At 47.2% G+C, this 216476-nt stretch overlaps 2 protein-coding genes and 1 long non-coding RNA gene across 4 annotated transcripts; 1 reads left to right on the top strand and 2 right to left on the bottom strand.

The window, feature by feature from the left end:
* Positions 1-25205: 25205 nt before the first annotated feature.
* On the bottom strand, positions 25206-89153 carry CCDC102A (coiled-coil domain containing 102A). Of its 2 annotated transcripts, XM_084812459.1 has the most exons (10): positions 88972-89126; positions 67399-67575; positions 56160-57113; positions 49907-50133; positions 49651-49759; positions 48902-49018; positions 45343-45552; positions 42500-42670; positions 41199-41302; positions 25206-26282 (listed from the first exon to the last, which is right to left on the bottom strand). In XM_084812459.1, the coding sequence occupies exons 3-10, from the start codon at positions 56757-56759 to the stop codon at positions 26156-26158; spliced, it is 1665 nt and encodes a 554-aa protein (XP_084668585.1). In that variant the 5' UTR covers positions 56760-57113; positions 67399-67575; positions 88972-89126; the 3' UTR covers positions 25206-26155. The 2 variants fall into 2 exon arrangements, with proteins under 2 accessions (XP_084668585.1, XP_084668584.1); XM_084812458.1 differs by lacking the exon at positions 67399-67575 and having other exon boundaries at positions 88972-89153.
* A 17493-nt stretch (positions 89154-106646) lies between these two features.
* On the top strand, positions 106647-141892 carry ADGRG5 (adhesion G protein-coupled receptor G5). Its single transcript, XM_084812168.1, has 13 exons — positions 106647-106828; positions 115483-115597; positions 117592-117712; positions 119677-119824; positions 121234-121368; positions 125162-125278; positions 126638-126680; positions 130161-130270; positions 133288-133409; positions 136390-136658; positions 139118-139217; positions 140381-140658; positions 141021-141892. The coding sequence occupies exons 2-13, from the start codon at positions 115537-115539 to the stop codon at positions 141107-141109; spliced, it is 1593 nt and encodes a 530-aa protein (XP_084668294.1). The 5' UTR covers positions 106647-106828; positions 115483-115536; the 3' UTR covers positions 141110-141892.
* A 10468-nt stretch (positions 141893-152360) lies between these two features.
* LOC146339096 (uncharacterized) lies at positions 152361-153888 on the bottom strand. Its single transcript, XR_014784621.1, has 3 exons — positions 153632-153888; positions 153300-153485; positions 152361-152967 (listed from the first exon to the last, which is right to left on the bottom strand). It is a non-coding gene; the product is annotated as an uncharacterized LOC146339096 (long non-coding RNA).
* Positions 153889-216476: the final 62588 nt, after the last annotated feature.

Genomic DNA, 216476 nt, shown 5'->3' with positions numbered 1-216476 from the left:
CATGCAGAACATCAGGGTGCTAACCTCCCTGCAAAAGTAATTTGTGCTGGAATCCTATGCACACTTTTCTGAGGGTAAGCGTCATTAAATATAATGGGGCTTCTGAGTAAGCATACATAGGGTTGTATAAATTAGCAGTGTTTATCTCCCCTCCACTTAAAAAACAAACCAAAACCTCCTATTTTTATTAAAGCTTTCTGTTCATAGGAACATAGGAAGCTGCCTGATACTGAGTCAGACCCTGGGTCCATCTAGCGCAGTATTGTTGACACTGGCAGCAGCAGCTCTCCAGGGTTTCAGGCAGGATTCTTTCATAGCCCTACCTGGAGATTCTGGGGAACTGGGAACCTTCTACATGCCAAGCGTGTGCTCCAACACTGAGCTGCAGCCCTTCCTGTTGCTGGATAATGGCAACTGACAAACAAAACAGCCCCAGAGTTGTTTCTCTGCAGCCATGTGAACCCACTCTTCTCAAAGGCTTGAGTGAGAAGGAGAAAGAACAATGCTCTTGTCTGTATAAAGTCAAATACAGTTCAGAACTTCTCTTGCCCACTGAAGAAAATTCTCTGTAAGAATTCCCCAAGATATGCTCTGGGTGGAATAAAGAGAAAGAAAGAACAGGGGAGGGGAGGGGAGGGGAGGGAAGAAGAAAATAAGAATGGTGACTGGAAATGCACGGGAGATGAGGGTAGACAGAATTCCCTAAGCCAAGTGGCTCCTTTCAGAGAGGTAGTACTTCAGAGGAATTTAGGAGGCTGTGGAGGGTTTCTAAGGATTGCATGTACTTAAATCAAGTTTATGAGGTGGGGTGGCTGAGGGCTTTTTTTAAACTGTAGAACCTATTTAAAAGCCTCAGCAGTACCTTGATCATGACACCATATAGTCCTAACCCTCCTTTTGGAATAATTTGGGTCCTACAGCTATTTAGGAGAAATTAAAGTGGAGGGGGAGAAAGAGGTTTGTGGAGGCTGATTGGATCCTTTGCTGTACTGAAGCTACTAAACTTCTGCAGAAGCCAAAGTTTCCAGTTTGGGGCAGTAAAATCAGTTGCTGTGTGAAATACCAGTATTTCACATGGAGCTCTTTCTTCCCTCCCTTCTCCCTCTTCAAAATTTCATTGCAAGCAAGCTCCCAACAGTGGGCATGCAAGAGCAGAAAAGAAGGGGAGACAGGTTTTTTGCACCTCAAAAAACAAAACAAAAACCTTACACCAGAGATTAGGGATAGTGATCTCCTCATGGTCACCTTAAACACCTTCTGGTTAGGATCTCTAATCCCCTGTGTGGCTTGACAGTTTTTCCTTTTTGTATTAGTCTTTGAGAAAAGGAAACTTTATGCATGACTAGCACAAAAGCCACTGGACCTGTCTGAAATTTGGCAGGTTCAGTCATCTCTATAGCGGCTGCCAGGTCCCCAGATTCCATGAACTTATGTGGAAGCACAAAAAAATTATAGCTCTTTGAGAGATTTTCTTGAAAAAAAGCAAGTTTTACCTGTGACTAGCACAAAAGCCAGTGGACCTAACTGCCTGAAATGTGGTAGGTTCAATCAGCTCCATGGGGGCTACCAGTTCTCCAAATTTCATGTATTTATCATACAAACTAAAAAAGTTATGTCCGTTTCTGTTTTCCAATGCAAGTCAATGGGAAAATGTAAAAAAAAAAAAGCATTTAGGACAGCTCCAAAGATCCAGGGCCTGTGCCCAGGTAAGCCGTGTTCACGACACCCCTGGCCAAAGCTTGTTTTGGAAAACAATGTATGTAAAGTATAGAGACAACATTAAGTGGACACCAGCAAATATGGTTGATCAGTTCTTAAACAATTTGTTATGGGAGTACAAAGATCTGCCTCTTGCTAGTAAATTAATCACAATATAGTATGTTGGATTCTTTATAGAACTTTGATTTATGTTCATAGAATCATAGAATAGTAGGGTTGGAAGGGGCCTGCAAGGCCATCGAGTCCAACCCCCTGCTCAATGCAGGAATCCAAGTCAGAGCATCCCTGACAAATGGCTGTCCAGCCTCGTCTTGAAGGCCTCCAGTGTTATCCATCTTTTGAATAGGTTAAGGGTGTGGCCGCCTTGAAGAACCCAGGAGGGCCGGCTTTGAGGTTCTGCACCTCTGAAATAGAAGCTAACGTTTCTTGAATGTGCTCAACATTTCAAGGGATTCTGTCCTGCCTTATTTTACACCGGCCTCCCCCAACCTGGTGTCCTCCAGATGTGTTGGACTACAACTCCTATCATCTCAGCCATCTTGGCCACTATGCTGGCTGGGGTGATGGGAGTTGTGGTTCAACACATCTAGAGGGCACCAGATTGCGAGAGGCTGGTCTACATTCTAGAGCCATTTTACTTCAGCTGACAGGCCAGCTGCACCCCCGCAACCTGGCCGTGGGCACATGATCTCTGTACACCTGCTCTTGTTACAGGTGGCATGCTGGCATGCCGGTCCCAATTACCATGTTTCCATTGGCTACCATGTGTAAACAGACATAGCCGTTCCCACGGAAACCTGTAGGTGTAGCTTCGTTTAGCTGTAGCAGCGATATCTTCTATACTGCAAGTGTGTACATCGTTGTTTAGTTACAAGGAACCATGGCTTGCAAAACCTTGCAAAATTATACCGCAGGAGACTGAAGGGAAGAGCAATAAGGCACCTTTATTTAACACTAAAGAGCTTTTGTCACAACTGATCTCAACATGGCTGCTGGTGTAACTTCAATTCTCCCCTGGTGTTCTCCAGAACTGCTTCCCCCTATGCACCCACTCCTGAAAAACTTGGGTTCCTGCTATTTTACATATCATGATTACGTACATGATTACGTATCATTCTGGACTTGGATCCCGAGTAGTTGTAGGAAAGGGTAGGATTGGCCAAGAGGGGAAGAAGCTGAGGGCTGAGGCTTGCCTGATGAGCTGCCTATCAAGGAAGAAGATTCTAGAGCTCTCTATGTATGTTTCCAAGCCCGATTCAAGGTGCTGGTTTTAAACTATAAAGCTTTACACAGCTAGGGACCACAATACCTAACAGACCATATCTCCTGACCTGAACCTGCCTGGACATACAAGCAACATCTGGGGCCTTCCTCCAAGTCCCACCTCCAAGGGAGGCTCAGAAGGTGGCAACAAGGGAGAGGGCCTTTTCAGTGGTGGCCCCCCAGTTCTGGAATTATCTCCCCACTGAGGCCCGCCTGGTGCCAACACTGTTATCTTTTCAGCGCCAGATTAAGACTGTCCTCTACTCCCAAGCATTTAATGGCATATGATAGGGTATTTATGCCAGCTGTTTGAACATGTCTAGTATTTTATTTAAATTGTTTTTAGCTGTTGAAGGGTGCAATCCTATCTAGATAGGCAGCCACCTCTGAACTCGGAGGTGACTGCCTATCCAAAGCAAGGCAGGAGAAGCACGGAGGGGGATCGTTCCGTCCACACTCCTCCTGCCCTGCTTTTTCTGCTAGACAGCCGATTGCAGCTGTCTAGCCGCAGGAAGTTGGAGCGGGGAAGGACGCTGCTGTACGACACATAGGATGTGTCATACAGGCAGTTACACTCTCCCTGCCCCAGAATGCCCCCAGCCATGCCCCTTTCCGGCCGCTCCATGCTCCTCTTGCGAGCGCAGAGAACAGGGCTGTTCCATGCTGCCTCTGAGACAGTGCAGAAATGGGGGGAGGTCGGTTCTCCTGGAACCTACCTCGGAGTGCAGGCTCTGGGGTCGGTTCCTGGAAAATGGCATATCCTATGGCCGTCTAGCCACTGTCTAGCGGCCATAGGATTGCTCCCTAAATTATTTTAAATTTTGTATATTTTAAATTTTGATGCTATGTTTTAATCTGTGAATAGTTGTGAACTGCTCAGAGAGCTTCTGCTATTGGGAATAGAAATGAAATTCATCATCATCATCATTGCATTTTGGAAACTGTTCTGTGCTGTGGCGAGACAGAAGGTACCGTGGTCCCAACTGTTTATTTATTTTGTGCCCAGATCAAACTTTACTCTGCCACAACGTAGCCACCGCCGTAGCTTTGTCATCAGTTTGCTGTAGATCATCAACAGTGCAAGACCCAGGCGGCAGACCTGGTGGCCATTTTTAAAAATAAAACCTGGGGACATTATGAATAGCAGAGTGGGAGAGGTTACCAGGGTTTAACCCAAGGTTACAGGGTAGTAGCCTCCTTCTCAGAACCTCCGGGAAAGGAGTTAATTCTCTGGATGAGAAGCCAAAGGCTGGGGAGCTGTTTTTGGCTTGGTTTGAGCGTTTCCCCAGTTCGATCCACCTTAATCCATGTCCGCTTGGCAGAGCCAAGTATTGTTCCCTGTCCCCCTGATTGACCCACCAGTCAATCCTGTGCCCTATCAGACACTTCTAGGGTCTGCCACTGTACCTCCAGGCTCCCCCCTCACGTGGGACCTGGCTCAGGGTTTGAGCCATAAGAGACCTGACAACTCTGGGGTGGGTAGGAGATTCACCCATGGGCACTACTCCGGACAATTCAGCAGGCATTTCTCCTGCAGGGGATGGAGGGTAGTTGCTGGAGGCAGATTTGAAAAGGAGAAATGACAACAGGGAAAGGGTTAAGCAGCCCTCCCATTGAAGCATCTATGCTTAGAAAAATTCCCCTCCTGGAATGTGCTTGCTTGCCTGTTTCCCTTTGTGCATAATGTGCCATCAGCTCTGAGTTCAGGCAAAAGGACAGTGGGACCAAAGAAGCCTGGACAAAAGTCCTGTTTGACCTGAATCTATGCTCTAGACCAGATTTCTGGGGTGGCCAGGTGTCCTACTTTGCAGAGGACATTCCTCTATTTGAAGTTGTCCTCTCTTCGATGAGCTGCCCTGCCCAAGTCCAGCTTAAAGATAAAGAGCCATCAGAAGGAAGAGCTAAAGGGCCTGGAAGTGGCCCATTGAGTGTACCTGGACAGCAGAGCAGGCACACAGCTCACCCAGTCTGTCTTTCCCACCATGAGGACATGTCTTTTGTTTCTATTTAAATAATCGTTATTTTGACATTTGCACCATTACGTATAAATGCGCACAGGCCAGTACCAGAAGCGGTATGCCTATGTACACCAGTTGCTGGGGAACATGGGTGGGAGGGTGCTGTCGCACTCATGTCCTGCTCGTGGTTTCCTGTCAACAGCAGGATGGCCACTGTGTGAACAGAATGCTGGACTAGATGCACCTTGGTCTGATCCAGCATGACTCTTCTTATGTTCTTAAAATGGTGTCCCCTTTCAACCTGTTTTTTTGTGAAGTGCAAGCGGCCACCTACAGCTTTCCCCTACCCCTGGTGCCCTCCAGATGTGTGGGACTGCAACTCCCATAATTCCAAGCCAGCATGACCAGTGGTCAGGAATGCTGGGAGTGAACCTCCAAAACCCCTGCAGGGCTCCAGGTTGGGGAAGGCTGCTCTATACAATGAATGTGTTCATTACTAACATGTACAAGAAGCCCAGCAGTCAGCAGCAGCCCCGTCAGCACAGATGGGCAGGCCGTGTGGTTCATTTCGAAGCCTGCCATTGCTTCCCCAGCCAAGGAGCCCCATTGACACCCCTTCTCCACACCAGCTCGCCTCATGAGAACTGTCCTCCAAACTGTGCAGCTATCTGAGTTGGTGTGCATGATTTGTGGGGGGACCTCCACCACTCTGGGCTTGATTTACTGGGCTATTAAAAAAAATAATGTTTGCCACAAATTAAAAAAGAAAACAAGGTCCACCAATAACCAAGAAGGGCACTTCTCATTGAGGCAATCAATTAAAAGCCAGAGCAAGCAGAATTATCTCATCGAAATATCAATTTTTAATACTGTTGCATCTCCTGGTTCCTCTCAGTATGTTGATCCCATGTTCCGTTGCTCTTCCTCTCCACAGCTTTTGCACGGCGCATGCATGAGGAGTGTTCTCTTGCCAGGCAGATGGGTATGAACTGAGCCTGCCAGCGAGTTGCATTGCTATTCTTCTGTGGACCCCAAAACCTTCAGCTTTCAACATGGCCATCATGTTTTGCAGGAACAAGCCTCTTTAATCTCACCCCCCAAATTAAGGCGGAGACTTCTGAATTGTCAAAAAAGAGGACAGTGATTTGCATGAAATTTGCAAATGCTTATGTATATGTATAGATGCAAACTTAGAAATAATTATTATGATTTAAATAGAAATACATTACATCTCACCATAGTATGGAAAGCTGTGAGCAGTTATAAATCATAGAATCATAGAATAGTAGGGTTGGAAGGGGCCTTAAAGACCGTCGAGTCCAAATCCCTGCTCAATGCAGGAACTGAAGTCAAAACATCCCTGACAGATGGCTGTCCAGCTTCATCTTGAACGTCTCCAGTGTGGGAGAGCCCACCACCTCCCTAGGTAATTGGTTCCATTGCTGTATTGCTGTAACAGTCAGGACGTTTTTCCTGATGTTCAGCCGGAATCTGGCTTCCTGAAACTTGAGCCCATTATTCTGTGTCCTGCTCTCTGGGATGATCGAGAAGAGATCCTGGCCTTCCTTTCTGGGACAACCTTGCAAGTACTTGAAGAGCGCTATCCTATCTCCCCTCAGTCTTCTCTTCTCAAGGCCAAACATGACCAGTTATTCAGTCTCTCCTCACAGGGCTTTGTTTCCAGTCCCCTGATCCTCTTTGTTGCCCTCCTCTGATCCCTCTCCAGCTTGTCTGCATCCTTCTTAAAGTGTGGTGCCCAGAACTGGACACAGTACTCCAGATGAGGCCTAACCAGTGCTGAGTAGAGGGGAACTCGTACTTGACATGATTTGGAAGCTATACTGCTATTTGTTGTTGTTGTTCAATCGTTAAGTCGTGTCCGACTCTTGGTGACCCCATGGACCATAGCACGCCAGGCTTTCCTGTCCTGCGCTCTCTCCCAGAGTGTGCTCAAGTTCATATTCACTGCATCGGTGATGCTATCTAGCCATCTCATCCTCCGCCGTCCCCTTCTCCTTTTGCCTTCAATCTTTCCCAGCAACAGGGTCTTTTCCAGTGAGTTTTCTCTTCACATTAGGTGGCCAAAATATTTGAGCTTCAGCTCCAGTATCTGTCCTTCCAATGAGCACTCAGGGTTGATTTCCTTTAGGATTGACTGATTTGACCTCCTTGCAGCCTAGGGGGCTCGCAAGAGTCTTCTCCAGCACCACAGTTCGAAAGCATCAATTCTTCGGCGCTCAGCCTTCCTTATAGTCCAGCTCTCACAGCCATACGTTACTACTGGGAAAACCATAGCTTTGATTAGACGGACCTTTGTCGGCAAGGTGATGTCTCTGCTTCTTACTATGCTGTCTAGGTTTGCCATAGCTTTCCTCCCAAGGAGCAAGTGTCTTTTGATTTCATGGCTACAGTCACCGTCTGCGGTGATCTTGGAGCCCAAGAAAATAAAATCTGTCACTGCTTCCATTTCTTCCCCTTCTGTATGCCAGGAAGTGATGGGGCCAGATGCCATGATCTTAGTTTTTTTAATGTTGAGTTTCAAACCAGCTTTTGCACGCTCCACTTTCACCCTCAACAAGAGGCTCTTTAGATCCTCTTTGCTTTCTGCCATTAGGGTGGTATCATCTGCATATCGGAGGTTGTTGATAATTCTCCCGGCAATCTTAATTCCGACCTGTGATTCATCCAACCTGGCGTTTCTCATGATGTACTCTGCATATAAATTAAATAAGCAGGGCAACAATATACAGCCTTGTCGTACTCCTTTCCCAATTTTGAACCAATCGGTTGTTCCATGTCCGGTTCTTACTGTTGCTTCTTGGCCCTCGTACAGGTGTCTCAGGAGACAGGTAAAGTGGTCTGGTACTCCCATCTCTTTAAGGATTTGGCACAGTTTGTTGTGATCCACACCATCAAAGTCTTTAGCGTAGTCAATGAAGCAGAAATAGACGTTTTTCTGGAATTCTCTTGCTTTCTCCATGATCCAGTGAACGTTGGCGATTTGATCTCTAGTTCCTCTGCCTCTTCGAAACCCAGCTTGTACTTCCGATAGTTCTCGGTTCACATGCTGCTGAAGCCTAGCTTGTAGGATTTTGAGCATAACCTTGCTGGCATGTGAAATGAGCGCAATTGTATGGTAGTTTGAACACTCTTTGGCGTTGCCCTTCTTTGGAATTGGAATGTAAACTGACCTTTTCCAGTCTTGTGGCCACTGTTGAATGTTCTGGACAGCCATTTGTCAGGGATGCTCTGACTTGAATTCCTGCACTGAGCAGGGGGTGGACTCGATGGCTTTGTAGGCCCCTTCCAACCCTACTACTGTTCTATGATTCTATGTTCCAAATTTGTTGGCATATTGAGTGCAGGACTTTAACTGCATCAACTTTTAGGATTTTAAATAGCTCAGCTGGAATACTGAATACTGCTATTAATGCAGCCCAAAATAGCATTTGCCTTTTTTGCAGCCACATCACATTGTTGGCTCATATTCAGTTATCAGTGTGCCCACCTGTTGGCACACTGTTTGCTGTTCAAGTACTAACTTGTGACGGGCAACATTCATCTTTAAACTGGACTTTAAACTTTAAATAGAGGACACTACCAATTAGAGGACTGTCCTCAGTAAAAGAGGACACATGGCCACCCTACCCAAATAGTAAAGTTGAAGGGAGGAAATACCATTTCCCACCTCACCCCAGTATCCTTTGGACAAATGGTTGTTTACCAGTCCCCTTACTTGAGGTATTACTTTTTTTAAGTTAAGCGAATTGGTGTCTTTACTTTAGGGAGTGGGAAGCAGGGAACATCTCTTTTACGGGTTTTTATTAGGGTTGCAAGATTTTATTGATTAAATCCAGCTTTGTGAACAAGTCCACAAAAGTTAGTAGCCCATTCAGCTGACCCATTTTATTAATTTGTAGTGCGACAATAGCTTGCAGGAGAAAAAGAAGCAACACTCTGTTAAAAATTGCTTCCTCCTCGCCCCCGGCTGCTTTTCCTAGGGAGCTTTTCATGGGAAAAGCAGAAGAGGTGAAAGAGTGAAGAAGCCGCTCTCCTCGCCTTAGACTTGTATTGCCCTTTAGACTGCAGCCTCCACAAGCAGCCCTTTGTAGAAGGAAAACCCGTAAGATTGATCACAGCAAGTCATGGGGACCGATGCCAGCATTCTGAGAGGGTCACAGGCAGGTTTTTGAAACAATAATAGAGAGGCTGCTTCCGGACAAGGCCTTTATTGTGCAATCATGTCTCATTCACAGAATTGGGGGGGGGCAGACATTGTCACCTTCAATTTGTAGCCCTCCCACATTCTCCCACTTCTTGCTCCCATCTTTTTTGTTACCAGAAAATAACCCGTTAAGGAAGAAAAGCCAGACTAGCTGCACAAGGCCTTCTGATCAGTAGAGCGAGGAGCCCTCCGTCTGAAAGTACCTAGAGTGAAGAAACAGTTTTGGGGGGCAGTTTGAGATCTGACAGGGATGCGGATGGGGGTTGTCGGGGGGAGAGGTGAACAGAAGGCTGAAGCAACCTTGTGACTGAATGTGGGGTAACGGAATGGCTGCCGTGGAGGTGTGCACGCTGTTTCTAAATAATTTATAATTCTAAATAAAGTAAATATTACATACCCCCCCCCATACTATTACATCTCCAATGTTCTCTTCTCCAAATGAAACTAAATCTTACGGTACTGCCCCTGGAACGTCACACCACTTAACAAAGTGGGAAGCCTGTTAATAACACATTACCATGACAACATGGGTGCTGTCAGGAATGATTCTGAGCGTGTGGAGATGTCTGGCAGCTCAGATTCGGAATCAGAATGAGAACAGCAAGAACAGAGGGAGGCACCCTCCCTAGTGAGCCCAGATACAGCGAGACTTTCTTCCCAAGACCTTGACACACAGATGGCCCAGGCTGAACAGCTCCCCATTCCTCTGCAATGAGAACTCAAGTCTTGGAGGAGGAGGAGGAGGAGGGCGAGGGGTGTGACTTGAGGGTCGGTAGGATCTGTTCAGGACGAAGCAGGAAAAGTTAGGGGCAGGGCTCAGGCGCTCTGCCAGGTTGCCCACTTATGGAAGCCAATGTAGGAGGGAGCCACCCTGAGGGAGGGGCATCCCTGCAAAGCAAGTCTGGCTGTGAAGTTCATGCCCAGACTGCTGGCAACTCTCTAACTTCCACTTCATCTCCTCTGTATTGATGTAGATGTGTGGATTAGCTGGTTCTATGCAGTTTGAGAGTTTCCCAGAATCTGCGTTTGTAAAGAAGCTATTTGTTAACTAATAAAGTAGTGTTGGCCTGAAGCTTTGTTTCCTGGAGTGTGTTGACCGTGAAGGGAGAGGATAATGTGACAGGTGCCCCTTCGGCGTGGCCAGGCCCCGTCTGTGTATATCAGGGGTGCCAAACTTCTTTCAGCCCAAGGGCTGCATTCAGTTTCGGAGGTGCTCTTGTAGGCCACATTCCAGCACTGGGTGGTGCTGAAGGCAAAAGGGGGAAGGCCAAAGGACAAAAATCCAACCAAACCTCAAACCCAACACATGGTAGCTTAGAGCTCCTCTTACTGAGAGTGACTGTGCCTTAGGAAAGGCATTTCAACCCTTTAGAATCCGGGCAAACATGCAAAAGCTGGGAAACCAACCACCCAGAGATTGGGGACGGGTGGAAAAAGCAGGAAAGACCGGGTGATGTGGGGAAGGGGACACAGCTTTCTAGGGAACCCTGGAGGGCCAGTGTATAGAAACCATTTTGAAAGGTTATCGGGGTGGCAGGGAAGGTCTGATTCCATATGGCTCCTTCACTGTGTTTACAACCTCTGCCTGGCCCACATGGCTTGGGTGGTTTGTCTGGGGCATTTGCTGAGGCCCACACTGCTGGGTGAGGCCCAGTGGGGCAGATGCCTTGCCTGGCACTGCTCCCGGCGCTCTCCGCCACTTGGGGCCCATGTCATTGGGGCCCTGCAGCCTTCCCCTCCTTGCGCTCAGGAGCTGGCGACCCATTACAGTGCCTTCGCTGGGTAAACCTGCTCACAAGTGAGTCCAGGGCCCCACCTCCTTCCCATAGCTCCCGCTTGAGATCTTATCCAGCGCCGGTGCTGCAGTGGGCCATTACCGCTGCTGGGCAAAGCCGCACGCAAGAGAGGGAGTCTGGCAGCCACTGGGGTCCAAGTGGCAACGGGTGCTGGGCATCCAGTTGGCAGTGGGGCTAGGGGGCACCACAGGGAGCCTGCCCAGGGCTCCCTAAATGCTGGAGTCAGCCCTGGTTCTGAACACCCCTGGGCTTAAGGGTGCAGGACTCAGCATACATACATTTGCACATCCTCTCCCACTCCTCTTTGCAAGGTAGGTGCTGGGACTGAGCAAAACCCCCCTGTGAAGGACACGTGGCCACCCTGCTAGGCTTTTTGTAGTGATTCCTGGGAGCCCCTGTGCAACTGTGTGTTTCTGTGTGTGGAGGAAGTGAGCTCACGCCAATTACATCACTCTGTGATGGTGGAACTATAAAACCCACATTTGCTATAAAATGGTGATCACAGGCCATTATTGCTTAATTTTTAACCATTGTTTTAGGCTCAGCTCCAAGAACCATATTAGCCATAAAGCTGAACGAGCCTCAGTGAGCTGGTAATTGCAAGCCACAATGTTTTATTCATGGACCAACTCATGGAAAGGATCCTCTACAGGCACGTACACAGCACCCCCCTACACACACACACACACACACGGGAAAAAAAGGATATGATGTTCTCAGAACATTGAGCCAAAAGGACTGTCGAATGGAATCCCCTATCCACAAGGAGCATCAGGGTTTCCCCCCAAAGTTGCATGTCATCTCCACAGGAAATCCCAGCAGATCGCAAAGGACACTGCTAGATAATGGCAGAGGATGCCCGAATGCCCTCTTCTCATCAGCAAATTGAGAAATCTCTCAATCAAATAGGTGTAGGTGCTTATTTTTGACTGGGGAGAAGGAAATACACAGAACAGGGAGCAGGGAGGAACTGCTGATCTACTCTACGGATGCTTCCGGATGAAGCTTTTATGGCGCCATCAGCCTGCCTCATTCAAGGAATTGTATTGTGGGGGGTGAGGAGGTCCAGACATCGTCCCCTTCTTCAAGTCAGGCCCTCCTGTGTCTTCCTGCTGCTGCTTCTGTCTTTTCTCTTACTGCAGATGATCTATGAAGGAGAAAGAGGCAGAATAAGTGCACAACGCCTCCAGATTAGTAGCGCCAGGAGCGCTCCGTCTGGAAGCACCCTGTGCTACAGCTGCTACGGTTCCACCGCATGCTCCATAACCGCATGCCCCAGATGCCATTGCACAGGCCTTCCTAGAGGAATTAATCAGGGATGTTAGACCTGGAGCACAGCAGTGAGATTTCAGCTGGTGATAATTAGAGGCAGTCATTGTAGAAACTAAGGCTACAGACAGAATATTGCTCTTGTTTTGCACTCCTTCTCTCCTTACCCAGGTGCTTTCAACAGGGCTTCCATATTCAGAACCATGGATTTCCATACAGGTGTATAGATTCTTTACATATAATGCTACTCCCTTCCCTTTCTTTTGGATCTATTCCTTTTGAACAAGGTATAGCCTTCAGTTGCTATATTCCAGTCATGTGCCTCATCCCTCCAATTCTCAGTGATGCTTATCAGATTGTACTCACCATCCTGGATTTGGATTTTAAGGTCATCCTGTTTGTTTCCCATGCTCCATGCACTAGTATATCGGCATCAGAGGTTATGGGTATTGCACCTTCCCAGTTTCCCTGCAAATTACTGGGCTCCCCCTCCGCTGTCTAGCTTCTTCCTTTGACCCTAGCATTCTTGTCCCGTATACTTGGCTTGGTCGTTAGCTCTGGGCCTGCAGTTAGTTTTAAGCCCTCTTGATCAGGTGCGTGAGGCTCCTGTGGGTCGCACTCCTTCGTCCAGGAGTCCTTCATATTGGTATCGCAGGCCATGGTCCATGAAACCAAACCTTTCCTGATGACACCATCTGCATAGCCAGCTGTTCACTTTCAGTATCCTTCTTTCTCTATCACCACCCTGGCTTTTGACAGGAAAAACTGATGAAAATATTGCTTGCAACTCCAATTCCTTCACTTTCCTCCTCAAAGCCTCATAGCCTTTGGAGACCCATCCAGCATTTCTGGCTGTATCATTTGTTTGCATATAGTTCAGCTAATAGTCAGTTGGTCTTACGAGTCTCAGTAGTCTCTCCATCAGATCTTGAACACATGCTCCAGGAAGACAACACACCTCCCAAGATGAGATGTCCAATGTGCACACAGATGCCTCCGTCCCTCTCAATAGGGAATCTCCAACACCACCAAGAGCCTCTTCCTCCTTGTATAGTGGTACAGTTCTTCCCATCCATGTGGGCCTGAGCATAGAATCATAGAATCATAGGGTTGGAAGGGGCCTACAAGCCCATCGAGTCCAACCCTCTGCTCAGTCCAGGAAGCCTGATTCCCAGGCGGTTCTCATCCAAGGGGTGACCCTGCTTAGCTTCCAAGATCAGACGAGATCAGGTGCATCCAGCCCTTTGCCGCATCTTCCTTAATGTCCTATGGAGCATAGGGCAGAGTCTCATCTGCAAGTGGCCCAGGGTTGCCCTCCACGGGAAGAGCCTGGTATCAGTTGTGTCGTTCCAGTGGCACGGGATGTCTCCTGATTCTCCCGGTCCTTTGTGTCACATTCTTTCACTCCCCTATCTCTTGTCCTTTGTTTTATTCCTCTTCCTTGGAAATCTTCCTCTTCTGTTGCTCTTTTTGGAGGTCCTCCTACCTCTCAGCCAAAAACCTTGCACCCTCCCTGGTAGGTTGGAGTGTCAAGAGGCATGCCATGAGCCCCTCCACCTTATCTTGCAGCAGAGCTCCTGGCTTGCCCTTGCTGCAGGTGTATGCACCATTCTTCCCTCAGCAGGAAGATAAAGATGGCACTCGCTCTGCAGTCATTGGAGTGGCCTCCTCAGCGGCCATGGCGCTAAGCTTGCCGGACGTCACGACTCCCCTGGAGGATTCCTCGTCAGAGGAAGATCTTGAACACTGGTGTCGTGGAGGCAGGGCTCGCAGGGATGCAGCCCCGGCACTTTTTCAGTAGCGGGGACTCTGATGTCATCTGCCATCCCCTCAGAATTCCCTGTTCCCTCTGAGCTTAGCTGAGACCCTCACTGTAGCTTTCGGGGATGGGGGGTGAATTTCCAATCCACAATATATTGTTCCAGGTTGGAATGCAAAGTATTTGGGAGCACTTGGTCTGGAATGGGCAATTGAGACCACTTCGCTTGACCAAAGATGGGCTCCTGGTGGAGATGAAAACTCCTAGAACTGGTTTGTTGATATGGAGCGACACAGCTGCCTGAAATTTTTGGACTGCCCTTGGAGATAGTCACAATGAGCTCCTGCGTTTCCAAATTTACCACGACACCACTGATCTTGAGCCCTTGGAGTCAGATGTCCCCAGGGAACAGGACGCTTTAGAGGACACAGGGGCTGCGCATGGGAGCCCTGGGCCCCTGAAGAAGATGGCTTCAAATCCACCCCCCTCCACAGGAAGAGAGCTCTGCTTCTGAGATGGAGGGAGATGGTGAACCACCACCTAGTCCCCGAAAATGCAGGCACTAAAGGGATAGGCTAGGGCGGAGGCCAGGCAAAGGAGTGCCCACTTGCCTAAGACTCCTTAGGAGTAAAGGCCTCCTCATGAGCAAGGTTTTTCTCATAAGTAAGACTTCTGCCAAAAGTCCTATAATGACATGCAGTGGAGCCTGGAAGCTCAGTCTTATAAGCCTCAGTCTTAGGCAGGAGAGTTGCTGGAACAACATCTGTGAACCCGCTCTAGACCTCGCTTGCATCCTCCCTGACTGTCTAGGTCTTGTTTCACCAGGCCCCCTCGTGGTAGACCTTGGACTGCCTTCTGACTCTGCATGTGGTCCTGCCTTTGCCCCTCGTGGTTGACCTTGGACTGCCTTCTGACTCTGCATGTGGTCCCGCCTTTGCCTGGCTACTAGCTTTCTGGTTGCACCCTGCTGGCTCAGACCTTGGACTGCCTCGTAACCCTGCTCTAGGAACTTACTCAGCCTTGGCATCACCAGATAACGCCGCCATTTCCCTGGACTCCCCTTCAACCTTCCCCACTCCATTCCCATGCAAAGCTCCCCTTTGCTCACTCCTAGGATGGGCCTACAGAGCTCACCTGCTCTGATGAACCCCAGCGGAGGACTGTGGCCCCAAGCCCAAGCTGCTAGTGGTGAGCTGAGTCAGGTGGCCCAGCAGCCAACTCTCTAGCCCCAAGTTTGTTTTGTTTTTGTTTTCTTAAAAAAGTTTTTTTTTTTTGGGGGGGGGGGAGAACTACAATAGCAAGCAGAGTCAGGGGACGCCGCAACCTCAGCAAAGAAAGAAAGAACAAAATCCCAAACCGGAGAGAGAGAAACGCCCTGCCCTTGGAGCAGTCCCACGCACAACTCCCATTTGCTCACCCCGTTCGCTTGCTCGCTCTCAGGACACAGTCAGCTTTGCTAGAGAGCTCATCTGCTCTGATTAGCCCCTCGGTGAGTTTTCCCAATCCTGTAATGAAAAAGCACCGCCTATGCTAATAGTTATCACGCTACCCTGTGGCGATGAATTCCACAGATTAATTGGAGAAGTTCTTTCTTTAGCCAGTCTGACTCCTCCAGCCCACTTTTTTCACGCTCCTTTACGGGAATTAGCATCGGGGGTAGACGACCACCACTGGGAACCAGTTGTGTATGAAGTGCTTTCCACCGATGGCGCAAAACAGTACTCTGAAAAGAAGGGGGAAGGCCTGAATCGCTGCCTCTGTAGCCCTGGAGCTTTAGAAACCTCCCCATCTCCCATGGTTTGGAGACCTCTGAGAGGAGCCACGGACTTTGGGGTGAAGCTGGCAGGCAGCGGCATCACCGCCAGGGTGGCCAAATGTGCAACGGGGTTCTTACAGTCCAAGGCTGGATAGGAGGCAGCAGCTCAAGTTTCCCAGATCTGTCCCAAAGAGTGCAACATCCCACTTAAAAAACCCAGTGGACACCTTCTCATGCATACGATTACAATACCTCCATGGAAAGTTCACCACCCATCAAGACTCAGCACCTGGGTAGCAGACTGAGCAGGCACACGGGTCACCTGCTCCGTCTTTCCCACCACGGTGAGATGCGTTGCATTTCTATTTAAATTACAGCCATTGTTTCTAAATTTGCACTTATACATACATATAAATTAGCATGTGCAAACGTTATGCAAAGTTGTCCTCTTTTCAGAGGGGCATTTCCTCTAGTTTCATGATGTGGAAGTGGCCACCCTGAGCGTAACCCAAGGGAGAGCTGTAACCTGACCCAGTCGGTCACCCCAGCCCCCCAGCCCCCAGTGAGAAACTGCTCGGACGAGAGAGACTGGGCTTAGGGTTGCCATGGGGGAAAAGACCGAGCAGGTGACCCGTGTGCCGGCTCAGTCTGCTGTCCAGGGGCTGAGTCTTGATGGGCAGCTTCAAGTCCTCCTCTGCCTGCTCTCCCTCCTTATAAAGGTCTGGTGGTGCCTTGCAAATTGTTCTCAGCTCAGGTCAGCTGACAAGTGTCCAATCAGGTGGTGGGACTGAGAATTATGGGAGTTGTAGTCCAACACATCTGGAGGGCACCAGGTTGGCGGACGCTGATATAAACTCATTTATTGCAGGAGGTTGACTGAACAGTTGTCACGCTCCGTTTGTAAGTGGTGCTGGCAGGAGGGCGCTCTGGCTCCCCGAGCCTCACCCAAGCTGCTCTTGTAATGTCAGAAGCAGCATTCGGTCTGCTAAATCTAGGGTGATGCACATTCTGTCCCAAACCAATCCAAAATTTCACACTACGGAAGCCCAAATCAGAAACCAAAATTCTCCAATTTGAATCCCTAATGCAAATCCCGTGCAGTTTTGTACACTTGCCAATTTGGCGTCATTTCTCTAGATGCCAAGGGTTGAAGTTGCAAAGGCGAGGTAGCTGGAATTTTTTGACAAAGGAAGGTAGAACAGCAGAAGGAAAGGTAGGAAGGGCTGGTGACTTGCATGCTGGGAAGCAGCGGACAGCAAACACTACCCATGCAGGGAAGTCCCATGCTCAGACGTCTCCCTCAGCTCTTTTCTGCCCCTTGAGTTTGCCAAGTGTTTCAAAATTTATCACGGTAGCACATAAAGCAGGGGTGGACAACACACAGCATGCATGTGGCCCTTGCCACCTCCTGGCGCATGCTAGCCACTGAAATTCATGGTGGCAAAAACATCCTGACTGCCATGGAAGCTTATAGCAGCCAAATCTCCCATGAAAACAAGTGAGATTTGGACGTTTTAGGCTTCCTCAGTGGTTTGCTGCTGAAAATCTGTTTTAACGCTGTTGTATTGCTGAGTGGCTGGGTGACCGGCCAGATGGGCAATTAAGAAATTCAATCAATCAATCAATTGGCAGCAAACCAGTGGTGTTTTTCCTGGCGCCCCAGAGAGTGTAGCCTGTTGGGAGTGAGGTGAAGCTGCCCACCCGACATGAAGGTTACACTGGGGGCAGGGTGGGGGGTGGAGATTCACAAGCAACCAGAATTTATGCTGGGTAACAAATTCCACACTTGCATCACTCCCCTGCATCTTGCTGGGTCCAGACCCTGAGACAGTCCAGAACTGCAGGAGAGGCAATAGGCCACCAGGTGAGGTTTTCCTTGTGACTGCACTCTATGCTACTATTCAACCAGGGCCTGCACAACATTCATGTGCCACCAAGCCGAATCCAGCCCATCCACTACACCTGGCCATCCACCACAGGGCCCATAAACCTACTGGTTTTGCTGCAAAAACAGGAGAGTTGTCAAGCATCTTGCAGGTCACTGTGGGTGGCCTTCAGCTTGGTGGGTCACCACTTGTGCTGCCCTGCATAGGAGCCATCTCTGGATCTGGGCCTGAAAATCCTAGGTGGGGAATGCACACTGCCCTGGAAAAGAGTAGACCAGCAATATGCAGAAACAGGGTGAAGGGCTCATATTAGGGATGTCGGAGAAATCCTCCACAGACCCCAATGAGGCTGGATTCTATTGAATCCGGGCCCCTGAAGTCTGTGGAGGATCAGATCTCCTACCTCCGCCTCCCTGCGAAGTCCTTGCTGGCCAGATCCTGCCTGCCGCTGGCTCCAAAACCCCAGCGATACGATCGCCATTGACGTATCGCTGGCTGGACTGACAGACTGTGGACGCAAATGGTGTCTGCTACGCCATTTGCATCCCTGCTCTTTGATGTGATATGTAAATCTTTATGTAGCCTATTGCGTGCAAAACAGGGACACAAATGGCGTATTTGCGTCCCTGTTCCTTTGTGTGATAGGCTACACAAAGATTTACGTAGCCTATCACATCAAAGAGCAGGGACACAAATGGCGTCCGCTACGCCAGACGCCATTTGCGTCCGCAGTACGTCAGTCCAGCCAGCGATACGGCTATGGTGGCCGTATTGCTGGGGCTTCGGAGCCAGCCGGTGGTTCTGCGGAATTGCCGCAGAGCGGAGCTGGCCAGCCAGGATTCTGGGGGGGAGGGACGGATCGCTTCCCCCCCCAGTGGACACCACAAAACGGAACAGGATATTTCATACACCCCTATATTGTACAGCCATAGTTAGCTTTTATGTTGAACTTCCAAGTGCTAAAGGCGCTTCATGTAGGTTGTCATGTAGGTCATGCAAGGGGGTTGGACTCGATAGCCTTGTAGGCCCCTTCCAACCCTACTATTCTATGATTCTATGTACACTGACTACATTCAGACTAAGCCATGGTTTGGCGCAGGGCTGGGGAACCATTTTCAGCTTGAGGGCCACATTCCCTCATGGGAAACATTCCGGGACCTGCATGCCAGCAGTGGGTGGGGCCAGTGCCCAAAGGCTGCAAAAATGCTGAACTGCAGCATGGAGAGTGCCAATTTTGGGTGGGTGTCACAGCACCCGAGGGAGAGCCCTTCCATTCCCCTCAGTGACTCCCTCCCCAAATGCCCCCAGGACCACAATTTGGCTTTTAAAGGCCTCTATTTGTCCCAATGAAATAAGAAATCAAATTCCTCTGCTGTAGGGGGTGGGACGGTGGGCTGGATGGGGAGGCCTTGTGGGGCGCATCCGGCCCATGGGCTCTCAGTACTGGTTTAGCATTACAAGTACGAGCCTAGCCTCTGCCCCTCCCCCAACACAGCTACAAGGTGCAGATTTGAAATTTCCACTTCCGTTTTAAACCAACCGCAACTTTTTGTTAGCCGGACCCTCAACTGTGGTTAATCTTAGCTATGGTTAGTGAAAACAAGCCGAGTTCATAAACTGTGGTTTGAAGCTGGCTTGTTTCCAATAGCCACAGTTAAGATTAACCAGTGTGTCAGGTTTTAAGCCCCTTCATGGATCACTGCCTTGTTGTGGCGAAGGGGCTTGCGTAACTCAGTGAAGCCATAAGCTATGCCGTGCAGGGCCACCCAAGACGGACAGGTCATGGCAGAGAGTTCTGACAAAATGTGGTCCACTGGAGAAGGAAATGGCAACCCACTCCAGTATTCTTGCCAAGAAAACCCCATGGAATGTATCACAAGGCTAAAAGATATGACGCCGGAAGATGAGCCCCTCAGGTCGGAAGGTGTCCAATATGCTACTGGGGAAGAGCAGAGGGTATTTCCAAGTAGCGCCAGAAAGAGTGAAGCGGCTGGGCCAAACCCGAAAGGACACTCAGCTGTGGATGTGTCTGGCGGTGAAAAGAAAATCCGATGCTGTAAAGAACAATATTGTTTAGGAACCTGGAATGTCAGATCAATGAATCAAGGTAAGCTGGAGGTGGTCAAACATGAGATGGCAAGATTGAACATCGACATCTTGGGAATCAGCGAACGAAAATGGACAAGCATGGGCGAATTTAATTCAGGTGGCCATCATATCTACTATTGTGGGCAAGAATCCCTTAGAAGAAATGGAGTAGCACTCATAGTCAACAAAAGGGTGGGAAAAGCAGTACTGGGGTACAATCTTAAAAATGATAGAATGATCTCAGTACGAATCCAAGGCAAACCATTCAACATCACAGTAATTCAAGTCTATGCCCCACCCACTGAGGCCGAAGAAGCTGAGGTTGATTGGTTCTATGAAGACCTACAACACCTTCTAGAACTAACACCAAAAAAAGATGTACTCTTCATCATAGGGGATTGGAATGCTAAAGTAGGAAGTCAAGAAATCACCGGGATAACAGGCAGGCATGGCCTTGGTGTACAAAATGAAGCAGGGCAAAAGCTAATAGAGTTTTGCCAAGAGAACATGCTGATCATAGCAAACACTCTTTTCCAACAGCACAAGAGGCGACTCTACACATGGACGTCACCAGATGGTCAATATCGAAATCAGATTGATTATGTCCTTTGCAGCCAAAGATGGAGAAGCTCCATACAGTCAGTAAAAACAAGACCTGGAGCTGACTGTGGCTCAGATCATGAGCTGCTTCTTGCAAAATTTCGGCTTAAATTGAAGAACGTAGGGAAAGCCACTAAACCTTTCAGGTATGACCTAAATCATATCCCTGATGAATATACAGTGGAGGTGAGGAATAGATTTCAGGGATTAGACCTGATAGACAGAGTGCCTGAGGAACTATGGACGGAGGTCCGTAACATTGTTCAGGAGGCAGCAACGAAATCCGTCCCAAAGAAAAAGAAATGCAAGAAAGCCAAGTGGCTGTCTGATGAGGCTTTACAAGTAGCTCACGAAAGAAGGGAAGCGAAAAGCAAAGGAGAAAGGGGAAGATATACCCAACTGAATGCAGAGTTCCAGAGAATAGCAAGGAGAGACAAGAAGGCCTTCTTAAATGAACAATGCAAAGAAATCGAGGAAAACAACAGAATGGGAAAGACTAGAGATCTCTTCAAGAAAATTGGAGATCTCAAGGGAACGTTTTGTGCAAAGACGGGCATGATAAAGGACAAAGAAGGCAGGGACCTAACAGAAGCAGATGAGATTAAGAAGAGGTGGCAAGAATACACAGAAGAACTATACAGGAAAGATCTGAATGTCCCTGATAGCCATGATAATGCGGTCACTGAACTTGAGCCGGACATCCTCGAGAGTGAAGTCAAGTGGGCCTTAGGAAGCATTAGTAACAACAAAGCTAGCGGAGATGACAGTATTCCAGCCGAGCTATTTAAAATCCTAAAAGATGATGCTGTTAAAGTGCTGCATTCAATATGCCACCAAATCTGGAACACTCAACAGTGGCCACAAGACTGGAAAAGGTCAGTTTACATTCCAATTCCAAAGAAGGGCAACGCCAAAGAGTGTTCAAACTACCGCACCATTGCGCTCATTTCACATGCCAGCAAGGTGATGCTCAAATTCCTACAAGCTAGGCTTCAGCAGTATGCGAACCGAGAACTACCGGAAGTACAAGCTGGGTTTCGAAGAGGCAGAGGAACTAGAGATCAAATCGCCAACATTCGCTGCATCATGGAGAAAGCAAGAGAATTCCAGAAAAACGTCTATTTCTGCTTCATTGACTACGCTAAAGCCTTTGATTGTGTGGATCACAACAAACTGTGGCAAATTCTGAAAGTGATGGGAGTACCAGACCACCTTACCTGTCTCCTGAGAAACCTGTACAAGGGTCAAGAAGCAACAGTAAGAACCAGACATGGAACAACCGATTGGTTCCAAATTGGGAAAGGAGTACGACAAGGCTGCATATTGTCACCCTGCTTATTTAACTTATATGCAGAGTACATCATGAGAAATGCCGGGTTGGATGAATCACAGGTCGGAATTAAGATTGCCGGGAGAATTATCAACAACCTCCGATATGCAGACGATACCACCCTAATGGCAGAAAGCAAAGAGGATCTCAAGAGTTGAGGGTGAAAGAGGAGAGTGCAAAAGCTGGTTTGAAACTCAACATTAAAAAAACGAAGATCATGGCATCTGGCCCTATCACTTCCTGGCATATAGAAGGGGAAGAAATGGAAGCAGTGACAGATTTTACTTTCTTGGGCTCCAAGATCACCGCAGACGGTGACTGTAGCCATGAAATTAAAAGATGCTTGCTCCTTGGGAGGAAAGCTATGGCAAACCTAGACAGCATAGTAAGAAGCAGAGACATCACCTTGCCGACAAAGGTCCGTCTAATCAAAGCTATGGTTTTCCCAGTAGTAATGTGTGAGAGCTGGACTATAAGGAAGGCTGAGCGCCGAAGAATTGATGCTTTCGAACTGTGGTGCTGGAGAAGACTCTTACGAGTCCCCTGGACTGCAAGGAGGTCAAATCAGTCCATCCTAAAGGAAATCAGCCCTGAGTGCTCATTGGAAGGACAGATAATGAAGCTGAAGCTCCAATATTTTGGCCACCTAATGCGAAGAGAAAACTCCCTGGAAAAGACCCTGATGCTGGGAAAGACTGAAGGCAAAAGGAGAAGGGGACGGCAGAGGATGAGATGGCTAGATAGCATCACGGATGCAATGAATATGAACTTGAGCACGCTCCGGGAGAGAGCGCAGGACAGGAAGGCCTGGCGTGCTATGGTCCATGGGGTCACGAAGAGTCGGACACGACTGAACGACTGAACAACAACAACAGGTTTTAAGATGGCAAGCTGCGTTTAATCTAAAACAGAGGCAAAAGCTTCCAAACTTCTCACAGCAGTGTGTGCCAGAGCAGTGTGTGTGTGTGTAGTGTGTTTCAAAGTAGCTCTCTTTTGAGTGAACAGTACTGGTCTATCAGCTATTTTGAGACACAGCCACAAAGCCAGGCGTTTTCATCCCCAGCCTCAGCAAAGGTGGGAGAAAGGCACAGCAATGGGGTTGAGAGCAACATGCAAGGCTAGATCAAGTCATTCAGTTTCTAATGGACTTCTTAAAATGCATTCCCCAAAGGCAAAGGTGGGGTCAAAATTCAGCAAAACATGAATGTGCTGGATAGCAAGAGTGATATCTGGTAAGTTACCTAGTCAACCATGCAATGTGCTCCCATTGCTGAACTCCAACCTTGACACCTGTCTTTAAGACAGTCACTAAGATGCAAGGTCATCTTTTGCTAAGTGAATAAGATATAGTAAGAAGGACTTTTGTTTTTGGCAAGTACAGCCATCCTCACAGATACTGAAGCTGAAGCTCAAATATTTTGGCCACGTAATGCAAAGAGAAAACTCACTGGAAAAGACCCTGATGCTGGGAAAGATCGAAGGCAAAAGGAGAAGGGGACGGCAGAGGATGAGATGGCCAGATAGCATCACCGATGCAATGAATGTGGACTTGAGCACGCTCCGGGAGAGAGCGCAGGACAGGAAGGCCTGGCGTGCTATGGTCCATGGGGTCACGAAGAGTTGGACACGACTGAACAACAACAGCCATCCTCCTCAAGCACCCTCTTTGTTATATAGGGTGGGAGGCCAACTCAGTCTTTCTCCCCTAGCAAGCAGCACCATTTCCAGTGCCTATGAGCAGTGTCAGGTTCATCAAAGTTGTGATGCCACTGCCTTTCTCTGAACTATATAAGAAGCCGAGTGGGGCAGTCCCGAGTGTGTCCCCCTCTTCCCAGAGGTGGGGGGCCATGCTGCTGAAATCACTAGGTACCTCACCCCTGCAGGGGTAAGGTGCCACACTGCTGCTGAAATCACCCAGAGTCTCTCCTCCCAGAGGAAAGGCGCCACGCTGAAATCGTGAAGCTCCTCGCTTGCCAGAGCAAGGTGCCAACAGTGGGTGCTTTGCCTCCCCTAGTCAAGGCTCTCTGCTCTTTCCTCTTCACCGAAGACCAAGAATTGCAATGTGCACTAGTTCCTGTCTACAGCAAAGGGCTTCAGCCCAAGGCAAAGTATACTGCTTTTAGAGTTTCTTTGTAGAAATTGTAGCTCTCCTGCCCTGTGCGTGTGTGTGGTAGGGATGTCAGAGAATTCCACAACGGATCTCGGTGAGGCCGAATGCCAGTGCATTCGGCCCCCCGAAATCCATCACGGAACGGCCTGCCCCCCCCCGCCCCCCGCGGATCCCCCCCCGGGACGAGACTCACCTGGGGCGGATGTTTCGGATGGCGGCGGCTCCAGTGGTGGTTGGTCTTCCGACTGGCTGCCGCTGCCGCCATTTGCAATCTGTATTTTTTTCTCCCCCCCCCCCCATAGATGTGATAGGCTACGTAAAGACTTACGTAGCCTATCATGTCTGGGTAAACCCCCCCCCCAAAACACATACACAAATGGCTGCGGCTACGGCCACCGCCATTTGCATTCCTTATTTTTCGCCATCTTAGTCTACATAAATATTTACGTAGACTAAGACGAAGAAACGAAAGGGGAACGCAAATAGCGTACTGGGCGCTATTTGCGTTCCCCTTTCGATTCTTCGTCTTAGTCTATGTAAATATTTACGTAGACTAAGACGGTGAAAAATAAGGAACGCAAATGGCGGTGGCCGTAGCCGCTGCCATTTGCGTACGCGTTTTTGTTTTACCCAGAGCCCTCTGCGGCCGGAAATCCAGCTGTGGACGGCCCTGGCCTGGGCCTGGCTGGCTGCTCCACAGAGCTGCTGTGGAGCACAGCCAGCCATCGAGGATTCCGGGGGGAGGACCGGATTGCCTCCCCCCCGTCGAGGATTCTGGTGGGAGGGACAGAACGCCTCCCCCCCCCCCCATGAATAGAATCCAGTAAAAGGTAAGTGACTTTCGTACATCCCTAGTGTGTGGGCTTCAAAGCTGGAGCATCTCCATTTGGTCTTAAGTGTTAAATCCATTTGCTCAGCTAATTCCCCAAAACTAGCTTGTGCATCTGAATCTTTGTAAACCCCAATAAATGTGCCATTGTGGCATTATCCTCTCCAACAGTGTCTTGAGTATGAATCTCTTTGGGTGGGAATCGCCTTCTTAGCCATAGATGCTCTATTGCCAATGTCTAAATATTCCTTATAAGTGGGTGTGTGAGTCTTGTTAGAACGTGTGCAAGGATGTGCATGGGTCTAACTAGAGCACATCATGTAACAAGTGTGTAAGCTCAAGGCTTCTAAGGCTCATCCTCTTATGGTTTAACACTACATCCAAATCAGCCCATTATCTTGTAATCCATACAGCCCTGAAAGGTAGGCCATTATAGTTATCTCAATATTGGGGTTGGTGGGTGGGAGGTGCAGGCTGAAAGTAACTTGCCCAAGGCCCCCTATTGAGTTTGTGGCAGAGGGTGTGGTAGAATTGAACCGGGGGCTTCCTGCGTAGTTGCTCAGTCTGTCAGCCATTTGTTGCAGGAGTGGGAGAAACAGCTGCAATGGACCACTGCTGGACTCCATGGCTAGCTCAATATTTATAATACAAAACATGTACAAATGCACACACACACACACACACACACATATATATATATATATATATAATGGATAGACTGAGGCGACGGGGTGCTTCCAAAGACGACCGTCTCCCAGTTTTCTGGGACCGTCTCTTCCATCGCCTTCCTGTCAGGCATCTTACGTGAGCACCGGTTCCACACCTGAGGCATGGAGGAGATGAACTAGCAGGCTGTCCTGGAGGGGCCTGTTTGGTGGAGAGGTGATAAAGGGAAGTGCCAAAGTGGATGTCTGGGCCTCGGTAGTTTCTATGGCAACGGAGATTCCTCTCCTCTCCCTCCGACACTTTGGTTCCCCCCTCCCTCCATATCATGAGAGTTTGTCTTCACTTGCTTGGATCTGCATGGGTTGGAATCAGAGGCGTTGTGGTTCACCTCCAGGGAGCCTGTCAGCCGTGGTAAGGTGCTAGCTGGAGAGGCATTACGCCGGAGAGGCTCGGGTGAAAGTGCGGCTATGCTAGGAATCTAAATGCAGGCAGAGGGTTCCCTTTGCTCTGGGGTATGTGAGGCTTGTACTCTGGGTTTTTTTTTCCCTTTAGAGCATCAGTGATGTCTTATGGGTTGGGGTTAGGGTGGGGGAAGAGAAAGAGGATGTTATATAATCTTTGGCAGTTCCCTCCATGAAATCTTTTCGGGGGCCGTCTTCAGCTCCCATCCTAGTCAGCAAATCTTCTTATTGAGGAGACCGGCCTATGGAACCCCAGATCCACTGCCCCGCCACAGTTCCTCAGCCTCTCTGCTCTGCGTTTGTCCTCTTTGGGTTGGCAAAAAAAAGGGTCAAATGTCCTTGCTGCACATGAGCAACTGTCCTAACCCAAGTTCTGTGATCAGCTCCACAACCATTTGGTCTCTCACATGCAGCCTTGAGTATCTCTCAGGTGGCCGCTGCTAAGGAACTTGGATTTGCAGGTCTTCGTCTTCGTCGAGGTCGCTGGTGCCATCTCCAGGGTCATCAGGGCCAAAGCGTGAGCTGCGAATCTTCCCAAAAAGGGGGATGTTCTGCTGACGTCGAAGCCTGTCCCAGGAGGAAGAGAAGAACCCAAAGTAAAGTATTATTGACTAGCGAACAGACTCAGCTGCGCAAGGGTTGGAATAGCCCTCGGTTTGATACAGCAAAGCCTTCAAGCAAACTGGCACATCTGTCAGAGCTGGACATGTTGTGCCCGTCCCATCTGAGCGACACCACGCTCACAGGCACCCCTGGGCATGGCCCCTCCCATGGTTCGCTGCTATATTCCCCTGAGGGAGGGGTCTGCCATTCCCCCCCCCTCAGGAGGCTGCCCCACAGCAGAGGGGAGGGGGCAAGCATGTAATTCTCAGCTACAGGTACAATCCATCGCCCAACCATCATCATATAGTTTAATCCAGGTGTGTCAAATATATACATTTATTAGTGCGTTAACAATTTCTTAGCACCTCTGTTTTCCCCCCTTACATTTAAACCATGTAAGGGAAGTACATGCTATTGTCTTTAAATTTTTCCGTGTATTCCAATAAAAAAAAAAATCTACGTAACAAGTTTGCTTTAATTTTTTTCCTCAGCTACTTCAGGTCAAATACTTGTGATATAATGGGACAAAATAACCCAATGGGGTATCATTTTTTTTAGTTTAGTTTTTTCTTTATTAAATACGAATAAAATAAGCATGCTCAATTAGATCACTTTCTAGGGTAGGGTTGGGCAACTTGTGGCCCTCCAGATGTTTTGGCCTACAACTCCCATCAGCATTAGCCAGCCTAGCCAGGGGTGAGGGATCATGTGTTATGCTCCTGTTAGAGGATTCCTCCTCAGAGGAGGACCTAGAGCCCCCAGTAACTGACGATGCTCGGGAACCAGTGGAGGCTGGTGGCTCCGATGTCAGTGGGGTGGTGAATCTGCCCGGGTTTGAGTCAGAACCAGTCAGAACTCTAAAGGAGAGCTCCTTTAGAGAACTGACTGGTTCTGACTGAAACCTGGAGCAGATTCACCGCCCCACTGACACCAGAGCCACCAGACTCCACTGTCAGGAACCACCCACACCAGCAGCCCAGGAGGTGCCTGGACCCCTGGGGGTGACGGCTCAGGGTCCGCCCAGCCCCACCCAGAAAGAAGGGAGCTCTGCCTGCCTGCTCCTTAACAGCACTGGACTCAGAACCACGTGGGCTTCAACTATGGACCATTAATCAGTTAGCGGAAGACAGCCCAAATTTGCCTCCATTTGTTCTGGCAATGTTTCATTTATTTATTTAAAAGATCAGTATGCTGTTTTTTGATCTAAAAGATCTCCAAGGTGGCTTAGCAAACTACAGAGTTCAGTGCCAAGTGACAGCGGCAAGAAAGCTGGGAGAGGTGTTGGTTGAACAGATCTCTGATGTTCCCGCTGCTGTCCTTTGGGGCTTGTGGCAACCCTAGGACAAACAGCTTCCCTCTGGGAAGAGAAGATCAGCCTGTTTTCCCTCCATGATCTAGTCTTTGCCTTACAAAAGTCCTAACTGGTTTCCACTTTGCATGAAACTTGGAAGCATGGAAAGAAGATCGAGAAGTCACATGTGCAACCTCCATTGTCATGTCCACATCACATCGAAAGCCAATCTGAGAAATAATCCACCACCAGTTTTTTTGGTTCTAGCCAATGTTACTATGGAGTGGCAAAATGGAAGATAATCCAGTGGAATGACCAGCAAGGCCTCTTCTGATGATCTTAGATATCACCCTTATATATACCCAGGCAACACCTAAGATCATCAGAGGAGGCTGTACTGGTCACTCCAAAATGAAAAGAATGTTGCCATGAAGAACCCCAACAACGGGCCTTCTCTGTAGTGGCACCCAAACTCTGGAAAACCCTCCCCCGTGCAGTTCAGGGGGCAGAAGATGTGGCATCTTTCAAGCGCCTCCTAAAAACACACCTTTTCACCCAGGCTTTCCCTGGGTTGTAACTGCTGTTGGGTTTTACTTTGGTTTTACATGCTATTAAATTTTTCAAATTTTTATATTATGTTTTATTGTGCTGTATTTTATGGTTTTAATGGTTGTGAGCTGCCCAAAGAGCCTTAGCTGTTGGGCAGTATATAAATGTAATAAATACATAAATAATAAAACAATCAATCTTGCATAGATTTTTGTTCTTCCTTTGTTTCGCTTTACGTTCTCAGCAAGAAACTAACCTTTGTCATTAAAGTCTTCGAAGAGATATAAATAAATTTGCTCCCTCTCCACCCCCCCCCCCGCCCTCTCTGCACACCACAGCAATTGCTTCATGCATGTTTAAACTTCATCAAACTTAAGTGGGTGTTACATGCTGATAAAGCCAAATTTGGACAGATCGTCCTTCAATGGTTCCAAGCAGCACTTAATAGACCTTTTGATTAAAGCAAGCAAAGTTCACTTCAAATCCTTTTCAGATCCAGGGTACTTAACAGCAGCACGTTATTATCTGGAACCTTTTATCAAGGGGGGTGGGTGGGCGGTGGATGAACTTATACAACTAACACCCCAGAATCCAGCAGTCCCACTAGGTCTTCTGTTCCATGTAAATAATATAAATAGCATTAATACTTATTTCAGCTGGCTGGGGGATAGTGGGAGTTGTAGTACAACATATCTGGATGGCACCAGGTTAGAGAACACTGATTACTTGCATGACTACAGACAGGGCTGTATGTGTGCATGATGTATATTTGTGCAATCATAGGAGGGCAATGTGTGACTCTGCGTCTGTGTGCGCGCATGCCAGTGAGATCTGTGGCTCTCCTCATTTGAAAGGACTATGGCAGAAGAAAATCTCTGTCAGAATTGGTGCTAAGCCCACTACCATTTAAAGAAGAAATCTGCTGCAACATCTTGATATTTAGTGCCAATGATGTGGTACATTGTGAACCACATGCTTGCCTTACACCGGCTGCCTTCCCTAACCTAGTGCTCTCCAGAAGTTTTTGACTTGGGAACATCAGAAGCTACTTTGTACTGAGTCAGGCCCTTGGTCCATCTGGCCCAGTACTGTCAACACTGACTGGCAGCTGCAGCTCTCCAGAGTTTCAGGCAGGATTCTTCCCTAGTCCTACCTGGAGATGTTGGGGATCGAACCTGGGACCTTTGGCATGCGAAGCAAGGGCTCCACCACTGAGCCACGGCCCCTCCCCTCAACTCCCATCAGCACCAACCTGCATGGCCAATGGGCAGGAATGCAAGCTGTAGTAGTCCAAAATATCTGGAGAGCACCAGGTTGAGGAAGGCTGCCTTGCAGGGTTGTTGTAAAGATTGCAACTCAGTCATGTACTGGAAGAACGTTGAATTCTTGAAAGCACTACATACAAACGTTAACTATTCTTATTAAGAACTGAGTATTGGGGAAGGACCTGAAAGAGAAGAGAGCTTGAGAGGTAAAGGGCTAGGTGGGTGGGTGGGAGGCTGTTCCAGGCAAAGGGAGCAGCACAGCAGGAGGTATAGAGCAGAGAGTGGAGACAGCAGAAGAAGGTAAGAGGGGAAATGTAAGAAAGGAGATTAACAGTCGAGGTGGAGCCACAGAAATCCTTAAACCAGGGATGGGGAGCCTTAAGCCCAAGGACCTAATCTGGCTCACCAAAGTTCCCCATCTGGCCAGCAGAGCCTTGGGTTCCCTCTGCGGATCCCAGCCCCTCTCCAAGCCCTGCACCCTGGCCTGGAGGCTGCTAGGGGCTTGGGGAGGGAGCAAGGAATCTCCTTGTTATTGCCGATTTGTGACCAGAGGCAACAAGGGGATATTCCTGAGCACCCAGTAGGGAACTTCTGCTGGAGGCCCTGCAAGGTCCATCCGAGGGTGTTTCGCTTGTTCTTCCCCTTCCCCTACACGTGCTGTAGAACAAGATGAAATCCTAACCAGCACTCCTGCCCAACAGGTGGGACTGTGCTGGATCTGATGGGCCCCAGGCAGCTGCTCAGCATTACCAGATATTGGCACCAGCCACACCACTGCAGTGTGCATTCTTCCTGGATCTGACCCTTGCTCCCTTTAGGGGATCACTGAGGAACCTTCCCTGACAGGGAATTGAATCCCCTTTAGGAACCCTGAACATGCGAAGAGCCTGGGCTCCTAGTCCTTAAGGCTGCAAACACTGGCTTGAAAGGAAATCGGTAAATTACACCTGGTGAAATCTCAGAAGAAATCTGGGGGGCGGGTGGCAGCGGCAAGGGCAGGATTTGCCAAGGATAGGGCTACAGTGGATAGCTCTTTGCCTCGCTATCAGGAGCGCCCCGGTGGCCTCTTTCAGTACACTTCAATAACCAACTCAAGACACAGATGAAAGGATTCTTTTCAAGGCTTTAATCCTTTTACAACTTAATGACTCTTTCAGATGCTAATCACCAGCGACTAAGCAAGGAACAGCGGAGTAGCCTATGCTCCGAGTAGGCAGTTGATCCCTGTTTGAAGGAGAGTCACTTGAAGACCCTGAACTTATGGGCTAGGGAGAGATCCTCCCTCTTTCCCTTGGGTCCATGGGAGGCGGCCGTTGCTTGCGTGCCAAACGGGCGCTACGCCTCCTTTCCGCACCCTCCATCGCTCGTCGCTCCCTGCGTCTGCGTCAAGCGTCTAGCAAGCCCCCCTCCCGCACTTTCCCACTGCCAGGGTCACTATCTCTCTCAGGAATGCCGGCAGGAGGAATCTCTGCCAGCTGCTGTGCCTGTGAGGGATGAGCGGGCTCCTCTCCCATGGAATCTGATCCTCCTCAGAATCAGGACTGCTCTGGGGTTCTATCGGCTCAGTTTCCACCCTGACACTCTCCTATTAACCAAACTATGCAACAATAAGCAAATATGTGCAAATTTTATACAGGTCAAAATTCATATTTTCTGAGTGAGTAACTTTGAGGGTGGGCTTTTTCTTTTTCAAAGCAGAGAAGGCACACAGCTCTGCCCGTGATGTTGCACTGGCTTAGTTGGACAGTTGCCCTCCCTCTGCTTTCTATTATTTATTTCATTTATATCCCACCTTTTCTCCAAGAAGCATGAGGTAGTATACATGGTTCTCCTCCTCACATCTTATCCTCACAACAACTCTGTGAGGAAGGTTAAGCTGAGAGAGGGGGGGCAAGGGGGGAGAGATAGAGAACCTGACCCCAAATCACCCAGTGAGGTTCATGGCTGAATGGGAAGCTAATCTTGGATCTCCCTGATCCTAGCCCAGCACACTAATCCAGGGGTGTCAAACTTCAGGCCTGTGGGCCAAATCTGGCCTGCCTGGGCCTCAATTTGGGCCCCCCAGGGTTCCCCAGAAGGCCACGCCCCCTTCATTTGGCCTCACCCCTTTCTCTCAGCCACCTATCATTTGGTGGTTTCCTGGCTTGTGTGCACCCCCCCTCCCCAATTCCTAAAGGTTTAAATGCTTCTCCTAAGAATCAGTTACTGCCTCTTGAAGCTAAAGAAGGAGGCTGGTAATTTGGGTCCCCCCCTCTTCGCCTCTGACCCCGCCCATCACTGGAATGTAAGCACCAAGAACTTCTCTGATGCGGAATTCAGGCCTTGAACTGAAAGAGGTTCACCACCCTGCTCTAAGCACTACCTCACAATGACTTGCCATCTTGAAAAACAGCCAGTGCTGCAGCCCTCTCAGTTCTGCGCCTCCTGTTGCTACAGCACCTCAAGAACTGTCAAACCAGGGTAGTTATGGCACTTGTCAGGGAATCCTCGTCTACAGTCAAAGCAGAGAAAATTGGAAGCGAATGAGAGCGGAGGACAGGAAGGCCTGGCGTGCTGTGGTCCATGAGGTCACGAAGAGTCGGACGACTGAACGACTGAACAGCAATGTAACATTAAATATGCAGTTAATTGTTTGGGGGATTGCTTGATAGGCATTTCACCACTGCTGCACTGTAGAAACGTAACACTATTGGTGTACGCTACTGCGTAAAGTGTAAACCCATCTTCCCTGACCTGGCATCCTCCAGATGTGTTAGACTACAACTCCCATCACCCTCTGACCAGCATGGCCATTGGCTGTGCTGACTGGGAATTCTGGGAGTTGCAGTCCAACCCATCTGGAGGGCGCCGGGTCAGGGAAGACTGGAGTAAAGCTGTCACAGCCAAACCAAGTAGCGCGATCCGAGACGCGCATGAGCCGAGAGGATTCCTTGCAACATTGCAGAGGATGCTGGGGTACTTCCTTCTCCTTTGTGACACTGAAATGGTTGTCCTGAGACACTGCTTTGTGAGTGGCCAGGGAAGTATTGCTGCCTCAAGCAAATGCCAGGGTGGCTGGTGCAGTCAAGCTGCTACCAACAATGGCCCTACCAGGACTGGAGACTCGGGGTGAGTCACGAGAAGGCCTGTGGCTGCCCAACCTCTCTGCTCCTTCACTGGAGGCCTTGTTATCCACCAACCCCGTCCACTGGGCATTTACAGCATGGTTAGCGCTCTGATTTCCCCAGCAGTAAATTTCACTTGTGAAAATTTATGTGCCGGATTTCCAATCCGGAGCCATGGAGCTTGGATGGAGGATGCCACTCCTATAACTCTCTAGGTGCAGCTGCCTGACTTCAACTGCTTTTTACTGGAAAAAGCATGAATTATTTAAGGAAAGAGGGCGGCGGGATCTGCTGAGGAGGGGGAGGAAGGCTCCATTATTCTCCTATGATTTAATGGCAACATCCCCAATAAAATAGGAAGATAAAAATCATGTCTTCTCTCTCCCTCTCGTTCCCCTTCTCTCTCTCTCTTTTTTTTAAAAGCCCAGTTGCGCAAAGGCTCTTTGGATGGAGCAGAATCGATTCGTCTGGCAGGCATCTCAGTGTTTTATTGCTAGAGAAGCACACATGCAAATCTTTTTTTAAAAAAACACCCTTTTCAAAGGCAATAAAATTAAAGTATCTCTTAAAGGCACTTTGCTTGGCATGCCATGTGCCCTCTAACCTCACCCCTCATTTCCCTCCATGACCAGGTCTCCTTGAAGAGGGAGGTGTAGTGCTCAAGGCCAGTCTCCTTCTTTTGCTGGGTTAGGGGGGTCCTTCCTACACAAAGCCCTCCTCCCTTCTAATGGCAAATGGGAGTGTGTGCAAGCATATGCCTTTGGGCCAAAACAGGGCTGCTGAAGTGAGCGCTTGGTTTTAAAGGAGAACACATATGGCGTGGGCATAGCAGAAACCTGGTGGAATTGAGGAAATCAGAGGGAAACCGTTATCTCAGGATACCAATTCTGTAGCAGGGGTGGGGAACCTTTTTTTCTGTCAAGGGCTGCATTCCTTCTGGAATAATCTGTCGGGGGCAGGGCAGGGCCAAAGGAGCGGGCAGGGCCACAGATGAAAGTGGGCGGGGCCACCTTGTCTCTCTCTTTGCCCCCCCCTACTCTCGCCATCCCGTGGCTGCTGAGGTCATTCTTGCCAGAGGTCTGATGGCTTGCAGAGTGCTTTTGGATTCAGGCCAAGGGTCGCTTGTGGCCCTAGGGGGTGCAGGCTGCCCACCCCTACTCTACAGGGGGTAGCGGGGCAATGTTGCTCCGTGTATCAAAGAGGGCACAGTGTCACACAAACTAGAAATCTCAAAAGGGGAACTCCACCATAGAATCACCGTGGGTAGCAATACCAGGCCCCCCAAATGATTTAGTTCTAAGAAGATACTGCCCTCCCCCCCGCCAAATGCTCAGGGTGATCTTGAGATGGAGAATAAAATCAGGGTGGCATCTAGCGAGGAAGTGTTATAGTAAAAGGTGACTTCAATTGCCCTGACACAAACTGGATAAATGCATTTTCCAGTCACGACAAAGAGGCAAAATTTCTAGATACTCTAAGGCTGCAATCCTATACCAACTGACTTGAGAGTAAGCCCCACTGAGCTTAATATGACTTACTTCTGAGACCTGTACAGATTGCACTATAAATGACTGTGCCCTAGAACAGTTGGCTGTGGAACCAAACAGAGGGGAGGTGACCCTGGACTTAATCCTAAGTGGTACCCAGGTGTGACAAACGTGTTTTAGAACCCACTGGAAACAGTGACCACGGTGCTATCACATTCAATTTCTATGTAAGTGGACAACTGCCCAGAAAGTCCAACCCAGTCACATTTGGCTTCGAAACAGGAAACTTCTCTAAAGTTAAGGGGCTGGTAAAAGGGAAGTTGAAAGGTAAAGTCAAGAGGGTCAAAACTCTCCAGAATGCTTGAGGGTTATTTGGAACCACAATAATAGAAGCTCAGCTAGAATGCATAATTAGAACCACTTCTATGATTCTAAAGGATGCCAGAGTGATTAATCAGGAGAGTCAAAAAAGCTATATGGGGCAAGAAGGCTTCCTTCAGAAAATGGAAGTCTTACCCAAATGAGAACAAAAGGGAACGGACTTTGGCAAAAGAAATGCAAGCAGACAAAAAGGGATGCAAAAAGAAAAAAAGATTTTGAGGAGCACATCACTAAAACTTAAGACCAACAAGAAAACCATCTTTAAATATACTAGAAGTAGGAAACTGGCTAGGAAAGCAGTTGGACCATTGGACGATAAGGGAGTTAAAGTTGAGCTAGAGAAAGATAAGGAGATTGCAGAGAAGCTGAATGAATTCTTTGTGCCTGTCTTCACTGTTGAAGATGTAGGTCAGATACCTTTACCTGAACTGACATTTTCAGGAAGGGAATCTGAAGAATTGTGGCAAATAGTGGTGACAAGAGGTGAAGTACTAGATCTTAATGACAAATTGAAGCAATTCACCAGATCCAGATGGTATCCACCTGAGAGTTCTTAAAGAGCTCCAATGTGAAACTGCTGATCTTCTAAGAAAAATGTGTAACTTGTCCTTATCAGAGGACTGGGAAGTGGCCAATGTAAAACCAACTTTTAAAAAGCGATCCAGGGGAGATGCAGGAAATTACAGACCAGTTAATGTAACTCTGTTCCAGGAAAATTGAGTGAAAGCATTATTAAAGATAAAATTATCAAGCATATGCAAAAACAACTCCAGCTGAAGAAGAATCAACATGGCTTCTGCAAAGGTCAGTACTGTCTTACAGATCTTTTAGAGTTCTTTGAGAGTGTGGATAAGCATGTGGCTAGAGGTGATCCAGTAGACACTGTCAAAATATTTTTTTGAAAGTCCAAGTATACAAAGTCCATCACCAAAGGCTCCTGAGCACACTTAGCTGTCATGGGATAAAAGGAGAGGTCCTCTTATGGACCAGTAACTGGTTAAAGAACAGGAAGCAGAGAGTAGGACTAAATGGACAGTTCTTGCAATGGAGAGATGTAAGAAGGTGGTTCCTCCAAGGATTTGTACTAGGACCAAGGCTTTTCAACTTGTTCATAATAATCTGGAGTTAGGGGTGAGCAGTGAATTGGCTATGTTTTCTGGTGACACCAAATTATTCATGGTGGTAAAAACAAAAAGGGATTGTGAAGTGCTCCAATCTCTCCAAACTGGGAGAATGAAAATCAAAATGGCAAATGTGGTTCAAAGTAAGTAAGTGTAAAATGATGCACATTGGGGCCAAAAAATTCTAATTCACATATACACTGATGGGGCCTGAGCTGGCAGTGACTGACCAGGAAAGAGATCTTTGAGTCATGGATGAAAATGTCAATGAAAATGTTGACCCAGTGGGTAGTAGCTGCGAAAAAGGCAAATCCCATGTTAGGGATCAATGTTGTGGGGGACTCACGCGAAGCATCCTGAGTTGTTGACCTCCTTAACCACTGGCAAGGCTTGCAAATTGAGCATTCTCGTACATTGCCTTCTTGGTTACTCTGTTCAAAGCTCAAATGGTAGCAATATTAAGGTTGTGGGGTTGCCTTTGAAGATGGTTCAGAAGCTGCAGCTCATGCAAAATGCAGCAGCCAGACTCTTAACAGGGACCAGAAGGTCCGCACATATAAGACCAACTCTGGCCGGCTTGCACCGGCTGCCTATATCCTTCCGAGTTCAATTCAAGGTGCTGGTTTTAACCTATAAAGCCCTACATGGCTTGGGACCGCAATACCTGATGGCACACCTCTCCCAAAATGAACCGACCCATACAGTATGCTCTGCATCTAATGTCTTCCTCCAGGTGCCTCCTCCGAGGGAAGCTCAGAAGGTGGCAACGAGAGAGAGGGCCTTCTCGGTGATGGCCCCCAATCTGTGGAATGAGCTCCCCAATGAGGTCAGCCTGGCACCAACAGTATTATCTTTTCGGTGCCAGCTTAAGACCTCTCTCTTTTCCCAGGCATTTGGCAGCACATGATGAGTTTTTAATCGGTCCTGGATGTGTCTTAAGTTATGACTGACAGTTCAAAGCTGTTTTTAGTTGTTTGTGTATATTGTCTGTGTGCTTTTATGTAAACGGCTTTTACACTTTGTATATTGTATTTTAAAGTTTTAACACACTCCGGGAGAGAGCGGAGGACAGGAAGGCCTGGCGTGCTGTGGTCCAAGGGTTCACGAAGAGTCGGGACACGACTGAACAACATCAAACCACCCAGAGAGCTTCAACTCCTCCTCCTCCAGCGTGGGGGACCTGGGCAAATGCCCAACTCAGCCAACCAGCTTCTGGAGGCAGCCTCATACTTCTGGCACTTGCACAGAAACGTCTCTCAGGTTTTGTCCCCCTTGAAACGGGATGAACTTTGAGTGCCTAAAAATGCCACTCACGGAACTGGGACTTGGGGAGGTGTCATTTCCCCTGGACTGCAGTTGTCTGTGTTCTGTTTCACAGAGAGTAATTTGCAGAGCCATACTGACCGCACAAGCAGCTCCAGCTGCCGCTGGGGGCAGGAGCAATATTTGCAGGGGTACCAGGATATCGGTACCCCATCCAGGAGGTGTTCCCCAGAATCCTCAGGGAGACTGTAAGCCAGGGGTGAGCAGCATGAGGCTCACGGTTTCCACGCAGCCTCCTGGTCTTTTTCTGCAGCCCTCCACCCCCACTCCAACGGCTGTCGCCACACCACCAAATTTCTGCTGAAGTTCACAATTCGGGAGTATGATTTTGCATTAAAACAAGGCGTGTGCTCCCTGAGCGCCTTGTTTTCAAGCAAAAAATGTGGGCTTTCCCTCACTGTTGAATTCGCCAGTGGGGGGAGGGAAGAAATTGGCCCCTGGGCCCTCTCCTGTTGCCCACTCCTGTGGTAAGCGATCCTGGCGCTCATGTCAGGCAGCGCTTTCAGCCAGCTAATTGTGTGGCCCCGGCCTTGACAGGCTCCGAGCTGTATGGATCAAAGGGAGGGGAAGGGTTGAGCCCCCCCCCCACATTTAACCTCCCAACCTGCCTCCAGTGAATATGACAGAGAGAGATGGAGCGAGGGTGACCGAGAGCTGCCCTTCAGCCCCGTGCCATTCATCACCCTCGTTTGCTGATCAGGCACGACGTTCCCTCATCCCCCGATTCCTCTCCTCCCTTCTCATCCGCACCCTGCAGCTGACAGGTGAGCCCCTGGGAAACGAATGGCTGCAATTTGAAGAGTTCCCCTTGATGCTCCCCTGCAATTTATCAATGAGAATCCCTGGCTCCGAACCGGCTCCTCCCTCCCCACCTCTTGGTGCAACTCTCCTTTCCCAGAAGGAAATGCTGCTGACGTGCCTCCGGAGAGATGAGCCTTCCTCCAAATTACCCTTTGAATGGCATTTAAGAGCTGAAGCACCAGCAACTCCTCTATGGCCCAAATTTTCCCACAGCAGATTTGCCTGTTGTGTTCTGCTTGCAAACTACAAGGGGTTGTTCTGGGAGGAAATTCTGCAACCCCCCACCCCTGCCCCCCCCCACGTTCCTGATGGGCAAGAGAAACTGGGGAGGGAGTGGAGGCACAGGGACCTAAGGCAGAAGAGGTATGATGGTGCAATGGACTGGGAGACCAGGGTTCAAATCCCTGTTCAGTCCTGAGACTGACTGGGTGATGGTTGGGGCAGCCACACTTTCTTAGCTAAACCTACCTCTCAGGAGTGCTGAGAGGATAAAATGGAGGGGTGGGGTGGGGAACACACCAGGCATGCTGCTGACCTATGTCAGGAATGAGGAACTGGTGGCCTGTGGGGCCTCCCCGACCAGCCTGCATCTCTGCTCCTTGGCCCTGTCCCCTGCGACAGCTATGCTTGAAGGAAGCCTCCCTGGAGCCAAGCCGAATTGCAGCACGGGAGGGGACTGGGGCAGTGGGCTTGCAACTGGGAAGGGGAGGGTTAACCGTCTCCTCCCAACATTGCAGGGGTGGCGTACCTGTGTGTGTGAATAGGAGGAGTGTGCGGATGGATATGTGCGGATGGGGTGTGTATTTGCCTTTGGCCTACCCACCGCTGCATGTGGCCCCAGGAAGGTTAAAAAGGTAAAAGGTAAAGGTGTCTCCAACCAGTCGTGTCCGACTCTAGGGTGCGGTGCTCATCCCCGTTTCTAAGCCGAAGAGCCAGCTCTGTCCGAAGACGCTTCCGTGGTCATGTGGCCGGCATGACTGAACACCGAGGTGCACGGAGCGCTGTTACCTTTCCCGCCGAGGCGGGACCTATTTATCTACTTGCAATTTCTTGCTTTCGAACTGCTAGGTTGGCAGAAGCTGGGACTGAAGACGGGAGCTCACTCCGTCCCGCAGCACTCGGGTCTCGAACTGCTGACCTGCCGAACTTCCAGTCGGCAGTTCAGCGTCTTAACTGCTAAGCCACCGCGGTCCAGGAAGGTTACCCACAAGGAATTCCCCCCACCCCAGACTACCTTGGGGTGAATAAGGTTTCCCACCCTTACCTGTCATGGACCAGGTCCCTGAATTCTTCTCCTCAGAGGATCCTGACCCCTTGTCCTCAAAAGAAGAGGCTCCAGAGTTAACAGTTCAGGGAGAGGACTTGGCCATGGAAAGGTGTCACAAGACGTCCACCTTCCCAGGACCCAGTTCTCCAAAAAGACCCTGCATCCAGAGGAGTTGCATTACCATCCTAAGACTCTGAGGACCTGGGCCATGATGACACTAGTGTGCCACAGCCACTCCCGTGTCATTGCAGCCTGAGGCTGCTAAAGTAGACCAGGCCCTTTTAAGTGGCAAAACTTCAGTCAGTGTGGAGGCAGGGCCAACCAGTCTATAGGAAGCCAAACTCCTATTTAAGGCTCAGTCTTGATCTGCTGCTTGTTGGAGTAACACAGAGACAACCCTGTCTGGCTTTCAGCCCCACTTGGAGCTTTCTATGATGCTGATCTATTCCCGCTTGGCTTCCCTGTGAAATCTGACCCACTCAGACCTCTGCTAAAGATCTGACCTGTAACAGAACCCTGCAGCCCAAGCTACAGCAATGCCCAGTGACACCACCACTGAGGTAGTGCAAGGCTTTACAGGGCCCTTGGCCTGAAATGGTACACTACCCTATGTATTAAATCAGACCTGCCCAGCTTGTGACCCAGCAAGCCAAATGCAGGCAACCAGCCAAGTATGGTGGTTCGTGAGATGCTTGGTAAGTCTCCTGTTTTGGCAGTCACAGAGAGGCATCACAAACTTTCTAAACAGCCCAGAGAATTTCAGGTATTGGGCAATATAGAAATGTAATAAATGAAGTGAAAAACAGGTTTACTGAGACCCTGGTGGACTGCAGGACATGGCTGGTGGGCTGTATTTGGTTTGGTAGGTCATAGAGTTGCAATAAAGAAATGAAATACAGGAAGGATAAGGAACTTTGCAAAGTTGAAAGAACAAACATTGTGGCACATTGATCATCCATGAGAGATTTTAGTGGTTTTTTTTTCAGAAAGTCAAAGGCAGGTTGAAAGGGGGATCCATGCTCATACTGTACACAATCAGCCCACTTACACTTCTGGTAAAAGAAGTATTGTATATATAATGCATTTTGTACTGCAAAACCTGTTTCACCAGAGGGAATAGTGGCACAAAAGTGTGAAAATATGGGAGGTGATGTCTCTCTCAAACAACTTCCAGCTGCTTAAACACCATAGTCTGTCGCCAGCTTTCACAACAATACCTTTTCAAGTCATTCTCCATAACAATGAAAACTAGAAACTTGATCTTCTTTTACATGAAAGCTAAGGTTCTTAGGGTTTTGTGGGGATACCTAGTTGTGTGATGGGGCCATGTAGAATCCCACAGCCTTTAGTGAAGAGGGCAACTGTTTCACCCCATCTTCTGAAAATCCTAGCTGGTTTAATAACTTCAACCAACTTGGCTAGTCAAGGAGATCTGGGAGTTCTGTGTTTCAACCACTTACATTCTGCCTTTATAATAAATTATATAAATTGTGCAGACCTGGAAAGACCCCCCAAATCCACCATCTCAATTTTGAAGCAGGTTCACCCATATACCAGCCCCCATAAAATCATCTGGACTGTGCAATCTGGACCACAGCGTGCTATGAACAAAGAGCATGAACACCACAGAAAGGTGAAGGCACAACTAATAGCCCCAGATCACTCAAGCAAGTGAGCCAAGCTAGATGCTGCAGAAGAAGACAACCTCCAGGTACACTTCAGGAATTTCTTTCCAAACCCATCTATAGCAAATCAGTGAGAACTTGAGCACTCATTCACACATGCATGTAGATCACTTGATTTCTCTACCCCTGATTTACATGTGAATAAGACGCAGTCTATGTTCAGGCAGAAATTCCTCTGAATTGTCTTTTCAGCAGCTTCCTGAAGAGGCAAGTCACTTGTAAAACTGAACAGTGGCTAGCCTCTTCAGGAACAAGAGCTGCTGTAGAGAAAAAAAGTCAAGGATGGCCTGGCTGCAAGCACAGCACCCTTATTCATGCATAAATTACTACTTTGGGTTGTGCAACCCATGTCACTTGATGCTGTAGTCATCAAGTGATGAACATGTGGGCATAAACCAGCCCATGTGTGTATCCAGGGAAGTTTTGTGAGGATGGAACTTTATGCCCCCATCCCAAACATTCAGTCTCCGATTGCAGCAATCTCTGAGGCGATCACTGCTTGCTTAGCATGCCCATTCCATCCCCCCTGTCCCTTCTCTCCATCCCTGTGCCCACTTCCTATGCCCACCCATCGGCTTCCCTAGCTTTCTCTCTGCTTCTCCCTACCTGGACTGCAGGTGCTCCAGCTGAACTTGGAGATTCTCACTTTGCTCTGTCTGCTCATCAAGCGACCGCTGCAATTTCCGTGCCTGGTTATGGGCCTCGTCAAGCTGCAGAGCAGACAGAAACACAGATAAGTGAGGGCAACAACCCGACAAGGGAGGGTGGACCAGAATCTCTCTCTGCACTTTGCATTCCAGATGCTCACCCAGGCACCAGTGGCCAAGTCTGAGTTGGGTGCCAGAGTTGGTGGCGCAAACCAAAATAGTCATTTATGCATACTTAGTGTGGAGCTACATCTTCCTTTGAAGCTTTCTCCACTGCAGCGAATGCCCTCGAAGAGGCAAGCCGCTGATTGGTTTCAAAAACAGCTTGCCTCTTCAGGAGCAGCAACTGCGATACAGACCATTCAAAGGAATTTTGGGCTGAATGTGCACTGCCCTGACTCACAAGCAAATTAATTCTATTCTGGACTGTGGTCCTGGGAAGGATCCCATCTATTTTCACCTAGCACCCTGGATGGTACCTGGAATCAAATCAGGAGCCTAAATTGATGGATTATTGTTGAAATTTGCAGGAGGTTAGCCTGTTCAGGCTAATTGGGATGACGAGGGCGGGGTGCGGGAGGCACAATGGCAAGTTCCAGAGACTCTTGCACATGCGTACAATGAGAAAGGAATGCTCAACCCCATTTCCAGAAGGGTAGCTGTGTTTGTCTTCTGCCGCAAAAACAACAAAGCATGTGGCATCTAACAGATTTATTCTGGCATAAATCTTCATGGACACTGTCCACTTCATCAGAAGTAACTGACAGTGATGAAGTGGTATGTACTGTTGGGATAGTATATGTGAAATAGTGAAGAAAGAATAATCCATTTTATTGACTAGCCATCTGGGTCGTAGCAATTTTAACATAAAATCATAACCACAAACTAGATATGCAATGCTGCATACACACCATACATGTTGCAAAAATAAAATAAGAATAAAGACAAAGAATAAGATAAAAAATAAGAATAAAATCACAGAGTTGGAAGAGACCTTTGAGGCCATCTCGTTCACCGCGCAGCTCAATGCAGGATCTGCAGTGCAGGATGCAGCAACAGCGTCCTTGACCGACAGCCATCCAGCCTGTGTGAGTATCTTCGGAAAAGGAGGATCCTTCCTAGAATCTCCCGCATTTCGATTCCCTCCGACAACACAGCTGACATCTCTTCTCCCCCCACCCCACCCCACCCCCTGCATCTAACCCTGAAAGTATAAGCTGCAGGGGTGGGAAAGACGAAGAGGAAGGTGCCAAGACTGACCTCGTCCTCAGCTTGGGCCAGCTCCTTTTTGAGCTCTTCGACGCGCAGGCGCAACTTCTTCACCTCGCCTTCGTGCTGTTCCACCCGCCGGTTCGCGTGGGCTAGTTCAGCCATCTTCTCCTGATACTGTTTCTTCAGCTTGGTGTGCAGGTGCTTCAGGTCCGCCAGCTCCTGAGGGAGACAATGTCAGCTAGGCAGTAAGCGGGATCGTGCTTGATTGGCTCAAAACAAGGATGCTGCCTGGAAGCTACCTACGCATTCTGCCAACCCTGCTAAGCCTAGGTGTAGGTCAGGGGTGTCGAGTCTTAGGCCTGTGGGCCATATCCGGCCCACCTGGGTCCCAATTTGGGTTCCCGAGATGGCCACACCCCTTCCCCTGGCCTCAGCCCTTTCCTCTAACCGCTGATTGTTTGGTGGTTTCCTGGATTTTGCATGGATTTTTTCCCCATTCTAAAAGGGTGGAATGTCTCTCTGAAGGCTCATCTATCAGCAGTCAGAATTTTAAGCTAAAATGTGATAGTATTTTTGTGGTTTGGGCCCAGCTCCCTTAGCCTTTGGCCCTGGAATGTGGCCCCCAAGAGCTTCTCCAAAATGGAATTTGGCTTAAAGAGGTTTGTCACTCGTGATGTAGGTGGCACGGCCATGCTTCTTTATCAGTAAGAAGCACCCCCGACCCCGTACTTGCTCAGGGTGTCTCTATTGTTACTTAACCCTGCTTGGACAGGGGCTGAGAGGCAATGGAGGCTGGCTGACTGACTGCAGGAAAGAGGGTTTCCTGAGGGACCCAACTCATAGGTTCATCACTGGAGTTATCTGCTGAAGGTTTCCATGATGACACAGCTGCCCTTTCTTTTTAACAGAACATTGCAGCTATATACTCATGGCTGGTTTATACCTTCCTTGTACATCTTGTTGACCTTTAGTGCTTATCATCCCTTGAAAGATTATGACAGCGCCCCCCTCACAAAAGAAGAACAAGACATTGGGGGGAATACTCTGGCGGTTCGTATGCTGATGTATGAGGAAAATGGAAACTCAGTTTCCAAGAGGTGCTCTTGTTTGGCCCAGTCCCTCTCGCCAGTTCCAGCTGGCGTTTTAACCTTTCCACTAGGGCAGCTGTCCCCAGCCTGGTTCCTCTCAGAAGTGCTGGCCTGCAACTCCGAGTATTCCCAGCCAGCATGCACTAGGACAAGGGGCCAAGTTCAGTGCTATCCAACTGATACGGCTCTTCTATAGGCTGCTTCCTGGGGTACATTTTATGCTCTGCAACAGGTGCCTCGTTACAAAATAGCTCGCTACTTTTCCACGTCCTTTTCTGCTTGCCTGTATTTTGAAGGGGAAAGTGTTTTTTTTTTCCTACTCATGCACATCCCTTTGAATTGGAGGAGTTATTTCTCTGGTCTGTACTTAGTGATCTCTCTTCTACATGTATGAAGAGGTCTGAGAGAGGCTGAGAAATGCATACCTTTCAGAGCTCCTGTTCTGGACTGAAGCCCCCCAAAGCATCAGCTTGTGCCACAATAAATCTGCTACTCTTTAGGGTGCCACAAGACTCTGTTGTTTTTGCTGCACCAGCTATCCCTCTGGAATTCACTCTGGACCGGTTTTCTCTCTTCCTGCCAATGGAATGGTTTGCCTGCCCCCTGGTGTAGATCCTCAGAAAGGCACCTTGGATGTGCCTCTCAAAATCGCACTCTGCTTATAGATAGAATCACAGAATCACAGGGTTGGGAGGGGCCTACAAGACCATCGAGTCCAACCCCCTGCTCAATGCAGGAAGCCTGATTCCCAGGCGGTCTCCCATCCAAGAACCAACCAGGGCTAACCTTGCTTAGCTTCCGAGATCAGAAAAGATCAGGCGCATCCAGCCAGCTGCTCTGACCATGGCAGGCAGAGGAGAACTTAATGGTGTGCTCTGCTCATGGTGACAACTTAGATCAGGGGTGGGGAATATTTGTCCCTCCAGATGTCGGTGGACAGCACCGCCAATGGTGAGGGATGAGCGGAGCTGCAGTCCGACATCTGGAGGGCCATGCGTTCGCCAATCCTGACTTAGACGCTGAGCACAATGCAAACATACCCACCAAGGCTCTCCAAGAAGAAAGAATGCATTAGGAAGACAGTTCACCCAGCACACATTCTAGGCTCCTTCTTGTATCAGGGCTTGGCAATTTGTGGCCCTCCAGATTTTTGGCCTACAACTCCCACCATCCCTCACCATTGGCTATGCTAGCTAGGGCTATTGGGAGGTGGTAGCCCCAAACATATGGATGGCCACAAGTTGCCTACCCTTGTCCTACATAGTACTAATGGTGAACTCATTTGAGTGTGCATCCCAAACAGCACCATCAGGGAGGTATCAGCAGGCCTGAGGGAACCTCAAGGGCTGCAGAAATACAAAAAATATTTAGGGAAAAGAAACCTAAAAGGGCGGTGGCGGGGGGAGGGGGGAGGGAAGGGAACGGGACCTCAGCCAGCCTGGTCAAGACTGAGCAAGCTCAGCAGCCACAGAATGCTGATCAATTGGAAGGGGTCAAAAGAGAAAACCCAGGGAAGGGGAGGAGGAATGGAATGGAGTGTCTTGGGAGAGGACATGGCTGGCTGGTACACTGAACAGGAGCACTCCTGTTTGTTGCGGCTCCACCTGGTGTCAACTATTTAGGAACTCATGGTTGAGTAAAGTAGCAGTGGGGTTAGCTACTTCCAGAGTCCAAAGGCCAGGTCTGACCAGTGGGGTTCCCTCAGAGACTCCCATCCCAGAGTCGCTGAGCCAGACGTACGCAGATGGTGCTGTTACCCCAAGGGTGATCCTCCCCTCTGTCCCTGACCTAAGTGTAAGCTACCTTGTTCTTCTCAAACAGCTCGGCTTGGATGGTCCTGAAATCGGTGTCCAGGGCGCTGGCGGTTTGCCTCCTCTTCCGGGCCAGCACTTCCTCCAGGTCCTCGATCTGGGCCCGCAGCTTCTTGTTGTCCCGTTCAAGGTTCAGCTTCTCTGTCTCGAGGCGCTCGCGCTTCCCCCATTCTGCCGCATTCTCAGCCTGGAGCCGCTCCATCTTCGGGAAAGGGAAGACGGGGTGACTCAGACCAGCTACTGAAAAGGCGCCAGGCAGCTTCACCAACAGACCAAGCATGGGTCACTAAAGGCCATTTCAAAAGAGCAAATTCAGTAGGTGGGCTGAGGTTTCTGACTGGGGCCAGCTCGAGGGTACAAGCAACTAATTCGAACGGCATTTCTTTGTTTTATTAGCAGGGTGTGTACAGAGGTAGGGCTGATTTAATGCAGATACCCCTGGATAAGTCATATAACGTCGGCCCTCACGGTGTCCCTGTCAGCAGTTGGGTGGGCCACCCAGTCAGGAGCAGGGCCTACTTTGCTGCCCTCCTTTCCACCCTGCAATCCTGGACCTAAATTGAGCACTTCATATTACCCTATAGGAGGGAATGGTGGCCATCCATAAATACACAGGGAAGGCTCCACTGTGGTGGTGCTAAACTTGTCCAGCAACTCTAGTGAACCCAGAGTCTGGGGTGTCTTTTCAACTGTGCCTGGGATTACAGGCCACTGACTTTGTCCCACAGAATTAAAGAGGAGCCATTAAGAATGGAACCATTGCCCATCTGCATAGTCCCACCCCTTTATTTGCATATCCTGGCCTTGGAGTCTTGTGTATGTGTGTGTGGGGGTGTTATGCTAGTGGAACCTTCTCTAACCTGATGCCCTCCAGATGTTTTGGACAACAACTCCCAGCATTCAAAACCACTGGCCATGCTGGCTAGGGCTGATGGGAGTTGAAGCCCAAGACATCTAGAGGGCACCAAGTTGGGGAAGGCTACGCCAGCGTGTTAAAATCTTGGGCTTTTAAGAACGTGACAAAGGGAAAGAATGCTGGGAACTCGGCATTTTATCTCTCTCTTATTGCTGCCTTTCCACCCCCAAAGGGCCCTTTATAGTTCAGGTATAAATTCAATTCAAAATACAATCAGAACTATTTAAAATACATTAAAACGTTAAACTAACATTAAAATAATTTTGATTTAACATTAAAATTAAAAATTAGACCTCCCCCATGAAGCCTTGTCCTCCTTCAACTGCTCCCACCACCAGCCATTCCCACTGGCTGTACTGAGGGAGCTGAGAGTGGGAAGCAGGGCCATTCTGCCAGCCCCGCTGAAAGACTTACATTTTCCTCTTCCCTCCTCTTCCTTTTTCCTTGTGTGTTGTGTTTTTTTAGACTGTAAGCCTATGGGCAGGGACCATCTTGTTTAACTAATTGTAAGTCTCTCCAGGAAACCTTCTGACTGAGGAGCAGGATAAAAATACTTTAAATAAATAAATGAAACTAATACAGCATGAGAAAACAAAAGATATATGCAGCAGCAAAGGTAAAACATTATCTAGCCCAAGCTCCTTCTTCAAGACTCTAAGGGTGCAATCCTATGCAAGTTTAGACAGAAAAAAGGCCTACAACTCCCAGCATGCCCCAGCCAGCAGTCTAAACATGCCTTTTTCTGTCTAAATTTGCATAGGATTGTGCCTTAAGGAACTGGGATGTCTTAACCAATCTCTTAAAGATCTAAAAGCTTATTTGGCCTGACTCAGTCCCTGAAGCTGGAGGTCCCCAATGGGCGTCACCTGGGGAGGTTATACGATTAAGGGCAGCAACCTTCCCCAACCTGGTGCCATCCAGATGTTTTGGACTCCAACACCCATCAGCCCCAGCCAGCATAGCCAAGGGTCAGGAATGTCAGGAAAGCTGTAACCTGGAGGGCACCAGGTTGAGGAAGGCCTGAGGGCAGTGATGAAGCCATGTGTGATGTGTGTGAGAGGTGCGCCACAGAGGATGCTAGCGTGAAACTCTGTGACACTGTGACACTGTTGTATTAGAGCAATACGACAATGGAACCAATGACCTAGGGAGGTGGTGGGCTCTCCCACACTGGAGGCATTCAAGATGAGGCTGGACAGCCATCTGTCAGGGATGCTCTGACTTGGATTCCTGCATTGAGCAGGGGGTTGGACTCGATGGTCTTGTAGGCCCCTTCCAACCCTACTATTCTGATTCTATGACATCGCAAGAGATACTGGGATGCACACTTTGGATATGAATCTATGAAGCTGCTCTTTAAAGAAGGTGAATGTGGGTCCATCTAGCCATGTGTTGCCTACTCTGCTTGGAGAGCTGCTGCCAAAATCTTTGGCAGTGGTCTTTCCCAGCCCAGCAATCTGAAATTCTCTTAAATGGAGATCCCAGGGACAAAACCTAGGACTTTCCACCTACAAAGTATGTGCTTCACCCCACAGCTATGGTCCATATCATCCAGCTTTGCCAATGGAGGCAGCAAAACATCTTCCTGACATCCCTTCTTAGCAGGGTGGTCGTTTAACTTAGGTCATCCCACTAGATCACAAGCCAGAGAGTATGGCTCAAAAACACCACTTAGGGACGTAGGAAGCTGCCTTATGCAGAGTCAGTCCCTTGGTCCATCTAGCCCAGTTTTGTCAACAGTGGCTAGCCATGGTTCTCCAGAGTTCGGGGGCAGAATTTTTCCAGCCCTACCTTGATATGTGCAGAAAAGGGCAACTAAAATGATCAAGGGGCTGGAGTATCTCCCCTATGAGAGGAAGTTGCAACAGCTGGGATTGTTTAGCTTGGAAAAAAGGAGGGTCAGGGGAAACACAATAGACGTGGACAAAACTATGCGTGGTGTGGAGAAGGAGACATTTTTCTCCCTCTCTCAAAATACTAGAACCCAGCAGGGTCATCCCATGAAGCTGATTGGTGGGAGATTCAGGACAGAAAGAAGGACTTCTTCACACAGCACAGAGTCAAACTATAGAATTTGCTACCACAGGATGTAGTGACGGCCACCCATTTGGATGGTTTTAAAAGGGGCTTAGACAAATTCCTGGAGGAGAAGGCTATCAATGGCTACTAGTCCTGATGGCTGTATGCTACCTGCAGTATCAGAGGCAGTATGCCTATGTACACCAGTTGCTGGGGAACATGGGCAGGAGGGTGCTCTTGCACTCATGTCCTGCTTGTGGGTTTCCCATGGACAGCTGGTTCGCTACTGTGTGAATGGAGTGCTGGGCTAGATGGGCCCTTGGTCTGATCCAGCAGGGCTCTTGTTACGTTCTTATGAGATATTGGGGATTGAAACTGGGGCCGTCTGCATGCAAAGCATGGGCTCTGCTACCACTGAGCCCCCACACTTCTGTCCCAGTTCCCCAAGTCAAATGGCACATCTTTTAAAGCACTTGTAGAGCAATACACAAACTGTAGGAGCCCAGCTGTCATTAAATATTAGTGGGACAACTGGGTGAGCAATGGGATGACTCAGAGACACCCACCCCCCAAGTGGTCCTGCGGGTCTCCAGGTCAATCTTGCACTCTTTCTCACCTCTGAACGCAACTCAGCCAACTTCTTGTCCATGCTTGATCGAGCCCCCAGTTCATCTTCTAGATCTTCAGAGATGCGTCCCAACTCGTCCTGGTGGAGCTCCTTGAGAATGTTCAGCTGTAGAGAGAGACAAGAAGTGGGACATTACGATAACGCCGCTCCAACCGCCTTGAAGTGTTGAATCTCTTTCAGCCTGAAGGCCAAAGTCTGTTTTGGAGACACTTTCGGGGGCTGCACTGCAGCGGTGGGTGTGGCTGAAGATAAAAGGGGCAGGACCAAAATACCCCAAATCAGCAGCATATTTTAGCTTAAAGCCCTTACAGCAGAAACAAAGCCTTAGGAGAGGCATTTCAACCTGGGGAAAATGGCACAAAAGCCAGGAAAACACCAAACAATCAGCGATAGGGGGAAAGGGAAGGGGGTGTGGTCATCTGTGGAACCCCGGAGGGCCAGACTGGGACTCCAGACTTGCCAGATTTGGCCCACGAGCCTGAGGCTCAACACCTTCAGACAGCGGAATGGGTAAAGGGGATGAGGTTGAGGAAAAACTTGGCAAGTGTGGGACACATCAGCCTAATGGCCAACTTCAAGGCTCAGACAGGGCTGAACCAAGGCATTATGCCTGCCCCAGTGACAGCACGGCCCAATTCACAAGCTGTGCTCCAGGACTCCCGGGCCACAATGGTCCGACTGCACCAGCACTTGACTTCCTGCACAGTCAGGTGGCCTTTAGTTCAGAGGCTGCCCACCTGCTTCAACACTTCCTGCTTGTTCTTGTTGAGCTCTTCGTACTTGATCTTCCACTGGTTCAGCTCCCCTTCTAGCTTCTCGATGTTCTTGCTGAGGGACAGCTTGTCCCTGAAAGAGACAACAACACAAAGGCAAGGCTGAGGGGCCGCGCTTCGGGGGCCGTGCTTTTCTGCAAAGGCTTGAGATCTGCCCGTCCTGAAGAAACTGGGTGAATGAGCAAGAGGTGACGATATCACAGGTGGCACCTGCACTCACTCCCGCTCCTTGAGTAGCACTTTTTGAGATTCGTCCAGCCGCAGCTTCAGGGCGGTGATCTTGGTGGCGTCCTCCTCGATGACGGAGGCGTCCTCCCATAGCAACCGGTTCCTCTCCTGGCGGGTGAAAGAGGAGCGTACGCTGACTGAACTCCGTTGGTCCCAGCACTCTGGCCCTTCTTGCTTGCTCTTCAAGAGGTTCTCCATCAGCTCAAACTCCTGCAATGACTGTGGATAATGTAGTTGGGAGAGGGTGGGGGAGATTATAAATAGAGAGATCATAGAAGAAGTGCAGGCTTTCAAGACATTTTGGCAACACATTCGCAGGGCTTTGCAAGCCTATTGAGATCGGTCCCTCTCCGAGTACCCAGATTGTGCTCTCTTACTGTTACTAAACACTGCTGCACCCCCTACTTTGGGAAGGCCTGCAGTGGTAGCTGGCACCACCGTCAAGCTGGCACCACTGCTGGTACGCCCTCCACAAAACAGCCCCCTTCTCACTACAGTGTGAATCAGACCTGAGTGCAACTGAGAGATGCATGCCAACTTATCTGCTTTGTGGGCAGGTCAGACTTACTGCAAAGACTGCACACTGTCCGTCTGCAGCCAGGGTGGGCCATTTGTGGACCTCCACATGTGACTGAACTGCTACTCCCATTGTCCCTCACTATTGCCTATGCTGGCTAGGTCTGACGGGATTGGCAGTCCAACAACATCTGGAGGGCCACATGAACCCCATCCCATATTTACAGCAATTGGTGTTAGGGGAAAATGCTTAAAGGAGAACGCTGTGCCTTGTCAGGGAGATTCAGAACTTTACATTCATGAGTGATTTTACATAATTTTATTTAGGTTTGTTTATTGAGTTTAGCTAGAGATCCAGAATGTAAGTTTATGTGTTAAATTTTGTGTTTACCTTTGGTAAATAAGTTGTCTTTGCATTTATATCTAGTACCTTTTGTTTAATGTTTGCTTTGTGATGGCCTGATGACTGTATACAAATCAGATCTGATTGGAACCTGTCAATAAGAATTATTTCAATCGCTGTAGCAATTCAGAGGGTGGAAGAGGGGAGGGAGCGGCATATGCACGAATGCCGCTGGGAACCATCCACTGGGAAACCTCTTCTACTTCGGGGTGGATTGTGTCCAGGACCAGCTCAACACTGTTTGGTGCTTGAAGCATAAGCGAATGGCATCAACTCCTCCTGAATTAACATGGGCACACTCCACTAGCACTTTCTCTTGCACAAGCCTCATATGAAATGAATGGGGCTTGCACAAGTGTAGTGCTCTTGTGAAACTTACTGCAATGAGGCTCGTGCAGAAGAATTATCTAGTGGATTGTGCTCCTATCTCCCAGGGTGCTTCCAGATGAGGTTTTTATCACGCCATCATCCTGTCTCATTCACATAAGTTTACAGAGGGTCCAGATGGGGGCATCTTCAAGTGTAACCCTCCTGTCTCTTCCCACTGTTTCTTCCATTTTTTAAATCTTACTGCAGATAATCCATTAAGAAAGAAAAGTTGGAACAGCTTCACAATGCCTTCTCGGCTAGGAGCCCTCTGTCTGGAAGCACCCTATGCTAGAGTTTTGTGGCCCCAATACCTGCATAACAAAATGCTACTGATGTCATTGCACATACCCTCCTAGAGGAATTAATCAGGGATGTTAAGACTACCTGGACCATAGTGATTAGATTTTAACTGGTGATAATTAGAGGCACTCCTTGTGGAAATTAAGGCTAGAGACAGACAATAGAACTTTCCCCCAGAGAGTTGAAGGCAGTTGAGTTATCCTCATCCCTGTCTACCCCCGATAGCCAGGTTTTGCAGGGTTTCATGGTTTCCAGAATCTGCAAAACGTGTTTGAATAGAGGCAACAGGAAGCACAAATTCTCTCCTGCCCTTAACGGTACCGCAAATCCACCATCTAAAGCAGTTGCCTTGCTTTGTGCCTTCAACTGTGACTGCAGCTGCAGAGTGCTAGGTTCTTCCCTCCTAAACAGGTGAAGATCAAAGACTAGGCCTTGACTCCCACGCCTGACTTCCCTTAAGGCCAACCCTGGATTACAGCTAAGCTTGTGGATGGCTTAGCTGTAACCCTGACCAAGAATACATCACTAACACCAGTGCTAGGACATCTGTGCTCACTCCCCTCAGGGTAACGCTGCTTCCACCTCTTTGAGGAATGCTTATGAGCATAACTTGTTTTAGTTGTGTCCATGAAATCAGTGAGTTCTAGATAAGTGAGGCTTGCACAACATCCATGTGTAGCAAGAAATGAAAGACATCAGCAAGACAGGATAAGAACACAACAACATAAGAAGAGCCATGCCGGATCAGACCCAGGGTAGTCCAGCATTCTGTTTACCCAGTGGCCAACCAGCTGTTGACCAGGAACCCACAAGCAGGGCATGAGTGCAACAGCACCCTCCCACCCATGTTCCCCAGCAACTTGTGTACATAGGGTCACTGCCTCTGGTACTGGGGGGAGCACATAGCCATCGGGACTAGTAGCCATTGACAGCCTTTTCCTCCAGGAATTTGTCTAACCCCCTTTTAAAGCCATCCAAACTGGTGGCCATCACTGCTTCCTGTGGTAGCAAATTCCATAGTCGAACTATGTGCTGTGTGAAGAAGCCCCTCCTTTTATCTGTCCGGAATCTCCCACCAATCCGCTTCATGGGATGACCCTGGGTTCTAGTATTTTGAGAGAGGGAGAAAAATGTCTCCCTATCTACATTCCCCACACCATGCATAATTTTGTAGACATCTATCATGGCCAGGTGTCATATATTATATTACTGTGGATGTCTAAAATTGGAGTGAGCCATTTTTACTTTTCTAGTGAATGTTGACAATCATGAAAAAAGTGTAGGCTATCTTATTTTGATATGTTGTGAGCTGCTTTGGGCTCATCTTTATTGTGGAAAAGTGCCATACAAATATATTCGACAACAATGATCACCAGCAAAGGGACTATCTACATTTCAACATTTTCCAATTCGTAATAAAGAAGGTTACAAGGCAGCAATCTGCAAGCAACTCCTCCCTTGTCACTCGCTGAGATGCTCTGACATCACAGAATATTCAGGAATATTCCAACTGCAAAGTAGGTAGTGCCGAAACGCTGCACTGAAAATCTGTAATAGAATCAACTTGACTGGGATATTGTGTATTACAGGGGGACTCAAGAGTAGGGGGCATGGGAGAAACTTCATTCATGGCTTAGATCAGGGGTGGGGAACTAATGGCCCTCCAGAGATTGTCAGACTACAAATCCCATCTTCCCTGGCCATTGGCCATACTGGCTGAGGCTGCTGGTAGTTGGAATCTGGAGGGCCACAGGTTTCCCTCCCTTGGTCTAGAGGCAGGTGGGGTTCTGTGCTATTACTATGAAGGGACAATCCCCCAAAACATATTTCAGAAGAGCAGAAACGAATGGTAGGCTCCCATGCCCCCCCCTTCCTCTTGCACAACTCCATTTTCACTTTACAACAAGCCATAGTCTGGCATAGCAGCTGGATCAGCAAACTATGGTTTGTGCTCGCTCTCCAAAGAGGAACGGAACCTCACCTCAAACCATGGTTTCCAGTCCTGGTTTGCAGGGCAAGTACAACCCCAGCATTGCCATTATGGACGTTTGGGCTTAAGAGAAAACTGAAAAGGAAGCCATGCAAGAGAAGAGAGGCGTGGAGCATGTTTGTCAAGGGAGCATGCACGGCTGTGCCCCATTCCTGATCCTCGGCGCCATGGATCGCCTGAATCAGGCCATTGACCCAGCCAAATTGTCATCTGAGGGTTTTTAGTATAAATATAAGAGAGGGTGAATGAGTCGGCCATTAGCACTGATTGCAGCACATGCTGCCCAAATAGCTGTCTTTAGCTTGGATCCGACTATCCAAAGTTGGTACAGCCAAGGCACCGTGGAGCTGTTTAATCATCCCAGAGCACCGGCAGCCGGGGAGTTTAGCAAACTGTAACTATTTGGAGGACAATGAATGCTTCGCCGTCAATATTCTGTAAATGTAAAAATTATCTTCTCAACAATCAGTTCCCATCCGCCTCAGTCTTTTGAGCTCAAGCAATTTTCTTTTGATGTGTACCAGCTGCCTCTTAATGGGAGTCAGAATCCCTGGCCCTGCGCTTTCTCACAGCAAAATGTCTAGTTATTTTGCATTTCACTCCTCCCAGAAACAATCAATGCTGAACATATTTCAATTGCTTTGTAACAGCCTCGGCGTTCTCCCCCAAATATTTGCAGCTTTTAAAGAAACAGTGCCAGGGAGAGCGCCAAGGCAGGCAGTTCAAGAAATGGCAGATGGAGGGTTGCTGTTGTTTCAAATGCAGCAAATGAAAGAGAGACGGGAGTCCACAGAATGAAATTTTCATTGGGCTTCTGTGAAGAGGCCCTTTTTTTCAGAACCCCCCAAGAAATGTGTACAATTAAAAACCATGTTTTGGTTTGCCTGCCTTTATCTCAGTAAACCAAGGCACAGAACACAAATAGTACGTGAATGTTGAAAGTTGGCATTTCTTGCCGATTGCCAAATGAGAGGAAGCAAATCAACAGGCTAATGCAGAAATTAGCAGGTGAAACAATTCCTGACATAAAGAGTAAGGGGGGGGGAGCGTCACCTGTTCAATTTCCACATTTCAGGGTGCTTTGGAAGGTGCAGAAGCAAGGCCAGTGAAAAGGAGGGGCAACCCTGTATGTGAGAGGACCCCCTAATCAAGTGCTTTATTGCTGGGTGGGTGGGAGGAAGTACCTTACTGCAGCCGTCATTGTCAGTTCCTTGAGATGTCCCACCATCGAAAACATTTAGGTTGGGCAAATGGGTTGCTAAGACTCCTGGGAAGCCCCTAAAATAGGAGTCTCCCCAACATCTTTGGGCTGGTCAGCACATTTGGAAGTTTGAAGGACTACTGTGGGCGCTCTCGCAAAATGGGTGCCATGGCAGGGGCTTGCCCACTCATAAAATGGCTGGTGAGCATGGCTGTTCACAAAACACTCATTTTCCAGAAGCCAAACTGGTGAAACTAAAAGAAATGTTGCCCAAGAACATTAAGTACAAGGCAAAGGTTGGGTCTGAGCTCCAAAATACAAAACCACTCTTTTGAACTCAAATAAAGATGGCATTGGAGGGCAGCACTTGGCTTTGCAGCAGGCCAACTTCCCAGTTCATTTGTTTTAATTACAAAAAATCTTAAGTAATAAAATAAGAAGGTCAGGGAGCCTGGCAGGCACCAAAGAGGTGTCTGCAGGTGGGCACATTTGTGCCCACAAGCATCACATTGGAGGTTCCAGCCCTAGAAGTACCTCTTGTGGGTCTAGCAAACTATTGGAAGATCCAACTGCTATATAAAAATGTCTGAGGTAAGACATCTCTTCTCTGGAGTTCTTCCATGTTCTGAAATAAAGAGGAATCACATTCATCCTATGGAAACATTATGTGCATTTCAAGATGGAATGTTTACTGTACCTTGTTAAAGGGCAAGGATGCAGTGTAGTTTATGCACATGATTGGGCCAAATAAGCGCATAATTTGGCATTCTACAAATCTTTGCTTTTAGCTAAATCCCCCCTGCTCCCAGGTTCCTAGTCCTTGAGGAAGCTGGAGAACCATAAGCTTCCCTTAACGGGGATTTTTCGCTACTGGGTTCTGCTTAGGGATGTCAGAGGAATCTGTTTGGGGGGTGGAGCTCGTTGAGTTTCCACTAGCTCGGCCCCCTAGACTCTGGCTTGTTCTTCTGTGAGCTGGCTTGACTCGGCATGCAACGAGTTGGGCCAGTTTGTGGATTTTTGGGGGGGTGTATGTGTGTTATTTGTGCAAATAATGACTTGTGCAAAATCGCACCTGTAAATAGCGCAATTTGAACAAAACTGCAGGTGTAAGTGGTCTAATCTGTGCAAATTAGACCATTTCAGGAACTAACCCATGTCTCGGCTCACAAATGCAGGCCAAGTTAGGGGCACTGTGGGGATCCGTCAGCCCCAAAAGGGGCCAGATGTCCGTGCGATGGACAACCTAGTTCTCCTTGACTCCACCCCTGTTCCCACACCTAACAGAAGCAGATTAAAATTATGCAAAATAAGCAAACGTATGCAGATTGACTTTCTTTGCATAACGTTTCAGGACGCAGGTTTGAATTTTGCTTGGTGTAGATGATAGAGGGTTTTTAAAATTATAGAACAGAGTGTACAACAGCCCATAATGTGAGGAAAGCCACCTGTTCCCTCTCCCTGCTTACCTTGTTTTTTGGCAGCTTCTCAGAGCCTACATCTCGCACGGGCTCCTGGTCTGGGGAGGCCTCACTCTCCTTCTCAGAGGCGATGCGGTTGTCGAGCTCTTTCTCCTTCTCTCCCTCGCCCTCTTCTTTCAGCCGCGCCACCTCCTTGCCTAGTTGCTCATTCTCGTTCAGCACCTCCTGCTTCTCCCGCTTCAAGCTGGTCAGCTCCTTGGTCAGGGTCTCCAGCTTCTGGCGCAGCTGGCGCACTTCCTCCCGGGCCTTGTTGCGCTCGGCACGCACCTTGCTCCATTTCTCCCGCCAGTTGGCGGTGCAGTCGGACCACCAGCGCATTGTCTTCTCCATCTGGGCCGCTCTGGCGCGGGCTTCCTCCAGTTCGCGCAGGCGCAGCTCCTCCCGGCCCTCCCAGTCACCATCAAGGCAGCCGGCGCTCAGCAGGGGGAGCTGCGGTGGCCCGGGGGAGGGGGTGCCACTCTTTGGGGTGGGGGGCATGGAGTCAGACAGGCTCATCCTCTCTGGCTGCGGGCTGCCCAGGATATTGAGGAGGCTGCTCTTAGAGAGCTGAGGCGAATCGGCCAAGTGGGAACTCGTGCTGTGGCTCATTTCACATCTGGGTCAAAGCCTCAAATAATAGCAGATAACTCTTCTGTCAACAGGCAAAGTCGCCATCTATGGCCCCCAATGAGAGCGGTTTTCTTTTTGTCTCAAGGAATCCTTCAGCTAACTGTACACACAGAGGATAGGCATGACAGAGGCCTCAGAGCCTTTCCTCTCCAAAACCCACTTCAGATGACGCCAGGCAGGTGGGAGCAGGATGTCCAGAGAGAGGCGGGGAAGGTGCAAGAGGTAGCAAGCCAGGCAAAGGGGATTTCCCCGGTGCCTCACTGCTGAAAGGGACCTCTTGCGCCCACTTTAGTTGGGTCAAGTGTTACTGTGGAAACCAGAGGATGCAGCGGCCTAAGTAAAAAACAAAAGGAATCTGATTGGCAGTTCGCAGTTGTAGCCTTTCATCGTGAGTTGTTTCCACCACTACTATGATGATAATGACGACAGGAAACTTTTCACATATCCAACTTCTATGGAGGAAACGTCTCCGGCACACCCCCCCACACACACTGAAACTAATGGAATTTGCACATTTAAGCATGGCTGCCATGTTGCAGCCTTGGCTTTAGTTTTTGCCATTCCTTTCCGTAATGATGGTTGAGGGGATGGGGAGTTACGCAAGGAAAACAAACAGATATGGAAAATGCGTATAGCGCTTTCAAGTGTTCAAAGAGCTTCACATGCATTACCTCATTGTAATCCTTACAAACAACCCCTTCAGGTAAGTCAGTATTATTATCCCCTGTATAGCACATGGAGGAGCAGAGGCTGAGAGGGGGTGGCTTGCCTAAGGCCACTGTTGTGCATTCATGGCACAGGAGAGATCTGAACAGGGGACTTCCTGATTCATAGCTCAAGTCTCTTTGCCACTATCTAGGAACGGGGTTTGTTTGTTTGTTTGTTTGTTTAATTTCTATACCACCCAATAGCCAAAGCTCCCTGGGCGGTTCTCAAAAATTAAAACCACAACGTTCAGCATAAAACAATATAAAATATGAAAGCTTAAAACTACAATATAAAAATACAACCAGAATAAAACCTAGCAGCAATGCAAAGATTTAAAATACAGACTTAAACCAGCAGATCTAAAAGACTAGAGTGCTAAAATGCTGGGAAAATAAAAATTTTCACCTGGCATCAGAAGGTGTACAACGTAGGTGCCAGGTGAACCTCTCTAGGGAGCTCATTCCACAGCCAGGGTGCCACAGCAGAAAAGGCCCTCTTCCTGGTAGCCACCCACCTCACTTCCTTTGGTGGGGGCTCACAGAGAAGGACCGCTAAGGATGATCTTAGGGTCAGGGCAGGCACATATGGGAGGAGGCGATCCTTCCGGTAACCTGGCCCCAAGCTGTTAAGGGCTTTGAATGTTAATACCAGCACTTTGAATCAGGCCCAGACATGGACCGGCAGCCAGTGAAGCTGGAAAAGAACTGGTGTAATGTGATCTCGTTGACTGCCCTCCTAGTAGATATGCCTTCCTATCCTAGCACAAGTATATGTTGCTGCTCTATTTTCTCCCATGACTCCCATTAATTTCTCTCTCACTATCTCATGACACTGGTGACCTTTGTAGGGAACTGGGTTGGTTGAGGGAAAGATCAGCTTCTGCTCCCATGCCAACAATGTCCTTAATTTCTGTTCCTTTACCTTCTCCCATACAAATCAATGGCTCCCATTCACTTCTGTGGGAGAAAGAAAATGGCTGCAGCCAGGAATCTGTACCACAGCCACTGAGACCACCAGCTGAAGGAAGGGATGGGTTTTCCCCCACCCCAATTTTATTTATTTATATAGCACCATGCAGCTGCATGGGCCTTTACAGAGCAACAAAAAAGACAACAGGTTTCTGCCCCAAGAAGCTTACAGTCTACAGTTTGACATGGGGAGAGCCTACAGAGGGAGGAATGGAAGATGGAGGTGAGGGGAAACAGGGAAGAATGTATGTTCAGTGGCGCACATCAAGGTTTATTTTCAGTAAGGGACTAGGCCTACAGGGTTGTACCTAATCCTTCACAGAAAAGGTGGGGTTTTTTGGAGGGATTTGAAGGAAGTAGTAAGGGAGGTGACTTTACACAGGTGCCCTGGGAGTTCCAAGAAGCAAGGGAGAAAAGATGGAGTTGTCTGAAGGATCAGGAGATTTCTGGATGGTGGAGGGTGGTGGAGCTGGACAAAGCAAGGTCTCAGGAAGGGATATATTGAGATACGAGGGATATGATGGGAGGTGTGGGGGGCCATGGAGAGTATTAAAGGACAAGCAGTTTGTGCTGGATACAGGCTACAAATGGAAATTAGCCTTTTTCCCTCACAGAAGTCAAGGACTCCGATTGACTGTAATATTGATGTACTTTTGCCTAGCTGCGCTGAGGTAGCAGCCCCAAAGGTTTTGTTGCTGCGTCATGCCCACACCACATTTCAAATAGTAATTTAATGAATTAATTAATTAATTAATATCTCGATGGCGCTCGAGACAGCCAACAATAAAACCCAGTCAAAATTTTAATTAAAACATAACATTAAAACAAATGCATTAAAATACAATAAAAACACAACAATGAAATAAATAAATAGCACCAACTAATTTAAAACCAAGATGAGCCTTGTGTGGCGCAGAGTGGTAGGTGGCAGTCTTGCAACCGAAACTCTCCCCACAACCTGAGTTCGATCCCAGCGGAAGCTGGGTCTCGGGTAGCCGGCTCAAATCGACTCAGCCTTCCATCCTTCCGAGGTCGGTAAAATGAGTACCCAGCTTGCTGGGGGAAAGGTAGTCACGACTGGGGAAGGCAATGGCAAACCACCCCACTACAGTCTGCCATGAAAACGCCAGCGCAAGCGGCATCCCTCTAGGGGTCAGCAATGACCCGGTGCTATGGTAATGACACCACAGGAACCTGGAATGTAAGATCTATGAGCCAGGGCAAATTGGATGTGGTTATTGGGGAGATGTCAAGATTAAATATAGACATTTTGGGTGTCAGTGAACTGAAATGGACCGGAATGGGCCACTTCACATCAAATGACCACCAGATCTACTACTGTGGACAAGAGAACCACAGAAGAAATGGAGTAGCCTTCATAATTAATAATAAAGTGGCTAAAGCAGTGCTTGGATACAATCCAAAAATGACAGAATGATCTCAATTCGAATTCAGGGTAAGCCATTTAACATCACAGTGATCCAAATATACGCCCCAACCACAGATGCTGAAGAAACAGAAGTAGATTGGTTCTATGAGGATCTGCAGCACCTACTGGATAGTACGCCAAAAAAAGATGTTACTTTCATTACAGGAGACTGGAATGCTAAGGTGGGTAGTCAAATGACACCTGGAATTACAGGCAAGCATGGTCTGGGAGAACAAAATGAAGCAGAACATAGGCTGATAGAATTTTGCCAAGACAACTCACTGTGCATAACAAACACTCTCTTCCAACAACCTAAGAGACGACTTTATACATGGACTTCACCAGACGGTTGACACCGAAATCAGATTGACTACATCCTTTGTAGCCAAAGGTGGCGGACATCTATGCAGTCGGTAAAAACAAGACCTGGAGCTGATTGTAGTTCAGATCATGAACTTCTTATTGCACATTTTCGAATCAGACTAAAGAGAATAGGGAAGACCCACAGATCAGTTAGATATGAGCTCACAAATATTCCTAATGAATATGCAGTGGAAGTGAAGAATAGATTTAAGGGACTAGATTTAGTAGATAGGGTCCTGGAAGAACTACGGACAGAAGTTCGCAACATTGTTCAGGAGGCGGCAACAAAAAACATCCCAAAGAAAAAGAAAACCAAGAAGGCAAGATGGCTGTCTGCTGAGACACTGGAAGCAGCCCAAGAAAGAAGGAAAGCAAAAGGCAACAGTGATCGGGGGAGATATGCCCAATTAAATGCAAAATTCCAGAGGTTAGCCAGAAGAGATAAGGAATTATTTTTAAACAAGCAATGCGTGGAAGCAGAAGAAGATAATAGAATAGGAAGGACAAGAGACCTCTTCCAGAAAATTAGAAACATCGGAGGTAAATTCCAGGCAAAAATGGGTATGATCAAAAACAAAGATGGCAAGGACCTAACAGAAGCAGAAGAGATCAAGAAAAGGTGGGAAGAATATACGGAAGATCTGTATAGGAAGGATAATAATATCGGGGATAGATTTGACAGTGTGGTCAGTGAGCTAGAGCCAGACATCCTGAAGAGTGAGGTTGAATGGGCCTTAAGAAGCATTGCTAATAACAAGGCAGCAGGAGACAACAGTATCCCAGCTGAACTGTTTAAAATCTTGCAAGATGATGCTGTCAAGGTGATGCATGCCATATGCCAGCAAATTTGGAAAACACAAGAATGGCCAACAGATTGGAAAAAATCAACTTATATCCCCATACCAAAAAAGGGAAGCACCAAAGAATGTTCCAACTATTGAATAGTGGCACTTATTTCACATGCCAGTAAGGTAATGCTCAAGATCTTGCAAGGTAGACTCCAGCAATTCATGGAACAAGAATTGCCAGATGTACAAGCTGGGTTTAGAAAAGGCAGAGGAACTAGAGACCAAATTGCCAATATCCACCGGATAATGGAGAAAGCCAGGGAGTTTCAGAAAAACATCTATTTCTGTTTTATTGACTATTCTAAAGCCTTTGACTGTGTGGATCATAACAAATTGTGGCAAGTTCTTGGTGGGATAGGGATACCAAGTCATCTTGTCTGCCTCCTGAGGAATCTGTATAACGACCAAGTAGCGACGGTAAGAACAGACCACGGAACAACGGACTGGTTTAAGATTGGGAAAGGAGTACGGCAGGGTTGTATACTCTCACCCTACCTATTCAACCTGTATGCAGAACACATCATGCGACGTGCTGGGCTTGATGAAGCCGAGGCTGGAGTTAAAATCGCTGGAAGAAACATTAACAATCTCAGATATGCAGATGATACCACTTTGATGGCTGAAAGCGAGGAGGAGCTGAGGAACCTCATGACGAAGGAGAAAGAAGAAAGTGCAAAAGCTGGCTTGCAGTTAAACCTCAAAAAAGCCAAGATTATGGCAACCAGCTTGATGGATAACTGGCAAATAGAGGGAGAAAACGTGGAGGCAGTGACAGACTTTGTCTTTCTAGGCGCAAAGGTGACTGCAGACGCTGACTGCAGCCAGGAAATCAGAAGATGTTTACTTCTTGGGAGGACAGCAATGACAAATCTTTATAAAATAGTGAAGAGCAGAGACATCACACTGACAACAAAGGTCTGCATAGTTAAAGCAATTGTATTCCCCGTAGTAACCTATGGCTGCGAGAGCTGGACCATAAGGAAGGCTGAGCGAAGGAAGATAGCTTTTAAACTGTGGTGCTGGAGGGAAATTCTGAAAGTACCTTGGACTGCAAGAAGATCAAACCAGTCCATACTCCAGGAAAGAAAGCCAGACTGCTCACTGGAGGGAAGGATATTAAAGGCAAAACTGAAGTACTTAGGCCACATAATGAGAAGACGGGATACCATGGAGAAGATGCTGATGCTAGGGAAAGTGGAAGGCCAAAGGAAGAGGGACCGACCAAGGGCAAGATGGATGGATGATATTCTGGAGGTGACGGACTCGACCTTGGGGGAGCTGGGGGTGGCAACGACCAACAGGAAGCTCTGGCGTGGGCTGGTCCATGAAGTCATGAAGAGTCAGAAGCGACTGTCTGAATAAACAACAACAAAATTAAAATCCCTTCAGCAACAGACCAGCTTACATGCCAAAGGCCTGCCTGAATGCCTTTGTCTGCCCATGGAAGGACAGCAAGAGAGGAGGCCAACCTAGCCTCTCTCCGCAGGGAGTTCCAAAGCCTGGGAGCCACCACTGAGAAGGCCCTTTCTTGTGTCTCCACTAAATGTGTCTGTGATGGTGACGGGACTGAGAGAAGGTCCTCCCCTGAAGACCTTAAAAACCAGGCAGGCTGATATGGGAGAAGGTAGTCTTTCAGATAGCCTGTCCCAAGCTTCATAGGGTTTTATAGCTCATAACCAGAACTTTGAATTGTGCCCGGAAACAGACCGGTAGCCAGTGAAGCTGTTGTAAAAAGGGACTATTTGAGCTGTGTTCTGATAGCTTAAAAACACATACACACATAGCTAAAAGTTGGGAAACTGCAGAACTTCTAACATTCAAATCTTGGTATATGGAACTGTGGCAAATAGCCATGGCAGAAAAATTGACGTACCAAACAAAACTAGCTAAAAGCAAAGTCAAAACATCTGACTTTTATAAAATACAGCAGGATTTTATTTTATATACTAATCAGGGACATACATAGCAGTATTTGTCAAAGTATTTCCTCAGACTATGGAAAAGAGACTATATATAATCTGTTATGGTGAAGAATTATAAAGAAAACCTCCAAGCAGAGTATGGATTTCACCTATATCTTAGTTTGTAAGGTAAAGGACAAATATACATATATGTTAAATGTATTACCCTCTGTCAATAATTAGATTTAAATCCAATGTGGTTTTTTAATGTATTCTTCTCTCTCACTGTTGGTTTGTTTAATTTTGTTCTAGAAAATTAATAAAATATTTAATCACACACACACATCTCCACTGCTCCTTCCCTATAAAAACTTTCTATATACATATAATAGGCATGAAAGTGCTGTGGAGAGCCAAAGAGGCATTTTTAATTTATTTAAAACACGCTCTCTCTCTCTCTCTCTCTCTCTCTCATTCTCTCTCTCTCACTCACACACACACACTCACCCCCCCCCCCATCATCTGACTAGAAGCCAGAGCAATTCTATAATAAGGGGTGGGAATAAGTCCCATTGAACTCAGTGGTACCTACTTCTGTGTAAGGATTGGGCTGTGAATCTCACTTGGTCACATCAACATTCCCCCCACCCCCTCACATACGTGGTGAAATGGTTTGAAAGGATGGGCCACAGCTGGTCCCAGGTTCAACCGTGGCATCTCCAAGTAGGGTTGGGAGAGACCCCATCTGAGACTCCAGATAGCAACTGCTGGCCAGAGTAGTTCAGGGGTGGGCAACTAATTCTGGCCCTCCAGATACTGGACTACAACTCCCATCATCCTAAGCCAGCGCAGCTAATGGTGAAAGATGATGGGAGTTCAGCTCAACGGACCTGTGGTCTGACACCATCCAAGACAGCATCCTATGTTCCTAGCTGCCTGAAAATTAATCCAAACCTGCAAGACAGTGTCATCCCTCATTTAAATTAATGCAAGCAGCTCACTTTGTGCTTTGGCAACAGAGCTGTGGAAACAGCCCTGCCCGTTTCTCTAAAGAACGGACTGGCAAGAGCAGCAAGGTGACGTCATGCCACCTATCTAGGAATTTGGCCTGGAAAGTGTAGGAGGGAGACAAACAAAACTGGAGGAAAAGGGGAGGAGGAATAAATTTTTAGCATGGAAGAAATGCACAGACAAAAGAAGAAGGGATAATTGCAGCCAGGGTGAGACAAATTGAGAGAGGGAAATACACGTGCGGAAGGAATCGGAAACCACAAAGCACAGACTTAGGCCAGCAAGTCCACCAAGAGGGTGTCATTAGAGAGAAACCCACACAGTTTCTCCAGTGGCCAAAGATAAAACAGATCGCTCGCTCTTGGTTTGTGCTTTACAATGAGGCAGGCTAAGCTGGTAGAAACAGATGGACCAGCTCTTGGGAAGCTCTGTTCTGACCTGGAGGCAAAAAAGTCCACCTTCAGTTTAGCACCCCCCCCCCCAATCAGTCCTATAAAGAGGGGCACTTCGTATAGGCTAAAACATATTGTTGCCTATGGATGGGCCATTCTCTGAGTTACTGCAATAACTAAGGAATGTTCATGGGTATTCTGGCTTCTGAGAGGAAGGTGTGAACCACGCAACGTTGATGAACAGTGCCGCTTCCAAGAAGGAAGTGAATGTTCAGCTTGGAGAAGAAATTCCGTAGGTCAGCCTCCCCCAAGCTGGTGCCCTCCAGATGTGTTGGATTATGTTTTCATCATCCCCTGCCCACACAACGCTGTTAGCTGAGGATGATGGGAGTCATGTCCAACGGCCATGCTGGCATAAGCACCTGTGTCCTCTTGGTGGGATGTCTGCAACAGGGGAAGCAAGTCTGGGTAAGGCGAGAGGCAAAGTCAACACTGGACTGAGAAGCAGGAAGTCAAGGAACGTGTGGGTGGTGGAGAGAGACAGAAAAAGCTAGAGGAGGGATGGAGTAGAAAGAGGCGCCGTGAGAAAATCTTACACAGCGCCTCCGGGCAGGAGGCACTGTAAGAAAAAACACCAGCTGTGTCAAAGGATGTCTGTAGCTTGTTCACAAGAGCAGCCTCTTTCCCAAGACATTGGAACATTGAAGAGTCGGACACGACTGAACAACAACAACAACAACAACAAGGCTACACGCATCTCTTACTTCTCTGTACTAACAAGGTGTTATGGCTTAGTAGAGTTTTTGTTTTTAAGGGGGAGGTTAGATAAGAGGTTGTGTGAAATTGTACTTCTGTTTTAAAGTGGATTTTTGTTAAAACCTATTGTTACCTACCCAAACCTCCATCAGTGCCTCATGCTTTCTGCTTCTACTGCTTCAGTCCCTTGGCTGTCTGAAGACGATCCAGTGAAAACCTGGGCCCCTTCTCTTCCTCTCCCAAGAAGCCTGTCTTGCATTTGCACCCAGCCACAGAGGCCAAAAAATCTTGGGAGCCTCTTTCAGACACATCTTTCCCAGCCCAAATTCCTTGGCTGCCTCTTCCCTGCACCCCGCCCCCCACCAGATGTCTGCTGCTCTCCAGTTCATACATAGAGAGCTGGAGGCAAACGCCCCAGAAGCAGTCTGGGGCCTTCACAGTCCTAGGAGGCTGGCAGAGGGAATGAGAGCAGTAAGATCTTCCAAAGCCATATGCAACTACCTCCTACCAACTCTCATCTGGGTGCTGTTCAGCAATTCTGGGCCTGTTCTGAAACCATGTGAGAAAGGGCCAACTTGGACGACCTGCATGCACTCGGACTGAAATCCCTGGGCTTTTCATCCTGGCTCAAAAGGTGCTCACGGTGAAATGCACATGCGAGCAGTCGGACATCAGGACAGCAACTGCGCATTTGTCGGTAAATTTCCTTAAGGTGGGGTGAACGGTAGCATGCCAAATTGTGAACTGCATGCCCCATCTATTTCCTATCAGTGTTATTTTGAAAAACAGTTTTCTTACAAGTAACTGTGTTAGTCCATAGGAACAAATAGGAAAAAGATTCCTTTGGCACCTTAAAATCTAACTCAGCTCAGGATTTTGGGTGTTCTGCAATCAGGGCCAGCCCCACCATTAGGTGGAGTGAAGCAGTTGCCTTAGGCAGCAGAGGCTGTGATATGGCAGTAAGGTGTCAGAGGAGGAAGCTGTAGGCTATGTGGGCTGCCCTGCACCCCTAAGCTAGCCTGCTACCTTCCGGCGCAGTGGAGGAGGCTGTCCCATTGTCAGTGCTGAACACAGATTCAACTGCCAGTCCAGTCAGCTTTTGTACACAGAATGGGAGAGGGTGCCACCTTGCTCTTCATGTCAGGCAGCAAAATGTCTTGGGCCAGCCCTGTCCACAATCCTGCCCAAGCACAGAATTTGAGAATGAAAACAGAAATCAGCATGCTGGGGAAACTCAGCTTTATTTTTTAGAAGCAAGTTTCTAGCCCTTATGATTGTGATGATAGGCTTTAAAGCATGATGAAAAACTGGCAAAATCTCAGAGGCCAGAAGGATTGGTCAGCGGGACTGTCAGTCAGTGGGGCAGCTAGGGCTGAACCTTGGGGCCAAAATCCAGGGCACCCCCAAATGATCACCCAAAGAGAAGCAGGTGATGAAGGCATCAGGGCAGCAGAAGCAAACTCAATTTTCTTCCTTTAGCCATGCTGGTGCTATGATCCAAGTGAGTTTAAAATACAAAACCGCACATGTTCAAAATAATTTTTTAACCATGCAAGCAGTTTTGTTGCTGTTCTAACATACGAGGAATGCAGAAGCAGTTGTACAGCATGGAGCGATATGGGGGGGGGGGGAGTGAAATGTTAGCCGTGTGCTTCGCAACTGATCTAATACACCCAGCAGTCTAAAGGAGGTCACACAATAAGGCACTTAAGTCTAGGATCTAAAAATACCTAGCCACACCACTGTTGCCTGTGGCCAGGGGGTGGAGCTTCTGTGATCTGCCATTCTTTGCCCCTCCCCAAGGAAAGTAGAGACAAAGTAAATTCTGCAAGGCCACATATGCAAAATGGACTTGATTTGTGTAATTTATACAGGCTGCAGCTTTTTCTTAACATGCATATTAATGCATATTTTGATTATTCCTAGCAACGGTACATACCAGCCAGCCTCATTTACTGTGACCCTTCTAAAGTCAAGTGTTTACTTCATCAGGTTCATGAAGTGGACTAAGGCAGTACTATTTAATCATAATAATAATAAATACAACAACAACAATACTATTTATAACCTGCCTATATACAAAAATACTCTAGGTGGAGTACAAAGTTAAAATCAATTTAACAAGAAGAACTAGCTACCCGTTAAAGCAAACATCCAAAGTATCACAACTGTCGGCGTTTGCAGGTGACTGCCATCAACCCCAGGGACAGGCTGGGAATGTCCAAAAACTCAAGAGACTCACCCGTGAATGGTGAGAGTCAGCTAAATGTGATGATCAGCATTCTTAACTATGTTCGAAAAACAAGCGACGATCTATTTTCAGGCATTCCCAAAATTCATCCAGGATTGTCAGCATTCTCCATCGCTCAAGGACCCTCTTTCCTACTCCCACGGCCATTTATCCTTTTTATAGGAAGAGCTGCTAAGAAAGAGAATACTCGTTAAATTGATTGGGGGGGGCACATAAATCACCAGAGGTGACACCGCAAGGAAGGGGTTGCTGAAGGGTGAATGGGAGCCGTTCAGAATGCGGCAGAGGGCCGTGGAGAGATACACTGGCTGCCTGGAAAAGTCTGATGAGAGTTTAGTGTCAGCCAAAGGCAGGGCTGGCCTGAGATAATCTTGGCTCTACCACACAATCTAAGAGTTGCTCCCAAGAGAGTTGCTCCACTGCCCCTTGCAATGGGGCAGAGGATCCTGGGATGTACCTCAATGTTAATATTTAATTGATTTCTACCCAGTCTTTTAGGTGTATCGTGGTTAATGAATCACAGGCTTGATGCCCCCCTAGGTCCTTGTAATAATATACTGGGCCTCCCTCCTCACACACAACAGACATCATAATGTCACATGCATCAATTCCAAAACACTCCTTCACACTGTACTGTGAAACAGGAATGAAACCCATATATCAGACTTCCCCAACCTGATGCCCTCCAGATGTGTTGGACTACAGTTCCCATAATCCCCTAGCCAGCTATTGTAGTCCATCTGGAGGGCACCAGGGTGGGGAAAGCTGCCATAAATGTATGATCTGAACCACTGAGCGCCTTTATTTCTCTCATTATGCCAAGCTGATTCCAATCCACCTGGATGTTCTACAGTGCAAGCCCTGTTGAACTTCAACAGAACACGCGCAGGGGTCTCTTGCCCAAAATTCAGTATTTTGGGCAACCTGTGAACAATGGAATCTGAGTTTCCTCTGTGCACAATGGAAGAACTTGGGCTTTGGGGGCACAGGTTATGACGACGACCCTCCTCTGTCCATCAAAAAGCGTGACCCCTTTCAGTCCTGACTGCTCGGATCAATCACTAATCTGCCCATTACGGCTTTCCTCTCCAACTTGGAGAACAGCTGCTGCAGAACTCTCCGCCTTTGTCCCAAGAGCAAGGCTAGATAAGCATGCCTGACCTATGACCTCCCTCCCCTTGCATCACCCTTTCTTCCAAACTCCCCAAGCAAAAAGAGCCTCCGATATGTAGCATAACTAAATAACTAACTCTGATATATAAAATGTCTCCAAGATGTTATTCCTATGAATCATTCCACTCTTAACCATTTCTGATGCATATCCCCATATACAAAGTGCTTCCCAGTTCTGGTCTCATCTGTGCTTGCTGCAACAGGCACAGAAGGTAGGTTAGGGGGAGAAAGAAGACATACTGAGGCTGGCCGCTTCTGAATCACCAAAAAAGAGGAAATGTATCACCAGAAACCAGGACAGCAATTTGCACACGTATCAGAGAAGCCCAGGGCGCATTCCAGGGGTGTGGAGGCCAAAGGGGGCTGGGCCAAAAACAAAACAGACCAAGGCCAAGAATACCAGGATGTTTTAGCTTAAAGCTGTTAGTGCCACTGCCTAAGCCTTGGGAGAGGCATTTCAACCTTTTAGAATTGGGGATAAAACTGCACAAGAGTCGGGACCCACCAAAGAACTGGCGGTCAGGAAAAAGGTGCGTGGCTGTCTGGGGCCAGACTGGAGGCTCCAGGTGGGCCAGATTTGATCCCAAGGTCCGAGGTTCTGCATCTCTGCTTTAGAGGCTGAGCACTGCAGCCCTCAAGAACAGGAGCACAGCTGTACCCCCTTTACAAAGAGGAAAAGGTGATCAGCACCAGCATGGGCAACTCTGCAGTGTCATCCCTTACCAGAACTGCAGGGCCTACTGTCGGCCATATGAGCGGCACAGGCCAAAGTGCTCTAATCCTGTCTGCACCATGGGATTCACTCTGCTGGGACTGCCCATCCAGGCCCGAAAAGAACTCCGCGTCAAATCCTGATGTGACTTCTGGTTGCAAAAGGCTCTTTTCCAACTTAAGCTTGCACCCCTCTAGCCCCCAGGATGGGACAGACACTGCTTTCCTCCATTTTAGAGAGGGGGAAAGAACCCCACAGCACAGCACAGGGCAGCATGAGCAAAGCCAAGAATTTCCAAGGGGGACTTTGCAAATCCAGACATGCACAGCTTTCACTGAAAGAGCATTTGCCTTTCCAGTGGAGCACCATGTCAGGTCCTGCCTGCAGGCACAACCATATAAGCCCAGTTAAATAAACAGGACAGGAGACGCTGGCATATCCGTGTGTCTTTGCTCTGGAGGCGTGTCACCAGGGAAAGGCTGAGCCACTTAATCCTTTTAGGACTTCCTAGAAAAAAAGGGGGGGAGGGTGAAGAAGCATTTGGGGCAGTGTGGCGAGGAGGACAATCACCCTTGTTTACATGTGAGGAACTTAAAGAGCAGAGAGTTGAAGAAACCTATCCAAGGTCAGAGGAAAATGTCTACTGTGGACACAGTGCTGAGATATAATCAATTACATTCCCTCTCCCTCCTCAGTTGCTGGAGGGACTAATTGTGATCGTCTCCACAGCCACCTTTGCCGTGGTTTTCCAAATGAAATAGGGCTACAATATTTAAATCAGAGGTGTTGAACCTCAGGCTCATGGGCCATATCCAGTCCACCTGGGCTACCAGTCTGGCCCTCTGGGGTTCCCCCGAAAACCATGCCCCCTTCACCTGACCCCCACGACCTCTCCACCAATCACCAGTCCATTTGGTGGCTTCCTAGCTTTTGCATGTTTCTTTCCCATGCTTAGGGAGCAATCCTATGGCCCCTAGACATTGTCTGAGGGGCCATAGGATACCTGGGATTCTCCCCTCTGAAGATGGAGTCAGCTCTCTGACCTTCGAGGGGGAGTCAGAGATCCAACCCCCTCCCCTGCCCCCTCGAGGCCAGCATGGAAAGAACAGTGCAGCTGGCCTCCGAGATCAGAAAAGCACCCTCAGAGAGGGAGAAAGGAGGTGTTTCGGTGGGTGGGGAGGGGACCGGGGAGGCTTGGATCTGAGCTGTCCTGAGCTCTTCCAGCCTCCTTCCCTCCCCCTCTGAAGTACCCTCACTCAATGGGCAAAAAAGCCTGTCTAATGAGAAATGCAGGGTAGGAAGAGAGGGAGGCAAAGGTTGCCTCCACTGCTCCTCCTACTCTGCACTGGATGATCGGAAGCCTCCGAGTTCGGATGCTTTCAATCATTGATTGTGCCCTTAGAGGTCGAATTGCCTCTCCTGTGGCTTAGTCACCAACAGTGAGAGCTTCAAGCTAAAATATGCTGGTATTTGGGGTATTCTTTGTGGTTTGGCCCCTTTGCCTTTGGCCCCACCAAGGGCATCTCCAAAATTGAATGCAGCCCTCAGGCTGGAAGGAGTTCAACGACCCCGGCTTGAATGACCAGTTAAATTGACTCACATAACTTTAATTAAACAGGTGCCCACAGTTAATTGGGCAGCAGATACTGTTTTAATGCAAGTACTTATAATAAAACCTGCAGATGGCAAGAGCAGAGATGGACAAATCCCTCAATTTTGCTTCTCCTCAGTTTCTCATTTTTCCACATCTCTTCCTGACTTTTTAAAGTTGATATGAAAATTCTAGGTGTTTTTGTGTGCATATACACAGTCAGGTACAGAATTTTGCCTAATGTATGCATTTTTGCAACCATTTCCCCAATATAATGCAGGAGAGAGCCAATGTGGTACAGTGGTTAGAGTGCTGGACCGGGAAGACCCAGATTTTAGTCTGCACTCGGCCATGAAGTTCACTGGGTGATCTTAGGCCAGTCACTGAGTCTCAGCCCAACCTACCTCACACAGTTGTTGTGAGGAAAAATGGAGAGGAGGGAGATTACATAAGCCGCCTTGGGTTCCTCGAAGAAAAAAAGGTGGGATATGCATGTAATAATAAATAAATACAAACATGCATACACTGCATGTTGTTTTCACTAATACACACCCACCCACTGATGTCATCTCACACACACACCCTTGGGCATTTTGTCTCTCTCTGCTGGGTACTGAGTCCCTGGCTTTGAGTGGAATGCATCTACTCCATGTAGGCGGCACACACCACGTGAACCTACATGGTTGATCCTGGGAAGAGCAGCCGCTCATCTCAGCACCGCCCAAGTCTTCTACCTCCCGCCTCTCTGAGATCAAAAACAACCGGGGCGGGGGGCATTTCTCCAGGGGGCAAAGCTTAGAGGCCTGGCACCATGGCCAGATTAGTCCCAAGGCTGGAGGTTCGGCACCCCTGCACTACTGCATCGCAACAGCAGCACTACCAACTTGCAAAAATATGGTAAAAAACAATAAAAAAAAACTTGGTAAACAATAAAAAGTGGGTCCCCAAATGGGCTAATGGTGGGTCTAAAAAGGTTGTAGACTACTAGGCACTCCTCTGCAATCCAGGGGACACAATCCAGAGCCTTCTGATCTCCATCAGCCACCCAGCTGTAAAGAGGAGGAAGATGGATAACAGAAGAAAATCGTATCCTGGGCAAGCCTTGATGATTTTATGGGTGGTAATGCATGTCTGAGGAGGCGGGGTGTATTTTGCTGAAGGCCACAAAAATACTTGTGCTGAAATCCACTCGCTTTCAAGGTCATGCAGTCCTTGGGGTGCCCTCCCAGCCTTGCTCCATTTGGGGAGAAGGAGAGTGGGAGAGAGTGTATCTGTGTGTCCTTCTCTTTTGGAAACGATTCCCGAAGCATGGGCTGCACATCCCGGAGCCACAGGAATCGCACAAGGGAAGTGAGCCGCCCACAACTTGCCCTAATTGTTTGCAGGCCTGCCTGTTCCCGCGGAGTGCTGCCCACATGAAAAGGTCCTGGTGCTAGCAGCCAGACACCAAGCAGACATTGCAGGGGGAGGGAGTAAGGAGGTGTGTGTGTCTGCCAATTTTCCACCAAGCCCTTCGGGGGCTCTCACGCCACCACCACCGCCAAATGCTCCGACATCAGGGGTTCCCATCCAAAGGGAATGTGAGAGGAAAGAGGCCTTGTGTAGCATAATACAAGCCTATAGGGTTAACTGAAAAAGCATAGAGGTCCTCTGCTCATGCTGAACTGTTGGGGATGGGGCTGTGGCTCAGTGGTAGAGCCCCTGCTTTGCATGCAGAAGGTCCCGGGTTCAATTTCAGGGAGGACCAGGAAAGCCCCCTGCCTGAAGCCCTGGAGAGCTGCTGCCAGTCAGAATAAGCCAGGGGTGGGCAACCTCTGGCCCACGTGGGGTCCTAATCCACATAGCCATGCCCCTTTCCCCCTACCACTGATCGTTTGGTGGAGTTCCGGCTTTTGTGCAGTTTCCTCCCACATTCTAAAAGGTTGAAAGGCCTCCCCTAAGGTACAGAAAGTAAGAGTTTTAAGTTAAAATACGCTGGTCCTTTGGCCCCGCCCCATTAGCCTTGCCCACCACAGCATGCAGCCCCCAACAGCTTCTCCAAAATGGAATTCAGCCCTCAGGCTGAATGAGGTTCAACACCCCTGGTGCACACAGTAGTGAGCTCAATGGATTAGGGATCTGACTCAATAAATGGCGGCTTCCCGTGTTCCAGGAACCACGGCTGTTGGGAGTCGCACCTGCAGGCCAACGTCCACCCAGGGCCCTTGCCCCGCATCCCATTCTGAGAAAAGCAAGAGGCTGAATGAAATGTACATATTTGCTTGCTCAGCTCCCAACTGCCTAAGGAAGGAGGGGATCATCTTACGTCTTTTATGGCTTTCTAGAAAAGCTTCCTGGATAACCGCCAGAGAATACTCACTCAGCGATGCTTCTGTCTCTGTCTTACTGGCTTCGTGCATCTGCTGCATTTTTCCGGGCGAGGCCAAAAGACAGGCCCTTTGTTTCAAAAAGGAGGGCCTTGGCCGGTGCTGCATTTTCCCAAAGACCTCTGCTGTTTACAGGCTCTCTCAGGCTCAGAAGGGGCTCACACTCTGGCCTTCTGACTGGCAGGGAGATGTATATAAATCCTTCCAGGTCAGGTCAACCCCAAATCATTCTGTTGGTGGCCAGTGGCTGGGACCTGGTGTGCCTGGCCAAGCACATATGGAATGGGTGTTGAAAAGGGCAACTGCAATGTTCCAGGGGCTGGAGCATCTCCCCTATGAAGGAAGGTTACAACAGCTGGGAGTGTTCAGCTTGGAGAACGGGTGAGGGAGGGGAGACATGGGAGAGGTGTACAAAATTATGCACGGTGTGGAGAAAGTGAACAGGGAGACATTTTTCTCCCTCTCTCGTATTACTAGAACCCAGCGGGGTCATCGCATGAAGCTGATTGGTGGGAGATTCAGGACAGATAAAAGGAAGGGCTTCTTCACACAGCGCATAGTTAAGCTATGGAATTCACTACCACAGTATGTAGCAACAGCCACCGATTTGGATGGCTTTAAAAGGGGATTGAACAAATTCATGGAGGCAAAGGCTACCAATGGCTACCAGTCCTGATGGCTATATGCTACCTCCAGTATCAAAGAAAGAATGCCTATGTACACCAGTTGCTGGGGAACATGGGCAGGAAGGTGCTGTTGCACTCATGCCCTGCTTGTAGGTCTCCTGTTGACAGCTGCTTAGCCACTCTGTGAACAGAATGCTGGACTAGATGGACCCTTGGTCTGATCCAGCAGGGCTCTTCTTATGTTCTTATATTAACTCCGCTTGCCACCTATAAGCTACTGAGCCAGGTTCAAGGTCCAGCTGATAGCATATAAAGCCCTGAATAACTTGGGACCTGGTTACCTGGTGGATCACCTTCCCTGATAGAGTCCTGTGTGGTCGCTACGATCGCAGGAGGCCATGTGGGTGGTATTATGACCGGCAGGTTGCCATCTGGCAGCAACCTGAAAGCAGGCCTTTTCTGTGGTGGCATCCACATAGAAGGCCCTCCCCCCTGGTATCTGGGGGGTGCCACGGTGGCATATTTGGGGCATCTGTTAGAGACACATCTCTTTACCCAAATCTTCCCTGAATGAATGTGGTGCTCAGTTTGTTTAGTACTGACTGCGTTTTCAGTTTTGGTTTTGATTCATTACATTTCTATCTTGCCCAATAGCCAAAGCTCTCTGGGTGGTTCACAAAAATTAAAACCCAAAACACAACACACTAAAAATATGAAAAGCCTTTAAAAGTTTAAAATGGAATAAAACAAAACCAAAGGAAAAATGAGAGAGAAAACCACCGTCGGTAAAAACCTAAAAACACGATAATGCATTTAAGGCGCAGTCCTATGGGATGTGCCCTGGGTACTCATAAGCCTCCGAACTTGGCCGCTTACATGTATCCAGTGCGAGCTGCACTGAGTACGAGGGAGAGGGGGCAGGGAGCGTGGTTTCCTGGCTCCCAGCCTGCAGCCCTGTCTACGAGCCTGGAGCCAGGGAACTGTACAATCCTATGTCCTCACAGGCGCTGAGTAGGGGACATAGGATTGCTCCCTCAAAAACAAAATGGAAGGACTAAAATGTAACTGAAAGAGTAACCAATATTTAAAATGTTTTCAGTGTTTAAAACATTTTAGCTGATGAGCATTTTTCTTTATTATGTTGTATTTTAACCTTTGATTTTGTAAAGTGTTTAGAGATTTTTTTAGATACGGTAAGCAGTGTAGGACTTGACTAAAGGTGCAATCCGATGTATGTTTACACAGAAAAAAACCTCCTACATTTCCCAGCATGGCCCGGCCAGCATGGCTGGCTGGGGCATGCTGAGAATTGTGGGACTTCTTCTGTCTAGACACGCATACGATTACACCCTAAATAAATATTTGTCAGGACTTCCCTGCCTCACTACAGAAACTCCTCTCTGGCCATTGAGTTCAGCTTCTGTTTGCTGAGCCTTGGGCTTAGTTTTGTTCTTGCCTGATCAGACTAGGTTGATCCTGATCAGACATCCCCAGATGCTCAACCCTGGCCTCCATCAGACTGGAGGTAAAGCTTTCCCAACTCCAAATTTGGGAGGAAGGATAGAGCTTATTTGGGTACAGCTCCAACCTGGGAAGAGGGAGCAGGATATCGTCCCCTGACCAGGGCCAGCGTCAAGGGTAGGCATGGTTGGGCACATACCAAGGGCCCACACCCCATCAGGAACCCAGTGCGAAGACCCCCCTGAAGGTGTTATTCCTCTTCACCATGGCAACCTGTGTCTTCACCTGCCTTTTTCTCTGGCCCAGACAAGGGTGATGGTGAAAAGGAGGAGCAGGAGATGCCGCGGTCTCCTCGCTCCCTGGCTCTCTGCCTGTCAAGCGAGCAAGTGGGAGCGATGAGGAGAAAGAGGTGGAGGAGCAAGAGCTGCTGGTGACAATGGGGGTGAGAAGGGAGACTCGGCGAGGGAGGGGCCCATGGAGGGGGCCTTGCCTGGAGCTAGCACTGCCCCTGACTTCAAGCCACATTTTGACGGTGCACCGTGAGGTCAGGGACACGAGCTCATTCCTATCCAGGAGCCCACACATTCTTGGCTGATGTCCAGTCAAAATGTATGGAGCCCTTGCAGTTTGAGAAGGATGGAGAGCAAAGTTGGACAGGAAACTGTATGTCTGTGGACCATCCTAGAAAGTGCCCGCTACAAGTTCAAAAAAGAAAGAAAAAGGGATGGTATAGCATGGTATAATGGTTGGAGTGTTCGACTGGGACTGGGAAGATCCAGGTTCTGGTCCCCACTCAGCTATGAAACTCACTGGGTGACTTTGAGACAGTCACTGTCTCTTGGCCTAACCTATCCCACAGGGTTGTCGTGAGGATAAAATGCGGAGGAGGGGGATTGTGTAAGTTGTCTTGGGTTCCTTGGAGGAAAAAGAAGTGGGATATAAATAAAAAGGATGATGTATTTATTATTCCTATTTATATTCCACCATTCATTAAACAAAAATAATCCCAGGACAGGTAGCAACAACATCAAAACATCCAACAATAAAATAAACAATACAACTCAAATAAAACCAATTAATTAGCAGCAGACCTAACTGCTTATAAATGCCCAAGCGAACAAATGGGTCTTAGCCTGACACCGAAATGATAGTAAAGTTGCTGCCGGGCATACCCCTCTTGCAAGGAGCCATTCCAAAGTTGGGCTGCCACAACAGAGAAGGCCCTGTCTCATGTCATCACTCAACGTACCCAGTAGTGGGACAATGAGATGGGCAAATTTAAGATCATGGGCAGGCTGGTACAGGGAGAGGCCTTCGTTCAGATAGGGGAGTCCCAAGTTATTTAGGACTTTGTAGGTCAACACCAGAATTTTGATTTCCACCTGGAATCAGATAGGCAACCAACGCAGCTCCTTCAGGATTGGTATTACACAATCCCTGACAGCTGTGCCTGTCAGCATCCTGGCCGCTGCATTTTGTACCAACTGTAACTTCTGGATCTTTTTCCAGGGCAGTCTCGCATAAAGCACATAATAATAATCCCAATCCAAGGTTACCAGAGCGTGAAACCCTGTGCATAAGCAATCTCTGCCCAGGAGCAGTCATAGCTGGCACACCAGCCAAAACTGGGCAAAGGTACTTCGTGCCATTAAGGCCACCTGGACCTCCAGTGCCAAAGCTGGATCAAGCTGGATCCAGTGCCAAAGCTAGACCCCCAAATGACGTACCTGGTCTTTTATGAAGACGGCAACCCCATCAAAAACAGGCTGTCCACCCATGAACCACACACCTACAGGTCCTCCGTCTTGTCAGGATTCTGTCTAAATGTACTGGCACTCCAAACCATTACTGCCTCCAGGCCCTGATCTGGCACCTGCACAGCCTCACCCAGTTCAGATGACAAGAAGAAATATAGCTGGGGGTCATCCGCATGATATTGACACCTGGCCCCAAATCCCCTGATGACCTCTCCTAGGGCTTCATATACACAGGAACATCGGAAGCTGACTCTACGGAGTCAGACCGTTGGTCCATCTCGCCCAGGATTGCCGGCACTGACTGGCAGCAGCAGCTCTCCAGGTTTCAAACAGTTTTTCCAGCCCTACCTGGAGATGCCGGGGATTGAACCTTCTGCATGCAAAGCAGCTGCTCTACCACTGAGCTACGGCCCTTCCTCTAAAGATTAGGGCTCTCAAAACTTTGTCAGCTTGAGGGTCGAATTCCATTTCAGAGAAGCTCTCAGAGGTTGCGTTCCAGTGGTGGGAGGGCCAAAGGCTAAAGGGGCGTGGCCAAAATACCCCCCCCCCATTCAAGCAGATTTTAGCTCAAAGCTCTTAACAGCCAGTTACTAGGTTTTAGGATAGGCATTTCAACCTTTTGGGGTGGGGGGAGAACCACACAAAAGCCCAACTCTAGCTGCATATTGTCAGGAATGCATCTGAGTGTGTGGAGATGTCTGGCAGCTCAGATTCGCAATCAGAATGGGAATGGTCAGAACAGGGGGAAGCACCCTCCCTAGTGAGCCCAGATATGGCGAGACTTTCTTCCCAAGACCTTGACACACAGATGGCCCAGGCTGAACTGCTCTCCCATTCCTCCACCATGAGAACACAGAGGAGGAAGGTGAGGGGCGTGACCTGAGGGATGCTAGGGCCTGTTGCAGAGCAAAGCGGGAAAAGTTAGGGCAGGGCTCAGAAACTTGGCCAGGTTGGTCACTCAAGGAAGCCAACATAGCAGGAAGCCACCCTAAGAGAGGGGCATCCCTGCAAAGCAAGTCTGGCCATGAAGTTCATGCACAGGCTGCTGGCAAGTTCTCTAACTCCCACTTCGTATCCTTTAACTCCACATTTCGTATAGTGTGGATTAGCTGGTTCTATGCAGTCTGAGAGTTTCCTAGAATCTGCATTTGTAAAGAAGCTAGTCCTTTACCAATAAAGTAGTGTTGGCCTGAAGCCTTGTTTCCTGGAGTGTGTTGATTGTGAAGGGGGAGGATGAAGGAACATGACACATATAATTACACCAGACTAGTATATTCAAATGCACGGTTCATTGCAAGCAATACAGTGCTGCCAGACATCAGCACTCAGATCTGCATTCCAATGCACATTTAGCCTTTGATGTGCAAGACTTTGCACATCCAGCCACAGATTATCCCCCCCCCTCCCCACCCTGCTCCAACGGAAAGTAAATTAGCCATAAGGGTGGGTCAGGATAATTGTCTCAAAGCAGGACAACACTGCTTTTCACACTGGAAATCAGACTTTTAAGACGACTACAGCCTTCATCAAAAGATACTTCGGAGGTACGCATCTCTGCTTCCCTGTTACAGGATCAAGGAACAAATGCAGGAAGCAAGACAAGAGGCAGTCTGTGAGGGATAAAGGCAGCAACAGAGGAACCCTGGTTTGGCTGATGCCCAAGCGACAGCGTGCCTTGCATAATGGTTAATCCAGCTGTGTGAACAAAGCATATTTTCCTACTATGAAGGGAGTCCTTTTCCACAGCCCCATGTCCTGGCAGCCTGTTTCCTTACTCCTTTGTCTAAGATGCAAGTGAGAAAATGGGGGTGGGGGGGGGAGGTGGGAGAAATTCCTGAAGACTCTAGTCTTGGAAATATTGAAACTGTCAGATATGAGACTGATGCACAAAAAGATAGAAACTCTTCTAGAACGGGTGTGTTTAACACATGGGGGGAAGAGGTGGTGGTGGTATTTAACTCATTGTTTCAGTACTGACTCATTTTTGCAGACATTATTTCCTTCTGTGTAGGAGTCAGAAAAGCTGCAGCTGCTGAAATATCTTTTCAACATAGCTGTCAAAGGCCGAGTTGCCCTGTCCTAACGTCTGTTGTATCGGGCCAACTTTCCCTCAGCTTGGGACGGCCTGGAGCCTGGAGCTCTAAAGGAGCTGTTGCTTCAGCGACGATGCAGGTCAGACCAGAGTCTTACAAAGGAGCCGGAGGAGAGGTGCAGCACCTCAGGCCCACGGACCAACTCAGGCCCACCTGAGCCAGCCTTCCAAGGGTCTCTAGATGGACCCACCCCATCTCCTGCTCCGACCCCCTTCCCCCCCAAATCAACTGTTTGATGATTTCCCAGCTTTTGCACAGTTTCCCCCTTTCTAAAAGGTCAAAATGCCTCTTAGCAAGTGGCAGGAAGAGCTTCTGGATAAAATATGCTGGTATTTTGATGATGCCCCTTTTGCCTTTGGCCCCGCCCACCACAGGAATACGGCCTCCAAGAGCTTCTCTGAAATGGAATTTGGCTTTCAGGGCAAAAGTGTTTCAACGCCTCCTGAGATGGAGGCTCCAACCTTCCTTGATTCTCAACCAGGCCCTGATTCAGGCAGATGCTTCCATGAGCTCCCCTATTCTCCCAAGCAGACTGATGTGCGGCTAGCCAGGCATTTCACCAGCAGCCATGACGTTCCTGCCAGGGATGCCATCTCCTCTGTTCCTGCGGTCCTGGGGGTGATGAGGATGGGTCTGAGAGACGTCCAGGAGCCCAGGCAATTGATGTGGAGACCTCTGATCCTGTGGTTGTCATGACTTGATCTGAAGGCTCCTCATGATCGCTGGGGTGTGAGAGTCTGCTGGTGGGGGTGGGGGTGTCCAACTCCCCCTGCTCATCTTCAGAGACCCCAGTTTCCAGGCTTGGGGAGGGCTGTGCCCTGATAGCACCCTATTGTCAAGCCATCATTTATGCCTAATGCTAAATTTGGTCAAAGCACAATAGAGTAGTCACAGAAGGTGGCACTCTCTACAGAATTCCTAAGGGTCGAAGACTTGTGTTTTTTTTGTTTTGTTTTAATGGAAAGTTTGTGGTCCTTCTAGTTGCTTGACAGTATGTGGTCAATCATGCCTGGTAATTGTTATTGTAATTCTTTGTAGTAGTGTACTTAAATGTGATTATATTTACATGTGAACCGCTTAGGGATTTTATTATATTAAGCGGTATGTAAGTATTACTAATAAATAATAAATAAAATTGCAGCAGCTGCTGAATAAATTTGCAGGGCTTTTACCCCTCAGCATGATTAGCATCAAGAGGAAAAATAGATCTTTAAACATGTGGAATAAACTGTGCAAAATAACATAAATCAAGCAGAATTCGTTAATTTGCATACTTGATACACATCACAAAACCCAGCTTTTTTGTGGCAAAGAATTTTGGTTATAGGCAACAAAACTATGGCAGTTCTTATAGTCCTCTGTGCCCTACTATTTCCCCTGCAGGTAGAAAAACCTGAGCTCAAACAGAAATGTTCAGGAGCCCATCACCCCAGGCCTGAACAAAACAGCTGCATCTCTGCCATGTATAGCGATCTCTGACAGAATGCACCCAGCAGGTAGAGTCTTCAAATACTTTTGCCCCATTCTGTAGGGCAGGAGTAGGCAACTTGGGGGCATACCCATCCCTGCCAAATTTGCTGCTGAAACACATGGCAGCTTTTCATGCACCTTGTTTTAAAGGAGTGCCAGCCTTGTGTTAGAGCAAAATTTTGCTCCTGGAGGTGACTAGGGGGCCCAGTTCTGCTTTAAAACAAGGGCTCCCCACGTGCCTTGTCTTATAGCAAAATCACCACAAATTGGCCAGGGGTGAAGGTGGGGCCACGTGTGGCCTGCGTGCTACCCACCCCTGCTCTAGGGCTTTCTGCGCCGTGCCAGAGCTGTCCTCTGCGTGGTTTAGATGGCTCTACGCAACCGACTTGGGGAGCTTTTGTGCCAAGAGCTGAAACTGAAGAACTCGTAACCAGAGTGCAGCGGCCAGCGGTTCTGCCGGGCTGTGAAAGTACTGCAGGAAACCTTAATGGGAGGGTGCCGGAGAGTCTTAATTGGATAAGTACAGGGCACAGAGGATGGTCAGCCCACCAGTGTCAAGACAGCCCAATTGCTTAAACCCAACTTAGCCGTCACAACGAACGGGGGAAAGACGACAAGAACGTGCCAGAGCGCAGGTGCTGCCCCACAGCATTGCAATGACCTTGCCCCAATGTCCTGCATGTCCATGCTCTTAGGAAAGGCCCCGATGCTGTATTTGCTGGAGATTATGCATAAAGGTTCTTCCCAACAGCCCACAGCAGCCTTGTTGACCTTGGCCGGCCCATCCTCCCTCCAACTGAAATAGGCACAGGAATAGGGTTGTTTATGGTTCTTTAGGTATCAAGTAAACATTGGTGCAGGGCTTGCAAGCTACTTAAAGCCGCTAGTCCACAATTTTGCAGGGCCAAAGACAGTGGGGGCTGGTGGCTCCGAGGCCCGTGGGGCGGTGAATCTGCTCTGGGTTTCAGTCAGAACTCTAAAGGAGCCATCCAAAGTGCTTTTTAGTCAGAGTTCAGTCAGAGTTCTGACTGAAACCCAGAGCAGATTCACTGCCCCACGGGCCTCGGAGCCACCAGCCCCCACTGGCCAAAGATTGCCCCAAACATACATCGCAGAAGCGTCTGCTGCAGCTTTCTCAGAAGCCGTACACATGTTGCCCAGGATTATCTCTTCAAGGTAGTGAACAAAAGCTGCAAGTAGTACAATTAACTTATCTTCTAAGAAAACATAGAAAACTGACCAGCAATGTGCTCTTAATCAAGAAAAATCAATTGTCTAACAGTCAAAAGTGGAACTGCACTTTACTGCTAGGGTGACATCCTGATTTCTCCATCTTAGATGATTGTTTTACCCCTCTCTGCTGTAATAATACTGAGGAAGATGAGAGGGAGAAGCAGAGCCATTCCACCAGCCCTGCTGAGATATTTTTCCTCCCTCTTCCCTCCCCATTCCTTTTTCCTTGCCTGTTGTGTCTTTATAGATTGCAAACCTGCAGGCAGGGGCTGCCTTGTTTTACGGGTTATATGTAAGCCACTCCAGGGCTCTTTTTGGCTGAGGGGTGGGATAAAAACACTATAAATAAATAAACAAACAAACTACCCTGTTACCTAAGACATGGTGTGTTTCCTCCTCACTAGCCCTGAACCCCCAACAGAACATCCAATATTTATTGCTACGTGTATATTATTCATTTATTATTAGGATTTATACCCAGCCCTGAAACCGCACAGACAAGGTGGCTCCCCTTTTCTGCCATGATGGCGGCAGACTGAGCGTCCCAGGGAGTCTCACTGACAGGGCTGTAGTCCAAGGGTAGAGCCCCTGCTTTGCATGCAGAAAATCCCAGCTTCCATCCCCGGCCTCTCCAGGTAGGACTGGGAAGGAATTCTGCCTGAAACCTGGAGAGCCACTGCTGCCGGTCAGTGTACAATACAGAGCTAGATGGACCAAGGTTCTGACCATTCTATGATTCTATGACTCAGTACTCAGCAGCTTCCTATGTTCCATCATGTGTGTTCAGATGGTGCCCCCTTTGACCCTAACACTGGGGACAACCCCCCTCTATGCAAGAGGAATGATCGCACATGGCAAGCAGTGCAAGACATTTCCCACCTCTATTCTGCAATCACTGTGAGAATGGAAGCATCCAGAATTTGGTTACAGGGACAAGGATGTTCATACAATCATAGTATAGTAGAGTTGGAAGGGGCCTACAAGGCCATCAAGTCCAACCCCCTGCTCAGTGCAGGAATCCAAGTCAGAGCATCCCTGACAGATGGCTGTCCTGCCTCATCTTGAATGCCTCCAGTGTGGAGGGGCCCACCGCCTCCCGAGGCCATTGGTTCCCTTGTCGTATTGCTCTAACAGTCAGGAAGTTTTCCCTGATGTTCAGCTGGAATCTGGCTTCCTGTAACTTGAGTCCATTATTCCGTGTCCTGCACTTTGGTATGATGAAGAGATCCTGACCTTCCTCTCTGTGACAACCTTTCAAGTACTTGAAGAGTGCTATCATTCCTAGCCTGAAAGCCGCTCCAGAATAATCTCTAGGAACTATTGGCTCACTAGTTTTGTAAAGGACATATGGCTAGTATATTTTATTCAGAGCCCCCCCCCCCCATATCACTACTAATGATGGACAAATCTGTTGATGTCAGTTTCTCTCAGCGTCTCATTTTTTCAGTCTTAAGTTTGGTTTGTCTTGAACTTTGCATTAAAAAAAAGTTCACAGGGAAATTCATGTTCGTTTTCACATGCACTTCTGCTAACACATGCATTCTTGTACAAAACATTTGCCTATTGTACACATTTTTAGAAGCAGTTTTTCTAATAAAATGCATTCTTAAAGTTATTTTCACTAATACACACATTTTTGTGTGCATGTTTCCCTAATGTATGCATTTCAATTGGAAAACTCCATTGCAATCAATCCATTTGATTGCAAAACTCCATTGCAAAATTTGGAGAAGTGCAGATTTTGAAAGATACGAGTTTTGGTTCGTGTATTGGTTTAGAAGTGAGAAATTAGGTAAGGTCACATTGAAATGTGAACGAAACAAATTTGTCACCCATCCCTCATCACTGCACACGTAGCAAATTTCAAAGCACTTGATGTTTGAAGATACAAGTACAGCATCTGATACATAACCCAGGAATCTATTTATGAAGAAAAATATTCCATCATCAGGAGCACTGAAGAAAATAAAAGCATGAACATTTCAAGCGTTAACTAAATTGTACAGGCTGGTTCTTTTGATGTTATATGAATCCAAGGCGAGGGGCTTAACAAACAAAAGAGAAAAGTCAGCCTGGGTTAACAAAGTGCATGATTTGATGTGAGCACATACACATTATCAAGAGACTGATGGTGGCAGCCAAAAGCTCCAACACAACCACATTTGGTTACCAGGTGGAAGAGACCAGCGCCTCCAGGTTTTGGAGGGCCCCTGGCAAGGCCCCTCCCTCACTGATTCTGCTTTCTCCCCACCACTGTCACCAGCTGCTCTGGCTCCCCCTCCTCTTTCTCCTCGTTGCTGCCACTTGCTTGCTGGGCAGGCAGAGCGCCAGGGAGCAGGCAGGCCGTGGCCTCTGCTCCTCCTTCTCACCACCACCCTTGCCTGGACCAGTGTGAGAGGAGTGTGAGCAAGCAGGTTGCCATGATGAAGAGAAGGTGCCTTTGGGCCTTTGTCAGTGGGGCCTTGCTGGGATGTGGGCCCTTGGCAGGTGCCCAGCCATGACTACCCTTAATGCCAGCCCTGGAAGTGACCTCTGAAATAGCTATTTAAAAGGATCAGGCCTTTCCAAATCTGATGATTCTTTGAAATGCATAATGTTCAGTCTGCATAGTGTTTGAGACGTACAGTTCTTTGTTTTTAAGTGTTGTGGGGGGCGCAGAGAGGCAGTTGAAGAGCTGACAACAAAACTCATGACCAGTAGACCTCTCAAGTATATTCTGAAATTACCTGTTTCCCAGTTTGCAGATGAAGAGTTTGGTAAGGAGTTTCTATAAACTCTAGTTAGTGAGAACAGCCCCGGTTTCAGACAATGGCTTGTTCACTAACAAGAGTTTAAACAAACCACAGTTCTTCAGGTTTTGATGTACAGGGGAACTGTGGCAAGTTTTAAACCAGAAGTAGATGTTTCTGATCTCGTTCTCCAGCATGCAAAAGAAGAGGAGGAGGAGTCCGTGAGCCTGAGGCCTGTTCACATAGCAGGAAACCAGAGTTTCCCATTCATTCATTCATTCATTCATTTATTGCATTTATACCCTGCCTTTTTTCCTCTTCCAAGGAACCCAAGGCGGCTTACATTATCCTCCTCCTCCTCTCCATTTTATCCTCACAACAACAACCCTGTGAGGTGGTTTGGGCTGAGAGTGTGTGACTGGCCCAAAGTCACCCAGTGAGCTTCCATGGCTGAGTGGGGACTAGAACCCGGATCTCCCAGCTCCTACACTCTTTAGTCCAACACTCTTGCCACTACATCATGTCTGCACCAGGGCAGGAACAAAGATCTGGCCAATGGCCAGGCTAGCTGGGGACAATGGGAGTCATAGTCCAGCACATCAGGTGGGCAACGGGTTGGAGACAGCTGTGTTACAGCATGGAATGCAGGTAATCATATCTTACAGAGCCATCCTACATGTTTAGACAGAAAAAGTCCTACAATTCCCAGCATGCCCCAGCCAGCCATACTGAAGGACTTTTTTCTGTCTAAACACGCACAGGATTGCACCCTTACATTTAAAAAAAAATGGTCACCGAAAACAACATTCTTTGATTGGTTCATACAGGATGGCAGGCATGTAGGAACTGCTGCTGGGCTTGCAGAAGGTATGAACCAGTTACCCTGTGTGGGTGCTGTTCATGCAGCCTCCACAAATTTCCAGCTCCAGAGGACCAGTGAACACATGACGGTGATCCCACACCCAGTAATGTCAAGAGCATGCAGGACTGAGTCAGGCCTGCGGTGGGCCCATGTTCGCCCAGAAGTGCCATCTAGATAAAACGACCCTGGAACCACAGACACGGCAGTGGCTGCCCACACAGCAGGCAGCAGAGGGACTGGGATGCCGCCTCTGCTCGCAGGAGACAGCTACCAGCTTCTCACATACAGTACCTGAGCCGTTAGTTATGTCTGAGATTGCACCCCAACAGTGAATCACTCAGCAGCACATTCACATAGTGCCCCAACTGCCAAGCCTCTGCACGTGTGCTCCCAAGTAAGCAGGTCTCCTGTCTGCAAAACGCACACCTCCGCTCCCTGCAGCAGCTCTCCTGCTTGTAAAATGCACGCCTCAATTATCTGCAACTGCTTTCCTGCCTTCAAAACGCACACCTTGGTTCTGTGCAGCAGCCCTCCTGCTTGTAAAATGCACACCTCAAAATCTTTGCAACAGCTCCATTCTTCGCAAGGGATTTAACGGTTAATTGCCTTTAAATACCTCAGTGATGGAGATAAGGGCAAAAGAAGCTTGCAGCTGGAAGGTTCCCCATCCCTGATCAAATGGATGTATGATATGTTTCCAATCACTTTTGGAAGCACTTGTATCATATAGTTTGTACTGGTGTCCTAATATGCCCTGATATCATCCACAGACCTATTTATGAGTACATGACTTTGGGATCACAACCTATTCAAGGGATCATGACCTATTGAGGTGTTGGATAGCTGTGTGGGTACCGGATGTGTGAAGGGGCCAGCAGGAATGTACGAGGCTACTCCTGTCCCCTTGATGACACCACATGCACCGACAGCATTCCTCATCTGCCACATGATCAGCTCAGTCTTAGGAGCAAACTTCTCCTATGTTTTCAAATTATTTTAAAGTTGTTTTTTAATGTAAACTTTTAAATTGTTTTAAAACAGTTTTAATTGTAAATTGCCTTGGGGGTTCAATTATGGCAGAGAGATTACTAATTAATTATGTGTGTGCGGTTCCCTCCATGGGAACGGGAACTGGGATTGGTGCAGAAGAGGCTCCTTTCGGATGGAGCCAATCATGTGTTGGTTTGAGGTCTTTGCCAGTACATGTGTTCCCACTGGCCCCGTTCACATGTTCAAATGTCTGCATAGGGCACCTATTTCTAAATTAGCACTGATATTTGGTTGAGAAAAAACAATATTCCCATTATATTAATCCCCTGCTCTGAAACATTTATCCCACATTTTTAGTCAATTAACTGGTAAGATCCAGACAAGTAATTAACTAAAACACACTTCTAATTCCAACATTTCCACACTCTGAACTCCGACGCAGCTACAGCTGTAAAATTTCTGGGAATTTTGCAGCCATGTGGAAAAAATGTTGTGTTTTTACAGAGGAGGGTGGTGACCTATGATAGGGCTTTCTTAGCTGTGGCCCCCAACTCTGGAATACACTCCACAGGCAGATTGCCTGGAGCCAGATCCAATATATTTTGGTGCCAGGTGAAGATCTTTTTATTTGCACAGACTTTTTATCGTGTACAGTTTTATTGTTTTTCATCCGGCTTTTAGTTTCTCTCCTGCTCTGTTTCACTGACTTTTATTGTGCTTTTATGGACTGTTGTGGTATCCTTTTATGTTAGACAGTTTGGGAGGCCTTTGGCTTGAAAATCACCGTGCAGGTGGGTCAGTGGGAATCTGGACAGGTGCAGCTTGTTGCCCAGAGGAACAAAAGGGTGCACCCACTTCAACTACTTCTGCAAAACTGTAACATTAACAGGGCCACATTCCAGTACAAGTGAACCAGGCGAGTGCCTGAGGCGGCTGGGTTTAGGGGGGCACCTATCATGGGCTATGAAATGCAATAATAAAATATTCAAAAGCTGAATAAATGGAGGGGTGCCAAGGAAGCACCTTGCCCGGCCATCATTTGGTCTAGGGCTGGCCTGCCTTCACTACCTTTAAATCAGGTTGCTTCAGAACAGGGGTGGGCAGAAAGTTCTCCAGATGTTTTGGACTTCAGCGCCTAGTATTCCTGAGCGTTAGCCATGCTGGCAGGAGTGTTCTGGAAGCTGAAGGCCAGAAGATCTACCTTCTGCCCACCGCTGCCTTAGAACAGGGATGCAGAAGGTGCGGCCTTCAACTGATCTTGGACTGCCACTCCCATCAGCTCTCACTAGGGGCTGATGGGAGTTGCAGCCTAATAACATCTGGCCACATCCCCCACCCTTGCCTTAGGCGGAGCGAAGGTTCTGCTTTCTACATGCCCCCCTGCCCCATGGTCCACGGGACAGCTCTAGGGCCACACGGTGCCCCACCTTCCCTGCGGCCTCCCAGGCAAGCACCCTGGGCAGGGTTAGAAAGGGGCCTCACGCCACGGGCTGGAGCCGGAGAGTGGGAGGGCGAGAGCTGCCCCAGCTGCCCCCGTCCTCTGCTAGGGCTCTGAACGAAGCCTCGCGCGGGCGGCAGCGGTGGGCCGAAGGCGGGTCTCCAGGTGCTTGGGGGCTTCGGCGCCCAGAAGGCCCGGCCAGCCCGGCCAGCGGTCAGGAACGCGGGGAGCTGAAGCCCCGGCCATCTGGCGACGCGCGTTCTGCCCACGCCGGCCTTGGGGCCTGCCCGCGGGACGCTGCCGGGAGGAGCGGGGCGGCGGCGGCGGCGCCCCCTCCTCCTCCTCCTCCTGACGGTGACCGTGCCCCCCCCGCATTCCCAGCCCCCCCATTTCCCCTCCGCTGCCCTCGATTGGTCGGAACGCGGCTCCTCCGGCCGCAGGCGCCGCCGCCCCATTGGCCGGCGCGGCCCGTCAGTCCGGCAGCCGGCCAAGAAGAGCGACCACCTCGGGAGCCCCCGCGCCCCCAGCTCAGCATTCCGGCCCCCGCGCGTCGCTGGGCCAGCCCGAGCAAGCCGCGGGGGCCGGGCGCCCCTCCGCCCGCCCCGAGCGCCGCTGCGCCCGGGAGAGGAGGCTCTGCCTCTCCAAGCCGAGGCGGCTCCCCGGACCCCTCCGCCCCAGCAGGGACCGAGCGGGCAAAGTTCGGGCTTAACTTTCCGCGCGGGGGGGGGGGTTGGCGGAGAAGCGACGCCCCCAGCAACCCCCCCCCGGCCCGCCCGCGCACATTTAACCCCTTCCTCCCCAGAGCCGCCTAGGAGCCCGGCGGAGCAACTTTCTGCTCCACCGGGGGAGGGTCAGGGAGGCGACCTGTGTGGGCGCCCCCCGCCTTTCCGGACGCCCCCTCTGGAAGCAGCCCTTCCTTCCCTGCAGCCCGCCACGACGGGAAGGGCCCCCCCGGCCCACACGCCGCCCCCTTTTAGAGGCGCCCCACTCCCGTCTCGGGGGAATGCGACGCGCGGCCCCCGGCGCGCTTCTCTCTCCCCCCGCCGCGGCTGTGCCCGCGTACCTCGGCCCGGGGGATCGTCCTGCTCCGGCGCTCTGCGACGGGGCGGCTGGAGACGCGGGGCCCCCGGGGCTGGCGAAATCGCTCCCCCCGTCCGTCCGCGCCGCTGCAGGCAAGCCCGGGCGGGTCGGATTGCCGCCGCTGCCGCGGCCCGAGAGGGAGAACTTTTAGTCTCCTCCCCCTCCAAGCAGGAGGGAAGCGGGGGGGGGGATACGGGGGTCGTGGGGGGGGAGGCCTGGCCCCGCCTGGAAGCAGGTAGAACGATTTTGGGGGGCTTTTGTTTGACCTAATAAATGCATTAATTACACTAATAGGGATTTTTCTTATAGTCAACCTTTGCTTTGTTTTTTTAAATAAGACTGCTCTGGAGTAAGCAGGTTTTGGATCGTGGCCTGGGTTGGTCCGAGCAGTTGTGCCTGGCATCGGCCTCCGAGGCTTCTGTCGCTGCCGTCTATGAACATTTACTTGGGAGTAAGCCCTTCCTGAACAGAGAGAACTTTGCGCAGGATCGGACTGCAGGACCCTTGGGCACTAGGGAGGCTGAAATCAGGAGCTGTGTAGTAGTAGGCATGGCTACTCGGAAGTAAGTCCCACTGAGTCAAATGGGGCTTACGTCCGGGTATAGGATTGCAGCATAGTATAGAAGACAGAGGTTTACCTTCCACCCAAGGTAGGTGTCACGTTGGAACAGCCTAGCCATGCTGGCTGCAAATGATGGGAGTTGCAGTCCAACAGATCTGGGGGGCACCAGGTTGGGGAAGCCTGTTATTAGACTTACAGCGTAGAGATGCTGGAGAAATTTGAGACGGACTAAAATGAGCTCAGATTTCTAAGAATCCAACCTGCAGAATCCACTGTGGAGTGACCCCCCTCAGGCTGCACAGAGTTCGTGGCCCTTCGGATTTTTTTTTACTTTCCCAAAATGCACACACATTTAATCATAAGAAAATACGCATGTTTCTGCTGAGGAAAAGTTGGATGGAGTGGGGGACGATATGCTAAATGTTACATACTAAGGTACATTATGTAAATTGTTACGAAAACTCTTGTGTAATTATTTGCGTATTTTTCCATATGACGGGGGGGGGGAGGAAATTGGCATCTCTCTGTGAGCGGATGATGGAATAAAAGGCACCTGACAATCCACGAAACACAGATGGGCTGGATTTTGCACAGTCCGTACATCCCTATTACAGGTGCAGGAAATGCAAAAGCAGGCTTGCTTTTCGCATTTCAAGGGACCACAAAAGGTGCCGCTTGGCAGTGGTTCTGCTCCTACTTGCAGGGACGTTTCTGGAAGGTGGTGCTGGGAGATGACTGCGTGACCCCTCTGCATTCATGCTTTGGGGTTCCACCGGGTTCTGTTCTTTCTCCCATGCTGTGTAACAGCTACATGAAACTGCTGGGAGAAATCATCCAGAGATTTGGTCTGAGGTGTCACCAATATGCCAGTGATACCCAGGTTTATTTCTCATTTTCATCTGACATAGGTGAGGCTGTGGCTGACCTGAACTTGGGCCCAGCGATAGACTGGATGAGGCCAAATAGCCTTCATCCAGACAAGACGGAAGGATGGTTGCTTGGTTGGTTGTTCATCTACCTGCGTGAATGGTGTATGGCCTGTTCTAGATGGGGTTGCCCTCCCCCTAAAGCACGTACAAGGCCAGTATGGTGTAGTTGTTAGAGTGTGGGACTTGGGAGACACGGGTTCTAGTCCCCACTCAGCCATGAAGTTCACTGGGTGACTTTGGGTCAGTCACCGACTCTCAGCCTAGTACCTCACGGGGTTGTAAAATGGAGAAGAGGACAATGCTGTACACCACCTTGGAGGAAAGGTGGGATATAAATCTTACAAATAAGGCAGCCTGGGGGTTGGATGCAGCTGTTGGCTGCTGTCTGTGGCCCACAGAGCTATGGTGTGGTCTGGCCACTTTCCCTTGTCGCCTTGCTGATTGGGGTGGGGAACAGATGGCTCTTGACTTGCCGCCAACAGCAGCAGAAAACCAGCAATCTGTATCCGGATCCTGGCCTTGCCAGTGACCCCGATGCAGAGATGGCTGTTTCCTAGCTGTTGCCAGCAGTGAGGATACCAGCAATCTGTATCAAGATCATGGGAACGGGGGAGGCTTTAATCCTGGGAAACAGCTGCCGGAACTGCCCCCCCATCCCCTGATCTCCTTGTGTGTTGAGATGTGTCTGCACACATGTACGACCCCCGTCTCACCACCCAGCATTGCATGCAGCCCTTGGGGCCAAACATTTTGCCCCCACCCTGCCCTAAAGGATCAGGTTTGCAGTCTAGTGCTCATTGATCCAGCGCTGCCATTAGAGGCTCAGGTGACCTCTGTGGCTCAAAGCGCCTTTTATCCACTTCAGCTGATGCACCACCAGCTGTGACCTTACCTGGATGGAGATGGCCTGGACCCAATTACCCAGGATCTGGCAACCTCCCATTTAGACTATTGCAATGCATTGTGTGTGGGGCTGCCTTTAAAAACGGTTTCGAAATTGCAGTCCACCAAAAACAGGGCTACTAGATTACTGCTTAGGAGTGGCTGGTTTGACCATAGTACATCTGTGCTTTGTCAACTGCACTGGATCCCAGTTCATTTCTGGGCCCAATTTTAAAGTGCTGGTTTTAACCTTTAAAGCAGTAAATGGCTTGGGACCATGTGACCTGAAAGACTGCCCCCTCCAATATGTACCTACCCAAACCCTGAAGATCTTCCTTGGAGGTCATACTTCGAGTGCCCTGCCAAATGAGGTCAGGCAGGAGAACGCTAAGGAGAGGGCCTTTTCAGTAGTGTCCCCACAGTTGGGGAACAGTCTTCCCAGAGAGGTTCGTTCACCTGGTGCTACCCCTGTGGTCTTTTCAGTGACAGGTGAAGACCTTTCTGTTCTCCCAGGATTTTGAATAATGTATTTATTTTTTATTTATTTTCAATATTTATATATCACTCCACATCAGAAGAGTTCAGAGCGGTACACAACAAAGATAAAAGAATAAAACACCAGGATAAAACAGTTAAAACATTTTTTTGAAAGACGAATTCCAACAAGGTCGAATTTAATAAACTGCGGCTGGTTACGCAAGGAAGGCCTCTTGAAATAACAGTGTGTTCGGGAGGCGTGGAAGGAACACAATGTTGGTACCTGCCTGACCTCCAAAGGCAGGGAGTTCCACAGGAGGGGGGCCACCACACTGAAGGCTCTTTTCCTGGTGGACTCCAGCTGGGCCATGGGTCCATGTGGATCCACCAGGAACATGCCCTCTGATGACCTCAGTGACTGGGCAGGTTGGTAAAGAAGGAGGCAGTCTCTCAGGTATCCTGGTTCCAAGTTGTTTTTTATCTATTTATTACATTTATAGCCCACCTTTTTTCCTCCTTAAGGAACCCAAGGCAGCGTACATAGTCCTCCTCTATTTTATCCTCACAACAACCCTGTGAGGTGGGTTGGGCTGAGAGTCTGTGACTGGCCCAAGGATACCCAGTGAGCTTCCATGGCCGAGTGGGGACTAGAACCCGGATCTCCCAACACCCAGTTCAACACTCTCACCACTACACCACACTGGCTCTCTAGGGCTTTGTACACTAGTACCAATACCTTAAACTTGGCCCAGTAGTGAATAGGCAGCCAGTGCGGTTCCTTCAGCAAAGGAGTTGCACGCTGAAAAGAGGCATGGGAAATAATCCATGTAGTCTTAAAATCTGTGTTTCGTTTTGGGGTCCTATGGGTTTTGTCATACTTTATGGCTGCAATCCTAAGGCCATAAGCCTCTGAACTTGGAGGCTTATGGCCATCCAACTCAGAGAAAGAGGAGCGCTGGAGGCGATCTTTGCCTCTGCATTCCCCCCACTCTGTATTTTTGCTAGACGGGCTTTTTTGCCCATCTAGCTGAGGCATCGGGGAGGGGAGGGGAGGGGAGGGGAGGGGAAGGAGCCTGTGGAGGCCTGGGGATATGGCATAAGCCGTCCCCTCCCTGCCCACTGGCACACCCCTTTAACTTGCTCCCGCGTGGTTCTCTCTGCGCTGGCTGCGAGGGGGAGGGGAGCTCGGACTCCTGGGTGTCTCCGACCTTGGATCCAGGAATCTGAACTACTCTGTGGCCCCCCCGGACTGGCCACATAGGACATAGGATTGCTCCCCCTGTTGCTTTTGATTTTATGGTTTCACTTTCTATTTTGAATTTAAATTATTTTTATGTTTGTTTGTAAGCTGCCCAGAGAGCTGTATGTTATGAGGCAGGTTACAAATGTCACAATTATTTATTTATTTAATTAAAAAACAGCCGTAGTGGTATAAAAACCCATTATCCCAATTCAGGTTGCCGGTGATAAAACTGAACTTCTTGAAGAGTTTTAATTCACACTGGAGTTTCTCTTTGAAGTTTGATTTTTTTTTTTTTAAAGAATGGCCACTTTACTGTCAGTAACAGAACAGTGAAATGTTCTCCCACAAGTTTCTGAATATTGGTCTTTCTGATGTCAGATTTGTGTCCATTTATTCTTTTGCATAGGCCTGTTTGCCCTGTGTAGAATACAGAAGGTGATTACTGCCAGATGAGGCATATACCACATTGGAAGTTGAGCTGGTGAACAAACCCTTGATGCTGTGGCTGACATTTTTAGGTCTTATAATGGTTTTCCTTCTGTAGCGGATCTCAGGTTCCTAGAAATGTAAGTAGACCTAAACAACAGGGCAAAATTAACACAAACTTATAAAATAAAGGAAGGAGTATGTACAGAATTCAGATAATAAAGAAAGGGAAGTCAGTACATATAACAATGATGCCAAAATGAACAAATGCTTCCAGCATTTAAATAAATACAGTTTCAACAAGCAGTAATACTTATGCAACAGTGAGTCTGTTGCACTTCTAACCTTACTGTGCACAATCCCCCCCTGCCCCGGACACAGCCATATGTACAGATCTCTGCCAATTTCAGATGATGCTTCATGCATCTGATGAAGTGGACTCTAGTCAACAAAAGCTTATGCCGTAATAAAGGTGTCACAAGTCCTCGTTGGCTTTGCTGCAACAGACTGTAACACATGCTACCCCTCTGGAAATTGTACATAGGTTTGCACTGTTAGGCTGCACAGCTGAAATGGGAATATCAACAGGCCTCCCACCCACCCGAGAATCTCACTGCTTTGCCCAAGCAGAGTGATTCAAATGCATCCACATATCTGTCATTAACAGAAGATTTGTTGCTTGTGTTTGATGGCATTCTGCAGACCATATTGTTCTGAGTTTTGACCATGCTGGTTGCATTGAATGTGTGGAAAGACGAAAGAGGCATGGTCTGGAGTGCCCGGGTGATGCTTTTCCTGATGGCTTGGAATCCAGCCTTCAGGAGGTGACAGTCATGAAGAGCTAGAAGATGGGGCAGAAAAAGAGATTTGGCCTGGATTTGCAGCCTGGAATTTAAAGAGTTGGGAATGTCTACCTGCAGTTACCTGATGGGCCGGGGTGGGTGGGAGGAAGCAGTCTCGGGTGGGTGAGGGGTTCCCTGCACAAGTTGAGCTCTCGGAATCTGATGAAGGATTAATAGCTGTGCTGTATGCTTGGAGGAAGGGCTGTAGCTCAGTGGTGCAGCTCATGCTTTGTGTGCAGAAAGTTCCAGGTTCAACGTCCAGCGTCTCCAGGTGGGGCTTGGAAAGACTCCAGTCTGAAACCCTGGAAAGCTACTGCTAGGGATTTATGAGAAATTTGTTTCAGTTCATTTTTGATCGGGATTTATCCAGTTCGAACCTTCCAGACTGAACACAGACTCAGATGCAATCTGCAGTCAACGTCCGTACATTTCCAAACTTGCAATGTGATTCGTGGACCCTCCCAAAATATGCATTTGGACTGCAAGGAGGTCCAATCAGTCCATCCTAAAGGAAATCAACCCTGACTGCTCATTGGAAGGACAGATGCTGAAGCTCAAATATTTTGGCCACCTAATGCGAAGAGAAAACTCCCTGGAAAAGACCCTGATGCTGGGGAAGATTGAAGGCAAAAGGAGAAGGGGACGGCAGAGGATGAGATGGCTAGATAGCATCACCGATGCAATGAATATGGACTTGAGCACGCTCCGGGAGAGAGCGCAGGACAGGAAGGCCTGGCGTGCTATGGTCCATGGGGTCACGAAGAGTCGGACACGAATGAACGACTGAACAACAACAACAGTATGCATACATTTGAAAAATGTGCATGACAAAACGTGTGCTTTTGAAAAGGTGCACAAATATGCTTTAATCAATGGGAGAAGAATATGTACATTTCAAAGATGTGCATAACTGAGGCATACCTTTGGGAAAATACAAACATATGCATGGATTTTCATGTGAAAAGAAGCAAAGCTTGCAGTCTGATATGGACTCAAGTTAGAATGAGCTTTGAAAGGGAATTCGGAGAACTTTGGCCAACTTTACTTTTGCTGATTCACACATCCGAAGCTGCTGCCAGTCACTAGAGAACAGGGTGGTTAAAAATCAATAATTTTTTTTAAAAAATCAGATTTTTAAAATCTTAACTCAATTTAAAGCATTTTGTTTTATTTTTAAAAAAATCACAAATAAAATACATTCCTCTCTAACTTAAAAATTAAATTTTACAATTTAAACAATTAAATCTCATCATAAAGATACTGAACCTATATTTATATTCTCATGAAAATGAATTTACCTACCAATCAAAAATGGGCACTAATTTCAGTTTTTTTTATCTCATGAACTCTGTCCAGCCTAAGTAACTGCTCTTGCCTCATGAAAGTTTTTGGCTTTCAGTTTCTCTGATTAAAGTCTCATGTGCAAAGTCACAGGATAGATAGGATTGTGGTTCTGAGTTTAGGTGACCATGGAGCTGAGCTAAGCAAGTTAAGACAGAAAATAATATAGCAGGGTGGATAAAAAACGATGCTTTTAAGGGAGCAATCCTATGGCCACTAGACACTGTCTAGAGGGCCATAGGATATGCTTTTTTCTGGGAACCGACCTCGGAGCCCACGCTCTGAGGTTGGTTCCCAGAAATCTGACCTCCCCGCTTGTCTGTGCTGCCTCAGAAGAGCGCAGAGCGACTGAAAAGGGGCGGGGCTGGGTGGCATTCTGGGGCGGGGAGAGCGGATTTGCGCGTACAACACATCCTATGTGTCGTACGGCAGCTTGCTCTCCCGGTCAGCCCCCCAGCCACTAGACAGCTGAAAACGGCTGTCTAGCAAGAAAAAGCAAGGCAGGAGAGGAGCGGAGGGAACGATCCCCCCTGTGCCTCTCTTGCCTTGCTTTGGATAGGTGGTTGCCTCCAAGTTCGGAGGCGGCCACCTATTTAGTTAGGATTGTGCCCTAAATGAATTTAAGATGATTTTTTTCAGGGCAGTAACTGTCACATTATAATAACAGTGTTATTTCGACCTATCAAACATGGGCATTTTGTTTTTGTTTGCTACTTTTTTGTGAGGGCCAAGAAAGAGCGAAGCAGAAGGAATCAACACCGGAAAGGAAAAGACAAAATTGGGCACTGGGCATCTTCCTGTATTCCCATATTAAGGCTACAACCCTATTCCCACTTATCTGGGAGTAAGCCCCATTGAACTTATTTCTGAGGAGTCATGCATAGGATTGTGCTGTTCACCACAAACTAACATGGGTGCTGGTCCTAAAAAAAGCCACTATATAGGAATATTTTAGAAACATTCCCTCTATAGATAGAAAGGAAAGCATGCAAAATATATACAGTGAGACAAAGAGATGCAAAGCCTGCTTGTGAGAATGAAACAGTGTAAATGATACTGTAAATTATTTAGCTGTAAATTAACCTGGCTTGGTGGTCAGATTTGCAGCATTGTTCAGGAAATACTTGCAAAAGTTTCAATGGGAAACAAGATTTAAATCAGTGATTTAAACCGACCATTTTACTGTCTGATTTAAATCAGTGATTTGCATCACCTTGATTTAAATCAATCTACCCTGGTAAAGGAAGGGTGGAGAACCTCTTTCAGCCCAAATTTAATTTCAAAGAAGCTTTGGGAGGGGGGTGCATTCCAGTGGTTAAATGGGCGGGGCCAAAAATAACAGCATATTTTAGTTTAAAGCTCTTACTACAGTCACAAAGCCTTAAGAGAAGCATTTCACCCTGGGGGAAATGTGCAAAAGCTGGAAAACCACCAAACAACTGGGGGAAGGGGTGGGGCAGGGCCATGGGAAGAGCCAGGGGCCATTTGGGGAACGATGGAGGTCCAGATTTGGTCTGCAGGCCTGACGTTCAACAGCCCTTGTGTAGACAAAACTGTACTAGTTGGATCAATGACCTCAGTCCCCAACCTCTTTGTGTTGATGGGCATGTTTGTAATATTGAGGGATTGTCATGGGTGCTTTCACAAAATGGCTGCCATGGGGAGCTTGCAGGAGCTGGACTAAGGAGACCCTGCCATGAAGTACACTGGGTGACTGGGCCAGTCACTCTCACCTGAAGCTACCTCACATGATTGCTGTTCGGATAAAACAGGAAGGTCCTGTGTTAAGCCGCCTTGAGCTACTTGGAGGAAAGGCAGGGTACAGTTTAATAAGTAAATATGTTTATAAGTTGCTGAGGGAGAACTAGAGAAACCCGCTTCACTGCCCAAAGTAGCAAAAACCTTAAAGCTGGGTATAGGAGGCAGTGACAACATGGATTAGCCTTACCAACGGTTCCACATAGAATTGAGTGATTTTTACGTGCCCCAGGGAAAGGGCAGCCTTTTCAAAACGTGCCATCTGCCCAGGAGTGAATTATTGATGGGACGAGGGGGCAGCAAAGCCACACTGTAATGCAACCACCACAAGGCAATTCACACACACACACACCCCCCCCCCCCAAAGTACAGCAAGCAAACACGTCTGCTGGCCTCTGCGAACTTAAGTTCAGTTGAGCTCATGGCCATCTCTGTTCCCAGCTTTGAATCGCCAACAGAGTCCCAGCATGCCTTGTGCAGAAAATGCACTGGGCAGGCTTGGGAAGGGAGCTCTTCAAGCTCAAGACTACACATTCTATTAAAAGAACGAGGGCTGACCTGCCACCGAATTTGTATGGAATAGTGGGGGGGGGTGAATGGGGGCGATTGCAAGTGGAAAAGTGCTGTGGGGGAAACCCTACAGTTGCTATTTTATACCAGCAACTCCCCCCCCCATCACTGTTTTCCTGGTGGCGCTTCCAAGACTGAAATGAAGCCCCAGCTGCCCCACCAGGAGAAAAAGAACTGCGGAGGGAGGCAGCTCTGGAAAGGAAAGCACAAATGGTAGAAGAATTCAGATCCCCCTCCCACCATTTATTTATCTACTTCACAGTATCACCTAGACCTCTCCCCCCGGCCCCATAACCTTATACCAGGGGTGTTGAACCTCTTTCAGCCTGAACGCCGAATCCTATTCCAGAGAAGCTGGGGGGGGGCATTCCTAGGGTGAGTAGGGCCGAAAGCAAAAGGGGTGGGGCCAAAACATACCATATATTTTAGCTTAAAGCTCTTACTGCCAGTCACAGAGCCTTAGTAAAGTCATTTAAATCTTTTAGAATGGGGGGAAAATCGCAAAAGCCAGGAAGCCACCAAATACTTGGTGGTTGGGGGAAAGAGCGTGGGGCCAGGGGAAGGGGGCATCTGGAGAACATCAGAGGGCCAGACTGGGACCCCATGCCTTACATTCTGGACCCCTGCCTTACACTAACTTGGCACAGCATGCACAGGTTGTGCTGTCAGTGGGTGTAATTTATCAGCGTTTAATATAACTCGGGGCATGCTAGTATCCGATTCCCAGTGTTAGGCCCCCTAGAACAGGGGTGGGCAATGTTGGCCCTTCAGATGTTGTTGGACTACAACTCTCATCACCCCTGGCCATGCTGGCTGGGGCTGATGGGAAATGGAGTCCAATAACATCTCGAGGTCGCCAGGTTGCCCACCACTGCCCTAGAATGTTCTTCCTTATCATGGGTTAGTTGAGGCCTCTCTCTCTTTCTGCACCAGTAAACTGGCTGAATACAACAGCACTGCTGAGCACGTGCAGAGGGCCTGTTGCCACATGTCCGTGGCTGCAAATGTAAAATACTGAACACATCTAGGGCAGCCTTCCCCAAGCTGGTGCCTTCCAGATGTGTGTGGGGTTCCTGTTTGCACAATTTAACGAAGGACGAATTCACATTACGTCTCGGTAATGTCTGATGAAGATCCATGAAGCAGGTACTACCGGATGTCCATCCCTGTGTATTCTTAGACTAGAGCCTAAGTCTGTGCTTGGTCTAGATTTAACAGTTTCCTTCCCTTTTTTGTTCATGGGCTTACTGTGCTTTTGAATTTGACCTTAATGCTCATTTGAAATTGTTATACACATGTTGGTTGCTTTATAACATTTCTGTTCAGCAACAGTTGCCTTTCTGTTCGTTCTCTTAATTTAAATCAAACAGCCCTCCAAAACTTAGGCAAAACTCTGGAATCTCTTTTCAGTCTCCCACCTTGAAACCTGTTTAACAGTTATCATTGTCATCATTTTTATTTTCATCACCATCACCATCATCACTACTACTACTATTTACAATTCTATACCTCCCCATAGCCGAAGCTCTCTGGGCAGTTTACAAAGATTAAAAACCATTAAAAAATACAGTATACAAAGCTTAAAAACCATTTACATAAAAACACACAGACAGTAGATACTGAGACAGCATCTATCTCTCTATCACATTTATATCCCGCCCTTTTTCCTCCTTAAGGAACCCAAGGCGGCCTACGTAATCCTTCTCCTCTCCATTTTAGCCTCACAACAACAACCATGTGAGGTAGGTTGGGCTGAGAGTCTGTGACTGGCCCAAAGTCACCCAGTGAGCTTCCATGGCTAAACAGGGACTAGAACCCGGATCTCCCGACTCCCAGTCCAGCACTCTCACCACTACGCCACACTGGCTCTCTATCTAAAACAACTTTGAGCAATCAACGACAAATCCAGGACTTAATTAAACTCATAATATGCTGCCAAATGCCTGACAAAAGAGGAAGGTGTTAACCTGGTGCCAAAAAGATAACAATGTTGGTGCCAGGCAGACCTTGTCAGGGAGATCATTCCATAATTGGGGGGCCACAACTGAAAAGGCCCTCTCCCTAGTTGCTGCCTTCCAAGCCTCCCTCAGATGAGGCATCTGGAGCAGGACCTTAGATGCTGAATGTAGTGTACGGGTAGGTTTCCTCTCTCTAAGGAATCCTGAGAAATTTATTTTGGGGGAGGAGGGGGACTAGGGATCTCTAACAGAGAAGGCTCACCATACTTGCTGAACTACAATTCCCAGGAACCTTTGGGGAAACTACGATACATAAAGTAGTATAAAACTGATACAGGTTTATAGTGTAGATCAGGGGTGTTGAACCTCTTTTAGTCCAAGGGCTGCATTCCATTTCGGAGAAGCTCTCAGGGGGCGCATTCCAGTGGGGCGCAGGGCTGAAAGCAAAAGGGGCAGGGCCAAAAATACCAGCATGTTTTAGCTTAAAGTTCTTATTGCCAGTAACTAAACTTTAGTAGAGGCATTTCAACCTGTTAGAATGGGGCGGGGGGGTAGGGTGGCCTCTTATGCATCACCAAAAAAGAGAACACCAATTTGCACAACAATTGTCATGTGCAAATTCGTATGTATAGGTCCACATTTAGAAATAATAACTATAATGTAGATGGGAATACAGTACCTCTCTCCCATAGTGGAGAAGAGTGGCCAGGTGGCCCATATGTGTCTGCTCAATCTGCAGCCCAGGTGCGAAATGTTGATGGGCCGATTGTGGATGGGAAACTCCACAGCCCTGGCCTGCTCTCCCTCCTTAGGGTTCTTTGACTTTAAAACAGTCTTGGACTGGACTGGGTAGCCCATCAAACAGACGACACCTTCAAATAGAGGACTGTCCTCTGCCAGCTTTCCAACACAGAGTACTGTCCTCTGTAAAGAAGGATGCCTGGCCACCCTAGAAAACATGCAAAACTGGGAAACCACCAACAACCTGTGGTTGGGGGAAAGAGGGTGGTGTAGGGATGATGGAGGAATCTGTCTGGGGGAGTGCAGTTTGCCAAGCTTTCCTCAGCTTGGTCCTCCAGATTTTGGTTCGTTTTCAGTAAACTGGCCTGACTCAGTCTGCATTGAATCAGGCCAGTTCATGGATTTTCGGGGGGGCGGGGCGGTATTTGCATAAATAGACATTTGTACAAATTGCAGCTGCAATTTGCATTATTTGTGCACATTTCAGCCGTACTTTGCACAAATTGTGGCTGCAATTTGCACAAAGTGTGGCTGCAGTGCAGATCGCACCAATTGCAGCTGCAATTTGTGCAAATTTCTATTTATGCCCCCCCCAACCCAAACCTGGAAGAACTTCTTGGATTTCAGGAAATACCCGTGGCTCAGTTTACAAATGCAAGCTGAGTGGCACTGCAGAAATCACTTGTCAAGACTATCAACGTACAGGTATGCTGAGTGCAGTGGAGGCTGGTGTCTCTGATGTCAGTGGGGTGGTGAATCTGCTTCAGATTCCAGTCAGAATCAGTCAGGACACTAAAGGGTAGCTTCGCACCTTGCATAGTTTCTTTAGAGTTCTGACTGGTTCTGCCTGAAACCCGGAGCGGATTTACCACCCTGCTGACTCCAGAGACACCAGCAGCCTCCACTGGCTGAGTGTCTCCCCAGCCCCTGTGGGCTGCTCCTCTGTTTGCCCCCACTGCATTGCAATGGCAAGAGATGCTGTTGACCAGCCATTGGTCCATCTAGCTCAGCGTTCACTGGCCAGCAGTGTCTCTCCAGAGTTTCAGACAGGAGCTTTTCCCAGCCCTACCCAGAGATGGTTGGGCCTGAACCTGCTGCTCTGTGCGCAACCACTCCGCTGAAGCGTGTGCTTGAGAGATGGAAAGTACCTGTGGATCTGTATTTGGAGGGGGGCGCTTCACTCTGTTCATAAATTATCTGGAATTAGGAGTGAGCAGGGAGGTGGCCAGGATTGCAGATAATTTTTTGGCCACCCAAATTATTTAAGGTGGGAGAAAACAAAAAAGGGATTGCAAAGTGCTCCAAACTGGGGGAATGGACATTAAAAGAGCAAATGTAGTTCAGTGTAAGCAAACGTAAAGTGATGTATGTTGGGGCAAAACAATCTGAACTTGGGGTCTGAGATTTTGGGGTCATGGTGGACAGCACTGTGGTCCGGAGAAAGTGGGGTTCAACAACAATGCTGCAGGGGCATAGTAATTTCTCCCCTTTCCACGTATGAAGTTGCCAGTGGAGGCTGAGGGCTCCAATTTCGGTGGGGCTGTGCATCCAGGCTGGGTTTCAGTCAGAACCAGCCAGAACTCCAAGGGAACCATCCAAGGTGCTGAACCCTATCCCCCAAATAGGTTCATCACCTTGGATAGCTCCTTTAGAGGTCTGACTGGTTCTAACTGAAAGCCAGAGTGGAAGCACAGCCCCACTGAAATCTGAGCCACCAACCTCCACTGGAAGTTGCCTTTACACAAAGTCCGACTGTTGGTCCATGTAACATATGCCTGTTAGGGTCATGTGTGTGTTTTCATTGTTAAATGTGACCTAGATAAGATGGGGTTAACTTTGGTAGTGAGCGAGTGAAAGGTGTGCGTGTGTGTGTGTGCGAGGACTGTGAGGTTATAGAAGGAATGAACTGGCAGTCTAGAGTCAGATAGGGCCTAAGATTCTGGAAGCTACATCTAGTTAGTTGTGTACAGGATTTTAGAAGGGGGAGAGTTGGGAGGGAGATTAGGACCAAGCATTGCTCCAAGATCACCGCAGACGGTGACTGTAGCCACGAAATTCAAAGACGCTCGCTCCTGGGGAGGAAAGCTGTGGCCAACCTAGACAGCACAGTCAGAAGCAGAGACATCACCTTGCCGACAAAGGTCCGTCTAATCAAAGCTATGGTTTTCCCAGTAGTAACGTATGGCTGTGAGAGCTGGACTATAAGGAAGGCTGAGCGCCGAAGAATCGATGCTTTCGAACTGTGGTGCTGGAGAAGACTTCCGAGTCCCCTGGACTGCAAGGAGGTCCAATCAGTCCATCCTAAAGGAAATCAACCCTGAGTGCTCATTGGAAGGACAGATACTGGAGCTGAAGCTCCAATATTTTGGCCACCTAATGCGAAGAGAAAACTCCCTGGAAAAGACCCTGATGCTGGGAAAGACTGAAGGCAAAAGGAGAAGGGGACGGCAGAGGATGAGATGGCTAGATAGCATCACCGATGCGATGAATATGAACTTGAGCACGCTCCGGGAGAGAGCGGAGGACAGGAAGGCCTGGCGTGCTGTGGTCCATGGGGTCACGAAGAGTCGGACAGGACTGAATGACTGAACAACAACAACAAATAATAATAACATAAAACTCTTTATGTTACACATAATTTTTTATGTGTTATGTATTTTTAAAAAATGTTTTATCTCTTTCAACCTGGTGTTTTATTCTTTTACCTTGTTGCTCACCGCTCTGAAATCTTCTGATGTGGAGCAGTATATAAATATTGTAAATAAAATAAACAAACAAACAAATAAAATCTTTTGTTTCTTAAAATACACACTCCCAGGTGTTGATTGAATTGTTGTGCTACCATTATTAAATCTAGTTCTTTGCTACTTCTCCTGCAGTGGGTTGAGAGAACCAATGGAGCATACTGAGTTTCTCTGGAGCCCAGAGAGGGTAAAAGGGCTGAAGCTTGGGTGTCAGCGGGAACAACTGGTCTGGGTGAAAGCAGGCGTTTCTTGGGGGGTTTGCTTCTCAGTTTCAGAAGTGGAGGCTGAGGAACATTGAAGCCCAGGCTGGAACGCCACAGTCCACCCACTCCAATATTGTCTACTCTGACTGGCAGTGACTCTTCAGGGTTTCAGCCGGATGACTTTTCACATCACCTGCTACCTGAACCTTTTAACTGGAAATGCCAAGGACTGAGCATGGGGTTTTCTGCATGCAAGGCATATGCTGTACATCGAAACTATGCTCCCTTCCCAGCTTGGCCGGGCTGTAGGACTGAGGTCAGTGTAACTCCTTGAAGTCCACAGTTGAACAAAACCTAACCATCACTGTATCCAGCATTTACAGTTTTCTTTTCAAAGGTAGAGAAAATATAGGTGAAGAAATGCTCCCGCCCTCAAAGGGGGGCACCTCCAGCTGCCGACAGATGTCCCTTTATGCTTCTGCCTCCAAGCCATGTTTATTGGACATGCAGTAACTCTTTGCACAATGGAAAAGGTCATCTTTTGCTACCCTGGATTCCAGCAATATTTCACACCATTGCTAGGATGTGTGACTTCAGTTCGGTCTCTCATCTGGAAGACTTGGAGGCTGGAGGCAGGCAACAAGTGAAGTGTGAAAGGAGAACGGGAGAAGAAATGACAGGAAATGAGTAAGAGTACTTTGAGAGACATGGCAGGGGCCGGAGCTGGGGTGGGGGGGAGAGAAAAATAATATAACATAAAAAGTCTCCTCTACTTAAAGCCTCTGAATCAGCAAATTCAGTCTGAAATGGGAAGGCGGAGCCATGATACCTCCTCTCTGTACTTCACTTGATAAAAGCTGAACTATGGAAGTCTCTGCTACAAGGAAAATAGCGGTAGCGAAAAATTTAAGGAATTCCAAAGACGGATTAGGTATCGATATAAAATTATATCAGTAACTGCCAGCTGATAATGAGAAACTCAACTTCGATCTACCACCATTTTGTAACTGGTGTTGACCTGCACTGCCATTTTGTGACTGGTGGGCTTCAGCCCTCAAGTCATTTTCAGCTCTCTCAAGAGGGCCTTGAGGGTAGAAAGTTTGAGAACCAGTATGCAGATGATGCCCAGCTTTATCTCTCATTTTCATCTGACATAAGTCAAGCGATGGCTGTCCTGAACCAGTGCTTGGGTCCAGTAATGGACTAGATGAGGCCAAACAGACTCAGTCCAGACAAGACAAAAGTATTCTTGGTTGGTTGGCTGTTCTACCTGGGTGAATGGTGTACAGTCTGTTCTAGATGGGGCTGCCCTCCTCCCAAAGCATATACAAGGCCAGTGTGGTGTAGTGGTTAGAGAGTTGGACTGGGACTCGGGAGACACGGGTTCTAGTCCCCACTTGGCCATGAAGCTCACTGGGTGACTTTGGGCCAGTCACCGACTCTCAGCCTAACCTACCTCAGAGGGTTTTGTGAGGGTAAAATGGAGAAGAGGAAAATGCTGTACACTGCCTTGGGCTCCTTGGAGGAAAGATGGGATATAAATCTAACAAATAATAAGGCTACCTGGGACCGCATGCAGCCGTTAGCTGATCTCTGTGGCCCACAGAGCTATGGTGTGCTCCAGCCACTTTTCCTTGCCACCTTGCTGGTCAGCCATCAGTTGGGGTGGGGAACAGATGGCTGTGGTCTTGCTGCTAATAGCAGCAGGAAACCGGCAACCTGTATCCAAATCTTGGCCTTGCCAGTGACCCCAATGCAGAGGACCACTGGATTAGCTTGACAGTTTTGGTTTCTTTCAGTTTCTCATTTTTCTAATCTTAAAATTTGTTCATCTTGAACTTTGAGAATTTCTACAGTCTTAGGTTCACCCTGAACTTTGAGAATTGTTTCTGAAAAAACTGCATGAAATATTTTTTGTGTGGATTTCTCCTAATATACACTTTTTTTTTGCAAGCGATTTCCCCAGTAAAATGCATTTTTGAATTATTTCCCCTAATATATACATTTTGTATGCATTTTTTAATTGGAGAACCCTATTCCAAAATTCAGAGAAGTACAATTCTCGAAGGATAACCGAGTTTCAGTTTGCATAGTGGTTTGAAAGTGTGAAATTAGGGAAGGAAAGGAAAGGTTCCTCCTGTGCAAGCGCCAAGTCATTGCTGACTCCTAGAGGGACACCGCTTTCGCTGGCATTTTCATGGCAGACTATAGCGGGGTGGTTTGCCATTGCCTTCCCCAGTCGTGACTACCTTTCCCCCAGCAAGCTGGGTCCTCATTTTACCGACCTCGGAAGGATGGAAGGCTGAGTCGACCTGAGCCGGCTACCCGGGACCCAGCTTCCTCTGGGATCGAACTCAGGTCGTGGGGAGAGTTTCGGCTGCAGTACTGCCACCCACCACTCTGCGCCAGATAATTTGGGTGCAGATTAAATAATTTGGCCACCCAATTATATAAGGTGGGAAAAAAATAAAAAAGGGACTATGGAAGTCTTTGTTCCTCTAAGATAGCCTCCATGAACCTAGTAGCCTCCAGATGTGTTGGGCTACAACTCCCATCTGGCTGGGAATGGTGGCCCAACACATCTGGAGGCCACCAGGTTGGGGGAGGCTGCTGTAAGATATGTAGTCATTTCCTCGCATACTGCTGATGCACATCATAGTATTCTTTGACTGTGCATGCAAATGTCATGTTGCACATCGCAGTACTCGTTGCGTGCATCCCAATGTCATGTGTGTGACTTCAGAGTAGCGGTGGGAGGTCCAGAATGGGAAACTGGCATCCTCCAGCGGTCTGGACATCATCACAATAAAGCAGAGAGCAGCGACACACCCAGCAGGATGAGGGCTCAGTTGTGCCATCTACACCCATTTGCACCTGCAGAGGCTTTTTGACTCCACAGCAATAGTCGGTCTGATGTAACATTTCCTTTTCCTGCGGCTGCACCAGGCTGTCTCGATGGGTCAGGAAATGCTTCACTTTCTCAGATGCTCATAACAGTACACAGAGAAGCTGAGGCAAGAGACGAGCTTCATGCAAAAGACACAAATGAAAATGAGCACGATGGAAGGTGGATCTTTCTGACTGCTCCGTGTTACATAAGTATTTTATGCCCGTCTAATCTGGCCACCCTATGCTCCATATCTCTCTACTGATACCAGTCCCTGGTAAGTCACTGCTTCTGTTCTTGTTTTGGGGATATATGGGGACCATCTTTTAAAAACATGTGTTTGTGTGCACAGGCATCCACCAGAGCGTTTCAGGGGTCAGCTGCTTTCCTGGTCTGGAGCTAACTCTGTGCGGGTCTGTGTGCACACTGTGACTCTTGCATGCATGCATGCTTTGCTGGCACACGGACACAAAATTGGCAGTACGCTGCTTATCACATTGCCTGTCCAGGCAGAAAATGTGTTGAAGTTGCAGTGAGAACAAGGGCCAGCTACAAAGTGAACACCGCTGGCCAAGCACCTGCTTTGCATGCACAAGGCCCCAGGTTCCGTCCTCACCGTTTCCAGGCAGGGCTGGGGAAGTTCCCTATCTGGAACACTAGAGAACTGCTTTCTCACGGCACAGAATGGGGGGCGGGGGGAGGTATTTCACAGCTGAGGATGGGGACTATTTCTCAGCCTCCCCCACCCACCCCCAGCTGACCCATGCCGGGCAGCAGAGGAAGGGAGGGGGCTGGTTTTCATCCGCACTGTGACACATGAGATGGAGGAGTTTAAACCTCCCCACCCAGAACACCTGGACTTGCCCCTCCCCAGCTGATCTACATGGATCACTGAAGAGGGGAGCTGGGAAGGGTGTGTGTGTGAGCGAGAGGGGGAATGGGGGGGGGGCTGGCTAGGAAAATTCTGTGATAATGCAGTGGTAAATTCTGCAGTGCAGGCACCCAGCATGAGAATCCCCATAACCATGGCCCCAAGGAAAGTCCCAACATGCAGGCAGCAGTGTTGATCCATATCTATAGCTCTGTGTGCATGTGCGTGTGCGTGTGTGTGATGTGTGCTTGAGCAGTAGTACCAGTGGAGGCTGGTGGCTCTGATTTCGGTGGGGCAGTGCAACCATTCTGGGTTTCAGCCAGAACCAGCCAGAACGCTAAAGGAGCTATCCCAGGTGTGCTGAACCCGAAGGTGCTCACATTCTCCCAGGAGTTTATTTTCCCAGCACCAGGGAGAAACATTTTATCTCAAAGTCAACAATCAAGTTCTAGCAGTTCTCATCTCCACCAGGAGTGGGAATTGGTCTTAATTGCTCATTCAAGACGAAGCCACCCACAAAATGATTTGCATTAGAACAAGGAACAATGTATTGTTTCTGGGAAAATTCAACCCCCCCACCCCCACCCCCGAACCTGCCAGCTAATATGAGGATTGCACCTAAGCTCAGAGGGCATAGGGAAATCTGGGGGAAGGGGAGGCAGACAACATCATTGGTCCTACTAATCAAAAAGTCCCAGCACTTCAGCAATGTGAACCATGGCTCCACGACCCCACTCGGGGTGGCAGCACCCACTTTGGGCTCTGGCCACATGTGCTGCTAGCATGCGGCCCCTGGAAGGTTTCCCAGGTGGCAGTCAGACCCTCGGGTGTGAAAATGGTTCCCCATCCCTGGTGTAGATAGACAAGACAGAGTTAGCTGGACCAATGTTCTGATTTGGTCTAAGGCAGCTTGCTCTGTTCCTCTTGTCTAAGAAGTACAACCAGATCCATTCTGAGATTAGTAGTGGAAATCCCATGTATGCTTACTTTGAAGTAAGTCCCGCTGATATCAATATTCTATTCAATATTCTTACATTAAAAAGAAAAGAATCTATTATGGTCAGTTTTTATTCGGCAAGTGGAGAAAAGCAACGCGTGCATGGGGAGGGAAAGGGGATTCTTGGTGCGAGGGGAGGATGTGGGTTTTCAAAGCACATAAGAACATCTGTAGGCGATGTTAATCTGTACAAGGTTGGAAAGTAATGCTGTGCTTTCAGTCTGATGTGGGATGTGTAAGATTAGGCAGGGAGGGCCGAGACATTTTGCTGCCTGATGCGGAGTGGCAAACGGCACCCCCACCTACCCACTCACCTAAGGTTCATAGAAACCAAAGCCAGCCAAGTAATTTTGGTACATGAGACAGGACATCCCACATCTTAAACTGGGGCCTGGTGCACTCAGGACCCACACACTAAACAGATTCGGGGATACCAGTATGATTCAAGCCCACTTGTGTGAAAGTATGACAGAGTTTATTGATGAAAAGTGGATGCAGATAGAATAAAAGAAACAAAAAAAGTTTACACACACCCCTCACTCTCAGTTCAGTCACTGTGGTTCCCAGGGGAGCGGCGGGCGCCATCCTGTGGGGCTGGTTATCTGAGCAGGTGGCAGACCTTCCCCCTCTCAGATGAGAACAGATAGCAGGCCAATCTGTTCAGGATTTTATAGGGCCTGGGCAAGATCTACACTACTGCTTTAAAGCAATATTGAAGTGCACTGATAACTTTTGGGGCACATCACACATTCAATATACCGCTTTTGTACTGTTATTTCCTGCTTTTTATTCCACATTATCCAAAATACCACAACAAATGTCATTGTGTGTCCTAGAGGTACAGATGTGCAAGAGGGATACAGCATCACCATGATGGGATCATAATGATATGACACAAGGTGTAGATCTGGCTGGTCTCATCATCTAGTTCAGACTGTTAGAAAACACATACACTCACCCCTCCCTTCACTGAGAAGGAGAAAGTGGGGCCTTTCTCTCTTGGCAGCAAAATAAGTTTCTCATCGTACAGAAAGCAGCATCTCTTATCAGTTAGAAGCTACGCAGTGTGAAGAGTGACTACTGTGCATTGTTTTAGCTTCTGTTGGTAGCAAAAAAGTGTGGCCTTCACTGTTTGACAATACAACTATGAGAACCAACTCTAAAATCATAAAAATTGCCAACTGCTCTAGCAAATTAGTGTACTTATGCTGTTAATTACTGCATTCCATACTGCATATGATTCTGAGCAAATTCACACCTGACTGCCCACCATTCTTCCAAACAAATCCAATATATCCCATAAGCACCTCTCCCCATCCCTGGCAGTAGAAATACAATAATAACGAAGTAAATAACTAACAGTTGGCTGCCCTTTTATGACACCCATAATCTGCTGCTTCAGGCGACTGCTTCACTTTGCCTCATGGCAGGGCTGGTCCTGAGATTAGACATATAGTCTGCCCTGTCCCAAGGCCCCAGAATGGGTCACACCAATATTTATAGGCCTACTTTTTTTTTTTTCTTTTTTAAGTGTTGGGGTGAGAAAGTAACTGGGAACTTATTCCTGAAAGCCAAATGTCTTAGGCTACCCCTCCCCAACCTGGTGACCTCCAGGTGTGTGGGAGCTCAGTGCCCAAAATTCCTAGCCAGGACTAACCGTGTTTAGTCCATCTCTGCTGGGACCCACATGGTGTGTGGAGATGGACCTTAGCTCAGTAGGGTGGCCATATGGCCTACTTTACAGAGGACATTCCTCTATTTTGGAGAACTGGAAGAGGACAGTTTGCTGTTTGAAAGCAATCTCTCTTTGAAGGGCCATCCGATCCAAGTCTGGTTTAACCATAAAGAACCATCAGAAGGAAGAGCGAAAGGGCCTTGAAGTTGCCCGTCAGCACTGAGCACCCAGACAGTAGATTGAGCAGCAGAGGCACTTAGGTCAACTGGTCATGCTACAGTGAGATGTCTTGTACCTGTAGTTCAGTGATGGTAATTATTTCTAAATTTGCATGTATACATATTAATTCACATGTGCAAATTTTGTGCAAATTGGTGTCCTTTTTGGGGACACAGATTTCTTCTTTTTTGGCAATGCAGAAGTGGCCGCCCTACAGCTCAGTGGTGGAACTTCCTCCATTTTAACTGGAAATGTCAGGGATTGAACCGGAGCCCTTCTGCATACAAAGCACGTGCTCTCTCACTGAGTGACAGCATCCATTTATAGATTGTTCTACCCCGCCTTCTAAATCAGGGTCTGTTAGTATATTGCCTGGAACCATTTTTAATTTTTATTCTATGTTGAAAAGAATACTCTGAATTTTGCTCCTCTATGGCAGCCTCCCCCTTTAGAGGTTTTGGACTACAACTCCCAGCATTCGTGGCCATTGGCCATGCTGGCTGGGGCTGATGGGCATTCAAGTCCAAAACATATGGAGGGCACCAGGTTGGGGAAGGCTGCACTGGGAGTTGAATTCAAAGAAAATAATACGGAAGGAAGTTTAATGGAATGATTCATCTCACAAAGGATGTAGTTATACTTATTATAGAATAGTGGTGACTTCAACATGTTCAGCAGTGTTTTCCATTTGCATTGGCTGTCATGAATTTTGAGCATTGGCTGACATGAACATGGGTTAACTTGAATTTCCTCTGTGGGGAAATTCGTCCATGGTGGCTTCTTGTTATGTGCAAACCAGGTCAGTGTCTCTCCAAGGCATCAGACTTGCTATCTGAGATCCTTTTAACCAGAACAGATTTTTAGACTCAGGACCCAGTTTTACTCTAAACATGCGTTTGCGGTTCTCAATTTTTAAAAAACCGTTTCAGCTTATTGTTCACTAGTCAACCAGGTTTTTGCATATACATCAGACTAAAAACACAAGAAAAAATGCTAGTGTCAACATAGAAGAGAATCAGACTAAAGATAATAACAAAGTGATTAAAAACAATTAAACTGTCAACTTGTATACTAGTATAAAACATTTGCATAATATAGTATAAATAATGTGCATTTGTTGTTGTTCAGTCGTTAAGTTGTGACCGACTCTTTGTGACCCCATGGACCATAGCATGCCAGGCCTTCCTGTCCTCTGCTCTTTCCCGGAGTGTGCTCAAATTCATATTCATTGCATCAGTGATGCTATATAGCCATCTCATCCTCTGCCGTCCCCTTCTCCTTTTGACCTCAATCTTTCCCAGCATCAGGGTCTTTTCCAGGGAGTTTTCTGTTTGCATTAGGTGGCCAAAATATTTGAGCTTCAGCTTCAGTATCTGTCCTTCCAATGAGCACTCAGGGTTGATTTCCTTTAGCATGGACTGATTTGACCTCCTTGCAGTCTAGGGGGCTCGCAAGAGTCTTCTCGAGCACCACAGTTCGAAGGCATCAATTCTTCGGTGCTCAGCCTTCCTTATAGTCCAGCTCTCACAGCCATATGTTGCTACTGAGAAAACCATAGCTTTGATTATGCGGACCTTTGTCAGCAAGGTGATGTCTCTGCTTCTTACTATGCTGTCTAGGTTTGCCATAGCTTTCCTCCCAAGGAGCAAGCATCTTTTAATTTCATGGCTACAGTCACCATCTGCGGTGAACTTGGAGCCCAAGAAAATAAAATCTGTCACTGCTTCCATTTCTTCCCCTTCTATATGCCAGGAAGTGATGGGGCCAGATGCCATGATCTTCTTAATCTCATCTGCTTCTGTTAGGTCCCTGCCTTCTTTGTCCTTTATCATGCCCGTCTTTGCACAAAACGTTCCCTTGAGATCTCCGATTTTCTTGAAAAGATCTCTAGTCTTTCCCATTCTATTCTTTTCCTCGATTTCTTTGCATGGTTCATTTAAGAAGGCCTTCTTGTCCCTCCTTGCTATTCTCTGGAACTCAGCATTCAGTTGGATATATCTTCCCCCTCCTCCCTTGCTTTTCGCTTCCCTTCTTTCCTCAGCTACTTGTAAAGCCTCATCAGACAGCCACTTGGCTTTCTTGCATTTCTTTTTCTTTGGGATGGATTGAGTTGCTGACTCCTGAACAATGTTATGGACCTCCGTCCATAGTTCCTCAGGCACTCATCTATCAGGTCTAATCCCTGAAATCTATTCCTCACCTCCACTGTATATTCATAAGGGATATGATTTAGGTCATACCTGAATGATTTAGTGGTTGTCCCTAGTTCTTCAATTTAAGCTGAAATTTTGCAATAAGAAGCTCATGATCTGAGCCACAGTCAGCTCCAGGTCTTGTTTTTACTGACTTTATGGAGCTTCTCCATCTTTGGCTGCAAAGGACATAATCAATCTGATTTCAATATTGACCATCTGGTGATGTCCATGTGTAGAGTCGCCTCTTGTGCTGTTGGAAAAGAGTGTTTGCTATGATCAGCGTGTTCTCTTGGCAAAACTCCATTAGCCTTTGTCCTGTCTCATTTTGTACACCAAGGCCATGCTTGCCTGTTATCCCAGTGATTTCTTGACTTCCTACTTTAGCATTCCAATCCCCTATGATGAAGAGGACATCTTTTTTTGGTGTTAGTTCTAGAAGGTGTTGTAGGTCTTCATAGAACCAATCAACCTCAGCTTCTTCGGCCTCAGTGGTTGGGGCATAGACTTGAATTACTGTGATGTTGAATGGTTTGCCTTGGATTCGTACTGAGATCATTCTGTTGTTTTTGAGATTGTACCTCAGTACTGCTTTTCCCACCCTTTTGTTGACTATGAGTGCTACTCCATTTCTTCTACGGGATTCTTGCCCACAGTAGTAGATATGATGGTCACCTGAATTAAATTCGCCCATGCTTATCCATTTTAGTTTGCTGATTCCCAAGATGTCGATGTTCAATCTTGCCATCTCATGTTTGACCACCTCTAGCTTACCTTGATTCATTGATCTGACATTCCAGGTTCCTAAACAATATTGTTCTTTACAGCATCGGATTTTCTTTTCACCACCAGACACATCCACAGCTGAGTGTCCTTTCGGCTTTGGCCCAGCCGCTTCACTCTTTCCGGCGCTACTTGGAAATCCCCTCTGCTCTTCCCCGGTAGTATATGGGACACCTTCCGACCTGAGGGGCTCATCTTCTGGCGTCATCTCTTTTAGCCTTGTGATACGTTCCATGGGGTTTTCTTGGCAAGAATCCTGGAGTGGGTTGCCATTTCCTTCTCCAGTGGACCACATTTTGTCAGAACTCTCCGCCATGACCTGTCCGTCTTGCGTGGCCCTGCACGGCATAGCTTATGGTTTCACTGAGTTACGCAAGCCCCTTCGCCACAACAAGGCAGTGATCCATGAAGGGGAAATAATGTGCATACTAATTATTAAATAGTTCAGTAACCCGTATGTTCATCTACTGAGATAAGAGACTTCCTTTTCCCTAACCCTAGATCAACAAATTTAGCCGTACGGTATGACACGTAATAATCTATCCCATCCAATAAAAATAACATGTTGTTTAAAGAGAAGATCTGTAATACCAGCAAAAAGGGGATCAAGGTACAAAGTCCTCAACTCTGAATACAATGGGTACACCAAAAGAAAGAGAACCAAATCCCATACCTTCTGGCATTCAAGAGGACAACACCTATGTTGGCCACTAAAGAGCCCCATAACCTTCATTAACTGCAGGATGTTTAATTTGCACTAAGCCACCTAAAAGCATATGGGTGGTTTTAAAAAAAAGTGTGTTGAACCTCATCAGCCCAAGAGGGCAGGGCCAAAATCCCAGCATATTTTATCTTAAAGCTCTTCCTGCCGGTCACTAAGCCTTCCCTGGGAGAGGTATTTCAACATTTCTGAATGGAGAAAATGCTGTGCACAGCCAGGAAACCACAAAACGATCCTGGTTGGAGAAAAGGGGGTGGGACCAGGGGAAGGGGGTGTGTCCCTCTGGGGAAATCCAGAGGGCTGGATTGTGACCCCTAGCAGGCCAGATGTGGTCCCTGAGTGTGAAGTTCTGCATCCATTTTAAAACATATTATTTGCATGGGGGCAGTGCTGCTCTTGCGACCCACCTTAGCTCAGGCTGCAATCCCGCACTCCCACCTTCCCCAACCTGGTGCCCCCCAGATGTTTTCGTGACCACTGGCCATGCTGGCCGGGGCTGATGGGAGGCGAAGTACAAACCATCTGCAGAGCACCACACGGGGGAGGCTGTCAGTCATGTATCCCAACCTACCAGTTGAAGACCAACGAAATAGAAATGCCAGGGGTTAAATCTGGGACTGCGCAACTCTGAAAGGCAACAGCATCTCCAAGGTCCCGCCCATCACTTGTTACCCGTGATCCTTATAATGAGAGATGCCAGGGATTAAACATGGAGTCTTCTGCACACGAAGCCTGGGCTCTCTCACTGAGACCCTCTCCTGCAATGTCTCCTTCCCTTTGACTGGTTGTGGGAGCAAGGGGTGTTCCTGGATTCAAAGCTGAGTGCAGGTTCAGACGCTCTCAGTAGTGCCTCCAGCCGTAACCAAAGCTAGTCTTAACTGGATACATTCATGGTTCTGATTCTGAGGAGGAACAGCAATCCGTGGGAGAGGAGCGCGCTCATCTCCCACAGGCTCAGCAGCTGGCAGAGATTCCTCCTGCTGGCATTCCTGGGATAGTTAGTGACCCTGGCAGTGAGAGAGCGCTGGAGGGGGGCTTGCTGGACGCTCAGCGCAGACGCAGGGAGCGGCGACAGATGGAGGTGCTCCGCTCATTTGGCACTAAAATAACGGTTGCGTCCCAAGGACCCAAGAGAAAGAGGGAGGATCTCTCCATAGCCCTTAAGTTCAGAGTCTTCCCGCGGTTCTCCTTCAAACGGGGACCAACTGCCTTACCTGGAGCTTAGGCTACTCTGCTATCTTTCCCCAGTGCAGTTCCTTGCTTAGTCGCTAGTGATTCGTATCTGTAAGAGTCATAAAGGAATAAAGCCTTGGAAAGAATCCTCGTCATCTGTGTCCTGAGTTGGCTATTGGAAGGGACTGCAAGAGGCAGCTAGGGCGCTCCTGACAGTGTCTTGCTAACTTTCAAATACACAGAGGTATCAGCAACCTCTAATCTTTACCGCTTATCTGTCTCTTCTCCATTTGTAAACAGCTTCCAGTCATCTGGGGCATTTGGGGCCTTGTCTACATTTAGCGTAATACAGAGATGGACTCGGGATTATGCATTGTCCTTTTCGCATGCACAACTTTTCTGATCCAGATATCAGGTATGGATCTCTTTTGGAGGGCTTCGAGGGCAGGCTGTCCTAATTTCCTAGCAAGGGGTTGTGACGTGGAGGCTTAAGGGCCAAACTCAAAGGAATATCAGAGGTGCTTCCACACTGGGTGTTTAGTGCAGAATTGCCACACATCATTCACTCATTTTTTGTGGGGAAAACACAACACTGTCATCGAACTGCTGGGCATTTCTGCATGAGGCACTTATCCCATGCTTGTCATTTCCTACTCACTATTTTTTATGGGTATAGCTTTACTTTAACCATTCCAATGAATGCCATTTTATCACCCCATTTATTTATTTTTAATTGGTCTTGGTGCTAAAATGCTTTTCCACCTCTCTCTCTCTCTCTCTCTCTCTCTGTATATAGTAATATTTGTACAATAGTGCTTAACTAAAAAAGTGTAGAGCACTAATTAAATAATTTATTTTACCCCCCCACCCCAAATCTGTTATCTTTCTGATCACCGCCACTTCAAGAACGTGGTTTCCCACCCCACACCTCAAAAAAAAAAAACATTTCTGTTCCAAAGCAAAGATAAACACTTTGTGTTTTGACACTTTGTGGTCAGTAATAGGGTAATCACACTCTGCCAGCCAGGGTTCAGAGGTGGAATTGTGCCAGACACTGAGGTTGCTTTTGGGATCCCTGTGCACTCAGCTGTAGAATCAGCTTCATCAGGGAATCCCAGGGCACCCTTAGGATGATCCACTGCCCATACATTAGCAGTGAAAGGAGGACAAATGCTACACAGACCCCCCCCCCCAGTTCTGGTGGGTAGAGAGGTGTACACATCCAACACAGATAGAATCATAGAGTTGGGCCCTCTTCACATGAGGCTTTTATCATGCACTCATGGTTGGTCACTCACAGAAGTTGCAGTCCTTTTCACAACATCGCCAACCTCCGGTGCCATTCCTGTTCTTTTTAAGCCTTATGTTGCCTTTTAAAAATTCACTGAAAGTGCAGTAATAAATATAAACCACCATCAAAATGGTGGTGTATTTCCGGAATCACGCAATACCACAGCACCATCTACTGGCTGTATAAGTGAAACATATAGAATTTGCCCACAAAGGAAACAGCCCAAAAAGGGGGGGAGGGAAGCACATGTATTGTGCTGATTGTAATCTCGCAAAGACTCCGGAAGAAGAAGCCCTGGTAAGGGTGCAGATTTTTTGCTTCATGCAGAAATTCTCTTGAAAGGAGCCATTTAGGCCATCAAGTCCAACCCCCTATTCAGTGCAGCAATCCGGTTTAATACCTCCAGCAACGAAGAGCCCACAACCTCCCTATGCACTTGGTTCCATTGTCTGACTGCTCTGACCCTTAGGAAGTTTTGCCTGATGTTCAACTGAAATCTGCCTTCCTCTAATTTAAGCCCATTATTTCATGTCCTACAGTTTTGGATGATAGAGAATAAGGTGAGGCCCAGTGCTATTAGGGCAGTCATGTGTCCTCTTTTAGAGAGGACAGTCTTTTACTTGAAGGCATCTTCTGTTTGAAGAATTGTCCAATTCAATTCCAGTTTAAAGATTTAAAAACCCCTTGTAAGAACTGTTGCCCAACAGTAGGTAGCACATGAACAGCAGATTGAACAGTTAGGAACACAAGTCACCTGATTGCAGTCTTACACACTATGGGGATATTTACTGTATTGCTATTTAAATTATAATCATTTCTAAATTTGCATCTATAGATATAAATCAACATATGCAAATTTTATGCAACTATCTCCTCTTTTGTCCTCGTTTTTGGTGATTCATAAGTGGCTCACCTAAACACAGATGCCTTCATTTTTCAAAGCCCACTTCAGTCCCTCTTGGAGAACACGAATATGTCCCTTTTGTTTGCACATGGTTTGGGAATCACTGGTCTGTGTGGTGGCTGGAGTGGTTGGGGAATGACCTGGTCAGTTTGCTTTGTGGGGAGGTGCTGTTTTTCCCATGCTGATGCCCCTTGTTTTCCACAACATCCCTAAGGATCAGCACCCGGTGGGGAAGTGGCTGAGACCGATGTAAAGGGCAATATTGAGAAAGCCATGAGAGCCTTTGAGCGGCACACAGAAGCAAGATGTGTTTCTGAAAGAAAGGCAATAATAAAGTAAGTCCCTGCCTCAGATTCTTGTGCTTTTGTGCTACAGAGGCAGGCGGGGGGCCTTCTTTCTTTCAGCTCCTGCTATTCCAAACCATAAGAGTTTATTTAGCAGGGCTGCAGCATTTGTTAAACTGGAATTCCATTACAGTGATGCTCTTGGGGGCTGCATTGCTTTCAGGTGTGGCTGAAAGCAAAAGGGGGTTTAGCCACCCCCCTCAAATACCAGCATATTTTAACTTAAAGTTCTTACTGCCAGTAACCAAGCCTTAGGAGAGGCATTTCAACCTTTTAGAAGGGGTGGGGGAACTGCACAAAAGCTGGAAAACCATGAAATGACTGGTGTTGGGGGAAAGAGGGTGGGACCTGGGGGAGGGACATGGCCTTCTGGGGACCCCAAGGCCCAAGATTCTGCATCCTGGTATCACAGCCTTAGCTGGAGGGTGAGAGTTCTGCCCTCTTTTCAGGTATTTCTGAAGACTCAAGGGAAACTGTCTAACAATTAGTTCCCATGGGAACTGTGTAGGTATTAACACTTTGGTCAAGTGTTTCCTTGGGATACCACACTGATAGATAGCCCTATTCACAAAAATCTGACAGGAAATATAATAATATCAAGGGTTAAGTGTAGCCAATATATATACTGTTTTAGTTGTTCAGATAGTTTGATAAATTAGCATGAAGTTTTGTGGGTTACAAACGCACTCCTATGCTAGCTGCCCATAAGCAACTGTTGACCAGGGACAAAACGCTATCACTGGACTCACAGCAAAGTACCAGACCTTGCAATAAACCTAAATGCCAGCTGTGTTAATAAACACCAGTGATAATGCAAGTGGGCCAAAGGAGCTATCCAGCGCATCCAGGGCAAATATACCTGCACATTCATCAAACGTTGTGTATTTGATCTCCTGCATCAAGTACCCCAAAGCCACTTACATCAGTCAGACAGGACTATTGTTAAGACAAAGATTAAATGGGCATAAATCAGACATCAAGCATAAGAACATCAATAAGCCTGTCAGTGAAAACTTTAACCTCCCTGGTCATACCAAGCGTGACAGTTCTAAAGAAATTGAAATCAGGGGCTCGCTTGGAATGTGAGATGGCAGAAGAAGAAATAAGGAAAGTCGACGGTATTCATCAGGGACTCAATAGGGACTATGGTTTCTATGCACATTATAAAGACTTTTGATGCACTTTGTGGTTTGTACATGTCACTTTATGCGAATAGAATTGCTTACCACAGATCTACCTTTTCAGACTGAAAGCCTCCCATTCCACTTATAGCATCTGATGAAGTGGGTTGTAACCCATGAAAGCTTACACTAATTTATTAAAATATCTGAATATCTAAAACAGTCTGTATGTGTGCTACACTTAACCCTTAAATTTGTAAACACAAGGCTAACATGGTTATACTATAATAGTATTTACTATAAAATAAAAATCAATACAGTCTAAGGGAGAACAGGGTATGAGAGAGAGAGCATCTTTGGATTCCATATTAGGTGTACTAGGAACACAAAAACTGAGGAAGATGTTTCACATATTGGTGGGAATTTGAGTCCAGTAAGAAGCCAGCCCCTTAGTAGAGATGGACTGTTGTTTTGTCCAATGGTTGAGATCAGATGAGCTCCATTTCTGATGTCAGCCACCCAGACAGAAAGTTATTTAGGGGCTGCTTAATGACTGTACTTACATAACGTAAAACAGCTAGTTGGTTCTAATTAGTTGCAGCATTGTGAAGAATAACTTAGCCTTTGGATTTATATTTGGAGGAAAATTTATAAGATTTTAGCTATTGATGAACTCTCCAGGGGTGTATGTGATGAAATGGAGGCACTCTAGGTGTCACTGCTGAGCTACATCAGAATATAGAGGTTCGTCACATTACTGTATGTCCATCTGTAAGTACTGTATATGTTCATTTACACTTCCCTGCACCCTCTCTCTACAATTATCCATTACAGAGAGAAAGAACATTTGGAGATGACCTTGCTGGAAGCCAGGATCCTTAGTGAGAATATCACCATTACGCATGATAATATTCAAACATTAATATTCAGGATAAACCCTTGCGATTTCAGAGGGCTAAATATCACCAGTGACAACTTAATGGTCAGTATTTTCCCCTCTCCTCATGCCCTGTCACATTGTTGTTTGATCTATGCTCTCTGCCATGCTACACAGCATAAATGTATGTCCAGGCATACATAGCTTTAGAAATACATCACATTTTGATTAGATGTACAGAAGGTCAGTTTCTGGGGAAACCTGTTCTTCCTATTTGCTTCAAAAGCTGGTTGTGCAGGGTGCTGATTGGCTAGCCCAGATGCTGGCAGTGCAGCATGCTCATTGGCTAACCCTCTTCCATCTTTCTCCCTGAAAAGGGTTTTCAACAGTTTTGATTCTGCTTTTTTCTTTTTTCAAAAAGGAGGATGAATGTATGTTTAGGTGGCAATCCTATGCACATTTACCTATGGATAAGCCCCATTAAAACTGTGGGACTTACTTCTGAGTGAACCCACATGGGGTTATGCTGTGCACTGAATAAATGTACACATACCTATTAAAAAAATTAAAAAACGCTGTCCGCCTAAAGCATGGGGGGCAAGACAAACTACCGAATCAGTAGGTATTAACACATCTGGCAGCCTCAGGACCAAATTAAATCTGTTGCTGGAGATCCATGAACCTTGGGGACATAAGTAGGAGGGTGCTTTTTTCTTCCTTTGTTGGCAGAAAAAAAAATGAAGAAAATTTGTCATTCCAGAGCTTTCTGTGGCATACATTGATCATTTTTTTGGTGATTCCCCAATATGATTGTTTTGTCACTCTTGCATTAACTTGTGGCCCCAGGACAACCTTCGCAACCTGGGACTCTCCAGATGTTTTTGTCTTCAACTCCCATCAGCCCAGCCAGCCAGCATGATCAATGGTCTTCTGCATGATGGAAAGCATGTCCCCTGACGCTGAGCTGTGGCTTCTTCTTGCTATGAATTGCAAATGCAGAGGCATGTTATGGGGTATATTATCAGTTCACACCAGGTGGAGGTCAGACCTGTTAGATCACCCCCTCACCCCACATGAATTGAGACCCCGGACATAGCCACACATTGCACACAGAACAAGACTGGTAGTGAAACACAAGATACCATTCAGGAAAGCTGCTCTGCTCTTACTGATCTCAATAAGAACCCCCTAAGAAGCTTCCAGGGAGAAAGCCTAGGGCTCCACAGAGCACAGTTTCAAATGTCCTGCACCATACTGGCTCCTGTTCCTGTGAACAATGGAGGCCAATTTGGGCCAAACAGAAGAAGCTAGTACATGGTACATGGCTTCAGGGAGCATACATAGATTAATGGGGTTGCTGTTGTGGGTCAAAGATAGTGCTGACTGGATCACCTATTTGTGTTGTGGTACTTTATGTTGCTTGACTGTAGCAGCCTGTTAAATTTGTCTTTGGGATTATGATAACCTGACATTTTCCAGTGTGTACATGTTTCTTTTGTTCTGAACATCAATAGCGCAGTGCTTCAGTGAAGACCCCAACCCGACATTCCATGTATTTCCCTGATGCGCTTATGGAGACTGTCAAGGACAAATGTGTAAAAGACGTGCAACTTTTCTGCATTTACCTGAAAGCTTCTTGCCTCTTTCAGGTAGGCATTCCTTGGAACTTGAAGATTGGTTAATGGGGTGATGGAGTTTGTTTGTTTGTTTGTTTATGGTTTTTCTGTACCAACTTTCTGAAGCCAAGCCAAGATGGTTTACAAAAAATTCAGAAGATAATAATTAAATAAAAATATCATACAACATTTAAAAACATAGTAATAATTCTAAAAGAAAAGTTAAAAAGATGACCCCCTTCCTGAGTGCAGAAACAGTGGAGACCAGTCGCAACTCCAGTGGGAGGATTGCGTTACACCAGCCTAAAATCCCACATTTAAAACAGGGCTTACTGCTTCCATTTTAATGCAGGATCACAACAGACTTCCTAATGTTTCATTATACAGCAGCTAGATGGCGCTGTGGTCTAGCTCCTCTTCTTGCGGCTTTTCCTCTTTTCACGGAGGGAACTCAAGCAGAACTCAAGCGCTGTAATTTCATAGCTCATTATCGCCGATCTTTTAAAAAATGGAATAAACGTCCTTTAGTGCAGGAGATGCCCTGGAGGTTGACGACATCATCTAAAGGACCCTCAAACTTCCGGGAGTAACCAACCTCAATAGCAGGATAAAAACTCTATATGAAGAAGCCCAGAGTGTGTTCTACAGTTGGGGAGAAAAACAGCCCTTTCCAACAAGCTCTTTCTTCAAAAGGGGCTCTCCTGTTGATCTTAGTAACCGAGCATGTTCATAGACTGAGCAGGCAGGCACGCAGGTCACCTGGTCCCAGTCAGTGATGTGGATTTTCTGGAAAAATTTTAATTAGAAAATTTTCCAGTGCAAATTAGCTTGATTTGCATAGGAAAAATTCTGTTTGTATAGATTTTTTTCCCCAGTGCAAATCATTATGTTAATTGGCATAGGAAAATTGTCAGTTTCTATCAGAAAATGCCCTAGAGCAGTGGTGGACAACTTGTTTTGGCCTACAGTTTCCATCATCCTTCACCATTGGCTCTGCTGGCTAGAGCTGATGGGAGTTGTAGGCTAAAACATCACAAAATGCCCACCCCTGGCCTAGAGAGATCTAATTTAGAATGCTCATTTTACTTGCATTTAGTAAACAACAAAGCTTTAAAAAGTACCCTATGTCAGTTTCCCCCCAATACGCTACATGTATTTGACCTGAAATATTTTTGGGGGGGGAATTAAAGCACACTTATTGCGATTTAAATGTTATATTATGTAGAAATGTTCATTGGAATACTTCTAAAAATTTAAAGACAATAGCATGTACTTCCGTTACATTGCTTAAATTTAAGAAAAACACACACAAAAGTACTGAAAATGTTGACACACTAATTAATGTGAGCAGCCCAAAGGCAACCACTCATCTCTTTCCACAGAGTTTAGCTCTCTTCCACTGAGGTTGCTGGGGCACCTTCAGTTCCGCTGTCACTATTTATTAGTTCCATTTCACTCTGAGACATAGGTGTATTTCAATGACATATACGTATTCTCTCACATACTTGCTAGGAAGAATCACCTGAAAAACTTTAATTGCAACTTTGACACTGTCAGGCTTCTATGATATTGTATTTGCAATTAGCACACTTTTACTAATGAACTTATGAAATGGACAATTTTCCATGGAAAAATAAAGCACTGGAAAATTTTCTACCCCACATCACTGGTCACAGTCTTCCCCACTGTGGTGAGATGTACTGTATTTCTGTTTAAATTATAGTAATTATTTCTAAATTTGCATCTACACAGATAAATTAGCATATACAGATTGGCATCCTCTTTTGCCTTCTCTTTGGATGATGTGTGTCCTCTTTTTTGGTCGAATCAGAAGTAGCCACTCTAGTGGTCCTCTCAGATAGCCAGGTCCTATGCTAGAGCTTTGACGGTTAAGTCCAACACCTTGAAGTGAACCTGGGAAAGAACTGGCAACAATTGGAGTTGGAGACTGGTTCCAGACAATGACTGCATACCTTCTTATCTGGGTCTTGGGAAAATCAGTATACCTGTGATACACTGAGGCCAAATAATTTGACTGTCCTTGGCTCATTTTGTTTTGTTTTATTTTATACAATTCTGCCTGTGAACTTTGCTTGTCCAGCTCCACCACCTTCAGCTCCTGACATTATCCTGAGCTCCTTCTACAAAAGGTAGAATGCAAATGAGGCATGTAAATGTTCCCTTGGATGTCTGAATTGCAGTAAAATCAAGTGAACTTATTGAATGATCTAAAAGATTGTCAGAAGATGTAGAAGAATACAAATATAGCATAGTACATCATATAAAACCACCTATCAAACACTACTGCCTTAAAATCATGAAATAAACAGAACTATTTTAAAAGGAAATGCACACTGTCTATAATAATAAAAGACTCTGTCTGTCTTTCTGCCTGTCTACCTTTCAGTGTCATAGCACCAAGACCATGAAACCTAGGCACCTGAAACCTGCCATGCATATTAAGGGAACCCTAGGGGTGTGCACCTCAGGGTTATTTTGTGTTAAAAACACATTCATTAATTGTAATTAATTTAAATATCTGTGTTTGAAGCACATAGCACCTTCTACAGTCACTAGGTGGCAGACTTCGCAAACCACTGCATAGCTTTTCAGTACAATATGAGGTCAGGGGCAGTAGTCCGGAGGACACAGTTATACTGCTGTCCCCTCCCCCTGCTGTGCGGCAGCCCCCCCTCAGGGGAATGGAGTGGACAGATCCCGTGGTGCACCATGGCAGGGGCGGTGCCAAAGGGTGCCAGTAGATATGGCTTCACTCAGATGGGGTGGGTAAAACGTATCCCACTCTGACAGATACATAAGTTTGCTTGAAGGCTTCACTGTATCAAAGTAAGGAGTATTCCAATCCATGAAAAGCTGTGCTGTTCACTAGCCAAAAATAAAACATACTATACTGAAGTTTACCACTGTTATAATTAATCATCTGCCTCTCCAGTGCAGTCATGTGGATTTCTTGCACCACTTTGGCAAATCTGTCTGCTTTGCAGCCTACACAACAAAAACTTAAACTGAAATCCCATGGGCCAATTTTGCAACTTCTTTCAAAATGGTACTCAGGAGATCAGCTGTAGGAATCCCATATAACAAATAGGGATGCTGGAGAAATTCAAGACGCACTAAAATGAGCTCAGATTTCTAAGAATCCGACCTGCGGAATCCGCTGCAGAGCGACCCCCCTCAGGCCATGCGGAGTCTGTGGACTTTCGGATTATTTTTTTACTTTCCCAAAATTTACACATATACATTCTTAGGAAAATGCATAAGTTTCTGCTAAGGAAACTTTGAATGGAATGGGAGACAATACGCTAGCTGTTACGTCCTAAGGTAAATTATGTAAATATTTCTGTAATTATTTGAGTATTTTTCCGCATGACGAAAATAATGTTTGCATCCGTCTGTGGGCAGATGACAGAACAAAAGGCACCTGACTATCCACGAAACAGACAGAGCAGATTTTACACAGTCCGTACATCCCTAAAAACAAATACTATAGGAAATCAGGAGCTAAGATCTTCCACCTCAGTAGAACCACCACAGGAGTGGTTGTAATGGTTAGAGTGGCGGACTAAGATCGGGGAGACCAGGGTTCAAATCCTCCCTCAGCCATGAAGCTTACTGGGTGACCTTGGGCCACTTGCTATTTCTCGGCCTAACCTACCTCACAGGGTTGTTGTGAGAAAAAAATGGAAGTGGGGAGAGAACCAGGTATGCCACCCTGACTTCCGTGGAGGAAAAGTGAATTATAAATGTCGCAATTAAAAAATAATTTACAAATTGCAGCCAAACGTTTCTGCTCTTTGCTGTGCAGGATAGGGAGAACAGCTCTCTCCTGAATGATGACATCTTAGGGGCCACCCTGGGGAACACTCACATTACTAACCTCAGTCATCCAGTGGAGATCCAGTTTTGGCACAACCACACGCTGGTGAGTAGTAATCCTGCCATGGCCATTGCCCGGTGAGCTTGTGCCCTGGGAGAATGAAGCATCATTGCCTTGCAAAGATCAGGTGGGGTGGCGTAGGGAAGCGGCAGTCTCAACACTGTAGCAGGTGTAACACCAAAGCTATTTTGGCCCACTGCATAAGACCAGCATTTATCTGGAGCATTTGACAACGGTTCTCAGCCTTTTTGGGCCGGTGGGCAAATTTGGGATGTTGAGAGAGTGTTGCTGGCATGCTTACACAAATGGCTTCCAGGAAGGGCTTTCCCACTCACAAAATGGTTGCCAAGGTGGGCATGGCCAGTCACAAAACATCAGTTTCCCAGAAGGCAAACCAGTGCGGCTAAACAAAAAGTAACTTTTGCAAGAACCTAAGAAGGATGCAGAGGTAGGGCCTGATATCCAAGACATAAAACCACTTCTTTCAACCCACAGTTTTCTGAAACAAGTAACCTGGCCAAGAACTGAGTACAAGGCAGAAGTGGGGAGTAAGCCCCAAATCCCAGATTTGCCCCCACAAAGCACAACAAAATACCCATTTCATAGAAGGCAAACTAGCGATGTTCAGAGAAACACTCCACCCCTCAACAAACATAGGCAAAACACACACCACACAGAGAGACAAAACACACACCAAACCACCCACAACATTTAGTTTCTAAGAATGCCTCTAGGGCTCAAAGGCATTCTTGGAAATAAAGATGGCACCGGAGACCAGCACTTTGCACTTATCAGCCTCCCGGTTAATTATTCTTTTACTTAAAAAAAAATCTATTTAACAAAAAAATCAGGAGGGACAAGCAGCCTAGCAGACATCAACAGAGGTTGAGAGCATCAAGCTGGGGACCGCAGGATCAACACAGGCCATGACTGCTCTTTACGAGAGCTGTGGACACATACGTCTCCATCAGTTTTCCAGTTTATGAAAGATTGGGGGCTGGGCAGGGGGGCAGTTTTGGGGGGAATGGCTTGCTGTGATGGGAGAGCCATGCTGCTACTCTGTCCCCTTTTCCACTACAATGCGGGAGATTGTAGCGCATAGCTGTTGGAGAAGGCTGGTGTGCATAGCACAGGCCTGGTTGAGCATTCCCAACCAGAATGGCAAAGAGGGGGAGTGTTCATCTGGGAAAGGATGACAAGACCAAAAAAAGGTGATGAACGGCGAAGGTGGGGAGGGAGATTGTGTTGCTATGGGTCATCATTCAACCGACAGGCACTATTCTAGTTGCTGCATGCCTCCACGTCAGTGATGTGGAAGGAGAATGGCAATCATATTTGCATGGAGGAATTCTGCCACAGAAGGGAGAGAGAAGCTACATCAACTCATCTCTTGTTCCATTCTAGGCCAATTCCAATATGACCTGCGTCTTTTGGCTGGAAGGAACAGGTAATGTCAGAATTTGCACATCTTTTTCCTTCCCCATCCCTTTCAGCTTTTGCAGCTACACCATTCCCAGCCTTTTCTCCTCCACCACCTCCTTTCTCCATTTTAATTAACATTGTGGAGAACCCAAAAACCTGCTTGCTATTTTGTGACATGTTAGTTGCTCCTAACAAAGGCAATAACATACTGAAAATTTGGGACACTGTTTGTATTGTGTCTATTAGACTCTAAGCCTGCAGGCAGAACCTTATATTTTTTATACAGCTCCTCAATAATAACAACCACAACCACAACAAACTGTAATCCAGAGAACTGTTTGCACATGGAACACATCCATCAAGTACTACTATTACTACTACTGGTAGTAGTAGCATTAACTTGATGGATGCGTTCCATGTGCAAAAAGTTCTCAGGACTATAGTCAATACTGCTGCTGCTGCTACTATTTCTTCTTCTTCTATTATTATTATTAGTATTTAATACTGTGATAACTGGTATGTGAAATAAAACAAAAACAAGTCCCTGCCTATAGCTTACAAACTAACAAATCAAGCATATAGTGGATAGGAGGAATAAAACAGTATTTAAAGAGGGTTGATATGACTCATAATCCTGAGCGCAGGCAGTCCTTTACTATTGTTATTAGTAATTATTTCTTACATTTCTATACCGCCCCATAGCCAAAGCTCTCTGGGCGGTTGTCAGGAGCGCCCTTGCTGCCTTCTGAAATCCTCAAGTAGCCAGAATCAACACGCAGACCATAGGGCTCTTTTCCAAGGCTTTATTTCCATTCAACCTAATGACGCTTACAGATGCTAACTGCAGGAGCCTAATGAGGGAAACTTAAGAGAGCTGCCTACCAGGGGGTTCTAGCCTTAGGGAATCAGTTGGTCTCTGTTTGGAGGGCAAAGGTGGGAAGACTCTGAACTTAAGGGCTAGGAGGCAAAAGTCCACCCCTTTCCCGTGGGGCATCAGGGCGCAGCTGTTGACGTCACACCAAGTGGGCTGAGTGCCTCCTCTCGGCGCCCTCCATCTCCCGCTTGTCCCTGCGCCGGTGCCTTGCATCCCGAAGCGCCAGTTGTCCCTCCCCTAGCCTGCCAGGGTCGCTACCACTCTCAGGAATGTGATCAGGGAGGGGCTCTCCCTCCGGCGGCGCCTCTGAACAGCGCACGGGTTCCTCTCCCACGGTTTCTATCTCTTCCTCAAAATCAGAACTGCTTTGGAGCTCTATGGGCTCCGATCCAACCCTGACAGTGGTTCACAAAGATTAGAAACATAAAAAAATATAATATACAGAGTTTAAAAGCCTATTGTTGTTGTTGTTGTTGTTATTATTATTTACTGGACAGAACAGCATATATGCAATTAACATAAATGGCATTTTAATTTCAATTGCAAGCACTGGGGTCTCCACTATGATCCCAATCCAGATCAGGCACCACATGGTTGCTATTCCTGTGGAAGGAAAGCTCCTATTCATGCCAGTGGATACCATTTTAGGAAACAAAAAGCAGGCATGGGGTTCCCTGAACCGGACTGGGGCCACAGCAGGGTGTAAAGGGTTAAAGCTCCCTAGCCTCATGCTGGGGTCCCCATTTGCATCAGCCCCCCTGCCGTTGCTTTCTTACAGCTGTTCACACAATTGCTATTGGTGTTAATGGTGCCTTGTGTGACTTGTCCAGTGGTGCAGCTAGGTAATTTTAGTCCCTGGATGGAATGGTCTTATTGCCCCCCTTTTAGATGATGGCACATGTATTACTGTCAGGGTGGACACTGAGCCCATAGAATCCCAGAGTAGTTCTGATTCTGAGGAAGAGCAGTCGCTCCTGGGAGGGGAGTGCGCTCCTCTTTCCCAGGGCCAACAGCTGACGGAGATTCCTCCCACCAGCATTCCTAGCTTAGATAGCAGTCCTGGGAGTGACAGAGCGCGGGAAGCAGACTTGATGGACGCGCAACGCCGACACAGAGAGCGGTGCCAAATGGAGGGCGCAGAAAGGAGGCGTAGTGCCCGGTTGGCACGCAAACAACGGCTGCGCCCAGAGGATCCAAGGGAAAAGGGGAGGGACTCTCCCTAGTCCTTAAGTTCAGGGGTCTGCCAGTAATTCCCTTTCAAACGGGGACTACCTGTTCCCACTTAGGGCATAGGTACTGTGCTGCTCAGATCTAGTTGCAAACGGTATAGTTGTTAAGTTGTAAAAGAAGAATAAAGCTTTGAAAGGAATCCCTTTGTCTGTGTCTGGACTTGGCTACTGGATTAGACTGAGAGAGGCCTCCAAGGGGCCCTTGACAATTACTTCCATTGTGAAGCATACAATTAACATTTCTCTTCGCCTCCCAACCACCACTCCATCCTTTACAACTGCGTCGACATTCCCCTTATTTGTCTATTATCTGTTTAATTTATATCCTGCCTTTCTCCCAAAGAGTGAGTGACACTCAAGGCGGATAACAATAAAATCAGGATTAAAAATAAAATCTTAATTAAAACAGAACATAGAAACTTTAAAAAGACAGCAATAAAAAAACCCTGCACCAACTAATTAAAATTGCCTTCAGCATCAGAACAGTTTACATGCAAAAGGCCTGCCTGAATACAAACGACTTTGCCTGCCCGTGAAAGGACAACAGAGAGGGGGCCAACCTAGGGCTTCTCCACACGGGGCTTTTATCCTGCGATCGAGACTGGCTACTCACTGAAGTCTGTGGGTCCTTTACATGACGTTGTCACCCTCCAGGACTTCCCCCATGCTTTGTGACCATTTCCGTGGCTTTATTTGCAATGGTGATAATGAGCTATTAAAAAAATGGCGGTTTGAATTGAAGTGAATCTAAGCATGTAATGATGGAGTTGCACTATAAAAGCAGCACCCTCTAGTGGCTGTATAATGAAACATATATAACTTGCAGATAAATGCAATCCTTAGAAAAAAGAAGAAGTGAAGGAGTCAATCTTAATCCCACAAAGAATCCGGAAGCAGATGCCCCAGTAAAGTTGCGGGATAAAAAGCCCAGTGTGGAGAAGCCCCTAGCCTTCCTTGGCAGGGAGTTCCAGAGCTTAGGAGCTGCCACCGAGAAGGCCCTCTCTCGCGCATCCCCACCAAATGTGCCTCTGATGGCAGCGGGACCAAGAGAAGGGCCTCCCCAGAAGATCTTAAAACCCAGGCAGGGTTAGAACAATATGTCAGAACAATATCAACAACAGAAGTCTTTTCCAACCCTGATTTAAAAAATATTCTCCAAGCATGTGCAGTTTTGCATTTTAAACTCGCTTAAATAATAGACCATCATGACTACAGGAATAAAATGGGTTTTGCTTCTGCTGCCCTCTTCACCTGCCACTCTCTGGGTGGTCATTTGGGGGCCCCCTGGGCTTTGTCCTTAGGGCATCACTGGCCTTGTCTAGTTTGGCCCCTCATTTGTCGCCCTTCAGAGAGGAAGGTGCTGCTGCTTTCTGAGTACAGTTGTGTTTCTTCTGTTTGGCAGAAGAGAACGGCCTGGGGAAATGGAGCCAGGATGGTTGCAAAACTAATACCAGCCAGGAGGGCATCGTCCTGTGCCAGTGCAACCACCTCACCTATTTTGCTGTCCTCCTGGTAAGCCTGCTGCTGTCGCGACATGGTTCTCTTGCGGATAACGTTCTCCCTGAGGAGGTCTACCTGTGTCTGGGCTGTACCACTTCACACAATGCTTCAGGCAGACTCATGAGACTGAATATGCCCTCTTGGGGAATAAAAATACCTTACATATAGAAAATAAGCATTTCAGGGATGGAGGTCTGAAGGCCTGGGAAACAAACAAACAGAAGAAATGCAGAGGGGGGCACAAAAATGCAGACCCCCCCTGCCATTTCCCAAGGCTTCACACTTCTAGTTACCGAGATGGCTTGATTGGAACCTTTCTCCCTGACATGCTAGTGTTTTTGTGTGGAGGGATTTATTCTTATTTTTGTATGGAGGAGCATTCGGTCCTATGAGTCATCACTTCCAGACTGAAGCAGCGCAGCCCTGACAGAGGTTGATTGCCTCAGAGAGAACTGGGCCTCTGATGCCTGCACTGACGATGCTACAGTTGCTCACCTGAACACGGGGTCAGGAGAGATGCTCCATCCAGAGGGCAAGGCCAGGAAGGAAAAGCAGCAGTGTTCTGAAGTGCAGGTGTTCACCATGACAGACCCCATAACCACGCCACTAAAGAGAGTCCAAACATTCAGATAGTTGTGTTGATACATACCAAGAAAGCAGTTCTAGCAATTTTCATCTCCACCAGGAACAGGTTTTTTGTTAAGCTAATGTACCTTAATTGCCCATTCAAGACGGAGCCACCCCAAAAGCTTTGTATTACAACAGGGAACAATATATTGTTGCTGGAAAAATGCATTTCCCTGTAGCTACTACGGAGGTTGCAGCTAAGCTCAAAGGGAACTGGTGCTGCATCTTTGTGAGCCCTGGTGCCACTGGCACAATACACTAAAATAGTGTTGAAGGAGAAGCTAGGATAAGTACAGAGGAGATGGCTATAAATGTTCATTCAGTAGGCCAACGGCTTTGTGGGATGAGCCAGCCAGCCACAGAACATGTAGAATAGGATCCATTTGCTCAGTTCCAGAATGCCAGAATGGCAACAAGCTGCAAAGAATTATGGGGAAATGTGTCAGCTGACGTACAAAATATGGAGGGAAGTATGGGGTAAAGGGTAACCTCTGAGACTTCAAAAGACTGAACCGCCTGCTCCAGGCCTGAGAGAAGAGGGGGAAGCAAGACACACCTGTCTGAGATAATTGGAGTTTGTAGCAACTCCATTCACCCCATCCGTGCCAGCCCTGTTCTTTGTCATTATTATACATTTATATGCTTCCTTATTTCCTAAAAAGCCATCAAGGAGGTGAACAATTGAAAACAATGAAACTTTAAAGTGATAAAAAAGAACATTAAAAGCAGTAAAGCCTTAAAACAGCAACATAATTTAAACAGCTAAAATAAAAAGATGGGTCTTCACACACTTTCTAAAATCCAAGAGAGTGGGGGGCCAATGGTAGCGCTTGATGGAGCGCATTCTATAGTGTGGCCGAAACACAGGGAAAAGCCCTTTCATGCGTGCCCAAGAAAGAGGCCTCTGTGGGCCATGGCACCCACAGGAGGGCTGCACTTGCCGATCTTAATGTTTGAGCAGGTTCAGAGTGAGACAGGCGGTCCCTTATGTAGCCAGGCCCTAAGCCAGTTTGCTCTTTAAAGGTTAAACCCGACACTTTGAATTGTGCGTGGAAAACAACTGCCGAACCAGTACAGGTCTTTCAGGACAGGTACAATATGGCTTCGATACCATGCACGAGTTAGCAGCCTAACTGCAGCATTTTGCACCAATGGAAACTTCTGGACACTCTTCAAGGGTAGCCCAAGGTGAAGAGCACTGCAGTAGCCTAGATGTGCTGCAACCAAAGCATGCTTGTTAATTGGGCTCAGAGGACACAGCCCTGGCCTGGCACTTCCCTCAGGTGCCCAGACACTCAACTAGACGGCAAGGTTTCCCTCCTCTCAGCCCAAGCTCCTGTATCATGGGTGGTCTCTGCCTTCTGTATGGCCCCAGCATTGACCTTTTCATCAGTGCCCCAGGAGTCTGCTGTTTGGGAAGCTCTTTCTGTGGCAGGAGCCCTGTCCAAGCAGCTCTTCCAGCCTCCTCTCCCATATCCACGGCAGAGGCAGCCTCTCTCGCTGCTCTGGAGATGGTAACGGTGGTCCTAGCGGCCGCTATTGCCTTCTCACAGCCACGCTCCACCTCCTTGGTCCTTTTCTGCAAGGCCCGAGGGAAGTGTTGCTGTGAGCTGTTGCCGTGAGACCACTCTCATTTTTGTGGCGCCTAGCCTGGCTGGGACAGGAGAAGAGAGGAGGGAGTGCTGCTTAACTCCTGCAGCTGTAGGAACTCCACAGGTTGTCCTTGTTAGTTCCTTTCTCCAGGGCTGTTGAACCACTTACAGCCTGAGGGCCAAATTCCATCTCAGGGAAGCTCTTGGGGGCATATTCCAGTGGTAGGTGGGGCTGACGTCCAAGGGGTCAAATGCAAATGGAGCAGAGACAGAATACAAAAAATACCAGCCTATTTTAGCTTAGAGCCCTTCCTGCCACTCACTAAGGCTGGAGAGAGGCCTTTCAACCTTTTAGAATGGGGGGGGGCTGCACAAAAGCGAGGAAACCACCCAATGATAGGTGGTCAGAGGGAAGGGGTGGGGCCAGAATAAAGGGGCGTGGCCACATGGGGAACATGGAGAGTGAGACTGGCAGTCCAGGTCGGCCCAGATTTGGCCCTCACTCCTGAGGTTCTGCACCTCAGCCTTAGTAAAACAAACGAAACATGCCTTTGGAACTGTAGAGCACACCACTTAAGAGTGCGAGCGGCATCCTGCTCTAGCATTCCACGTGCTGTGGATGGAATGCGAATTTGCAAGGGGAGCAAGCAAGTATGTGTGTAAGGCTTTGAAGTCAGAGTTACAGCGGGGTAGAAAAAATACACTGCTTCAACAGTGATGGGAGACGTACTGTGCAAAGGATACATTTCCATCCCGCCTTAATTCCTTCCATCTTTGTCTTTGCATCCTCTTCCTTCTCTCCTCATTCAGCAAATCTCACCAGCCCCTGTGGATGAAGCTTTATTGGCTCCTTTAACCTATATCACGGGTATAGGCTGTGGTATCTCAGCTTCTGCTTGTCTGCTCATCATCTTCTTATACATTTTCTCCAGGTAACTACAGTGCTCCTTCAGTCAATATCTGAGGAACGTTGCTTGCTGGATTGTAGACAGACAATAGTTTTAATGAGAATCGAAAGTGACTTAAGAGAGGTTTTCCTTCCTATGGCGTATGCATTAATTCTATCCTACTCTCTCCTCTGCTCAAACAGGGTTTGCAGGTTTTTGAAATGTTACAAAAACCTGCAATGCCTGTCTGACCAGACACAAGAGTGGGATGAGTATAAAAAACTATAAATAGTGATCCCTCTTTCAAACTACCCTCAAGCCTCTGAAAAACGATTGTTTGACTCCAGCCCCAGTCTATGAAGAAGAACATTTGAGTGTTTTCTCTGTCTCTCTCCATAACACAGCCATACTGAGGTGACTTGAAATCTTGATGAGCCAATATTTTGCAAGTTATGTAATATCAGGAGCTCAGATGGAAGTTTGACCAATGGAGCTAGCTTTTTGCAATGTGGGGTAACTAGCCACTGGCCACTAGGACAGGAACCATCTCCTATGAAATGGCATGGAGGAGAAAGGGGAAACTAGTAGGGCCAGCCCTACCATTAGGGAGAATGAGGCGACTGCCTCAGGCAGCAGATACCGGGGGCAGCGGCAGAGGCCTCCTGGCTGTTCCTCCTGAACTCCCTGGTTGTTCCCTCTGTTGGAGGACAGAGCGGTATATGCCACACAACCTATCCTTGGCCCCCTAAACTAGCCTGCCGCCTCAAGCGTGGCAGAGGACACTATGCCATCAGAAGTGTCGAAGTTTCTATGGTCAGTCCATCCAGCTTCCATACATGTGATGGGGAGCGGATGCCATCTTGTCCTTTGCCTCAGGCAGCAAAATGTCTTGGGCTGACCCTGGAAACTAGGACCCAGGGGAGCCATTTCCTGTTTCCATGATGGGAAGTGGGACTCTGGCATTGCTTACAAGGACTGGGGAACTGGCAAAAGGGGAGAATTGTGGTTAAAGGTCTTGGAGGGGGCTGCAGCAGCATTCTTTGATGAGCTCCTCCCCCCTCCCCCCTGTTAAGGCTGTTTGCTATGCTTGCCTGTTAGAGACCTGGGTTTGGCAGGGCTTGAAAACTTTCATATTAAGAGCTTTTCTACACAAGGCAGTTATCGTGCACTCATCATTCCTACTCATGGATGTTTATGGGTTCTTTAGATGACATTGTGACCCCCCAGTTTCATTTCTGTGTCTAAAGAGCACTTCTGGTGAGTTTTTTTTTAGATCAGGGAAAATGCGATATTTTTAAAAGCAAAAGAAAATGCTTTTTTTCACTTATGCATTTGTGCTATTCCACTATACCACAGTGCCACCTAGAGGTTATGTAGTGGAAAAGCAGAAAAGGAAACTCTTCATGTGGCACTTGGATCTCAATTCTGTGACAAAAATGAAAGTAGATACACTGAATTGAGAGTCTCATGTAGAAAAGCTCTAAAATAAACTCCCAAGTTTTGTATCCAGAAAACCAATCCCATGTGTGTGAAACTGAAGTTTTATTTTTTATTGTCTCCTCCCCCCACCTTCAAATTACAACAAAGTAAAGGTCATTGGTAAAACTTTGAAAAACAAGTTATTGAAAGGAGACATGTGTACACAAATTCATTTAGGGGGGAGTTCACCAAGCTGTGTTGTTGCTTAAATTCTCCATTCTTCTCAGTGGGGTCTTTACAGGAATCCACTGAGATTTGTCGAGGTTGTTTTCTTTAAAGCTTCCTTTTTATCGATTTTTTTTCACATTACAAAGTAGTAAGAACCTCTATTACATTTATTTAATCATTTGTTTTAATAGGTTTATATCATGCCCCACTGAAAACACAACAATAACGTAGTATTACTGTTTGGACTATTGCTCTTCGTTTTCTGACTTGATTCGCATTATAAATGTTATTGCTTGACACAAGCACCCTTTTTTTTAGATTAGTAAGAGGGAAGGATGGGATTTGTAAGTCATTGGGGGAGCGTATGAGTAGTAGGCAGCAACTGGGACCTGTGGAGAGGGGTGAGGAGGAATTCAGCCGGAGAAACTTCTTTGGAGTCAGAGCTGACAGGTGCAATTAATTCATGAAGGATCTGTGAAGGATGGACAATGAGGGGGGTTGCCCTCCCCCCACAACGCACTCTTTTTCAGACCAAGACCGGGTGTGCAGATTCTATGTTCTGTGTTTAACTACAGTCATGAGCAAGGCTGGCATCAAGGGTAGGCATGGCTGGGCACCTGCCGAGGGGGCACACGCTCCCGCATGGGCCCACTGACAAGGCTTGCTCCTCCTCTTCACCACCGAGACCTGCTTGTTCTCCTGCCTATCCGTCTGGCCCAGGCAACGATAGTGGTGAGAAGGAGGAGCAGGAGATGCCCCTGCCTGCTTGCTCACTGTGGTAGCAATGATGGGGAGGAAGAGCGAGAGCAGCTGGTGACAGTGGAATTGAGAAGGGAGGGGCCCCACTGGGGAAACCTTGCAAAACGGCACTCAAAAACCTGGAACCGGCACTAATCACAGGATCTAGTAACTTGGCCTTTAAAAAAAATAAAGATAAAAACCTTAGGATTTTAACGATGCAATCCTATACACATTTACTTGGGAGTAAGCCTCACTAAACTCAATGGGATTTACATCTGAGTAGACATGTGAAGGATTGCGCAGTACAGCAGGGGTGGGCAACTTGTGACGCTCCAGATGTTCTGGCCTACAACTCCCATCAGTCCTCGCCAGCATAGCCAATGGTGAGAGATGATGGGAGCTGTGGGCCAAAACATCTGGAGGGCCACAGGTTGTCCACCCCTGCAGTAAGAATGCTGACATCCTGTGCCGAAAGCCACTTCCACACCCTTGAGATCCCTGTAAGTGCTACAAAGAGTGTCTTAACAGACTGCCTTTGGATGGGGCAGACATGACCTGCACTGTCCTTTTCATCTTCTGTTTTTGTGCTGAACCAGCAAAACTCTCCAGTTGATGTTCCATTCATTACCCTTGACAGGAAAATCCAGCATGATTCCACAACAAAAATCCACATGAACCTCCTGGGGGCCCTCTTCTTTCTCAATATGTCGTTCCTGGTTGGTACATTCGTGGCATCCGTTAGCTCCCGATGGCCGTGCACAGTTGCTGCAGTCTTCCTCCACTACTCACTGCTCTGTTGCTTGACCTGGATGGCTATTGAAGGCTTCCATCTCTACATACTCATGATCAGAGTTTACAACTCGTACATAAGGCGTTACCTCCTTAAGCTCTGTTCTGTTGGATGGGGTAAGGTTCAATATTCTGGCAACTGCTGAAAAGGCTCCACAAAGAAAGAGCCCTTTCCCCAATACCCACATCCCATTCCTATTTCTATGAAAGGAGAAAACAGGTTTTCTTGGCACATCCATGCAACTTGAAGAAAGATGACCTTCTGAATGTATCTCTCCAGAAATCAAGTCTCAGCTGGTGGATCGTGTTGGAGAAAGTCAAGTTTGTTGGTCTAGCTGAGGGCATGACCATTGTTTCTGGTGTGACAGGTTCTGGGTTCGATTTCTTGCTCTCTGGGGGACAGGAAGGGCACACCTTTTGGAGAGGTACCATAATTCGGGGGTAGACAGATTTAGTTTCAATGCCTGCTGCCATCTCCAGTGTATTATGTTATTAATTATAGGGATTTATACCTCAGGGCAGCTTACAAGCAATCCAAGTGACCATAGAAGCAATTTAAATCATTTAAACCTTAAATGCAACACAATTTAAAGGAGGAATATGCAAGCAATCAGCAGGATAAAGTAAAGGTAAAACAAAGATAAATAAGAGATTTTAAAGGCTGGGGGAAATAAAATGTGTTTGCTGGTGTTCAAATGACATTACGGGAGGTGCCAGGTGAGAGTGTCAGGTGAGGCCGTGAGGGCACCGTGGCAGTAGGCAACAGGTGAGAGTTCAAGTGACATTACAGAAGGTGCCAGGTGAGAATGCAGGTGAGAGGGGAGAGCATTTCACAATGGGGGAACAACTGCTGACCAGCCACTTGCAGCATCTCTGATGGTGGAGGTGTTCAAAGAAGGGCCTCTGTTGATGATCCGAGAGCAGAGGCAGACTCTCGGGGAGAGAAGCAGTGCACTAGATCCCTGGTCCCAAGCTGTGAAGATCAAAGCCAGCACTTGGACTTGAGTCTGGAAATGAACTGGGACCAGTGTTTAGTTCTTGGGCATGACGGATCTTGGCCAAAGGGACTGGAAAAGAGGCTTTGGAGAGCTGCTGGGCAGCTGATTGGCTGCTGTGTGAACAGAATGCTGCCCTAGATAGGCCTTCGGTCTGATCCAGCAGGGCTGTCTTTATGTTCTTACTGCTGGTTGGAACAGGTATGGTCTGTCAGTAAGGCAGCCAGATGAGGTGGAGTTGTGAGCAAAGGCAACTTGATTTTAACAGAGGGCTGTAGCTCAGTGATGTAAAGGCAGAAGGTCCTGGTTACTCCTGAGGGCCTCCAGGTAAAAGGATCTCAATGGCTGGGTCAGGCCTCTCTAAAGAGCCTGTGCCAGCCAGGCAAGCAGTCACGGACTGATGGATGGACTGCATGTCTTTGCAATACAGCCTGGGTACTTATAGGGCCATTTCCAAGGGGAAACATCCCTGTTAAGAAGGGCGTATGCGCTCGCTCAAGATGCTGGAAGTGTGGGTGAAACTCAGCTAGCTTCAAAGAGAAAAGAGAACGGCAGATGTGTCTGTGTGGAAAGGGGAGAGAGAGAGAGAGAGAGGAGCTCCAAGCTTCCTAGACTGTCCTCTGATCTGTGCTGACCTTTCTTCCCACGGCAGACAGATAATTTTCGAGTTGCTAACCTCACTTCCTACTTCTTCATGCTGTTGCCTCTCAGAGAGGAGGCATCTTCTCAGGTCTCCATCTTGCACTGGGGGCCCTCCTGTAAAACATTTCTTGCCTGCAGTAAATGCAAGCTTTCTTATTCTCCAGAGTCTCCAGTGTGATTTAACTAGGGTAAAGCGTGCTCCTTCAGATAGGATTTCACACAGCTCAGCCTTGTCAAGTGTATCGCTGTTCTGCCACCACAAAATGGGGTGGGAATTTTGTGGTCTTTCACTGTCATCGTTGTAGTCTTCAACTTTCTTCTTCTTCTTCTTCTTCCTCTTCCTCCTCCTCCTCCTCCTCCCCCCACCTTTTTAACCAAAGCACCCAAGGTGGCTTAAACAATACCAATATAATACAAAACAAGATAAAACACCACCTTAAAAATCACAACAAATGACTGCAAAAATGTTTAAAAAAAAAAAAAAATTTAAAGCAGCACCAGAACATGCAATTACACCGGAATCCTGCAAAAGCCTGCTTAAGTAAATAAACACGCTACGATTGAGAGAAAGTATCATGGTTTGGGCACCTGGGTGAAACCACCAGATGACTCATCTTGCAAGGGAGGCTTTTCCAGGGCTAGTTGGAGTGATGTTTCTCAGCTACTTCTGTCACAGTGAAAGAGCAGCGACGGCATCTGTTCTCCTGACTGGATTATTTTGGCATTCTGGTGGCCCACACCCACCCTACTTGCCTTCTCTGGACTGCCTCGTCTGGGGAAGGTCAGAAATGGAAGCAAGTTTGGAAAGAAGCCATTGCATCCGGCTTGGAGGGCTGCTGCAGCCTGCAGAGCCCTGGGCGAGGGTGCCTAAGTCTCCGTATGTAATCGGCGAAGGCCTTGTTTTTTGTCTTGATCAGAATGCATTCTTGGATTCCGTAGGCTTCCCTGGCTTAACAGTGATGGCTATCTTCCTGATCAAGAACAGTATTTATGGTCTCCACTTCGTCCAAACCAGCTCTGGTTACAGCAGCAGTGCCATGTGAGTGTTGGAAAAACAGTGGCTTTCTTTGCATAGTTTTAGTCAGCATGTGTTCAGTTACATAGGTATTATTATTTATATACATCAGGGGTGTGGAACTGCCAGCCCGGGGGTTTCATCCGGCCGCAGAGGCTCCACAGACAGCCCCCCGAGCCTTGTGCTCCCTCTGCAGGCCCCCCCAGGTCTGCAAGCCCTGCCCCCTTCAAAAGCCCCTGCCCCTACCTTGGGGAGGAGGTGGGCAGAGTGGCTGCCTTGAGGGCCATAGGTGGGGCTCAAGTCAACAAGATAAATAAGTAACCCCACTGTCATCTCAGCTCTGTGAATTTTATATAGTGCCGTCACTGTGTACGACCCTTTATTTAGCAACATAAGGAAAAGACGGGTCCCAAGACGCTTACAGTCTACATTTAAATGAATGAAAAGGGAGAGAAGAGGAAGCGACAGGGGGAGAGCATGGCAAAAGTAATGGGGTGAATATGAGTGTCTGCAGTTACCCATATTTAGCCTTAGTTTCACTGGAATGCCCCCAAAGCAGAGCGCAACCGTGGGGATGATCCCTTGCCAGCTCTCCCCAGCTTCAAATTCAGGAGGAGCATTGGGCCTCTGAGTGCCTCAGAAGTGCTGTTTGACGTGGACAAGTTTCAGCCGGAGGGGCGGTGGTGGAGTGGAGCCGGAGTGAGCAGGGTTGGAGCCTGGGACTTCCTGATTAGCAGGGACAATACCATCTGCCAGTAGAGGCTGGGGGCTCCAATGTCAGCGGGGCAATGCATCTGCTGCTCCAGGTTTCAGTCAGAACCAGTCAGAACTCCAAAGGAGCTTCACACCTTGGATAGCTCCTTTAGAGTTCTGACTAGTTCTGACTGAAACCTGGAGTGAATTCACCACCTCACTGATGACATCAGGCCCACCTTGGAGAGCTCCTTTAGAGTTCTGACTGGTTCTGACTGAAGCCTGGAGCGGATTCACTGCCCCACTGACATCAGAGCCATCACCCGCCACTATCATCCACCGCCATGCTCTGGCTTCCCTGTTCTCTCTGTGGAAAGTGTTGATGTGATGCTCTACTTCAGAGGTGGGGAACCTCAGGCATAGGGGCCAAATCCAGCACTGCTGGGGGCCAAATCCGGCCCTCCAGTATCTCACTGGCTCCTCTTCTTCTCCAGGTGCTGGATCACAGTCCCCATCATACACCACATCAACCTGATTTACTTCAGTGCCACCATCCTCTTCAACATGGCTGTCCTGGCTGTGGTGGTTTGGAGGATCAGGCAGCTCAAAGCCAACCCTCCTCATCAGGAGAAAGAGCATTCCTGCAAGGACCTGGTGACAGTCCTTGGGCTGACATGCCTCCTAGGTGCAACATGGACATTGGTTTTCATCTCCTTTGGGGTGTTCTCAGTCGTACAGATCTTCCTCTTCACTATCCTCAACTCACTGCAAGGTTTGTGAGTGCTGCATATAAGTGCAAGTCAGGGCTGGCCCAAGATATTTTGCTGGCACCCTCTCCCATTTCAAGTACAAAAGCTCAGTAGACTGTTTCTTCAACACTGGTGATGGAACAACATCTTCCATTGAACCCAAAGGCAGCAGGCTAGCTTAGGGAGAATAGGGCAGGCCATAAGGCACACAGCTCTCTTCTCCAACACCTTGCTGCCACCTCCCAGCATCTGCCGCCTGAGGCAACTGTTTCACCCTGCCTAATGATAGGGCCGGCCATGCTGAGAGTCCAATGAGCCCTGCCCTCCAATACATTCCAGCTTGCAAATAGTTCAATTCACTTAAAATTGTCTTCTTTGCTCACAGGGCTTTTCATCTGCCTCTGGTATTGCTTCTTGAGGTGCCATTCCCAAGAAGCCACCTCATGGAGGGCCTCCTCTCGTTCATCTCAGTAACTGCAGCTTGATGTGATGTGTGAAGCCACTGGACAAGAGGAGGCCATCAGTGCCTTCCAGACTGCACTGAGATGCAAAGAAGCCAGGCTGCCATTGCTAATCTCTGCAGTGCACAAATGACTGAGCCCGGTGGAATCTTGTTATAACTCCCTGGTCACCTGTGGGTGGGAGGGAGTTTTGTCTTCCAGAGGAGAATCTTCACAGCAGGAGGAAGAAGAAAGGCAAGTGCAAAGGCATGGCCAGAATCTTATAGATCTGTAGTTTACCTAATACAAGGGCACTGGGAATTATGGGAGTTGTAGTCCAACACATCTGGAGGGCACCAGGTCAGGGAAGGCTGAATTAGTTGTTCCTGCCACACACTGCCTGTGCTGGGGAAAGACCAAGGGGCGTCGGCTAAGCACCCCGGACAGGTAGCCCTTTAATGGCCAGTTTTTTCAGACAGTCCACCACGCCTGGCCTTCACATCAGCAGTATAGAGTAGCTAGAGGGGAATCTCCACGGCGAGAGGTTTAGTTCGCGCTCCACTTCGTTGTGGTTTTTACTGGAGTCAAATCTGCCCCGTCTGGAGAAACACGGGGGTCAAAAACCCGGATTATTCCAAAGCTAGCCTGGGGCTCTTGGCAGGTCACACGCAGTTTACCGCGAATTGTTTGGGTAGCTACTGGGTGGAGTCTCGTCCATGTCATCATTTAGAGAGCCTTTTCCCTCCCTCCCACTCTCCCCTTGTTCCGCCCCTTCTGCTTTCTCTGGCCAGTGTGTGTGTTAGTGCCCCCACCCTCCGCAACCTATATCCAACCCTCCCCACCCAATTTTTAAGAAATTATTTCCCCTATAAAACCACAATAGCGCAATAGTGACAGGACTAAAATGCACAGCAGTGACCACTCATATTGGTGGGGACACTCTGTCGCTCAATCGCTTTTGGTAGCTTGCTCAGACGTAAGCCCCATTGGGTTCAATAGGGCCTCCTCCCCTGTAAGTAGGTTTAGAATTGCAGCCAAAATCTCCTAGAGGAGTTCTGAGAAACAAAAAGATGATGATGATGATAAGCAGAATCCCTTTCAAAATGGGCGAGCTGAAATCTGAATTTGAAGACTGAATTTGAAGCAGATTGCTGGGATGCGGTGAAATTCAGGTGGGAGGGAGCTCTGGAGGACTGGGTTCACAAAGAAGTAGGGATGTCAGAGAATTCCGCGACGGATCTCGGTTAGGCCGAATGCCAGTGCATTCAGCCCCCCGAAATCCATTGTGGAACGGCCTGCCACCCGCCCGCCCCCCGCGGATTCCCCCCCAGGACGAGACTTACCTGGGGCGGATGTTTCGGACGGTGGCGGCTCCAGCAGCGGCTTCAGCGGTGACGGCGGCAGTGGCGGCTGGTCTTCCAACTGGCTGCCAGTGCCGCCATTTGCAGTCTGTGTTTTTTTCTCCCCCCCCCCCCATAGACGTGATAGACTTCGTAAATACTTACGTAGCCTATCACGTCTGGGTAAAAAAACAAACAACGCGTACGCAAATGGCGGTGGCTATGGCTGCCGCCATTTGCGTTCTTTATTTTTCGCCGTCTTAGTCTACGTAAATATTTATGTAGACTAAGACGAAGGCAAGAAAGGGGAACGCAAATAGCACCCAGTACGCTATTTGCATTTCCCTTTCTTGTCTTTGTCTTAGTCTACGTAAATATTTACATAGACTAAGACGGCGAAAAATAAGGAATGCAAATGGCGGCAGCCATAGCCGCCGCCATTTGCGTATGCGTTTTGTTTTGTTTTTTTACCCAGAGCCCTCTGCGGCCGGAAATCCAGCTGCGGACGGTCCTGGCCTGGTCCTGACCGGCTGCTCTGCGGAGCCGCTGCGGAGCACAGCCGGCCGTCGAGGATTCCGGGGGGGAGGACCAGATCGCCTCCCCTCCCGTCGAGGATTCCGGGGGGAGGGACGGAACGCTTCCCCCCCATGAACAGAATCCACGAAAAGGTAAGTGACTTTCGTGCATCCCTAAAAAGAAGTCTTCAAATTTAGATTTCAGCTTGCCCATTTTGGAAGGGATTCTCATCATTATTATTATTATGGGGCTTACTTCTGAGTAGAGATGCATAGGATTGCAATGTTCCCAATTTCACCTCATCCCAGCAATCTGCTGCAGAGTTACTGCTCCTCACCCCATTTTTCCCCATGTGTGCACTTTTGCCTACTGCCTCCACTCCCCCTTTCTCCCTTTCTCCTTCCCCCTGCTTGCAATGAGAAGGCAAGATCATTACTGCGATAAAGCAGAGAAGAGACTTTACATAACAACAAACTACAGAAAATGAAAGAAGCACAATGTCGTCGCAATAGCAATCTAAGAGAGCAATGGAGAAGTGAAAGAGCGCTTTAGGGTGAGTTACTACAGTTAGCCTTTAACCCGTTAACTGCAGGGGAGTGAGATTTATTTCTTACTTTTGAGTAAACATGCACAGAAGGGGGAGGGAGATATTAAAGATTGAAAGCAGGCTAGCTAAAGTGATAGAGTGTCCCCACTACTGTGGTAATATGAGAGGTTCCTTGATGTTTTCTGGTGTCTCAGTTATTATGTAAAACCCCATCTCTGCTTTATCGCAGTAACGTTGTTTCCGGTTTACGGGAGCATTCATAATGCAGTAGCAACAGGGTGCCTGGACAGGGGTGGGAAACAAGCCTCACTCATTGGTCTCTCCACCTTTTATTATTCTATGTGCACCCACTTCATACCCCATACCCCATACTAAATAACTCCACCCCCACACCCCCAGGTGGCTGTAGTTGGTGAAACTGGAGTGCTTACTTTGGGTTTACGATGGAGCGGCAATGTGCTATTTCGATGTTGCGCTTTTAAGGGGATTTTTTTTTAAGGTAGAGACTGAGGAGCAGAGTGCTCCTATACTTTCGGGGGGATGGCTGCTAGAGGTTAGTGATAGGCAAGGCAAAGGTAGCTCAGAACTCCTGAATGGCCAGCTGCAAAATGGCGGAAACATCAGGGAAACATTGGAGGAACCCCCCTTGACCAGGGTCAGCGAGGTCATGGCCAGGACCAGGCTATCATGCCAATGTAAATGTGGAGGGTTGGTACACACCGCAACAGAAGTGCGGGCAAGCCAAATTAAGGAAAACAATCGGACTAAAAGTCATCTCAGAAGAACTGGTTTTTGCGCAAAAATCTCCGGGATGGCTGCGAGATAGCCATAACATCATGTGCTCCAAACGACCTCCAAATGCAGCCAACTCACAGTAAATCACTCATGGAGACACCCCCCAGGGCTCACAAAGACACAGCTCTGGCACTTTTTGACTAGCAGGGACGATGACATCATCTATCAGCACCATCAGGCTTCCTTGTTCCCTCTGGCCTTTGCTGCAATCCTGTAATGCAATGGATTTTGGGATGGGCAGTTAAAACCTGTGAGCTTTACAAAAGACCTGAGTCTGGTGGAGATGAAAACTGCTAGAACCAGTTGGTCGATACAGATCAACGTGGCTGCCTGCATGCCAGTCTTCTTGGTACCGTGTCTTTGGGGACTGCCAGGATAAGTGCCTGTAGTTTAAAATTTACTGCTATCCCACCACCTCCAATTACCCTTTTTCATGAAGCCATCTCACCGTGTGATCATATTTTATTTGGTGATTTGCAAGATTATGCTTTGTTGTCATTTTAAGATGTCAACACGTGTGGGAAGTTCCATTTTAAGGCAAAGACGGAAGGAGAATAAGGGTGCAATCCTATGCAGGCTTAGACATGACAAAGTCCTACAACTCCCAGCATTCCCCCACCAGCATTTTTGCTGTCTAAACCTGCATAGGGTTGTGCCATGAAAGAACAAATTCTGGCTGTCAGAGTCCCCACAGCCATGCATGTAACGCCACGCCAGTACCACAGAAATGCAGAGTAAAAAATGCAGAAAAGTGAGGCATCACCAATTCCATAGGAAGCTGTTGTATATTAAGTCAGACCCTTGGTCCATCTAGCCCAGTATTGCTGACACTGACTGGCAGCAGCAATCTATGGTTTCAGGCAGGATTCCTTTTAGCCCTACCTGGAGGTGCCAGGGATCTAACCTGGAACCTTCAGCATGCAAAGCAGGGGCTCTACCACTGAGCTACGTCCCCTCCCTAAAAGGGGATGGCAAAAGTACGTCACTAAACTGCCTTATGGACCCCTCCTCCCATGCAGGCGCACACATCAATAGCACCCTGGACATTCTGATGCTACAACCGCATTCCAGGTGAGGAAAAAACTGTGCAGGTCTTTAAAAAGGTGGGATGACAACAACTGTAATGCAGTGGATTGACAGTGAAGTTGTCTGGATTCTCTGTTAAAACCGAGTGAACAGAGGATAGCAATTCCAAAAATCAACAACACCAGTTAGTGCGGAATCACTACTTGTTATTATGCAGGTGACTTGCTGCTCCTTGGCTTTGCTTTTATGTTTGCAGCTTTGAATAAAACATTGATTGTTGGTCTAGCATTGTCGTGAGCCGCCTCGGGAAGCGCTACCACTCAGCCAAATGACAGGATAGAAATACCTGAATATAGAAAATAAATATATCAATTCATGAACTACGGGGACCTTTCGACTTGGTGCTTGAAGGAGAGAGCATCCTGACCCCTCATGAAGTTTCGACTGGGCCCTAGAGACCAAGGTGGCCTATTGTCTCCTTATGGGAAGGGTCTGGGACTACCAGGCCAACCTTCAACGCTGCATATCATGGATTTGTTTCCCCCCGATAGTAATCAGTTGCAGCTCCAAGCGATAACCCCCTTTTCCCACATCCAAATCAAAGCCTTGCTTTGAATTTGCAGTTTCAGCTCATGAGTGGGTGGGTAACAGCTGCTTTATGAGCCCCCAAAGATACCCATGGCCCTTCATGCTGCCAGGGATCTGTCCAACACATGATATCGTTAGCAGTTTTATATGGTGGCCAGGTGTCCTACTTTACAGAGGACAGTCCTCTGAAGGGCTGAGTAGTCCACATCTGACCTGGAGATAAAGAACCATCAGAAGGAAGAGCTGGGCCTGGAAGTTGTCCATCAAGTGTACCTGGATAGCAGACTGAGCAGGCACACAGGTCACCTGGTCAGTCTTTCCCATCATGGTAAGAAGTGTTGTATTTCTATTTAAATTACAGCGATTGTTTTTAAATGTACACCTATACATATAAATGAGGATGTGCAAATATGCAAATTGGTGCCTTCTTTTGTCCTCTTTTTTGATGCTGCATTTCTTCTCTTTTGGAAGTGGTCAGTCTAATCAGTAAAAAAAGCCAGAGCCCTGACTTCTTCAGGAAGGGGGAACTTGAAATAGTCTTGCCATGGGCCAACCTCAAGTTCCCACTGGTGCCAATTGCTCTTGATGTGGAGCAGAACAGGACAGCTCAAGATCGGAGAAGCTCTTCTTTTGCCCGCAGAGAGAGTGTGTTGAAGTTTTCTTCCTTTTCCCCCTTCTTCACTGCAGCAACCTGGCAAGAAGTGCAATCAAGGGAAGCTTTCTGCAGAGCAGGCGTGTTGAACCTCTTTCAAACCAAAGGGATGAATTCTATTTCAGAGAAGCTCTCAGAGGCCACATTCCAGTGGTGGGCAGGGCAACAATCCCAACAAGATCGGGATATTTAACTTAAAGGTCTTCCTGCCAGTAACTAAACTTTACAGCTTCTCCATGCTGGCCTTTTTATCTTGCAACTTTCCTGGGGCTTCTGCTTCTAGATTCTTTGCGGGATTAAGATTAGCTCCTTCACACACACTTCCTCATTTTGGGTGGGGGTGGGGGGAGTTCTATGTGTTTCATTATACAGACACTAGATGGCGCTGTTGTTATAGCGCAACTCCCCCTTTACATGGACAAATGCAATTCATTTTTAAAAATTACCTCACTATTTCCATTTTTAAAAAAAAACTGCGGAAATGGTAGGAAAACACAGGAGAAGTGCTGGAAGTTGACAGAGTCATGTAGAGGACTCATAAACCTCCGTAAGTAACCAATCTCAATAGCAGGATAAAAGCCCCATGTGGAGAAGCTCTTAGGAGAGGCATTTCAAGCTTTTAAAAGTGTGTGTGCGTGCGTGTGTGCGTGCATGCGTGTGTGCACGCATGCGGTAAAGCCAGAAAACCACCAAATAATTGGCAGTCAGGGGAAGGAGGCGTGGCCATAGGAGTGGGGCGTGGCCATCTGGGGAACCTTGCAGAGCTGAATTTGGACTCAGGCAGGCCAGATTTGGGCCATGGGCCTAAGGTTTAATGCCCCTGCTCTAGGGAGTGTAGGGATTTTAAATTTATAGCTGCATTAAGGTAGCAGCTGAAAATACTTCAAGTATTAGTACAACAGCAAAGGAGTCCTACTAGCTTACCTTGTTGCTAGTACTTGGTCCATAGTTAGCTGCCTGTTCAATGAATTGAATGGCGTAGAAATGAATCAAAAAGGTGCTGTTAAAGGAAATAGAAGTTACACACTCACACAGAATGATAAAAGGGAATAAACGTCTTAAATAACTTCTCCAAGCCAGGACAATTGTACCTGCTGATGGTGGTCAGTTCTTCCCCCTGGACCTCCTGATGTCAGAAGCAGCCCCTGCCAGTCCTAACCATCTCTTTTTATTCTTTTACTTTAAACATGAGTGTATTCTAAACTTGGTCGTGACGTGTGTTTGGATTTTTAATTGGTAACTCTACCAATTGTTCCAGCCTTTTCTGAGCTGCATATACATTCTACCTATTTAGCTGTTTGCCCCTATTTTCAGACAGCGCTGGTTTCCATCGAAACCTCCTGAAGTCTACCTGTGATATTTTTATACATCAAGCTCTAACCGCAAGACTGGCACTTCCTTCTCTTTGTCCTTTGCAAAGCACTTCTCCTTCGTAAATGTGCGAGCCCCTCTGCATTGATGCTAAGCAAACTGATAGACAGTGTGGGCTCCAGGTTTTTGGTGGTCCATGGGCAAGACACTCTCAATGGGACCCCTCCCTCAGTGAGTCCACCTTCTCACCGCCATTGTCACCAGCTGCGGTTGCTCCGCATCCTCTCTCTCACCATTGCTTGCTTGCCAGGCAGACAGCCAGGGAGCGGGGAGGCCACAGCATCTCCTGCTCCCCCTTCTCACCACCACCGTTGTCTGGGCCAGAGCGAGAGGCAGGGGAACAAGCAGGCTGTCATGGTGAGGAGGAGGAGGAGCAAGGCCAAAGGTCTGTTGTCAGTGGGCCCTTGCTGGGGCTTGGGAGCTCCGCAGGTGGCATGCCTATCCTTGATGCCAGACCTGCTGATAGACCTAACTTTTCTATGGCTATATTGCTATGAGACCTTGGGTAGGCCTTTGTAACCGTAAATATATGTGTTTGCATATATGTAATAATATGTGGTCAGCAAGCACTGTAATTCATGCACGCATGTTAATTTCATGTGCATCTATGCTCCCTTCAGGAGTCATTCATGATACTGGTTTAACTACCACACTCATCCATCCTTTTGTTGGCCCACTTAAATGGCTAAAAGAAGGAAACCATACAAGGACATAAGAACTGTACCACATCAGGTGAACTCTAGTCCATCATCCTGCTCCCACAGTGGTGAACTAGATCCCCCAATGGGAAGGCCACAATAGGGAAGAAGGGCAATTGCCAGTTCATAGAATAGCTCAACAGTGTCCCCATGAGTGATGCTGTGTGTGTGTGTTGGGGTGGGGATCTATTACATGAGCTGGATCTTTGTTTGAGGGACAAATTTCATTTCATGGTGGTTATGGGTGCAAATCCTACGCATGTATAGACAGAAAGAAATCCTACATGCTGGCTGGGGAATGCTGGGAGCTGTAGGAGTTTTTTTCTGTCTAAACATTTATTTATTGCATTTCTATACCACCCCATAGCTGAAGCTCTCTGGGCAGTTTAGTTAAAACATTAAATACAATATAAAACGTTTAAAAGCCATTTACAAAAAAGCACATAAAAGCACACAGACAATATACACAAACAACATGTAACAAAAAACAACATTGAACTATCAGTCATAACTAAAGACACATCCAGGACCAATTAATTGAGCATTCTGTTTCTTCCAGCTGCTGAAACCTTTGCTTCCCATTCTTGCCTTAACACTTTTTCATCATCTTCTGATATTTTGGCTTCATACTTATCCAATTCAGAGTTATTTGTCAACCTTTGAAATTGCAGCTCCCAGAATTGCACTTTAAATGTGTTACTTGGAACTGTATGGATCTTTTAAAAACTATAAATAGGAACGGATGGGGATGTGAAAATTCACAAGTATGTGCTGACAAGGGGAGTTGAAGGTGTTCTCACATTTGGCGTCAATAGAATTTGGCTTTAATAGTTTTTTTTGTAACCCAAACAGCATCTAAAATGACCTCTTTCTTTGTTACAGTAAAGGGCTTCTCCACACTGGGCTTTTATCCTGCGATCGAGATTGGTTAGTCATGGAAGTTTGTGGGTCCTCTACATGATGCCATCATCCTCCAGGGCCTCTCCTGTACTTTCCAACCATTTCTGTGGCTTTATTTGAAATGGAAATAATGAGCTAATTAAAAAAAATGTGTAAAAGGGAGTTGTGCTATAACAGCAGTGCCATCTAGTGGTTGCATAATGAAACATATAGAACTTGCAGATGAAGGCAATTTCGGGGGGGGGGAGTGCATGTGAAGGAGCCAATCTTAACCCAGCAAAGAATCCAGAAGGAGAAGCCCTGGTAAAGTTGCGGGATAAAAGCCTGCTGTGGAAAAGGCCAAAGATTGCCTAATTTCTCTCTGTGGTCCGCCAGTGAAAGGAGCCTGTGTACTTTGCCCAGGATGGAAAACACTTCTGAGAAAAGCTGGATTTTATATTTTATATCTGCAGGCCCCTCTCCTGTCTTGGGACTCTGAAAATGCAGGAGGTGCGACTTCACCATCAAGTCAGGTTTATCCTCTCTCTCCTATTTCTCCCTGCAACCCTACACACTCCTCCTTTTTTTGTATAACATCTTGCCCGATGAAGGGATCTCGGGATCTCAAAAGCTTGCACATTTTTCTTGATCTTTTGGTTGGCCTAATAAGTCTTACACTGATATGGATTTTGGATCTTTTTCCCCATGTTGCTGTCCTAATGAAAATCCTCCCCGCCCCATCTACTATTACTTTGGAAAGGAAGCTCGCTCACTCCCCCATCACCTCCAGTGCCAGCTATCAGCCCGCTCAGGAAATGCAGCGTATTTCTTCCAGCCATTGCCTGGGCCAGCCACCCTGATAAAACAGACTAAGGAAAAAAAACCCGGAAGTGGCCATTTGCTTGACAAGATATCACTGGCATCTATAGGTACAATGCCCAGGAGAGAACTGGATGGGAGGAATATATTGTAACCCCTAGATGGAACCAAAGGACAAGCCACAAAGGAGGAGGGGGCAGGGGAACCATTGTAATTGTGTATGCATGTTTGTTTCCCTGCTAAGACCTTCAGCAATTACCACAACTGGCCATGGAAAGTTCTGTTTTCCTAGTTTTTCCTAGAAAGTAATGAGCATTGACAGGACATGACATCTTTGTTACGTTTCCAAAAATGTTTCTTCAAAAGTGGTTAATCTGTCATCAAGGGTACAGATTATGAACTGAACTGAGGCCTGCTTCAGTCAGGGCTGGATGATCCATTATTCCAAGTATACTACAGATTAGGAAGGCAGCAAGATTGGAGTTTCTGCTTTCTGGAGATTCACAGGGCGAAAGTGTGTTGGTCTCAGGAAATGTGTCCCTCCTGTATGAAGACCCCAGTACTTAAGATCTGTCAGTGAGGCTCTGCTGAAGGCTCCATTTTATGTAGATGCTAGATTGGCCTCCGCTAGAGACAGGGCCTTTTCAGTTGCAGCCCCAGGCCTCTGGAATGCATTCCCATGAGATGTTTGCCTTACCATCCCCCATTCTCCTTACAGAGGCAGGAGACTCTCTTGTCACAGCATGCCCCCCCTAACTGATTTCTTAAAACACCCGACACCCACACCTTACTTCTCCCCTGAGAGCATATAAATCAGGGGTGTTCAACCTCTTTCATCCAGAGGTGCAAATTCAGTTTTGGGGAAGGTCTTGGACACATTCCAGTGTTGGGTGGGGCCAAAGGCAAAATGGGCCAGGGGCAAAAATACAGGATATTTTAGTTTAAAATTCTTACTGCCAGTAACTAAGAGCATTTCTACAAGAGACTTTTATTGCACGCTCATGATTGGTCCCTCATGGACGTTTGTGGGGTCTTTACATGATGTCGTCAACCTCCAGGGCATCTCCCATGCTTTCCGACCTTTATCCTGCTTTTAATAAGATTGGAGATAACCAGATAAGGAACATTAATCCGATATATCAGCAGTGTGTAATGGTGGAGTTAAACTGTATGCACAGTGCCATCTAGTGGCTGTAAAATGAAACATATAGAACTTGCCGAGAAAGAAAAAAACAGCCTGCGTCAGCCCATGTAAGGAGCCCATCTTAATCCTGCAAAGAATCTGGAAGTAGAAGCTCTGGTAAGTTGCGGGATAAAAAGCCTAGTGTGGAGAAGCCCTAAGCCTCAGGAGAGACATTTCAACCTTTTAGAATGGTGGAAAAGACTGCACAAAACCCGGGCAACCACCAAAAGATAGGTAGTTGGGGGAAAGGGGAAGGGTGTATGGCTCATAATGCTGTAGCTGCTCCATCACTGCAAAACTAGAAAGCAGGGACCATATTCCAAATTTGAGAGAAATGCAGAGGAATGTTGGGGCAAACTATTTTCTGTATCACTCAAGACACCCCCCCCCCCACAAGGCTATGGGAGGTGAGAAGTTCTACTAAAGGTGTGGAACACCTGTACTCTGACTTAGCCTTCCTAACCCAGCTCCTGTTGGGTCAAAGCATTGAAGGATAGAACTACATGTCAGGAAATACAGGCTCCTAACTCCCTCTTTGCTGAATAATGTGAATGCAGGGCCAAGGATGGTGGTGGTAAACTCTTGCTCCTTCCTCTGCTGTTCCTTCACCTGGATGGCTCTTCAGAAGCCAAGTGAAGTTTCTAGTTTTGCAGCCAGGCTGGAGACAAGGAGAAGCAGAGAATGACTGCCCCAGCATTCATGTTATTCAGTGAACACAGACTCCGGGCCCCATGTCTCCTGCAGTAATGTGCCATTCTGCTGAAGTGGAGAACAAGGATGCTTTTCCAGAACTTCTGATAACCTGTGATGAGTACCAGCCATGTACTTAATAAAATAATGGGGAAAAATTAAAAAGAGGCAAAGTCCATTTCAGTGTTTACGTTTTTAATTAACTTTCTCTTAGGGTGATATTTCTATTTGCAGGTTAATATTTGGTGAATATTAATATATCTAAGACCCTAATATGTGACCCCTGCTGGATGCCCAGAGGAAGGCGAAAAACCTCCAGGATCTTTGGCCAATCTGCCCTGGAGGAAAATTCCTTCCCGACCCCAAAGGTGGCGGTCAGTGCTACCCTGGGCATGTCAGCAAAGACCAGGACCTCCCAAGCCATTGCTGCTTGCTCAGGCGAATCTGCTACCCCATTGCTGCTATTATCTAGGCGGCAGCCCTGCCACGAGGATCAGCCATGTCACTTGGACAACTGGCCTCCAACTCTCCCCCTAATACAAGCTGATCCGCAACATCCTGGCTGGGCACGACGGAGACCATTTCTTATGAAATCTCCCAATAGCAGAGCCATGCCAAGCTAAACAGGTCTGGGCAGATCTCATCTCGTTCTTAGCCAGGTGTCAGTTCAGCTTTGTTCTTGGTGTTCTTGACAGAGCGCCTGTTGTTTTCCATCAGTTTTTTTTGTCATATGTGACTAGTTGCCCGAGCATCGCCTCTTCTCTCTTCCCTCCTCACCACACACCAAGCTGCAATGAAACGACACACAAATTTGGTCTCTCCTACGATACATTTTAGGGCCCTTTCTGCACTGCTTGCATGAAGGGTGATCACGCGACAAGGCTGCTAATGTAATGCAGCTCCTCCTCCGACATCTGCACTCAGCTTAGAGAAGTCAGAGGCAGGACTAATCCAGGCATGCGGTGCTGGGCGGCAGGTCTGGCACCACAGCCCTGCTCCCCAGTCTTGGCACGTGTAACATGTAAAAGGGACTTTTGATGTTGGAGAGCGTGGTTGGCTGTGCTTCACCTGTCCAACTGGTGCCTCACCTGTCTCTTTAGAAGAGCTATATTGAACATACCTTTGTTGCTATTTTTCTGGATGCAGAACCAAGGTGTGGCTTCATCTGGGAAAGGTTACCTAGGCCAGAAGTCAAACACCTTTTCTCTTCTCTTAACTGCTTTTGTTGAATTGTGAGTCGGCACTGCAGGAATCTCCAGAAATCTAGTGGTCTGCAATGTTGTCACTGTAAAATTCCCTTTGGGGCCTGTAAGGAGGAGATGGTAACAATAGGTTCTATGTCTTTCATTAGAGCCAGCCCTGTAAAGAGACATCGGTCTTATTTGAAAAGAGGGCCCTACCTCCTGGTCTGTGATGTTGCAAGGTGCCTTGTTCTTGACAGACGCTACTTACCTTTCCCCTCTTCCTTCACTGGTAAAATAGTTTGGCCACTGATGTAGTCCATGTGCTGGATGCGTGTTTAGGAGGCCTGATTTCAAATCATGCTTCTGCTATGGATGCAGTTTTTGTTCTCTTGGCCAGCCATTTTCTCTGAAAGCTTTCCGACATGAGACTGTTGATCAGCAATGATTAATCTGCTGTATCTACATTCAGCGCTATTGCAGAATGGAGATCCAAGCACTACATGGTGTTTCCTTTCCTGCTTTTCTGCTACATAACCTCTAGGTGGCACTGTGGTAGAGTAGAATAGAGCAAATACATAAGTAAAAAAGTGGGATTTTATGCTGTCACAATTAAATGCTGCATTTTCCCTACTCTTAAAAAAACTCACTGAAAGTGCTTGTGAGATACAGAAGTGAAACTGGAGGTCATGTCATCTAAAGAACCCATAAACAGCCACACATGATAAATGCCTCTTATAGAAAAGCCCAAAGTCTTTGTTCCCCATCTGAGACATCAGCTTAAGAATGTCCTTGTGCTGTTATTATTATAAGACACAGGACACTACCTCAAGCTTACAATAAAAGGAGAATAGAAACACAAAGGAAGGGATGTATGGTGGGAGAGGTAAGAAGCAAAATGAGTTTGAAAATACTTACCTGAGTTTTTATAGGCATTTCAATCCAGTTGAGGCCAGGTTGATCATCTCTCCTGTTGGGTCACTGTTTGTTTCATGCTCTCAGAGCTCCTTCCTGCAAATCACTTAGCTAGTGATGGTTCCTTTGAAGTTCATCTTAATAGTCTCATTTACAAGCACCCATGGGTTTGCAGGCTGATTTTTTCCTCATTCACCTGCAAGAATCTGAAACTTTACAATGATTAATCCATTACCAAAAAGTTATTTAATGTTTACAGCACCTGAAAAAAAAGAGAGTAGAATTTCACATGGGTTCTGGAAATTTACAAAATATTTGCTTTGCCTTGTAGTGAGTCATCTGCTGCGGCATTCTGGTATTCCAAACCTGCTCTGATATCAGATCTGAATTCCTCTTGCCACCGTCTACCTTGGCCTGATCTCATGTAGCAGCATCACATACATCTGTTACGCATCATGGAAATTAGAGGAAGCAGGTTGCAAGGACCAGGCTAAGGAGAAGAGACCAACGAAGGCAGAGGACTGAAGGAGAAAGATGAGACGGACCAGGGATGTGAGAGCTTGAACTGGAGAATTTGAGGGTAGCAATGTGAATTTTTCAAAGATGTTACAAATCAGTCAAAGCCAGGCTGCTCATCCCTCCACTTGGTCATCTCGCTGTGTCCATTGCTCCAGGAAAACTGAAAGAAAAGCTGTGGTTTCCCTTGCAGTAGGCTTCGCTCCGTTCGCTAGGGGTTCCTCTTCAGACATCTAAGTTGAACATGTCAACCTCCCAAGGCAGGGATCCCCCTGGGCATGGGAAGTGGGGGCTGGGCCAGCAGGTTGGCCTATCTTCCGGGACGGACGTTGTGTGATACCTGATTCTCCGAGTGATGCTGGAAGGGAGTTGTGCCTCATCTGCGTCCAGCTGCTGTCTTCAGAAGGGCCATGCTGAACATAGCCTCCCTGCTGTTTTTTTGGAGGCAGAAGCCAAGGCTTGGCTCCACCTCGGAAACAGTAAGATTGACTCCAGATCCCGCGTATGCTCTTCTGTCCTCCCAGCTTCCGACTGCAGCAAGGGCTCCAATCCTGCAGAAGGCTACAGGGGGTGTGTGTGCGCGCGCGTGTGTGCAGCTAACAGAGCAAAGCTCCTGCTGCTGTCATCCCTGCCCCATCAATGCCTTAGCACAAAGACTTCATACTGGAGTCCAGGTAACTGTCTCCTGCTGCTGCTGCTTTTGTCCTGTCCTCCCAGTGTAGGATTAGAACAAGGGCTCCAATCCTGCCGGTGGCTGCAGAAGAGGTCATGCAGGTAACAAATTAAACTCCGGCTGCTTTCACCACTACCCCACTTATCAGCAGCTTTGAAATGTCTCATGTTCAGAGGCCTCATTCTTGCAAATCTCTTACCTGATGACTGTCTGTTTAAAGTAAATGTGGTGTTGTTGTTTTCAAGCATTTATGGGCTAGCAGTAATTCCGCTTGCAAGAGAATTTATCCTCATCTACCTGCAAGAGTAAATATTCCCAACTTGCTCCATTATCAGACCTGGAATCCTCTTGACATCAGCCACCTTTCCCAGAGGTTGTGTAGAGCCATCATGCACAGTACAGAAATCAGAGGAATGGGGTTGACCCCTGGGTCAGTAAGGAATACTCACCTGTGCACCAGTGTAAAGGACATCCCGCCACCAATGAGCTGGTGACAACGATGCAACTGAATGTGCAAAAGTGTTAATAGTTACCTTTCCTAAGGGGGTTCTGTAGCACAGCTGGAATGCACTCATCCTGCCTACCAGTGCACAACTCAGCTCCTTCTGCAGATCAGAGCAGGGCCAGGTGAAGGAGACTTGTCTCCAACAAGAGCAGGTCTGCTAGCTGTGCAGACCAGCAGCCAAGCCTGACCCAGAAGGCTTCATAGCTGCTTAAGAGGTTCCACTGGAGGAGCTCTGATGTAACCATGAGAAAGAGGTTTCCTTGACTTGTGTGGCAGATTTCCTTGCTCTGTGACCTCCCTACGAACCATGTAAGGGTTTTTTTCTTGCCTCTTGTGATGATGAGAACCACTCACAGTAAAGACATTGAGCACTAGAACTTTCAGATCTAAGAAGCTTCCATTTGGGATGCACAAAGCAGTTTGACCAGGAACAATTTCAGAAAGCCCGTACAAAATATGCTTCCTGCTATTTGCTGCCTTGGACCAAACTACATGGAAACGCGGCCACAAGTGTTTCTGGTTTTATCCCGGATTTTCAGGAAATCGGCTGTGGTCCATCAGCGTCACACAAAGCAAGGAAAGCAGAGCATACACCACCTAAAAAAACATTTTCACACGTCACGCAAGGCCACTTTGAACTGCCTTCCTTTGGGGTTGGGCGGAGTCCCTCCAGCAGAAGTGAACGTCATCAAATGCGGAGATGCTGCTCGGCGCATGAGAGAGGCTTGTTCCCCGTCCCTCTCCCTGCTCCCCTGCTCAGGGGAGTTTCATGGAAGAGAGGAAGGATGTCGGGCAGTTTCCCCCACACCTCTCCCCTCGCATCCACTGTGAGGGAGCAATACTGAAGACAGACGGGTGGGCAGGTGGGCAGACAGGAGGTGCCTGCCTTGGCGGATGCTCAGCACGCTGCCTTGCTCAGCTCTGCACGGAGGGACAGGGCTGGAGTGGCCGCCCTCTGCTAGCGCTGCTGCTGCCTCTGCTTCCCTGCTTGGCAGCCGCCCCTGCCACCTTGCCTGGCTATGAATATGCACAGGCAGAGGGGGGACGGCGGTGCGGAGCCAGCCGCGTCCAGCTTCCTTCTGGGGAGGTTGAGGGGAACCCTCGGAGGGGGTGACACCCCTGCTGCTCTCGGGTTCGGCCCCAAACTCATGTTTCAGCGGGAAAGCCTCCACCTCCTCTCCCCCGGAAAATCACACCCGCGGGGGAAACAGCAAACAGGCCACTATTGTTAATGGAGAAAACGAGCGACTCTGCTATTCTGAATGAACAAACTGAGTGACCGTGTTCTTATGATGGGCAGGCTCCTGTTGCCAATGGGGAAAGCAGGCTGCTCCGCTGTTCTGAACGAATGAGACAAGTACTGCTAAGTGGAAAAGGAGGCCTGTGTCCAAAAGCACCCTGGGTGCCCCCCTGCTTGAGCAGGTCACTGCCAGGTTACAGAAACTCCATGCCCAGGATTTAATGCGAAGGGACCGGGCATACCTCTCCAGAGCCACGTTTAAGGAAAACAACGCATTAAAATGACTTTCTGAAAATGCGCCTTTTTCTGAGGGAAACTGTGGGATGGCTGCAGATGGGTGCCAGCATCATCTGTTGCTAACAACCCTGATGTGCTCTTCCTCCGCATGAAATTGGCTGTGTAGATTGGGCCCTTAACTTTCTGTCTTTGAACACCTTCAGCTTTAGCTGTTCCTTCTTTTTACCTATCTGCTCTACCAACTTATCCCTGTCCATCTCTATATCCTTTTCCATTCTCCCGTCCTTCTGAAAATGCGCTCTTCGCGTTTACTTTTTCTGCATTCTGACTAGCCTACTTTTCTTCTTCACCCCACTTCTCTCTTACCGACTCTCCTTTCCTTTCCTTTCCTTTCCTTTCCTTTCCTTTCCTTTCCTTTCCTTTCCTTTCCTTTCCTTTCCTTTCCTTCTTTTATTCTTTCTTTCCCCTCCCTCCCTCCCTCCCTCCCTCCCTCCCTCCCTCCCTCCCTCCCTCCTTTCTTTCTTTCTTTCTTTCTTTCTTTCTTTCTTTCTTTCTTTCTTTCTTTTCCTTCTCTTAATTTTCATTCCTTCCATCCTCAGGGTTGCCCCTTTTCTATCTTAATTGCTTTCCTTCCATTTCTCTATTTGTTCTGTACTTTCTTTTTTCATCTGCTCTCCCTTTCCAACTGTTATATTTCCCCACCTTCACACAGCCTTTTTGCCCTTTATTCGCCAAACCTAGATGATACACAGCAGCAGCTTTTAAATCTCATGTTTAGAGGCCTCATTCTTGCAAATCTCTTACCTGAAGATTGTCTGTTTAAAGTAAATTTTGTGGTGTTTTCATGCACTTATGGGCTAGCAGTAATTCCACTTGCAAGAGAATTTATCCTCATCTACCTGCAAGAGTAAATATTCCCACCTTGCTCCATTATCAGACCTGGAATCCTCTTGACATCAGCCACCTTTCCCAGAGGTTGTGTAGAGCTATCATGCACAGTACAGAAATCGGAGGAATGGGGTTGGCCCCTGGGTCAGTAAGGAATACTCACCTGTGCACCAGTGTAAAGGACAACCTGCCACCACTGAGCCGGTGACATGGATGCAACTGAATGTGCAAAAGTGTTAATAGTTACCTTTCCTAAGGGGGTTCCATACAGCATAGCTTGAACATACTCATCTTGCCTACCAGTGCATAACCAAGCTCCTGTTGTAGTTCAGGAAAGAGTCAGGCAAAGGAGACCTTTCTCCAACAAGAGCTGGCCTCCTAGTTGTGCAGACCAGCAGCCAAGCCTGACCCAGAACAGTTCATAACAGGTAAAGAAGTTTCATGAGAGGAGCTCTGATGTAGCTGAGGAGATTTCCTTGACTCATGTGGCCTTCTTACAAACCAGTTATCCTTTTTTCATGCCTCTTGCGATGATAACAACTCACAGTAAAGACAGTTGAGTCCTGGAACTTTCAGATCTAAGAAGCTTCCATTTGGGATGCACAAAGCAGTTAGACCAGGAACAATTTCAGAAAGCCCATATACGTTATGCTTCCTGCTATTTGCTGCCTAATCTTTCCATCTTTGTACACCTTCAGCTTTAGCTATTTCTTCTTCTTACCTGTCTTATCTACCAACTTATCCCTGTCCATCTTTATATTCTTTTCCATTTTCCCCATCCTTCTGAAAAACTGCTCTTCCCTTTTGCTTTTTCTTCATTTTGACTAGCCTACCTTTCTTCTTCACCTCACTTCTCTCTCATGACTCCTTTCCTTCGTTTATTCTTGCTTTTCTTTTTCTTTCTTTCTTTCTTCTTTCTTTCCCTTACCTCTTTTTGTTTTCCTTCTCTTCATTTTCCTTCTTTCCTTCCCACCCTCCGCAAGGTCACCCCTTATCTATCTTAATCACTTTCCTTCCACTTCCCCATTTGTTCTCTCTTTTTTCATATGCTCTCCATTTCCAATGGTTAAACTTTCCCCCCATCACACAGCATCTCTGCCCTTTACTCACCACCTCGGAAATCTCCGTCCCTCGTACAGCAGCGCCAGGAGCAGCCTGTCAGCTTCAGCGACACAACGGGTCCCTTGCAGCTGTAACATATAGTTATGGCACTGACCAAGCACCACACGATTGTTCGATTCCCCCACCAGGACCCTGCCAAGCATCCTCTGCAACGTTAGAGAGCAAACTCATCAGACAATACGCAGCAGCAGCTTGAGAGCAGCAACGTCTTTTGGGCCAGCACCGGCGTCTATAGCACTGTGACGGCCCCCTTTTGCCTTCCCACCGTCCTGCAGGAATCGCAGCTCCCCCCAAAGACCCTCCTTTCCTTCTCCCACCGTTTCCACAACCTGCCCCATGCCCCTGTGTGTATTCAGTCCTGCCAGGGCGGAGCAAGAGACTGGCTGCCTGAGGTGGAGCAGCAAACGGGGCTCCCTCCAAGGCCCGGCTCACAGTACCAAGGCCAGCCGAGCTGCCTTGGCACCCGAGGCTGAAAATCCTGCAATCCCCTCTGCCCTTCCCAGGCAGTAAAACAGAACACTAATAGATTAAATCACACTTTGCTCCGTTTCATGATACCCAGAATCCAGTGTCTGAGGCAACTGCTTTGCCCAGCCCATGGCAGAGCCAGCCCGGCTGCCCTCTAACTGCCACAGAACAAAAGGCGCATCATAATAGAAGCTCACGCATCGTCTCCATCCTGGATAGGCCACAGTGAGATGAGCAACATGCTGACCTGAATTGCTCCAGGTGGCAGGATAGCGCACTTCCATTTTGCCTGTGGTTCATATAACACCCTGTGCAATGGCAATCAGAACCAAAGTGTTCCATGAGCAGGTGCCCAGTCAGAAACGCTTCTCCAGCAGAGAAGTGAAACCTGGGACGGCAGCCATTTTGAGTGCAATCGCTGCGAGGTGGCCATGCGCCCTCTTTTAGAGGACAGTCCTCTAGTTTAAGGGTTGCTGGAGGACTCTCCTCTGTTGGCCGGCGTGCTCTACTGGAAGGGCTCTCCAGTCCACGTCCGGATTAAAGATGAAGAGCCCTGAGAACGGCAAGCAGGCGGGGCCTTTACGCCCCTCCCTGGAAGATCATCCAAGCCCCTTCCCCGGGAGGAATCCCATGATTATCTCCGATCTCAGACCGGAGATTATAGCGAGGATGCGGGCGGTGAGGGACTTGGGCGGCACGGGGAGGAGCAGCCGCTCTGCACAGCTCCAGCCAAGCCTTCCTCTGTGCTCCTCTGAGTGCCAGCACCAGCCGAGTCCCTTTCTCCACACTGTGCAGATGTACAGAACTCCATGCCCTTCCCAGCAAGAGTTAAAACAGTGTGTGTGAGAATGTCAATGACCTCAGCGTGTGTGACCGTGCCACTGATGTCAACTGGCCCATGGGCGGCCTGCTGGGGGGTCTTTGCCCCCACCTTAAACGTGTTCTGCGCCCCTGCTTCAGACTTGCCTATATTTATGGCCATCACTACTTTGCTTACCTGTCAATCCTAGTTGTGACTTCCCCCCATTGGATGCAACTGAAGGTGGGACCATGATGTGTGTGTGTGGGGGGGAGCATGCTGAACACTGCCCCACCCAGCATCCCTGGCTGCACGGATGTCTCTAAAGACATTTATGCATTGAGCATTAACTCTGCAGTGAATCTGTAAGTGCGTTTGGCTGAATGTGGCCACAAACCACTCACGAACACTGACTTATCAGCCAAACACACTCACAAACCAACTGCAGAATTTAGCGCTAAACAAGCAGTACTCTTTGGAGGGGATCATCTGAGGTGGAGCCAAGGAGAGGCACTGGAGGTGGAGCAGTCTTTTGAATCCTCAACAACCAACAACTCATACCACAGAAAGGGAAAACTGAGGCACATGAACTTTAAGACTGTATGTGCAAGGGACGGGATGGAGAAATCACAGAGCCGCACAAAAGCAGTCCTTTGGACCCACATTCTCCTGTTTCAGCAACAACTCCCATTCTACAGAGAATCAAATGACTTTAAGATCTTGACTGCACACGGGGAGGGGGTGGGGTGGGAATGTGGAGAATTCACACAACCATACAAAATCCTGCCGCTGCTGCTAATGATGAAGTCCTATGGAGATATCGGGCTTCTCTACATGGGGCTTTTATCCTGTGATTAGGATTGGTTATTCATGGAAGTTTGTGGGTCCTTTACATGACGTTGTCAACCTCCAGCACCTCTCCTGTGGTTTCTGACCATTTCCACAGCGTAATTTGAAATGGAAATAATGAACTAATAAAAAGAACCGATTGGAATTGGTCCGTGTAAAGAGGGAGCTGCACTATAAGAACAGCACCATCTAGTGGCTGTATAATGAAACATAAAGAACTCGCAGATAAAGGGAAAAAGGGGGGGGGAGGGAAGGACATGTAAAGGGCTGATCTTAATCCTGCAAAGAATATGGAAGCAGAAGACCTGGTAAAACTGTGGGATAAAAAGCCTATTTGTGGAGAAGCCCATCCTCAGGGTCAGATCAAGGCCATGACAGGCCCTGGGGTTAGCCATCTGCAGTGGGCCCCCTACTCTGCCCCCAGTACTGAACTCACATATGACATTTGTGCAAATGCGCACGCGCGCGCGCACACTCACAGAGTCAACAATGTACAATAATAATGCAATAAACAAACAAACAAATAAATCACTTCATATGTTAGTGGACATAATCTTCCATGCTTTCTCTTCTATGGTAGGGAACTCAAATACAGACACAAGCTTCCTCTTTTACAGCATATAGCATATAGACACAGAAAACATAAATACACATTGAAGCTCTCTGCCCCTCTCACACACGCGCGCGCACGCACACACACACACTGAAGAAAGAGACATAGGCTGAGCATTGCCTCATGCATACACAGCCAGTGCTGCTCCAGGACATTTTGCTGCCTGAGAAGGACCAGCAAATGCCTCCCATTTCTCACTGGATGATCTGAGCCAGTCACTAGCTCTCAACCTAACTGACCTTACAGAATTCTTGTGAGGGTAAAAATGGGGAGATCTAGTTTCCCCGGAGGAAAGGCAAAACATAAATATGAGAGCCAGCAGAGTGTTGGCCTGGGGAGACCCAGGTTCTTGTCCCCACCTAGCCATGAAGCTTACTGGGTGACTACGGGCCACTCACTGACTCTTAGCCTCACCTACCTCACAGGGTTGTTATGAGGATAAAATCAACAGGAGACGGACCATGTAAGCTGCCTTGGGCTCTTTGCAAGAGGAAGAAAGGCAGGATATAAATGTAATAATAATAAATTAAAGTAAGTAAATATTTCTGTACTAGAAAAACAATTGCTTTTCACTGTGTTCATAATAAGCCTCCCTAGCAGGTAAAATGGCCACACGTGCATTGCATTACTGTGTGTACTCATTTAAATGCATGTGTGACAGAGACAAGTAGCATCAAGTACCTCACTTGGACATTTATGTTAGAGAGACTCTGGGGGGGAGTCTGAAGATTGACACCAGCTCTTATAACTAATATTAAACTTTTTTTTTTTTTTTTTTACAAAAACCCACACATCCTCTTGGTTCTCATAGGGCCCAGCAATGCGCCTCCGTCTTCTGTATGAACATCAGCTCAAAGAACCTTTACTAACAGCAAAAGCAACGCAGTGTCTTGTGGCACCTTAAAGCCTAAAAATGTATTGTGGCCTAACCTTTCGTAGACTATAGCCCACTTCATTAGATACATGGAGTATAATGTTTTTTTACAGTATATATGGTGGTGGTGAAGCTAAACAATGAGGTCAGAAATAAATTAAATGGAAGAAAGTATTTAATGAAGGCGAATGCCATTCTTTTCATTAAACATCTCACAATACTCCCCTTGTCCCCCCTCCCCAAATACTAGTAGTAATATTCATTCACACAAAGGTACTCCTTTGGGGCCACTTTTTTTGTTCCAGCAACAGAGAAGAAATCTGAATCAAGTGACATTAAAATAATACGTGCCAAGCGTGTAGGGACTGGGGGGAGGAAGGGATCGCACAACACAGACTACACAAATGCACTTCTTTGGACCTACATTTTCCTGCTCCAGCAGCAACTCTCATTGCACAAAGAATCAAATGATGTTAAGATGATGAGTGGAAAGGGAGAATCCACAGAGCCACACATCATCATGAATAATAATAATAATAATAATAATAATAATAATAATCTCACACAGAAAGCCCTTGGAACACAGCAGCAAGTTCTCAGAACAGCCCCCAAATCTATCCCTTTGCATATCCACCACAGACATCCCCCAAACTTGCATGCCTACTCAGAAGTAACTTTGGTGAGAAGCAGCACAATACAAAAATCCAGCTTGCATATATACTTCTGGTGGTGAGTAGAAGAAAAACTTTGAAGAGTGCACTGCAAACACAATGCAGAAAGAAATAAGGACATATACACATACACACAGGGCTTCTCTGCATGAGGCTGTTATACTGCGACTGAGATTAGTTACTCATGGAAATTTGTGGGTCCTTTATATGACATCATCAACCTCCAGGGTCTCTCCCATGCTTTGTGACCATTTCCATGGCTTTATTTGTAGCAGGGGAAATGCACTATTTTAAAATGCTGATTTGAATGTCTCTGTGCAATTACGGAGTTGCATAATACCAGAAGCTATACCACAGTGCCATCTAGCATAATGAAACTTATAGAACTTGCAGAGAAAGGAAATCCCTGGAAAAAAAGGGGGAGCACATGTAGAAGGTTGAGCTTAATTGTGCAAAGAATCTGGAAGCAGAAGACCCAGTAAAGTTGTGGGATAAAAAGCCTGGTGTAAAGAAGCCCATACACTTTCTCTCTCCTATGCTTGCTTGTTCTCTCTCTCTCTCTCTCTCCAATACACACACACACTCCCCTCCTTTTAAAAATAATTAAATAACCCCCAATACTTAGTCTCATCATGCTGTAACAGTTCCTCTCTCTTTCTCTCTCTACCTCTGCCAGTCACATTCTTGCTCTGCAACTTCCAGACCAGATGACCTCCTGCTGTTGCACAGCTGCTGAATGTCTCCTCCCTCACCCCCACTTCTCTCCTGATTGCTGCCCAGTGGCTCCGAACGCCCCACACCGACGTGCAACAGCCTGGCTTAACGGCTCCTCCTCCTTCTGCCTAGGCAGAGCCAGCCTCTTTATTTAGGTATTTAAAATGGTACGGGATCGTTTCCCAAAGGTGCCCTATACACAGACACTCTCCCACTGCCTTTCCTATTACAGGGGAATGATCTGAGCATATGCGATTGACGCACATGCTCACTTTGCACATTGAAGCCACAGCTGGGCTTCGGCAGGAATGGAATGGCCACCGATATGACAGCACATGAAAGTAGCCAAGCAAAGTAAATTACTCCAACAACAACAACAATTGTTGATGTTAACAGTTCAGGATATGAAAAAAAATTTAAACTTTGTAAAACAAAGAAATTTTGAATTTGCTAATAAACCAGGAAGATGGTTGGCCTATAAACTTAGAAAGGAAAAAGAAAAGAAAACAATTGTGAAAATAAGTGAAAGTGGATTAGAATTAACCGATAATGTGGCAATTCAGAAAGTCTTTCATCAATATTATTCAAATTTGTATAAAGGACATGATATCTCCCCAGAATTAATGGATAAATATATTCATTAACAAAATTTACCAAAAATTACTAAGGAACAAAAACAAATGATGAATGGCCCAATAACAGTAAATGAAATGGTGGAAGCAATAAAAAAAATTAAACTGGGAAAAATTCTGGGACCAGATGGAATATCAGGATTATATTATGAGAAGTGTGAAGAAGAAATTTTACAACCATTGAAAAATATGATGAACGGTATTTTAGAAAAGGGAGAGATACCGGAAACATGGAAAACAGCATATATAACATTAATACTTAAAGAAGGACAGGATTTAACCTCGACAAAAAACTACAGACCAATCTCATTATTAAACAGTGACTATAAGATATTTGCAACAATTTTGGCAGAAAGGCTCAAGAAAATATTGCAGGAGTTTGTATATGAGGACCAAAGTGGTTTCTTACTAGGAGACAGATGAGAAATAATGTAAGAACGGTCTTGAATGTGGTGGAATATTTGGAAAAACACCCAGAAAAACAAGCAGCTCTGCTCTTTTTAGATGCAGAGAAAGCATCTGATAATCTCAACTGGAATGCACAAAAGTAGAAGAATGAAACAATACCAGCTGTGAGCGAGTGGATCGTGAAAATGATGGAGCTGGCAGAGATGGCAAAACTTACTATTATAATTAAAGAAGGATCAACAACTAAATTTATGTTAGAATGGAAACCTTTTATAGAATTTGTATAAGAAATAGAGAAAAATGATATCTATGTATGTGGATTTTGAACTTTGAGATGGTTGATTCTCTTTTTTCTGTTGTTGTTAAAATTAGGAGAGAAATGAGATAGTGTCTGTGAACTCAATGTATGATATACAACTAAGATAAGTAGAGAATAATAATGAGCATTTGTTGTGTAAGGGGAGCCAAAGGTCACTGCTGACTCCTAGAGGGTCGCCGCTTTCGCTGGTGTTTTTATGGCAGACTATAGCAGGGTGGTTTGCCATTGCCTTCCCCAGTCATGACTACCTTTCCCCCAGCAAGCTGGGTGCTCATTTTACCGACCTCGGAAGGATGGAAGGCTGAGTCGACCTGAGCCGGCTACCCGAGACCCAGCTTCCGCTGGGATCGAACTCAGGTCGTGGGGAGAGTTTCGGTTGCAATACTGCCGCCTACCACTCTGTGCCACACGAGTTAATATCCTTCTAAATCTTGGCAATCCTGCCAATTTCTTATCCGGCCTTCAACAGGTTCTCTGCTTTTCCTTAATTTTCTATAGATGAGTCTCATTGAGGCCTAGCTGGGAACAGTGGCCTGAACAGCTTGAAAGTTGAGTCCTCTTCAGGCGTTCTGAAAGTGGCTCAAGGGAACATGTGAGGACAGAGCGAGCACAGATAGCCTCACGGATATGCTCCCCATTTTCTGGTAACTTACCCAGCTAATCACTGTCTGTTTTGTCATATATATTTCATATTGTTCTTTAAAATTAAAAATATTCCTATATATGCACATGCAGAAGTGTTTACTAGGTTCCTTTACCATCCCCTAATAACCATCTATCCAAATAGTAAATGAGGCTAAATATTTTTTAGGGCAACTCTACACCAGCCTAAAATCCTGCATTTAAAATGGGGTTTTCTGCTTCCGTTTTAAATGCAGGATCACAACTACTCCCTTTTTCACAGCCTTCCTTTCCCGTCTCCCCTTTCCCCATCACAGAATCATAGACTAGTAGGGTTGGAAGGGGCCTACAAGGCCATCGAGTCCAACCCCCTGCTCACTGCAGGAATCCGAGTCAGAGCATCCCTGACAGACAGCTGTCCAGCCTCGTCTTGAATGCCTCCAGTGTGGGAGAGCCCAACACCTCCCTAAGTCATCTGTTCCACTGTCATATTGCTCTAACAGTCAGGAAGTTTTTCCTGATGTTCAGCCGGAATCTGGATGCCTGTCACTTGAGCCCATTATTCCATGTCCTGTGCTCTGGGATGATGAAGAAGAGATCCTGGCCTTCCTCTCTGGGACAACCTTTCAAGTACTTGAAGAGTGCTATCCTATCTCCCCTCAGTCTTCTCTTCTCAAGGCTAAACAGGCCCATTTCTTTCAGTCTCTCTTCACAGGGCTTTGTTTCCAGTCCCCTGATCATCTTTGCTGCCCTCCTCTGAACCCTCTCCAGCTTGTCTGCATCCTTCTTAAAAGTGTGGTGCTCAGAACTGGACACAGTACTCCAGATGAGGCCTAACCAGAGCTGAGTAGAGGGGAACTAGTACTTCCCGGGATTTGGAAGCTGTGCTTCTATAATGCAGTCCCAAAGAGCATTTGCCTTTTTTGCAGCCACATCACATTGTTGGCTCATATTCAGCTTGTGATTGACAACAATTCCAAGATCCTTCTCACTTGTAGTGTTGTTGAGCCAAGCATCGGCCATCTTGTAACTGTGCATTTGGTTTCTTTTTCTTAGGTGCAGAACTTGGCATTTATCCCTTTTAAGTGTCATTCTGTTGTTTTCTGCCCAGCGCTCCAGTCTATCCAGATCACTTTGAATTTTGTTTCTGTCTTCCAAGGTATTAGCTATCCCACCCAATTTTGTGTCATCTGCAAATTTGATCAGCATTCCCGGCACCTCCTCCTCCAAGTCATTAATAAAAATTTGGAAGAGCACTGGGCCCAGGACGGAGCCCTGCGGTCCCCCACTCGTTACCTCTCCCCAGCTTGAGAAGGTCCCATTGATAAGCACTCTTTGAGTCCGATTCTGTAGCCAACTGTGGATCCACCGGATCGTTGTTTCATCTAGCCCACTTTGAGCTAGTTTGCTCATCAGGATATCATGGGGCACTTTGTCGAAAGCTTTGCTGAAGTCAAGGTATATGATGTCTACAGCATTCCCATGGTCTGCAAGGGAGGTTACTTGATCAAAAAATGAGATCAGATTTGTCTGGCAGGATTTGTTCTTGACAAATCCATGTTGGCTTCGAGTTATCACTGCATTGTTTTCAAGGTGCTTACAGATGGATTGCTTTTTCATCTGCTCCAGAATTTTCCCAGGGATTGATGTCAGACTGACTGGTCTGTAGTTCCCAGGTTCCTCCTTTTCACCCTTTTTGAAGATAGGGACAACATTACCCTTCCTCCAGTCATCTGGCACTTCACCCGTCCTCCATGATTTCTCAAAGAGAATAGGCAGTGTTTCTGAGAGCTCTTCTGCCAGTTCCTTTATTACTCTAGGATGCAGTTCTCTGGCCCTGGAGATTTGAACTCATTCAAATCTCCAGGGCCAGATGATTAGGTGTTCCTTGATCATATGCCTATCAATCTCAAGCTGCAATCCTGCCCCTTCAGCCTGTACTTTGCCTTTGCCAGGAGGGGCATAGACCCTCTTTTGAGAGAAGACTGAGCCAAAGTAGGAATTGAGCACTTCTGCCTTTTCTTTGTCATCTGTTATCATTTTGCTATCCTTATGTAATAGTTGAACCACCATTTCTTTCCTCTGTCTTTTACTATGCATGTATCTGAAGAAAGCCTTTTTGTTGCTTTTAGCTTCCCTCGCTAACCTCAGCTTGTTCTCAGCTTTAGCCTTCCTGACGCCATCCCTGCAATTCTGTGCTACCTCCCTGTACTCTTCCTTTATAGCTTGGCCTTCCTTCCACTTCCCATATGTGTGCTTTTTCATTTTCAGGTCATCTCTAAGCTTTTTGTGAAGGCACATTGGCTTCTTCTCTTGTCTTCCACCTTTTCTTCTTGTTGGAATTGTTTGTAATTGTGCCTTGAGAATTTCCTTTTTTAAAAACTCCTACCCATCTTGGACTCCTTTTCTTGTTAGAGTTGCTTGCCATGGGACCTTACTTATCCTTTTTCTGAATTTATTAAAATCTGCTTTCCTAAAATCTAGGGTACGGGTTTGGCTACACATGGCTTTTGCTTCCTTTAGAACCAAGAACTCAAGTATAACATGGTCACTTTCCCCCAGAGTTCCTGTAACTTCTAGCTGATCCACTAAGTCATCTCTGTTAGTTAGAATCAAGCCAAGGATAGCCGATCCTCTAGTTCTTTCCTCTACTTTCTGTAGGAGGAAGTTATCCGCCACACAAGTCATGAATTTCCTGGAGGAGGCCATGTTTTGCAGAATTTGTCTCCCAACTTGGGGAAATTGAAGTCCCCCATTACTACTACATCATGCTTCCTTGAAACATTGGATATTTGCTTTTCAAAAGTTTCATCCTCGTCTTCTCCTTGATTGGGTAGCTGGTAGTAGACTCCGACCACCAGGTTCCTTTTATTCTTTGCTGGATGCCCAAAGGAAGGCAAAAAACCTCCAGAGTATCTGGTCAATCTGCCTTGGATCAGAATTCCTTCCCGACCCCAAAGGTGGCGGTCAGTGCTACCCTGGGCATGTGGGTAAGGACCCCAAACTACCAGCCCCTTGGTCTTCTTTGACATTCACTTCATTCCCCATTATACATCTCATTCCTCATTTTATACCTGAGCACAGGAAATTGCCTCCAGCAACTCTGCATTCTGTTCTGCTCACTCAGGTTCCAACTGGGCACCCATCTGCATGTGGCTACAGAGGGCGGCGTGCAGTTAACAAAGCGATGCTCCTCCTCCTACCATCACTGCCCCATAAATGCCTCCACATAAGGATTTTATACCCGAGCACAGGACAGTGGCCTTTACATGTAGTGCCCTTTCTGTGCGACTTGCATGAAGGGTGTTCACGCGACAAGGCTGCTAATGTAATGCAGCTCCTCTTCGCTCAGCTTACAGATGTCGGGGCAGGACTAATCCAGGCATGCAGTGCTGGGCAGCTGGTCTGGCACCACAGCCCTGCTCCCCAGTCTTGGCATGAGCATGAGAAGCCTTCACACACGTAATACGCAAAAGGACTTTTGACACTGGAGAATATGGTTGGTTGTGCCTCACCTGTCCAACCTGTGCCTCACCTGTCCTCACTTGTCTCTTTGGAAGAGCTATATTGAACATATCTTCATTGCTATTTTTCTCGATGCAGAATGTAAGGTTTCGCTTCCTCTGGGAAATGAATGTTACTAGGCCAGAAGTCAAGCACCTTTTCTCTTAACTGCTTCTGTTGAATTGTAAGTCGGAGGATCTTCTCTGAGTCTGAAGAGCTTCTCTGGCAGTGCAGGCATCTCCAGAGATCTAGCAGTCTGCAATGTTGTCACTGGAAAATTCCCTTTGGGGCCTGTAAGGAGGAGATGGAAAAACAGTGTCTGTGTCTTTCATAAGAGCCAGCCCTGTAAAGAGACATCGGTCTTATTTGAAAAGAGGGCCCTACCTCTTGGTCTGTGATGTCGCAAGATGCCTTGATCTTGACTGAAGCTGCTTGCCTTTCCCTTCGTCCTTCACTGGTAAAATAGTTTGGCCACTGATGTGGTCCAGGTGCTAGATGCGTGTTTAGGAGGCCTGATTTCAGTTCTCCTGGCCAGCCATTTTGTCTGAGTCTTTGTCCTCTTCTTCAACCTCAGCTTAGGAATGTCCTTGTGCTGTTTATTATTTGTGGAGGAAATGGAGTGCTGCAAATAAAGCAAATAAAAGACACAGGATGTAACCTCGGGCTTACAATAAAGGAAGAACATAAGCACAAGGAAGGGATGTGTTGTGGGGGAAGTAAGAAGCAAAATGAGTTTGAAAATACTTACGTGAGTTTCTACAGGCATTTCAATCCAGTTGAGGCTAGGCTGATCACCCCTCCTGTTGGGTCATCTTGTTGCTGTATTTTCATCACTAAAATGGTGAAAAAGCAGTATTTTCCTTACATTTCACCTGTGGTAGATCCATAAAGTTGGCCTCTGTTTTAGACCTATCGGCAGATTTGAAATGTTTCATGCTCTCAGAGCTCTTTCCCTCAAATCTCTTAACCAGTGACGGTTCTTTTGAAGTTCATCTTTATAGTCTCGTTTACAGGCACCCATGGGTTTCCAGGATGATTTATGCTCATTCACCTGTAAGAATCTGAAACTCTACAAACATTAATCCATTACCAAAAAGCTATCTAATGTTTACAGTACCTGAAAAAAAGAGAGCAGAGTGTCAAATGGGCTCTGAAAATCACAAAATCCAAATCTGCTCTGATATTGGATCTGAATTCCTCTTCCCACCATTCCACCTTGGGCAGATATCATGTAACAGCATCATGTACAACTGTTGCACATCATGGAAATTAGAGGAGGCTGATTGGGGAGGGACCAAACTTTAGTAAAACCTACACATTACGTAAAATGTGGGTGGTTTTTGAATGTGCACCCATATTTTGTTACTCACGTGTCTGCTGGAGTCCTCAGCCTTGATCATGCTCCCAGACGTTTTGAGCTCCCACCCCTGTGTTCAGTTCTGCATCTCCACTAGAAGTACCGTATGTGGTTGGGAGTGCTTGGGAGGGCCCCACCATCCCTTTGGGTTCTTGCTGCTTCTGGGCAGTGGCACTGAATGATGTCCCCTGGTCTTTCCTGAGGGAAAGGCAGAGGTGTCGTTAGCAATGTTGGGTGATGCTGCCTGTGGTTGAATGGGGCACAGTCAGGCAGCGGTGCCCAACCCTAATTTTCGTGAAGACCATACAGATGTTTTGGGAGGGAGACTCCATATCAGGTGAAGAGCAATCTCTCCGTGGCTGGCCAATCCAATAGCACTAAGAAAAACGGAAGGGGGCAGTATGCGCAGGAGGACTGAGGAAAAGTCGAATCACATGCCAAGACCATCATACTGTTTAAAGAATGAGCGCTTATCCCGAGAGTTTTCATGCCTTTGCGGGATTAAGGACGGCCCTTTACATGAGCTTCCCCTTTCCCCTTTCTCTGTGAGTTCTATATGTTTCATTATCCAGCCACTAGATGGTGCTGTTGTTACAGCGCCACTTTCTCTTTACATGGACAAATTCAAACTGATTCAAACCACTTCTTTTTATTAGCTCATTATTTCTGTTTCAAATTAAGCTGTGGAAATGGTCAGAAACCATGGGAGAGGTGCTGAAGGTTGACGATGTCATCTATAAGACCCACAAACGTCAATAAGTAACCAATCTCAATTGCAGGATAAAAGCCCCATGTGGAGAAGCCCCGAATGGTGAACATGCTCATGGCCAGTGACAGGTTTGTCTGTGACACAGGTAAAATCCTGGATTTGTCTATGATTTTCTCTGGGAAGCTCTCATTTTTGCTCTGGGGAGGAAGAAGCAACAATAGCATCATAATAAGCCAGGAAGTTTTATCTCCTAATAATAGAATTATGACTGTAGACTTTCCAGTCTCTATTGATATCACTGCTTTCCACATATAGTATACAACAATGACTGGCTTCCCACATTGGCAGACCAATGTGGGAAGTCAGTCATTTCTTTCGCATTTCTTTCTAAAGATTTGGACAGAATTCTGGAAAATTCTGGAAAGCCCCAAACTGGAAACCCAGAAGAAATGTTCCTCTTCTGCCCTAAGAGACAGAGAGAGAGAGAACATGTACAGAAAGTTTTTCCTTTCCTTTCCTTTTCTCTCTCTCTCTGTCTCTCTAATTCCTTCTTCCCCCCTTCCTCACTTCAACAACCTGGCATGAAGCCCAAGCAGGGAAAATTACTGTTTCCTTTTCTCAGGAGTCATCACGAGCCATACCGGCTTTACTTTCACATTCATCTCTGGTGGCCATGTGCCTTACTTTACATATGACAGTCCTCTATTTGAAGAGCTGTCAAGTCCATCATAAAGCATCAGCATGGGCCTTGGATTTGCCCATCACCAGTTAGCATCTGGACAGCACACTGGGCAGGCACCCAGGTCATCTGGTCACAGCATTTCCCACTATGGTAAGACGTATTTTATTTCTATTTCAATTATCATTATTTCTAAATTTGCACCTATACAAAAAATTAGCATATGCAATTTTTAGAGAAGCCTGCTTCCTTCTTTCCCCTTCATGGATCACTGCCTTGTTGTGGCGAAGGGGCTTGCGTAACTCAATGAAGCCATAAGCTATGCCGTGCAGGGCCACCCAAGACGGACAGGTCATGGCAGAGAGTTCTGACAAAATGTGGTCCACTGGAGAAGGAAATGGCAACCCACTCCAGTATTCTTGCCAAGAAAACCCCATGGAACGTATCACAAGGCTAAAAGATATGACGCCGGAAGATGAGCCCCTCAGGTCGGAAGGTGTCCAATATGCTACTGGGGAAGAGCAGAGGGTATTTCCAAGTAGCGCCAGAAAGAATGAAGCGGCTGGGCCAAACCCGAAAGGACACTCAGCTGTGGATGTGTCTGGTGGTGAAAAGAAAATCCGATGCTGTAAAGAACAATATTGTTTAGGAACCTGGAATGTCAGATCAATGAATCAAGGTAAGCTGGAGGTGGTCAAACATGAGATGGCAAGACTGAACATCGACATCTTGGGAATCAGCGAACTAAAATGGACAGGCATGGGCGAATTTAATTCAGGTGACTATCATATCTACTATTGTGGGCAAGAATCCCTTAGAAGAAATGGAGTAGCACTCATAGTCAACAAAAGGGTGGGAAAAGCAGTACTGGGGTACAATCTTAAAAATGATAGAATGATCTCAGTACGAATCCAAGGCAAACCATTCAACATCACAGTAATTCAAGTCTATGCCCCAACCACTGAGGCCGAAGAAGCTGAGGTTGATCGGTTCTATGAAGACCTCCAACACCTTCTAGAACTAACACCAAAAAAAGATGTCCTCTTCATCATAGGGGATTGGAATGCTAAAGTAGGAAGTCAAGAAATCACCGGGATAACAGGCAGGCATGGCCTTGGTGTACAAAATGAAGCAGGACAAAAGCTAATAGAGTTTTGCCAAGAGAACACGCTGATCATAGCAAACACTCTTTTCCAACAGCACAAGAGGCGACTCTACACATGGACGTCACCAGATGGTCAATATCGAAATCAGATTGATTATGTCCTTTGCAGCCAAAGATGGAGAAGCTCCATACAGTCAGTAAAAACAAGACCTGGAGCTGACTGTGGCTCAGATCATGAGCTGCTTCTTGCAAAATTTCGGCTTAAATTGAAGAACGTCGGGAAAACCACTAAACTGTTCAGGTATGACCTAAATCATATCCCTGATGAATATACAGTGGAGGTGAGGAATAGATTTCAGGGATTAGACCTGATAGACAGAGTGCCTGAGGAACTATGGACGGAGGTCCGTAACATTGTTCAGGAGGCAGCAACGAAATCCATCCCAAAGAAAAAGAAATGCAAGAAAGCAAAGTGGCTGTCTGATGAGGCTTTACAAGTAGCTCACGAAAGAAGGGAAGCGAAAAGCAAGGGAGAAAGGGGAAGATATACCCAACTGAATGCAGAGTTCCAGAGAATAGCAAGGAGGGACAAGAAGGCCTTCTTAAATGAACAATGCAAAGAAATCGAGGAAAACAACAGAATGGGAAAGACTAGAGATCTCTTCAAGAAAATTGGAGATCTCAGGGGAACGTTTTGTGCAAAGACGGGCATGATCAAGGACAAAGAAGGCAGGGACCTAACAGAAGCAGATGAGATTAAGAAGAGGTGGCAAGAATACACAGAAGAACTATACAGGAAAGATCTGAATGTCCCTGATAGCCATGATAGTGCGGTCACTGAACTTGAGCCGGACATCCTAGAGAGTGAAGTCAAGTGGGCCTTAGGAAGCATTACTAACAACAAAGCTAGCGGAGATGACAGTATTCCAGCCGAGCTATTTAAAATCCTAAAAGATGATGCTGTTAAAGTGCTGCATTCAATATGCCAACAAATCTGGAACACTCAACAGTGGCCACAAGACTGGAAAAGGTCAGTTTACATTCCAATTCCAAAGAAGGGCAGCGCCAAAGAGTGTTCAAACTACCGCACAATTGCGCTCATTTCACATGCTAGCAAGGTGATGCTCAAAATCCTACAAGCTAGGCTTCAGCAGTATGCGAACCGAGAACTACCGGAAGTACAAGCTGGGTTTAGAAGAGGCAGAGGAACTAGAGATCAAATCGCCAACATTCGCTGCATCATGGAGAAAGCAAGAGAATTCCAGAAAAATGTCTATTTCTGCTTCATTGACTACGCTAAAGCCTTTGATTGTGTGGATCACAACAAACTGTGGCAAATTCTGAAAGTGAGGGGAGTACCAGACCACCTTACCTGTCTCCTGAGAAACCTGTACGAGGGTCAAGAAGCAACAGTCAGAACCAGACATGGAACAACCGATTGGTTCAAAATTGGGAAAGGAGTACGACAAGGCTGCATATTGTCACCCTGCTTATTTAACTTATATGCAGAGTACATCATGAGAAATGCCGGGTTGGATGAATCAGAGGTCGGAATTAAGATTGCTGGGAGAATTATCAACAACCTCCGATATGCAGACGATACCACCCTAATGGCAGAAAGCAAAGAGGATCTCAAGAGTTGAGGGTGAAAGAGGAGAGTGCAAAAGCTGGTTTGAAACTCAACATTAAAAAAATGAAGATCATGGCATCTGGCCCCATCACTTCCTGGCATATAGAAGGGGAAGAAATGGAAGCAGTGACAGATTTTACTTTCTTGGGCTCCAAGATCACCGCAGACGGCGACTGTAGCCATGAAATTAAAAGACGCTTGCTCCTTGGGAGGAAAGCTATGGCCAACCTAGACAGCATAGTAAGAAGCAGAGACATCACCTTGCCAACAAAGGTCCGTCTAATCAAAGCTATGGTTTTCCCAGTAGTAATGTATGGCTGTGAGAGCTGGACTATAAGGAAGGCTGAGCGCCGCAGAATTGATGCTTTCGAACTGTGGTGCTGGAGAAGACTCTTACGAGTCCCCTGGACTGCAAGGAGGTCAAATCAGTCCATCCTAAAGGAAATCAACCCTGACTGCTCATTGGAAGGACAGATAATGAAGCTGAAGCTCCAATATTTTGGCCACCTAATGCGAAGAGAAAACTCCCTGGAAAAGACCCTGATGCTGGGAAAGACTGAAGGCAAAAGGAGAAGGGGACGGCAGAGGATGAGATGGCTAGATAGCATCACGGATGCAATGAATATGAACTTGAGCACGCTCCGGGAGAGAGCGCAGGACAGGAAGGCCTGGCGTGCTATGGTCCATGGGGTCACGAAGAGTCGGACACGACTGAACGACTGAACAACAACAAAGCTTCCTTCTTTGCTGGTGATGAATTTCCTCTCTTTTTTCTGGCCACCCTACATTCATCTATCCTGTTACTGGCCTAGTAAAATGCTAAAAAGGGAAATGTTCTAAGAATATAAGAAGAGCTCTGCTGGATCAGACTGAAGTCCAACATCTTGTTTCCCACAGTGGCCAACCAGGTGGCCCATCCCAGATGGGGGATACGTTGCTCAACAACACTACAAGCAAGGAGGATCTTGGGATTGTTGTAGATCACAAGCTGAATATGAGCCAACAATGTGATGTGGCTGCAAAAAAAGCAAATGCTCTTTTGGGCTGCATTAATAGAAACATAGCTTCCAAATCCTGGGAAGTACTAGTTCCCCTCTACTCAACACTGGTTAGGCCTCATCTCTGGGCACTGGACTTTAAGAAGGAAGCAGACAAGCTGGAGAAGGTTCAGAGGAGGGCAACAAAGATGATCAGGGGACTAGAAACAGCCCTATGAGGAGAGACTGAAAGAACTGGTCCTGTTTAGCCTTGAGAAGAGAAGACTGAGGGGAGATATCATAGCGCTCTTCAAGGACTTGAAAGGTTGTCACAGAGAGGAAGGCCAGGATCTCTTCTCGATCATCCCAGAGTGCAGGACACAGAATAATGGGCTCAAGCTGCAGGAAGCCAGATTCCAGCTGAACATCAGGAGAAACTTCCTGACTGTTACAGCAATACAGCAATGGAGCCAATTACCTGGGGAGGTGGTGGGCTCCCCCACACTGGAGGCATTCAAGACGAGGCTGGACAGCCATCTGTCAGGGATGCTCTGACTTCGGTTTCTGCATTGAGCAGGGGGCTGGACTCAATGGCCTTGTAGGCCCCTTCCAACCCTACTATTCTATGATTCTAAGCCCAGGAGCAGTTGATGAGGGCTGATATTCTGAGGCATGCTGCCTGCCTCTGATCCTGCAGGAAGAATGTAGCCGTCAGGACTAGTAGCCGTGCATAGCTTTGTCCTCTAATCCATCACGGAGCCTGCTCATCCCCCTGAATTTGCATGACAAGAAACCCCTTCTTACTCAGATTTGTGTGAATACGCTCTAAGCTTAGGGTTGGTGGTTCTTTGCCTGGAGATGTTACCTGCCTAGCCCCACATGGTGATGCCAGTTCATGCAATGGAAAGGAAACTGTTCTTAGGGCTAAGTCCCCATTCACACGAAAAGCGAGTGGTCCCCATACCACCACCCATGGGAGCATGTGGGCCTGTTGCAAAATCCAGTGTAGCAAAGGTGGGCTTACTGTGGTCCTGTATAGTCTGTTTCTTTTCTTCCCATAGAGCCTCTGTGATGCGCCAATTGCCACGGATGCCAAGCCCTCCCGCTGAGTAATGAGGCAGCGGAGACTCACTGTGTCATAGAATCATAGAATAGCGGGGTTGGAAGGGGCCTACAAGGCCATCGAGTCCAACCCCCTGCTCAATGCAGGAATCCAAGTCAGAGCATCCCTGACAGATGGCTGCCCAGCCTCGTCTTGAAGGCCTCCAGTGTGGGACAGCCCATCATCTCTCTAGGTAATCCACAATTTTTTTATTCAGCCAGTAGCACCTCTTCACCTCTCAAGTGATGGCAAAAGCTTAGAGCTGTTCTCTAGGCCTAATTTAATTTGCAAAGTAAGTCTTTTGGTAAGAGAACTACTGAAAGCAAGTGAGTTGCCTTTCACCTCCGGATGGGTTTTCTGCCCTGCTCGGCTGGCTTTCACCTCCGGACGGGTTTTCTGCCCTGCTCGGCTGGCTTTTTCTGAGCTCCAGCCTTCAAGGAGGATCCTTCTCACTCAACTTCTGATGGGCAGCCAATCTGGTGTGATGCCTCCCACCTCCTCCTCTCAACTCCACCCGCTTACCTCGGTGGAGGGTTCTGGCATCTGTCAGTTTCGAAGCTTCCTCCCCCTCCAACAGAGCCTGGGTTCCCACGGGGAGGAGGGAAGAGGGTCTCTGAGCCTGGCCCTCCTCCTCGATGAGCCCCTGGGAAGGTTCTTCACTGGCTCCTGGGGAGTCTTGGGGAGTTTCCTCCCCATACCCTGTCTCTGCTGGGCTCCTTCTAACCCTGTCTCCAAGTCTGAATCAGAGCCCCAAACCAAAACAGAGGGCCCGAGCTCCATCCTGCCACCAATGGATTCTACGCCTATAGAAAGTGAGGGTGCCTACTCTGGACCTCTTCATCAGGAAAAGCATCACTCATCTTTATTAATTCATCGTGAGTGAACCTGCTTCCTCAAGAATATAAGAAGCGCCATGTAGGATCAGACCAAGGCCCAGCTAATTCAGCATTGTGAGCCTATATTCCAGCCCTCAGCAGGTGCTTGCTGGCCTGGTGGAAATTGCCCACGTGGTCCACGCTGGACTACAGTCCACTGTCTGCCTGCCCCGATATACAAAACCACTGGAGACACAAGATTTTGTCTCGGCTGCTCTTGTTACATTTTAGATGACTGTGCAGTTTTTCCAATTCCACCCTATTCAAGCACACATCTACTGCAGGAGTGCTGATCCATTTTTGGGTTGGGGCCCTGAATTGCCCTCTGCAGGCCAGATGACATCAGTGGGCATGGCCATGCCCGCTGAAATCATCACCCTGCCCATTTTGCCTCTCTCTGTGCCGAGACAGCCATGGAGAAAGATAGATAGATAGATAATTTATTACGATCCAAGATCAGTGCATGTAAAATACACAATAATTACACACAGTGTACATAAATATACAACAACAACGCTTAAACAGACTGCCTTGACCCTGATGTATTAGCCAAATAGGATATTACTGTTTTGTCAAAAGTTTACAGCACACGCTGGCTGCTGTGCAAAACCTGGCCGCCGTATCAGTAATCTGGGGTCACAGAATCATAGAATAGTAGGGTTGGAAGGGGCCTACAAGGCCATCAAGTCCAACCCCCTGCTCAATGCAGGAATCCAAGTCAGAGCATCCCTGACAGATGGCTGTCTTGAACACCTCCAGTGTGGGAGAGCCCACCACCTCCCTAGGTAATTGGTTCCATTGTCGTATTGCTCTGACACTCGGGAAGTTTTTCCTGATGTTCAGCCGGAATCTGGCTTCCTGTAACTTGAGCCCATGATTCCGTGTCCTGCACTCTGGGATGATCGAGAAGAGATCCTAGCCTTCTTCTCTGTGACAACCTTTCAAGTACCTGAAGAGTGCTATCATATCCCCCCTCATTCTTCTCTTCTCAAGCTAAACATGCCCAGTTCTTTCCGTCTCTCTTCATAGGGCTTTGTTTCCAGTCCTCTGATCATCTTTGTTGCCCTCCTCTGAACCCTCTCCAATTTGTCTGCATCCTTCTTAAAGTGTGGTGCCCAGAACTGGACACAGTACTCCAGATGAGGCCTAACCAGTGCTGAGTAGAGGGGAATTAGTACTTCCTGGGATTTGGAAGCTATCCTTCTATTAATGCAGACCAAAAGAGCATTTGCCTTTTTTGCAGCCACATCACATTGTTGGCTCATATTCAGCTTGTGATCGACAACAATTCCAAGATCCTTCTCGCTCGTAGTGTGGTTGAGCCACGTATCCCCCATCTTGTAACTGTGCATTTGGTTTCTTTTTCCTAGGTGCAGAACTTGGCATTTATCCCTATTAAATGTCATTCTGTTGTTTTCTGCCCAGCACTCCAGTCTATCCAGATCACTTTGAATTTTGTTTCTGTCTTCCAAAGTATTAGCTATCCCACCCAATTTGGTGTCATCTGCAAATTTGATCAGCATTCCTTGCACCATCTCCTCCAAGTCATTAATAAAAATGTTGAAGAGCACTGGGCCCAGGACTGAGCCCTGCGGTACCCCACTCGTTACCTCTCCCCAGTTTGAGAAGGTCCCATTGAGAAGCACTCTTTGAGTCCGATTCTGTAGCCAACTGTGGATCCACCGGATCGTTGTTTCATCCAGCCCACTTTGAGCTAGTTTGCTCATCAGGATATCATGGGGCACTTTGTCGAAAGCTTTGCTGAAGTTGAGGTATATGATGTCTACAGCGTTCCCACGGTCTACAAGGGAGGTTACTTGATCAAATAATGAGATCAGATTTGTCTGGCAGGACTTGTTTTTGACAAATCCATGTTGGCTTCGAGTAATCACGGCATTGTTTTCAAGGTGCTTACAAATGGATTGCTTTATCATCTGCTCCAGAATTTTCCCAGGGATTGATGTCAGACTGACTGGTCTGTAGTTCCCAGGTTCCTCCTTTTTACCCTTTTTGAAGATAGGGACAACCTTAGCCCTCCTCCAGTCATCTGGCACTTCCCCCATCCTCCATGATTTCTCAAAGAGAATAGACAGCGGTTCTGGGAGTTCTTCTGCCAATTCCTTTATTACTCTAGGATGCAGTTCATCCGGCCCTGGGGATTTGAACTCATTCAAAGTAATTAGGTGTTCCTTGACCGTATGCCTATCCATCTCAAGCTGCAATCCTGCCCCTTCAGCCTGTACTTCGCCTTTGCCAGGGGGGTCACAGACCCTCTTTTGGGAGAAGACTGAGCCAAAGTAGGAATTGAGCACTTCTGCCTTTTCTTTGTCATCTGTTATCGTTTTGCCATCCTTATTTAATAGCTGAACAACCATTTCTTTCCTCTGCCTTTTACTATGCACGTAGCTGAAGAAAGCCTTTTTGTTGTTTATTTATTTATTTCATTTATTTCATTTCTATACCACCCAATAGCCGAAGCTCTCTGGGCGGTTCACAAAAATTAAAACCAAACAACACACAATAAAACAATTTAAAATATATAGAACATTAAAACCACAATATAACAATATTGTTGTTTTTAGCATCCCTCACTAGCCTCAGCTCGTTCTCAGCTTTAGCCTTCCTGACGCCATCCCTGCAATTCTGTGCTACCTGCCTGTACTCTTCCTTTGTTACTTGGCCTTCTTTCCACTTCCTATATGTGTCCTTTTTTGTTTTCAGGTCATCGCTAAGCTTTTTGTGAAGCCACACTGGCTTCTTCTGTTGTCTTCCACCTTTTCTTCTTGTTGGAATTGTTTGTGATTGTGCCTTGAGAATTTCCTTTTTTAAAAGCTCCCACCCATCTCGGACTCCTTTTCTCGTTAGAGTCGCTTGCCATGGGACCTTACTGATCATTGTTCTGAGTTTATTAAAATCAGCTTTCCTAAAATCCAGGGTACGCGTTTGACTACACTCGGCTTTTGCTTCCCTTAGAACCAAGAACTCAAGTGCAACATGGTCGCTTTCCCCCAGAGTTCCTGTAACTGCTACTTTATCGACTAAGTCATCTCTGTTGGTTAGGATCAAGTCAAGGATAGCCGATCCTCTAGTTCCTTCCTCTACTTTCTGTAGGAGGAAGTTATCCGCCACACAAGTCAGGAATTTCCTGGAGGGACCATGTTTTGCAGAATTTGTCTCCCAACAAATATCGGGGAAATTGAAGTCCCCCATTACTACTACATCATGCTTCCTTGAAACATTGGCTATTTGCTTTTCAAAAGTTTCATCCTCGTCTTCTCCTTGATTGGGTGGCCGGTAGTAGACTCCAACCACCAGGTTCCTTTTATTCTTTGCTCCATTTATTTTGATCCAGATGCTCTCGATGGGGCTACCAAGCTCATCCTCCTGTATTTCTGTGCAGAGATATGTATTTTTCACATACAGTGCAACCCCACCTCCCTTTCTGTTCCTCCTGTTCTTTTTGAACAAGTTATATCCTTCAATTGCTGTATTCCAGTCATGAGAGTCATCCCACCAAGTCTCAGTTATACCTATCAAGTCATAATTTCCCTCCTGTATTAAGAGTTCAAGTTCGTTCTGTTTGTTTTCCATACTCTGGGCATTAGTATATAGACATCGAAGACCATGTGCTTCATAGTCTGGCTTTCTTCCTACATGTGTCTGAAGACTATTATTGGGCGCTATCAGAGCTGTCCCCTCCGTTGCAGTGCATGCGCCTACGTCCATTGTTACCCCCAACATTACATCTCCCTTCCCCATAGGATTCAGTTTAAAGCCCTCCTGATAAAGTTCTTCATGCTGTGGCCAAACACATTCTTCCCAGCCTTTGTGAGGTGCAACCCGTCCCTTGCCAACGGCCCATCTTCCAGGAAGTATAGGCCGTGGTCCCAGAATCCAAATCTCTCTCGTCGGCACCACCTTCGTAGCCAGTCATTCACCCGGAGTATTTTTCGTTCCCTTTCTATCCCTCTTCTAACTACGGGAAGGATGGATGAGAAAACTATCTGGGCCCCAAAGTTCTTGAGTTTCCTTCCCAAAGCTTCAAAGTCTGATGTGATTTCTTCGTAGCTCTGCTTGGCGGTAGCATTTGTTCCCACATGGATGAGAAGAAAGGTATACGTGTCAGTGGGCTTTATGAGTGCAGGCAACCTTTCAGTCATGTCTCTAATCTGTCCTCCCGGGAGACAACATACCTGGCGAGTCCACGGGTCTTCGCAACATACTTGGGTCTCGATCCCACGCAGCAAGGAGTCTCCCACTACTACCACTCTTCTTCTTGTTGTAGGCCTGGGTTTCATTGCCTCTGTTTGACTGACCTTCAGCCTCTTGCTCACTCTCATGTAGGTTCCCCTGTGATTCTTCCTCTGCAGGCTGTCCTCCAGTCTCATCCGCAAGTACCTGGAATCGGTTCCACAGCTCCACTGCTTCCACTGGTGCAGGGTGGCGTCTAGTTCTTCTTCTCCTAACTGTCACCCTTTTCCAAGGAGTATCCTCTACTCCATTTTTCTTCATCTCAGCATTTCCCACTGCCTCATCTTGCTGTTGCTCTTCAAGCTTCTGGTCTTCCCTTTGCTGCTGTAGTTCCCCCATTCTGTCCAAGAACTCTTCATGTTCTCTTATTCCCCGGAGGGTCGACAGTCGCCGCTCCAGTCCACTTACTTTTTCTTCCAGCAGCATGATCAACTTGCACTTGTTGCAGGTGTAGGCCATGTTGTTCTCAGGCAAGAAAACAAACATTGCACACACCTTGCAGGTCACCACCACTGGAGAGTCTTGTCCTTCCATAGCCTCTTTTCCCTTTCTGTGTCTAGCTTTGTGATTGTTCTAGACTAGCCTGTGCCTGTTCCTGTACTCAGTAGAGGTTAAAAGCAGAGTCCCACTTGTGTGAAAGTGTGTGTTATAAGACAAATAAATGGAAAAAAGTTAGTTAAAAATAAAATAAAATAAAAAATGAAAAAAAATGTTAGGGGCCTCCCCCTTGACCTCCCCTGGCCAACTCCTGTTTGCTCCCCTTGTCTGCTCGCTCTGGTCGCTCGCTCTCTGGGAGCTTGCTTGCTTCTGTAGTCCCTGGACCAGCTGGAGCAGCTTGCTCTGCTCTGCTCTGCTCAGCTGGGAGGCGGGAAACAGACTGAAGCTTCCCGCCCACTCAGCTGCTGGGAGTACTCAGGCCACACCCCTCCAATTCAGTTGGAGCTCTCAGAAGCTCCTGGTGAGCTAACAGCCAACCAGAAGGATAAAGGGCAGCCCCCTGGGCTTCCTGCAGCCCACTTACCTCTTAGCCTCTGTCTCCTTTGTCTCCTTTGTCTCTTCAACCACTGCAACTCCCCTGGCCAACTCCTGTTTGCTCCCCCTGGTCGCTCGCTCTGGTCGCTCGCTCTCTGGGAGCTTGCTTGCTTCTGTAGTCCCTGGACCAGCTGGAGCAGCTTGCTCTGCTCTGCTCTGCTCAGCTGGGTCCTGGTGAGAGAGAAGAAAAAAGAAGATAACATTTGTTTGATCTGCCTGGCATTTCTTGTAAAATAGGTGTAAAAACGTAGTGAATATCATGGTAAAAGGAACAGTATTATAGCACATTCCCAGCAGTTTCCACTTTCCCTCCATCACAAGGACATGTATGTTCATGATACGGCAGCTTCCGATATCTTCCCTCTAAAAGCATGGAAAGTAACACACTGAGGACACAATCCTATGGGGATAGGCGGGCGCCTCCAAACCACCTATCCAAACCACCTATGCAGGGCAGGAGAAACGGGGAGGAGATCATCCCCTCCACACTTCAGCCGCCCTGCATTTGTGGCTAGACAGCTGATTTCTGTCTAGCTGAGGGAAGGTGGAGCGGGGGAAGCGGCTGCTGGATAACACATAGGATGTGTCGTACCGGTGTTCCTTCCTTCCCTGCCGGGGAATGCCCCCAGGAAGGAATGCCCCCTGGAATGCCCTGTTTCCACCTCTTCCTCCGAGCATGGAGCACAGGGCTGTTCCGAGCTGCCTGCGAGGCAGCGCGGGAGGGAGGGAAAGTCGGTTCTCCGGGAGTTGACCTCAGAGCGTGGGCTCCAAGGTTGGTTCCCAGAAACCAATGTATCTTATGGCCGTCTAGCTGCTGACTAACAGCCATAGGATTGCTCTCTGAATTTGGCTAATATAAAAGCTTTTCTATTTTTGGGAATTATTAAATTAGTCAGATAATTAGTTGGAGCCAGTACCTTAGTCTCAGAGAAGGGATATTTAGTGACAGAGAAGGGAGAAAAGGACTTGGCTGGTGCATGCTGTCCCCTTGGGGGCAGAACGCACTGTGTGAAAGGACTTGGCTGGCCTTGGGAAGAGTAGCCACTCCTCCCGGAGCCAGCCACTCACTGCCTGTATCTGCACTGTTATCTCTGAGCTGTTGTCTCTGATTCTTCCAGGGGACAGGGATTAGAATAAGCTCTGTCCCCTGGAGAAACGCCATGCGCTGGATTAGGCCCACGAGCCACAGGTTCTGCATCCCTGATTTATTGCATAATTGCCTATTGTGCAACTGTTAAAAGCCTAGAGTTGCTATTTTCTGTGCCCCAACTAGGGATGTCAGAGAAATATGCAGTGGAATCCAATGAGTTCGGATTTGTATGAATATGAACTGCAGATTCTGCACCAGACTGGCTTTTCCCAAGTCACATGGATTCCACGACTTGCGGACCAGTTATTACTTTCTGGAATTTTACATAAATTTAATCATAGAAAAATATGTAAATTAAAAAAAAAACACTGACTGAAAATGTGTATTTCCTCCATAGGCCAAAACATAAAAATGCACATTTAGGGGAGAATCTGCACATTTTCGCAAGTGCAAATTTGCACAAATTCAGAAAATTGGAAAAAATCTGATTCTGCCAATGGGTGGATGATGAAACAAAAGGCACCTGACAATCCACAAAAATATAGATGGAACAGATTTTACACAATCTGCACATCCCTAGTCTCATCTGCCCTGCCTCTGGGACCAGGCAAAGTCCCTATTTTCTGCTACCTACCCTTGAAAACTGCTATCTCTTTTTGGTCTTTTAGAGTGCTATTGCAAAGAGAGAGTGAATGAGAGAGAGAGGCAGAGAGCTGGACTTGAGGTATTGGGAGTTGCCAGTGGCTTTTGGGCCTTGCAGTCAAGTAGACAATGCTGAGCCACATGGGCTGATGGTCTTGAGGCTGCTTCTTAGGTTCAAAGGTGCCCTGCTTTTCTTCAGCAGACACAGGCTGCATCTCATTCCTGGGAGAAGGGTGCATCTCATTCTCTCCCAGGCTGCCACCCACATGGATATCGCAAATGTTAAGGAAAGTGACAGATGACAGGACCGACATCTCCAAGCACCATGCCAAGGAGAACTGTGTCCTGGTCCCAGGTGTCATACTACCACTGGAGTCATCTTCAGAGGAGGACCCAGAACCTTTGGAGCCACTTGACCCCACAGGAGACCCTGGCACTAGCTAAGATGGTCTGGGCCCCTCAGGAATGGTGCCTTTGAGTCTGCCTCCTCAAGAGGCAGAAAGCTCAGCTTCTGAGGGAGATGCTGGGCCATCACCTGGCCCCCAAGAATGCCGGTGCCTTAAGATCCACAATAAGATGGTGGCCAGGTGAAGAAGTGCTTGCTTACTGAAGGGACTACTCATGAGTTGGGTTGTCCTCGTGAGGAGGACATCTGACAAGCCTCTAATGTGATGCAGCTGAGCACTGGGTGGGGCTGTAGTAGCTCTAGGTGTATCAGCTCTCACTGGTAATTTGAGAGCTGTTGGAAGCAATGTATCTGCCAGCTCTAGTGTTTGCTGCCTTGTCTCCCATGCCTTGCCCTCTGATCGATGCTCTGTGCTATCAACCCTTGGACTGTTTCTTGACCCTGCTTCTGGACTGCCTGTGTTTTGATCTCTGCCTGCTATCTTGTCCACTCCTGCTTTAGCGTGAACCCTGCTGGACTGAAACTTGTGTGCTTGACTGCTTGCTAAGTTGACTACTCTGTTGTATACCTCCCTGTATTTGCTTTGCAGAGTGAGGACTCAAGCTGGAGCAGGGCAAACTGAATGGGAGAAATGTACAAATTCTAACCACTAGGTGGCAGCAGAAGTCAGGCTGCAATCATTATTGTGTGTGTTGTGTATCGCGTCTGTTTCCCAATAAAGCCCTTCGCAAGGATCAAAACTGGCTCTGAAAGCTCTGTAGGTTTTCCTGCAAAGCAAGGAGCATCAGTGTGACGAGATACCATTTAAGGAAGTTTCTGAAAAAGCGGTTAATGCTCCACCAAGGATACGTGAAGATATTCCAGTTAAACATAACTGAACTGTAGCCTGCCTCAGTCAGGGCTGGATTACCACTGGACCCTAAGTAGAGTGCAGGTTGGGGCAGGGGCAGCGAAATTGGAGCTGATATTTTCTGGAGATCACAGGGTAAAAGTACATCTTCGGAAATGTCTCCTGCTGTATGAAGCTCCTCCAGCACTTAAGAGCTGCCTGTGACTTATTCCTGTCTTATTTGATTTTAAGGTTTGTGGAGTTTGTTTGCTTTTTGGAACTATTCTGTACACTGCTTTGAAAAGTACCAAAAAAGTGGTATGTAAATCTTTGAAATAAATTCTTTAAAAATATGCATCTTGCTTCCTGCATGTTCAAGAGAAATGCAGTATCATGTTGGCAAACTTGTTTTTATCCCTATTGCTCAAGAGCTATGGGAAGTGAGGACAGCTAAGGTTGTGGAATTCCTACCCTGTATTGTAGCGTTCTTAATCCAGCTCCTGACCAAAGTCACTCCTCCTGGGTCAAAGCGTTGAAGGGCAGAGCCACAAGTTGGGTTCCCAACTCCCTCTTTGCCAGATGCTGTGAATGTGGGGGCAAATGGGTTACTAACTCTTCCCCCACCTGACTCTTTCTTGACCAGGATGATTCCTCTCCAGCCAGGTTTATTTCTGGTCTCGAAGCCAGACTGGAGACAAAATGGCCTTGAGGATGAGCCAGAAGGAGGTGCTGGCAGAGGGTGCAAGGGTTAAGCATCCTCCACGCACCCACCCACAGCTTCTCCCCTGAGAAAGACTGTCCCTGTATTCATGTTATTCAGTGAACACAGACTTCAGACTTCATATCTCCTGGAGTCACGGGCAGTTCCACCTAAGCCTTGGGCCAGAAATGGGGAACTTCAGGTCCATGGGCCAAATCTACCCCTTCTGGGGTCTGAATTAGCCCCTTTGGGTTACTCTGGAAGGCCATAACCTCTTCCTCTGGCCCTATCCCCTCACTGCTGACCATCTGTCAAATGTTCAGTAGTGACCTGGTTTTTGCAGTTGTTTAACCATTCTAAAGGGCTGAAGTGCCTCTCCCAGGATTTAGTTGCTGGCAGTCAGAGCTTCACGCTAAAACATGCTGGTAGTTTGGCCCCACCCCTTTTGCCTTTGGCCCCGCCCACCACTGCAATGCTGCCCCAGAGAGCTTCTCCGAGATGGAAATTGGCCCTCGGGCTGAGAGAGGCTCCCCACCCCTGCCTTGGGCCTTAAGGCGAGACTAATGATGCTTTCCTGAATTGCTGATGCCCCAGGAGGAGAACCAACCCTGGGAAAAAAATGAAAAAGAGGGAAAGTCCATTTCAATGCTTAAGGCTTTTAATGGGATTGTATTTTCATTTGCTGAGTTCAATTTTTGCAAGTTTTCAACTTATAATAGTAATTTAATTTATATTTAAGTTATATAATGTGACCCCCTCCCGGATGTCTAAAGAAAGGTTCCAGCCTGCCCAAGGAGGAAATGTCCTTCCTGACCCCCAAAATGGCAGTCAGTGCTACTCTGAGTATGTGAGCAAGGATGAAAACGACATGACCTTAAAATCCATCAACAACCGCTGAACATTTAACATTTCCCTCAAATCTGAAATCTTGTAAATAAAATTGGACCATGTTTTGCAATGTTGAAGTTCTGTTCAAGTTCTGAAGTTGCCCCAAATGTTGAACTCATGTTTTTTGGGAGTATGTCCCAAGAGCTCGTTTGGAGAACAGGATGTGTTGAGGAGGGGCCATAGCTCAGTGTGACAGAGCACATGCTTTGCATGCAGGAAGTCCCAGGTTCGATCCCCAGCTTCTCCAAGTAGGGCAAGGAAAGAATTCTGCCTGAAATGCTGTAGAGCCCTTGCTGCCAGTCAGTGTCAACAATACTGGGCTAGATGGGCCAATGGTCTGGCTCAGTATAAGGCAGCTTCCTATGTTCCTATGATTCCGCCACTGCATCCAGTCCCCACAACGTGCCATTGGAAGCTGACCTTAGCCAGCACTGGTCCACCACCAGCTGAAGTGGCTTATGGGCGAAAGCCAGCAGGGCAGCCTTCCCCAACCTGGTGCCCTCCAGATGTGTTGGATTGTAACTCCCATAATCCCCCAGCCACCATAGCTTGACAGATCTGCCTATCCCTACTCCGAGACAAGATGTAAAGAAACACTCGGGGCATTTCCACATGGCAGCTACTCACATGCCAGACTGGGCGCTACTGTGGATAAGCTGGAACATGGGCAGTGTTCTTAGGAAGATAAGCTGGCTGGGGGATTGTGGGAGTTGTAGTCCAAGACATCTGGAGGGCATCAGATTGGGGAAAGTTGTAATAGGGACTGTAGAACCGATGCAGCTGGATGGCCTTTGCTCTCAGTGAGGTGAGCCAAGGGAAAAGGTTGCCACATTTTCCTAAGAACAGGGATGGGCAGCTCTCATCAAGGTTTTTCCACCACAGAGCCCATTCTTTCCCAGTTCCTGCACAGAAATACGTACATATTTTGATGCACCGTTTTCAGATGCTTGTATTTTTGTATGCATGCACCCATTGCATGTTTGTGTGCATTTTAGAAGTGGATGTAGTTTTCTTTGCTAGCACTGAAAGCAGACTTTCAGCTGTGACCTCTTTTTTTGCAAGAGAGTGACGCAAGATTGCCTCTTTGCCTGACTTCAGTTGGAATCCTGATGGCAGAGTACAAGAAATTATAGCTAAATTGTCAATACAAATCAATAGGTTGGGGAGGGGTCACCTTGTGGAAGAAACCCCCCAATATATAGATGACTACTTGCAATACTATTAGAGAGGCATACTTATGAACACATCCAGTTCCTTCTCCAGAAATGACTAATCCCCACTATGCTAAGAAGGAAGTTCTTGGCTTTAGTAACACAACATAGCTAACCCAGCCTCCTCCTAATCTCTTCTTGTTCTTTCTCAGATACTTCTACAATGATCTTACTTCCCTTCTTAAATTTTCACATTTGCCTTTTCACTTATTTGGCTCCACCTGGCTGCTAGGCAACATTCCCACCCCACCGCTGACCACCCTGTGCCTCCCGTTTGCACCCAGTGCTCTCTGATGCATCCAGAACTGTTCATTAGCTCTGCACCCTGAGTGATCCATGTCACTGCACCTAACTGCTTTAAAAACCCTAAGAACAAGTTAAGCCTTAGCTTGCACCTTTATTTGGTGTGATCCCTTGCCCTTGTTATTCCAACAAAGATGACATATCTTCTCTCAGATCAATGCACTGGATATGAAAGGCATCAGATGACAACGGTCATTTCACACATCACCACAGCATCAGACCTAGGGCTTCTCTACATGTGGCTTTTATCCTATGATCAAGATTGGCCACTCATGGAAGTTTGCACAACCTTTACATGACATTGTCAACCTCCAGTGCCTCTCCCATCCTTTCCAACCATTTCTGCGGCTTTATTTGAAATGGAGATAATGAGCTATTAAAAAAAAAACTGATTTGAATTACTCCATGTAAAGAGGGAGTTGCGCTATAACAGCAGCACCATCTAGTGGCTGTATATTGAAACATATAGAACTTGCAGATAAAGGCAATCCCTGGAATAAAAAGAGGAAGTGTGTGTGAAGGAGCCAATCTTAATCCCACAAAGAATCCAGGCGGCTTGGTAAAGTTGCAGGATAAAAAGCCGGGTGTGGAGAAGCCCCTAAAGTCGCCAGTCAGGGCAAATGTAATTCTTGATAGCCCATACTGGTTCTTGATGAGTTTACCTATTTCATACACATCATTGCAAAGATGCGTTTCGCAGATCTCCCGGTATGAATCTACCCATACACTACAGACATCATCTGAGGCCATCCTCCAGGTGCCTCTTTCGAACCTCTCTTGGAAGTTTGGAGGATGGCAACAAGGGAGAGCACCATTTTGGTGGTGACCCCCCCAACGGTGGAACACTCTCCTCAGTGAGTCTGCCTGGCACCACCATCGTCATCCTTTCGGCACTAGGGATGTCAGAGAATTCTGCCACAGATCTCGGTGAGGCCGAATGCCAGTGCATCCGGCCCCCTGAAATCTGTGGAGGAATGGCCTCCCCCCCCGCCCCCCTGTGGATCCCCCCCGGGATGAGACTTACCTGGGCGGCAGTGGTGGCGGCGGCGGCGGCTGCGGCAGCTGGTCTTCCGACTGGCTGCCGCCACCGCCATTTGCAGTCTGGAGGGTTTTTGTTGTTGTTTTTTACAGAGACATGATAGGCTACGTAAAGATTTACATAGCCTATCAAGGCTGGGTTAAAAAAAACAACGCATACGCAAATGGCGGCGGTTACAGAAAAAAAGATCAATAAGAAGAAGTCAAAGATGGTTAAAGAATCTGAGGGAATGATTCAGCTGCACTATTCAGAGCAGTGGTGTCAAAAACAAGAATAGCTGTAATGATAGCTAACCTCCAAGAGGAGACGGCATCTTAAGAAGAATTCCAAGGAAAGAAAATGGTGCATTGTGGAGTATAAGGCTGCGACGTTATGCACGCTTACTCTGAAGTAAGCCCCATTGAGCACAATAGGACGTGCTTCTGAGGACCCATGCACAAGATTGCACTGTAAGACTAGCAACATCATTGGAGATTCTCAAAGACAGGTTAATGAACAGAACATTTGTATGGGGATTAATGAATACAAGTTCAGACATGGAGTAAACAGAACCACTGAAGTCAGCTGTGTTACATCAGGCTTTGTTTTGGCCCATGCTTCTCAAGTCAAGACTGAATCGAGGAGATTTTCCCGGATGGAAGGCTGGGCAGGACCTTGGCCCAGCTAATGGTTGCTAGGAATCATGGACAAAGGAATGGACACAAAGCATCTTTGTTGGTTCCTTTATTCTTGAGGCATCCGGGTAGATTCACACAGCCTGTTCAGACTCAGAACTGAATTTAGAACAGCAAGACGTCAGAGAAACCTCAGAACATAATGCCAAAACACACACACAAATACTGCTGACAGGCAACCCCCCCCCCACACACACAAAGTCACGCTTTTGAAGCTGACAAGCTGCAAACTGCGTCAGGCTCTTGAAGCTGGTCTGCTGTGGCACACACAAGCGATCACTAAACGGAAATGCAACATATTTTCTAGATTCAATGCTTCTCTTACTTTTCCCCAGTCATATTAAAATAAATGGTAGCTGTTAAACAACTTCTATGACCTCTTCCCCTATATTCTAGTAATTATTCTTTTGTCTCCAATACTGATTAATTTGACCCATTAATCTAAAGAATCATTTTTTTGGAATTTGATCCTCCCATTTTCTTAATGATATGAGATCCTATGGATTAATATTCTACGCCAAGTATTATTTTCCCATTCCCTTGGAGATGGTACTTCTTGTTTCTTCAATTTTTAGTTTTTTCTATTGGGATCTGATCTGCATACCTTGCTGACGGAATAACAGAGTGCATACCTGTTATTTTACACAGTCAAGGGATTCACATTTTGCTAGAACAGCTTTTCATTCCAAAAGACTTTGCTCTTTGGACAGTTTCATAAGAAAATGGAAAGTAGAAGAACCCTTGGAGGAAAATTGGGGGCCCATGGAAAAAGGGGTTTCTTTCTACTTGACATATTGCAGTTCTTTAGGGCCACATTGTGAAGTAGTAGTAAATGATGGCCACTCCCTTGCTGGCTCCAGGATGTTGAGCGCCCTTGGGCAAGACACCATCCACGGTCTCCTTCCCACAGTAAAGCGACCTGCTCACTGCCATTGTTGTTATTTCTCCTCCTTCTCCTCATGGCTTCCACTCGCTTGCTTGACAGGCGGAGAGGCAATGAGCAGGCAGGCCATGGCGTCTCCTGCTCCTCTTCCTCACCACCATCACTGTCTGGGCCGGAGCAAGAGGTGGGTGACCAAGCAGGTTGCCACGGTGAAGAGGAGGAGCGAGTCCAGGGGGCTTTTGTCAGTGGGCCCCTGCTGGGGTGTGGGCCCTCGGCAGGTGCCCAACCATGCCTACCCTTGATGCTGGCCCTGGACCCTCTTATCCAGTTGGAATATGATGCATATGATGAGGACCCTCAATGGCCCCCACCCTCGGTGAGTTCACCTTCTCGCTGGCATTGTCACCAGCTGCTCTTGCGCCCCCTCCTCTTCCTCTCGCTTGCTTGACAGGCAGAGAGCCAGGGAGCAAGCAGGCCGCGGCATCTCCTGCTCCTCCTTCTCACCACCACCATTGTGTGGGTCAGAGCGAGGCAGGCAGGTGAACAAGCAGGTTGCCACGATGAAGAGGAGGAGCAACTCCAGGGAGCGCTTGTCAGTGGGGCCCTGTTGGGCGAGGCACCCTCCATGGGCCCCCTCCCTCAGTGAGTCTCCCTGTTGGGCCCTTGGCAGGTGCCCAGCCATGCCTACCCTTGATGCCGGCCCTGCACAAGGCAAGTGGATGACGGCACCGCACTCCCCATTCTTGTCGCTGCTCGGGTGCTTGGAGAGGGCGGGCAAATCAGTAGCAAAAGCAAGGAGAAGGAGTTAATTGTGCACTTCCGTGTGTTCACTCGTCTTATGTGGAGAGCTTCTAAGCAGAAAGGTCACTAATACAATAAACTAAATACTGAGCACAAAATTTATTTAAATTATGGGTGTAATCCCCAATTATTTAAAAAGCACAACGCCAAAATCAGAATCCCTGCAATACAATATCATGTATGACAAATTCTCATAAAGCCCAGCACAGCCTACGTAGGAATGAAAAAAGTCAATATGTAGGCCATATGATGAAAATGATGGAATAGTAGTTCATATCACTCCTTGCTGGATGCTCATGGAACTGGTAAACAGGAAAAAATACTCAAATGATTCTCAAAACAAAACCAGACGCGTTTCAGCTTGCGTGGCCTTCCTCGGTGACAGATTGGATCCAGATGCTGCTTATACAGTTCTTAATACGCAGGCCAGCTATCCAGGTTTTTTTGGTGTAACGATATCAACAGTGCTCAATGCATGTTCTATGTTCAGTGTATCCAAGTGTGTTACCATTAGTGAGGCAAATACTTTCCTCCAGTTTATGAAATTCTATGGGCAATTCTAAAAATGAAGGTCATTTGAACTGCCAGTGAAATTATAAGAGGCATCCTCACTTTTGGCTTGCTGTTGAGATCTTATGAAAGATTTTAAAATGTTCAATAGGGATATTTTGTGGAAGGAAAAAGAAGCGTATGTAATGTAACATCCTTATTTGCAATCTGCATTAAAGCCAGTGTTCAGACTTTTTTTTAATATGGTGAAGTTAGCTATAGTATCAAGTGTTTAAGCACCTTCTCTAAACATAATGATCTCCAGTGGAGAACCAGGTGAAATCTGAGACTTGATACCTAGCAAAACATGGTACTTCCGTCTTGGAGAATGTGCTAAGATATTCCCCGAGGCCTTTCTGCTCCCCTTGTATAGTGTGTGTCCACCAGACAGGAATGTCTTGCCTATGCAGAGAACAGGAAATGGCCTTTTAATTGCCCTTAGCAATTGCCCATGTCTGCTGAAGGAGGCCTGCTGCCTTCAAGACCCAGAGCTTATGAAAGATGCCAAGAAGCATATGTTAATCCTACTGTTTTGTGATATAATCAGGGTAGCTTGTCATAACATCTGAACCCAGAGTGATTTATTCACCATGGGTTGTTTTCCACGAACGAGCTACCCTGAGAACCTATGGCTTGTTGAGTTGTTCAGGGTGGTTTGTTGTGACATCTGAACCCAGCAGGGCGACTTCATCGTGAGTTGTCAGGAACCACTAGAGAGCCACCCAACGAGCAGTGAAAATTGCGGCTCCCCGCAATCTCACCATTCCTCCTCATTCTTTGTCAGTGCCTTCCACCCCTTGCTCCTAAAAATCAAGAAGAAAGGACAGCAGAGTAATTTCAATACTATTTTTCTTGTTTCCTTTTAATGTTTTGATATTTTTACAATTTTAATATTGATAATTTATTTTTAACTTTTGTACACTTGTACTTCTATTTATAGGTTTTAATTGTATAAGTTTTAATGTTGTAAAGCCGCCTTGAGTCCCAATATTGGGGGAAAAGGCGGGATATAAATAAACAGAATAATAATAATAATAATAATAACGACGCTGGCCCCGAACGTGGCCCTGGTTGACAGTGCCAAGATCCCATTTCAATTTCCCTTTCTGCCTCTTCTGAGACGGGAGGGCAGTGACAGCGGGTGGGGGGGGAGGTTAGCAGGGAAAACTCAGCGAGGTACCGGGTCTTCACCTTCCCTGGCAAGCTGGGTGATTCAGCTGAGAGGGGCGGGGGTACCGCCAGTGTCAATGGGTAGGCACGGTCAGGCACCTACCAAGGGCCCACACCCCAGCCGGGGACCACTGACAGGGGCCCCCGGACTTGCACCTCCTCCTCACCATGGCAGCCTGGTTGTTCACCGGCCTCTCGCTCCGGCCCAGACAACGATCGTGGTGAGGAGGAGGAGCAGCGGATGCTATTGCCCACTCGCTCCCAGACTCTGCCTGTCAAGCAAGCGAGCAAGTGGGAGCGAGGAGGAGGAGGAGGAGCAAGAGCAGGTGGTGACGGTGGGGGTAAAAAGGGAGACTCACTGCGGGAGGGGCCCACGGAGGGTGCCTCGCCCCAGGGCCCTCCAAAGCCTGGAGCTGGCACAGGCCTTGCGCTCTCCCTCTGGGTGGCTGGGCAAACTTGGCCCAGAGGGAGAGCGCAAGTGCAGGGGTGGCAGCGACACTGGTGCAGAGGAGGGGGCCCGCTCGGGGGGGGGGTCCACTGACAGCATCTTGCCCACAGGTCTCCCAAAACCTGGAGCTGACTGTACTAGTGACAACCGGTACCCAGATCAGTGGAGGTTGGTAGCTCCAATGTCAGTGGGGCTGTGAATCCACTCCAGGTTTCAGTCAGAACTCTAAAGGATAGCTCAGCACCTTGGGTAGCTCCTTTAAAGTTCTAACTGGTTCTGCCTGAAAGAAACCCGGAGCGTATGCAAGGCCCCACTGACATGGGAGCCACCAGCCCCCACTGATCCAGATCTTCTATCATCTATAAAAATAGTGGGACATTGTCTAAGGGGAGCGACATTTTTATTGATTGATTCCCTTTCTATAATGACCAACAGCTGAAGCTCTCTGGGCGGTTCACAAAATGAGGCTTAAAACCATAAACAACAACAGCATGATAAAACAGAATATAAAAACTTTTAAAAGTTAGAACAGAATAAAAATGGATTAAAAACCAATGTAAAAGCTGGTACCAGTGCAAAGATAATAAAACACACTAAAAACATTTAAAAATGAACAAACAAAAACCCTGTAGGACTAAGAATAATAAAGGTATTCACCTGGCACTGGAAGAATAAAAAAGGTATTCAACTGGCACTGAAAAGAATTGCCTCCCAACCACCAGTAATATTACCTAAGCTGGTTTCCAGGATTCCATACCGAGTACTTCATCTAAAATTAATTGTCATCTTTGGTAATATCAGGACTGCCATGCTTTTCTTTGCTTCTTCTCTCTGGCTTACAGTTACAACAGCCTGGATCGTTGTGTTCCAATCATTGGTAGATACCGCTCTGAAAAGCTGATGGCAGTAATATTTTCAAAGGGAGAGCAACAGCTGCTTATTTGTCCCAGGATACTTTGGTGCAACCTGAGATCTTTCGCTTTCGCTTTCATTTTAGTGATTTATAAATATACAAGTCACCTTTCGGACCAAATAGGGCCCCCAAGGTGACAATTTGCCAATCCAGCCTCCATAGAGCTTTCTAAATTGCCATCTAAGAACTACAAAGGGTGCTTTTTATGGGTGATGGTAGTGTGGTCTAGACATTGTCTTCTTCCATTTGTAATAAGAAGAAGCGGTAGGGAAACATGGGAAGGTTGTAAGTGGAAGGCCATGACGTCTGGACTGCCTTCCACCCCCAGGCCCAGTGAAATTCCACCAGTCAGAGCAATTTCACAATAAAAGCCTAGTCTGGAAGCACCTTAAGTAAGTTAAGCTGCAATCCTACACACATTTTCCTACGAGTAAGTCCTGGGTAGATATGTATAGGATTGCACTGTGAATAAAGAGATAAGAGAAGCAACCCCCCTGAAAGCGCCATTTCAGTCACTGTGCATGTTCCATGGAAAACTATGATAATAAGCACCACGATTAAATAACGTATAGAAGCAATGCTGACGCTGCTTCCGTTTGATCCAGAGTATGGAAGGGCCAGGCCTGTGGTTGTTTCTGCTAAATATACTCATGAGGCCTGAGTGCTATTTCCCCTTGTGGCTTTTGTGGTTTGTTGTGTTACATGATTTGATTATGCTTGTTGGAGAGGATCTGATGGTGTCGATATAATTTCCAGACTGAAAGAGAGATAATAGTTTGGGTATGGTTAGATCTATGACTTTGGCAGTGGTTCTGCCTGCCTACGCTTAGCAGATGTACTTGGACACCTCCCACGGTAGGGATGGAGGAACAAGTGATGTTCGAGATCGCCACAAATGTCCAAACATGGTTTTGCCACTTGTCTTGTGCCTGATTCCTGTTTGCAATCGCTGGCCACTCTGAGCAAACATGAAAATTGCGCAAATTGAGCAGAGATCTGGTTAGGGAGACTAACTTAAGTCCCACGGATTTCAGCGGGTCTACATTAAGCATGACAAACTCTGGATCCAATAATAATAATAATAATAATAATAAAAAATAAAATATCCTGTACCTAGAACAGAAGTGAGGAACATATGGCCCACTAGGTGTTGTTGGACTGCAACTCCTATCAGCCCTACCCAATGGAGACAAATGGTGGGAGTTGTAGTCTGACAACAGCTGGAGGGCTATAAGTTTCCTATCCCTACCCCAGTAAATGAGATGGGTCCTAGGCCAGCTGTCCCGCTGACATGCTGGCTTTTTGCGCAGAGGAGCATTGATCACGCGAGGCCTCACCTGCCATCTGGAATGTGCCCAGATGCAGGTTTTCCACTGCAGGGAAAATTAAACCTACAAGTCAAACAAGACATGCAGAAGGAGATCCATGATCAGGGATCTGCTGTAGCCTTTTAAAATAAATCAATTTATATGTTTACTCTGATCAGACAATAGATACACTAATTTCACATGCTTTGATTCCCCTCTAATTGATCAGGAATAATAGTAAAATATATTCCACTAGAGACCCCAGATGTGTTTCACGTTCTAATAAAAATGTACTACTAACATACTATACACTAGTCTTTCCCAGCCTGGAGCCCCTCCATATGTGTTCAGCTACAGCTCCCATTAGCCCCAGCCAACATGGACAATGACCATGCTAGCCTGGGATAATGGGAGTTGATAGATATTGATAGTTGATACGCAACGTTACCTACCCAGAAGTGTCTGAGCAGCCATTGTTGTACACAATGGCGGCACGTAGGAGGATGGGACAGCTGCTGGGAGTTCCCCAAGCCACAGAGCGCTTGCCAAGCGAGTCCATGAGCGCCTGGTAGTTCAGTCAGCGGGGGCCAGGCGGGCGGGTGAGGGGGAGTCCGTTGGACTCCATGCACACACACCTTGGACTCTCGCGACGTAACTACTAGACAGGCAGCTGTCTGACAGCAGGCCAGAGTGCCCGCCGGATTTTCCTTGGCTATCCTTCCTTAAGAGTGACAGCTGAGTATAGGAGACAATGTAGAAATCCAGGACTTTATTGTCACAGTGAATTGGCAACATGGTGGTATCCCTTCCCTCCATGTCTGCCCCCCCCCGCCCCCAAAGAAGGACGAAGACAGCTGTTCATGCTCTTTCAAATGTAGGTCTTTGTAGGTGAGGCAATTATGACTTCTTGGGAGGGGAGTGAAAACATAAAAAAATTAACCTGCAAATGCTTCCTGCACTAGAAAGGGAGAAATAAAGTCCCTCCCCCTTTCCCCAACCTCCAATCATGCAATGCTTTCCAGGCCATTCTAAAAGGCTGAGATGCCTCTCCTAAGACTTCGTCACTGGCATGAACAGCTTCAAGCTAAAATAGGCTGGTGGTATTGGCCCTGCCCCTTTTGCCTTCGGCCCCGCCCACCACTGTAATGTGCCCCTCCTTGAGAGCTTCTCTAAAGCAGAATTGAGCCCTTGGACTGAAAGAGGTGTAATGCCCTGGGCTGACAACACTCCTGTAATGTAGGCCAGACTTATTTGTCCCCACATTGTAAGCGGCAGGAAGATGAGAAGAATGGCTCTCAATAACCTTGCAGTGCAGTCCAGTGCAATATTATTGTGGGGTTGGGGCTGGGGCTGGGACAGAGTGACTTATAACAACCCTGGAATGTGATGTGATGTGATGTGATGTGGCTCACCATTCACAGTCTCCGTTTGCAGGCTGGGAGATGTGAGACGATGGGGCAGAAACTGAGAGAAAATGGCTTACAGTGCGGAGGGGGGAAGGGAGCAGAGGCAGAGTGATTTATGGCAATGGAGGCCATTCTCTCTCAGCCTGCTTATTTTATTATTTACTTGTGAACAGACCCGGCTTCGCGTGTGTTGGAATAGCTCTTCGTTTGAGACTGCAAAGTGTTCAAGCAAGCATGCAGCTGTCAGAGTTGGACGATTGTACCCACCCCGTCTGAGAGAAGGGAAGCATACTGGTACCCCATGCCATGGTGCACCCCTCTAGCCCCCAGAGCGGAGGGTCTGTCCACTCCATTCCCCTTGGGGGGGGAGTTCCATAGCAGAGGGAGGGGGTAAGAATATAACTCCATCTCTCAGCCAGCAAATCTCCCCTGGCATCAAAATATATGGACTGCAAAACTATAAGCTGCTTAGGGAAGTTTGCCCCTAGGGGCCAAAGTTGCTGCTGTGGGCTTCAACCATATGGACACATTTTAAATTAATTAAAATTAATTAATGTGTTTTAAAAACAAAATAGTCCTGAGGTGCACACCCCTAGGGTCCCCTTACTACGCATGCCACATTTCAGGTGTCCAGGTTTCTTGGTCTTGGTGCTAAGGTGCTGAAGGATGGATGGAGAGACACACAGCCTCTTTTATTTTTATAGATTTAAGGTGGATCACGCAACATAATTATAATAAAATCATTTAAACATATCATTATAAAACGCAAAATCAGTATAGAAAGCCACAACACATACCACCTTAAACAACACAGTAAAACAAGCAGCAACAGTTTAAAAAACAAAATTTTAATAACTCAAGCCATTTTCAAATTAATCAGTGAAAGTGTATTTATAATCACTAAAAGCATATTTAGTTCTTCCTCTTGTTCCCTCTGCAACACAGGAACAGTTTATTTTTTAATGTAGGATAGGTTATTTACATGCAGGCACACTATGCTCTTAATACTCTAACAAAGATTGGAGGTCAAAGACCCCAAATAATACTGGAAACCAGGACATTTGTGGTGGTTTGCTCTAGTAGTAGTCTTTTCTGAGCACTTGGTTTTGGAGTTGCTGAGCTTCACTTCCTCTCCACACATGATTATTGTCAGTCTCTCCTTCCCTCTGCGCTCATATATTTCCTGCATCACTGCAATATTGGTTTGTAATTGTATGTTTAGATGCTCTCATTTCTGCATTCTTAGAAGGAGGAATGGCTGGGCTCATGTGCCAATCGTCCCTTATGCTCCCATCATCCATCTTAACTGGAGTAGCCACTTACACATCATCAAAACAGAAGAAATACATCCTCCATAAAAGAGGGCAAAAGAGGACTCAGTTTTGCACAAAATTTGCATGTGCCAATTTAAAAATATAGATGCTCATTTGGAAATAATGACTAAAATGTAAATAGAAACACAATACATTTCACCATAGTACGGAAGACCAGGTGGCTTGTTTCCCTGCTGAGCCTGCTGTCCAGGTGCTAACTGCCTTTGCATTCCTGGTTTCTCATTGTTCTTTATTGCTAAACCAGACTTGGACTGGACAGCCTTTCAAATGCAGAATGCCTTCAAATGGAGGACTGTCCACTGAAAGCCCTTCAAACAGAAGAGTGGTGTCTGTAAAGCAGGACACATGGCCACCTTACTCTTAGCCAGGGATGGTCCCAACTTTTTTTTACCCATTCTTGATAGAACCACTACCCCTGTTTTGCTCCGATTTTGCTTCTCGGAAAAGAGTTTGGGGATGTGTTAAAAACAAACCAATTCCTGTGAACTGTTAGTGACTGCAAGATGGAATGATGGTCACCAGCTTGGATGGCTTTGAAAGGAGATTAGACAGATTCATGGGGAAGAAGGCTACCAGTGGCTACTAGTTGTGCGATGGCTATGTATTACCTCCAGTATCGGTGGCAGTGTGCCTCTCAATACCAGTTGCTGGGGAACATGGGCGGGAGGGTGCAGTTGCACTCATGTCCTGCTTGTGGGCTTCCCAAAGGCATCTGCTTCACCACTGTGAAAACAGAATGTTGGACCGGTTAGGCCCTTGGTTTGATCCTGCATGGTTCTTCTTATGTTTTTAATCTTTCTTCAGCAAAGTTAAATCCCCACGTTGTTTGACAGATAGACCTTGTCTCCAGTGCACATGCATGCAAATGCATACACATGAAGATTAAGGGGATAAGTACATATTGAATGCAAACATATGTAATTGTAAACACACCCAAATGCCATTTTTGAAAATGAAAAGCAGTTTTGGGAGAGGGGACTTTGGAGTGGAAAAGCAGTGTGGGTTGTTGGTGGTGGGGGAAGGAGTACTTACTGCTTGCCCTTCCTGTCATTCCTTTCCCCCAAATTGCCCCCACAAGTGGCTTTCCTCCACATGGGCCCCCAAAATATGGGGTAGTTGTGGGGGCCATTTGGAGTGAAGATGTTTCTGTGGGACGGGAATGGGTTATGCACCCTATCTGTGCCTGCTGCTTCTCCATTCTAAATGCTCTTCTTTCAAAACTGGTTTTCATTCTAAAATTTGTTGTCAGGATTTAGTTACACACATTTATGTGAAACATAGACTTCCCCAACCTGGGGCCCTCTAGATGCTTTGGACTACAACTACAACGTGTTGGCTGGGAGATGCTGGGAGTTGTAGTCCAACTGCAAGCTTTTCTAGATGAGGCTTTTATTGTGTGTTTATCATTCCTAGTTCCTGGTTGTTTATGGATGCTTTAGACAATGACATCACTATTCACTTTTGCCTGTTTTTTTAAAGAGCAATTTTGTAGGGTGGGGTGGTGGAGGTGGAGTGGGGAAAATCAGGTATTTGGGGGCATTGTGAAACAAAGCACAAGTCCCCACCGGCATAGTTGCATTATTCCACTATACCACAACACTACCTAGAGGTTATATAGTGGAACGTACGGAAAGGCAGAAAAGAAAAAGAACTCCATGCAGAGCTCTGGTCTTTACTCTGCAATGAAACTGGAAGTAGAAAGAGCAGGTTAAGCAACCTTGTCTAGAAAAGCTCACATCTGGAGGGCACCTGGTTGGGAACAGCTGGTGTAACATATTGTTAGCCCCATAGGCACTATGCGGTGCCCAACCTGCTCTTTTAGTGCAGAACGCCTCACCTAGAGGGTGCTCACTGGGACACCCAGCTAGGCTCACATGATGGCTGCGTTAAAAGAACTGCCCTGGTTGCCTATTAGCTACCGAGCCACGTACGAGGCCATGATATTATCATATAAAGCCCTAAACGACTTGGGGCCGAGATACCTAGCAGACCTCTTCCCCTTATACATACCCAGCTGACCTTTAAGATTGTCAGAGGAGGCCTTGCTGGTCATTCCAAAATTAACAGAATGTCGCCACGTAATACCTCGATGGCGGGCCTCCTTGGTAGTGGTGCCCACCCTCTGGAAAACCCTCCCTCGTGCAGTTTGGGGGGCAGAAAACTTGGCATGTTTCAAGTGCCTCCTGAAAACACACCTTTTCAGCCAGGCTTTCCCTGGGCTGTAAAGAAATTAATCATGCCGCTCCATTTTGCTGCCCCTTGAATTGTTGTACTGAAGTTGTTTCAATTTTGTGCTTTTAATGTTGTGTTTTTAATATTGTATTTAAATGTATTTTCACATTTATTGTGAAGCGTTGAGGGATTTTATTATATTCAACAGTATACTAATGTCACAAATAAACAAACCCATAAATACATACATACATACATACATACATACTATTTTATGTACTGTGAGGTCCTTTGGTCACTTTTACCAACGTATTATGGGAAAATTACAATTTTCTTCCCTTTTTTAATTTTAAAAGGAATGTTAGAAAAAAAAACAGTACGAAAGGTAAACTGATGCATTTGTATAAGATTTAAGTAAGTACCGTAGTAGCCAAGTAACCTAAGACAGGAGCATGCCCTGTCCATGCTCGGAGTCCATATCATTATGATTGGAATCATACTGTCTTTTGCCATTTCATAAGTGAATATATTCGGTGAGTTTAGCCATCAGAGTTAGATGCCACATTTGGAACTATTCTTTGATCATATTTGAAATCATGTTGCAGCTATTAATTTGAGCAGCCTTGAATATATTCAAAACCAGCTCAAAATGATAATTACAAGACACATTTTGCAGGTAACCCAGCAAGCTAGAGGGAAGAGGCCTCCTCCAGAATCAAAGGCAGCAATATTACAGCTGTGCACAAAGGGGGTCACAAGTGGGAGGGGTCTCTTGTGCTCATGTCCTGCTCGAAGGCTTCTGGCCAGAAGCATCTGCCTGGTCATTGTGGGACACAGGATAAGCCCATAGCCTGATCCAGCAGGGTTCTTCTTATGTTCTTATGACACAAAGTGGATCTAGGTGTAAAAGCTTATTGAACCATAACACAAATTATTTCCAGCAGTTATTGGTACCGTCCTAGAATCATTGAATAGTAGGGTTGGAAGGGGCCTACAAGACCATCGAGTCCAACCCCCTGCTCAATGCAGGAATCCAAGTCAGAGTATCTCTGGCAGATGGCTGTCCAGCCTCATCTTGAATGCCTCCAGTGTGGGAGAGCCCACCACCTCCCCAGGTCATGGGTTCCATTGTATTGCTCGAACAGTCAGGAAGTTTCTCCTGATGTTCAGCCAGAATCTGGCTTCCTGTCACTTGAGCCCATTATTCCGTGTCCTGCACTCTGGGATGATCCAGAAGAGATCCTGGCCTTCCTTTCTGTGACAACCTTTCAAGTCCTTGAAGAGCGCTATCCTATCTCCCCTCAGTCTCCTCTTCTCAAGGCTAAACATGCCCAGTTCTTTCAGTCTCTCCTCAGAGGCCTTTGTTTCCAGTCCCCTGATCATCTTCGTTGCCCTCCTCTGAACCCTCTCCAGCTTGTCTGCATCCTTCTTAAAGCGCGGTGCTCAGAACTGGACATGGTACTCCAGATGAGGCCTAACCAGTGCTGAGTAGAGGGGAACTAGTACTTTGTGTATCTTTGACCTTTTCGGCTAACAAGTTGGGACTTAATCCAGACAAGAGAGAAGTACAACCTATTCTGCCTGGGGTTGTATTCCCTCTGAAGGACTGGGCTCACAGCTTAGGTATGCTCCTGGACCCGGCATTGCTCCTAGATGGCCAGGTGGTTTCTGTGACTAGGAGGACTTTTGAGCAGCTTCATTTGCGGTGCCCCTTCCTGGAGGAAGCAGATCTGGCCACAGTTACACATTGGGTCACAACCAGATTAGCTCTGCAGCCTTCCCCTAACCTGGTGCCCTCCAGATGTTGTGGACTTCCACTCCCATCAGCCCCAGCCAGTATGGTGAATGGTCAGGAACCCTGGGAGTTGTAGTCCAAACATCTGGATAGCATCAGGTTGAGAAAGCCTAGATTACTGCAACCTACTCTATGTGGGGCTGTCCTTGAAAAGCATTTGGGAACTGCAACAGGTGAAGAATGCTGCGGCCAGAATAATTTCTGGTGTCCACTTTTCTGACCACACTACACTGGCCTTCTTTACATCACACCAGTTTCTGTTTGATTTGCTCCCTGGCTTAATTCAAGGTGCTGTTCATTGCCCCCAACGCCCTAAATGAGGAATGGGGAACCACTTTTAGCACAAGGGCCAAATTCAATTTCAGAGCAGCTTTCGGGGGCCATGTTCCAGTGGTGGGTGGGGCTGGAGGCAAAAGGGGGAGAGCCAAAAGCAAAAGGGGTGGGGCCAAAAACACCAGCGTATTTTAGCTTAGAGCTCTTCCTGCCCTCAGAGTGGCATTGCAACATCTGAGAATGAGTGAAAAAACTATGCAAAAGCAGGAAAGCCAGCAAATGATCAGCAGTTCAGGTCAGGGTTATGGCCAGGAAAAGGGGGCATGGTCATGTCATCTACGGAACCATGGAGGACTAGACTGGGCTTGAGGTTCCCACCCCTGCCGTAGATGGTCTGGGGCTGGAACTCCCTCCCAAGGGACCCTCAAGTGGCCCCTTCACTGTTGACTTTTAGGTGGCCGGTTAAGACATTTGTATTGTACCACCAGGCTGTTAGTGTATCCTAATCTTGCTAGCTATAGTTATGTGTTTTCCTCTGGCTTTTAATACCCTCCTTTTAAACATGTAGTGAGATTTTCATGTAGTAAACTGCCTTGGGGCTCCTTGGGGCTTGGTCTTGAAAGGGCAGTTAAGACCCATTAGCTTTACCCAAGACCTGCTCCTGTTGGAGATGAAAACTGGTTTGTTGAGATGGATCAAAACAGCTGCCTGCATTTCTAGACGCTCCTTGGGGGTGTGGCTGTGGGCACTGTCATGAGGAGTGCCTGCGCGTCAAAATGGACCACTGCACCCCTGATCTTTCTCCACGTGAACTTGAGTCTTGAGCATTGTAATCAGAGGCACAAAGGTCCAATTGTGAGCACAGTGGACATGAGGAGCCGTCATGCTGCATTCGTCAGTCTGTTTGCACATAAGACCATCTGTTCAAAGGAAGAGGCATTATCCATGGTCAAGCTCCATTTCTCTCTCTCTCTCTCTGAGTCTCTGTGCATGCGCAAACAGTCATGTTCTATCAGCTGCTGTAGCACAGACGTTAGTGGGCTGTGTCCTCCAAATCCTGCCTCAAGAAATCTCAGCGGGGACTGGTTCTCTTTCCCGTGGGAACAGAAACATCAGTTGAATTGGCAGAAAGCAAGCAGCGCTGCCAACCCTCAGCACGAGAGCCTTTCCCCCTTTTCTTCCTAGCCACAGGAAAAAGACGACCTGCACTGATTATCCATTTACCCATTGGGCTAGGGCTGAGGATGCCCACGTTCCAATCCCCTCACTCAGCCACGAAGCTCACTTGGGCTAGGTACCCTCTCTTAGCCTAACCAACCTCACAGGGTTGTTGTGAGGATAAAATGGGGGGGGGATGGAACCATGTATGCTACGTTGGGCCCTTTGGAGGGAAGGTGGGATGTAAAATTTAATAAGTATCAAACCATGCAGTTTCAGTAAATCAGAGTCTGTAGTTTAGTAATCTGACTTCATCTTAATTAAAATGTGGATCAGTGTTTGTGGGGAGAATGACTTAACCCTCCGCCCCCCCCCACACCTCACACACACACACACACACACACACACACACCAGCCTAGTTGATAGGGGTTGTGTGAGAAAGAGAGAGAGAGAGAGAGGGAGGGTGGGAGGGAGAGAGATACACACACACACACACACACACACACACATATATATATATATATATAGAGAGAGAGAGAGAGAGAGAGAGGGAGGGAGGGAGGGAGGGAAGGGGTTGGTGTAAAGCGGCACAACAGCAAAGCAAGAAGGAGGCGCTGGATCCCCTGTGGATGCTGTCAGTCTGAAGGTCAAATGTATAAGAAAGATAGAAAGACTAACAACAGGGTATTCAAAAGATATATTTAAGCTAAACGTTTCAGCTTCCACCTTCATCAGTAGCTCTGCTGTTAAATGGATATCCCTCCTGAGTCCTGATATCCATTTAATGGCAGAGCTACTGATGCGGGCGGAAGCCGAAACATTTAGCTTAAATGTCTATTTTTTTAATACTCTGTTGTTAGTCACTCTTTCTATCTTTCTTATATATAGGTTGCTGAAGTTTTTGAGAGGGTAACCAATGGCCAAATGAACTCTTCCTTCACACCTTTTACAAGAACAATCAGCCTCTTTAGACTGTAAGGATCCATCGTTTTGTTTAGCTTTATTACTAGATTGGGTACTGTACGTGCAAAAGGGTGCAGCATGGGAGATCTCTCTCTCTCTCTCTCTCTCTCTCTCTGTGAGATCTGGTCATTGGTGTGCTGTCCACTAACAAGATGTCCAGCATAATCAGCTTGGACACCAGGTTGATCAACTTTTGGGAGCAGGGAAGGGCTCAGGGCCAGAGTCAAGGGTAGGCATGGCTGGGCACCTGCTGAGGGCCCACACCTCAGCCGGTGCCAGCTGGCAAAAGCCCCCTGGAGTGGCTCTTCCCCATGGCACCCTGCTTGTTTACCCATTCTCACTCTGGCCCAGACAGCTCTGGTAGTGGTGAGAAGGAGGAGCAGAGGCCACGGCCTGCCTGCTCCCTGGCGCTCTGCCTGCCCAGCAAGCACGTGGCAGCAACGAGGAGAAAGAGGAGGGGGAGCCAGAGCAGCTGGTGACAGTGGTGGGGAGAAAGCAGAATCAGTGAGGGAGGGGCCCATGGAGGGTGTCTTGCCCAAGGGCCCTCAACACCTGGAGCTGGCCCTGGAAGGGCTGAATTCAGGCCCCATCCTTCACCCCACATACCAGTTACCATCATTGTCATAGAAGGAGGGCAAATGTTGTTCTCAAGAATGTAAACATTAGCAAACTTTTCCTTTCTTCCATGTACGCTTATTTCCCCATCCCTGCTCTGTTCAGACCGATGGGAGAAAGTAGTTACAGCCCAGCGTACTGAAGAGCACATTATGAATTTATTTATTTATTGCATTTATTTATTGCATTTAAGTGCCTCTTTAATGTTTGTTTATTTATTTATTAATTATGTATTTTTATCCAGCTCCTCAGCCAAAAAGGCTCCCAGAATGGCTTCCATGCAATCAGACAGTCTCTGCCCACAGACGTGCGTGGGCAGGGACTAAAAAGACATGACACACACGGAAAAAGGGAAGGGGAAGGCAAAGGAGAAATGTGGCTGTCTTTCAGCTGGGCTGGTGGAATGGCATCACTTCCCCTCTCATCTCCTTCTATACCGTCTGCTGGAGTGCGTGCTGGTGGTGACAGCTGGGGGAGAACAAGTGTACCACTTGTGGGTGGCCAACCTTCTTGGCAAGTGGGCCACATCTCAAGTCCAAAGTCTGAGGCCATGCCCTTCTCATGTGAGTCATGGACATAGACTAGGGAGATCAGGGGATCAAATTCCTACTTGGCCGCAAAACATACTGGGTGATCTTGAGCCAGTCACTACTCTCAGCCTCATCTATTTCACAGGGCTGTTATAAGTGTAAAGGGTGGGAGCATGTTTGTCCTTTTCACACACAAGACGCCTAGGTTATCTCAGCCTTAGCTCAGCTGGCGGGTGTGAGTTCTGCCCTCTTTTCATGTATTTCTGAAGACTCAAGGGAAACTGTCTAACAATTAGTTCCCACGGGAACTGTGTGGGTATTAACACTTTGGTCAAGTGTTTCCTTTGGGATACCACACCGATAGATAGCCCTATTCACAAAAATCTGACAGAAAACATATAACAACATCAAGGGTTAAGTGTAGCCAACATACAGACTAACTGTTTTAGTTGTTCAGATAGTTTGATAAATTAGTATGAACTTTTGTGGGTTACAACCCACTTCGCCAGATGCTGTAAGTGGAGGCTTTGAGTCTGAAAAGACAGGGGTGTTTTTTTTAGCCTACTGACTAATATACACTCTCCATGCAAGCAGCTACCATCCTCATCACACTAACAAAATCCATTGTTTACAGCCAAGCTATACTTTACAGATGTATATGCTCTGATGAACAAGATCTTGACAATCTGTTGAGCATACTTCAACATGTATTCTTAAAGTTAAGACACCACCCACACTTGGTATTAGGGCTAAATCATTTGTTGTTGTTGTTGTTGTTCAGTCGTTCAGTCGTGTCCGACTCTTCGTGACCCCATGGACCATAGCACGCCAGGCCTTCCTGTCCTGCGCTCTCTCCCGGAGCGTGCTCAAGTTCATATTCATTGCATCCGTGATGCTATCTAGCCATCTCATCCTCTGCCGTCCCCTTCTCCTTTTGCCTTCAGTCTTTCCCAGCATCAGGGTCTTTTCCAGGGAGTTTTCTCTTTGCATTAGGTGGCCAAAATATTGGAGCTTCAGCTTCATTATCTGTCCTTCCAATGAGCACTCAGGGTTGATTTCCTTTAGGATGGACTGATTGGACCTCCTTGCAGTCCAGGGGACTCGTAAGAGTCTTCTCCAGCACCACAGTTCGAAAGCATCAATTCTTCAGCGCTCAGCCTTCCTTATAGTCCAGCTCTCACAGCCATACATTACTACTGGGAAAACCATAGCTTTGATTAGACGGACCTTTGTCGGCAAGGTGATGTCTCTGCTTCTTACTATGCTGTCTAGGTTGGCCATAGCTTTCCTCCCAAGGAGCAAGCGTCTTTTAATTTCATGGCTACAGTCACCGTCTGCGGTGATCTTGGAGCCCAAGAAAGTAAAATCTGTCACTGCTTCCATTTCTTCCCCTTCTATATGCCAGGAAGTGATGGGGCCAGATGCCATGATCTTAGTTTTTTGAATGTTGAGTTTCAAACCAGCTTTTGCACTCTCCTCTTTCACCCTCAACAAGAGGCTCTTTAGATCCTCTTCGCTTTCTGCCATTAGGGTGGTATCGTCTGCATATCGGAGGTTGTTGATAATTCTCCCAGCAATCTTAATTCCGACCTCTGATTCATCCAACCCGGCATTTCTCATGATGTACTCTGCATATAAGTTAAATAAGCAGGGTGACAATATGCAGCCTTGTCGTACTCCTTTCCCAATTTTGAACCAGTCGGTTGTTCCATGTCTGGTTCTTACTGTTGCTTCTTGACCCTCGTACAGGTTTCTCAGGAGACAGGTAAGGTGGTCTGGTACTCCCCTCACTTTAAGAATTTGCCACAGTTTGTTGTGATCCACACAATCAAAGGCTTTAGCGTAGTCAATGAAGCAGAAATAGACATTTTTCTGGAATTCTCTTGCTTTCTCCATGATGCAGCGAATGTTGGCGATTTGATCTCTAGTTCCTCTGCCTCTTCTAAACCCAGCTTGTACTTCCGGTAGTTCTCGGTTCGCATACTGCTGAAGCCTAGCTTGTAGGATTTTGAGCATCACCTTGCTGGCATGTGAAATGAGCGCAATTGTGCGGTAGTTTGAACACTCTTTGGCGTTGCCCTTCATTACCTAAATAAATCATTACCTAGAAGTAAACTGCTCCAACACAAGCAAGATAAAAACCTCAACAGAACACCTTTAGTGGTCACCTATAGTTCACAGTTAAGGGTGCTGCAACACATTATCGGAGACCTACAGCCCATCCTGGAAAGTGAACCCACTGTAAGAGACCTAACAGGAGGCACTCCTATGCTAGCTGCCCATAAACAACTGTTGACCAGGGACAAAACGCTATCACTGGACTCAGAGCAAAGTACTAGACCTTGCAATAAACCTAAATGCCAACTGTGCTCATTATAAACACCGAAATAATAATAATGCAAGTGGGCCAAAGGAGCTATCCAGCACATCCAGGGCAAATATACCTGCGCATCATCGAACGTTGTGTATTTGATCTCCTGCATCAAGTGCCCCAAAGCCACTTACATCAGTCAAACAGGACTATGGGAGCTTAAATCTACTTCCCTGGAACGGTTCTTGTTGAATTTTCTTTACTCCTACACATTTCATTGGGTTGGACAAAACAGTCGTGCACATGCACACGCACACACACACATATATCCCTAAACCAAGGATTTAGCTGGGTTGTTTGGGGATTTTTTTTGTTCTGGGCACTTTATGTGTATAAAAAGAAAGCTGTAAATGGTAAGTGGCTGAAATATGGAGCCATTATTTATATGTGCAAGTAACAATGTCCTAGAAAGACTGTATTTTACATCTACATCTGTATAAATTTTGCAAGTGTTCAAATTTAACTTACATTCTTGGATGAATTAACTGGGCATCAATTTTTTATTTTTTTTTACAATTGTTAGCTATTTTTAATACCGGTACGTATTAAAAACATTTTTGGCACACATCAACATCTCTCACACAGGAGATGTTGCATGCATCATTTACAAACCAAGAACTATTCAGAACTGTTGCTTTAGTCATATGTAGATTTAATCAGATCAGTTTTTTATAGGAGTCATTAAATGTTCTGTGTGAGTCACCACAGCCCCTTTTTCCTAGTCCCCTTACTCTCACTCGTGTTTTCTTTTCTCTGCCTTTTGATTGTAAATTCCTTCAGTGCAGGGACCTGCCTGTTCAGGGCAAGAATTGTCTTAATAAACTGTATGAAGTACTATATTGCAGCAGTGGGCTGAAAGTAGACCAGGATCTACTCACAGAGCTCTGGATAGTTTGCAATAGATTGGCAAGGCTTTCGACTCCCAATTGTTTAACACTAGCAACAAATGAAAAATGCTCCTCTACCCCATATCAATGAAGGCTGGTGGCTCTGATGTCAGCAGGGTGGTGAATCCACTCTGGGTTTCAGTCAGCAGAACCAGTCAGAACTCTAGAGGAGCTATCCAAGGTGTGGAAGTACCTTGGATAGCTCCTTCAGAATTCTGACTGGTTCTGACTGAAACCTGGAGCAGATTCATTCCCCCACTGACATTGGAGCCACCAGCCTCCACAGCCCCAAATTAGGCTGTTGACATTAAAAATATGGGGAACAGATGGACGAGGAGTGGGTTTGTGGGTGAAAGAACTGTGAGCTTTGGTTGGGTGCTGAAAACAAATTCCTCAGTTGAGCATGTGCTCAGGACTATCTTTAGGACAAAGAGGCATTCAAGACGAGGCTGGACAGCCATCTGTCAGAGATGCTCTGACTTGATTCCTGCATTGAGCAGGGGGTTGGACTGGATGGCCTTGTAGGCCCCTTCCAACCCTACTATTCTATGATTCTATGATTAAATAGGCACAAATCAGACATCAAACATAAGAACAATAATAAAACTGTCGGTGAACACTTTAACCTCCCTGGACAGACTATCAAGGACTTCCAGGTGGCAGTTGTAAAGAAATTGAAATCAGAGGCTCGCTTGGAACTTCAGATTGCAGAACAAGAGATAATAAAGAAATTTGATGGTGTTAACCAGGGACTGAATAGGGACTGTGGTTCTTAGTGCACCTTGTGGTTTGTAACCGTTGCTTTGAGAGAACGGAATGCTTGCTGCAGAGCTACCTGTTTAACTGTCTTTCCAGACTCAAAAGTTCCGCTTACAGCATCAGATGAAGTGAGTTGTAACCCACAAAAGCGCATGCTAATTTATTAACCTATCTGAACAATTAAAACAGTCTATATTTGTGCTACACTTAACCCTTGAATTTGTAAACAGAAGGTTAAAACGGTTATATATAATATGATTTATTGTAACAATATGTTATCTATGGCTAGCATCAAAAATTTATCTAGCTGCTGCATTCTGAACCTGTTGCCACTTCTGAACAAGGGCAGCCCAACAGAAAGCACATTAGTCAAGTTGAGAGGTTACTGGGGCATGACTGGTGGGTCTCCTTGGATCTGGGACCCCACTCTCTTCTTTACCGATATTGCTCTGTAAAGTACCATACATATTGATGGTGCAGCATAAATAAGCATAAGCTTTTGGTGCAGAATAGCAATTGAGTGTTTGGGCAAGTGGAAAATTACCTGCCCTTCTATTTGTGGGAAACCTCACAGCAACCCCCGAAAGACGGTTAGGGCAAAGCACGTGTCTTCAGACAACAGGCCCTTGCAGGTGTGAGATTAAAGGCTGTAGCGAGACCCAGCATGGTGATTCCTGGCTGCGCATCCAGGAGAGGAGCATCACAGAGCAGCAGCTGTGCAGTGTGTGATGGCCAAACCTTCGGCTTAACCCTTTAATCCAATGGCAGGGAAGCTGTTGGCTCTCCAGGTGTTAGACTGCAACCCTCACCACCAGTGGAGGCAGGTGGCTCCGATGTCAGTGGGGTGGTGAATCCGCTCCGCGTTTCAGTCAGAACCGGTCAGAACTCTATAGGGGCACCTTGGACAACTCCTTCAGAGTTCTGACTGAAACTCACCACCCCACTGACATCGGAGCCTCCAGCCTCCACCGCTCACCACCCTTGACCATTGGCCATGCTGGCTGGGGCTGATGAGAGTTGGAGTCCAACAACATCTGGAAAGCCAACCCTTGCCTTAAGCTTTGGATTTCTTTGGTTTTAACTAGTTCTGTGCCAAAAATGCCTTCCCCATATTTTTCTTCCCCCCCCCAGTCCTTTTGCTCTATTGTTATCCTATCTTATTTTCTTTCCATCTGACATATTTGTATTTATTTTGATAGAATATGAATAAATGTTAGAAACTAATCCTTTTGTATTGACCATGTGTTCCAATAATATACCTTCAAATTTCGTCATATTTCTAGCCACTCTTTACTAAAGGATTTGTAATAAGGTGATGCATTTGATGAAGAAGCATCCAATTATTTGCATTCCCTGAAGTTCTTCTAATTTTACACAGTAACAGGGGGTTTGTTTTCATAAAAATCTCTCATTCCCTAAAACCCCTTTTGTTTCCACTTTTCATATTGCTCTTGTTTATCTATGTAAGCAAAAATTTGGGTGCAACAAGAATGGAAGCAATTTGGGGATATTTCCAGGATTATTGTCTTCCTCATATTTTTCGACTGTTGTCATATGATCTGACAGAAAAGAAATTGCTTTGAAAAGAAATTCAAAGGAGAAGAAAAGTTCAGAAAAATTCTCATGGGTTGGCTTTGGGTTTATTGTGCTCACCTTATTTAGGAGGTGGCTGAGGAGCGTGCACAAGTGTCCTGAATTTCACTGTGCAATAATCTCTCAGGCAGCCTGTCGGGTCGCTCCCTTGGCTACCTGCACTTCAATGAAACCCTAGTGGAAGACGTCCTGAGGTAACTCCTCCCAGAGGCATTTTTCAGATCAGGAAGTGCAAGCAGCCTGGGAGACTGCAGAGCAATGGAGAAATGTGCAATAGGGGGAAAAAAGCAAAAAACCACACACAGCACCCTTGGCCACCTTGCAGTGATTAGGTCAGCTCAAAAACATCACAAAAATAAATTTAAAACACCTTGCAAATGAGGCAGAACAATGGAAGCCTCCTGAATGGGGGAAGAACACTTTCAGGAAATTGGAGGACAGATTTTGGCTCAGCACCAGCTCCACCTCTTCCCTGGAGCCAGACACAATGCTGCCCCCCCCCCCCGTACACCTGCATGATGGGAGGCGCAAAATGGGGGTCAGGCTGCTAACATAGTTGATGCTGTTGCCACTCAAAGTGGCAGCACCAAAATCCAAAACCCCTTACCAAAAAAGAAAGAAGCTGTGTGACAAATTGTCCCCCCAGTTCCTTTGACCACACACAGGGCAGAGAATATTGAAGGCCTTTTGTGCCCAGCTCTAGTTTTAACCCCTAGGCCCAGATATAACCAAGGCCTAACTGTGCAATTGTATTCATGCCTGCTCACAAGTAAGAACCACAGAGTTCAATAGGGCTTACTGCCATGGAGGACTGCAGCCTCTGTATCTGTCTCTCCATTTGTCCACTTTCATCTTTGCCTAGAAGGACTGAAATATTTAGTGCTTTCATTGGTTATAGTAATTATTCTATTAGAAATCAACCCAACTCACATTCAAATATATCTTGGGGTAGTACAATCTTCCCCAAACAAAGCCATATATGTGATTACAAAAGAAGTGCACTTAATTCTGCTTAACTGTAATGTGAAATATTTTCCTCCCACTACTATCCATTGGCATTTTGGTTTCCAGAAACAAAACTGTGTATGGGAACTTAAATCTGCTTCCCTGGAACAGTTCTTGTTGGATTCTTTTTTACCCTTACACATTTTTTTTAGCCCTACACTTTTTTAGCCCTACACATTTTTTGCCTCTACACATTTTTTGCCCCTATACATTTTTTTTACCTCTACACATTTTTTTGCCCCTACACATTTTTTTTTTTGCCCCTACACATTTCATTGGGTGGCACAAAACAGACACACACATAGACACACACGCACGCATGCAAACACACACACACACACACATATATATATCCCCAAACCAAGGATTTAGCTGGGTTTATTTGGGGATATTTTTTGTCCTGGGCACTTTCTGTGTATAAAATGAAAGTTGTAAATGGTAAATGGCTAAAATTTGGAGACTTTACTTATATGTGCAAGTAACAATGTCCTAGAAAGACTACCTTATAGGTCTACTTCTGTATAAATTCTGCAATGAAAAGTGTACCAGGGTTCGAATTTAACTTATATTCTTGGATGAATTAATTGGGCACCAAATTTATTATTTTTTTTAATTGTTAGTTGTTTTTAATACCAATATTTATTAAAAACATTTTTGGCATGCATGGGCATCTCTCATGCAGATGTTGTGTGCATAATTTTAAAAACAAAGAATTATTCAGAACTGTTGTTTTAGTCATAGGTAGATTTAATCAGCTGTAAAAATCATGGGTGTTTTCCAGGAGTCATTAAGTGTTCTGTGTGAGTCACCACAGCCCTTTTTTCCTGTTCCCCTTACTCTCACTCCTCCTTCTATTGTTTTCTCTGCCTTTTGATTGTAAACTCCCTGGATGCAGGGACCTGCCAGTTCAGGGCGGGAGCTCAGCTGGCTTAAGAAACTGGGCAAAGTGCTCTATCGCAGGGGTGGGCAGAAAGTAAATCAGGATCTACTGGTAGATCTCTGGGTGGTTTGCAATAGATGGGCAAGGGTTTCCAACTCCCCACTGTTTAACACTAGCAACAAATGAAAAATGCTCCTCTACCCCAAATTAGGCTGTTGACATTAAGAATGTGGGGGACAGATGGACCAAGAGTGGGCTGTGGGTGAAAGAACTGTGAGCGTAGGTTGGGTGCTGAAAACAAATTCCTGAGCTGAGCATGTGCTCAGAGGTACCCTGTTCCTTAAATCTTGCATCTGCCTTCCCCCTAAGCCACTGTTTTCTCATTTGGGTCTGGCTGGTGGATCTTGGGAGTAGATCTCGTAAGTCTGGAGTCTGCCCACCCCTGCGATGTAGCATACGCTGATGGCACTAAATAAATAACAGTAGCAAATGTCATCTCTGATGAATCGGTGCTAAATGTGTTGGTGCGTCAGATAGGAGATGAGCAAGCCACCAGGACCAGAAAGGGCAAGACCAGTGGCCCTGAAGAAGGCAGCAGGCCAGAATAATAAGCCTTCATTTGTACTTCAGCCTGTTTTATTTCTGCCCTCCTCAGGCTCCTCTCTTCATTCCCAGAGTCCTATTTAATGTGTTCAAACACTGACAGCTTGCACTCTGCACACGCTTAGGAGTACTTTCACTTTATTCCTATTTAATGTGTTGGACGGTTGACAGCCTGCACATGTCTGGGAGTGTTTTCACTCTGCTCCCATGCAAGGTGTTGGAAGACTGACAGCCTGCACTCTGCACACCCTCTGGAGCTGTTTTACTCCATTAATATTTAGCATGTTGGAAGGCTGACAGCCTACACTCTGCACATGCTTGGGAGCACTTTCACTCCATTCCCATTCATCTGATTGGAAGGCTGACAGCCTGCACTCTGCACACGCTTGGGAGCCGTTTTACTCCATTAATATTCAGCATGTTGGAAGGCAGACAGCCTACACTCTGCACATGCTTGGGAGCACTTTCACTCATTCCCATTCAATGTGTTGAAGCCTGACAGCCTGCACTCTGCACACGCTTGGGAGCACTTTCATTCCATTCCCATTCATCCCATTGGAAGGCTGACAGCCTGCACTCTGCACACGCTTGGGAGCACTTTCACTCCATTCCCATTCATCCCGTTGGAAGGCT

This window comes from Heloderma suspectum, chromosome 8, assembly GCF_057233095.1.
Source record: "Heloderma suspectum isolate Gila_16-S chromosome 8, 16-S_ref, whole genome shotgun sequence".
Classification (NCBI taxonomy): domain Eukaryota; kingdom Metazoa; phylum Chordata; class Lepidosauria; order Squamata; family Helodermatidae; genus Heloderma; species Heloderma suspectum.
This window is presented reverse-complemented; position numbering and strand designations above follow the sequence as displayed.

Bases quoted from the DNA above. Each gene is read 5' to 3' on its own strand.
- ADGRG5 (XM_084812168.1), top strand. From the start codon at position 115,537: ATGGACTCGGGATTATGCATTGTCCTTTTCGCATGCACAACTTTTCTG. The intron at 139,218-140,380 runs GTGAGTGTTGGA...CTTCTTCTCCAG, and splicing joins GGTTACAGCAGCAGTGCCAT to GTGCTGGATCACAGTCCCCA. The intron at 140,659-141,020 runs GTTTGTGAGTGC...CTTTGCTCACAG, and splicing joins TATCCTCAACTCACTGCAAG to GGCTTTTCATCTGCCTCTGG.
- CCDC102A (XM_084812458.1), bottom strand. From the start codon at position 56,759: ATGAGCCACAGCACGAGTTCCCACTTGGCCGATTCGCCTCAGCTCTCT. The intron at 45,553-48,901 runs GTGAGAAAGAGT...CCTTTCCCGAAG, and splicing joins TGGCTGAGTTGCGTTCAGAG to ATGGAGCGGCTCCAGGCTGA. The intron at 41,303-42,499 runs GTCAGTCTTGGC...TCTGCTCTGCAG, and splicing joins TGGCCCAAGCTGAGGACGAG to CTTGACGAGGCCCATAACCA.